This window comes from Crocodylus siamensis, chromosome 1 (genome assembly GCF_052110815.1).
Source record: "Crocodylus siamensis isolate JL-2025a chromosome 1, ASM5211081v1, whole genome shotgun sequence".
Classification (NCBI taxonomy): Eukaryota; Metazoa; Chordata; order Crocodylia; family Crocodylidae; genus Crocodylus; species Crocodylus siamensis.
Window position 1 is genome coordinate 424,322,845 of NC_143395.1, and position 206,859 is coordinate 424,529,703.

The window sequence follows — 206,859 nt, forward strand, 5'->3', positions numbered from 1 at the left end:
AATGAGCCCGGGGCTTGCCAGCCGGCCCCCGCTGCCTTGATGAGGCCTTTCTCTCTGCATCCTCTGGCACCTCGGCTGGGTTTCAGAAAGGAAGCAATTAGCACAGGGAAAGCAAGCTGCCCAGCGATTACATTTCATCTGTTTTCTTTTAAATGAAGGAGGGAGGGATGGGTGGGGGAAAAACCCAGCCACCCTCCTTTCCATCTGGCAGCAGGGCTGGAGGTTGTCGTGAACAGCCGGATGTGTCCTGGACCCTGTACTGCAAGGGGGATGTGGATTCAGAGGAAGTGGGTGGCATCCATGGATGAGCTGCAAGGGGTGCAATGAATTGTATTTGGTCTAATAAAAGATCAGATTTGCTTGTCTGCCCGTGTCCTTAGATCAACACGGCTACAGCCAACACCCCCGAATCAATGGATGAATGTGCTCATGGCTAATACTCGCAGGCTCCGTGCTCCAAATGTCTCCACTACCCTCAGCCTCAGTTTCCCCCTCTGTGAGAAACAACCCTGAACCCTTACATCAGCTGGTGACAGGCAGCCATGTCTGGGGAGGAGCACGGCGGGTGCTGAACAGAGCATCATAAGGTTTGCAAACGGGTAAGTTCAAGCTGGGCTCTTCCAGTCATGACCAAGCTCGTCCCTTCTCTGTGCCCTTCTCCGTCCTTTGTAGGCTATTATCACTTGAAGTATGACCCTGGCCTGCTCCTGTGATCTGAATGTTGACGGGCTCCGGGGAAGCTTTCAGTGCGTTGCTGGCTAGTAAAATAGGCTGCAAATCACACCCTGTTTGCAACCCTTGTGCACTGCTGCGCTCTGCCGTGCGCCTCCCCAGATGTGGCTGCCTTTCACTGGCCGATGCAAGGATTCACTGTCATTTTTGACAGAGAGGGAAACTGAGGCCACAGGCAGCAGAGAAATTTGCTGGAGAGAGCACAAGAGCCAGCATGGAGCCCGTGAATATTTCCCGGGAGCGCATTCATCCCTCGATTCAGAGGTGTTGGTTGTAGCCGTGTAGGACGGCCCCAGCCAAGCCGGAGCTAATGAAGCCGCTTCGCATCCAGGCCAGATTAAGGGTGATGTGAAAGGGCAGTTCTGGATTCATTAGCCAGGCTGCGATGTGGAGATCAGCCCCAGCCGTGTCGCCGTGCGCGGGCGGTGTTATCTCCTCGATCCATCACCGAGAGACATCTCCGCTGGCTGGTTTCCTCTAGCCCATTATTCATCTCCTCTCCGCCGCGCCCACGTCTGCCTGGGAGCAGGAGGAGACACCGCCGTGGACCTGGGCAGGGAGGGACGTGTCGACAAGGGGTGTCCTCGGGCTGGGTGGAGGACAGAGGGCACAGCGCAGCCCTCGCTCACATGGGCATCAGGGGGAAGGACGGACAATCTCAGGGAGCGATGCCTGGATCGTGTAGTCCTGCAAACAGGGAGGAATGTGTGTGGGAGCCCATTCCCCCATCTCTCTGAGCCCTTTGCTACCTCCTTGAGGTAGGAGGGCAGTACTGTTATGTCCACTGAGGACAAAAGTGGCTAAGAGACTTGACCAAGGATGTGTGGGGAGTCAGTGGCAGAGCTGCAAATGGAGTCCAGTGCTCCCACAGCCCGATGGTTGTGTCCTCAGCATGGGGCCATGCGCCAACAGCTTCTTGGCCACTGTGCTAGGTGTAAACAGCTGTCTGGGGCACGAGGAAGAGGAGACCTGGATGCTTTTGGAAGACAAGGGAGTTTGAGCTGAGCTTGGGCAGAGGGAGCCTCCTTGGCTTGTGGTTGGGAAGGAGTCATCCCTCAAGGAACTGGGGTCTTTTCCTGCAAGCACAGGGCAGGGTCATCCACTGCTCCCAGGAGGGGGCATCTGGCGGCCCACGTTTCCCCGTTGCCGGGACGAGCTGCTACCTTCCAGCTCAGCGGGCTTTCCCCCCGGTTGCCTCCTCTGCCTTTGGCGTGCAGAGCTCACAGCAGGGCAGCCAGGGCAATGCAGGCTGCTGGTACTCGCGGGGAGACACCAGAAGGATCAGACACATGGGCCTGACCTTCCCTTCTTCCTTCACCCCAGCTCGCTGCATGGTCAAAGGTCTGGCCCACGGCTTGGAGCAGGAATCAAAGAGGGATGCAAACGTCCCCCCCCCCCCCCGGGCCCATTTTTAAACACGGATACCATTTCCAAGAGAAAAGCAAAGCGGTTTCATTTGGAAATCATCCAGGCAAAATATTCCAATGGCTGCATCAATGTTCCCCCTTTCTTCTCCTTTTCCAAATTCAGCCAAATTTGCAAATATTTTCAATCCCCCCCCCCGCAAAAAAAGTGGAATTTGGGAGGAATCTCCTGCTCCTCAAAAACATTTTATCTGGCTTTGGCAGTGGTGTGCATCTCTGTGTGCTGCAATGGGTGCTTCGTGATCACGGGATGTCCATCTCCAAGGTGGGGAGCCTATCCCTTGTTGAGAAATGGGATGTTCCCCGAAAAGCAGCTACCTGAGCACCTGCCGAGAAGGAGCTGGCTTGGAAAAGCTGTCGCAGTTGGAGGAGGGTACGAGCTTTGCAACAGTTAATGCACTGGAGACATCCAGCAGCTTCTCTGAGCCAGATCATTCACCGTGGCGGACTTTGCTCTGCCAACTAGTGCTAAGATGCTGGAATAAGCCCTGGGCATGTTTGGGAGTCTCTGACCTTTGATCGCATGCTGGTCCTGCCGTGAGTCAAAGCTGGTGACTGTTCCTGAGGGAGGATTTCCCATGGGCATGTGAGACTAATTTGTGCTGTCTTGGCAGGGTAGAAGCACTATGATGGCCAGGCGTAGACATATCTCTGCCGCAGAAGGAGCCTTTTGTGCTTCTCGAGTTATACCAGCTCCCCTGCGTGATGCCAGATCTGCTGGCGCTTCCAGGCTAGAAGAGCTGAGTTGAGACTTAAGGCTTGTGATACTGGACCAAAGGCTGCCGTCTCTCTTAATTAGGAGGCTGTTTAATGAGCGGAGGCTTCCTGGACTCAGCAGGGGTGTATCACTCGGAGAGGCGCAATGGGGACCAAACGGGGCCAAAACACTTCAGTGTGGGGGTGTGGATTGAGCAGGTGTGCTGGGTGCCAGCAGTTCAAGGAAGTTTTGGGGTAGATAGGAAGAAGAAGGGAAAACGATGCCAGTGTGACTGGCAAAAGCCACCAGGTCATCAGCCTTGGAGAGGGCGTTCCCTGGGGCATGCAAGTGGGCCCAATCCCTGCTTAGAGGAGCAGGAGCCAGGGCACATCTCATCCAGAGATGCTGCCAGGACCGTAGCTTGGCTGCTCTGGACCACACTTGGAAACAGATGCAATGCAGCCCCCCACCCCGAGTGGTATGCGGTGTGTGCCATTTATGCAGGGCGGGGAAAGGTCTTCCTGGGGGTTGCTCCAAGATGCTTCACCACCCTCCTCATGAGAAAGTTCTTCCTAATCTCCAGCCTCAACTTGCCTTGCTGTAACTTGAGCCCATTGCTACTTCTGCCATCTGCTCCCGCCGAGACGAGTCCAGCTCCATCCCCTCTGCAACCCCGCTGCAGGGACTTGGAGCCCCCCTCCCACTTTCCTTCCACTGCCTCTCTGCTCTGATCTGATAGGAAAGAAGTCTTTTCTGGGTGCATCTACACATTTATTAATGTGTTTTTGCTAATGCATGTTAAATTGAGCACCTCTAATGTAAGGTACTAGCTAAATGTGCATTAAGCTGCCCTACTGCTCAATAGCGAAAGTGCCCGCTTTTTTAGTTATGCTTAATGTGCAGAAGCCAAATTTTACTGCGCATTAGCCTATTAGCGCAGTTTTTGCCACGATGCTCTAATGCACAATAAAATAGGCTACAGCACATTAATGTGCATGTGTAAATGCAGCCCCAGAGATCCTGCTTCACTGCCTCATAGTGCAGAGGCACTGTCCACCCTTTGCCTCACTTGACCCCCCACCTGCTGGCATCACTGAGACCAGTGTGGTGTCTGGACTGAGCTCCCGGCCTCCTTACACTAGCAGCACACTCGCTAGCAGCCTCCCCTGAGCTACACAGCTTTTAAAGCTGAGTCTTGCCAGCAGCCAAGAGCAAGACCCAGCTCCCTGCCACGCTCTGAGCCACGGCCCGGCATGGCCTACATCCTGCCCAGTCATTAAGCAGTCATTTTCTTGTCTCCTGGCCAGCACCATACCTGACCCCATCGAGCGTGCCCCATGCACTCTTCTCCAGTGTGGCAGGAGGAAAGCCAGCTCCTCAAAGGGCAATGGCACTGAGCATTCGCAGGTAATTATGAAGCTAATAGCAGGGCATAGGCAGCCAGGCCCCTTCAGGCACTTGGTATTTATTCATCCATCCATCCATTATGCATTTATGAGGGGATCCAAATGGCGAGCTGGGCTCCCTGGGGAGGGCTGTGCCCAGGTTTAAGTGCCTCTTCTCTGACCGGCACTGATTGCATTGGAGGAGAAACATAAGCTGCCCTGGCTTTTCGCATCCCTTATCGCTGCACGGCAGCCGACAGCGCTCTCTACAGCCGCCGCTTTGAAAGCAGCTGCCCCATAAGATGCACTCAGGGCAGTTTTGGAGATGAGCCCCAGCACAGCTGTGATGGGTGTGAGGAGCACCTTCAGCTTGAGGACAGGGTGCCGAAGAGGGGCCGGGATAACAGCCTGCAAATACGTGAAGGGCTGCCGGCAAGAAGAGGGGAGACCCTTTTCTTTCTTGCTGCGGAAAGGAGGATGCGGAGCAACGGTTGACGTTGCAGCCGTTTAGGTTGGATCCCAGGAAACTCGTCTGCGTTTCAGAGCAGGGAGGCGGTGGGAGAGATGCGGGGACTCGCTGGAGGTGCCAAGGAGAAACTGTGTCCTTTTGCTCAGACAAGGGGTTTGTCTGGGCTGGTTTGCAGGGGTTGGGCTAGATGGGACCTCTGCGGCTCCCCCCAGCCCAACCTGAGGCAGCATGGAGAGGGGGACCCCTCTTCTTGCCTTCCTCACTGGGGAGCAGGGGGCAACAAGGGAGGTTACCCTCTCTCGTCCGTGCAGTGCTGTGCAGGCTCAGGGTCCCATCGCTGGGGAGGGAAGTCCCTTCATGGAGGCCACTGTCCCATGGGGGAGAGTGGCCGCCCGGGTCACAAAGCAGAAGTTGGAGCCGGCTCCCAGCCCCAAGTGCTAAGTCCAGCACTTCACACCCCCCGCCCAACCCCACAGGCTCTGACTTCCCTCCATACCTTCCTGTGGTACTGGGCACGGTCTCAGCCCCCAGTGCCAGCCTGTGCCCCACCGTCCCCCCTGCCCAGGGGTGAGAGCACTGCCCTGAGCAGGGGGAGATGCAGGTTCAAATCCTGCCTCCAGCTGCAGGAGCACCCCCATCTCCCCCTGCGCAGGTGAGCATCCTAACCCTAACCCTTGGCTCTGAGATGGGGGCTCAGCCCCACCTGCTGCACCCGCTCCATCCCCTGTGACAGGCCCGGAGCATGACTCTGCAGGCTAGTGGTTAGAGCCGTCACTTGGTGTCTAGTCCGCAGCACATGGCACCTTCAAGGAGGTGTCGTTAGCTAGCGGCCCCCTGCACACCCCGGACGGAAGAAGCTGGGCAGGAGCCGGCAGTGCGCCCGCGGTGCCAGGAAGGCGACCGGCATCCGGGGCTGCATCGGGAGGAGCGCTGCCGGCAGATCGAGGCAGTGATTCTTCCTCTCTATTTTGCACTGATGAGGCCACATCTGGAGTCCTGCGTCCAGCTGTGGGCCCCCACTGCAGAAGGGATGTGGACACATTGGAGAGAGTCCAGCGGAGGGCAATGGAAATGGCTGGGGGCTGGGGGACAGGACTGGTGGGGAGAGGCTGAGGGAGCTGGGCTGCTTTAGTCTGCAGAAGAGAAGACCGAGGGGGATTGAACAGCAGCTGTCACCTCCCTGCAGGGGGGCTGCAAAGAGGGTAGAGCTGGGCTGGTCTCGGTGGGGGCAGAGGACAGGGCAAGGAGCAATGGGCTCAAGCTGCAGCAAGGGAAGCTGAGGTTGGATATTAGGAAAAACTTTCTCACGAGGAGGGCGGTGAAGCACTGGACCGGGCTCCCCAGGGAGGTGGGGGACTCTCCATCCTTGGAGGTTTTGAAGCCCCGGGTAGACAAAGCCCTGGCTGGGATGATGTAGCTGGGGCTGGTCCCGCTTGGAGCAGGGGTTGGACTCAGTGTGACCTCCTGAGCTCCCTGCCACCCTCCTTGTCTTGGGCCGTATGACCTGTGCGGCAGGCCGAGGCCGCTGGCAGCCGGCGCGCCCTCTGCAACCCTGGCCAGAGCCATGTTTCCCGGTGTGCTCCCGGGGGGAGGTGGCAGGGGCAGGGGAGCTGTTATTCATTAGCTCTTGGCGGGCCAGCATTCCTCAAACAGGTTCTGCCGCCCGGCCAGGCCAGTCCCGGTCCTGCCCCCGCCCTCCTCGGCCCCAGAGCCCCCAGCCGGCTCCAGGCGCCCCCGCAGCACCCTGCACCCGGGGCGCAGGAAGGAGCCCCCCTTGCTGCAGAGACCCGCTCCTAAGGGAAGCGGCAGGATGGTAAGGAAACGCCGACCCTTGGCGCACCGGGGCCCAGGAGCGGAGGCAGGGCCCTGGCTCGGGTGGGCGATGCAGGCCGGCACCCTCGCTCGGAGCACGGGGCGGATGGCTTTTGCTTTATCTTTCTTTTTATCTTCTTTCCTTTCCTATTTTTAGATTTATTTTTGTATTCATTTTTATTTTTTCCTTTCCTTTCCTCTCTTTTCTTTTCTTTTTACTTATATTTTATATTTTTATTTTTCCTTTTTATTTCATTTGATTTTTGCAGCAATACCATGGTTTCATGAAAAAATGTCCTTTTTCCCACCAAAAAATTACATTTTGAATTGACAAAAGGAAAATGGAGGCAAAAATGAAAACCTTGTTGCTTTGTAATAGCAAATGATTCATTTTGGTGCTTTCTTTTGGGACCTTGGGGGATTATGGTTTAAAAATTCAGCAGTGCTCCCCCTCCAAATCTTGATTGCCTTCTGTGTTTTTTGGCTTCTCTTCTTCTTAATGTATTGTTGATGGATGGTATAGCTGGGGGAATTGGTGATGGGTGGTATGGGGATATTGCTGGTGGTGTAGCTGGGGGTATTGGTGATGGGGTGGTGTAGGTGGGGTATTGGCGATGGGTGGTGTAGCTGGGGGTATTGCTGGTGGTGTAGGCTGGGGGTATTGGTGATGGGTGGTATGGGGGTATTGCTGGTGGTGTAGCTGGGGGTATTGGCGATGGGTGGTGTAGCTGGGGGTATTGGTGATGGGTGGTGTAGCTGGGGGTATTGGTGATGGTGTAGCTGGGGGTATTGGCGATGGGTGGTGTAGCTGGGGGTATTGCTGGTGGTGTAGCTGGGGGTGGTGATGGGTGGTGTAGCTGGGGGTATTGCTGGTGGTGTAGCTGGGGGTATTGGTGATGGGTGGTGTAGCTGGGGGTATTGGTGATGGGTGGTGTAGCTGGGGGTATTGGTGATGGGGTGGTGTAGCTGGGAGTATTGCAGATGGGTGGTGTAGCTGGGGGTATTGGTGATGGGTGGTGTAGCTGGGGGTATTGGTGATGGGGTGGTGTAGCTGGGGGTATTGGCGATGGGTGGTGTAGCTGGGGGTATTGCTGGTGGTGTAGGCTGGGGGTATTGGTGATGGGTGGTATGGGGGTATTGCTGGTGGTGTAGCTGGGAGTATTGCAGATGGGTGGTGTAGTGGAGATATTGCTGATGGGCTGGACCAGAGGACCCCTTGAGAGGTTCCTGCTGGCCCCATGATCCTAGAATTTATGCCTTTAGGGAATTTTAACTAAAAAGTGGATTTTTTTTGCTTTACAAACTTTCCCCCCATTTTCCCACCAGGGCTCTCTCAGAGACTGGCTGGACAAGGTGGTAAGGTTGGGCGGCTGTGAGGGGCCAAGAAATATGCATGAAGCCAGAGGGGTTATTTTTTCGTGATCTCGTGTTGGTGGAAGGTGGAGGTTTTCCCCCAAAAACAGTGCTGGGGAGAGGTGGAAAGCAGGAAGCGTCTGTGCTCAGAGCAGGGAGCGGCGGTGACGCCCATACACACACTGCCCTCCCCTCACCTTGCAGAGAGCCCCAGGGGAAGTGCCCTTTTACACAGCAAGTGCTTGAAATAGTTTTTTGATTGCAATGGCCTGTGAATTGCAAAGACAGCCATCAAGCCACCGGATGCATAGCAGAGGGGCCTGGTGGGTGCAGAGACCGGCAGGAGTAGGAGCTGCCAGCCTGGGGATAGATGGCCCTTGCCTCACATCAGCCCAGACGCTGCCAGCACAGATGGAGCGGGGAGGGGGCAGCAGAGACAGAAGAGGGCAGTGGGGGGTGTTAGGGGTCTGGTGCAGTCCCCTGAGAGCTATCTAGATGTGCCTGTTGGTGGGGGGCTGCAGGGGGGTGTCTGCAGAGGCTCTTCATTGAATGCATGCCCATGTTGCAGCCCCCCGGGCAGCAAACTCCTGTGGCTGGTGCTGCCTCTGCACCAAAGGCCCCAGTTGCTGCTGCCCCGAAGGAAACAGGCTCCCAAGTCCCCAAGGCTGGAAGAGTGGAGGCAGCAGCCTTGTGCAGCGGGCAGAGCCTGGGGCTGGGAGACCAGGAGAAGGGGTTGTGCCCCTCTCCTGTGTGCCACCGTAGCGCTGAGAGAGAGCGCCCACCCCTACGAACTGAAGCTTTGAAGCAGGCATAAGGCGGCAGGGCCTCAGGCATGGGGGTTTCTCAGGGTGGTGGGTCATATGGGGGCTGGCCGCAGGGACAAATCTGGCCTGTAGAAGCAAATTCAGTCCGCCCTTTGAATGCCCTGTGATGGCAGGGTCCAGGCTGATGAGGAGCTGGGGGGACAGGGTCACAGCTGGTTATATTTTATCCTGCCTCTTTGCCAAGGGGTGTTTCCTGGAGGCAGTTACTGCACCACTGGGATCATCCCTCGGGCTGGCATTGAAGTCTCCAAGTGGCCAGGACTTGGAGGCAGGAGGCAACAAAGGGGATGGGCTGCAGGTGGAGAGCGGCGTGCATCCCCGTGCCCGGGGGGCTGAGGGGTCAGAGAGCTGTGCCAGAGCCCCAGGGAGTCACGGCATTATTGCAGCCCATTGTGGGGGAGAGTTATTATCTTGCAAAGACACAGGAGGCAGGTTCACGGCCACCCATGGGAGGTTTGCTGCCTTATCAGGGTGCATCTTGCTGGAAGAGATGTGGTGGAGACCAAAGAGATCCTGCTCCTCCACTGACCTGCAGAGGCTGGCCACCTGTGTGCCACCCCGGCACCCCCTGCCCTGCAGTCGATCTTTTGAAGTCAATCATTTATTATAGCAATGCCCAAACAGTCACAGCCCAGGTCAACCTGACCCCATCTCCTGTCCTGCCTCGGTAGCAGCACCCCTTAGAAGGCACCGCCAACCGCCCCAAACCATGCCCCGATCCCCGGTAGGGAGAGGTGGGCCCATCCTGATCTAGGAGGCTTGACTTCCTTCCCACAGCGCTTGCTATCATGATACGTCGGGCCATGCTTACTGCCCCCATGGGCATCCCGTCCTTTGGGGGCTGATTTCTCGGTTCCAGTGGCTTCCCGTAGCGGCAAGCTCCATGGTTTCACCACGTGTTACCCGGACAAGGGTTTCCTTTAATCCACTCCAGCTCCATTTTTTTAATTCATCTCAGGTTCACGGCCATGGAGGCGTCCAGTTCCAGAACTGGGCCAAGACCTACGGCTGCTCCCCGGAGCTGTATTTCCAGCCGACGTCGGTGGAGGAAATCAAGGAGGTAAGAGGGGAGCGGAAATACGGCCGAACTCAGCTCAGCGCTCAGGAGGAAGCGGATGGTGGGAAGTTTGGGGCATGAGCGTTTTTGTCAAAACACGGGCCTGGAAGGCCCTTTTTGGGTCATCGTTGCCAGCCTCTTGCCACCCCCGGCCATCCCGTCAAATACCCCCCTTCACAAATGAAAGCTATCTAGCATGGCAGGGGCCCTAGTGAAACGGGTATACCTGAATCATGTTAGCCCATTGGACTACGGGTTCTAGTAGGCTCTTTGGCTTGATGGTCTTCGCCCCGCTTGCACTAGTTTTCAGCTTTTTAAGGAAGGGTCCTGGGTTCAAGTCTCCCTGCAGACTCGTTTAGACAGACCCTCCGCCCGCCCCCGGGGCCTGTCCTGCCTTTGCCAAGGGAACGGCGCTCATGGCCACATGGTGCTGTTGCAGATTTTGGAGCTGGCCCGGCAGCGGAACAAGCGGGTGAAGGTGGTGGGAGGTGGACACTCGCCCTCTGACATCGCGTGCACGGACGGCTTCATGATCCAAATGGGGAAGATGAACAAGATCCTCAAGGTGGGTGCTGGCAGTGTGGGCTACACTACTGAAATATGGGCGGACAGGCCTGGTGGCCGGAGAGCAGGGGCAAGCCCTGGGCTGCAGCTGGGGGTCAGGGCACCAGACCCAGAGCAAGTCTATTGTATGTCCTGGGTGTGTCTACATGTGCATTTAAGTGTGTGTAAATTTAGTGCGCATTAGCTTAATGCACATTAAGTAGGTTTAGGCAGGCGTCTACAGGTGCAGGTGTTAAAGCACATTAGTGCTGTGTGTAGACTTGGGAATAATTTAGTCCCAAGTCAGTCCACACACAGTGTTAATGTGTTTTAATGCGTCTACATGTGCGTTAATGCGCTTTAACTATTCGCGCCTAAATTTGATGCCTCAATTTGCAGGTATCAAATTTAAGTGTGAATAGCCTAAATTCTCCATTTTTAATGTGCATTAAGGGCATGCACGTGTAGCTGCGCACCCTTAATGTGTGGTAACATAGGCTAATGCACGTTAAAGCATCATGTGTAGATGCGCCTCCTGTTGCCAACTGCTCTCCATGGATTAGGGCGCATGTGGGAAGGGCCAGCATGCGGCACTCCCCAGCTGGCCAGCCATGCAGGTTGGGCTGCCCTTTACAGCTCCTGATGGCAAGGTCTCTCCTGAGGGGTTCCTGTCAATCCCGATCAATCCTAATTGCCATAGTAATGCCAGCAATTACATGGTGGGTATAATGAGTTGGGGGAGAGTGGAAAAAAGACACTGAAGGGCTTCTCTCTTCTCAAGACATTTGACATTTCCAGAGTCAGCCAACATTGTACCTGGGGGAATGACTGGGGATCGGTGAGAGTTGCCTCAGTTTCCCCCAGTTTTAGTACTGTCATTTTAAATGAAAGACGTCTTGGCCAGTTCTGCAAAACAGCACTACAGCTTTCTGGGGTTTGCAGATGTGCACAATGCATAAAACACACACGCAAGAATTGCTGAGGGCAGGTATTACATATCCAAGCCCCTCCAACAAATCAAGCCCTGCCCACTCGAGGTGCCCCCTCAAAGCAGATTGTCCTCATTTTCCCTCCTCTTTTTCATAAAATCACTGAAAATGAGGGTTGAAGGGCCCTCGGGGTCACGTCCAGTCCAACCCCCTGCTCCAGGCAGGACCAGCCCCAACCACATCATCCCAGCCAGGGCTTTGCTAACTCAGGAGGGAGGTGCTCGGCATCTCATCATAACCCAGCTCGCTCAGCGCACCCGGCTGGTTTGGCCTGCGTGTTCCCTGTCCATGTGGCTCCCGGGGGCCGGGTTCTCCATGTCCACCTCACCCATGTCCAGCAGCAAGTGGGCTTCTCTCTGGGGCTGTGCACACCGGCCCGTCAGCTGATCCCAGTTGGATCTCTTGCAGGTGGATAAGGAGAAGAAGCAGGTGACGGTGGAGGCAGGGATCCTCCTCTCTGATCTGAACGTCGAGCTGACCAAGTATGGCCTGGCCCTGGCCAAGTAAGTGAACCTTGCATGTGCTGGTATGCTAAAACGGTTTCGATCCTGTGACTCATCCATGAGCCCCAGCTGTAGTGAGGGGCAGCTGTCCGAAAACGTCCTCCGGTCACGGCCCTCTGCCCGTGGAGCTGGTGTAGCAGTAAAGCGCAGAGTCCCCCATCAGATTATCCTGTGTAACTTCACAAACTGTATTTTCTTGTATACAACGGACGCCGGAATACAACACACTTGGTTTCTGAAAAGTAGAAAAAAAGATATTTCCTTGTAGTAAGTAACCGACTTCTTGGGACTATCGGCGACTCCGGATGTGAGTGCAGCCTGTATAGGCTCGTTAAGTGGGTTATTGAGCACTGATGTATGTTGGTGACGGTTCCTGAGAGGCAAGGGTGCCCAGGAAATAAAGACCTGTGCAAAGTTTATAGACTGTTGAGCTAAGCAATACCCCTGAACCTGCTACAGTCCTTCCTGCTCTGCGCCGTGCCCCAGGTCAGGGGTTTCTTTATCAGGAGGATGGCTAGAGAAACTCCCCATTCACAGGTCTGAATCGCATAGGGAAAAGCTTGCTGACCGCTGTTTCCTCAACCGGGCCACAGCAGGGTAAGGTTGAAAGGCTAGAAGCTGCAGCCAGGCAAACTGAGGCTGGAAGGAAGACCTTTGGTGTTTAAGGGAGGCGCAGTAGGCATCAAATTGACATATACCTGGGCACGATCGAGTCTGAACCAGCACTTCGTAGAGCAGACTGCATGGTAAGCCAGTTAGTCCACCTTGGACACAGTGGGGCTGGGCTTAGTGTTTGGAAAAAATACTGGATGGAAAACATACTTAGCTGTAGAAAGTTATACGTGTGCTCATAATTAAGTGGGCTATAAAACAGCTTGTTTCAAAAGACTGCATTTAACATTTCAGCTATTAAAAAAAATTATTTTTGTCTTGTTAGCATGGGAAAGTTGTAAGCAGGATATGTTTTGGGAAAAGCTTTTATTTTAATAATGTGAGACCCAGGGTCTGGGTTAGATATGGAGCATATTGGTCTGGTTCCGAGTGCGAGGCGGTGCAGGGCGCCAGGTGAGGTGGTCGTAGTGGCCCCTGCTAGCCCCTGTGCTTTACACCACCCCTGCTTGTTGAAAGGCTTTGAGGGAGACCCCCTCTTTGAGGAGAGGTCTGTAGACGTCCCGGGGAAGCCGAGGAAAAGCCTTTCTCGGGCGCTGCTTCGCTTTCACTCACCGATGCTAGAGGAGAAAGTTAATTACGGGGGAACTGAATGAGATTGATTTCCTGGTCGATGCGAGGTGATGCTGAGCTAATTAAGGGTCCCCCGGGGATCGCCGTGGACACGCTGGCCGGGACTCGGATAAGCTGTCAAAATTGCGTGCCTCAGCTCTGCCGCCATCATAGATAACTGCCAAAATTAACGAGTCATTTTGCATGTGTTAGACCGCACATTCAGGGCCAGTGGCGAGGGGCGTAACTTTGGACCCGGCTGCATTTCCCAGGCAGTCTGAACTCATGGGGTTTGGAAGAGCACCGTTTGCCTAATGTTCGTGGCTAATTGTTTGCCCTGATGGAGGGAGCGGCGTCCCTGGGTGCAGTTGGGGTCCCAGGATACAAGGCACAGGTGGTTCTCACCTGGGATCCTGTGTGGTCCTTTCAAGGGTGGCACAAGGTGGCACGCGGTGTAAGAGGCCCAAGCAGCCCTCGGGGATCTGCGGTCGGGTGATTTCTTCTCTTTCCAGAGGAATTAGACACGGCGACTGTGCGCTGCTACTATTTGAAGACTGTTATCAAATCTCCCCTTGGTTGTCTCTCCTCCAGAATCCCGGTTCTTGAAGACTTTCCTCATAAATCATCTCATGACATCTCATTTCATAATCTGAGAAGGGAGATGAGTGCAGGGGAACGGTGAAACAGGACATTTAATCCTGACAAGGGGAAATATTAATTGAATCCTAGAGACGATGGGCTGGCAGGGAGCTGCAGAGGTCACGTCTAGTCTTGAGGCAGGATCAGCCCGGACAAACCCAGTGCCCCATGTCTAAACATAGTGACATAGTCTGTCCCGTCACCGCACCAGGTTTCACATCCGAACCGGCCACAGGGAAAGCAGGGGGACCGCGGCGCCCAACGTCTCGCTGCTCCAAAGGTTGCTAATATACACGCACATTAAATGCTGTCATGTGGCTGGGGCTGGTCCTGCTTGGAGCAGGGGTTGGACTAGATGTGACCCCCTGAGCTCCCTCCAACCCTCATTTTCTATGAGTCTATGAAATACCCCAGCTCTGGATTTCTATTTGAAGTCTCTAGGTTAAGCTTGGGAACCATATTTATAAATACAACAGCGCTGTGGCGTCCTGCGGCACCCTTGAAAGGATCTAAAAGCACCTCGAGATGCCGTGGCACCCTGCTGAGAATCAGCACCGCGACGGATGACCGTCCTCTTTGGGCAGCAAAGGGCCCCGTGGGCAATGCCCCTCCTCTGCTGCAGGCCCCGGGGCGCAGGCTGCAGTCCCCAGCAAGACGGGGGGCAAGATCCTGATGGAGGGTCTCTGCCTAACGTGAGTCCTGTTGCAAGCCAGACCCCAGGCCTCTGCTGCCTTGAAAGCCAGCTGCAAAAGCTTCCCTTGCGTGCACATTTCCACTGCCTCGTAGTGCAAAATGCCGGGAGCCATTCGGGGTCACAGGGCAGGTCCTCTCAGACCTAGCCAGCAAATCCTCACAGCTCTCAGCAATGACGCTGATTTGATTCCCAAGCGAGCAGCTGTACCAAGGGGCTTGGCACCGAGCTCCCGGGGAAGGGCAGTGTCTGAGTGGGTTTCCCCTGAGCTGCAGGCGGAGCGGGCACGGTCCCTGCCCAAGGTGACGGCACAACAACCTGTATTTATCTCCAGCTGAACGACTCTGGACCAGGCCCCGGACAGGGGGTAATCGGCCAGCAAAGCCGGCTGGCTCGCTCCGTGTGTGGGGCCAGGGGTTGGGTTTATCTGGCCAGGTCTAGGGTTGTCCTTCAGGAAGAACCAGCTCCATGTAGCTCCAGGGTTGGTTTGCAATTGCTTTTCAGCTGCTGGAACAATGGAGAAGTAACCAGGACTTGGGTCTTCCCCTCAGGGCATGGGTTTGTGACGGTCATTGCAGGGCCAGAGCTGGTGGAAAGAGAAGGCTGGGCCAAAAGGGGAAGGGGTCAGGAGGACAGGGCAGTAACCAGCTGGAGCAGGGGGTTGGACCCGATGATCTACCAGGTCCCTTCCGACTCTAGAAATGTATGACATCTATGTGAAGGGGTGAGATAAGGCAGGCCCTGTCCTGCCTAGGCTCACTTTGCACTCCTCCTCCAATGTCTAGTGTATATTCCTCCTTTACATCACCTCTGGATTTGGCCCAGAGCCGCAGGAGCAAAGCAGAGAGCAACAGCATCGCTTTTGGTTTTCTGCGTCTCTGAGCGTGAATGCACCGCACCGGGCTGGGACTCAGCACCCCTGGGGTCTTTTGGTGCGGGAGCAAGTCACCCTGTTGCCCCCTGCCTCAGTTTCCCCATCTGCAGGAAGGGGTGCTAGGAGGAGTGCATGCTCATAAGTCATGCTTATCAGGCCCGATCAGGCTTACAGGGATCCAAGATCCCCAGGGACTCGGGCAGCGGTGCCAGCCCTGTTGTCAGAGAGGTGGGTGAATGAGCTGGCACTCTGCTCTTGGACACCCGCACCCAGGTTTTAACGCCAGTCCCAGGCTGAAGCTTCCCCTTTTAATCTAATGTAAGAAATCTTCACCCCCAAGCCACCAGCAGAAATCTCTGCGTGGAAGAGAAACAGGCCTGGAGGGGTGGGGGCTGGAAGGGGCTGCGAGCCGGGAAGCGTGGACATCAGAGCTGTGGGGGGGGCAGGGGGCCAGAGGTTTCAGGTCAGGGTTTGGGGGGGCCCGAGGAGACTTGGTTGGAGGTCCAGGTGCTGGGATGTGTTATCTATCACTGCGGCCACTCTCTGTGCAGCCCAGCTTTCCAAGACCACCCTGCGGAGGAAGTCCACCTTACCGGGGTCCTGAGTGATGCTCTTCCTCCCCAACCAGGAGGCTGCAGGGGCAGGGTCATGCGTTTATCCCTGGCATGCTACTTCCCGCATTCAAAACCCCCTGCAGTCTCATGTTTCCCCATTTCTAATCTGGATTTTTTTTCTTTAAGCCTCGCTCGGAGGTGCTGGCTGCAGCCCAGGCTAGGGACAGGAGCAGGCTGTGCCAATGCTCCTGCTGGCACCAACCCTGCAGAGGTCTTGCCTCTGCGCTCAGGGTCAAATTGATGCTGCATTGGGGTCAGGAAGGGATTTCTCCCCTGGTCAGATTTGTGCCTAGTGAGGGGTTTTGCCTTCCTGTGTAGCAGGGGCACGGTTTCTACTCGGGATCTCTTGGGCATGTATTGACAACAGTTTATAGAAGCAATATACTGGCTGACATGGTTTCCCCTGTTTGACCTGTGGCAGGCTCAGGTGTGGTGCTGTGCCAGAACTGGTGGTAGTTTTACTGAGAGTTAATCGATGATGGATTTGTCTGGGCTGGTTTGGCCGGGGCTGATCCTGGCTCATCCCGACCCGGGACCGGTAGCCTTGCAGACATCTGTTCTGGGGGCCATATTAATGGGAATCCCAGCCTGCAGCTCCCTCTCACCATGTCTCCTTGTGCCCCGCAGCCTAGGAGCTGTCTCCGAAGTGGCGGCCGCCGGGGTGATCGGCACCGGGACGCACAACACAGGCATCAAACATGGGATCCTGCCTACCCAGGTGAGACGCAGCCACGGCCAGGCCGCAGCAGCATGGGCTGCCTGTGCAGGCTTTGCCCAGTCTGCTTCAAGCGAGGCTCAATGCAAAGCTCCCCCCTCGCCCTGAATGCTCTGGGCACTTTGCAGGGCTAGCTTCTCCACCGCCCTGCAAAAAGGAGAGCTTGCAAGCTAGCTAGAGCAGGGCAGCAAGCCATGGCCTGTGGGTCAGCTCTGGGCTGCAACGAGGTTGGACCCAACTTGCAAGGGTCCAGCCATCCCAGAGCAGCTCAAGGGATCGGTGGCAGGCAGCTGTACTGCATTGCCTGCCCCTTTGGCAGCTCTGATGTTCTCTCCTGCCTGTGCTAACCCTTGCTCTGCCCTTGCTTCTGCAGCTGGCAACGAGCTGCAAAGATAAGCATCAGGGTTTGGGGCTCTGGGGACAGAGACTTGCAGCTCATAGGGTCAAAAGCTCCACTTTGCAGCAGCAAAAGGCCTCTGACCCCTAAGCAAGGGGAATACAACGCTCCAGCTCTTTGCTGCAGCTTCTGTTGCAACAGGCGCTGCTTCTCCGGGCTGGAGAACGGCACAGCGGCTGGGGGCTTGTCCCTTCTCGTGCAACCCCACTGCAAAAGACCAGGGTGTGATGTGCCTGGAGAGGAGCGGTCAGGGCTACCGGGCTCTGAATTCACAGCAAGGCTGATTTCCCCCGACATTGTCCGGAGGCGCGCGTGCCCCATGCTGGGAGGATGAGACCCCCGGGATCACAGAAGCAGGTGCTCCTGGGACTGGAAGCTGCAGCCCCTCCCCAGGCCTGCACATGCTTCCTATGGCTGAGCAGATGGACATTTAGCCCTTCCTCTCTTGACATGGGAGTCTGTCCTCGGGGGAGAGAGGAACCACTGAGAGAGATGGGATGGTGATGTTATCTGGGATCTACAGGGGGGGTAGAGACAGGCCTGAGCAGGTTAAGTGATGTGCTCTGGTCCTCAAAGAGCATCCGTGGCAGAGGCAGGGGTGACTCCTCGTCTTCGGCACTATGTTCTGCATTCGGACCTTTCCAAAAGGCTGCGTCTGTGGTTAGCATCTTTCCTCTCTTGCCCAGCATCTCTTGAGCTAATAGCCCATCTAGTCTGAAGAGGATTCTGCCCTTTACGGACTGCTCCTTGGCCCCGTGTGACAGCAAGCACTTCTCGGACCCCCGCTTTGGGGCTCTGAGAACCAGCTGACACCCACATCCCTGGCCTCTCGCTGCGGACTCGGGGCTTTCTCCTGACCTCAGGGGCTGCCTGAGACCGCCAGGCTGGCCGCAGAAGCTGCTGCCTTCCCACGCAGCCTGGCGAGACCTGTCTTGGGCAATGCATCTCCCAGCACGCCTCTCCCTCCCCTCTGGCTGAAATGAGCCGAGATGATTCGACCCATTAAATGTGCGAGGCACCTCATCAGCCTTCCCGTCTCCTCGGGGCCCCAAGGCACGGAGAAATGCGTCCATCTCACCGGGCCGCGCAGCCTAGCAGGGCTCAGCTGCCGCCGGGGGCTGGCCTCCGCTGAAAAGGGATTGAGTGTAAGCAGCCATCTGCTATTAGCTGGGTAACGAAGTCCGGAGCCCACTTATTCATTTCCAGCCAGGTACCAGCTGCAGGGATGAATGGAGTCTGGAAGCTCGGAAGTGGTTTCTTTGTCTCTGCTGCATGGTTTATCCATCTCCCCGTCGCCCCCGCTCCAGGCTGAGAGCACCTCGGGTCTCTAGGGAGTCACCGGTGGTGTCAGGATGGACTCCATCGATGTCGTTGTCTGACTTGATGAGGGGTTAGGTGTTACAGGTCACATCCGTTTGGATAGTCTGTCTGGAGACTGTCTGTGATGTGGCCCTAGTGACCCGCCTGCTACAAGAGAGAGACCGCAGGTCTTAGTGGCAAAGAGTGCGGCCGGGTTTATGGGCCACTAACACTTGTGGCCAGCTGGTCCCTGGCTCTAGCTCGGTCATGTGCAGGTCTGAACATAACCCCTGAGCCTGGCTCGAAGCATCAGTCGCCCCAGCCGCTTTGTGCACGCCGGTCAAACGACTCGATGTACGTAGCAGATGCATCCTAGTTCTCACTCATCACTAACACCTCTTTAGGTGTCTCAGGCTCAGACCCATCACCATACTTAGGGGCTGGAAGGAATTTCCCCCCCGTCAGATTGGAACAGATTGGAGGGGGGGGGGGTTTGCCTTCCTCTGTAGTGGGGATACAGCCGCTGCCTGGGGTCTCTTGGGCATATATTAGCAACCTTGGATAGAAGCAGGACGTTAGCTGCTGCAGTTCCCCGGCTTTCCCCGTGGCAGGGTTGGGCGCATGCCTGGTGCTGTCAGGGGTGACTGTCGTGTTGCTCAGAGGCTGGGCAATGGTTTGTCTGGCCTGGTGTGGACAGGGCTGACGCTGCCTCAGGCAGGGCTTGGGCTCGATGTGACCCCTGGAGCTCCCTGCCAGCCCCGCATCTCTAGGATTTCATGTCTCTGGTGTATCAGCCACATCCTGCTTCTCACCAGTTAATGTGACCAGATAAGGACATCTCTTTGCCAGGTCACTCAATTTCTTGCGATGGGACTCTGTTGCCATGTCTTCGTGTGCTCACTTAATGTGCATTAGCCTGATTTAAGGCACATTTAGGGCATGCATCTACACATGTGCACTGTTAATGACCCTTAAAAATGGAGATTTAAGGCTCTCTGAGCCTAAATTTGATATCTGCATAAAGCAGGTATTAAATTTATGTGCGAATAGCTAAATCGCATTAGCGAACATGTAGACACATTACTGTGCATGAACCTGGTATGTGTCCATTGACTTGGGACTAACATTAGTCCCCAGTCCGTCCGTATGTTGCACAAGGGGCCGTTCGAGCTCCTGGAGGCTAAGTTCCACTTTGGTCCCCAGAAGTGAGTCGCACCACAAGCCACAGAGACAAAGCCAGTCAAGAAGGCCAATCGTACCCTATCATGCATCCACAGATGCATCTCGAGCAGGTCCAGGGAGGTGATCCTCCCCCTCTATGCGGCACTGGTCAGGCCGCAGCTGGAGTACTGCGTCCAGTTCTGGGCGCCACACTTCAAGAGGGACGTGGACAATATGGAAAGAGTTCAGAGGAGGGCCACTCGTATGATCAAGGGTCAGCAGGGCAGGCCTTATGAGGATAGGCTACGGGACCTGAACCTGTTTAGCCTCCACAAGAGAAGGCTAAGGGGGGACCTTGTGGCCTGCTACAAACTGGTCAGGGGGGATCAGCAGGTATTGGGGGAGTCCCTGTTCCCCCGTGCGCTGCCAGGAGTGACCAGGAATAACGGTCACAAACTGGCGGAGGGTAAGTTTAGATTAGATATTAGGAGGCGCTACTTCACAGTCAGGGTGGCTAGGGCCTGGAACCAGCTTCCAGGGGAAGTGGTGCAGGCTCCTAGCCTGGGGATTTTTAAAAGGAAGTTAGATGAGCACCTTGCCGGGGTCATCTGACCCCGGTGCTCTTTCCTGCTAAGGCAGGGGGTCGGACTAGATGATCTACCTAGGTCCCTTCCGACTCTAGCTACTATGAAACTATGAAACTATGAAAGCCTTTATTGCTTGCAAGCAGGTCGGCCTGGAGTCACGAGACTCAGATCAAAGCCGACCCCGAGTGCCTATTCTCCATTGCTTATATACTCGATTACAAGGTATTGGAAAATTCCCATTAGCACAATCGCATTTCAAACTAGCACAGTTGCGAAGCTAAGGACTTTCCAACTGCAAGTCCGCGGTTTGCATGTTTGCACAACAGAGTGGGAAACAAGCTGCATGTAGATGCTTCCTGAGTTCTCGTAAAAGCAAACGGTTTTCAGCCCCCCCGCTTTTCCCACACGTACACCTGCGTTAATGTGCACTAGTGCATGCACATGTAGACATGAACCTAAATCACCTTAATGTGCAATAAGCTAATGCGCATTAAGTTTAGGCACTCATAAAAGCACTTGTAGACACGCCCTCTTCTGATCTCCTTAATTTACCCTCTGTCTGTTGGTCTTGGAGGCACCTCTCAAGCTAACGAGCTACTTTCCCAGCACTTCTGTGCATGCCATATAGAAATGCCTCATTTCGTATTCATCGGAGCCTGCTTTGGTTCAGGCCACTAGCAGGGCCTCTGTGATTTGTTTATGCCCTGAGCTGTGGTTGTATTAATTTATACTCTAGCAAAATCTACAGGTGCAGCTTAGGGAATGGATGTGTCCTGCATGGCCACAGACAGACCCTGGGAAGCTCTCAGGCGCGGGAGCTCCTGGATGGATTAACACATGGTGTCGCCAAGCACCATGGTGACCGGTCCATGGTCTTGAATTGCTGTACTACACTACCTTGGCTGTCTTCTAATCTTTTCTACATGCTGGGTGTGTCTACACATTCATTAATGCACTTCTCATTAAGTTTATACTCGCATAACGAAGTACTAAATCAATGTGCAGTAACTGGTACTTCTGTGCAGCAGCACCGGTGCATAGGTTTTTACAGACGCTAACTGCTCAGTAGCCTAATACTGCTGTGCAGTAGCATATTAGCATGGGTTTTGCCCCGCATGCTACTACGCAGTGTTATTAGGCTACTGCACAGTTAGCGTCCCATGTAAATGCACCCACTGCTCCCAGGAAACAAGACATTTAGGGTATGGACACATGACAAGATGACTTCAAGGGGAAGCCAAGCAAGTTCCTCCAAACCATATACCAGTGTATTGGGATAGTGTTCGTCAGGCAATGTGACCAAAAGCAGCTACATCCAGCAGAGGATACACAGACATGCTTCCTACAGGGTGCTGGGGTCTCAGGTCTCTCTCAATCCATCCGCATGGTTGAGGCAAGTTCCAGACTTCCACCCCTATGCCTTGTTGTGGAAGAGTTTTATATAGTTCAGACTCAAATTTCTGTATTCCCATCCATTTCTCTGGGATAACGATCTCTTGGCCAATGGAGCAGGGAAACTGAGCCATGACCTGTGACCATCGTTCTTTCCTGGGGTCGCCTTAATAGCACAGCGTGTGAGCCCTGGCCTGTGCATGTCAGCTCCCTTGAGACTGTCCCTCACTAGCCACCTTCTCTCATGCTAAGGGTTGTGATTTAGACTGAACTGCTTCTGGAAGAGGAGGAAGTAGTGATGTACCCAGCACAGCAAAAAGAGGTGAAGGGTATTCAGGACCCCCCGACCTGCTAGTCCCAAGGAGCTTCTGAGCTAGGGCAAGAGAGAGCAGGACAGGAGCTGGCAGATGGGGCAGCACAGGGAAGGAGGAGCTGAGCACCGTGGCCTGGAGCCTAAGTGCATCGGCTGCCTGGCCATGGCTAAGCCTTCTTGGAAGCACGGTGGATCCATGCGTTGGGTTGCATTATCCACCTTGCCTGGCTCTGTTGGCCCTTCTTCCCTGGGGTGCACTTGGCCGTGACTCTGTGCCGTCTTCCCCTCCGGCAGGTGGTGGCGCTGACCCTGCTGACGGCGGCGGGGGAGATCCTGGAGTGCTCCGAGGGCTCCCACGCGGACATCTTCCAAGCGGCCCGGGTGCACCTCGGCTGCTTGGGCGTCGTGCTTACCATCACCTTCCAGTGCGTGCCGGAGTTTTACCTGCAGGAGACCACCTTCCCCTCCACCCTCAAGGAGGTACCTTTGGGTTGGGACTGGGGGAAAAGCAGGGGTGGTTCTTTCTAGCTGCCTCGGAGGGCATTGGAGCGAAGCTCCTGGTTGCACACAATGCCCTAGGCCAGGGATGTCCAGTGGGCTGCATATAGGGCACACGGGATTATCTTGTGGTCCCTGGGCTCCTGCCTAGCCACCACATGGCTCTAGCTGGACTACCAACCGGCGGCTCCAGGTCCTACCTCCCTCCGGCTTTCACTGCCTGCTGCAAGGCGTAGTACAGCACAACCCGCCTGAGATGCAGGTCCAGATGCACAGTGTAGCAGGTGGGGGCTCTTGCATGGTGCAGTGGGGGGCTGTCCACAAGGGCAGAGGCCCAGGTGTTAACACATTTCGCCAAGGCCGAGTACAAGGGGAGAATGACGTCCCGGGATTTGCTCGACAAGCATCTACGGATGCACGCCAGCATTTTGGTCGCTTTACTAGCCGCAGCATCGCATTGCAGGCTCATGTTCATCTTGTGGTCAATGATGACCCCCAAGTCTCTTTCTTCTGTAGGTCTGCCCAAGGGCAGAAGAGGGAGGGAGGAGTCAGCTCTGAGCCCCTGAAAGACCAGGAGGCCATTGGTGTCATTGGGTCATCATCCCAGTGCGATGGGGCAAGGTGCACACAGGGAGGGAGTGTCAGGCCAGAGGGAAGGGAGATGTTCCCCTGAGGCTCTGAATTCATTCAAGCAAGCCCAGAAAAGGATGCCCACATCCCCATGTTTGCACGGCTTCAGTCCCAGCTTCCAGGCACCTCCTGGCCCCAAGAAAGCACGTGGTTTTGCTCATGCCAGGCTGGAGCCTACACAAGTGAGTAGGAGCTTGGTCGGAGAGGTGGCTCGGGCTCTTTGTTGGCCCAGAAGAGGCCCTGAGTCCCAGCCCCGCTGTGGCATAGCGTCCCTATTCCTTGAGGTTCAGGTTGGGGGCATCCTGCATCTGCCCTGCTGCCTGCGTTGCCGACAGCAGCAAGCTCAAGTGTGAGCCCTGCTGTTGCAAGGGTACGCGCAGCTCATTAGCTGTGCTGTGTCTGTAACGAGCATCAGGGATGGCTTGTAGTGACGCGTGCGACCCGCTCACCATTGCGTGCTGTCACCAGGCTGCTGCAGTGGAGACAGCGGAGCGCCCCAGCCCCCATCTGACCTCATGCAAATTGCCAGATCTGAGCTTCTCTCTAATCTGCTTCTAAAAACTTCCAGAGATGAAAACACAGAATTGTAGAAAATTCAGGGTGGAAGGGACCTCAGGAGGTCACATCTAGTCCATCCCCCTGCTCCAAGCTGGACCAGCCCCAACTGCATCACCCAGCCAGGGCTTTGTCTTCCCGGGGCTTCAAAACTTTCAAGGACGGAGACCCCACAATCACTCTGGGGAGCCTGGCCCACTCCTTCACCACCCTCCTAATGAGAAAATCTTCTTTTCTAGACTCAGTAACCCTGGTTCTTCCAAGCTTTCCTTGCACATCCTGTTTCCTAGACCTCTCCTTTGTCTTGTTTCTCTGTTGGGCTTTTTGCCGTTGGTCCGCAGCTTTCTGGACCCAGAGGCAGCTGGGGAGTCTTAAAGACCTCCAGTGACTCACCTCATCCAAAGTCATTGTGGTTGCCCCAAAAGCTAATTACCCACGCTGCTAAAAAACAGGTCCGCCTTATTCTAGCCTGCAGTGGAATGAATTATGTCTGCTTTCCATTTGTCCCCGACCCCATCCTGTGACTTCAGCCTGGTGGTAATCCCAGCCCCAGCCAAATGGGCCCAGTTTGAATTCTAGCTCGACTTCCATGCCTCTGGCCCGGGCACCTGGGTTCATCCATCGCACCGGCAAGAGCAAGAGGAGGACGAGATGGCAACGATGAGGGACGGAGGGGGAGGAAGCCCTTCAAAACAGAGCCAGTTCAGGACTGGGAATTTGCCAGGAACTGCCATTACTCCTAGCCCTGTCCCTGGCTCTCCCATCAGCCAGCCAAGCGTGCTAATGATGCACATCGGAAAAGATTGTCTTCCTGGTGCTTTCATTTTTCTTCCTGAGAAAATGAGAGCAAGGCTGGATGCAGAGAGGGGGAAGGAGCCTTCCCAGTGTCTGATCACTCCCAGGGGGTGAGAGCTGCATGGCCACCAGTTATTCAGTGAGTGCACTTGTAGGTGGAGGAAAGCTTCTCCTGCTTGCCATGTGGCTCCTAGCGTCACAGTATCTCCATCTTGCCTCATCCGTGGACTCTCAGACGGGGCTACAGCATTGCAGGACAGATCCCATAGGTCACAGCAGACCAGAAGCTCAATATTGTGCTAAAAATGCCCTCTTGTTGGTTCAGCTCTGGGAGAGGCTGATTCCTGGGAGCCTGAGGGTGGTTACACACTTGTCTGGGCTGAGTCGGACAGGGCTGGTCCTGCCTTGCGCAGAGGGCTGGGCTGCATGCAACGACCCGACTTCCTCTTACCCCTTGCTGTGAGGTAGGGAAGATGCAGCAGGTACTTGGACCTCATTAAAGCTTTGTAACCCAAGCAGGTCTGCTTAGTAGGCGCCTGGGTGTTTGCCCTTCGTTAAAACTTGCCTATTCAGAGCAACAGCAGATGCAGTTAATTGAGACATTCACCCCATGTCCGAACTGTGCAATGTGGCTGCAGCAGGGGCTTGCTGGCCTGGTCTAAGCGTGCGTACGTGGGGATCTGTGTGGGTTAGACTTTACGTACAAAGTGTCTCACCCACTTAGGCTGCAAGGAGGTCAGTAGCTCTCAGACAAGGGGTGTTTTGTGCCTCTGGATGAATCAGTGCCATGAAGAATCGGATGCTGCTCTCAACAGTGAATGGGTTCGTGGTATCATCTCACCCTGTCACATGGACAGGAACTAGGGCTGAATTAAGGGGATTTAGCAGATCCTCCTCCAAACCAGTTTTTCTTGAAGGCAGCTTCTCCGACCCATCTGCTGTGGTCTGGATTGTCCAGAGGACTTTTGCATCGAGAGCAGGGAGCTGTATGAGGATGGAGGCTGGATCTCATCTACCAAGGAGTGTGCCAAAGAGAGAGGGACCCCTCCTGAGAGGGGGCTGAGAGCAACCTGGTGTCTAATAAGAATCATTCTTCTATCATGAATATGGAGCAGAAGAATTGGAGGCAGTTTCATGGGCTTGGGAAATCTTTAGGCAAATGAGGTACTGTCTAGTCATCTTGCATGCTAACGCAGCTCATTTGCACAGAAGCTCCCTATGCCTGAGCTTTCCACCCCCGCAGACGAGGCAAGGCCCTGCGCAAAGCAGGACGGCGTGTTGCAGCCAGTTTTCACTCCAGCCCCCGTGCACCGATGTCTCAAGTCCCAGCAATCATCTTTACACGATAATGCTTTAACATGCGCGGTCTCTCGCTTCCAAGGGACGTGTCATAACCCACTTGCGGCTCCTCCTCCGGTTACTTAAACTCTTTCAAATATTAAGTGCGTTATCCTCAAAGCCTCCCCCCACCCCAGAGTTGGACAGAGCAAGGGATGTGTATAACGAGGCTGAGTCCTGTCTGTGCTCATGCCCCCCAGTGTCGACTGTGCTGTCATGGTGCAGCGGGGATGGGAACAGCTGTGCAGGGCAGATGTGCTCTTAGCATCCAGCCTGCTGCTATGTGCACACCATTCCTTGCTTCGATCTCAGGCTTTCTTTGTGTATGGCGTCAGATCCACGCTCATTAGCTGTCTGGTTGGGCACGGCTCTCCGTGCCCCCGGCCACTTGGCGAGGACACGAACGGCTGCTAACGAGGATCCTCCTGGGGGGTTTCTTCCTTCCATTCAGACGGACTCCACTCCTGGGAGTCAAACGAGATGCGCCATTCACAGTGACGTGCTCTTGGCATAGACTGTGTCCTGGCCGCACTCCTCCTTGGGCTGCAGGTCAGGTGTTGCTCCCTCTCTTCATTTATTGCCACTTCTTGCTTTTATCAGTTAGGAAAATAGAGGCCAGGAGCAAGTCAACGCTATTCCCAGCTTCAGGTAGCCAGTGGTAGATCTGGAGCCCAGTGAAGCTGATTGGAGCTGGGCTGGTCTCAGTGGGGGCAGATGAGGAACGAGGAGCAATGGGCTCAAGTTGCAGCAAGGGAAGTTGAGGTTGGGTATTAGGAAAAGTTTTCTAACTAGGAGGGTAGTAAAGCGCTGGAGCAGGCTATCCAGAGAGGTTGTGGACGCTCCATCCTTGGGGGTTTTGGAGACCTGGATAGACAAGCTGAGGCTGGGATGATGTAGTTGGGGCTGGTCCTGCTTTGAGCAGGGGGGTTGATTAGATGTGACCTCCTGCGGTCCCTTCAACCCTCATTTTCTATGGTTCCCAGCTGCCCATTCATTTTCAACCTGCTCCTTCAGCCATAAGCAACCTGACATCTCTTCCAGCGAGCAGTGTTCATATTACCCATCCAGTTGATTCATCTCACCAGAGTCTCACAGGTCAAAAATATAATCCTGGCTAATTGCACAGAAGTCCTTATTAAGTCAAGTTCATGAAAATGAAAATGAAAAAAAAAAGAAAGATCATCCCGGCCAAAGGGAATGGCTCGTTGCTGGAGTGATCTGGTTTCTGCAGCAATTAAAGCTCCTGGAATTTTTGATTGAATAATTTAGTCCTCATGAATCACGCAAATCTCCCCTGTTTCCTTCACCACCACCAAAAACATGGGCAGAAAGGTTATATTTTACAATCTTGTGAGAGGCTTGCTCTGAAAACAGTCCCAATGTGCTTTATTAGAGTAGTCATACATAAAAACAGAAGTACTGCCCTGTGCTGCATCAGACCACAGGTCCGTCTTGCCCAGTCTCTTGTATCACGCAGCGGCAGAGAGCAGAAGCCAGAAGAGAGTGAACTGGGTCTGAGCGGGGGTTTTCCCTATTTTTCTCTCGCTTGCAGCCTTTAAGGTCCAGGAAAGTCTGATGCAGAGGCTGTGGCCCTCACTGCCCTGCTGAATAGTGACTTATGCCCCTTTCCTCCCAGCATGTGTCCAACCCAGTGCTAATCTGGCTGAACTCTCGGCTCCCACCGCATCTGGTGGTAACAAGCCCCACGCCTTTATGCCACGCTGGATGGAGAAGAGCTTCCTGGTGTTTGTTTTAAATTTACTACCTACTCATTTCATTTTGTGACCCCTCGTTCTTGTGATGTAAAAGATGCTGGGTGCATCTACACATTCATTAATGTTCTGTAGTTATGGCGCATTAAGTTTAGTGCTTGGTTATCCAAGTGCTAATTCAATGCGCAGTAACTTGTGCTACTGTGCAATAGTGCCGGTGCACAGTTTTTTAGTGACACTTACTATGCAATAACCTAATAACACTGCACAGTAATGTATTGGCATGGGTTTTGCCTGGCACACTACTGCTCAGTGTTAGTAGTCTACTGCACAGTAAGTGTTTCGTGTAGACATGCCCAGTAAATAGTAAATCCCTGTTGACTTTCTCTTCACCATTTAGTAAACCCTTCTCATATCCCCCCTCAAGCAGCTCTTTTTTCAACTGACCAGGCCTGGCCTCTTTAGTCTGTCCGTACATGGGCGCCCCTCCATGCCACACATGATCCTTGGCAGGCATTTGCCTGTCTCACCGGACAATAGATTTGCACCAAATGAGGGATTAGCTGACTGATCCGCTGCAGATGTGGTTGTAGAGGCCAATTTGGGAGTGACAGTCCTCCTCAGTGCTTCTCACACACAGAGGTCATCCCTAACAGTCCTGGGCGAGGTTTCTCCTTGCCTTTGCGTGTTGGGCTCTCCTTGTCTCGAAAACCTTCATTTCGCATTTCACAGACTGTTCCCAAGGGCAGTCTCCTCCCAGTCATTCGGCTCATTGCTCGTTGCGTTCATCTCTCTCTTGCAAACATTGCAGTGGAGATGCAGCGTGCCTGCGCGGCCTTGTTTCTGTGACGAGTTCTCCAGACAAGGGATCCTTCAGTGTGTGTATATATACATGTATATATATGTGTGTGTGTGTGTATATGTATGTATATATACATGTATATATTTGTGTGTGTGTGTATCTATATATATATCTCCATCGCCCATTCTCCACATATGACCAAGCCATGAAAGTCGATGTGGACTAAGAGGAGAGCGGATGCTTGGACTATCGGTACCCCCCAACACCTCAGCGTAGGTGACTTTGTCCTGCCAAGAAAGTCCTAGGAAGGGATTAGGCAACATGCCTGTTTACAGTGCCACTGAAAATGCGGCCGCCCCGGGGTAGAAGGCCGTACCACGTGGTGCAGCAGGAGTGAAGCAGAAGGGTGCAATTAATGGCAGGATCAGCATAACCCATGCCAGGAGAGAGTGCATCCTTCACCCCTTTTGCTGCTGGTAAGAGGGTAAAAGCTTTCTACTGCTGCCAGCTACTGGAAGTGCTCCTCAAGCTCTAACACAGGATCTTGTGTTTGGTGCTTCAGGCTCTAAGTTTGTCCCCTTCTGTTGGCTGAGTATGAGCTAGCCCTGCCCATGTTTTATACCCACTGGATTGCAGCACAGGCTTTTTATCACCGCTTTGCTCTCCGACCTAGGCCGGCAGTGTTGCCTAGTGGAGATGCAGCGTATGGAAGCAGGCTTGGTCGTACCACCTCCCTGTGGGCCCTGCTGCGTCTAGCTGTGGGTCTGACCCAACTGCACCCCACATTTCTATTCTAGCAGTGTTTTGCCGTGCCATCCCAGGCTTCCTGTTGGTTGAAACCAGCCAAGCTGACAAGGAGCTGCTACATAGCCTCTGCCCCCCCAAAAGCCCATCCATCAGGCCTTCCTGGCTGGTAATGTTACCTGATGTGCTTCTTCATTGGGGTCACACTCAGAGAGGACCCAAAGGCTCACATGGTCCTGATGAAGCCCTGCCAGCTCTCCCCTACATCCACCACGGCATCACAGGGGGTGCCAAGCAGCAGGGGCATTGGCACAGCCCCATCCCCAGCCTGGCTGCAGCCAGCACCCCTGGGGGAGGCTTAGAAACCCCCTGCCCCATGGAGTAGAAAGGAGGGGAGGGGGCAACCTCCTTGGATGCTTATCCTGCTGGGGTGATCTGCCCCCAGCTGACTTCCTGCCCCTGGGGCGGGGGGCTGGACCTGATGATCTTGCGAGGTCCCTTCCAGCCCTGATGTCTATGAACCCAGCAAAGCCCAGAAGCCGGGGAAATCCCCATAGCAGAGCACAGGCATCGCTGCACCTATATCACCCCCAATCAGTGTCTGTCCCCCCTCTCCTCGGCACCTCCTTTCACGGAGAGTCCCCCCTTCCCCATTCCACTTCCTCCCTGCTGTGAGGGTGAAGAAGTTTTTCTGGATTTCCAATCAAAAACCTACTTTGCGGCAGCTTCAAGCCCTTGGTCTGCATCCTGCTCTCTGCAGCAAGAGAGAAAAGGGGTTTCCCTCTTCTCTATGGCAGCCCTTCAGGTATTGGCAGGCTGTTATCATGGCCCCACGTAAGAGCCTTTTCCACCATCCGAACGTGCCCAGCTCCTCACAGGACTTGCTTTCCAAGCCCTTTATTGTTCTTGCTGCCTGCCTCTGGACCCCTCTCTACACCCCATCCCAGCGCCTTCACCATCCCGCGGTACAGATGCCATCGCGGATCCAATGCAGTTCATTACTGCCTCAGTTTCCCTGTCTGAAATGGGGCTGAGACAGTCCCAGGCTCTGCAGGCTGCTGGGAAATGTGGAACAGTGCAGATCTGGGACAGGACAGCCCTTTATCCATATTCATCCCCTTATCAGCTGGCAGTTGCCTTTGACCTGATCCTTTCGGATTTTGTGCTGGCTGATTCCCCAAGGTGGAAGAAGATAATAGCAGGACTGGAGAGCGGGTGCTTTAACTTTTGAAACTGAGTTATTCGAGACTGCATGCATAGTGCATGTCTGGAAAGGAGGGAGGGGTCCTGGTCCTTTAAAGCCTGCCTCGCGCTGCTCTCTGGCCTGGGGTTTCTCTTCCGATCTTCCAGTATAACCGTGGGCTGACGCTTCCTTTCTCTTGGCCGGCAGGTCCATCGCAGCTCCATTGCACTGATCAAGCCAGCAGCTCCTATGCGAAGGGGGCTGGGTAGCGAGGCAGGCATCTTCCATGGGCTCTCGAGGATAAAGCCTGGAGCCAGCAGTGCAGCAGGAGGCAAAGCTACCTGAGCAAAGTCCTTCTGCATTCAGTCGTGCTTGGGACCTCTGCCTCTAAGTAACCCCTTATGGTCTGACTTCAGGCCCTGGCGTGGCACTTGCAAAGCTGAGCAGCCTCTGGTCTCATTGCTGCAGGGCTGGAAGACCGGGGTGGTGTGGCTGCATTGTGGTGGAGGGTCTTGCTTCTGCCTCAGAGGCTGGGAAATGCTGCTGTGCTTCCCTGCAGATGTTGTCTTTCAAGCAGGGCTGGAAGCCAAGGTCCTGGGCCCTTGTCATGTGGATCTCTCTGCTCTGAAGAGTTTGGCCGCCAAGGGTTTTTGGTTTGAGGGAGTTGTTGCAGGGGGGTAAGGTAAAGGTAGATAATCAGGACAGGAGCTGGGCTGGTGCCCTATAGGACCCTGTGAGTTGTTTCCCATGTCAGAGTGGCCAAATCTGATGCAGAACCAGGCTGCAGATCCTGGCCCGTGTCCATCCCTCCCATGCTGACTCTCCTCCAGGCTCAGTAACCCTTTGCAGGTCTCAGGCCCCGCTGTCTCGGCCTGAAGACCCCTGGACAAGCCATAGCAAAGGGAGCATAAAGTGTTAATAATTTTGGCCCCGATCCTGGCCTCTTGTCAGTGGCTCTAATGGCTCGTTGTGACAGTGGCTCTAATAGCTCTTAGTTGTAGCTGGTCCTGCTTGGAGCAAGGGGTTGAACTAGATGTGACCTCCTGCCACCCTCACTGTCTATGATCCCGTGCGTCTCTCTGGTTTATTACCTTTCTATCCTGGAGTCGTCCTCTTTTCAAAAGATTGCTGAAGGGATGGCCGGGCCGACTGATCGCCATGGGAGGGGAGAGCTCAGCCAATATGGGGAGAGCCAGGGACTGGGTAGCATGCGATGGGCCGGGTGGAGGTCAGAGTCCTTGGTTTGGGTGTTGACGTGGTGCCAGGAGAGACGGGACGGGCTGCGGAGGGGGGCAGGCCAGGGAGCGGCTCTCTTGGGCCAGGGGCTGAGTTCATCTTGGAGGGGAGGGGGATGTTATAACAAGACCTGCCCCATCCTGGCCTCAACCTCCCAGCTCCAAGCTCCTGCTCGAACAGAGGCACGTGGGGTAGGGATGGGGGTGCATGTGATGCAACTGGGTGCAACTTTTAGAAGTCTATTTATCTCCACCCCAAGCATCTTCCCAACCAGGCATGCCCCTTGCTCTGTCCCCAGGGAGGGGTGCTGAGCTCCTGGATAAAACACAGGTCCTTTGAGTGGTTTCCACTGGGCTGAAATCTCTGGGGAACGCACTGCCTCTGCAAGGGCGGGCATCTGCGTGATACTTCTCCCCTGCCCCGGCGTGAAGGGCACAGCTGTCCGGGCGAGTGGGGCTGCTGGATGCATTAGTATTGGCCTGGGATGGTTTTGAAAGGTGATGCCTTGGAGACCTGGGGATTTGATTTCTGGCGCGTTGTCTGGCCCCTCAGACAGCTCCCTTCACTGCGCAGATCCAGCTGCCGCCCCCAGGCACAGGGGGTCTCGGCCCCAGGCTGGGAGGAGGGTAAGGCAGATGGGGCCGGTGCTTGGCACGTCTGCTAGGAAGGGCTGACTTTGGGGATGGCCCAGGCCTGAGATTCACAGGTTCTGGGTTCGAGCTCTGCCAAACCTTCTTAAGTGACTTCGACCTTGGCTTCCCGTCAGCCCAGGAAGGGTGACCGGTCTGTCTCCCCGTGGAGGGGGCGGGGGTCTGCAAGCAGCTGCCCCAGCAGATCCCATCAGTGCTGGTTTCCTTCCTCCCCTCACCCAGGTCCTGGACAACCTCGACAGCCACCTGCAGCGCTCCGAGTACTTCCGCTTCCTCTGGTTTCCGCACAGCGAGAACGTCAGCGTCATCTACCAGGATCACACCAGCAAGGTGCAGCCTCCTGCCACGACCCCCTGGCCCATCCCCAGTCTGGCTGTGCCGGTGATCCCATCAGTGGCACTGATGGGCTGGGCCCCGTTTTGGGAGTGGGGATCGGGAGCTGGGCCCACGTGCATCAGAGCAGCTGGTTGATCCCCTCGCACATCTGCCCTGTCCTTGCAGTCTCCCTCCTCCATGGGCAGCTGGTTCTGGGACTACGCCATCGGCTACTACTTGCTGGAGTTCCTGCTCTGGGTCAGGTAGGGCCTGATTCGGGGGCTGGCGCTGTGTTGGGGGGAGAAAGGGGGTGGGTTCGTGCACCAGGCCTGAGGCTCCTAGGTGGTATTTCCCATGGGTAGTTTTCTATCCCTACAAGATACCATATTTTCGTGAATGGAACATGCACTGTCCCCCCCCGCCCCACAAAAATCAGCTGCTGGAAATGGAAGTGCTTATTATAACTGAGGAAATAAGGTAACAGCAGTTTCAGCTGCTTAGCTACCGGGGAAATGGGAAGTAAGGTGGCTCTGCTGCCCACCGGGCTGCCTAGCTGCCGTCTGTGGACACGGTCTCTTCCCCTCCCACCTCACCCCACAGAGGCTCTCAAGGAAACAGCCTTTTTCTCCCCTCTGAGCGTGTTGTATACAAGAAAATACGGTAAATCCAGGGCTATGGCAGCAGCCAATTAGCTGGTTCCTCTTCGTGATGGGCGCTGTGATTGGGAAGGGGGAGGAGCTTGGCTTGGGTTAGATGCCACCTGGGTTCTTTTCCAGCTCTGCTACTGACTCACGCCATCTCCTTGGGCGAGTCCATGCATGGCTGTGTGCCTCAGTTTCCCCATTCCTGCAAGGTACCAGTCTCAGGCACTGGATGCAGAGAACAAAACAGGAAGGGTCCTGTTTATACAGGCCCCTGTACAAATCTCTGGTGAGGCCGGACCTCGAACATTGTGCCCGGTTCTGGTCCCCACGCCTCAGAAAGGAAGAAAGGCGTGGAGAAGGGCAGCAAGGATGACAGGGGACGTGGAGGTGTTTCCCTGACAGGCGAGACTCAAGAGGCCAGGCCTGGTCAGGTTAGAAAAGAGACGCTTGAGGGGGACAGGAGCGGGGCTTACAGAAGTCTGAATGGTGAAGAGAAAGTCAGTAGGGGTTGTTTGCTGACTGTCTCTCCCGCGCAAGGACAGGGGGTCACGGCATGAAACCAGCACGGCATCAGTTTACACCCGCGGCAGGGAGGGGATTCTGGGGGAAGGCCCAAGGCATGTCTGCATGTTCAATTAATGACCTCTAGGTAATGTGCATTAAATCTAGTCCCTCCATTGTGATGCACTAGAGAAATGAACATTAGCCTGTTTTCATGTGCATTTGCTAAAGAGCACAGGTTTTTGTGACACTTTGATGCACGTGCAAGTACGCTAATGCGCATTAAAGCGCACCTGTAGACGTGCCCAAGAAGGATCTCATGTGTGCATACGAGAGAGAGAGATGGCGGGGAGGGGTTGTTGCTCGGTGTTTAGCTCTTGAGGGGTTGCATCCTTCTAGGCAATGGCTTAGCCGTCCCAGTTCCTTGCTGCTGAGGTGGAAAATCTGTCCCTAAAACATGCCCCAGTCCCGAAACAGTCTGCAGCCCGGTCCTGGGGCACCTCTGATTTGGCACGGGACTGTGCTGCCCTCCAGTGTCCAGAGAGCTGAGGGGCCAGCGCTTGTCCGTCTGTCAGGGCACCTGGGTGGGATTTTTAGTCCGACAGACGCCGACTGTGCTGAATTCAAACTTGCGGTAGGAGCATCCTTGCTTAGCTGAGACGCGGGGCAGTCCCCATCCCGGCATCCCGCAGCAGCGGTGCATCGGCAGCGCTCACCGCTCTGCTGTCGCCTCCGGCGGGCTGTCAGCTGGGGTGGGGGCTTCTGGTTGTGCAGCTGGACAGGGAGGGCTCGCAGTGGTGATCTGGGGGATCCCTCCAGTTGATTGTGGGGATCCCGGGTCCCTGGATTCCCAGGCAGTGCCTCAGAGGGGACTTTCCTGGCTTACGATCCTACTATCCAGTACCCAGTGGCCAGGACGCAGGCATGGGCGGATCTTGGTTTATGAAAAGGGGGCACATTGTCACATATAGCACGGTGCATATTTTTCTCCTGCTAAAAAGAAACTAGAAGATTTATTAATATGCTAACAGGCGAGAACTATATCGTTTAGTTTAAGCTGAAGCCAAAACAAATGTAGCTTTGTGAAAATGGTCACTAATTTTTTAGATCATATATGAAGTTAAAAAAAACCACACAACAAACTAGGTGAAAAATAGTCAAAATAGGCAAAAGAGAGTGTATCATTATAGTTGAATGTACATCTCTTATTCGGATTCATAAAACAGCCGCCTTGAGCATCTGGACAGTGGCGGTTACAAAGGAGAGCGGTGGGTAACCCCTGTGAAGTGGAGGGAGAGTAACAGGGATCAGGGAGATGACAACGAGCCATGAAGTCAATCGATCCAGTTAGCACTGCCTCAAGAGAAGTCCCCCGCGCCTCACAGGAGCTCGGTGTGAACGTCTGGGTGGAGGAGGAACCAAAGGACAGCCCGTCTGCACCACTGGACCCCCTGGATCCACCCCTGCACACACATTTGGGGCCTGCTATCCTGACCTGCCGCTCTCCTACCTAATGGAGGACACAGGCAAATGATGGCTGAGCCCAGTGTCATCCCCGTTGGTGTCGCACTCCAGTGTAAGCTACCCTGGGATCACACGTGGGCAGACGTGTAGCTAGCCCAAGATACATCTCTGTGCCACGGCTCCAGGCAGCTGCGGGCAGGTGCCATCCTGCTTGCCTTTAGCAAGTGGCTGCCTTGGGCTAGGCATGGACAGACAGCAGCAGAACTGGTGTGACTGGGGCCAGTTACTTCGGGGTCAGCCCTTCCTCTTCCCATGCCCCAAGGCTGCTGGAAGGCAGCGTGGGTGGAGCGGCTCGTATCCCACCCCATGCACGGCAGCTGCAGTTCGCTGCAAAATGGGCCCGTGCCGGCTGCTCTGACCCCGGTCTCCTCCCCGCAGCACGTTCCTGCCCTTCCTGGTGCCCTGGATCAACCGCGGCTTCTTCTGGCTCCTCTTCACCAGCAAGGGGGAGAAGGTTGACCTCAGCTACAAGGTCTTCAACTACGAGTGCCGCTTCAAGCAGCACGTCCAGGACTGGGCCATCCCCATGTGAGACGCTCGGGACGGGAGCCTGGGTCCACGTGTCTGTGACTCCCACTCTGCAAGGGTTTGCTGGGAGGGGTGGAGGTTGTATAGGTCCAGGTGTCTCCCCCGCTCCCCGTCACATCTAGGCCGGACCCAGGCTCCACAGAGCAGTGCCAGGGCGGGACACATGCTCCAAAAACCTCCACTGCTCCAAAACTGGGGGGAGCTGGCTGGGTGCCCAGCTCCGTACAGTCAACAACCCCATTCCCAAAAGGGCCAGGCCAGGAACTGCGGGCCCGGCGATCTGGCAGGGAGAGATTCAGCAGGACACGGGGGTCTGTGAGCACTCGGCAGCCTCCTATTATATCGGCCTTGCCACATCGTCCAGGCAGCGGGAGCCAGAGCCGGGCAGGACTGCCGGTCTCGCGACTGCCCCAGCCTCTTGCCAACAGTGACGTCCACCTGGGAGCACGAACCCCCCAGTAGACGCAGACTTGCAGGCATTGCCTCCTGTTTGCGGCACCTCTGTCCTTGACACTGCTCTCGTTATACTCCTGTAGCAATTAGCGTACATCCCACGCGCCCCTCTCACCCTCCAGCTTCCCAGCTCAGACTCGCTGCCTGCTCCCTGTTGAGAGGGGCAGCTTTGGGGAGCAGGAGCCACTTCACGGAGGGCCTTCGCCTTGCAATAAGCATCCTAGGAGCAGGGGAAATCTCTCCCGAGCAATGCACGGGAGAGATGTCCGGGGGTTGCCCTCACTGCCGCTGTGTGCCTCACCTGCCTTTGTGGGGTGGGGGGTGTCTGCTTCCCGGGCAGTGAGAAGACGAAGGATGCCCTCCTGGAGCTGAAGGCCGCGCTGGAGAGCAGCCCCAAGGTGGTGGCTCACTACCCCGTGGAGGTGCGCTTCGCCCAGGCAGACAGCATCCTGCTCAGCCCCTGCTTCCAGCGCGACAGCTGCTACATGAACATCATCATGTACAGGTGGGATCCGGCGGGCGGAGGCGTGGGTCGGGGGTGCAGCGTGCAGCACTCCCCAGGCACAGGCCCGACATTCAGAGAGGTGCTGGGAGCTGCTGCAGTGCCGTTTCCTTCCTAATCGGTGATCTCCGGAGAGGAACAGGGAGGGCCAGCTCCAGGTGACTGTGTGCTGTGCCTCAGTTTCCCTACCTATAACATGGGGTGACAGTGTGGGGGTATCAGGTCTGTATCTTGTTCCCGCTTGGCTTCTCTTAGGGGCCCTGGGTGTCTGCACCGAGTGCCGCAGGCTCAGGGGCTGGTGAACAGGGTTCCTAAGTGACATGGTGAGGCCAGACTTCCTTGCATGCAATGCACACCTTTCCCCCCAAAATCAGCTCTCCCCTCAAACTGGAGTGCATCTATTAAGCAGGGAAGGTGATTTTCTGCCTGGGGTTGGAAACGCCTTGTTCCTCGGTACAACAGCTCTGGATTACTCTTCAGGCAGCTGAGGGAGTCACTCGAGGTAATGTCTCATTGTTCTTCACTCCGCCGGTGTTAACAGTTGTCTCTCCTTTTTAACGGTCTTCATGTTCCACTAATCAAGCTGCCCTTTCTTAGGGCGATTTTGGCTGCCTGCTAGCTTATTTCACAGCCTCTTTAGCCCCTTAGCTCTTTTCAAAGCTACAGCTCCACCCATGGAGACCATTCAATTTTAGTTGTGCAAGAAAGGGAGGGTGAGTGAGTGAAACGATTTACTATCTCTCATCATACAAGAACGAGGGGTTATAAAATGAAACTAAGCCGCAGTCCATTTAAAGCTAACGCCAGGAAGCTCTTTTCCATCCAGCGTGTCGGTCAAATGTGGGGGCTTGTTGCCACCAGATGCGGTGGAAGTGGCGAATTCAGCCAGATTGAGTCGTGATTGAGCATGGGAGCGAGGGGCACGGCCTTCGCATCCGGCCTTCCTGGACCTTCATGCTGGAGGCTGCAAGTAAGAGAGGAACAGTGTCAAAACCCCTGGTCAGACCCATGTCAGTCTCCCTCTCAGCATCTGCTCCCTGCTGCTACGTACCATGGGAGACTGGGCGAGAGGGACGTGTGGTCCCAGGCAGTACAGGGCAGTTCTTATGTTCTTATGTTTTTATGAGTGAGCTGTAGATTAGGCTCTGTACCTTCCCCGCTTAACAGATGCACTCCAATTTAAGGGGAGGGTTGATTTTGGGGGGAAAGGTGTGCATTGCATGCAAGAAAGTAGGGCATCACCCTGTTCTCTGAAGTCATAACTCTGGGGAAATCTTTTTATCTTTATTCTGCTCCTCAAAAACAAGTTGTATATTATATTTGGGGCGTGTTGTATGCAAGTAAATATGGTAATGTGCTGATATCGCCCTGCCTCCAGGCCCTACGGGAAGGACGTACCCCGGCTGGACTACTGGCTGGCCTACGAGGGCATCATGAAGAAGTTCGGAGGGAGGCCACACTGGGCCAAGGTACCACTACAGACAGGCCTGCAGCTCAGGGTGGGGAGGGGGCAGATCCTGCCAGCCAGTTGGCCCCACTCTGTGTGCGCCAGCCCCCGGCAATGGAGCAGCGCCAGCGTGGGCTGGAGGCAGTGTGGACACCTCTGACTGCAGAGCCGGTGGTGTCTGTCAGGGCGAGGGAGGTGGTGGGACCAGCGTGGGTATGTTGCTCCCAGGCCTTCCCCAGTTCCCCAGCTGGGATCCCAATGCCTAGCTTCCTTCCCCAGCAGTAGCGAGGACCATGCCCTGGGCGGGAGGAGCAGGGCTGAAGTGGGGCTGGGCAGGTAGGATGATCAGCAAGATCAAAGCAGGGCCATCTGCAACTAGATCATCCCAGCTAAGGCTTTGGTTAGCCGGGTCTTCAAAACCTCCAAGGCTGGAGATGCCACCACCTCTGTGGTAGGCTGATCAGCAGCATACCTGCAGGAAGGTGAAGAGCTTGTGGAGTTCAAGGGAAGATCTTTAATAGGACTACGGTGGGAAGTGGGGGAGATGTTCCTAGGAGCCAAAGGGAGATGGGACAAAAGCTGGCATGGCTGAGCTGTGAGCCACATCTCACAAGGCCCAGTGGTACCCTAAAGCCTGGGACATATGGACTGCAGTGGGGTCCGGTGCCTATTTCTTGTTCCCCCTAACTGTGAGCCTCGCAGACCTTCTCTGGCCTGAGTCCAGGGAAGAGCTGTCCCTGGACACTGCTGACCCAGGCTGTGTGAGGCCAGCTTGCCCCTTCCAAGGGGTGAGGACTCTGTATCACCCGGGGCTATAAAGCTTCATATAGCAGTATAACCCACGGAGGGCAGACACTTAAATCATGCCGAGGGCCCTGGGCATTTGTCAAATGTCCGTGATTATGACCCCTCCCCAAAGATTGAGCAGGGATAGCTTGGTCTCAGTCTCCTTAAGACTTGTCCCCATGTTCAGAGCGGGCCGCTGTGCAGCTGCTCACCCCTCGTTAAGCCTGGTTGCCTTGGCACTCAGGGGGCACTGCCTGCAATACCAGACTTGAGCTGGACCGGACTTAGTCTGCTTCCAGGCTGGGAATAACGCAGGGTGGACAGGCTGGGTCATTATAGAGCATCTTGATGTGCTTGTGATCTGGAAAATGGCCAGCGAGGTGAAGGTGCATGTGTAAACACACACGTGCATGTCTCAGCTTTGCTGTCGCAGCAGCTCCAAATGGGCTGGCGAGTGGTGAGCAGCAGACGGGGTTTTCTCTTGCAGGCTCATGCCTGCACCCGGAAGGACTTTGAGAAGATATATCCCGGCTTCCCGAAGTTCTGCTCCATCCGGGAGAAGCTGGATCCTACAGGGATGTTCCTGAACACGTACCTGGAGAAGGTGCTCTACTGAGGGTGGACAGGGAAGGATGGATGGTCCCCTGTGCTCCATTCCTGGGGGCAGGGGCACTGCTCCTGGTACAGCTCCCTTCTACTCCCAGATCCCTTGGAACTGAACCAAATCCTTATCCAAGAGCACTGCTCCCCTGGGGTGGTCCAGCTTTGACCTGGGGTAGGAGGAGTGCATCCAGCATCTGTTCAGGGGCTTAGATTAGATGACCCTTCGAGTTCCTGCCAGCCTTAGGGCTCTACGATCCTATATGTCTCTTGGCTAAGTTGCTCTTGAGTCTCTGTCTCCTTTGTGTCTTGTACAGCTCCAAGCACTCATACCTCAATAAAAAATCCTGACTGAGTACCGTATTTCTCACGTGCAACACACCCCAGAATAAGATATGCACCTTGCTTTTAAAAGGGAGAATGAAGAGCTCTTTCCTTGTAATAAGTTACGGGGTAGCGGCAGCAAGGGTGCTGAGCCAGCTCCGTGGAGATCACTGCAGACTTTACTTTCAGTTTTGTCTGAAAATGCTCTTACTGTATTCCCCATATAATGCACCCTCCGGCTTCCAGCAGCTGTTTTGGGGGAGGGGGAGATGCATGTTGTAAGCAGGAAAAGACAGAAGAAACTGTCCCGTTGTGCTGTCGGCTTGTGTGTTCATTCAGGGGGACTTCGGGTGAGGCAGGGCTACAAAATGGTTAGAGACTTAGAGAGCTACCCAGTTTTGTGGATGCTGGGCAGGGTGTGGAGAACCTGCAAGGGTTGGATTTGTTTTAGCGGGCACAGACCTCTAAAGGCCACGGACTCCAGCATCACCAGCAGACAGCTGGAGATGGAGGAAAGGTGAGGGTGATAAAGTCTGTGCCGTAGGCAAAGGTAGCGACCAAAAAAAATGACATTGCCTGGTTAAAGAGCTGCAGAACTACCCCGGAGGGACGCTGAATCCAGAACAGGATCTTTCACCACCTGCAGAACAGAACCCCGGTAGCAAATAGGCTGCTTCACCCAGCTCGTTGCAAGCAGCTGCAATTAAGCTGCCAGTGAAGAGCAAACCTTGGCCCCCGGCTGTTTCCATGCTCTGTGTGTGTGTGGGGGTGTGTGCGCGCATGTGTACGTGTGCGTGTGGACAAAGCATAGGGCTTGGCAGCTCCATAGCCATCATCTCACAGCGCAAGGCCCTGGCCAGGCAGCTCCTTCCATGGGGCAACCATGGCACCGACATGGTACCTGGTCCCCAAGATGCTGCGAGTGTTGAGGGGCCTGCTGTGTAGAGGTCCTAACCCTAAGGACCAGCAGGAAGCAGAGGATGTCGTCCACCCTCTGTATGGTGCCACTTCTTGCCCATCCTGGCAAGGCAGCACTGCCTCGGACCCCCACTGCGTGCAGAGAAGGTCAGCCAGCTCCTGGCCACCTGCCTGTGGACCAGGCCACAGGGACCTTTCCAGTCCACACTCCTTCGGCAGCAGAGACTGGCTGGGATGGAGGCACAGGCTTGTGTCCCTGCTTAGCGCTGCTGGAGAGCTAGTGTACTGAGCCCTAGAAACTGGCACAGGAAGCCGGCAGGAGAATTCCCAATTTTATACTGGGGATGAAGGCCACAAGCCAAGGGGTATGGAGAGATAAGTACAAATAGATCAACAACATTAAGGTACATACACTGAATGGCTAAATAGCAGATAAGCAATAACACTCTGGTATCTTCACTCAAAGAAGATGGTACCCTCCCATGCCTCTGGAGAGCCCCAAACCAGCCACCAGTCCCAGGAGCGCACAACCGCTGTTCGCACGTCCAAGATGTGCTGCTACAGTGTCTGTGTTGTGCTGCAGCTTCCCCTGCTTCAGCTGCTGCTCCCGGCTCGTTCACTATTTCCTAGTTCCTCCTTCTCTTTCTCTTAGCTCCCAGGGTCTCTGGGAGCTGTAGTTTTTATACAGTTTGCAGTTTTTACAGTACAGTTCAGTTAGCAGAGCAGCTCCTCCTGCTGTCACACACTTATATTACAATTAGCTTACACAATACATTACACCAGAAGTGTGTCTAGAGGCCCTGCACATGATGACCTCCTGGGTCAGTTTGGCCTGACTTCCTCCTGCTGGTCTTCCACCTGTCGTCGTCATGCCCTCCTGCTCCAGATCTGATGCATGTGGCATCGTGGCACAGCCCCCTCTCCATCCTCATCCACATCCAGGCTGCCAAGTGGAAGAAGCCATACCACATGGACACGGTGTGCAGGGTCCAGCCTGCCATGAAAATCCTGCTCACTTTCCTGGGGCTGCCCTATAAGGTGCCAGCAGGTGCCTGAGACTCTCTCGTGTCCAGACACGGCAGCCACAGCCTCTCCCACCATCACTGCAACCAGCACAGCAGCGCGCTCCACCCCGTGTCACTGCCGATGCTGAGCCTTCCCGCGCCGGACGGAGAGCTGGCGCTGGATCTGGATCTCAGTGCCCTGGTGAGGGAAGTCCTGGGGAAGGAGGGGGAATCAGTCGAGTTTGTGCTCGACACCCCTCAGGTTTTTTCCTTTCAAGCCACGAGGTCTTTCCCAGAAGGCACTTCAGGAGGTGCCTCTGTGCAGGTGAAGGCAAGCGGCTCAGCTGAGTCCGCTCTTCCTCTTGCTGCGCCTCTGACTGCTGGAGAGGGGGAGTTCAGCAGCATCCACAGGTGCACCCGCAGGCCAGAGGGAAGGGCCTAGTACTAGCATGGTCTGGGATCATTAGGAGCTGGCAGATGTTCCCGCGTTTGCTATCTGCGGGCACTGCCGAGCCAAAATCAGCCGGGGCAAGGGAACAAAGTGCACGACCACCTGGGGGATGCTGAATCATCTCTGCAGGTACCACCCTTTTGCCACAGGAATGGCCCCCGCTCGCTCCACAGCCACCCTGCAACATGGGGGGCAAAAGGGACCAGTTGCAAATGCGAGCAAGGTCACCCAGACCATTGGGGAGATGCTTGCGCTGGATGGCCAGCCCTTCACCTTCATTGAGCAGCCAGGGCTCCGGCGGCTGCTGGCACTGCTGGCTCCATCCTACCAGGTGCCCACATGCATCACCTTCAGCAGGACGGTGGTGCCCCCCCGCCCCCTTTACAAAGCATGCAGGGAGCACTCGAGGGAGGAGCTGCGCAAGGCAGGTCCGCAGGTGACCGTACACTTCAGCTCGGACATCTGGAGCAGCCGGGGTGGAGATCGTGCGTGCCTCTCCCTCACAGGGCACTGGTGTGGCCAGCCGGGCCATCGGTGGGCTCTCCGTCACGCCAAGGTGATGGATGAGTCCCACACAGCAGCAGAGATAAGGGGGGCCGTGAGCCGCACGGTGCGGGGGGCCTGGGCGTTGGGCAGGCTGAGCTCACCCGCGGCTTCATGGCCACCGACAATGGGGCCAATACAGTCAAGGCAGTCCGTGGTGCCACATTGCTGGTATTCGCTGGGTGGCACACAGTTTACACCTGATTGTGGGCGACGCCTTGGAGGGGGACAGGGCTGCCGGTGATGGCGCCAGCAACATCAGCAGGCTCGTTTCCAGATGCAGGAAGGTGACGGGCTACTTCCACCGGAGCATCAAGGGGGGCAAGATGCGGCGGGACAAACAAGCAGGGATAAATGTCCTGCAGCGCAGAATCACCCAGGACGTGGAGGCTCGGTGGGACGCCACATACCTGATGCTCGAGAGGCCGGTGGAGCAACAGAAGGCCGTCCATGAGCTGGCCTTGTTGGGGAGATTGGGATCAGCGGCCACCTGACCACAGCTGAGTGGGGTGCCATCTCCCAGATCTTGCTGGTCCTCGAGCCCTTCCTCGAGGCCACGGAGACCCTCCGTGCTGCTGATGCCTTCCTCAGCCAGGTGGTGCCCATAGCGAAGGGGCTCCACAGCGAAATGGAGAGCTTCCCGGGGGCCGATGTTCCTGGCTGGGGCAGGCCACGGTCACCAGATGTGCAGGCACTGGTGAGGCGACTGAAGGAGGCCTTTGGAAAAGGCTCGAACCCTTGAGGTCCAACACAGTGCATGTGCTGGCCGCCGTCTGTGACCCAAGATGAAGGGCACCATACGCAGCAGCGAGACACCGAGCCACTGGAGGGAGGTGCTGATGCAGAAAGTGATGGAGGCGGAGTGGGACAGGGGGATCCCTGCCTGCACCCAGCCCCCCAGCCCCGAGCCAGTCTTCCCCTCCGCCACAGGTGCTGCTAATATGGGCTAAGGCCCTGGCAAACATGTGGGGGGGCAGACCCGCCAGACCCCAGGATCAGGCAGAAAGCCCTCACACCGCGGTGTCTGCCTGTCTTGCCGAGCCGGTGGAGCCCCTGGGCTGCGACCCCTCAGCCTACTGGGCAACCCGCAGCCCGATGTGGCTGGATCTGGCCACAGTTGCCCGGGAATACCTGTCCTGTCCACCGACCAGCGTGCCAAGCGAGAGGGTGCTCAGCATGGCTGCGGGTGTTGTGACGCCCACCGCACCCGCTTGGGTCCTGGTTTGGTGTTCCTCACGGTGAGCCTCCCGCTGCTGGGGTCCCCACGCGCCAGGTGCAGACGGAGCAAATGAAGTAACCTAAGGAAAGCCACTTTGTGTCCAAATAGTCTTCTAATCTCTCCCAACTAGACAGTCGGTTTGGTTCGGTGAAAGAGAGCACCAAAACCTTGCTTCTGTCAGGTAGGGCATTTGCCAAGCAAGTAGGATACCTTGATTTTAGCATCATCTAGAGGAGGTTTGAACTTAAGAGTTCCCATTTCCTAGCAAAAATGTACTAGCCACTAGACCATGGGCTAGGAAGGAGCAAAGACATCCTCCACCTCTCCTTTTGAACCTTGCCCACAGGCCAGCCCAGCCTTGGGCTCATGTACACACCATGATTTTTGCCCTTTTCTGTGCTGCAACTCCATGTCTGTTTGCACAAGTGGAATTTCCCAAAGCTTTAAGTCTTTCTTGTTGTGAATTCATCTAAAACTCCTTGGACACAGTTTAGTTTTGCTCGCCAGGAATTAAAGCATCACACCCATTGATTCATTGCATGCACACACAAAGGCACTCAAAGATGATCCACAGATGCATCTCGAGCAGGTCCAGGGAGGTGATCCTCCCCCTCCATGCAGCACTGGTCAGGCCGCAGCTGGAGTACTGCGTCCAGTTCTGGGTGTCGCACTTCAGGAGGGATGTCGACAGCATGGAGAGGGGTCCAGAGGAGGCCACTCGCATGGTCAGGGGACAGCAGGGCAGGCCCTATGAGGAGAGGCGACGGGACCTGAACCGTGTTCAGCCTCCACAAGAGAAGGCCTGAGGGGGATCTAGTGGCCTGTTACAAACTAGTCGGGGGGATCAGCAGGCACTGGGGGAGTCCCTGTTCCCCCGAGCACTGCCAGGAATAACGGTCACAAGCTGGCAGAGGGTAGGTTTAAGGTTAGATATCAGGAGGTGCTACTTCACAGTCAGGGCGGCTAGGGTGTGGAACCAACTTCCAAGAGAAGTGGTGCAGGCTCCTACCCTGGGGGTCTTTAAGAGGAGGCTGGATGAACACCTTGTCTGCCATGGCTGGGGGGTTGAACTAGATGATCTGCTCAGGTCCCTCCTGACCCTAGAAACTATGTGTAATGAGCCTCATTGTCCACCAAATGGTACTGCAACTTTTTTGTAGTTCACCCCTTCAAATGCTTTTGCTTTTGAATTGCTTCCACTTTTTTTTCTTGTGCGGCTTTTTCTTTTCTTTTTTTTTTCTTGTTTGCCAGCTCCCTGCTTCCACAGCTGTGTGTCAGGGCATGGGCATGTGGTGGGTAGTGGGGCCTGGGCCATGGGGGCAGTGCTGGACCATCCCACTTAATTCGTTTGAAAACCTAGTGTGTGTAAACACAGATGTGACTATGGGCGACTGGTGCCACCTGAGCTGGGGGGGGGGGCACATGCCCCTCCCAGTGGCCAGTCAGTGACTGGGAAGGGAGAAGTCCCCCATGGCCCATCTTGCTGACCGAGGGAGGGGGAGGGTCCCTTTAATCATGCTGACCAGGAAGGCAGCAGCACTTTACCTGGTGCCGCCACTTCCCAGCCAGCGCTGGCATTCCTGCCTGGCCCCCCTGCCTGCTGCCTGTCAGGAGTTGTACCAGCACACTCAGGGGGTGCACTCCTATGCACTCCCTATACGTTGCCACTGGATGTGACACTCCAAAATAAATAAGTTTAAATTTTATAAACCTATTTAATTTAATGAGGATTAAAACCCATGTTCTGTACAAGCACCCCTGAGCCAGAAAAAGCATGTACTGAATCCCACAATGCTGGAAACTGACACAGGAAGCCAAAAGGAGAATTCCCAATTTTATACAGAAAACATTGAGGGTAAGGGTCACAAGCCAAGGGGTAGGCAGAAATAAACAAAATGCAAACATGAACATTAAAGTACATACACGTAACAGCTACATAACAGATAACAAGCAATAACATTGTGGTATCTTCACTCCAAGAACCTGGTACTCTCCCAAACCAGAGGTGCCCCATACCAGCCTCTGCCTCCAGTCCTGAGAGCGCTCAACTGCTGTTCGCACATCCAAGTTCTGCGGCAACAATTCAATAGTCATGACTTCTTTCCTCTTCTGGAGTCTACAGCCGTGCTATCCTCTGCCACCATGTTCTGCTGCAGCTTCATGCTGAAGGCCCCAAATGGGAACTGAAAACGACTGAACAAGGAGATAGGGACTAGAAAGAGGAGAGGCTGTAGAACAGCTTCTTCCATTGTCACAGATTTGTATTACAATTAATTTACACAATACATTACAAGAGCAAGCCAGAGAAAGTGAAATGGGCACTGCTCTAGAAGGAAGGTTGGGCCTGAGTTCAGGGCCATATACCCAATGGTGCTTTCATATTTAATAGTCTTGGGATAAAAAGGACAGACTGTAGTAACATAGCTTAGGAGAAGGAGCAGGGCTAGGGTCAGAATGCAGGGATGAAAAGGCGACAGATGTGACAAGGCAGAGAACAGAGACAAGGAAAAGCATCTGGCAAACATCAGAGATTGGACAGGGAGACCAAGGAGGAAGACAGGGAAAAGGAGGCCGTTGGGATAGAGAAATTGACTGCAGAGAGGGGAAGGAGATGGAGGCTGAAGTAGAAAGGCATGGAGGCCCCAAATGGGAACTGAAAATGACTGAACAAGGAGATAGGGACTAGAAAGAGGAGAGGCTGTAGAACAACTCCATGCCTAGGTCATTTCCTCCCCCACAACACACACACTTCTCCTCACTCAGCCTGGCCTATCGGGGGAGAAGCAATGTAAGAAAGAAAGCCTGACAAAGATATAGTCACACATCTACTCATGCAGTAATGAACTTCAGTTAATGCGCATTAAATTTAGCACCTCCAGGCATGTATACATGTGATGGAGCTCTGCTCTGACACATGCTAATTACCACGCATTGCAGCAGACGTGATTAATCAGGTCTGCTGGAGTGTGCTAATTTGTGCATGCCAGCAGCCTCCGCATCACGTGTATTCAGCATCACAGAGTTTCAAAATGGCAGCGGGGGTACTTTAACTAAAGCTTGTTTAACGAGTTTTAGTTAAAGCGCCCGCACCACCATTTTGAAGCATGGGATGCTGAATACACATGACACTGTGGGCACTCTTGTAACACACTGTAATAGAAGGCCAATACCTCCTTGGAGGTTTTTAAGAGGAGGTTGGACAAGCAACTGGCTGGGGTCATCTGACCCCAGCACTTTCCTGCCCAGGGCAGGGGGTCAGACTCGATGATCTAATAGATCCCTTCCAACCCTAAAATCTATTAAATCTATGAGAAGGGATGCTCACCTGAGGTGTCCCATGGTGAGCCAAGACCAGGCTGAGCCTGGGAAATTTTGTTGCCCCACTGAAGACACCAGAACAAGGGGACTGGAGCAATTCTACCTTCAGGCCATGGAAACAGGGTCCCCCTCAGAGCCCCTGAATTTGGCATCCAGGACTGGCGGCTGCCAGGGGCTGATGCAGAAGGCTGACGACTGGGGACATTTGGGGGAACTGAGGCAGAGACAAACTACAGTGAGGGGACTGCAGTGGTCTTGCTAGGGACCAGAGCAGTGAGTGAGGGAAGCAAGCTGAGCCGGAGACGAGCCCTGGCTCTGATTAAAGGGGAAGCCCTCTCCTCTTGTGGGGGACCCTCATGTTGGGGGGCTGGGGGAGTGAGCAACCAGGGCAGTAGACCCACCAGCTCTGTCTGAGGGGCAGAAAGGGGTGTTGTGGGGAAAAGGTTGCTTATGCATTACAGGAGACCTAGCATGGGCACCAGCCATCACCAGGAGTAGAGCCCGGGGCCGTTGGTGGAGCTCTCATCGCACCCACACCTGAACTAAGGTGACCTCAAGTCCATGATAGTCAACCGGAAGACTGTAATTTGGGTGTCTACATCAGACCTACCGGGGGTGTGGTGATCACCTACCTACACGTGTATATATTTGTTACCAAGTTATATATATGTATTTATAAGAATTGAGTTCATTAGTATTATTCCATAATTGAGTTATGAATTAAACCTTAGAATAGATAGCAACGTATGTGTACAAATATAAATATATGTAAATATCGGAATATAAATTTATATCTATAGCTATATATAGTACTTAAGAAATATTGTAAATCGTTACCTAGTCTGTCAGAGTGCAGGTACAGGAGGTATCCCCGTACTGGGATCCTGAGGTTCCTCGTTAGCCCAAAAGCACCAAAAGGACGGGCCTAGCTGATGCCTCAGGGTAGCACAAATTGCCACTGGCAGTGGTTAGCACCCTGCAGTGAGGTGTTACATTTTTAATTAGAGTGGCTCTCAGAGTTGCTCTAATTAAAGCTCCCACGCTGCACCCTGGAGCACTTGTACAGATGTCCTCCATTGTGTAGTACTAGGGGAAAAAGTGCATTCGCCTGACTTAATGCGTACTAACTAAAGCCAACATTTTAAAATGACAGTTCATAAGTATGAGCCTATTTAATGAGCATTAAAGCATAGATTTCATAGATTTCATAGACATCAGAGCTGGAAGGGACCTCGGGAGATCACCGAGTCCAGCCCCCTGCCCAAAGGGCAGGAAGTCAGCTGGGGTCATAGGATCCCAGCAAAATAAGCATCCAATTTACTCTTGAAGGTGTTCAATGTAGGCGCTTGAACCACCTCCGCTGGCAGACTGCTCCAGACCTTGGGGGCTCGGACAGGAAAGAAATTCTTCCTTACGTCCAGCCTGAAACGGTCTTGCAGGAGTTTGTGACCGTTCAACCTCGTCATCCCTTGGGGCGCTCTGGTGAACAGACGTTCCCCCAGATCCTGGTGGTCAGCCCTGATAAACTTATAGGTGGCCATCAGATCACCCCTGAGCCTGCGCTTTTCCAGGCTAAAGAGTCCCATGGCTCTCAGCCTGTCATCGTAAGATCTGTTTTCCTGACCTCTGATCATGCGCGTGGCTCTCCTCTGGACTCTCTCAAGCTTCTCCACATCCTTTTTGAATTGTGGAGCCCAAAACTGGACGCAGGACTCCAGCTGCGGCCTCACCAAGGCCGAGTACAAGGGGAGAATGACGTCCTGGGATTTGCTCGAGAAGCATCTATGGATGCACGCCAGCATTTTGGTCGCTTTACTAGCCGCAGCATCGCATTGGAGGCTCATGTTCATCTTGTGGTCAATGATGACCCCCAAGTCTCTTTCTTCTGTAGTGCTAACCAACGTAGCACTGCCGAGCCTATAAGGGTGCTGCAGGTTTTTCCTCCCAAGGTGGAGAACCTTGCATTTTTCAGTGTTAAACACCACGAGGTTCTCGTCTGCCCATTTGCTGAGCTTGTCCAGGTCAGCCTGGATCACCCGCCTATCTTCTGGCGTGGATGCTTTGCCCCAAAGTTTGGTGTCATCGGCGAACTTGGCCAGTCCACTCCTGACTCCAATGTCCACATCGTTAATGAAGGTGTTGAACAGGATGGGTCCCAGGACAGAGCCTTGAGGGACCCCACTGGTCACAGGGCACCATGATGAGTGACTGCCATCAATCACAACCCTCTGGGTCTGACCACGGAGCCAGTTTCCCAGCCAGCGGATCGTGGTGGAGCCAAGGCCACAACTGGCCAGTTTGGCCAAGAGGTGATCATGGGATACCAGATCAAAAGCTTTCTTGAAGTCAAGATATATGACATCAATCTCTTCTCCCTCGTCCAGGTGATAGGTCACCTGGTCATAGAAGGAAATGAGATTGGTCAAACAAGACCTACCCGCAACAAACCCGTGCTGGCTGTCCCTTAGGATGTTAGCCTGGGCCAGTCCCTCAAGGATGGTCTCCTTAATAAACTTTTCTAGGATCTTCCCCAGGATAGAAGTCAGGCTAATGGGCCTGTAGTTAGCCGGATCCACTCTCCTCCCTTTCTTGAAGATGGGCACCACATTGGCCTTCTTCCAGTCTTCGGGCACTACACCAGAGCGCCAGGAGTTTTCAAAGACCCGTGCCAGGGGCTGGGCTATGACGCTCGCCAGCTCCTTGAGTACCCTGGGGTGCAGATTGTCAGGGCCAGCTGACTTGAAGGTATCCAGCTTCTCAAGGTGTTCCTTCACGAGGTCAGCATTGATGGAGGGTAGGGGATCCCCCTCACCCATGGGACTGATGAAAGCCTGATACAAAGTACCTATTTAATAGGTTGGCATCACGTAAAAAAAGTGCTTTTTACTTAATGTGCATTAAAACAGGCTAATACTTATTAAAGTGCATGTGTAGATGTGCCCTTGGTGTCTAGCCTCTGCTTCCAGAGCTATTTCTTCCTTTTCTCTAAGTATAATCTCTTGGAAAATGAATACACAGCTCTGGAAGCAGGGATCACGTCTCAGGATCCCTCCCTCCTCATTCGATGGTGTTGTTCAGGCCTGGCCTCCCCACAAGAAGGGTCCAGAGGTGGGCAATGAAGATGGTCAAGGACTTGGAAGGCAAGTCATATGAGGAGAGGCTGAAAGAGCTGGGCATGTTCAGCTTGTGGGAAAGGCGCTTAGGAGGGAACACGATAGCAGTCTGAGAACACCTGAAGAAGAAGGAAAGCGCCTGCTGTCTTGCAGAGAGGAGCATGCGGACCAATGGCTTGATGTTGCAGCAAAGTATGGCTTGGACATCCAGAAAATCTTCTGCACTGGCAGAGCAGGGAGGCAGTGGGAGAGATGGCAAGGAAGTGGGGGGGACTCTGCATCACTGGGGTGTCAAGGAGAGGGTGGGCCAACACTGGTCGAGGATGGGCTGTGCAATAGTATGGGGATTCTCCAGGCTGCTGGTTCATGCACGGGGGTGGGAGGGAATTCATGCCTTGCACCACCAAGGTTTTGGCTGCAGCCCAGGCTGGGGATGGGGGATGCGGTGGGGACTGGGCCGTGCCAAAGGTCTTGCTGGGACCAATCCTGCAGGGTTCTGGCTAGAGGGTCTTGCCCTTCCACTCAGTCAGACCGACTGCCATATTTAGGGTCAGGAAGGAATTATGCCCTCATGGTCAGACTGGCACAGACTGGGGGGCTGGGTTTTGTCTTCCTCTGTACTAAGGGATGTGGCCCGTTACCTGGGGGCTCTTGAGCATACACTAACAACCTTTTACAGAAGCAAGATGTTGGCAGCCACGGTCCCCCTGCTTTCCCTGGGGCGGGGTAGGGGTGATGCCTGGTGCTGTGTCGGGCAGGGCGGTATCATTTTGCTAAGAGGTTGGACACTGGGCTGGTTTGCACAGGGCTGATCCTGCCTTGGGCAGGGGTTGGGCCAGGTGTGACCTCTGCAGCTCTCTAGCCCCACTTCTCCAGGAGTCTGTGAGCCTCGAGCTGGGCCCTGAGCTGGGGACACAGGGCCCCAGTGGGGTGGCCCTATTACTGATGCATGGTGCTGGTATCAGCCTGATGGTCAGTCCATACTGAGCATAGAAACCCCCCCCCCCCCTCCTCCTGACCCCCCACCTGCAGGGCCAGAAAACCACCTACCTGGCCAGTGCCCCAGGTGCAGGAGGTGCTTTGAAGGGCTACAGGCCACCAGGTAACAGGATACGGCCCCAAATCCCTCTGAGGCTGCTAGGGTCAAATGTGACCATCCGCTGTCTGGCAAGGGGGCTGATTTCCACAGCACGTGGGCAGGACCGGCACCGACAGGGCCAGGTGTCCACAGCTCAAAGCCCGTAGCCTCACGGGCACTAATTGTCCTCATTAGCAGGCTTAGCAGTGAGGGCAGGGGCCCCCAGGGCAGGGCTCTGGGGTAGCTGCTTATGCCTTAGCTGCAACATGGGGCTGGCAATGATATTTGGCCCTGGGACCTGAGTCTGCACTCCCCTACCTCTGCCAGGTGCCGTAGCAGCCTTTCTGCTCCATGGTGCATGCAGGGCAGGGCGCTGCTTGCAACAGCTTTGCTCCTGGGGCTGCCAGGCTCCAGGCCAGGGAAGGGACATGGAGGGCCTGGGAAGCCAGAAGTCTCCCGGGTGTCCCCGGTGCCAGGCTCCCTGCTCAGTGAGATGGGTGCCCATGACTGGACCAGTGGCTCCAACGGGCTCGGCTCCCAGCCCCAGGGCAGGACGTCTGGGAGCCCAAGCGGAGTCGGGGCACTGGGGGCTGCCCACTGTGGCTCTGCCAGGCTGGGAGTCGGACAGCCCCAGGACGGGCTGTCTGGGAGGGCCCGTGGTCTGAGGCTGCCCAGAGCCTGCTCCACGATCGCTGCTTGAGGCCATCGTCCTTCAGGGAGTCACTGCTGCAACCGTCTCTGCACAACCAAGCGTGTCACTCGAGGGGGCTGTGGCTCTCATCCAGGATCCTGGGACTTGGAGAAGCTGCTGGTCTCTGGAGGATTTCCCACCTTTCGCTTTGGTCCCACTCCAAACCCAAGCCGTAGACCAAGCCACCGCGCCGCTGTGTGTGCTGGGAGTCCTGCCTTGCCCATTGCAGCCCGAGTTCGGGTGAGGGGTGGGCTGAGATACCCACCCGTGTGCAGGACAGGGAACGCACCCAGAGGCACGCTGCCTCGGGGCTACGGGGCTCGCTGCCCAGCGGCTGCACGGGCTGGGACGGCGCAGGAGACACGGGCTCGTCTTGCACCGGCAGGACGTCACCCCGTGGGAAGAGCTCCGTGGAGGAGCCATTCACACCAGGGCACAGCAGCCCCCAGCACAGTCCTGCTAGGACAACCAGCATCAGCAGCTCACAGGGCAGCGGTGCAAGTGATCTCCAGCAGACCCTCCCTCATGCTCTGTGCCCGGGCGGACCCTTGGCATCGATGCTGCCCCCCGCCCGGCTCTGTTGGGGCACCCCTCACCCCTGCACCCAGCTTCTCTGCCCCCAGACCAGCCCAACCTCTGCACGCCACGACAGCAACGTGCCCTGTGGCTGGTTTTTATTACACAACGGTCGTTTGCTGGTTGATCCATACAGCAGAGTCCAAAAATCACGTATTAACAGTGCAGAGAACACCCCCCGCCCACCCGCACCCCACAATCACAGCCAGATGGGGGTCACGAGAGACCTGGCGTGACCCCTGGAGAGTGCAGGGCCGGCGCGTAGCCCCGCGGGAAGGAAATGCAAACCACATGCACTCAGAGTGGAGGGCACGGGATGGGGCAGGCGCTTCCCCCTGCCGCCCTCCCATGCTGGGAGAATGGGCCCCGGGGGGCTCCATGCCAGGCAGCGCCTCCTGGCACCACGGGCTCCCCCATGCTCCTGGCCTGGCCCTTGCGACTCCTTCCAAAAGCCCTTTGGTCATTACTTGCATGGCCTCGTGGGTTCCTGGCTGGGCAGAGGTCCGTTCCTGCAGCTGGCTGGGGCCACGGGGGGCTGCGGACTGACCTCCTTGGCTGGAGAGGCCCAGACCCAGAGAAGCAGCCCCCCACAGAGTGGCCGAGCTGCAGCCAGTCACCCAGGTCCGAGCCACTGCCAACCCAGGCACCATTGCAGGTCTGCCCGTGTTTCCAGCCGAGGTACACCCGTATCTGCTGCCAGCGGCTCCCCGAGGCTGGCACCATGTCTGCTGCCTGTGAGCCCCCTAACACACGGGGATGTGCTACCCGTGGTCACACCCACGGGCAGCCACTGCCACAGCAAGGCCCAGGCTCATCCCCCTGGAGGGAGCGGACACTTCTGTCCTGCCATAGCTGGATGCCTTGACCAGTTTGTTCCCACGTCTCACCTCCCCTTGTGCCAGCCTGGGGTCATTCCAGATGGTGGGGGACAGGGTGGGCACTGGGTGGCAGGGAGGGACTTCTTTAGCTGCAAACCCATCGACGCTGCGGAGGAGGTAGGTGTGGAGAGCCCGTGCACCCAGGCCAGGGAGGGATCCTCTCTCTGTCTCTTTGCCCATCACCGTGGCATCGAGGGGCTGCTCCACTGAGTGGCAGAAACTTTCTAAAGGATCCTTGCCATTCCCCCAGCATGGGAGAGCAGCTGGATGCTGGGAACTGGGCAGGGAGGGTGGGCTGGGGGCTGCCTAGGAGGGTTTCTTTAAGTGACAGTTACAACGGCAACATCATACAAGCAAACTAGAAGAAGGGCCCCAGCCGAAGGAGCGAGCCGTGCCCCTGGATCGGAGGGCAGAGGGGCGGCGCTGGGCTGGCAGCAGGGGGTGGACCCGTGCCCGCCCGGAGAGCAGGGGGAGGAGACAGCAAGGCGAGAGCAAACCCCAGGCGTGCTCATGGGTGAGGAGCTAGCGCTGGCAGCTCTGGGGGCTCAAGGAAAAGCTCTGGCCAAATGCAATCCTGCTACGCTGCCCGTGGCGCTGGGATGAGAGCCCGGGGCCTGGCTCCAGGAGGGCCTTTGCCCCCCTCTCTCTATCTCAGAGACGGGGTCATCCTTCCAGCGATTCCAGCGGCTCCTTCGATTTGAATGTCTGGGGTGTATCACAGGGCTCTTGGTCAGGAGGGAGTCTCATGCCAGGGCGTATGGGCCCCGTACGTACCAAACACAAAACAACACACAGAGCCAGTGTCCGATCCTTGCTGCCAGGCTGACAATCCGGGCACCCACTGCTGGAGAGAAAGCTGCTGGGCTCCCATCCTGGCGGAGGCACTACACAGACTCGGTGCCCGGAAGGTCGCCTCCGCTGACCCAAGGGAAGACGAAGCTTAGGAGGTCCATTTCGGCACCCACCCCCCTCCCTCCCTCCCACCTCCCCTGTCCCCACCCCTTTTCCTCCATCCTTGGAAAACAAATACACAACAGAAGAAATGCAAACCAGGAGAAGCAGCGGCAGCAGCGGGACACAGGATGGTCCCACGGCCCAGTCCCTGGCGACCTCATGCCCCCAGAAGCTTCTTGACCATGTAGCCAGGCATGCTGTAAAGGAAGAGTCCCACCATGATGATGAGCAGCAGAGCCAGCACAATCTTGATGATAAGCCACTTGTAGCGGGTGCAGATGAGGTACTTGATGGACTTGAGCGGGTTGAGGAACCAGATGAAGGAGGTGTCGGGGCGGCTGTCCGGAGGCAGTGGCAGCAGGGAGGGATGTGTTGGGGGGAAGACAAACAAAGCCAAGGTAAGTGGTGTTAGGACGGAGTCACACATCAACTTAACACATATTAAAGGCAGGTAGAACTCAAGCAGACGTATGTTCAAGTAGTTTAGCCTGTGTTAGGTGCCCTCCTAGGGTGAAGTTACATGTTACACTTAAATCACACTCAGGGCACTCAAAACACGAGCATCCACACATTGACACTCATTAGCTTGTGCTAATGAGCATTTGAAAGTGATGCCACTTAAGGTGAGGGCTAACTCTGGGCTGTGCTACCCAGCTCGTGTTAGGATAACCTCACTCTGCTCCATGGAGATAAAACAAGCAATTTACAGTCTTCCAGCATCCCACGATGCAATGCTCCTCTCCAGAGCAGGGACAGAGCCCAGGTGTCCTGGCTTCTAGCCATGTCCTTGCTTGCCAGTCCTCTAGTAGCAGGTCAGGGCGGTACAGGCAAGAAATGGTATTAACCCTTCAAGTGTGACTGCTCCCAGCACTACCTAACTTTAACACGGCTCCACACTGCGCAGGGGTAGCACGGGCTGAGGGCGACATGCAACATCACCCTATAGCACTGAAAAGTTGTTCCCTTTCAGGTGAGGGTTATCTCCTTATAGATTCATAGATTCATAGATGCTAGGGTCGGAAGGGACCTCAACAGATCATCGAGTCCGACCCCCTGCATAAGCAGGAAAGAGTGCTGGGCCTACATTTCCCCAGCCAGATACACATCCAACCTTCTCTTGAATACCCCCAGGGTAGGGGAGAGCACCACCTCCCTTGGGAGCCCGTTCCAGACCTTGGCCACTCGAACTGTGAAGAAGTTCCTCCTAATATCCAATCTAAATCTGCTCTCTTCTAGCTTGTGGCCATTATTTCTTGTAACCCCCGGGGGGGCCTTGGTGAATAAATACTCACCAATTCCCTTCTGCGCCCCCCCTGATGAACTTATAGGCAGCCACCAGGTCGCCTCTCAACCTTCTCTTGCGGAGGCTGAAAAGGTCCAGTTTCTCTAGTCTCTCCCCGTAGGGCTTGGCCTGCAGGCCCTTAACCATACGAGTGGCCCTTCTCTGGACCCTCTCCAGGTTATCCGCATCCTTCGTGAAGTGCGGCGCCCAGAATTGCACGCAGTACTCCAGCTGCGGTCTGACCAGCGCCCGATAGAGGGGAAGTATCACCTCCTCGGACCTATTTGTCATGTATCTGCTGATGCACGATAAAGTGCCATTGGCTTTTCTGATGGTTTCGTCACACTGCCGACTTATGTTCATCTTGGAGTCCACTAGGACTCCAAGATCCCTTTCCACTTCCGTGCCACCCAGCAGGTCATTTCCTAGGCTGTAGGTGTGCTGGACATTTTTCCTCCCTAGATGCAGCACTTTGCATTTCTCCTTGTTGAACTGCATTCTGTTGTTTTCTGCCCACTTGTCTAACCTGTCCAGGTCTGCTTGCAGCTGCTCCCTGCCCTCCGGCGTGTCCACTTCGCCCCATAGCTTAGTGTCATCTGCAAACTTGGACAGAGTACATTTCACCCCCTCGTCCAAGTCGCTGATGAAGACATTAAAGCGTATCGGTCCAAGGACCGAGCCCTGCGGGACCCCACTGCCCACACTCTTCCAGGTCGAAACCGACCCATCCACCACGACTCTCTGGGTGCGACCCTCCAGCCAATTCTCCACCCACCGGACTGTGCAGTCATCCAAGTCACAGCCCCTTAACTTGTTCACCAGTATGGGGTGGGATACCGTGTCAAAGGCCTTCCTGAAGTCCAAGTATACGACATCCACCTCTCCTCCTTAACCTGTACTAACTTCAGTAGGTCACCACATCCCAATGATTTGCAGCTGCTGCAAGTGAATGCATAATAATGCCACTGGGAGGAGCAGCAGCAGCAGCAATGGCTGAAAAATGCCTTGCTGATTAGCATTAACATCCTCAGCCCACCTGTGACCCCCCAACAGGGACGACATTCTCTCCCAAGGCACTTCAGTCTCATCCAGCTAACCAGGACCCACGTCCTCCTGCACTGTACAGGGCAGGGCCATGACCTACTCTATTGCTCTCATTTCCCCATTCCTTCTCCTTTGCTCTGAGGCTCGGTGGCTTTACACAGACCCAGCATGTCTGAGCCAAGCTGCCCACCCCTCTTTTGCCCAGAGGCTCCCCAACCCCTTCCACCTCCTAGCTGGCCACAGCTCTTCCTGGCATGTGCTGGCTCTGGCCTCCTTGAACACCCGTGCTCCCTATCACCCCCCAGAGAATGAACTTCATGCTTTGGTGCCCACAGGCAAAGGGACCTCAAGACCCCAACTTGAAGCCCTGGGTCTTGACCCAACCCATCCAGGACCACAGCTGCGACCCATGTGTGTCAGCACCAAGTCCAGGAGAAAGAAGAGGAGGAGGCAGAAGTACCACGAGTGAAAGGAGAGGTGCCCTCAGGCCCCAAGAATCTTCTTGACCAGGTAGCCCGGCATGGAGTAGAAGAAGAGGCCAACCATCAGGAGCAGCAGAGCAAGGAGGAGGATTTTGAGGAGGAGCCAGCGGTACGTGTGCCAGAGGAAGTAGCGGATGGACTTGAGGGGGTTCAGGAACCAGATGAAGCTGGTGTCCGGCCGGCTGAGGACAGGAGAGCAGAGCGGCCAGAGGGAGGGAGAGGAAGGCAGACAGAGAGAGAGAGAGAGAGAAAGGGGGACGAAGGAATGATAGACAAGACAGAGACCTTTCAATGGAAGCAAATCCCAGGGCTACCCCCACCAAAGACCCAACCTCAATGCCCTCCATCCTCCTACCCAGACTTCACCCCTGGCATGCAGCCCGCACCCCCACCAGAGCCTCAGCTTCCCTTCCCTTAGCCCTCGCCCCATGGCACTCACTTGGGCTTCTCCAGTGGGTCGGGCTCATTGCGTGCCAGCCCCGCGGGGGATTTCTCTGCCTCCTCAGCTGTCAGCAGGTGCAGCTCAGCCTCCACCTTCCCCTGCAGGGAGCACAGAGGCGGGGATGAGATCTTGCCACCCCAGGTTGAGAGCTCTAAGGGAGCAATGGGCAGGGGAGCCCTGGTCCAGATCCTGCGGGAGCCCTCAGCACAGGGCCTCAGCGGTGCTGGGTTCCCCATATATGCTGTGCCCTTCAGTGCATCTAATCAGCTCCCCACATGCTCCCAGTATCCTCACCACCAGGAAATGGGCCAATGGGCTGGAGCAGAGGGGGGTCTGAGGTCTCCTGGGATTCCCTGATCGTCTCCACATGGCTCCATGGGGACCAGCAGCCTCTGAAGCAGGGTGGTGCAGTGGCACCAGGGGAACAGGAGGGCCCCCGGGTGAGGGAACCACTCATTCTGGAGCAGGAGTTAGGCTTCCAGTGTGAGACACATGGGCTTCTGCCATGTTGCCCTATTGCAGCCCTGGGCTCCTGCCCCTGGTGGTGCTGATGCCCCTCACTCCCAACCTGCATCCCCATTGCTGCCCCATCCCTGGGCTCTTTACATGCCCTTCCCCAGGGGTCATGGGCAGAGGCAGATCTAGGATTTTGAAAAGGGGGGTGCAGATATTGATGTGAATCAACACATATTTTTCTCCAGTTAAAGAGAAATTAGAAGTGTCACTAATCTGTTCAGTGCCTAGTACTATAGTATTTGGATTAAGACCAAAAACCAATATAACTTTATTAGAGGGTCACTAATTTGCAGCCAGATTATATATTAACTGAAAAAACACAACAAATTAGGCAAAAAATAATCAAAAGCTCTTTTGTCGTTATTCCTGTAGTTGTTATAATGAAATGTACATCTCTCATTCAGATCTGGAAAACAAAATTTAGCCTCTTTGAAAGCCTTGACAGTGCCTTCACTGTCAGTCATCGCTATGCCTGAGTTAACATGACTACACTTTACTTATAATGTGTAATTAACTGGCAAATCACACAATAAAGGTTAAGGTTTTTAGCTAAAGCCAGAAACAACCTGCAGGGCTGTGAAGCAGGTAAGAGTTATTACCAGGCATGGCTGACAGACAGCAGCACTGCAGAAGAAAGGGTAGCTTGATCAGCGGAAGATCAAGACTATTAAGTGGGAGAAATGGACATTAATATCTATGGAATGAAAAGAGATTAGCAGGAATCAGGGAGACAACAATAAACCAGGAAGTCATGTGACTCTGAATAGAAATGTTGTTCCCTCTAACGGGAAGTTGGTTTTAAACTTTGGCTGGAGCAGGAGTGAAAGGGGGTGGAGCTGCACCCCTGCCAGTGGGCATGGCCCAGCTTCCACAGTCAACCAGCTCCCCACACTGCGAGGTCCTCACCGTGACCTCCATCTCATCATCCTCGTTCCGGGCTATGAATGGCCACCAGCCCTTTACCCGCTTCTGCTTGAAGATGGAGAACATGGGCAGGTCAGTCTCTGTTACCATCTCCAGGGTACACTGCTTGGCCGTCTTGGCACCTCGTGGGAACCGGTTGAGGTCCAGCTCGATGGCGCCTGGTGAGGAAGGAGGTGGTGACTCCTGGCCCCTGCACCAGTGATGCCCAGGCAGGCACTGCACAGCTGGTGCTGGGGTGGGGCAGCACTCTAGCTGTGTGGTACGATCCTGTCCGGCACCTTGCACCTTCCCCAGCACCTTCCCATCCCTTGCTCTGCCGCTTATTCTGCATTCATAGATCATCATCTTCTCTGGCGCCCTCTTGTTCCCCTCTTCCTACCTTTGGGCCCCTCTTCTCCTCTGGTTTTGGGTCAGGGTTGACTGTGTCATCTTAGTTTTGCTAAGAGGTTACACAGTGGATTTGTCTAGGATGGTTTGGACAGGGATAATCCTGCCTCAGGCAGGGAGTTGGACTAGATGTGACCTCTGGATCTCCCCACTTCTCTCTGAGTCTATAAACCCTGCTACTCATTACATATAATACACAATTTCCTGGCAAATTACATAATAAATTTAGACGGGCCATACATGCCAAGTAAGACTAGCCTGAAGTGTCAACTCATTATCACACAATTAACTGGTGAGTCGCACAATAAATTTAGACTGGCCGCATGTGCAGAGTAATTGTCACACCATGAAAATGGCTGTCCAGCTACAAAGTCACTGCTTGAACATATGTAGCAGCTTGACCACTGGTTTCTATCCGGCTTTCATTTGAACATGCAACAGGGTACTAAGACTAGGACTTGCCCCAGCCTTATTTCAAGACCCATCCCGCTCCCTCCAGTCTCATGTCCCTGGTGACAACAGCTCGGAGCAGACCCCCAGAGTATGGTGGCACCAACTCCCCCCACCAAACTTTCTGTGAGGCACCCGAACCCAAGCCCAGGCTGGGCCAGCCCCGCATCCCGCACGCACCAAGGAAGTCATCAGCGGAGAAGTGGTCGGCATCCCAGACCTGCAGGGTGAGGCGTGCAGGGATCTTGTACTCAGTCTCATCCCAGGAGAACATGGACTCCTTCTTGGAGATGACAATCTTTTCCTCAGCCATCAGGTAGTCGAAGGGGAAGATGTAGCGCCAGTTGAAGTTGCCCTCACCCGTCAGTGAGTGGTAGTGGACGTCTGTGTCCTGCTTGTCTTCCTGCTGGCCTTTCAGCCACCTGGAGGGACCACAGAGAAGGAGCCCATTACTGGGAGCAAAGGGAGTTACATGGACACAGGTAGGAGACCACAAAACGAGGCAACAGTAAAAAGCCAGACTTCTTGGTGTTCATCCTGTTCCCCACACCAGGACTGTGGCCTTCAAACCACATCACCTCCTTCAAGCCTGAGTGTGGCTGTGTCCCCTGCCAGAGAGCTCCCAAGCCCGTGGCCAGTTCCCCAAGCCGACGTACCCTCGCACAAAGATGTCACTGGATTTCTCCCCAGTGAAATAATCATCGTCTTCCAGGACAACCTCGTCCGTGTTCCACACGATGACTCTCAGCTCGTATCTGGCAGGGAGGAAGGGAGACGCGGAGGTGAGGGAAGGCTCAGGGCAGAGAGAGGGAAGGAAACAGGGAGGCAGATTCTGCAGCAGTTACACACGGTGACTGCTACGGAGCAATCTGCCCCAGAGTTTGTCCCGTGGGAAGAAGTGGACACACGATGGCTCTTGCGCATAGAGGGAGTCCAGAGGTGGGCAACAAAGATGATCACGGGCTTGGAAAGCAAGTCCAACAAGGAGATGCTGAAGGAGCTGGGCACACTCAGCCTGCAGAAAGGTGCTTAAGAGGGGACAGGACAGCAGTCTGCAAATACCTGATGGGCTGCCATAAAAAAAGAGGGAAAGCACCTTTTCTGTCTCGCTGCAGAGAGGAGAAGGTAGACCAATGGCTGAAAGCTAAAGCAAAGTCAGTTTAGATTAAATATATGGAAAAACCGCTCTACTGTTAGAGCAGGGAGGCAGTGGAATGGATGCTTAAGGAAGGGGTGGACTCTCCATCGCGGGAGGTGTTCGGGGAGAGGTTGCGCAGCCACTGCCAGGGATGATCTGGGTGTAGCGATGCTTGTGCTCCACTGTGGGGATTTCCAAGGCTTCTGGGCTGTTTGCCCCTTCTCTCCTTTTCTGCTACAAGTGTCAGGGTATTATTAAGTCTTCCCAGAGGCAACTGGGCTGTGCCAATGCTCCTGCTGGGACCAAAGCCAGAGGGTCCTGGCTAGAGGGTCTTGCTCCTCTGCTTGGGGTCAGACCAATGGCGCATTTGGGGTCAGGAGGTAATTTTACCCCATGGTCAGACTGGTAGGGACTGGGGGGGGTGCTGCCTTCCTCAGTAGCTGGGGCACGGCCTCTGTCTGGGACCTCTGGAGCATGTATTGACTATTTTTTACAGAAGCAGGACGTTGGCAGCTGTGGTCCCTCTGCTTTCCCTGTGGCAGGTTTGGGTGTTAGGTCCGTGTTGTGTCAGGCTTGACGGTAGTCTAGATTGTGGTTTGTCTGGGCTGGTTTGGACAGGACTGACCCTGCCTGAGGCAGGGGGTTGGACCAGATGTGAGCTCTGGAGATCCCTTCCAGTCCTATTTCTCTATGACTATGAGCACGACCATGACCATGACCACCACCACCATCTGCACTGGGTGACCTTGCCACTCAATACACAGCGTGCTGATAGCTCAAATGGATACCTAGACGATACTGGGTAGGGAAGAGTGGCCATGTGAAAGGTACCCCAGGGTAAAGTTACTACACCCTGGCTCCTGGGATACTGCCGAGTGGGGTTTCCATGCTGCCCTCCTCGTTGCACCCCAGACGATCCCAGCTTATCGTTCTCTGGATGCAGTTCCTGAGGCTTCAGCACTGACAACACCTCAGCAACACCCGGCACAAGGACGGCAGTGATCACACCAGGTCACAGATACAACGAGCCTGCCAGGCCACCATTCATGCCGGGCACTTACAGGTAGGATGTACCTGCTGCAGGTACGTCACTAAGGGCAGAGGAGAGGAGGGGAGGCCAGCCCCTGCCCTGGGGCTCGTGATAGAGCTGAGCACAAATGGGACGACTTGCTAGGAGCCCAACTGAGCTCTCTGGGGCAGAGGCAGGATGGGGGGGGGAGTGGGTGCAGCCCACAACGAGGCTATCCCTTGCAGAGTGTGACCGACGGGCTCTTACTTCTTTGGCTTCCTGGGCGAGATGTCGACGGCCGTGCCTGGCGCCGGCATGTCCATCGGGAACATGTCCACCCACATCTCCAGCCGGCCCTGCAATGGCAGCAAGGCCTGGTCAGCTCGCTCCCTCCACCAGGCTCCCTGCCCAGTACTCCCAGCAGACACTTCCTTGGATCCCACTCCTGACACCAAATGAAACAGCTTCATGGAGCTTGGACCAGGGGATGGGGCCTTGGCTCCACCCCACCCCCCAGGGGCAAAGAGCATCTTCCACCCATGGAGTAGCTAAGGGGAAACAGGGGATGGGGAGGATGAGAAGGGGCCCTGGAGGTGTGTGGACATGGAGCAGGGGGCAAATGGAAGGGGATTAGGAGCTAGAAGCACGTGTGCATGGGGCACAGCCCAGTGAATGGGAGCCCAGAGCTGCAAGCGTGGGAGGGGGGAGCATCACCTGCTCGATGCCAGGCTTGTCGGGGTTGAGCAGTGGCCGTGTCTCCACGTGCTCGGGCACCAAGCGGCAGCCCACGCGCGGGATGTCCTCCCAGTGGTGCAGGACCATCAGCCCCAGGTGCTCATCCGTCTTCTTCTTCTGGCCTGCAGGGGCAGAGCGGAGGGGGTGGGTTGGCAGGGACGCAAGCCCCACGGGGGCTTTTGCCCCAGGCTCCTGGCAGAGGGACATAGAGATGCAGCGAGTGCCATCTCCGCACCCCATTGGGCTCTGCAGTCTCCCAGCTCTGAGGGGTGGAAAACCCCTTTCCTCTCCAGCCTTCTCACACCCACGTGGCCCCAAGCCTGGACCCAGCGCCGCTGTAATCCAAGAGGTCTGGGGCATGGCAGGGAGCCAGGGAGCCGTGGTGGGGCGTGGGGCCGTGCACCCTGCCCTGCCTTACTTTGCCACCCATCACTCACCATTTTCATCCTCGATCTCGGTGGGGCCAGTGAAGACGCGGTTGGCCACCTTCACCCGTCCGCCGGGCCCGAAGTGGGGCCCATCCACCTTGCCCTCCTTGCACAGCTTGGACAGGATCTGCGTGGGCTTCATGGGGTCCCGCCAGATGTTGTAGCCATGGCTGCAAGCAAAGGGCAGGGGTCAGCTGGCGGCAGTCCAGCCCTACAGCTCCCCACAGTGACCCCTTCCCCATTCCCCCCAGGGTGGGCTGCCAGCACAGGGCCAGGCATCGTTCCCGGGGGGCGGGGGGTCCATACATGGCATAGGTCTGGGAGATGCCGCAGGTGGCCCGGTGCTTGCTGTAGTAGCGGTTCTCCAGGTCAATCTTGGTCTCCCCGATAAGGTCGTCGGTGCCCACCAGGTCCCAGTCGTACACTGCCACTGTCAGCATGGACTCCATGGGGAAGGTGGCCTCGATGTCGAATGACCTGGGCACAGGGGCAAGCGGAGGTCAGCCCGGGCTCTGGCCCATGGTCCCTGATGGGTGGCAGTGCCAGGGTGGGCTCCAGACACCAGACCGGTCAGGCTGCTGGCTGCCTTATTGCCACGGCCACGGAGCATCCTGTGGCCGGCACAGGCGGGGTGATGCTCTCTGACGTGCCCGCAGCATCTTGGCGGGCTCTGCTTTGATCCACCCAGGTGTGCTCCAGATGGGCCCGGGGTGGAGCAGCTAACGGGGAGCCCTGGGCGGGTCCCAGGTCCCCCCAGGGAGCAGTTGCTGTCATCCAGGTCTGGCGCACCCAAGGCAGCCCTGCTCCCTCCCAGTGCCCTGCTGCCCCAAAACAGAGAACACAGCCCTCCTCATGACAAGGTTGAGAGGGACCCCCAAGCCCTCGAGCAAAAATCACAGCTTCAAACCCGGACCCCAGGGACAGGGAGCAAGCCCTGAGACACCAGGAGTGCCCCCCATCGGCGATGGGCTCTCCATCCCCAGAGGTGTCAAGGAGGGTGGGGACAGACACCAGTGGGGGGTGATCTAGGTGCAGCGATGCCTCTGCTCTGGGGATCTGGGCTCCACTGGTTGCCCCCTCCCCTTTCTTCTTTTTGAAGCCTTCCTCCCAGGCGCTGGGTGCTGCAGCCCAGGCTGAGGAAGAGGACGGGGCTGTGCCAGTGCTCCTGCTGGGACCTGGAGGCTCCTGGAGAGGGTCTTGCCCCTCTGCTCAGGGTCAGACCGACCATTGCATTTGGGGTCGAGAAGGAATTTCCCTCCCCCGGTCAGACTGGTACAGACTGGGGGGGGTTGCCTTCCTTTGTAGTGGGGGCACAGCCCCTGCTCGGGATCTCTTGAGTGTATATAGAAGCCAACCCACTCCTTTCTGTAGGACGGGAAGGGACCTCTTGACTCACGAAGCCCCGAATTGATAGGCAACCATTTATCCAAAAAGTCCCAACCATGCAACAAAACTGTTTCCAAACAGTAAAAGCAGCAGAAAGCCCAGAGCCGTGGGGCTGGCAGAGGTCACATCTAGTCCAGCCCTGCCTGAAGCAGGACCAGACCCCTGTCCAAACCAGCCTGGTTTCTAACCCACTGCCCAGCCTCTTTGTAGGACTGCTGTCGAACCTGACACAGGACATCACACCTGAACCTGCCACAGGGCAAGTGGGGGAACAACAGCAGCCAAGCTCCTGCGTCTATAAAAGGTTGTTAATACATGCAAGAGATCCCAGGCAAAGTTGTGCCCCTACTATAGAGGAAGGCACCCTCCAACCCAGCCTGTACCAGTCTGACCATGGGGGGATATTCCTTCCTGACCCCAAATACAGCATCGGTCTGACCCTGAGCACGGGGGCAAGAGCCTCTAGCCAGGACCCTCTGGATTTGGTCCCAGCAGGAGCACTGGCTCATCCCAGTCCCCATCCCCAGCCTGGGCTTCAGCCAACACCCAGTGCATTGGAGGGAGGATTAAAAACACCTGGAAGGGCATGTCATGTGATATGCCTCTGCTTTCCAGCAGCAGGTAATGGGGGCCAGCCGCTGGAGCACCTTACTTTCCAAAGATGGGGTTGAGCTGCTTGGAGATGTAGTTCTCCTTGTCCTTGATGTCTGACTTGCCCAGCTTGATGGCAATGTAGGGGTCAGCTTTCCCGTTGATGTCAGCAGGGTGCAGGTCTGTAGCCTGCAAGGGAGATAGGAGACCCCCACACGTCCCTTCAGTTTTCCCTGCGCATCCTGGGGCTGAGCCCATGCAGAGGGGGCATGGCAGCACGTGCTTGCCAGGCAGCCAGGAGCTCCACGAGGAGCTCAGAGAGCAATGGCGATGACAGATCAAGGTAAAAGCAGGGAGCTTGCCCCTTCCAAAGGCTACAGCACAGGTCTTGGTATCGTATGGAGACCCAGCCCTGCTCCACCCCCCCGGGCAGAAGGGGGGACCAGGGCAGAAAGGAAGACCTGCCCTGAGAAGCAGCGCTTGAGATTGCACAAGTATTGCGTGCATGTACATGCATGCAGGCGTGTGCATGCAGGTGTGTGGGGGGCAACCCCCCAGGGCTGCCTGAGCTCACTTCTCCCAGGACAGAGCCTCCAAGACAAGGGAGGCAGGGACCAGGCAGGAGCTGCCCCAGAAAGAGCAGACCACTCTCTCCACCAGTGCAATTCCTTGCATTTCAGGAGACGACAGCAAAGCCATGGGGAACTATCCAGCCTCCCCTCCAGAGTCGGGGTGCACGAGATGAACCCCATCTCCCCCTGTGCCCTGGATGAGCTAGGAAGGGGGGCACATCTTCTGCTGGAGACTTGGAGCTCCCCAGCCAGACCCCAGGCCCTCTGCTGCTCCCAGCCTACTCTCCCCTGCTCAGGGCTTCCCGCGTCAGCAGCTGGGGCTGGGCAGGGCGCTGCTCTGTGCTGTGGGTAACTTTCACGCAAAACTATTTTTCACTGGAAAATGCCAATTTCACCTGAATTTGAAAGTTTTGTGGGAATGGGCCAGTTCCAGGGCAAGAAGCTGGGGTATTCTGGTCATCTTCTCCAGACTGACTGTGCAGCTGGCGGGGATGAGACAAGCTTTCAGGCACCGAGCGTCCTTCCTTGGTGCCCGGATGCCTGTCTCGCAGCTTTCCTAAGTACACCAAAGCCCCTGGCTTCTTCCAGATATCCTGAACCAGCACAGATGCAACAACTCTCCAAGTTCACCCCAGTTTCAGTGAATGCTGTGGTTGGGAAAGAGCCCCCTGCTCCAGGTAGGGAAGGACTGGTTAACACCGCCAGCTCCTTGGGGACCCCAGAAGAGACTGAGGCTCAGGACACTCCCCTGAGGAACAGGAGGACCAGCTTCAAATCTGCCTCTGCTTGGGGACTCTAGACCCCAGGCTTCCCCTCTTCCCAAGTGAGTGCCCTGGAGATATGGAAGGGAGGTCGTCTCTGCTCTTGGATCTGCTCCACTTTGCACAAATGATTAGACATATGTGAGGCTGGAGGGGATCGCTCTGTAGCTCAGCAATGAAACTTCAACCATATGGCGTTTTTCCGGCCGTACACACGACCCCTTGGAAGCCCGTGGCCAGCCCCAGGACATCCGTAGCTGAGAGCACTTCTCCTTATGGCTTATGTATCACCACCCTGCTCCCATCCTCCGTGGCTGGGGAACAGGGAGAAAGGTGCAAAGACCAAGCTGCCCGTTGCATCGCGCTCACCCGTATGACGTACACACGGACCAGCACGTTGATGGGGTCGTTGCTGGGGATGCCCTGGAACATGCCGAAGTTGGGGTCGTAGCCTGCCTCCTTGGTGATGTCGTCCGGGAGCGGCACTTTGTAGACGCACATGGAGCCCTGGGGTCAGGAAGACATCCCCGTGAGACACGTGAGGTCTGGGGGCGGGGGCGGGGGGCATCCTGATCTCCACAGTCCCAGGGGAGAACCCAGAGCAAGTCCAGCCCTGCGTTCCCAGCTCTGCCTCGAGTACCCAGGAGGATCCAGGGGGGCTCACTGGTGTACTTCCACCCCCTTTGATTCCTGCTGCACCCCAACCAACTGCCTGGCAGCGACAGCAGCATTTCTAGTCAGGCAGCAGCGAGGGCATCCCTGGCCTTCATGTCTCCTTATCATCTCCCTAATTCCTGCTAAACTCTTCATTCCATGGGTGTTAGCACCCCTCTCTCCTTTTAACGGTCTTGACGCTCCACCAATCAAGCTAACCTTTCTTCCACCATTCTGCTGCCTGTCGGCTGCTCCTGGTCACAAACCTCCTATTTCACAGGTTGCTTTTTGCTCATTTCAGTGACGTCCTATTTGTTTTCTCCTTCATCTTGAATGGACTAATACAGCTCCAGCCCCCCCTAACGTATTAGTAAAGCTTCTAGTTTCTTTTTAGCTGGGGTAAAATGGGTGTTGTTTTAGATGGGATGATGCACTTCACCATCTGCAGCCTTTTTTCAAAATTTTGGATCTGCCCATGCTCGAGGATTGCAACTTCAAGCAGTTCAGAGGACAGCATCAAAAGGGCATCCATGGTTTTGCAAGGACTCTGAAGACTGGTTTCCAGGGGTGAAGGGGAGTGAAGCAGCAAGGTGTTTAAAACAGCTGGTAAGCAAGCCCGACACCTTGGTTTCTAACTATGACAGGTTTTGAAGCTTCAGAGCTTTCCAGGTGTCCTTTGGGAGGGACAGACCACTGGGGCCACTACACAGCAAGCTGCTTTCTATGTCCCTGTACTGTCAGCGGCAGTAGAGACACATGGGGTGATGGGCAGCTTGCATCTGCTAGAAGCTTACTGCAATAATTGGGAGCATCACAGTGGGATGTGACCAGCCAGGATCCAGTATTGGCATTACACCCTATTGGAAAGGCTGACCGTGCTACACCTTCATTGCTGGAGAGAGCTTCAGACAAGAAAAACCTCTGATGAGATCAACAGGGTTGTGGTTCAGAGGGCACGGACACACTGCACTTGGCCCTCTGTAGCGGGAGAAGTGTGACATGGGCACACTGGCAGAAGTCACTCTACTCCGGCATGAAGCCAGGAGTAAGTTATGCTGGTTTTTGGGGTCATGAATCCACAGACCTACTCAAGCTTCACTGCAGGACACCTTCACCCCAGGGCAGCCAAATACTTGGAACAGCACCTGCCAAGGGCAGCTACCCCAGGGGAGGTGGTCGTCTGTCCATGCTGGACCCCAGTGTAACTCACTTTGGGTCCTCAGTGTGTCCCTGTCTTGAGTGAGGCTTGTTCCACAGAAAGAGGAGGTACAGGAGTAGCCCATAAACTGGGAAATTTGCTGGCAGGAATAGATCAGATGCTTCCTTAGGTGGCATATAGCCCCTGTAGGGACTGTTGGCATTTCAGGTCTTAAAGGGAGATGAGTGCTTGAGCACTGCAGCTGTGACTGACCCCCGAGGCAGGCAGAGGAGGCAGTGGTTCTTCCCCGCCCTTTGGGGCAGCCCTGGTTGTCCGGCCCTTGGAGGTCTCCCACCCACACACAGATCTAACCAGAACTGATTCCCATTGCGTCTGGGCCCTCTCCCTGCCTGGCTCCCCTCCACCTGCCTTGACACTGGGGCCCAGTAGCCAGGTCCCCCTTTGCCCTCCGGGCCCACCGGACACACCTTGAACCTCCCCACAATGCGCTCGTCGTCTGCTGTGTTGTCGTCATCATCCCCGATCTTGCCCCGGAAGAGGTTGAACGTGTGCAGCCAGTCCTCAAAGTTGTCGAACTCGGCTTCCAGCTCTTTGTTGAATATCTGGAGGGGCAGAGCATGGCAGGTGGAGTAAGGGATCCCAAAGCATTCAAGAGTGGCTTGGGTCCCCCTCTTATTGATGGGAGCCTGGGTGCTAAAGGATCCCAAGTGGGAAGGTGCCTTCCCGAGCCTTGAGTCTTTATGATCGTGGGCACCTATCGCACATCATCTCTCCCATCTGCCAAGCCAGCTGCTCGTACCCCAGTGTGGAGGTTGATTCAGAGCCTCCCTGCTCTGAGAGCTAGAAACCTGCTCCTCGTGTCCATCCTCCATTGAGTCCTGGCCAGTTTATGCTGCTTATTCTCATCTCCACACTCCCCCATCCCAACAAGCTCCCTCCCAGGCATTTAACCCCTTACAGAGCCATCTTGCCCCCTCTCTTCACTTCTCATTTGGAAGTCCCCAGCCCAGAGCAAACTCAGTGAGCAAATTCACCCCCCATAGGAATGGGACAGCCAGACACCAGCTTCAGATCTCCCTGATGCCTTCCCCAGGGATGCCTCCAGCCCAGTGTTAATGCAGTCCCTGTCCCTTCACTTGGACCTCTGCAGCTCTCTTGCATTCGCTGGATGCAGAAGTGAGAAACTTACCAGAAACTGAACTAGGAATTTAGTTGAACGTGCTCTAGTCGTGAATCAAAAGGCTACCAAGCCGTTTCTGCTTGCTCAGAGTTATTCTTTTGCTACTTCTCTGACTCGTACCCCTCCCCATGCCTACCCTCTGTACCATAAAGCTTGCCATTATAGCCAGCCTTGTACATGCTTGGGAGGGACTGGGCAGTCTGTCTTGCTCCCTTTGCTTCGCTGACTAAGGAAGGCTACTTTCTATGCTTCAGGCTATAAGAAGCACCCAGATATATTCTTCTGGGGTTAAGCAACCCCTGGGTCTACAGGATTCTTGTATCCCGGGAAGTACAGGGCCCAAAGACTTGAGTCCGGGTGGTGGCAGCAGTACCCCAGGTTTGTGCGTGTTATCCAGGAAGGGGGTTGGCAGTAAGTAAGCACCCCTGGGGAGGCATCCAAAGCTTGGTTTTCAGCCGGGTGCAGTGAGGCAGGTGGCTCAGTGCAAGAGCGCCCCCCACTGGCTCACCACACCTTCCAGCTGTGGGTGCCTTTAGCGCCTCTTTACCCAGGGAGCAATAAATTCCCGCAGGGCCCAAAGAATCATAGCAGGATGTGATGGTGATCACAAACCCCCCTTCCAACCCTCTCCCCAGTTTCAAGGATAAGGTGCCATCTGCTCACCTTCATCTCATCAATTTTCTGCTTGTTCTTCTTCTCGGGGACCTCAGGCAGCTGCTGCTGCTGCTGTTGTTGCTGCTGCTTCTTCTTCTTGTCCTCCTTAGGCGCCTTGACCTTCTCCTTGGTCTTGGCCTGGCCCTTGGAGCCTTTCATAGGAGAGTCATCGAGTTTGATTTCTGAAGCCGAGGGGACAGGTGGGAGATGGGAGTAGGGAGGGGGGAAGGATGGACACAGGACACTCAGCCACGGTGTGCATGAAAGCTGGCAGCCAACGCCTACTGTTACAGCCAGGGATTTCCCTCCTTCTCTCAGCAGTCGCCTCATGGGGGAATGTAGCATCTTATTTGCTGCTAGATCCATGTTTCAAAGACCATTTGGGTGTCTCATGGAGATCCAGCATCTCCTTTCATATTAGGGCCAATAAGGCTTCACCCCTGCATCTCCTGAGCTGAGAACTGGGTCAGTGAGAAGCAATTGCCTTAGCCAAAAGGAAGTTATTCACACCTCCCTGCCATTTGTCTACCCTGGAAACTCTCCATCTCCAGTGCTCAAGTGGCCCTGAGGCACAGGGAACCCTGAGCTGAGCAGGGGTGAATCCAGGATCTGCAGGATGAAAGCACAGCCCTTTGCAAAATAAGCTATCAGAGGTGGGTGCAGTAGTAGGCTGTTACCCTGCCTGCCAAGGATGCAGCAGAGAGGGACCCGGCACTCTGTGCCAATGGAGTAAAGACTGCATGGCTAGTAAGGGAGCTTGGGGTAACGTTTCCCAGGTGCTGGGACCATCCTACTGTTCCCCATTTCAATGCCATTGCCCATCCTCTCCCCTTGGTCTCTCTCTCCTGCCAATTCCTGTGGCCTCTTTGCCATGCAGATAAGAACAGAGAGAGGATGACAGACAAAGGCATGGATGCAAAGGTGTGGAGGAGAGAAGACAGAGGACAAACATGCTCAAGCAGTACTCACAGGCAACTGGCAAAGAGTGAGATGAGAGACGACACATGCAACAAGCCACCAGTACCACGTACAGATGCTGCGATGGGGAAGAGGGGACCAAGAACTGGGAGTGGCCAGAGCAAGCCCAGGCCCAGCCCCTGGTGCTCTGCCAGGAGCAACCTGGGACTGCAATCAGGCTCCATATCACATGCAGCTTCCAGTACCCAGCATGCATGAGCAGACCCATTGCCAGGGCATCAAGCTTCCTCCTGGGAGGCTGTTAGAGGCCAAAGGACACCAGGGAACAGAGACTCTGGATCTCACTAGAGGCTAGTACCTTAATGGCTGCAGTTCAGGGAAGCTGCACCCAAGCTGAGAGCTTGGTGCCAATGGGTGAAAGGCGATGGGTTGCCCACATGGAAATGGAAGCCCTGTGCCCAGAGAGGAGGGAGAACAAGGGCAGCAGTAAAGCCCGTGCCAGCATCCTTCCAGGTGAAGAGGGGATCTGAGCTGCCATGGAGCATATACTTCTTCACCCATGCCACCGTCCTAACCCAGCCTGTGCTGGCAGGGGGAAGGGGAGAGCTGAGCTGAGCTGCCATGGACCACAGGAGCCAACTCCTTGCTGAGCCTGCTAGGAAGCTGGCTGGGGCCCTGACTCATGTGAGCAGAGATACTGATCTCATGAGAGCTGGGAGAAACCCTGGAATAAAACTGCCTAGACACCCAGAAGGTTTACCTGTCCTCAGGACTGTGACCAGGAAAGTCAACCCCATGACTCAGTGGCAAAAGCCACCCACCCCACTGGCACCAGTCATAGTTTCACAGTTTCATAGTTTCTAGGGTCGGAAGGGACCTGAGTAGATCATCTAGTCCAACCCCCTGCCATGGCAGGAAAGAGGACTGGGGTCAAACGACCCCAGCAAGGTGTACATCTAACCTCCTCTTGAAAACCCCCAGGGTAGGAGCCTGCACCACTTCTCTTGGAAGGTGGTTCCAGACCCTAGCCGCCCTGACCGTGAAGTCGCGCCTCCTGATATCAAGCCTAAGTGAAGTAGTGCCTCCTGATATCAAGTCCCTCCCCTTTGCCAGCATGTAGCATGGCAGGACCCCAGCGTGTCTCCTCTGGCATCTCTTGTTGCTCAGTATGAACTACTCCCTCCATCCACACATCTCTTAGGGGACATTTAAAGCCAGCACGCTCACAGCAGTAAATAGCACAGACAACAGGTGGAGGAAATGAAGACCAAAACACAGAGATCCTAGTCACACTGAAGCTCCCACCCTGGCCAGGCTTCACCGTGCTGGACCCAGGAGCACTCAGCTCCCCTGGTGACCCAGATCAAGCCAGCTGCTTCTTCCAGACACTGGGTAGAAGCAGGGAGGGGAGGGCTGGGCTGCAGCTGTGCTGTAGCTAATATACTGCGGTGCTAATATAAGCACAAGGTTTGGGGTCAAGGATCCAGGGCTTGGCTAGATTTCCTGAAAACCCACATCCTTTATCTGTACCAGTATTTCCACTGGTGACAGTGAGACAAGCTCAACTGGCCACAGAGGGGCTCAAATTAAGACCCCCCGATAAGTAAGGCAGTCTGGGAGGTACCCTGGGTTATAGAAGGGCACAGGGACACCTCCCAGCAGCCAAGCGGGGGAGATCCTTGCTTTATGTCAGGAACTGAGTCCTCCCCCACATTGGCAATGCACTGGCAGGGTTCCTAGAGGCAGAGACATCATCCATGGTGCAGGGCGAAGGGGCTAGCCACAGGGACCCACCTGTGCCCTGGACCCACAAGGCTTCAGAGGAACAAGCCACCCAGCCTTGGAGACAGATGTCCTGGGAGCAGGGAAGGGAGAGGCCTAGGAGGCCTTCCTGGAATTGGGCTGGAAAAGGGTCATTGCTAAAGAGACCTCCCCCCTTGTACAGAGGCTGGGGCCCTGGGTGGTTTGGTGAGCCAAGCTTCAGGACCGCCAAGGGACACAGAGAATATGCCAGGTCCCTAAGACCTCTCAGAAAGTCAGTAACACATGTTGGCCTCTGCTCACTAGGCTGCACTGCCTACCTGCCAGCCCACACCTCAGCCAGGCAGGGTGGATCCTGCCAAAGGACAAGCACTGGGATTAGGGGGCAACTGAAGCTAGCAATGCAACACATCATCACATCCAAAGGCAGGTTGGGATTCCCCAGGCTGGGCTGGACACACAGCCTGTTCACACCAGTGGCATCTTCATCTGTTTGCACCTGATCTGGAGCATGCAGGGCGTATGCACACATACTAAACTGACTTCAAATAAGGCGACTAAACTAAGTTGATTTAACTAAGTCAACTTAAAATAAGGTGGCTTAACTAAATTGACTTAACTAAGGTGATTGAAGTTAAGCCACATCGGCGCGTACACACTTATGGCTTCTTAACGTAGTGGCAGCCATCTAGTGAGCTACATTGATTTAACTAATGTGACTCAAGATATACACCTTGGAGACGTATTATCTTATGCCACATTTAAATTGACTCTGCTCCACATGTGTGTATACGCTCTAGCAAGTAAGTTGACTTAAAAAAGTTAAGCCGGATTAACTGTTAGAAATTTAGTATGTGTGTACACACCCACAGATGACTAGTTATCACGGGATAATGGCCAGAAGCACATAATAGTGTGCCCTAAGTCACTACCCTGGGTTATGTACAGACACACACCCAGGCATTTGCACTGCTATTTTTCTGAGTGTCGCTTCTCACTGGATTCTAGCAGGCGACACCCCTGCATGGTTGCATATCGTGCACCCGGTCTTGCCTTTGCAAATGGTGTAAAGGGGGATTACACTGCTGCAAACATTACGTGTGTCCAGGCCTACTGAAATGCATGGGTAGATCCTAAATTGCAGCTGGGAAGTGGAGGGAAAAGCATGTGGCCAGCAGCAGGCCAGAAGCCCTGGCTTTGGGTTGAACCAAGTGCATGATGAGAGTGATCCTGCTTCTCAGATTTACCCTCTGCTATGTCCATTTCTTCCTTCTCCTCGGCCTCTGCTGCGGCTGCCTCCTGCTGCCGAAGTTGCTGGGAAGAGACGAAAGGGCTGGTAAGTTGGGTTGGTGCGGTGAGGCCCAGACCCTAGGTTTCCTACTGAACAGAAATGCAGCCCAGCCTGTGATGGCTTACAGGAGTCTGCCTGTGCAAGACGGCCGCGGATCCCAGTGACCGTGCAGACATCACGTCGGGGGACCAGGAGGATGTGAATGCACTAAAATGGGTGCACTGGAAATTAGGCCTCGCTGGGAGGTTGGGATGTGTCTCCCATCATCCCCACTGGGGTCCATAATCTGACCCCACCGCCAGCAGAATGGCTGCACCGACAGGGCTGAATTCTCCCATCACTCCCCCTGATTTCCTGGGACCCCAGCATCCCCCCGGTACCGCTGGGGTCTCCCACATGCCTACCCTCCACCTGATATGATGAGCCAGAGCGAGAGACCCACCTCTCAGCTTGGACTGAGTCCTGAACAGCAACCGGCGTGCATGACCCAGCCTCCCTCCATCTACCTGCACCTTATTTCCTTCTCCTTTCTCAACACTGCCTTCAATTTAAAGCTAAGTCCACCAAGACTGACTCTTTACCAGCCCTGCAATAAGCCTGCGAATTGGGAAAGCAGCTAAAAGCAATGTCTTAAGAAGCCCAGTGCCAGGACAGGCTTGCTGTGTCTCGGAGAGGTTCATCTGCCCGTTTGTCCAGCAGCAACGCAGCCAGGGAGACCACATTAGATCCAGAAGCTACTTCTCTTACTCTGCTCCATTTTTTTTTGGCCTTTTATATTGGTTGTATTTTGCTTTCAGAGAAGCAGACTCTAACAGGAAAAGACTGTTATTAGGTCCTTTTTAGTCTTCGATAGCAAAAAGGACCATCACTGAAAGGGATTGGACACATTTTTGGAGGAAAGGGGCATCGGTCACTATTAAGCACAGAAGTGCGAGGCACAACCTCTGCATCAGACCTGCCTGAACCGTCAATGCTGGAGGCTGCAAGGGAGAGAGGAAAAGGGGGAAAAGCCTGCTCAGACCCTGTTCGCTCTCCCCTCCAGCTCTTTGCTGCCGTATGACACAGGAGACTGGGCAAGATGGATCTAGGGTCTGACCCAGGACATGGCACGCATGGCTTATGACCACACTGGGCCTTTCACCACCACCTACCTGGGAAGGGTTTCTTATAGCCACCCCCAGATGTGACTCCCCTGGGATTTTGAAGCCAACTCCCAGAGGTTTCATGGAATAAAACCAGCCTGGTGAAACCTTTCATAATTGTGGGCAGTCAGGACCTGCTTTACGCCTCATGAGGCAAAGCATCCACCATAAACCCCTCATGCCGGCAGGGAAAGGGGGCACTGGGTAAGCTGTGTGCCAGCGGGAGAGAGAGCAAAGGAAGTTGGATGCCACCTCTGCAACAGTTAGTTCCCTGCTAATAGCCAGTAGCTAAGAGCAGCCTCACGGCTGCTGTAACTTGTGCTCTGTCTGCCTTTCTGGTAGCTGTGGAGGCTCAATCTGTTGGGATATTTGCTGGGAAAGGAGAGTCCTTAAGATCCCTGTGTGGACTGGGGGGTGACAGTGGGCAAGAAGCTGACTATGAGCCAGCAGCGTGCCCTTGCTGCCAAGAAGGCGACCGGCATCCTGGGCTGCACTGGGAGGAGCGGTGCCAGCACGTGGAGGCGTGTGATTCTTCCCTCTATTCAGCCCTGATGAGACCACATCTGGAGTGCTGCATCCAGGTGTGAGCCCCCCACTGCAGAAAGGATGTGGACACATAGGAGAAGGCAAGGAAAATGGTTGTGGGGCTGGGGGACAGGACTGGTGAGGAGAGGCTGAGGGAACTGGGCTGATTTAGTCTGCAGAAGAGAAGACGGGGGGTGGGGGGATTTGATAGCAACCTTCACTTCCCTGCAGGGGGGCCGCAAAAAGGATGGAGCTGGGCTGGTCTCAGTGGGGACAGATGACAGGATAAGGAGCAATGGGCTCACGTTGCAGCAAGCTGAGTCGAGGTTGGATACTAGGAAAAACTTTCTCACGCGGAGGGTGGTGAAGCACTGGACCAGGCTTCCCAGGGAGGTGGTGGACTCTCCATCCTCGGAGGTTTTGAAGACCAGCTAGACAAAGCCTTGGCTGGGATGATGTAGCTGGGGCTGGTCCTGCTTTGAGCAGGGGGTTGGACTAGATGTGACCTCCTGAGGCCACTTCCAAACCAAATTTTCAGTGACCACACTGGGAGAACAGGCTCAGTGTCATATGCCCAACTCCAACGCTTCTGGAGGAATCATTATAGAGAAGCAGGACTGGATGAGACCTGTGTGGGAAGGTTGGAGGTGTTTCTTACCCCCACAGCAGGATGCTCCAGGCATGGTGTCACGGAGGGGCAGATTCATGGGACAATCCCGTAGTTCTGCATCATACCAGCGATGCAAGCTACAGCACCGTGGTGCCAAGCTCCCGGAGCATAGCAGTGAATCTGCCCCTTGAACGCTAGACTTAGGGGTCCCCTGTAGCGTGGCCTCTGCCCCTGCCCATCCCCAGCGCTGCCCCTACCTCCTTCATGGTCTCGATGGAAGCGAAGTACTTGGACCACCAGTCCAACATGCTCTCATCGGGCTCCTCTTCCTCCATCTCCTCCGCTCCACCTTTCTTCTTCTTCTTCTTCTTCTCCTTCTCATCTTCAGGCTGCAGGAGCAGGATGGGGAAAGGGAAAGAGAAAGAGATGGGATCAAGGTGAAGGAGCCTTTCAGTCCAGGTCACTCAGATACAGGGACGAGGCAGTGTGGAAGTCCCTGGGAGTTGTCTGTGCTATGAGAGACCTTCCTTTAAGGATGGGGAAACAAAGTGACATGCTCAAGGCCACATAGAGAGTCAGTAGCAGACCCAGCAGCAGCAACTGGGTCTCCTGAGTTTCCTGGCCTGGCACATCCTCACCGGAGCCTCCTGCCACCCACTGCCCCAGTCTACGGATGGAAATGGAGCTGGTGGGGTTTCCCCAAGGTGGGGGGCAGCTTGACAGGAACAGCCCCTTTAGGGGTACCCATAATGGGAACAGCTTAGCTCAGGGGTCTCGGTGCCAGCTACCAACATGATCCAACTTCCAGCAGGGCTCAGCATAGCAGGGTCTGATCCCAGTGTCTGGGAAGATGCCCTGGGCTTCCATGGGCCATGGGTTATGCTCATGCCCCCGGTATCCCTGACCACCCCTCCAGCACCCCCAGACAGATCAGCAGCCAGGGAAGCAAAGCAGCCATGAATCTATCAGACCCGGGGCAGAGGGAGGAGGGCAAATCGGGGCCCAGGCATCACTTACCACGTCCACCTTGACCACCGCGTCTGAGTTCTGCCGCATGCAGAGAGGGGACAGGGAAGGAGACAGCCATGTTACATATGCACAGGCAGCAGCCCCACACCCTGCACACTCGCACATGAACCCACAGAGAGCACGGGAGATGCAAACACCCTCACAAAGGCAATGGATGCAGGGCCCCACATCAGCTCCACATGCAGGGAGGTCAAGAGAGGAAGGCAGGCCGAGAGGCCTGCTACTGGGACATGCTTCTTGGCCTGGTGGCATGGGACATGTCCTGGGGCCGGCTGGGAAGGAGATGGACTGGGATCCAGAGAACTGGAAGATGTCCGCAAATGTGTGCTGGTTGGGGTGGCTCAGCCCCAGATGCCCAGGCCAGGGGCTTGTGCACATGTGTGCATGTGTGCAAGGGCCCTGCAGCCACACTGGGGCTCTGTGTGATTTCTACACTCAGGTCCAGAAATCCCATGCACGTGTGCAGTAGGACCCTGGCTCGGTATGGGTGTTCATGCACTGTGTGTGTGTGAGAATGCAAGTGTGCATGTGTGTCCACATACATGTGTGTGGGCACATGTATGTGTGTGGTGTGTGTGTGTGTAGGTGTGCACACATATGCATGTGCATCTGCTCGTATGTGTGCACGTGTGCACCCTATGTCCACCTGTACACTAGGAGCCTGCCACACACACGCACAGCCGCGTGCTAGGGGTCACATGCATACACAGGAGCTTGCGCGTGCACCCATCTCTGCCCCTCTGGAGGGGCTGCGACGGGAATCCCCAGCTGCTATCCCGCGGCTGCGCTCACACGCTGCTTCGCAGGGGACTCGGACGCAGGGTGCGGGGGGAGGAGGTGCCAACCGCACGTTGCATAACAGCCTGGCACTTCAGGGACCCCAAGCTGAGCTTGGGGCCGTGCCCCTGCCGGGTTGCGTGCGGGGAGCTGCTCAGACTCATCAGGCATGTGCTGGCCTTTGTTTTCTATTCTGCTGTGGTCCAAGCCAACTTGATATCTCTGCTCCCCGGATATCTCTTCTCTGGCCAGGCCAGATCTGCGCTGATCCCTGCAGCTTCCCCCCACTTTGGCCCTTTCACCCCAGGCGCTGGATGCATTGCACACGCCGTGAGACAGGCAGGCTGGCAGCTCCCTCGAGAGGCAAGAGGTTCCTGGGATACTCACGGCCTCCAGCTTCACCATGGTCTCCATCTTCTTGATGGGAACTTCTGGCTCCATGTTGACGACGATCTCGCCTGCGGGGTGAGAGTAGGGGCCTCCATTTGACAGGGCCATGTAGAGGTTGAGCAGCTTGGCTGGACAGAGAGAGAGAGAGACAGGGAAAGAGAGAGAGAAGAGAGTGTAGACACGAGACTGAGATCAGGAGACGAATGCAGCACGGACGGGGACGAGAGAGGACAACGGAGGGGGGAATGAGAGTCATGCAGGAAGAGAGCCCTGCCCCGGCAGGGAGAGTAGAGGGGATGGGAAAGTCCAGCTCAGCTGAAGCACCTTTGTGGGGAAAGGACCCACGTTCATGGAGAAATGTCTGGAGTGGGAAGGGCCTGATCCTGCTTGGTGGTACTAGGTGCTGCATGGCCATCATGAACATGAGGGCTGAAGGGACCTCGAGAGGTTACATCTAGTCCAACCCCTGCTCCAAGCGGGACCAGCCCCAACCGCATCATCCCAGCCAAGGTTTTGTCTACCCAGGGCTTCAACATCTCCAAGGATGGAGAGTGCACCACCTCTCTGGGGAGCCTGGTCCAGCATTTCACCACCCTCCGCGTGAGAAAGGTTTTCCTAATTTCTAACCTCGATGTCCCTTGCTGCAGCTTGAGCCCATTGCTCCTTGTCCTGCCATCTGCCCCCACTGAGAACAGTCCATCTCCGTCCTCTTTGCGCCCCCCGGCAGGGAGGTGGAGGCTGCTATTCAATCCCCCTCGGTCTTCTCTTCTGCACACTCAATCAGCCCATTTCCTCAGCCTCTCCTCACCAGTCCCGTCCCCCAGCCCCACAACCATTTTCATTGCCCTCCGCTGGACTCTCTCCAGTGTGTCCACATCCTGTCTGTCGTGGGGGCCACAGCTGGACACAGGACTCCAGATGTGGTCCCCTCAGTGCAGAACAGAGGGAAGGATCACTGCCCTCGATCTGCTGGCACCGCTCCTCCCAACGCAGCCCCGGATGCCGGTAGCCTTCTTGGCACCACGGGCACACTGCCGGCTCCTGCCCAGCTTCTTGTCCCCTGTCCCCCCAGGTCCTTTTCTGCAGAGCTGCTGCCCAGCCCGTCCCCCCCAGCCTGCACCGGTGCAGGGGACTGTTCCCTCCGACGTGCAGGACTTTGCACTTGTCCTTGTTGACCCTCATAGGATTTCTTTTGAGGTTCAATCCTCCAATTTGTCTAGGTCACCCTAAATCCTAGCCCGACCCTCTGGCCTATTTCCTGCTCCCCCCAGCTTGGTGTCATCCACAGACTTGCTAAGGGTGCATCCACCCCATCTCCCAGGCCAGCTCTGGAAAAGGATGCCCACACTGACGTGAGACATGCAGCCCGCTCGTACCTGCCCCCTGCCCACCCACTCCTAGGAACAGGGCAGTGCAGAGAGGGGCTAAGCCTGGGCCTGGCTAGGGTCTGGGGGGGCTCATGCTCAGGGCCTCTCAACAGCCCCTTGTTGCCTTATTCCCTGGATGGATGTGGATGGGAGTGAGGGGGCAGGATCTGCTTCCTAGCAGCGCTGCAGGGAGGTGGCATAGACTGCTAGGGAGCAGATCCTGCCCCTCACTCCTATTCCCATCCATCCAGGGAATAAGGCAACAAGGGGCTGAGCAGAGATGCCCAGCACAGGCACCACGGGGACAGAGGCCCCATCCCCAGCACTGATGCCTCGGCCCTGGGGGAGGAGTTTGGTCTCTGTGGGCTGGGGCGTCCTTGGCCCCTGCACCCAGGCTCAGCCGGGGACGGAGCGGTTGTGCACTGAGGCTCTAGCTGGGATCCCTCTGTTCACGAACTGAGCCGAGATGGCATCTCTCACCCGACAGACCGTAACCCCCGGCTCCTTGCAAAGTGCCCCCACAAGCCACAGAGCATGCACGGGACAGGACGTCCCGCAGAAAACCCACATGCATGGGTCACGGCCCCGCCTAGGCCTGGCAGCAATGAAGGGGACCCCAATACCCCCATCCTCTCCCCTTGGGAGCCTGCATGGCTATGCCTGAGATGGAGCCTGGCAGGGCCTCACATCTCCGGTAGGTCCTGGGCCACCGCTCGCCCCGACAGCCTAGAGTCCTGCTGACCCCCTGCCCTGACCACTGGCTGACACTGCCTTGGCAGCCGACCCTGGCGCTGGGTCTCACATGGGCTTGGGGAGACGCTTTCACGCACAGGAAATGCCACTTCCTCTCTCTCTCCCCCCAAGAGCCCCACACTCATCCGACTCGCTCCCTCCAGCCGGCCTGGAGCCTGCCGCAGCCCGGGCCGGGTACCTGCGGTGCTCCACTGCTGGGCTTTCTTGTCCGGGGGCCGGTAGATGAACTTGCGCAGGGAGCTGACGGCGTGCGAGCCCACGAGGGTGTAGCGCCCGAAGGCCCGGCAGTCCACCACCCGGATGTTCAGGGGCGGGTGCAGCAGCTCATTCTCCGGGAGGTCCTGGAGAGGAGGGAAAACGCCGTGAACAGCTGGATCTGGGGTCACCTGCCGGGGTGAAGCCGGGCCTGGGGTCGGGGGAGGATTTCCTGGCTCTGGCCGCATCAGCAGGGACCATCGTGGATTATTTGCCTTCCTCTTGCATGGGATATAGCCCATTCTCTGGGACCACTGGAGCTCCCTGCCTAGGCTCTGGGGGTGCCCTCACCTCCTCTACCCTTGTAGGATGCATCACGGTGCATGCAACCAGATGTCCTAGCGGACCCTTCTGCTCCATCACCTAGGCTGCTGATTTGGGGGCCGGTAGTCCTGAAGGCCCAGACTGACCTTTCCCCCTCCAGCAGAGCAGGGCACATTTGATGGAGGGAAGGAGCTAGCAGAGGCAGTGCAACCCTAGGAGAAATGCTGGAGCCCTTGGGATGGGGTGGGGGCTGCGTGCTGGGAAGCACAGAGCTCCCCCATCCTATGCGAATGCAGCGGGGCTTCGGAGGGGCGCTGCCCACATGGCATGGGGTCCTCAAATCAAAATGCCAACAGAGCCTGAGTAGCAGGAGAGCAATGCTTCAGACCCCGGGAGTCCCCCAGGCGCTCTAGCCCTGCACCGGCCTTTGCAGATGCATCACTGATGAAGAGCCTATTCATGGTCCGCCTCGGACGAGCAAGAAGGAGGGCTGTGCCCATCACAGTGACCTCCCGGGTGGGAGCAGACAGGACCCACCACTTCGAACCACTTGACCAAGGTGCTGAAGTTGGGGTTCTTCTTGTAGTTCTGGATCAGGGAGGACTGGACGCCCCTGCCGGCGCACTCAATGTCCACGCGAGGCCGGTCGACCTGCGCCAGGTTCACGCGCTTCAGGTCCCGCAGCCCCCAGAAGAGGATCTGGGCAGGAGGAGACAAGAGCATAATGTAAGAGCTGCCCTGAATGGGGCCAGATGCTTCTCTGGTTCTTCCATCTCCTTTTGGAGGAGCGGGGATCCGAGGTGGGCGCAGGGTTCGAGGTGTGGACGCACTGTGGATTTATCAAGGGGCCTCATAAAACTTTTTGTTCTGTTCCCGATTGCCTTCTCAATAACCCCAAACATTTTGTTTGCGTTTTTGATGGGGGGTTAGTGTTGGGAGAGTCGGGCAGACGGTGCAGAGCTGCCGGGAGCTTCAGCTCTGCCGATGCGAGCCTCAGGCTCTGAGGGCATCGATGCGCAATGCTGGCTTGGCGCAGGGTGCAGGGCTCTGAGCGGCTGCAGCCTTTGGCCTGTTGTTAACTGCACCAAGTTCAGTCCAGTGAAAGCAAAGGGGGGAAATGCTGGCTGGAGCTGACCCCGGACCAGAGAGGAGCTGAGTGAACTCCTCCCCCTGCACCCCAAAAGTGATGAGCTGCAATGCCCGGATCCTTCCCCCCCTCACAGCTCAGCGCATCAGTCCTGACCTGCATCTCCAGGGAAGAGAGGCCAGTCCTTCTCCAGCCTGGCTCCTCCACCCCGCAAAGCAGATGCATTATCTCAGCATCTCAGGCAATGCTGCCAGCTATGCTGCATGGCAGGGCAGCCGAATGGCGATGGGATGAGCCGTGCAGAAGCTGCAGCTTGCAAAAGTCCGACCCACCGAAGGCTATTACCTCCACTCTGTATTTGCTCAGCACAGGCCGGATCCCCATGGGCACAGGCAGGATGGGGCCCCGGTCCATGTCTGTGGGACCGTCGATGGGGGGCAAGTCCGACTTGCCCCCGGCGCCAATCTGGAAGGAACACAAGGCTGGTTAGACCCCCTGCAGCCAGTTTCTCCCCAGGCTACACGTGTCCATGTCCACGCATCTGCTTATCACGAGGCATCGCGGATGTGGCTGGTACAGCTGGAAGAGATGGTTTCAGAGGATGATCCAGTCTGCAACCCCCGCCCGCCCAGGACACTTTCCCCGGGTCATTCAGGCCTCGCCTCTCAGCTGCAAGGCTGTATAATGGGCTGGTGCCACCTCCGATGGTAGTTGCTGTGCACAGCCCAAGAGCCAGGCTATTTGCCAGAGGAGCATGGCTGCCTGGGATAGCAGGGACGCAGACTCCAGCCCCTGGACAACTCTCAGGGAGGAAGGTGCTTGAAAAACACCAGGCTGAGCTGGATTAAAATAAGAGATGAGAAGCCACGACCCTACCAAAGGGGTCACCTGGACATCAGGGCCCCCACCCAAAAGGGCATCTCAGTGCCTGGCCCCAGGGGCTGCAATGCCCCTTCTTCTGCCATGCCAAACAGCCCTGTCTGTTTTCTCCAGGATGTTGCCTGCCCCCGGGCGATGCCCGGCAGAAGGGGCTGGCAGACTGCATCCAGACCCACGGGGAGAGCTAGGGAGGGGGTTATAGTTTGCAATGCCCTGCAAAGGTGGCCTCAAGGGGCTGGGGGGCTCGCCGTGTGGGCAGGTCCAGGGCATCGTGGTGAGGGGTCTCAGAGCAGAGAGGCCATGGGAGAGATGCCAGGGAAGAAGGGGGCTCTCCAGCACTGGACGTGGTCAAGGAGAGGGGGGACAGATGCTACAGGTGGGGGACCTAGGGGGAGTGATGTCTGTGCTCTGCTATGAGGATATCCCCCCGTGCTGTGACTGCAACCCAAATGCAGCCTAGATGGACGTCCCCGGGCTGCGTCGGGGCTCAGATGTTACCTGGAGCAGCTCGAAGGCGGCCAGCAGGTCGCCGGCGGTGGAGTTGCCCCGGTAGATCTGGTAGTACTCCAGCTGGGGCGGGAAGCGCGGCCCGCTGTAGTCCTCATCTGACATCTTCACCACCGGCTTGGCAAAGGTGCGGCCCATGAAATCTGCCTTCCCCTGGCACCACAGAGACAGGAAGCATGGGCTTTTTTCCCTTGGCACGCGCGGCCCCCCCCAGGCATGGTGGGAGGATGGGAGCTGGCATAGCTGGGGGCCGTTAGTTGGGATTAAGGGGTTTTATGGGCATGAGGTGTCCAGCACGGGGTGCAGACGAGGTGCTGCTGCGGTGAGGGGTTTGCACCCCTTTTCCAGCTACGCCTGATAACAGTGAGACCAAAGTGTTGTAGCTTCGGAGCAAAAGCCCCACGTATCCGGGCCTGGGGTGCTAAACCAAGCAGACGCAGACAGCTGCAAAGCCCCGGCAGTCGTTACACGTCAGCCTGAATTGCAACCCCAAGGACTGGATGCTTTGGCCCTGGCTGAGGAAACGGGAATCCCACAAAAACAGCAGCTGGCAGCTAAGCATGGCGAGAGGGAGAAGCAGGCGGGCTGCACTGATACGAGCACGCTGCAGGGGAAGGAAGGGGTGAAACGGGAAGGCCAGGGTGGTCCCAGCGGGTGTCGGAGCCCCTGGAGGGATGGACGGATCCACTGACTGACCCTCTCGCCAGGTCTTCCAGCAGATGCTGTGACGCCCCACCACTTACTGCAAATCTGTGGATGACGGACAGCAGAGCTGCCCCCCGGCTCACATCCCAGACCCCTCCAGCCCCGGGTCCCGTCTCTCCCCTGGCACAGAGCGGATGCAGAGGGGAAGAGCGTCTCTGCAAGGCTGATCCACCCCCCGCTCCTCTGCCCCTGCAGCGCCCAGCACTCAGAGGCTGGGGAGGTTCGGGTGGGGGTGCAGCCCTAATGATCATATGTAATATCCCCCGGTGGATCCATTCTGCAGGAGGAAAGTGCTGGGTCCCCTCTGCAAACTGGTTATGGTCCCTGCCTCCCCACATCCTGCCGCACGGAGCCACACAAGAATCACAGACAATGAGGGCTGAAGGGAGCTCAGATCTTGTCCAACCCCCTGCTCCAAGCAGGACCAGCCCCAGCTACATCATCCCAGCCGCGGCTTTGCCTAGCCATGTTTTCAACACCTCCAGGGATGGAGACTGCACCACCGCTCTGGGAAGCCTGTTCCAGTGCGCCACCACCCTCCTACTTAGAAAGCTTTTCCTAATATCCAACCTCAACTTCCCTTGCTGCAACTTGAGCCCATTGCTCCTTGTCCTGTTGCCTGCCCCCACTGAGAACAGTCATAGATTTCATAGATTTCATAGACATCAGGGCTGAAAGGGACCTCGGGAGATCATCGAGTCCAGCCCCCTGCCCAAAGGGCAGGAAGTCAGCTGGGGTCATAGGATCCCAGCAAGATAAGCATCCAAATGTGTCTTGAAGGCATTCAAAGTGGGTGCTTGAGCCGCCTCCGGCAGCAGTCTGTTCCAAACCTTGGGTGCTTGGACAGTAAAGAAGTTCTTCCTTATGTCCAGCCTGAACCGGTCATGGTGGAGTTTGTCACTCTCCGATCTCATCATCCCTTAGGGCGCTGTGGTGAACAAACGTTCCCCCAGATCCTGGTGGTCACCCCTGATAAACTTATAGGTGGCCATCAGATCACCCCTGAGCCTGCGCTTTTCCAGACTGAAGAGTCCCATGACTCTCAGCCTCTGATTATAAGGTCTCTTTTCCTGACCTCTGATCATGCGCATGGCTCTCCACTGGACTCTCTCAAGCTTCTCCACATCCTTTTTGAATTGCGGAGCCCAAAACTGGACGCAGGACTCCAGTCCAGCTCCACCCTCTTTGCAGCCCCCCTGCAGGGAGGTGAAGGCTGCTGTTCAATCCCCCTCGGTCTTCTCTTCTCTTTGTGCAATGCAGACTGGCCTTGGGATGGTTTTAAACTTTCCCCCCAAGCCACTTCCTTGCGTGTCCCCTCACTCAAGTGCCATGAGTGATGGTAAGAAATAAAAACCCATTGCTTTGCTGCTTGGAGCTAGCATTTAATAAACAAATCCTGCTTTCTAACAGAGGCCTAAGTTCACTTGGTTCCTTGAACGCTCTCTCCCCACAGCTGCCCAGTCTTTTGGGGGGCAGAGGAGGGGAATAGCTTAGAAACCTGGTCCCTGCTCTCAGGGATCTAGGAGCTCACTCGTACTCATGTAAACAGGAACATGCCACACATGTGCAGTTAAAAGCATATAGCCAGCACCACCACACCTCCTTCTTCCTTTGCTTAAGCAGGACATGCATTACACAGGACACATGTGGAGTCCTGTGTCCAGCTATGGGCCCCTGCAACAGAAAGGATGTGGATACACTAGACAGAGTCCAGTGGAGGGCAATGGAAATTGTTCGGGAGCTGGGACACACGACTGGCGAGGAGAGGCTGAGGGAGCTGGGCTGATTTAGTCTGCAGAAGAGAAGACCGAGGGGGACTGAATAGCAGCCGTCACCTCCCTGCAGGGGGGCTGCAAAGAGGAGGGAGCTGGGCTGGTCTCAGTGGGGGCAGATGATGAACAAGGAGCAATGGGCTCAAGCTGCAGCAAGGGAAGTTGAGGTTCGATATTAGAAAAAACATTGTCATGAACAGCACAGCGCTGGACCAGCTCCCCAGGGAGGTGGTGGAGTCTCCATCCTTGGAGGTGTTGAAGACAAAGCCCTGGCTGGGATGATGTAGTTGAGGCTGGCTCTGCTTTGAGCCTCCTGAGGTCCCTGCAACCCTCACTTTCTATGCTTTTATGGGTCTGTGTTTCTATAACCCAGAAGCCTGGCACTTGTCCATGGATGGGGACAGCCCCACCCTCAATGCCTGACTTCCCAGCCGGCCCAGGCGTGGCCTTACCACTGTGTCCTGGTCGTAGATCTCAATGACGATGATGGGGGGATCGTCCCGCATCTCATGGACTTCTCCAAACAGCTCCACGTTGTCGAAGACCAGCAGCTGGTCCCAAGTGGGGCACAGGGTCTCATTCAGTACCTGGGAGCAAGGGGACATGGAAGAACATCTCAGCAGAGGTGACCCCAGGAGACAACAGCCACAGTCCCTCCAGGCTGCTGGTCCCACCACCCATCCAGCACCAAGACATTTGCAATGCAAGGGCAATGCTTTAGCAGTGCAGCGAGGAGTGCAGATGGTGTCACCGGGTAGGCGGCTTGGGAATGGTGTCCTTAAGGCTTTGCAGGAGGCTGTGCCTTCATTTGCAAAGGCTGATAGGAGCATGTTTGGAAGGGCAATGGAAAAGTGAAGTCCAGTGAATGGTATCGGGGGGAGTCTGTTGCTCCTGGAGCAACCCAGGCTCTGACACTGATTCTCTGTGACCTTGGGCATGTTGCTTTCTCAGCACAAGCTACCCTCTGATGAATGGTGGGGAATTACCCCACGGGCAAGGTCCAGCTGTTGGTTTATAACCCCCAGTGTGGTCCGAACCCCGCAGGTCCCGAGCCCCATGGCTTGAGCGGAAGGAGCCCCGCCGCTCGCTGGCAGCACAAGGAGGTTGCTACCTCCTCGGGGGTTTGGGGGATGCAGGAAATGCTTTTACCTCTGTGCACTGGCTCTGGGTGATGAAGAAGACCCGGGCAAAGGGGTCTGAGAGCCCGCTGCTGTCTGCGGCGAACAGGCTCCTGGCCTGGTACATGTGGACACGGAGCTGGAAGACTTGTTTCTCTGCGAGGGAGGAAGGTGGTGGTGAGACTGGGGCCTGAGGGCGAAACCCAGGCACTGAGCTCAGATCAGGAGGGGAAGGGGGCGTGCACGGTACCGGCCCAGCCCCGGGTGCACAGACCCCACGGGATGGAGAGCACTCGCTGGGATGCGGCCGTGCCTTGGCACCGAGGAGGAACGTGGCCTCGCAGAGCCAGCCGTGGCCTGTATTCACCCTGGAGGGAAGGGCCGGGGCTGGGGGCGCTTACTTGTGTAGAGGAGGCTGATGGGGGGGAAGGATGGGATGCCTTGGCCTTTGACAGTCTTCTTCTCCTCGAAGCCGCAAGGCAGGCCACTGAGGAAGTCCTTGCGCTGCTTGTTGAGGCCCAGCCACAGGTAGATGTCCATCTTGGCTTGCACCGTCCAGCCGGCCGGCCCAAAGCCCCTCTTGCCGGGCAGCTGAGAGCAGGGAGCAAAGGGGGTGACACAGGGAAGCCATGTCCCCACCCCCAGCCCCCCACCTCCTGCTGCTTCAGATTGGGACCGTCTGTCCTTCCAGGCAAGTCCCCCTCACCTACCATCCCGGGCTGGACTGCTGGTCCATATGGCCTGGTAGAGGGCCACCTGCATTGCAGACCAGACCACAGGTCCATGCAGCCTGGTGGAGGACTTCCGGCTAGTCCTGACCAGACTACCGGTCCACATAGCCTGGTAGCAGACCTCCTGCTATTGCAGAGCAGACTGGTCCACAAACCTGGTAGAGGACCTCCTGCTATTACAGACTGCCGGTCCATACAGCCTGGTAGCAGACCTCCTGCTATTGCAGACCAGACCACAGGTCCATAGGGCCGGGCAGAGGACTTCCTACTATTACAGACTGCCGGTCCATACAGCTTGGTAGAGGACCTCCTTCTATTACAGAGCAGACCACCGGTCCATACGGTCTGGTAGAGGACTTCCTACTATTACCAACCAGACCACCAGTCCATATAACCTAGAATAGGACCTCCGGCTGCTCCAGACCAGACCAGGCCGCCGGTCCATACAGCCTGGTACCCAGCACTGGTCAGTAGCTTATGCCTGCCTCCCCTGCCCCTACCCCGCTGGCCCCTGCCTCCCTGTCCTCGTTCTCGTCTCCACCCCATCCCTCCGGCAGGCGGAGGAGAGAGGCAGCCAGGCACCTTCAGGAAGACGGTCTTGACTTTGGCGCAGTCCTTCCCGGTCTCCTCATCCACGATGGAGTAGAGGATGTCCTTGGAGGTGACGCGGGCATAGGCGATGCGCTTGTTGTTGCTCATCATCCAGATGAAGATGTCGGGGATACTGTGCTGAGGCTGTGAACACAGCGGGCCTGGTCACCGCCCCGGGGGAGAGCAAGACACCCGCGTGCAAGGCCTGTGCGCTGGGCTCGGGGGTCTGGGGCGCTGGCACAGCCGGGAACGGGAGAAGGGGCCACGGGCGTGAGCTTGGCTGCTGCCTCCAGGCTGTAGAGAGGGTTTCGAACCTCCCGTTGTGGAGGGTTAGCAGATTACCCGGATGCACACCGCGGACACGCCGACGGCAAAGCCTGGCCCTGCCCCTCCAACGCCCTTGGCACTGGTTCCCACTGCAAACAGGTCTGGAAGCGTCCACACGTTTCCTTGGCCCACGAGCTCCACCTGCCAGAAGCCTCATGGGAGATGTTGTTCAGGCATCTCCTGACCTCACTCTCCTCTATGGACTGGGCTCCTGGCTGGACTACATCTCCCATGATGCACCACAGCCACACCAAGGCATTCGCTGCATCATGGGACATGTAGTCCCGCACTGGAGCCTGGCCCAGAGAGAACACGGGGCTCCAAAAACGGACGCTCCCGGGGGCCCTGGGAAGCTGAAATGCCCCCATTCCTGTTGCCCCGACCCAAAGCATTTCAGGATCCGGAAAACGGTTGGCAAATAGGCAGACAAGGCACTTTGGGCAGACGTGATATCTTTTATTAGACCAACTAAATCACTGGAAAACTTGCTCTTTGCAAGTATTTGGGCACAGGCTTGCAAAGAACAATTTTTGCAGTGATTCACTCGGTCTAATAAAAGATACCACATCTCCTCAAAGACGCTTGCCTGCCTGTGTCCTTAGGGCAGCCGGGCTACAACCAGCAGCCCTCGGCAGATAGCACTTTCCCCGTGACACAGGTGGATCCTGCAGACCTGGGCTTTGCTACCGGGAACTTCAGACCCATTGTGGGAGACGGGGCTGTTGAGGCCCAGCGGGCGGGTCGAGTGCGGCCCGGCCAGGCACGGTCGAGGCAGGGAGACAGAGTCTGAGCCCAGCGGCTTGCAAAGAGCACGTGCTCCAGTCCAGCTGGCCGTGCAGGAAGTTTATGCGTTCACCGGTGGGGCAGGGAGGTGGTGGGAGAGACGCCGGGGAAGGGCGACTCTGCATCCATGGGGGTGTCAAGGAGAGGGGGGCAGACACCGGTGGGGATGGTCTAGGTGCAGCGATGCCTGTGCTCTCCTATGGGGATCCCCCCGGCTTCTGGGCTTTGCTGCTTGCCCCCTCCCCACATTTCTGCTATGTGCGTCGGGGGGTTTAAGCCTCCCGCAGAGGTGCCGGCTGCAGCACAGGCTGGGAATGGGGACTGTGCCAATGCTCCTGCTGGCTCCAGCCCTGGAGGGTCCCGGCTAGGGGGTCTTGCCCCTGCGCTCAGGCTCGGACCAGTGCCAGAGTTAGGGTCAGGGAAGGATTTTTTTTACTGATACAGACTAGGGGGGCTTCACCTTCCCCTGTGCTAGGGGCAATAGCCCCTTCCTGGCACCTCTTGGCCAGATATTATCCGTCTTGGCAGCAGCAGGACGTTGGCAGCTGTGGCCCCCCTTGCCTCCCCTGCGGCAGGGTCGGGTGGGATGTCTTGTGGCTGTGCAACAGGTTAGGTTAGACAAGGATTTGTCTGGGCTGGTTTGGACAGAGCTGATCCTGCCTCAGGCAGGGGTTTCATAGGTTGTAAGGACGGGAGGGACCTTGGAAGATCATCGCATCCAGCACCGTGCACCGGGCAGGAAAGATAACTGGGGTTACGTGACCCCCACAAGGTGACCGTCCAGTCTCCTCTCAATGATTTCCAGGGTAGGCAATTGCACCGCTGAAGGGCTGGACTAGATGTGACGTCTGGATGTCCCTTCCAGCCCCACTGCTTTAGGATTTCAGTGCTATTTATGATTATGGGTTTGTCTGGGCTCGTGTGGACACGGCCGATCCTGCTCAGGCAGGGGTTGCACTCGACGGGACTCTTTCCGGCTCTTCGGGTTTGGCTTCTCTAGGATTCTGTGCATTCAATCCAAATTTCGTCCACCACCTCCCCACCGTGCTTGGGTCTTTTGCTGAGCTCCAGCCATTCACCCACCTCCCACCCTCCACTGGGCTGGGAGCAGTCACCCACCCCGTGTCTTCCCTAAAATTGTCCCGTTAGGGGCCTGTGGTGCAGAATGACCCTCTGCCGCTGGTCCACAGGAAGCGATGCGCGGACCTACTACTGCACGTACCGGGCGGTACGGGTCCTGGATCCAGTCCTAGCTGGTGGGTTTCCTATGCACGCTGCTGCCCATCCGTTCAAATCAACCAGCACAGGCAGTCAAAGCACCCTGGCACTATGGGACCACATGGGCCCTTCGGGAAGGAGGATCTACCCCAGAATCGGGGGGTCACGGAAGAGCTCTGACCCCCATGGGCTATGGAAGATGAGGGATGCCTCCAAGACCCAACCGATGGCCAAGGGGGTCTCTCCCAGCGCACATCAACCGACCGGCCGGCACGGACGGGCGACCCGCGCTCACCTCGTCGGCCAGGAAGCGCAGTTTCTGCAGGAAGTTCTGCACCAGCTTCAGCTTGTCCTTCATGGTGTTCTTCTTCACCTGGGACCTCAGCGTCTTGGCTTGCTGGCCCATGTTCTCCTAGGGTGGCAACAGAGCCCAGGCCCAAGGGCGGCGTGTGAAAGAGAGCAGGGAGGAAGGAAAATCACGGGGCAGGTCTGCACGGGTCGCGTGGGGGAAGGACGGCGCCTCGGTGCCCCTGCTTGCACCAAGGGGAGGAGGGTGCCGACTCGGCGTGCGGGGAGGGGAGGGGGTATGCATCCAACGGGGTCAAATGCAACCGGGGGCTCGGCAGCAACAGCCCCCGCAACCCTCCTGGCACCGTGGCAGCCGATGCGCTCACCAGCTCCCTCATGCAGGACTTGAGGCGCTCGCGGTCCAGCCGGGTGCGGGAGGAGTGGTTCTCGTCCTTGTTGGCGAGGGTCACGAAGCGGCTGGGGAGAGGCATGGGGGGGCGGTGTCAGTCCCCCGGGGGCTCCGGGGAGAGGGGCAGCAGCATCGGGGGGAGGTGTGCGGTACCCAGGCCTGGCTCTGGGTGTGGCATGGACCAGCCCTGCCTGCCCATCACCCCCTGCTGAAGGGTGGGCACGGGTCTCCTGCTGGGTGAGGCTGGGCCCTCTCTAGCCCCCCAGCCCTGCTTTGCAATTCGCCCAGCATGCACCAGGCCTGGAGAGGCAGCTACCCCACGCCCAGGCTTGGAAGGCTCCCAGGGCTGGGGTCTGGGACGCCTCTCGCACGCATCTCTCTGCCTGTACACACTCACAAGCAGCCGCTGCTCAGCTCCTCCAGGACCCCCCGGAGCCGGCGCTCGGGGTGCGGCTTCTCCGTCTTGATCATCTCGTGCACGTCGTTGAGCCCCTCTTCCTGGAGGGGAGCGGGGAGGGCCGGCACATCACGGGGGGAAGCTGGGGGCCCAGCTCCCCGGTCCTCCACGAGGCAGGGCAGCCCAGCCAAGCATCCCTCCTGGCTTCCCACACGCCTCTGCCTTGCATGCAATCATCCAGCTTGAGGCCATCGAGACCTCGCTCTGGGGCTAGTCGCCGTGGGGCTGGGCTCCCCAGATTATCAGCCCAGTCTATGTGGAGAGCTAATACTTTGCAAGAGCCCTGAAGCAGGGCTTCTCTGGGGATGCTGCTGGTTGCTTCCCACCCCTCGTCCCCGCCTCATGCAATGGGTCGCGGACCCCCGGACGGGTCAGACACAGTCTCCAGCTCTCTGAGCTCCAAGGGGGTCTGGGATTTGGGCGATGGCCTGCACAGGGCTTCGGGTGGGGGCTGCTCCTGGAGGTCTGGGCGCCCAGCTGGGTGGGATCCCGAAACGGCATCAGCCATGTGAGGAGCAGGAGACCTGAGCGTGCCCCCCCACCCCCCATTGCTCGTCTCCCAGCGGGGGCGGCACTGACCAGCTTGTCGGCAATCTTGTCCATGATGTTGGAGTTGTACAGCCTGCGCCGCTGGTCCTGCCACCAGCTCTTGATGTAGATGCAGGGCTTCTTGTCGAAGTAAGGCAAGTGGAAGTAGTTCCTGCAGTGCAGGGACAGGGGGAAGGGCACACGGGCGTGAGCAGGATTTGGGAAGGGAGTAGAGAGGGCGCTGGGCTGGGACGGCTGGCCAGGCGCACAAGGCTTTGCCTGGGATGCGGGAGGGAGGCGGCACACGAGGGGGGGAGCTGGAGCTCGCGGACAGACTCCATCAGTGCCAGTGGACCAGGCAGGGGGGGGGCGCACGGCTCCGCACCCGTGAGAGGATGGGAGCAGGCACGTCACAGGATCATAGAGTCACAGACAAGGAGGGTTGAAGGGACCTCAGGAGGCACGGCTAGTCCAGCCCCTGCTCCCAGCCCCTACATCATCCCGGCCAAGGCTTTGTCTACCGGGGCTTCAAAATTTCCAAGGATGGAGACTGCACCACCTCCCTGGGGAGCCTGTCCTGGTGCTTCACCACCCTCCTCGTGAGAACGTTTTTCCTAATATCCAGCCTCAACTTCCCTGGCTGCAGCCTGAGCCCATTGCTCCTGGTCCTGTCACCTGCCCCCACTGAGACCAGCCCAGCTCCATCCTCTCTGCAGCCCCCCTGCAGGGAGCTGAAGGCTGCTCTCAAATCCCCCCGTCTCCTCTCCTGCAGACTGAATCAGCCCAGTTCCCTGAGCCTCTCCTCGCCAGTCCTGTCCCTGACTATTTTCACTGCCCTTCACTAGACTCTGTCCAATGTGTCCACATCTTTTCTGTAGCGGGGGGCCCACAGCTGGACACAGGACCCCAGATGTGGCCTCCCCAGTGCAGAACAGAGGGGAGGATCACGGGAACCCGGTGGGGGGGCAGGAGCTCTCTGGGATGTGGGAGTCCCGGACCCTGTCACTGTATCTGAACTGCAACGGGCAAAAAGGGGTGGTCGCGCCCCCCTGGTGCAAGGCTAAATTTCACCTCAACACCTAGGAGAGGGCTTTTATGGCCTGTCTGCAATCAGGAAAATGAATCTGGATTAGCTTTGAATGTGCATTAGTGCAACTGCTTTATACCCTTGTGCAGACGCTGTGAGGCGCAGCCCGCTCTGCTTATTAGTGGCTTGAAGCTGCAACTTCACCGGCTTGATGTGGCAGCCGGGCAGGTTCAAGCTGGAGCTCAGGAAACACGTCTGCACTAGAGCAGGGAGGCGGTGGGAGAGATGCTGGGGAAGGGGGGCTGCATGGCTGGAGAGGGGGGACAGACACCGGTGGGGATGATCTAGGTGCAGCAATGCCTGTGCTCTGCTATGGGGATCTCCTGGCTGCTGGGCTTTGGTGGTCGCTGCACGGGGCTGGAGTGAATCCCTTTCCCCTCCTGTGTCAGGGGGCTTTCCACCTCCCCCAGAGGCCCAGGCTGGGGATGGGGACCAGGCCGTGCCAATGCTCCTGCTAGGACTCAACCCCGCAGGGTCCTGGCTGGAGGGTCGTGCCCCTCTGCTCAGGGTCAGACCGATGCTGCATTTGGGGTCAGGAAGGGATGTTCCCCCATGGTCAGATTGGTGCAGGATGTGGGGAGCGGGTTGCCTTCCTCTGTAGCAGGGGCACGGCCTGTGCCTGGGATCTCTCAAGGGTATATTCGTCCCCTTTGCTGCTCCAGGACGTTGGTGCTGCGGTCCCCCTGCCTTCCTGCGGCAGGGTCGGGTGCGGTGCCGGCGCTGTGTCGGGGTGACCGTGGTTTTGCAAAGAGGTTGGACACTGGATGGGTCCGGGCTGGTTTGCACAGGGCTGGTCCTGCCTCAGGCCGGGCTTGGACTCGCTGTGACCTCTGCAGCTCCCCTCCAGCCCCAGCTCCATCCTCTTTCAACCCCACCTTCAGGTGCTTGAAGGCTGCTATTAAATCCCCCCTCCATCTTCTGGCAGTGGGAATCTCTGATTTGAACAGGTGCTCGAGGCCCTGAAGGGACAGCAACGCGCCTCCCGTTGCAACACGCCGTCATCTCAGCCGTGAGACTCAGCTGCACGCCGTGGGGCACGGGGCGAGGACCTGCCCGTCTCTCCTGTTGACCGCTTTTTTGCAGGGGGTTCAAGTAAAATGGACACGTTTCTGGACAGTTTGTTTGGCTCCACGGGCCCCTTCTGCCTGAAGGCCCCTGGAGAAGAGCAGACTTTTCTCTAATGAGTCCCAAGAGGGGGGTCACAAGCCAGGTGTAAGGCACCCACTGTAAACCCCCTAGGGGGAAACCTTTTCAGCAGGGTGCCATGAATAAAGTCCTGCACCCTTCTCCAGTCCCACTCCAATCCCCTTCCCCTGCCTGCTCTCTTGGTCCCTGCCCCGTGCTCCCTGCCCGATCTGCTGCTCTGCTTTCTTCTCCCTGCTCCGCTCTGATCCGTGCCCCATGCAGAGGCTACCGGTGCCACTTGTTGCACACATGCTGTGGGTTGGCCATGCACAGCACATGTTGTGCGTTGGATTATGATGATACACGGGGCGTGGGAGAGACCCGACGGCTTGGCCGCCTGACAGGGTGGGAGGGAGAGCCTTCGGAGCCAGAGAGATCTGGTCCATGAGATCCCCTCCCAGATCATGCTGGAGGCATCCAGCAATGCTGCCTCCCACTTGCCTGTCAGTGATCAGGGGCTTCAAGGGTGGGGTGGAGGAGACAGAGACCAGCTCCCCGTCCTCGTCGGCCTCGTCATCACTCAGGCTCTGGAGCAGCTCAGACTCCTCCTCGTCCCCGTCTTCCTTCCTCCTCCGCGGGCTGGGCCTGCCGGTACCGTCAATCTGGTTCCCGTAGTTACCTGGAGAAAGGTGCAATGGGGTGAAGCTGTTGTCCTAATGCCCACGCTCTGTGCAGCGCTTGCTTGGGGCTCCTCAACTGGCACCCAAATCAAGGGATTTTCCCTCCAGGGGCCCTTCGCAACAGAGAGCCTTGACTTTCTAGAATATGGCCGATGGATGATATGTAAGGTCACTGTAGCATCCGAGACTCCTCCTTGGGCCTGCTTCTGGGCCACCCTCCCCTGGGTCTCGACCAAGGAGTGATGGGACGCAGGGCCTCCACGGCTAAGAGGATGAGATGCCACAGCTTGAGCTAAGCAACTGAGAGCCTGATCCTTTTCTACCTATTAGGCACCTAAATCATAGTACAAGAGAAACATGAGGGTTGAAGGGACCTCAGGAGGACACATCTAGTGCAACCCCTGCTCCGAGCAGGACCAGTCCCAACTACATCATCCCAGCCAGGGCTTTGTCTACCTGGGGCCTCAAAACCCCCCAAGATGGACAGTGCACCCCCTCTCTGGGGAGCCTGTTCCAGTGCTTCATCATCCTCCTCATGAGAAAGTTTTTCCTAATATCCAACCTTAACTTCCCTTGCTGCAGCTTGAGCCCATTGCTCCTTGTCCTGTCATCTGCCCCCACTGAGACCAGCCCAGCTCTGTCCTCTTTGCAGCCCCCCTGCAGGGAGGTGACGGCTGCTATTCAATCCCCCTCGGTCTCCTCTTCTCCAGACTAAATCAGCCCAGGTCCCTCAGCCTCTCCTCACCAGTCCTGTCCTCCACCCCATAACCATTTTCTTTGCCCTCCACTGGACTCTCTCCAATGTGTCCACATCCTGTCTGTAGCGGGGAGGCCCACAACTGGATGCAGGACTCCAGCCGCTAACACTAGGCGTGTCTACATATGTATTTAAGTGTGCCTAGATTTAATGCACATTAGCTTAATGTGCATTAAGCAGGGTTAGGCAAGTGTCTACACGTGCAGGCGTTAAGGTGCATTAATGCTGTATGTTGGACTAACTTTAGTTCCAATTCACTGCACTTAATGTGCTTTAATGCATCTACATGTGCATTAATGTGCCTTAACTATTTGTGCCTAAATTTGATACGTGTATTTGCAGGTATCAAATTTAGGTGCGATTAGCCTAAATTCATCATTTTTAATGCACATGAAGGGTGCACATGTGTAGAAGTGTGTCTTTAATGCACATTAAATTAGGCTAATGTGCATTAACACATCGCATGCTGACGTGCCTACTATGCTCACTGCCTGGTGGTCCTATTCTTCATTGTGCTGCTAAAGTGAGACCAGCACCTTACACAGCTTTATAGGGTTGGCATGGACAGAGGCCCAGTGAACTCATTGTGTGATCAGGAGCTCCACTGGCCTTTATTGCTGTATCTGTGCTGGGGGCTTCATTAGGAAGCCTGCTATTCCATCACTCACAAACGAAACGAAACAAAACAAAAAATAGTAGACCAACCTATGGTGACCTCAAAGTTGATGGGCTTGTCCCCAATCTTCCTATCGATCATGGATGCTTCCAGAAAGGCTCCAAAGAGGAAGAACTCCTCCATTTTCCCAGTGCAATTCTGCAGGAGGAAACCAGGGCATTAGCACAGCGGCCTGAGATCAGTTTATCTGGTTTATAAATTATCACGTTCCTCCAGCTAGGACTGGTGGAATGCCTTTGAATTGGCAATGTGTGTTGGTGCCCAGGTAGGCTCTGTTTGGATCCCATCACATTGGTTTTCTAAGGGGCTCAGTGCAAGGGAAAGATACCAATGGTATGGACCTGCATACTGAAGGCTAATGTCCCACACAAGGCCATTAAATTAATCTGAATTAATTTTTAAAGCCAACAAATTCAACCCCTGTAGGGAGATTTTCCTTGGGAATGTAGGCGGCCTTAATTCAGTTTAGCTTCATTTCCTGGGGAAGGGAATTAAGTGACATCGACTGAAGGTCATTTTCACTCTGAATGATGGTGTTCACGCAGGGGTTTCATCCGGTTCAGCTAACTCACTTCAAAAATTCACCTTGTTAACTTTCCTGAATGCGCCCAGCCTGGAATGGCTGCTTGTCCACAGAACAAGAAGCAACACACCATGGCTAATGTGCCTTAAACTTTGTCTGCAGAGATGTAGCTCTAGGTCTGTCTACATGATGGAGCCTCTGACTCTACAGCGCTGTCAGCAGATGTGCAATACTCACGTCTGCGACTGGTGTGGCCTGCTCCACTTGCACCTCGGTGGAGCTGTTGATCTCAGGGTTGCTCGTGTCCAGGATCTCGATGGCCAGGCTGATAAGCAGCCGGGCGCGGAAGGAGACGCCCTCTCCCAGCCCTTCATTCAGGTCCTGATGCTCATCCATCAGCGTGTAGTTGCGGGTGGAGCCGTACATGTTCACCCAGGCTGGGCCAAAGGTGGGCAGGAAGCCTGGGCCATGAGCAAAGAGACAGCCCACGTGATGAACAAGGCAAGGGATGTTTGCATGTCAGCACGAGCAGGGATAGGGTCTTGCTTGAACAGCGGGTAGGACACATAGGCTCTTGGATATGGTCACTCAGCTCCCAACCCAGAGTCAGCCCAGGTTTTAGATTATACCCCTGGGTCCTGCTTTCCTTCGGTGGACTCACCACTAGGCATGGCTGCCTATGACCCAGTCTATTACAGACCCCACTGGAGATGCTCTGAAGGGCCCAGTTTTTGGAAGGGGGTTTGCTCAGCACTTTCTGGGATGAATTCAGGCCCCCAGGACTGGTCAGCATGGTCGAGGTGGCCAGGCCTATAGGGCTGCCTACTGCAGAGAATGACTTCCCCGTGAAGAAGGTGGAATTACATCCCCCAACCTTTCCCTCATTATCACCTTTGTCCCCCTCATTGGAGATCTTCCGCAGGTCAATGAAATGTGTCCCAATGGCCACGTCGTTGACCTTGTCTGAGTCCCGGATCTGGATCTTGATCCTCTTGCACAGTGGGGGGAACATCTCCGTGAAGACAATCTGCTCATTCCACAGGGGCTCGTAGCTGCTCTTCTGCACCGACGTCTTCCCCTGCTCAGTGGGAGGAAGAAGGAGACCGAGGGACCCAAAGTGAATGAGGCACCCGGCTCCCATCACTCCTGGCTCCCTCCCTTGCTAGGGACCAATGGCACTTGCAATGGCTTGGGGACTCTCCCTTCCCAGCAGATACAATGGGACCTCCAGGCTATTGCAAAGCACTTGGAAGCATTCACACAGCCTAGGCAGGCGAATGTGACATATGACACAGGGTGGGCCACTATTTGAACCTTCACCCCTGAAAACCCCCAAGCAGCCCTGACATTGTAGCTCCCATCTGTGGGATCCCATGAGCCATGACCAGCTACCTCCCACCCCCACAATTCTGTGACCAACTGACTTACCCGTTGCCCTGCAAAGAGCACTTGGACATAGGGATCCACCAGGTCCTTGTTCTCCCCGATGAGAGCCTTCTTCACATTGGCCATGATGCTGGTGTTCATACGCGGGAGCCCCTCTGCCCGGTAGATCTTGATGTAGAAGCGAGCCCACTGTCTCTCTGGGGGGACGCCATCAGGGAGGAGCAGGTTCCTGCAATGTGGACATAGACATCCTGGGCTGAAGTCACTGGGGCTCAAGAGGATGGGATGGGTAGCCACTAGATGGCTGAGAAATAGCCTTGAAGGTGGAGACTTCAAAGGGGGTGAAGCATTGAAGAAGGGTGTAAAGAGATGATCCTACCTAGGGCCACACACTTGGCTGGCCTCATCCCTACCTCCCAGCCCACCTTCCCCATTGCAGAAGGAAGCCAACCATTTCCTGGGGGTGGATATTCTTGCTTCTCTGGATTCAGAGGTCATCCATGTTGGAGAGCATGTGACAAAGAGCTTGGATCATCTGGATAGAGATGCAAGGAGAGGAGCAGTCCAAATGGCCTCCTCTCTGCTGGCCTCCACCCTGAGATCAGCTCAGGACCAATGCACTTTAACCAGACAACAGTGGGAACTTCATTGCAGTGCTCTGCTGGGAGATGGGATAACTTGCTTGGTACCACCTAGGACAGAGACACATGTCACTGGATCCAAAGTCCCTGGCTCCAGGTGGTCTCGTGAGTCATACCAATGCATCTGCAATGAGTTGAAACAGGTACAGATAAGTCCTCAGACAGTTTGTTCTGGATAGTCTGTGATGTCCCTTCTAGCCTGATGGGACCAGTGTAACCAGGCAAAGGGCCCTGATTAAAGCCCATGGGATCCAATGGGTGGAGGACTCAGTTTTAAACCATGTGGACCTTTCTCTCTGGTGCTTTGCATGGATACCAAGAAGGTAGGCTCTACAATAACATCTCCAGAGGCTGAGCGACCTCTCTACTCATAGGATCATAAGAAAATAGGGACTGGATGGGAACTCACAAGGTCTCCTAGACCAGCCTCTTGCTCCAGGCAGTATCATCCCTAAGTAAACCATCCAGCCAAGTGTCTGTCCAAACTTCTCTTGGAAACTTCCAAGGATGGAGATGCCACCGCTTCTCCGTTCCCAACCACCCTCAGAGTCGGAAAGTCCCTCCTCATCTCCAACCTCAATCTCCCCTGCTACATCTTGAGGCCATTGCTCCTTCTCCTGTCCCATCTTCATGAGAAAAGCCGATCTTCATCCTCTCTGTAATCATCCTTCATCCCCAGTCCCAGCAGACAGAAGAAGTGGCAACCATGGAGGATCAGTCTGCTGGGCTAATTCTGGCATTAACTTCCTACCAAAGCAACTGGTCTAGTAGATGCTCAGCCAGTGGACCAAGGTCTTGTTTGCACTGCAAGGCTGTGGCTGCCACAGCCGTGCCAACAGAGCTGTGTTGGCAAAGCCCTTATGGAGACGTGATTATGGCAACAGAAGGGTTTCATCTGCCAACTATACCCCTCCCAGGATAAATGAGTCTCCATGGGTGGGAGCCATCTTCCTATTGGCATCGTAGTGTCTGAAAAGAGAGTCCTACTGGTACAGCTATATTGGCTTGGGGGTGTGATCTTTTCTTACCCCCTCTCTGGGCTTCCTGCTGCAATACTGGACTACATTAGTAGGAGCGTTGCCAGCAGATGGAGGGCAGTAATTCTTCCCCTCTATTCAGCACCGGAGAGGCCACATCTGGAGTCCTGTGTCCAGCTGTGGGCCCTCCCCTACAGAAAGGATGTGGACACGTTGGAGAGAGTCCAGCGGAGGGCAATGAACATGGCTGTGAGCTGGGGGACAGGACTGGTGAGGGGAGGCTGAGGGACTGGGCTGATTTAGTCTGGAGAAGAGAAGACTGAGGGACAGGTTTGATAGCAGCCTTCAACTAAATAAAGGGGCGGGGGTTGAAAGAGGATGGAGCTGGACTCAGTGGGGGCAGATGACAGGACAAGGAGCAATGGGCTCAAGCTGCAGCAAGGGAAGTTGAGGTTGGATATTAGGAAAAACTTTCTCATGGGGAGGGTAATAAAAGACTGCAACAGGCTCCTCAGAGAAGTTGTGGACTCTCCATCCTGGAGGTTTTGAAGACCCGGGTAGACAAAGCGTTGGCTGGGATGATGTAGTTAGGGTTGGTTCTGCTTGGAGTAGGGGGTTGGTATAGATGTGATCTCCTGAGGTCCCTCCAACCCTCGTTTTCTATGATTTTACATATTAAGGAAAGGCAAGAGGTGCAAGAGGTTCAAGATATGTAAGAGGCGACGGTACATTGGAGTCATTTCTTATACACAAGCATGAATCAAGCCTTCAGGGATCTGTGGTTTGGGCAGGAAAAGACAGACGCTGCAGAAGTGCTAATGCTGGGAACATGCAAGGTGCTGGGCCTCAGACACATTAACCCAGAAGGAGATGTGGTAACAAACAGCAAGACGTTTGGTGCATCAACCACTTGGCTCCAATCTGTCTAGAAAAACCAACTGAGCTTGGACTAAGGGTAACCCAAGAAAGTAGGAAGAGGTTCAGCTGCTGCGGGAGGAACAAGACAGGCGCGGAGGTTCGGGGCTAGATTTCGTCGGTGTCTGGAAGGCAGAAGACAAGGATGTCATGAGAAACGTAAGAGGCTCTTTGCTAGCTGGTCTAGCAGCACAGCACTGCGGGATTTGGAAGTATTTTGATCAAATGCTTGTGACCTCATAAGCTCACTCATTAATAACTGCAGTGACGATGCCATCTACAAGGCACTTGGTCATGGCTACGGCATTTCAGAAGGCTCGTTGCACGTCACTGTCTGACTGCTCCTGGGCTTGGGATTGAACCAATTAATTGCAGCTGAATCCCTGACGTGGCCAATCAAATCCCTGCCCCACACTGACACAGCAGTGCCTGCCACACTGCATGGCATCGGCATGCCTGCGGCCTGGGCTTCATTTCATAGTTCCATAGTTTCGTAGCTGCTAGGGTTGGAAGGGACCTGAGCAGATCGTCAAGTCCGACCCCCTGCCATTTCACCAGGAAGATATGGGAAGGGTGAAGGATGTGAGCAGCGGCTGGAGGTGACTGTATCAACATCAGGCCAACCCGGCTTCCTTCCCCCCGTGCACGCACAGTGCCCATGGGAAAGCGGGAGGACCCTGGAGAAACCAGCCGGGCAGATTCTCACCCCTCGATATCGTCCTCGTCGGTCTCGTTGGCTTTGTGTGGCGTCTTGATGGTGTCCCCTTTCCCCACCACTGCGATGTCGCACTTCAGGTAGCCTTTCAGCCCAGCCGTGAGGTCCTCGGGGTCGGACAGGATGGCCCATTTGTGGTAGAACTGGTGCTCTGAAAGTCAGGTGGGAAGCAAAGCCAGGCTCCTTACGGCACTCCAGGGGCACAGGCATGGCAAGGATTCAAGAGCTGTCTACCCTGGATTTTACTTCGTGGTCAGAGTGGACACATGACGTTTTCCCATGACAACTGCCCTGGCGGCAGGAGAGCTGCTCTGCACTGAAGGTGTGACTACCGCAGGACACAACCATCATATATACTCAATTCTAAGATGACCCCCCGTTTATCGTGGGAGGAGGGAGCCCCAGTCTTAGATTTGAGTACAAGTGTGGAAGGGAGCAGGCAGCAGCTGGGGCTCAACCTGGATTTCCAGCTGCTACCTGGCCCTTACCTTTGCCACCACCTCTGCATCCTACCATCTCCCCCTTTCAGCCTCTTCCCCCCTCCCAAGCAGCCTCTGCTTCTCCATCTGCCCCTTTCTCTGCCCCCCTCCCCTTTCTCCATGCTGAGCAGGCTCCATCCACACTGCAGCCTGGGGCACTGGGCATGGCCCCAGCTGGGCCCTATAGCAAGGCGGCTACGTGGGGCTGAGCCGGGGCTGTGCTCAGTGCCCCAGGCTAAAACAGGGTCAGAGCCTGCTGCAACAGAGCAAGGGGAAGGGCGGCAAGGAAGCAGGGAGCAGAGAGCTGGAAGCAGTGGCTGGGAGGAGAGGGGAGGAGGGTGCGGAGAAGGGGAGGCTGGGGGGTGGGAAGGCACAGGAGGGGGAGCAGAGACAGATGGGGAAGGTGGGTGCTGAGGCGACAAGGGAGACCAGGCAAGGGGCAGAGGTGGCAGGGGGTCAGGCATGAGCAGATGGCAAGCTGCTTGACCCCCCCACCCTGCCACTGCCTGCTCCCATACAGCAATGTGGGGGGGATGAATTAAAGATGACCCTCCAATAATTAGATTCTGTACATGGAAAATTGTAACACATTTATAGATTTTGCATAGAAAATCATAGAAAATGAGGGCTGAAGGGAGCTCAGGGGGTCACAACTGCCTGCTCAGAGCAGGACCAGCCCCAACTCTATCATCCCAGCCAAGGTTTTGTCTACCCGGGGCTTCAACACCTCCAAGGATGGAGAGTCCCCCTCCTCCCTGGCAGTGTTCCCTCTAAGGAGCAGCAGTCTGTGAGCGTGTGCCTCGGTCCAGCGTGGGACACTTACCAAAGGGGGCTGAGGGCTGGGGGCTGGAGGCTGGAGCTGGAGGCCAGGGGCTGAAGCCAGGGGCCGGTGGCTGGTGGCTGGAGGCTGTGGCTGGGGGCCAGAGGCCAGGGGCTGGGGCCAGGGACCAGTGGCTGGGAGCCGGAGCCAGGCGCAGGGTCTGCTGGCTCCAGGGAAGTGCTCTGCTCCCCCGCATCAGGGCCAGGGAGTGGAGCACTTCCCTGGAGCTGGCAGAGCCTGCACCAGCCCCAGCATCCATCCCTGCCTTGCCTCACCTCGGAGAGGAGCCGCTGCCTGCCCCAGGGAGGCTCCGCCGGCTCCGGGACACTGCGGGACAAGCCCCCGGAGGCCATGCCGGGGAGCAGAGCGGTGTCCTGGAGCCGGGGCAGGCAGCAGCTCCTCCCGAGGTGAGGCAAGGCAGGGATGGAGGCTGGTGCACGGGGCTGGAGTGGGCTCCGCGGGCTCCGGGGAAGTGCTCCACTGCCTGGCCCTGATGCGGGGGAGCAGAGCACTTCCCAGAAGCTGGCAGAGGCCGCGCCAGGCTCCAGCTCCAGCCTTTCTTGGTGCACGGCTTTGAAAAGGCTGTGCACAGCCACACTTTTAGTTGTGCACGACTGCGCATGCGTGCACCTTAGAGGGAACTTTGCTTTCTAGGTACCCCAATCCAGGGCTTCAGCACCCTCCTGGTGAGAAAGTTTTTCCTAATATCCAACCTCAACTTCCCTTACTGCAGCTTGAGCCCATTGCTCCTTGTCCTGTCATCTGCCCCCACTGAGACCAGCCCAGCTCCATCCTCTTTGCAGCCCCCCTGCAGGGAGGTGACGGCTGCTATTCAATCCCCCTCGGTCTTCTCTTCTGCAGACTCAATCAGCCCATTTCCCTCTGCCTCTCCTCACCAGTCCTGTCCCCCAGCCCCCAGCCATTTTCGTTGCCCTCCGCTAGACCCTCTCCAATGTGTCCACATCCTGTCTGTACTGGGGGGCCCACAGCTGGACACAGGACATATTTAAAATGTAATTACCTGGGGGTCATCTTAAATTCAAGTTCGTCTTAGATTCAGGTAAATATGGTAAGTAGTGCAGCAGATGCGTGAGGAATACCCCGGGTTAACTTACACCAGTACATAGCTACTCCTTTCATTCTCAGAGGTAACTCTGCCTGGATTGCAGGAGTACGACCCTGTCATGCATCCACGCCACGTGTACCACAGGATAGATCAGTTTACCCTGTAGCAAGCAGGTGGTTTGTCTTCACTCTCCACCCTTCCTGGCTTATAAGCCACAGAAATAGTCAGTGGGAGCTAAAGACCTCCAAGACCCACACCTCTAGGGGAACGGCACCATAGCCGACAGAGGCAAACCGTGCCAGCACCTAAGCCCAGAACTCCCCAGCCCACCAGCAACCTACCAGGCTGTGTGTAAACCATCCCCACGTCCATTTTGAAGGAGCCCACCAAGGTCCCGCTGCGCAGGAGGTTCTTAGAGTGGATCACCTTGAAACCAAAAGAAGCAGGAGACAATCAGCATGTTCAGTGAAATGGAGAATAGCTGATGGAACAGGTCTGGTAGGTCATGCATGAGATGAGTTTGTGGGGTCTCAAGTCTTTGTGGGGCATGTCTCCAAACCATGCAACACGGCGTGTTTGACAGTCTCTGCCGAGGACTGGAATGGTACAGGACGCTGTAGCTCAGCCCTTGGGGTCCCATAGCAAAGCTGGGCTGGGGCATGGAGGGCACATCTACACGTAACACGTTAATGTGCATTAGCCTAAATTGATGTGCATTAAGGGCATATGCCTACACGTGTGTGCCTTTAATGCACATTAAAAATGGTGAATTTAGGCTATTAGTGCCTACATTTGATACCTGCAAATGCAAGTATCAAATTTAGGTGCGAACATTTAAAGCACATTAATGCACGTGTAGCCACATTAAAGCGCATTAACACTGCATGTGTGGACTGACTTGGGACTAACTTTAATCCACACATGCTTCAGGGCTATGGATGGTCATCTGCAGGGGTCAGGAAGGATTCCACCCTCCCCGCAAATGTTGGCCAGGTATGGTGGCATTTTTTGTGCTTGTTCTGCCTTAGGTTTTTTGCTTCTCTCAGAGATTGGCCAGATCTGGTGATGGAAAGGTTGGGGGAAGCAGACTTCTGCAGTCATGGAGTGAGTCCATTTTAGATGCTTGGCTCATATGTCTTGCTTATAAGCTCTGGGGCAAAATGACGGGCTTGGAAGGAATTCACCTCCGGGTCAGACCAGACTGACTTTGACTTGGGGGTGGGGGTGGGGCTTCTTTTGCACTGTGGTATGTGGCCACTTGCTAGGATCACCAGTCTTGCCTCTTCAGTTCCCTGCCAGGGGAGAAGTCAGGGGTACCTGGGTCTTCTGTGTGCCTCAAAGCAGGAAACCCAAGTCAGCAGGCTCAGCGCTGGGGCATGTGGGGGAAGTCCATGGCTTAGATGGTGCAAATGGAGTCTGGGGGCCTTACACTCCAGGAAAGGAGTGGATGGAGGAAAAGAGGCTGGGAGAAGGGCGGTGAGATGGGAGCTGCTTTGGCTCTAGGTTGGAGTGAGGCTTGCCGAGGTGCAGCCAGGCCTGCACCAATGGAGGGCATCGGCAGAGCCAAGGGTGTGGGAGAAGTTGGTTTGGGCAGGTCAAGGGTGCATTGGCAGAATTGGGGCAGAAAGGAGACACTCCAGGTCAGGACTGCAGCACATGGGCACAGCTCCTGGCCCAAGTAGCCCCCATGGCCCCTTCCCAGGCACTGACTCCCCCGGCAGGTGGAACAACCTCTTCCCCATAGCACCCAGCGGGGATGACCAAGGGATCACACACACACTTACCGACAACTTGATGATCTTATCAAACATGACGTCCGGGGGCACATGGAAATCAAAGACGAAGTACTGGCAAAGGAAAAGGAGAGGTAAATGCAGGAGGCAAAATGCCAGCACCTTTCAGACAGATGCGGGGGGGTCCAAACCCTGATAACAAGCAGCAGCCACAGGGACCTGGCTCCAGGGGATGTCACCATGAGGATGGCACAGGCCCTTGGCAGAGGGGCCTTAGAAATGTAAAATGCTGGTGGTTGATGGCACCAAAAGGCCAATCTATCTAATCTGAAGTCTGGGGAAGGGGAGCAGGGCTTCTCAGTCTGGGCAGCAATGGAGCAAACATATTCCTCCCCATTTGCAAAAAGCTTCTCCTGTCTTCCTGCTGCTTGTCTCTTCTTCTGAGCCGTACGGGTTTGAGAAGCCGGGAAGGAACATAATGCCCAAATCAGACCAACTAAAGAAATGACTATGCTGTGCCTGGCTTCTTCGGATCAGAGCTGAGGAACTAGGCTGTACATTTGAAAGCTGGTCTAGCTTTATCCCACCTATGGAGTTGGTCCATGACAAGATGCCACTTTAAAAATCCTTGCCTCTCTAGACCATCACAGTTAAAAAAACCTCACTTTTACATGACCACAACTAAAGATAGACAGGCAGGCTCAGAACCAGACCCATACCCGCTACGGGGCAGCTGGGGTCTGGTTGGGAGCTCCATGCTGTGTATCCTTCTCATGCCAGGGTGAGGGCTTGGTATGAGACTCCAGGTCACGCCTTGCCCTGTGCATGGAGAAAGACGACAGCCAGAGGCATTTTTGTCAGTCCTCACACACGCAGAAGAGCCAGTATCCTCCTGGAACAGGGGCAAGTTCTACCTCATGGGCTGCCCCATGCAGCTGGTCCAGCCAGGCATCGGAGGCAAGGTGCGTGGGGGATTTCACCTCAACTCCCTGAAATACACTCGCCACGGCTGGCAAAGGGCTCGTGCTCAGTCAAGTGTCCTCACTCAATCTAGTCTCTTGGAAGGATCCTGGAAAAGGCTTATCTTGACGAAGGCTGAGAGAGTCCTGCACACCACCTGAGGAAGGGTCAGCTCACCTCGTTGTAGTAGGGGCAGTTAGTGGACTCCTTCATGGAGGTGTACTTCTTCTCATCTCCCACCTCCACGCACACTACAGGGTCCATGTTCAGCCCCACTAGCTGCCGTGCCTCAATGACTGTGATGCTCACCTGTGGGAAGAAAAGGCATAGGCCTCCCTGGTCAGACCTGGTTTGACCCTCACACCTTCATCTGGCTTCCTTTGCTGAGGCACATCCAATGCTGAAGTGACCCCCACAGGAGAGCCACAGAAAACCCCTCCCACCCTACTGCTAATGGGCCAAAGCCCTGACCTAAGGTACATGTATATGTGCATGTGCATGTGTAGTGGAAGGTGGGGATGAAAACACTAGAAACTCCCACTTCATTCAGCCTCTGGTGCATCCCTCCATGTCTCACCCAGAACCGTGACTGCAAAGTTAAACCAGCTTAACTAACCCGGGGTAACTTTGCATACACATGCTCTCCACTGTGGTGGGCCAGTAGGGGGCACTCCTGAGCTGAGCTTCCTGTCTCACTGCACCCGGCCAAAAACCAAGCTCCAAGTGCCTCCTCTGGGATGCCTCACATCTGGCTACCCTGCTTCCTGGAGCACACCCGCAAGCCTGGGTTATCGCTGCCACCACCCAGACTCAGGTCCTGTCTGGGCCCTGTGCCCGCCAGGATACACAGCACACCTTGGGATCCTGGAGTGCTTCTATAGGCCTGAAGTGCTCACCTGCAGCTTCCTGTGCAGGGGGAAAGTAAAACACCAAGCCCACCTTAGCAGGTCCCTTCCCTCTTAAGCACCCACAGCGAGGCGTGCTAAAACAGATTTATTGAACCAAGAGGGCTGGAGGTGGGGGGTGGGAAGGAACACCAACAGCAAATCTAGGTGGCTTGTCAGCCTTTTGAAACGCAACTAGAGTACATTAAACTGAGCTTCCAGTTAGGTTCCTGGTAAGTTACTCACTTCCGCATCCTGCGTATGAGAGAGAGCGGCAGAGGCCCACGCTTCTGTGTGTGTGTTTTAAAAATGTCCGACCCTCTTTTCTTAGAAAATTTGAAATTTGAAAAACAATTTGAAAAACATCACAGTTACCTACTGGAGTAACATGGGCTTAAGCCTAGTCCCCATGTTGTGTGGTCACGTACGCAGCAACCTGGTTGCCAAGGCAACCAGGTTGACAGACATGTGAAAAGACAAAGAAAGAAAAAAGCAAAAAAAAAAAGCAAAAGAGGAGGCTGGGAATGGAGTTGTTTCACGTGTGTGTGTGTGTGTGTATTGGAAGGTGTGGGTGAAAACACTGGAACCCCCCAACTTCATTCAGCCTATGTTGTGTCCCCCCATGTCCCACCCAGAACCGCAGCTGCAGAGTTAAACCAGCTTCTCTAACCAGGGGTAACTTTGCATACACATGGTTCCCACCCACCTCCGGCTGGCCTGCTTCGGTCCTGGCCTATGCCTTCAGGTGTTAACAGTGTCGTTTTTGGCTGCTGTGCTCGTAAAGTGTTATTAGTGTTGAAGTCTCAGGACCCGTGGCAAAGGTTGCAGCCAGGAGACCCCACTACTAATCTTGTCTTAAAGAACGACCGTAGGCTTGGGTTGGTGGCAAAGATTTGGCCGGGTGTATTGTCTACAAGCACAGTGCTAGCCGGTTTTGACCTAACTAGGACATCACACCAGGAGTTAAGGCATTTGTACCTGTGACAAGGTAACTGGCACAATACCACAGAGGCTCCTTTAGGCCACTACAAAGTTCCCCAGATTTCCAATTCTCGTCATCTGCCCCCACTGAGACCAGCCCAGCTCCGTCCTCTTTGCAGCCCCCCGGCAGGGAGGTGGAGGCTGCTGTTCAGTCCCCCTCGGTCTTCTCTTCTCTTCTCCAGACTCAATCAGCCCATTTCCCTCAGCCTGTCCTCACCAGTCCTGTCCCCCAGCCCTCAGACCATTTTAGTTGCCCTTCGCTGGACTGTCTCCAATTTGTCTACAAATTCCCTAGTCCCTTCAGGCACATCTCATGTGTTTTCTTGGCAGCTGGCTGGCTGTGTTCATGCCCATTCCTCCATTGCTCCAGCTCAGGTGAGGAAAGGTGTTTGGAGGTTCTGCTTAGCCAACGTGCGATTTGGTTGGAAACATAAAGAAGGTGTCCTCAGGATGTTCATCTTGCCCCTTCCCTCTGACCTCCAGGTCATTCCCACCCCCTGGGTCTGGGGCCAGGGGAGACAGGAAAAAGGGGAAGAGCAGCATGACTCACTTGGTAATCCATTGGCCGGCCAGCACTTGGCTCCATCTTGATGTCAGGCTTTGACCTTTGCAGTGGGAGAGAGGGGGAAAGAAAAGAAGCTAGTCATCGTATGAAAATACAGAGATGAGCTGCTGCAAGTGTGCTGACTTAGTTGCGATGCCATAGTTTCTAGCATACAAGACACTTACCTTTCACCCCCACAATAAGCCCCCACCTCAGAACTGGGGTGGGTGTTTTAAGCAAGGAAGCTAATTTTCTGCCCAGGATGGAAGCACCCTGTGTTGAATCCTGCTTCACAATGCAGCAGCTGTGGCATTACTACTGAAGCAACTGAGGGAGTTAATTGATTTAATGTCTCATTGTTCTTCACTCATGTGTTAACAATCAGCTCTCCTTTTTTAATCCTTGCAGTGTTCCACTAATCAAGTTAACTTTTCTTAGGGCAATTTTGCTGTCTGCTAGCTGCTCCTGGTCTCTCTCCTCCAATGGCACAGCCCTGAAGACTCTTTAGGTCTTTCCAGAATCCTTGAGGCTACCAGGAAGACTAGGCTTCAGCAGCAGCTAGGGTTTCAGCTTTAGTTAAGCAGCAAAGGCAGGGTGAGCGAGCTGAAGATTGGGCTCCAATTGTCCTGTATATAGCCATAATGCTGGAAAATGTTTTTTTCCCCTACATTCTGACTTTCAAAAACAAGATAAATGTCCCATCAGCTAAATCTCCCTCACCTTTTGTTTGAAACATTAGTGGTAACAGCGGTGACTGATGCCAGAGAGATGGTGTCTGGGTCCAGGCCTCCTCCAAGCCGCATGGCTTTCCGGTCCAGGTCTTCTGTCTCCAGGACGGCTGGTTCATCTGTTGGGTGGACACAGGCTGAACAAGGGCCTTAATTTTTCTTACGTATCTAGTGGTTGAGCAGTGACTGGCAGTGATGAGAAAGCCAGCTGGTAACTCCTACCGAGCCCACCCCATAACTTAAAGACAGTGGTCAGTGGGGCCAAGGAAAGGCAGTGGTTTTGATACAACTAAGGAATTTTTCAGTGAAAATAAAGAGCAATTAAAAAGAAAGAACCACTCCCCAAACAAGCAAGAGACCAAAAAATGAACACGGGACCTGGGGCATTTGACGTAGAGTGGTAGGAGCTGTAACAGCAACCAGGGTAATAGTGAAGGACCCCACCTCTCAGGCTATAGGGTACAGAGCTGGGAAGTCTTCAATTCAATCCCAGGGCAGTGAGATCCCAGGGCGGTGCAGTCGCCATCCCTGGAGGCTCCCAGCAGAGACTGGGCAGCATCTGTCTGGGCTGGCGTAGGCATAGCACAGGCTGCGTCTGGGCAGGCTCTGGGCATTGCTTACCTTGGAGGTGAGATATAAGGATTTATAGACCGGGAGTGCTCAACCTAATGAGCTTGAGTGCTCATTAGGGGCAGGTCATGTCAGACCAACCTGATTGCCTCTTATGATCAGGTCACTAAGGCAACGGATGCAGGTGTCGCCGTGGACGTAGTCTTTCTGGACTCCAGCAAGGCTTTTGACACCCTCTCCCACCCCCATCCTCATTAAAAAACTAGGTGACTGTGGCACTGATGCCTCCACAGTCAGATGGATTGCAGATTGGCTGAAGGGTCGCACTCACAGGGTGGTGGTGGACGGGTCATATTCGACCTGGGGGGAAGTGGGCAGCGGGGTCCCCCAGGGCTCGGTCCTTGGGCCCGCACTGTTCAATCTCTTTATCAGTGATTTGGACGACGGGGTGAAAAGCAACCTGTTTAAATTCGCTGATGATACCAAAATCTGGGGTGAGGTGAGCACGCTAGTAGGGAGGGAAAGACTGCAGCAAGACCTGGATAGGTTACAGGGGTGGGCTGACATAAACAGGATGCGTTTCAATACTGGCAAGCGCAGGGTGCTGCACGTGCGCAGTAGAAACCAGCAGCACACTTATAGACTGGGAAACTCCCTTCTTGAGAGCACGGAGGCAGAAAGGGATCGTGGGGTCATTATTGACTCCAAGATGAACATGGGCCGACAATGCGAGGTCACGGTTGGCAGGGCTAACCGCACCTTGTCGTGCATCCACAGGTGCGTCTCAAGTAGAGCCAGGGAGGTGATCCTCCCCCCCAGTGCGACGCTGGTCAGGCTGCAGCTGGAGTACTGCATCCAGTTCTGGGTGTCCCACTGCAGGAGGGACGTGGACAGCATGGAGAGGGTCCAGAGGAGGCCATCCGCATGATCGGGGACAGCAGGGCAGGCCCTACGGGGAGAGGCAACGGGACCTGAACCTGTTCAGCCTTCACAAGAGAAGGCTGAGGGGGGACCTGGTGACTGTCTATAAACTCACTAGGGGGGACCAGAAGGGTTTGGGGGAGACACTGTTTCCCCTCGCGCCCCCCTGGCATGGCAAGGAACAACGGACACAAATTATTAGAGAGTAGATTTAGATGAGACATCCGCAAGAACGGCTTCACGGTCAGGGCGGCTAGGAGCTGGAACCAACTCCCAAGGGAAGTGGTGCTGGCTCCTACCCTGGAGGGCTTTAAGAAGAGGCCTGATGCCTACCTGGCTGGGGTCATTTGAGTCCAGCCTTTTTCTCCCGCCCAGGCGGGGGGTCGGACTCGAAGATCTACAAGGCCCCCCCGACCCGACGTCTGTGATTCTGTGACCTCCAGCTCCAACCCATGAGACCACATCCTCAAGCCCCTGGGTTGAAGGTTTGGTGGGGGGGAGCGGCAGCTGTGTTTTTACAGCTCCCTTCCTGCCATATTTATGACTACCGCTGTTACAGACCCTAATACGATCCCATTTAACATAAAGAGCAACACGGGCTGACCGGACCATGGATGTGTCCCGTAAAAAGCAAGATGAGATCGCAAACCAGATGCACAGTTCATCTGTTTTGCTGGAGAAGGGTGGGGGACCCCAGATTTATCTAAAATCAGGAGCTCTGACTTGGGGGAATATCTCACGCATAGGTACGCCTGTGCAGTCACTTGCTGACAGTAAGCTACTCCAAGAGAGCGAAGCTTGCCCGGTGGTTTTTTGGTCCTTTAGGAGGTTTTGTTCAGCAACTGCTGAAAACCCAGGTGCTGAACCCCAGAGGATACCCCAAAGTCGTCACGCCAGCTGCATACCGCGTTGCGTGCATGTGCCATGGCCGGGCTTGCTAAAACTCAACCAGCCGCGCCCAGCCCACCTGGGATTCTCCACGCTATGGCAGGGTGGGGGGCACGGGACGTACCTTGCTTCCGGTGATCCTCTTTTGGTGGGCGCATCTTGCCCAGTTTCATCGCCGAAAATACTCCTTTCCCGGATCTGCAGTGGGGGAGAAGGGAGAGCTCGCTGCGTGCGCTGTGGTGAGGTCTGGGCCTTTCTGGACAACGCAGCGCTGTAGGAACAGCCCAGATCCCAAAAAGCAGCAACTCCTTGAGCTCAGTGATCATTAGGGTAGCGTGGCTAGGACACGCCACAGCGCAAGAGGGAGTGTAGTGGCCAAAAGCACATCCATCCACCTTTGCCAGAGGCCCATTGAGAGCTGGGCCAACCAGCCTGAGGTTGGGAGGGATGTACTCCAGGAAGGGAAGCCATCACAAGGCTTCAACATCACTTCAGCCATGTTATCAAGGCTAAACAATAGCTATTGAGGTGGCCCTTAAGTTGTGTCTGACCTCTGGGCCGGCCTCTGCCATGGGAGCCAAATCATCCTGAATAAATTTGAGCTGTCAAACTTGACCTGCCACGCGCCAGTGTCCAAGAGTGTAAAATGGTCTTGCTCCACCGACTTCAACAGCCAAGGTCCATAGGACTACAGGAAAATGTATAGCAATACAGGACCTGACTCCTGAAATCAAAAGTCCCTTGGTTGCTTTTGATCGGACATACACACACCACAATGTCATTTCCTTGTTCTCTGGTGGGATGAAGGTATCTTCCGAGGTCTGGCAGAAAAAGCCTCATTTCTGAATTCCACATTCACCTGCCACTAGCATTCATTTAAATTGGCTGACATTTCTGACAGCAAAAAACATTTGCGAGGACACTCGCTCTGATTTATAATGGCCTTCACATTCTGGGCGACTTTCACATGTCATTTAACAACACAGCAGAGAGACAAGCCAAAGCCAGCCGCCAAGTGGATCTGAAACGCAGCCAGCTGGAATTTGAGATATTTTTGGTAAGTGATATTCCTAGAAAACACATTGTGCTACGTGAGCCATTGTAGTAATAACCTTAGACTTAAAACAATTTTATACCAGCGCAGAATCCGGTCCCAGTTGGAGCAAATAATAATACGCTGGTTGGATATAACAGGAGCTTAACATGCCGACTTCTAGGCTGAACAGAAACTGGAGAAATGGGTTCATATAACACATTCATAAACTAGAGTTATTTAATATATTGACACAGCTTTGAGTCCTCAAACTGGATCCATGTCATATGCTGGCAGAGGCAATACACAGGGTTCACTGAACGATTGAACAAGTGATTCCCAGCATTTTCTTCACTCTTTCTTTGAGCTGTGCTCTGTTATATCGAGAAGTATGTGAAAAATGGTTGGCAAATGTTTGGAGGGTCATAAAGTCTAGTGACAAAAAGATGACTGAACCTGGGAAATTTAGTACATTGTGGGTGTGCCTACACGTGTATTTATGCATGTCTAAACTTAATGCACCTTTGCTTAAGGTGCATTAAGGCAATTTAGGTATGTGTCTACATGTGGCGTGCTAATGCGCCTTAAGGTGCATTATATTTTAGGCGTGAATAGCTAAGTCGCATTAGCCCATGCAGATGCACTAATGCGCATTAATGCAGTGTGTATCCACTGACACACACCACAGTAATGCACATTAGTGTGTCTACACGTGCACTAATGCGTTTTAACTGATCACACCTCAAGTTGATACTTGCTTTATGCTGGTATCAAATTTAGGCTCACAGTCTTAAATTGCCATTTCAAAGGTACATTAAGGGTGCACACGTGTAGTTGAGCACCTTTTGCGTGCCTTAAATTGGGCTAATGAGCATTAAATACGCATGTGTAGACATGGCCTGTTAGTTGACCATGAGACAATGGGTCATCTCCTGAGATGCCCTGTAGCACCACAGTGCACCCCACAAGATCTGGCAACACCAGCACCGGAAGCAGCAGCCTGTGCAGGATATCGAGAGCAAACGATATAGAAAGGTTGGACTGGAGACCCAACGACGAACTTCAAAGGGTGAGTCCACTCAAAACCTAACCTAGAATGAGGGCTATTTGATATTTTGCTATCTTCCAATGATGGAAGGGCAGAAACAAAACCACGTGACACCTATAGCCAATCCCAGGCTGCTCATGAAGAGCCAACAATTGAAGCCATCATCTGAGAGTTGACAAACCATGGTCAATCCAATGGCTGAAATGGGCAGAGCTGGCTGGGAAATGCCCGAGCATTGGTTTTTCTGTTGAGAAATGGCGCTGAGTCAAAGCTCAAACTTTTCCGAAGGGCGTATGGATTTCTGGATGAAGGGAAGGAGCCTCAGATGCAGGGAAAATGGGGAAAGGTCTTGGTTTCATTCCCCACAGAATATAACTCAGTGCTGAGATTTTACCATTTTGCTTCCCAACACAGGGCTGGTTTCACTACATGGTTAGTCAGAGGCTCCCACGTCACATATCTATACTTTTGCATCGGGATTAGAAGTCAAGGGAGTCACTGGGGAGGGGGTTATTCACCTTGGGGGAGCACAATGTGCACAAACCACTTTGCTTCTGTAGGGCACCTACCTTACCCGGGTCTTCGGGCAAGAAGGTTTTAAAGCCAGGAGCCTGTTCCTCCATGCTATAACTCAACAAGGACTAATGCACCTCCAGGCATTCAGGGAAAGAGGAGAATTGAAAAGCAACTGGTCACTGATATCCATGTCTTACTAGGTAAGATCCCTGGTTATTCAGCTTTCAAGCAGTGGCGTGGGTCCCTCCAGCCCAGGCTGACAGTGGCGTGGGCAGGACTCTCATTTCTCTGCCAGATGCTATTGCAACTTTACTTTCTCTGCGGATGTAAAGTTTCCCTCCACACCCTCCAAAAGCCAGGGCTGGTCTATGAGAGCAGCTTGCAGGCAGCAGATAAGCTCCCAATGAAAAGCCACCCAAGCTTGGCTATTAATTATTAAGGTTCATTTTAATCTGTGAACAAAAGCAAAAGGCAGATTGCAGGTGTATGAGGGCATGGCAGCTGCAGAGAGAAGACGACAAGGCTCATATTTAAGGGGGTGAATAAAGGGCTAGGGGTCAGCAGCACTGCTGGGAGCAATAGCTCTCATTCAGCCCTGCACTTAAATGTGGGGCTTATCCAGAGGGTTAAGCCCAGGCTTAGAGATAAGGCTGGATCCTAATAGGGCTGGATTTAAGACCAGGCTCTGGTACGTATTGCCTGGGGCACTTTGCTACTTCAGGACCTGCCTGCAAGGGCCAACGGATGAGCAGCCCCAGGCATGGGCTAGCATTTTCACTGCTAGATGCCTGCAATAGTAAGCACTTGGCTTCAGAAAGCTTCTTTGACCCATCTTTGATCAAGTTAGTCTATAAGGTGCGAGATGGGCCCCACGCCTTATGCGTCCCCAGTCCCGGCGTAGGGTGGGCAGGAAGGGAAGAACCGCGGCCGAGCTCTGAGCCAGCCCCGACAAGACTCCCTTGTTCCCCAGCTTCACCCCCAGCCCCAAATCGGCAACCTCCTGTTTTTCCCCGCTCCCTTTGCTTCAGGGAGAGTGAGGAACTGGGGGAGGAAAGCACCAGCCCCAGGGACAGAGAAGGGGATAAGAGAGTCCACGCCAGTATCGCCATTTCTGCCCATCAAGGGGAACGGAAAACAAGAGGGGATCGGGAAAATAGCCAGGGCAGATCCACACGCTCATCCCCACGGCAGCTGGGGAAAGAAGGGGAGGGCTTGCATGGAGCAGACCCCTGCCCTCAGCCCCTACTTCCCTCCGTCCCCCACCTGTTGCCCTTTCAGATCCAGGGAAGTTTGCAAATAGCAGACACCCCCTTGTCTCGCCCCCACCCCATTTCCATACCCGGCTGAGATCTACCTTCACCAGCTGCCAGTCCCGAGTCCAGCTTTCCCCTGCAAGGGATCAGCTCGCGCGCCAGATGGGCTCCTGGCCGCCGGCGCATGCGACGGGGGGTCTAGCTGCGCCGCACAGCTGCCATCCCAGCGGGGCCAAACCAACGCCTTGCCCTGCGCCGAGCGTGCACGGGGGTCGACGAAGGGCGGGCGACGCGGGGGTCCCAGCCGAGTCTCTGCTCCCATCCGCCTCCGACGCTTCGCGGCGTGGCGCAAAGATGCAGGCCGCTGCCCCGCTCCCCCCTTGGCCCCCCACCACCAAAGCCAAAAGAGAGAGGGGAGCCGAATGGAGCGGGCTGGGCAGCGCCGACGGGAGCTGGCGGAGGCTGAGAGCTGATACCGTCCCCGTATGAATATTGGATGAGGGCCTGAAAACCTGACACGCCGCCACGCGGGCTGCGATCCTGCCAGGCGGCCCTGGAGGACCGGCCCCCGCCCGCTCGCCCACCCGCCTGGCTGCCACGCGCAAGGGACCCGGGCCTGGCGTGGATGGGAAGGGGGCACTTGGAGCCAGGCCAGGGCACCCCCGACACCAGTGCAGCCCCCGGTCCGCCCTTTACCACCCCACGTGCTGCTAGCGCCCGTGACACGTGTAGCACGGCCGCTCTCGGGTCCTGCGGCCCTCCCGGGGTGGAAACCCAGCTTCGGGTTTGAGGTCAGCCCAGCCCGAAGGATGAGCCCCACGCCGGGAGAGGCGGCTGCCTCACAGCCAGCTTCGAGCTCAGACTGGTTGCGGCTGCTCGTGAACTATGCAGGGCGATTCGGATGTTTTCATTGCCACTTCGGTTGGTGGGGGGGGGGAGTGTGTCCATCATCTTCCCGTTTCCAAAGCCTTAGAGGGACCTGGTGTGAGCTGAAAACCAGTTCCCTCCTTCTCATCACCCCCTTGGAGCAAAGCGGACCTAAACCCTGTCTGCCCCCCGCCCGCCGTGCAAACTGCAGACTGGAAGAGGGAGGGGTATTGAGTGTAGAAAAAACAAGGTGGGGGGGTTGATGGCAGCCTTCAGACACCTGGAGAGCAGCTACCGAGGGGATGGAGGTGGGCTTGTCTCAGTGGATGAGGAGCAATAGCCTCAAGCTGCGCCAGGGGAAACTGAGGCTGGAGATAAGGAGCTTTCTGGCTCCGAGGGTGACCGGGCCGTGCCCAGAGAAGAACAGCCCTGGAAGTTTTCGAGAGCAGGTTGGTCCCTTTTTGGGTGGGTTGGTTTAGGATGATAGGGAAGTCAGGTTGGAAGGGACCTCTTGAGGCCATCTAGCAATAGGATCAACCCTGATTAAACCCGCAATGCCCTTGGATCGGGGCGACGGCCCCTGGGAGGACGCTCCCAGCTCAGACCCCCTTCCTCTGCCCTGCCAGTCGCCCTCTGGGACCCCGCTGCTTCGCCTGCTTCGGGCTGCACACGAGGGTCGCCGCTGGCACCGAGACCCCAGTACGTGGCTTTCGGTTCCTCTGCAGCGGGGCCCCGGGCTGGGGATGCTGATGAAAAGACAGAAACCCCACTCCTCCAAGGAAGAGACAGAGAGAGAGGGGGAGCAAACCAAGGCCACCTACTTGTGATCGCCTTTCATCTTGTCTTTGCCTTTGCTGCAGCCGCGGAGCAGAAGGGAAGCAGAACAAAGGGGATGGGGTTTAGATGGCGTTCTCCACCGAAATGCACCCACACAGCCTGTCCCCCCCGCACCCCAAAACCCCTCTGACTCCGGAACGATGCATGCAAAACCTGACCCCATCCCCAGCTGCTGCAGTGCAGAGGTCCCTGGGGTCCTTCCGCACCCGGTGTGGCTTTTCACCTCCCAGCACATGGGAGAAGCGCGGGTAACAACCTGCGAGGAGCTCAGGCATTGCCAATGCTCTGCTCACATGGAGCCCCCACCACCCCCTCCATTCCTCCCCCGTCTTTCCTTCCTCCCCGGGGCTTTTTCACCCCTTTCCTCTCATCCTACCTCCTCTCAGCACCTCCTGCTTGCCCCTGTTGCCTAGAAGAGGCTGGAGCACGTCCTCAGACCCTCCCAAGGACATGCTCTGACCCGCGCTAGCCTGATTTCATTTCCTGGCCCTCAGCTCCCCGCCTGGCTCAGAGCAACAGGTGGGCAGGAGGCTGAAGGAAGCAACCCCCAAGTTAATCACAGGTTGCTGCTCAGCTCCCAGCAGCTGGAAGGGGAGCTGCTGGCAAGGACATCCGGGGGTTGTAAAAAGACCGTGCCAAACACCTAGCGTCGAATTTGGGTCTGCCTGCAAAGCATGCGGAAGAGGAGGGTTTGAGGCTACAAGTGGCCCAAATCTACTGTCTCACATTGCTACGGACCCTTGGGAGTCGCTCTGCCCCATGCAAAACCCTATGGGCTACCCACACCCTTTGCACCAGACCTAGCGGCAGGGTCCGGTCCGCACTCCAGCTCCTCCCAGCAAGAACCACTTTGGCCCAGAGCTGCCTGGGTGAATTCATTTCCCCCACTTCTGCTGGCAGGAGCCAGCTGCAAATAACTGCGGCGTGAAAGACGAGGGCACCTCTGGGTGCTCTCTTTGATGGGATCTACTGTAGTAGAGCTAGACAAGCTTCTGGATGCAAGACACTCCTGACAGGTCACTGAATAACGAAAAGGACTCAAGGAGAAATGTCTTGTATTCAAAAGCTTGCCTGACACATCATATAAGAACTACCATGCATTAGGACAGGCCCTGAGTCTGCCTTGCCCACTCTCCTGTGTCGCACAGGTAGTGGCCTCCTTCTCTAAGGGAGGTTTATAGTGTTTTCCTTGTGGGCATTAGCCCAGGGTCCTTAAGCAACAAATAGGCCCGTGTTGCACAGCGGCAGAGAGCGGAGGCTGGAGGGGAGAGTGAACGGGGTCTGACCAAGGTTTCCCCCCCGGTTCCTCTCTCCCTTGCAGCCTCCAGTATTGAAGGTCCAGCCAAGTCTGATGCAGAGGCCGTGCCCCTCGCTCCTGCTCGACAGTGACCGATGCCCCTTTCCCCCAAGCCTGTGTCCAGTCTCTGTTTGAATCTAGATAAACTCTCAGCTCCCACCGCACCGGTGGCCACAAGCCCCCACTTTAATGCCACGCTGGGTAGCAAAGAACTGCCTGGTGTTAGATTTAAACTGACGACCTGCTCGTTTCATGTTGTGCCCCCTCGCTCTTGCATGATGAGACAGTCAGTAATAAATCCCTATTGGCTTTCTCTTTGCCACTGTTTTGTTAACCCTTCTTATGCCCCGTTCAGGTATCTCTCTTCTAAACCAACCCTGTCTGGCCTCTGCAGTCTCTTCTCATATAAGTGCCGCCCACCCCCATTGCCACTCAGCATCCTTGTTGCCCTTCTCTGCTTCTTCGATCTCCTTTTGGAGGTGCAGGGACTAGAACTGGGTACACAGTGGTAGAGAGTGGCACTGTGGCTGTATCTACACAAGACACTTTACTGCACAGTAGACTGATCTACTGCACAGTAAAGTGTCACCATCTACACATGCAGGCTCTTATTGCGCAGTAAATTAGTCTACCTCATCGTAAATGTAGTACCTGCAAATAGCTCACATTGTGATATGCACACTGCACGTGCAGGTAGCAAATTTACTGCACAGTAAAGCCAAATCGCATTCATTGCACATGTAGACACACCCAATAGAAGACATCACCTTAAGAAATCCTTGCCTCTCATCATTTCTGGATCATCACGGCTACAACTTCACTCTTCCACTACAATAACTACAAAGCTGCCCTCCTCAAAACTCACCGCTGCCATGATGCCTGCAACCAACTCAGCTATGATAGGGCTGCTAGCTCTCACTGACTTTCCAGCCTCAGGATATCTGATGGGTATTTTTTTTTCTCATAAAGCCCCAGATCCTGGAGTCATGGGGTAATGTGAGGATCTTAATTTGCATTTAAAAAACTAAGTGGTCACTGAGATGTATACAGTGTCAAACGCTATTGGCCCCTGTTGCACTGCTGGGGACTTACTGAACATAATGAATAAGCCCACGTTGAAAAAGCATTCTCTTATCTGCCTGCCACATTGGGATCGCTCCACCTCCTTCCCAGAATCCTTTGCAGCAGCTGCTGGGGTGAAGGGCCTACACTGGGGGATCAGAGGGGTCAACTTCCAGCCTTGCGCTGCCCCTGCAGCAGGGAGTCCATGGAGAGGGCATTGCAACAGGGTCACCATAGGGGCTGTTCCTCCCAAAAGAAATTGCTCTCTTCTTTCCTCCTTTCCCTAGTTCACAGTATTGCTGACTTGATGCCCAGCTCCACCACTCTGGTCCCTGCAGCTCCCTTCCTCCCAGGCCACCCCCTCCACCAAAATGCAACTTCAAATGACCAACACTTGCTTCCAGGGCCCTTGAAGGACAGGCAATGGGGTGGGTTCACCTTTGGCATCCATGGAAAGGCTCCTGCTTCCCCCACCACACAGGGAACTGGACCCTGAACACTTCTGTCCCAGCCAAAAAACACCCCCAAAGGCTACAGGGCCCCCTCTAAAGACTAGAGGCATCCCTCCATGGCCATGGGCAAGGCTGTAGACCAGGCTCTTGTGATGCAAAAAAGCCTTGAAACAGAAAGTAGCTTGCTCTGAATCCGAAATCAAAGTTGCATCCAACCCAAAACATTTGTCTCTAATAGATTTGCTTCTTCCCCCCCGGCAGTGCTACCCTCTGTGTGTACATATATCTATACATGTACGGGATGTACAGTACATGTACTGGCCAGCAGAGAAGTGGATACAATAAACAGCAGAGAAAAAGAGAAATGGAAGCTAACATATATCCGTACTTGACCCAAGGGTGGGTACGGGGGGATGAGGGGGGCCGGGACCTATACATATATGTACGTAGATATACACCCATGCTACATGGTGTGTGTCTCCATGTGGCAAATGGCTTTAACTCCCTGAGGGTTGAATGTTCAGAGATTTTCTGGGGGTTTAGAGGGGGGATTTGATAGCAGCCGTCACCTCCCTGCAGGGGGGCTGCAAAGAGGAGGGAGCTGGGCTGGTCTCAGTGGGGGCAGATGACAGGACAAGGAGCAATGGGCTCCAGCTGCAGCAAGGGAAGCTGAGGTTGGGTATTAGTAAAAAACTCTCCCACTAGGAAAGTAGTAAAACACTGGAACAGGGTCCCCAGAGAGGTGGTGGACTCTCCATCCTTGGAAGCTTTAAAGACCTGGGTAGACAAAGCCTTGGCTGGGACGATGTAGCTGGGGGTGGTCCTGCTTTGAGCAGGGGGTTGGACTAGATGTGACCTCCTGAGGTCCCTTGCAAGCCTAGTTTTCTATGATTGTATGATCTAAAGTTTGAAGGCTGGTGACAACTAGTATTGGAGAGTGGGGCAGGGGTGGGGCCTCCTTCACTAGACAGAGACCGTATCTGCGTGGCCAGTGACACCTCCCATGTGCTGCATCCTGTCACCCCGACACCATGATGGGGTATGGAGCATAAGCCGCTGATACAGGGGACCAGATCCAGCAGATCCAGTGCCCAGAGGCTTACATCAGTGCCTGAACCCCCTGCATGCATGTGATATCTCGGCTAGGGCACAGCCTTCCTTTCAAGGCTTCTCTGGCCTTCCAACCTGCTCCTCAAGGCACTGGGAAACATGAGAGGTCCCTGGACTTTGTGCAACAGCCATGATCCGGGTCAGCTACAGAGGTGATGCTCTTGGCTGCGCTCACCCCTAGATACTTCCTCCCCACAGGGATGCACTGATTCTGCATCTAGGTCTGCTACGGCCATGACCAAGGGGGTTATGGGGTGGGCTTCCTCTGTGGTTTGGGGCAAAGCCTAACCCATGGGCCAATAGGGTTAATTGGTTTGGGAAAGGTCTGGCTTCCCATCCACCCACTGGCTTCCTCCAGGGCCCTGCCCTCATCAGGGAGGACAAAGGCCATCAGAAAGATGATGCAGAGAGATCAGGGGTCATTCCCCCGAAAACTGAAGGTGGAAAGTCAGCACGGGCGGGGAAGCCATGACGGCCGTCGGGGTACCTGAATGGTAACATGCGGTGCCTTTTCTCTTTCCCTTTAGCCTTAGCTCTGAAAGCACAGAGAGCGACAGGTCAGCTGCCATCCGCTCAGCTGCAATGACAAAGACCCCAACGTCCCCACGACACGCCCGCCACCAGCAACACAGGACCAAACTGCACTGCAACTGTACACACTTGCCCATGGGCAGGGCACTGGCACCAGGGGGGGAGGAAAGGAGAAGGCAAGAGCAGCACCCAGAAATGGGGGCATGGGGGTGAAATGGAGACAGACTGGGATGGATGGATGCATGGATGGGTGGATAGGTGGGTGGACAGACAGACTATATCAGCTGCAGTTACATGCATGCCTGGAGGACTGGGCCAGCTGATGAGGATAACTGGCTGGGCCAAAGGAAGTTAAAAGCTCCCAGAGAGGGGCTGGGAGGACTAAGAGAGAGAGAGAGGGCTGTGTGGCTGGCTGCAGCACTGAGCCAGGGACTCTCCCAGGGTCTGGGAAAAGACAACAAGGTTTGCTTTGATATTTTATTAAGTTGTACTGAGTGCTCGAGGATTTGACTGTTTATATTGCAAAGCCAGAGGCTGCCGCAGTGAGCCAGGGAGCTCATTCTAGGGACAGAGGGGAAAGCCGGCGATGCTGAGAAAGCCAGAGCTGTCCTCCCATGATCTGGGAAAAGACCCTAGGCTGTGAATGAACCTTTTGGTTGGCAATGCCACTGCTGTTGGCTGACCGCTTGTTTATAGTCTGTCCTGTGGGGCACGTTTGCCCAGGAAAATAATGACTGTGAAAATAAAGACAGCTACACAAACAGGGGGGATGTGAGGATGAGGGGAGGAAGGGAGAGATAAAGAGACAGATATATGGATCAATGGATAGATAGTAAGTGCATGTGAGCACATCTGGATGGATGGATGGATGGATGAACAGGCAGGCAGATAGAGGGGATGTGTGAGGACAGATGTAGGGAGGGAGAGATAAAGAGAAAGACAGACATATGGCTAGATGGACAGAGAGAAGATGCGTGTGAGAATAAGATAGATAGATAGATAGATAGATAGATAGATGGTGTGTATGAGAATGGATGGGGGTGGCTAGACAGAGAAAGGGCAGGTGTGGAGAGAAAAAGAAAAGCCCCAGATCCACTGGGCATGGGAAGGGAGGGGAGGAGAGGGGAGGGGAGGGGAGGGAGTGGGAGGAAGGGGGAGGAGCATACGTAGAAAGAAGCCCCACCCCCCACTGAAAAACCCAGGTCGGGACACACACCCCTTTCGCTTTGCACCAATGCCAAACCCCTTTGCTGTTACAAAGCCACTCCGTGCCACGCCCCAAGTCAGGGCCAACATGTCACACGCATGCACATGCCTGGGCCTTGCCCATGCCAGAGGAGCGTCGTGCCCCATACCTGGGGTCCTCATTGTCATCACTGTTCAGGAGAAACACCGGGGAGACCATGAGCACCAGGGGAACAGCAAATCCACCCCATCCCATCCCATCCTATCTCATGTGTCCGTGGGGCCCACGGAGGGCTGGGAAAGGGGCTGCATGGATCCACAGGGAATGGCTCTGCATGTAGGGCTAGCCAACGGACCCTGAAGCTACCCTCAGGACTGAGGCATCGCCCAGGACACCTGGCAGCTGGACCCCTTTGCTAGGATGGCTGCCGGGGGGTCTCCGCCAAGCTCACTGCAACCCTCCAGCCCCCCACAACACAGCCAGGAGCTACAGCACCGGACCACACATGAGACCCCATGCTGTCCATGAAACCGTCAGCGTGAAGGGGCTGCATATGTCTGGGACACAGGTGCTGGTGCCCCCGAGCTCAGATGCATGGACCTGCGAGGACAAGAAGCCACCGGCAGCCCCACCAGTGCAGCCCCAATGCGTTAGGAAGGGCTCCATGTAAGTGTGTGTGTGCGGGTTAGGCATTTGCATGAGCTAAGCATGTAAGTGTGCAAGGGCTAAGCATGTATATGGGTTGTGTGCGTGCATGGGCTAAGCATTCATGGGCTAACTATATCAATAAGTGCATGTGTGACCTAAGCATGTTAGTGTGCACATGGGCTAAGCATGTGTTGGGACTAAGTGTGTGCATGGGGGAAGCGCATGCATGGGCTGAGTATGCGTGCACTAAGCATGCAAGCATACACATGGGCTAAGTGTGTGTGTGGCCTAAGTGAGTAAGCATGTGCATGAGCTAGGCACATGCATGGTTTCAGTATATAAGTATGTGCATGGGCTAAGCGTGTGCTGGACTTACTGCCCAACAGCCTCCATCCCTAGAGCAGGTGGGGTAGGGGCTGGGCAAAGCTGGGTGCCTCCCACCCTGTCCCACCAACACAACTCAAGAGACTCCCATATCTCACGCCCCTTCTGCCCCTGGGGCCAGGCCTGGGATTGCCGACAGTGGGGCTGGGGCAACTCAACACGGTACAGACACACGCGGGCACCGGACTCAGTGCAGCAGCAGAAACTTCCCTCCCGAGCCAGGTTTTCATCAGATGAAGACCTGAGTGCGCTTCTCCCCAGACATCACGTGAGGCCACCCGATCCAGGGAGCAATGGCACTGGCATGGATGAGAGGGGAGAGGCTCAAGAGAAAACCCTTCTGCAAAGCCACGCACAACTCCCGCCCCAGCCACGGGCGCTTGGTACCTTGCTACCGACTTGTATCCGTCATTGAGCTTAGTCCTGAGTTCAGACATTTTGCTGAGCGAGTGGCAGCGAGAGAGAGAGAGAGAGACACACAGCGTCAGGTGGTGACCGGCCACCCAGCCGCAGCACGGGCAAGGTTATCCCCAAACAGACCCCGGGGCTTGCGCCGGAGGGAGCTGGGAGACACCAGACCCTCTCGCACGCCAACCTGCAGTCCTGCGATATCGCTTGCAGGCATATTACCAAGCTCCCTAAAGAGCCAGGCCCAGTGTGGCTTCATGGTCCACACCGCAGACAAAGCTGGGGTGCGAGCTGTGTAGAAGCCACGTATTTGTCAACCACGTGAGCTTGCCTTCGTTCATAAATGCCTCCAGCGGGAGACAGGCTCCCGGGTCGCATTTTCACACCGTGCTCATGAACCTGGCCTGAAAGCGGGCTGGAGGGGCCGGTGGACTTGCCACGGGCCTGCACGGCTCCTGGGCTCGGGTCGGCAAGGGGTCTCTGGGCTGCAGGACCGCCCTTGGCGCCTCCAGACGGGCCCTGCGACCTGGGTCCTGCGTCGACCCAAGTGACTTGTGAGTTCAGGAGGGATTGGGCAAGTAGCATCAGCCCAAAAAGAAGTGGGCAAAAAAAGGCAGAAGCCAATTTTTGTTTTGTTGTGAAATCCTTACTTTCAAACCTAAGATTCAATTGAAGTTTCTAAAGGGTAAAAAAAAAAAAAAAAAGACTTACAAAACTAAATGTAAAGGCCTAAAAATGAAACAACTATTTGTTGTTTTCGTTTCTTTTTTTTTTGTTATGGGGATAAAATCCCCCCAAATCTTTCATTATGGGGAAAAACCCCCTCAAAGCTTTCATTTTTGGGGATAAAATCCCTACAAATCTTTCATCGTGGAGATAACCTCCCCAAATCATTCATCATAGGGATAAACACCCCCACATCTTTAATTATGGGGAAAACCTCCCAAAACCTTTCATTTGGGGGATAAAATCCCTAAAAATCTTTCATTGTGGGGTTAACCCCCCCAAATTTTTCATCATGGAGATAACCACCCCAAAATCTTTAATTATGGGGATAACACCCCACAATCATCCATTTTGGGGATAAAATCCCCCAAAATCATTCATTCGGGGGATAAAATCCTGCACAATTTTTCATTATGGGGATAATCCCCCCCCCAAATTTGGGGATAAAACCCCACAAAAATCTTTCATTATAGGGATAACCCTACCCCCCAATCTTTCATTTGGGGGATAAAAACTCACAACATTTTTCATTATGGGGATAAAACCCCCCAAAATCTTGCATTTGTGGGATAAAACCACATGATACTATGGCTGAACTGAAAAACAGAAAAAAATCTTTGGGTTGTCCCCAAGTGAAAGTTGTTGAGGGATTTTATCCCCGCAATTCAGAGATTCATGAATGAATCCATGAAGCTATACAGGGGTGTAGGTTGCAGCCCTGACTCATAGATTCTATGAATCTATGAACTGGGGGGATAAAATCCCTCAACGACTTTTATTTGGGGGCAACGCAGAGATGTTTTGACCTGTTTTTCAGTTCAGCCACCGGATCCCCACAAAATATCACAGTGTGGCTTGCAGGACATCCGCTTTTTACCGCATGCACAGAGGGCACCCTGCTCCCAACTGGTTGCTACCTGGCTTTTTGGTCTAATGGCCCCGATGCCCAGATGGAAACAGAGTCTAGATGGCTGCAAAGTAACAGACTGTCACCCCCAGCTGTGTCCAGACTCAGTAAACTGACTCCCCCTTGGAAAATGCAGAATTGCACCATCCTCCTCTTGCAAAGAGCTCAGGGCAGGGTGGTTTTGACATTGTTTTAAGTCTCTGGGTTGTGCACCTCACCGTGCTGACGTGGCATGGCACCCTGGAAAGGATGGCAGGGCACCCCCAGGTGCGATGACCAGCTGCTTTGTGAGCACAGACCTGGGGCTCAAAGCAGATGCTCCCCTTTGGTGCCTGTGGTTGTGTTGCAAAATCAAGTCCTGGGTATCCTTGCTCTCACACAAGCCCCTCTACACTGTATGCATGAAAACAGGGCTCTGCTAACCAGGGATTAGTATTTCCAGGGGTGCATCGACACATCCACATCTGCAGAGGACTCGTTAGCCCCTGAAGGAGCCTGCCGCTATTACTCAGAGTCCGATTGCTACCAGCACCCCCTCTCCCCCGTGTGCATTGGCATAATGCATTCAGACTCCAATCCTTGGCTTTAGCCCCAGCTCTGAAGCCAATGACCCAGGGAGATAATTACTGGCGGAAGGAGCACATAGACCAGCCGGGTCCATCTGGGCCGTGCAAAAGAAAAGGAAGCATCAATAATTCACAGTGCCCAGATTGGGTTCGGCTATAGAGCTCCATCCTGGCCATGCATTTTTAATGGCAAGCAGCTATCGGGTGACACGTGCTAGGATCTGGTTTAATTCCACCCTGCCACGGGGCTGCAGCCCTCGCATCCAGGGGCAGGCTCAAGGAAAGAGGCCGCGAGTGTGTTTTGGCATCAGAGGAGCTTGGTGGTTCATCCTCTCCCTGGCATTTACCCCGTGTTCCCGTCATCTTCACCGTCTTCTCCGAGGCTGGGGCATTGGGAGAGACAGGGAGAAAAACGCAGTGAGAAGGCAGAGGGGGCAATGAACATGCCATGCATATTCGTGAGCATGCACACCCCTGGGATCTGCCAGCTGTTGCCCACAGCTGGCCCAGCTGCAGTGTGGAAGGGCATCTTGGGTAAAACGGGGGCCTGCCTGCAACCTTCCCTCCCACCCAGGTGTCAGGTTGACCCTAGGGCAGGAACTTGCTCCCACGAAGCCCCACTAAGTGATGATGCCCATCTCGATACCCCGTTCACCTTCCAGTCACCCTCCAGTGTTCGGCACCACCCCGCAAGCTTGGCACCCAAGGATGCTACTGGGGGTTGTCCACTGAGCACTTCCCCACTGCAAACCCTCACCGCACAAAATTGCAAGGGTCGGGCACTGCTTGAAGACTCAGGAGACCTCGGGTCTATTCCCATGCTCTGCTACTGCGCTACCAGGTGTCCTTGGGCACATCCTTTCACCGCCCCATGCCTCAGTTTGTCCATCTGGCGACCCAGCCCTCTGCTGCAAAATGCTTGGCATTGTGCTGATGAAAAAAAAGGCTGGGTAAGAGCTGGTGGCTTTTCCCATGAGCACGTCTGAAACTCAGGCTTCAGACACCACCCGCGGTGGGCTTGGAAAATGTCCTGCTTTCTCCGTACAAAAACATACACGTGTTTTCTTCCAAAGGGCTTTTCAGTTGGAAATGTTCTTTAGTTATTTATTTTAATCCTTAAGGCTTGGATTGGAAATGTTTGTTTCACAATGCTTTTTTTTAACTGAAAAACATGGAAAATTGTTCATTTTCTGGCAATGCAAACGCTGTCCTGTTTGGTTTCTTTCCAGCAGGCCCAGATCAGCCACCCTATAGCACCAGGCATGAAAGCTTTGCAGCAAGTGCCTGAAACACCTCCCAATAACTTACACCATCCAGGGGAAAGGGCTACGGCAAACCTTCAGGCACCACAACCTGGTCCCGGCAGCGTGGAGACGATGCCTGCCACGCGTGCTCCTCTGCCTCGTGCCATGACACCCCGCAACCCACGGACGTGAGGTCAAACCTGCAGCCCCGTCCTGGCTTTTCCTTTGCTTTCAAACCCTGGCCCCTTCCTCCAATGCATGTTTTGCTCTGGGTCTTTCCAGAGGAGCCTTGATACCTAGCAGCGCTGGCTGGGAGCTGCCGCTCATCAATCCCCCACGGCCCACGCTGCAAACACTGGTTTTGCACGAGCTTGTTGGTACTGCCGCCAGCTCTGAAGCCACATCAGCCAGGGAAGAGCAGCTCTATTTATAGGTTTAATTTCCGCTGTTTGGCACTGAGGGGATAGAAAACCCACTGATTCTGGCAACAGCTTTCCTAATGAGGTAAACCACTCTTTAATGAGGTGCGCAGCTGTCTCCAGGTGCTCACTCAGTGCCTTGGACTTCAGGACAAGTCCTGCCAGCAATGATATGGGAGAGGAAGAGGCTTGGAGAGGTTAGAAATACAGGCAGGGAAAACAGGGGGGTCAATCCAGGGTGCCTGAGATGACCCCACCAGCCTCGTCAGGAGGAAGCCAAGGGAGGGGGTGAGGGCAGCGCTCAGCTCTGGGGTGTGTGCGTGACCTGGTCACAAGAAGAGATGAAACCCCCTCAGCCCCAAGACCCCTACGATCAACCCTAGACAGGTCTGATCCTATCTGGAGCAGGGTGGTGGACTGGTTACTTCCCCTTTGATCCAAAGATGCCTAGATTTGGGCTTTTACTGGGGTCCGACCGGGAAGGCGCAGGTGCTAGCTTGCCCCAGCTCCCACCCTGCCCACCCCAGACTCACCATGAGGATGGGGTGGTTTGTTTCAGGCCGGCTCCCAAGGGACTTAGGCACGCGATAGTGTCAGACTCTCGCTGTCTCTCGTGCCTCAGTTTCCCACCGTGGAGCCACGGGAAATGTGGGGGCTGGAGGTCCCTGTGGCAGCTGGGGCAGGGGGAGCCCCTCTGGGAGGACCGGGTGCAATAGCAAAACACGCTCCGTCACGCTGCATGCCACACGCCTGAATAGGGAGCCTTTCTCCTGGCTGATTTGCAGGAGAAATCTGCCCGCCCCAGATTACCTGAGTTTTCCTGGCAGCAGTATCTGGGCCCAGAGCTTCCTCCGGGCGCTGGGGGACAAGTCACACCACTGCAAACACCACGGCAAGGCTTCACACTCAGCGCACGCAGGGCTGGACCTGCTCCCCCCGCTCCCCCATGGCCCGGGCCATGCTGCCACGGGCCAGCCCCTTTGGGACCGGACACACCACACGCAGCCCGGCGCCCGGACGGCCCGTCTACCTCGCGTTGAGAGAGCCCTGGCTGAGGGTGTCCGCCTCGCCCAGGAGTTCGTCCTCGCTGTGATAATACATCTCGTCCTCCTCCTCCTCCCTGAGGGCAGCGACAGGGCCGCGTCACCCCTTTGCGTTCTCCCCCAGGCCTGCTCGAACGCCTCGCAGCAAGGCAGCCGCCGGGGCCCAGGGATTTCCCCCCCATCCTATCGCAGCAGGCTGCAAAGGGGTGTTTGCACCCTCCTCAGGGGTGCCGGCTGCAGCCCAGGCTGGGGACGGTGACCAGGCTGTGCCAGTGCTCCCGCCGGGACTCCAACCCAGGCTAGTCCTTCTGCTCGGGGCCATGCCAATCATCACATTTGGGATTAAGGAGGGATTTCCTCCTCTGCTCAGACTCGTGCAGACTTGGTGGGGGGGGGGGGTTGCTTTCCCCTGTAGCAGGGGCCACGGCCTCTGCCTGGGCTCTCTCGTGCATCTGTTCACAACCTTTGCAGCAGCTAGATGTCGGCAGCCACAGTCCCCTGCTTTCCTTGGGGTGTGTGATGCCTGGGGCTGTGTCAGAGCTGATGGTAGTTTTGCTAAGAGTTTATAGATGATGGGTTTGTCTGGGCTGATTTGCACAGGGCTGATCCTGCCTCAGGCAGGGGTTGGACGAGATGGGAGCCCTGCAGCTCCCTGCCAGCCCCGCTTCTGTAGGACTGTCTGCTTCCAAGAGCAAGGGCAGGGGACCCAGATGTGGACCGATGGCAGAACCAGAGCACCCAACACCACTAAATCATTCTGGGTTTGGAGCAATTTCCCAAAAGCAGTCGCTAGAGGGCCCAGTAAGCACAACACATGAGGACAAATGATCACAGCTGACTGGTTCCTGCAGGGCCAGAAGTCGCAGGGCTATCGATGCTGCAGGAGATTAAACATCTTCATCCTATTTCTGGTTAGCGTACAGGGCCCTTTTCACTCGCCACTGAAATGCAGCCACTTCTGGGCCCGAGCAGGGCAGCTGTTCACTGCAATGCTGGGGACCAAGCTCGAGTGGGGTCACGGAGACACAGCATTCAACTTCAAGCTTAAATTTGCTCAGGACCTTGGGAATAATAACCCGTATTTCTTCAGGGAAACCCCTGAGAGAGCCCCCACTACAGACAGCCCAGCTCCATCCTCTTTGCTGTGGAGAAATCCCCCTCTCTCTGCCTCCCACTTGGGACAGGCCAGGTGACCCCTGTATTTCCTGGATTTCTTCATGATCCTGACTCCAGATGTGGCCTCCCCAGTGTCAAATGGAGGGGAAGAATCACTTCCCTTGATCTGCGGGAAACACCCCTACAACGCAGCCCCGGATGCCGGTCGCCTTCCTGGCACCAAGGGCGCACTGCCGGCTCCTATCCAGCTTCTTGTCCCCTGTCCCCCCCAGGTCCTTTTCTGCAGAGCTGCTGCCCAGCCCGTCCCCCCCAGCCTGCACCGGTGCAGGGGATCACTCCCTCCTACGTGCAGGACTTTGCACTTGTCCTTGTTGAACCTCAGGAGATTTCTTCTGGTGCCGATTTCTTTCTAATATTTAACATGAGATTTCTTTCTACTATCTAACCTCAACTTCCCTAGCTGCAGCTTGAGCCCATTGCTCCTTGTCCTGTCATCTGCCCCTGCTGAGACCAGCCCAGCTCCATCCTCTTTGCAACCACCTTTCAGGTAGCTGAATGCTGCTGTTACACACATTGACTACAGGCATCATCTTCCATCCCTAACTGGCTTTCCATGCCACTGAAATGCAGCCAGCTCCAGTGCAGAGCCAAAGGGCAAACACCAACAAAGACCCAATGCTGTGGAGGAAAGGGAATTTTGATCTTGAGCAAACATACCTTTGCTTATAAAAAGTGCCCTTGTATTTTTTAAGTCTCCATGGCACAGATAGGAGTCTCATTTATAAGGCCTCTTCTGCACAGCTGATTCCTTGTAAATGATATCTTGATCCTGCCAGAGTTTAAATTGGCTTCTGAAGGGAGCTCAGCACATAAATCCAAAAGCCAGGCTGCTAAAGCACTAGCTGTAGTTACCCAATGTGTAGGCATGGCAAACAACCATGCAATCTCCCTTTTAAATCTATTAGCATCTTCCCTGCACACTAAAGTCACAGCACATTGAGCTGGGAAGCTGATCTATGGTTTCAATTAAGCTGGAAATCCACAGTCTACAGCCCAATTTGCACAGTAATTTAGCCACTCGCCTGAACGTGAGGAGTCTCGAGGAATCTCATCCTTCAGCTGTGAGCTGCTGAGATGGGGAGACTATTTTTTTTTTGTGGTGGGCGTGAAATGCAGAGGATTTAGATGCCTGGAGGAAAAGTCTTATTGCCAGAGCATGTGCCGCGGGAAGGAGCATGCAAAGCAGATGGGATATGCCAGATTGGCTTCCTCCCATCAGCCCAGCAAACTGCAGAGATTTGAAATGCCTTTGCACATGACTTGGTTTTGACACTATAAGCCAGGTTGGCTCTGTGCTGCAGAGGAAGCCTATTGCCCGTCTCGTCTGGGCAAGAGCTGCGGATGGCGAGAGGCAGCCCTGGGTAACACCCCTGCGTCTATCGCACAGCTCTGAATCTCCAGGCTCGTCGCAGCTCCTCTCAGGAAACTTTGATGAGCTGTATGGGGTGGGAAAGCCTTCCCCGCTCGAGTGCATATATCAGGCCCTGCACCCTCCCACCACGGTGAGTGAGGCACGATCCGGATGGTGACTGTGGAGTCACTCTGGATTGCAGCCAGTGGAAATGAGAACACATCTGGTTCGGAGCAGCTGGGACTAAGACAAAAGACGCTCCTGGTGAGGGGGCCTTGCTCTTCCACCCAGGATCCAAATCCGGGGTCGGGAAATTCCCCGTTGCTGCTACCAGTGCCCGTGTCTCCCTCCTGCCGGAGCCCCGGGACGTTCTGCATTTCTCAGCGGAGCTGCCGCTCCCTCCCCAGACATGGCAGCATGTCAGTGGCACGGTGACCCATTGGTTACCCACCTCCATGACACTATGTGGCTCTTCAGGATGCAAGATGCTCTACAGAAATGCAGAATAGTATCCATCCCACCCCAAAAAAGAGGCCTGATCAACAGCCAGTGCGTATTCCCTCCCTCCGAGCTGCCTTATCAGCCTGTCAGCAAACCACCGCAGCACAAAATGCCCGGGTCCAGGAAGCTGGGTGACGGGTCTGTAGGACATCTCCAGCCACTGCCGCGGTGGGGTCTGCCTCTCCCAGTTCACTCCATACCTGTTCTCAAGGCAGGATAACAGCCTACTCTCCTGCTCGCTGCTGAATGACTGCTTTGCACGATACTTGCTGCATATCCACCAACTAGACACAGACTGGCATTGCGGTTCTCACCTTGAAACCCAAGCGGCGGGCATTATAAATATATTGTGGACCTCTGGGTCTCCTCGGGCCTATGCATACCACCCCCAATCCACAGCTGCCGGCCCGTGCTGCGTGAGAGCAGCTCATGACGCTGCATTTCCCTTTTCCATCTAATACTGCAGTTTTTGCTGCTTGATTTGCAAACTGCAATTAGCCCCTCACCTTCCTCTCTTGCTCTCCAGGGCATGGGTATGCACAGAGTTTGCAATGGTAGCAGATGGGACAATATATGCAATGGAGTCTCGGCAGAGCCCAGCTTTGGAAAGCGAGGCACGCTGCGGGTGAGACGGTAAGAAGGGCACCGGGGCACGTTACCTCCGGAAGCTTCTCTCCGCCGACTGCATGTGGGGCTTGCTGGGGGGCCCCGAGGTGCCGTGCCGGTGGCCGGAGATCAGGCTGTCGGTCTCCAGGGCGTATCTGCCCTCGCTCTCCGAGCGGCTGTGCGGGCTCTCCAGGAACTCCCCGTCGCTCCACGTGCCCACCGTGCCGTCCATGGCCTGGTATCGGATCTCTATGGAGATGCTGGTCTGAAAGACAAGCCAAAAACACACGTGGGACCCACGAGGATGGGCCGGGAGGTTCATTCAGGACTGCAGGGAGCAGTCGTGCCCTGCAACATGGGTCCATATACCCCCCTCCCATTACCCCAGCACTGAGCCCCTTGGTTTGGCATGGCTACTTGTGGCCTCCGGTCGTTCTGCATCACACATATAGACACCACAAGCTGGCAGAGGGGAGGTTTAGGCTAGACATCAGGAGGCGCGACTTCACGGTCAGGGCGGCTAGGGCCTGGGACCAGCTCCCAAGACAAGTGGTGCAGGCTCCTACCCTGGGGGTCTTTAAGAGGAGGCTGGATGAACACCTTGCTGGGGTCGTTTGACCCCAGTCCTCTTTCCTGCCATGGCGGGGGGTCGGACTAGATGATCTGCTCAGGTCACTTCCGACCCTAGAAACTATGAAACTATGACCCAACCCAACCCTTTCCCATGGGTAGTATGTCCCACGGGGCAGTCAACATCCTGATTAAAAAATGTGTGTGTGTGTGTGTGTGTGTGTGTGTGTGTGTGTGTGTGTGATGTCCTTGGAATGGCTCTGCCTTTAGACCCAGCGCGTGGTTATTTTGTTCCTGCCGCTGTCCTCTAGATGGGTAAATGTGATATATTTTATTAGACCAACTAAATAACAATAAATGATATTACATTTACCCAAAAAACCTTATCTATGTCCTTAGACCAACACAGCTACAGCCGACACCCCCAGTATATTCATACCCAGCACTCCCTTGCTTTGGAAGTACCTGAACTTCATAACCAAGTTGCTCACATTTCTTTCTTCACCAGCCAACTACACAGAGCTGTGGAAACCTTACGTTCTTATATCTCTCTCTGTAAGATATTCTCTCTCTCTCATGTTCATGGCTGGGGGGGTTTTGCACCTTCCATTTTCAACCTTCATTTCGAAGTCTTTGCACCAGAGCTAGCTGTGATATTAGTATCAGACTGGAGAACGGTGCGTGCAGAGGTGAAATCCCCACCCTTTCCCTAGCCATTACTCCCCCACGTATAGATTCAAGGCTGGTATTGGGCCCTGTTGTCACTGCAGCAGGATTTCTCCTTGAGCTACAACATGTCTTTTAAAGAGGTAGCCAGTCTCGATTTTAAGGACAAGTCAAGCCACAGGGTATCTACCCAGATGCAAAGACACATCATGGATGCACCTACGCATGTGCATTAGCCTATTTTGATGTGCACTAAAGTGTCAAAAAAGGGTGCTTTTGCTAATGCGCATTAAATTAAACGAATGCACCTTTTCTAGCACCTCACAATGGAGGTACTACATTTAATGCGCATTACCAAAAGCTCGTTAATGAACATGTAGACGCACCCACAGAAAGTGCCTTTGATCTCCTGGTTCTCAGAACATTTGACAGATGTTAAAATAGCCCCCAGCTAGAAACCACCAAAGCTGCCCTGCCCAAAAAGAGATTTTTTAGAACAAGAAATCTATTTTTTTCCACTTTCTAACTGGAACTTAGGATCATAGGATGATGGGAAAGTCAGGCTGGAAGAGACCTCACAAGGTCATCTAGTCCAGCCCCTTGCTCAAGGCAGGGTTATTCTCAATTAAGCCAGCTGAGTGTCTGTCTAACCTGCTCTTGAAAACTTCCAAGGATGGAGATGCCACAGCTCCTCTAGCTGCCCGGTCCCATGCCCACCCACCCCAGAGTCAGCAAGTCCCTTCTCCTCTCCAATCTCAATCTCCCCTGCTACAACTTGAGGCCCTTGATCCTAGTCCTGTCCCCTGCACCCTCTCTATCTATCACTGTCCTTCAGGGATTTGCAAAAACTGTGATCAAATCCCCCTCAATCTTCCCAGTTATTCCACTCCAAATGCAGGACTTTGCACTTGTCCTTGTTGATTGACTATGCACCACGTCTCCAGTCTGTGCAAGTCGTTCTGGATCCTAGCCCCGCTCTCCGGAGTATCTGCACCTCCATCCAACTGGGTGTCATCCATGGAAAATATCCGCTGATGACCAATTTGTGAGGATTTTGGCTGAAAAGCCAAGAACTCAAAAAAATGGGTAAAAAATATTACAAAACTTTCTCTTTCTTTCTCTAATATTTCTCTGAGGAGTATAATGTCCAGGCAAGGCGTACCTGTACCCCAAGAAGACTGGGAAACACCTTAAAGTTATATAAGACTTTTGGTTTTTGGCTGATCAAGAAGAAGGTTACGTCATGGCTCAATCAGTCTATATACAAAGCTGGATGAAATCGTTGGATTCACCAAAAAAAAGAGGCAGATGTGGGTGAATGAAAACCTTCCATGAACGGGTTTTGAATTCACCAGATTGGAAGAAAAAAACGAGAAAACACTTGAAAAAAGTCAAAACGGCTTGATTCTGTTGTAAGGCACCTTTTTATCTTGAAGTTTACTTACATTGAAATGTCATGACTTATATTACCAAAAAAAAAAAAAGATTTCTGAAATGAAAATGAAACGTTTCGAATGTTATTTTGGGTCAAAAGAAAAGTTACATTCGACCTGAAATGAATTCCATCCTTGTCCCCGCTTTGAGATTTACCCGGTGAACCAAGAAATCATTTGCCTGCCTGGTGCCGTTAATTGGCACCTTGTTGCAGAAGAGAAATTTGATAAAGGCAGACCTGTCACAGGAACTAGCAGAAGCCCAGCAAATTCAGCAAGAGAGGGCAGGATTTTTTAGCAGTGAAGTTAATTAAGTAGCAGATCCAGGCATCAAGGGACATGACAGATTCTCCTTCACTGGAAATCTTTAAATTAAGCTGGGTTATATATATTTTTTTTTTACTAGAAGAGATGCTGTGTTTCAAACAAGCATGAATTCCTGGCACCTGTTTACATAGGCGGTCACAGGGGATGGTTGTTACAGTTCCTTCTGGATTTATAATCTGAAAAGCTATTCAGCTCCTCAGCAAGGCAAGTCACTGAGATTGTTAGAGCCGGCCAAAACATGCCAATTATATTTTGCAAGACAATTTTAATTAGAAAAGAATCCCATATTGTTTTTGAATGCAAACCCCCACGCCCAAAAAAACCCCTAAACTAAAGCTTGAATAATTTCAGTTTGAAAAATCTGCTTCTTGTAAAAGACAAAGAATGGCTTTCAGGAAAATGCCACAGGGTTTTGTAGGGATTGTCTTTGGTTTGCAAAAAAAAATTTTTTTTTCCATTTTTTGCAAACTCAGACACACTCAGTGCTTTGGTGGGTTTGCTTGGGTTGCTTTTCCAATGCAAAGCTGGGAACTGGTGACCGTCAAAAACATTCTGTGCTGGCCAAAATAATTTTTAAAAAATAACGTTGCCTGCCTCAAATCCTAGAGCAGGGGAGCTGGACAGGCGCTCCAGAGGTCACGTCTAGTCCAGACACTATCCGAGGCAGGCTCAGCCCTGTCCAAACCAGCCCAGACACACCCCTAATCACAGAAATCATAGAAATCATTGAAATCCTAGAGCAGTGGGGCTGGAAGGGAGCTCCAGAGGTCACATCTAGTCCCATACCTGCCTGAGGGGTTGGACTAGATGTGACCTCTGGAGCTCCCTTCCAGCCCCACTGCTCTAGGATTTCAATGATTTCTATGATTTCTGTGATTATTGAGACATCAGCCCTGTCCAAACTGTGGTATACACATCCATTGCCTAACCTGCTTTAAAAAAACTATACACTGTGCAAGTGTATAGTGACCTGAGTGACTATTCTCAGTCTGCTGACCGGTAAACTGAGGCAAAAGGTGATGAGGTGAGTTGCTCAAGGTCGCACAGTGAGTCGGTGGCAGAGCCAGTGGCTGCCGTTTTGCTCCCACGGCCGATACCCTGCGCCCTGGACTTGGGCCTGGCCTGCGCTGCAGGGATACATTCACTCGACCCGTGAAGCAAGAGGAGCGGGCAAGAAGGGATTACGTGCCCAGTCCTCCAGACAGGGCTGTGCTCCGCTGGCTCCAGTCGCGTCTTTGCTGACATTTACCTCCTGTGAAAAGCCCGGGCTTTTTTCCTCTCCCTTTTCTGAACCGCTCTGCCTGCTTGCTAAACCCTGGCCTCCAGCGGGCTCCCATGCCTGGGGCTGCAGCTGAGAAGCGGAGGGGCTGGGAGACAGCTCCGGGGGCTGGTTTGTCTTTTCTGGCTTTTGAGGTTGCCATGGATACTGCATGGGAACAGGGGAGTCTACAACCCTGCCCCCCCCCACACACACATACACACACACTAATAATTGGGAGCCCAGGTGAAACTGGGGTGACCTTGGAGAGAAGAGGGTGTCTCCATCCTGCAAACACACCCTGCAAGGACACTAAGTGTTCCCACCACCTGTACTCGAAACCCCAGGATACGTGTGAGCAGGCATGTGTGTGCGTGTCTCCGTGCACACCCGCTCACCATCACACCCACACACATATACACCCACAGAGCGTACGTGACTCCTACAACCCAGGGAGTTAAATAAGTAGGGGAGATGTGGGAGTTTAAAAGTCTCTCACCCTTTATGCCCGCCCCATCTTTATCCCACACCGACACTGGTATACAAAGCAGAGGATTAAAATGGGGCTTTCCATGTAATTGCAAAGATCTGATGAATCAACCCCCAGGCTGGGAAATGCAGTGATTTATATGGCCCCATTTTACAGAGCAGGTCGCTGAGGCACAGAGTAGGGTCATGTGGCAAACTGACGACTCTGTCCTGGTTCCCAAGGTGGCAGAGACTTCTCTAGGCAGAGATTCAGAGCTTCTTCATGCAGAAGGGAGGCTTTGATCAGTTAGTTCGTCCTCTGGTATACTGTGCCCCTGGGATTCAGACTGTTACCCCTGCACTGGGTAAACCTTCCAGGCAGGCCCCCCACTTGCATCCGAAGGCATGAGGCCCAGGACATTGGTTTAATTGTAAATCATTGTTATAAACACCACTATAAACTCTTATTTCCCATTGGGATTTGCCGGGTTTTACCTTCCAGCCACCGGCTCTTGTGGGGCAGCTCTGCCATGCATTAAAAAGCCCTTTGGTACCTGAAAAAAATCTTCCTGCGAAGGTTCATGTGTGTTTTCATCCCTCCTCCTTGGGGTCCGAGGGAGGCTAGGCACCGAGAGCACTTGTACACATGACGAAATTGCCCTTTTTTCTGGTTTAACGGCGGCACACATTACATGTATGGGTTTTTTTTTTTAATGCTATTCTGCTCCACCCTGCTCAAGTCCCTGAGAAACTGCTTTCAATAGCTGGAGTAAAACCTGGCCCTAGACCAGTTTGCTGGGTGCCCATGTTGGTCTCACCAGAGGATAAATTCCCCTAAGCCCTGGTCATCATGTTGGCTATTAGCTTCCTGCTAAGCACAGCAAACAGCTTCTTTTTTTGTGGTTTTGAGGAACACCATGCACCTGAGGGAGTTACTATAGATATCAAAATGTCAAGCTGCGGGTAAGGAGCTCAGCCATCAAAGCCGGCCGTGTAGCCTTGGAAACAGCGGCCGCATGAGTCTGAGAAGTGTACGCTGGCATACAGAGCTAGCTGAGGCTGGTGCGAAGCCCCAAGGGGCTTTCCCTTGGCATCAGCTGGTGGTGGGGCCATCTGCTAAAAGCACCCGTGGCGGAAAACAGCGGGAGGTCCGGTCGCTGCCGCTGGCCAGCAGAGATGGCTGCACCATTGGGACGGAGTAGACTTCTTTGCACTTCCTTATTCCCCGCACCCTGGTCTCGGTGTTGGCCGTGTCAAGACAAACAGTGTCCGACTTCCTGCCCCTGGGGCAAGGGGCTGGACTTGATGATCTTCCGAGGTCTTTCCTGCCCTAAGGTCTATGAAATCTATGAAGATGCTCCCCTCCAGCCCCATTGCTCTAGGAGTCTACGATCTGAAAGTGCCACAGCAATGGGCACGAGGTCTGTCCACACTGCAGGGTGTGATTATGCACATGAAGACTTAGCTCTGGTAGCCTGAAGCTCCCTAGCTCATGTCACCATCCAGATGGGGCAGCACCACGGGCTCCAAAATGCACCCAAGAAGCTGGGTAGAGACCTACGTTTCATAGATTTCATGGACATTTGGGCTGGAAGGGACCTCGCAAGATCATCGAGTCCAGCCCCCCACCCCAGGGGCAGGAAGTCAGCCGGGGTCATAGGAGCCCAGCAAGATAAGCATCCAAATGCCTTTTGAAACAGTTCAGAGTAGATGCTTGCACCACCTCGGGGCGGGGGGAGTCTGTTCCAGGCCTCGGACACTTGGACTGTAAAGAAATGTTTCCTTATGTTCGGTCTGAATCGACCTTCCTGGTGTTTGCGGCTGTTGGACCTTGTCATCCCCTGGGGTGCCGTGATGAGCAACTGCTCTCCCAGATCCTGATGCACCCCACGACGTACTTATAGGCTGCCACCAAGTCCCCCCTGAGCCTTCTCTTCCCCAGACTGAAGAGTCCCATGTCCCTCAGCCTCTTCTTGTAAGGTTTGCTCTTTTGGCCTTTGATCAAGTGGGTGGCTCTCCTTTGGACTCTCCTGGGCTTATCCACATCTCTCCTGAACTGGGGGGCCCAAAACTGGACACAGTACTCCAGCTGTGGCCTCACCAAGGCCAAGTAACGAGAGAGGATGAGCTCCCTGGTTTTGCTTGAGACGCATTGGTAGATGCACGCCAGAGCTTGGTTTGCTTTGCCGGCCACAGCATCGCATTGGGAGCTCATGTTCATCTTGTGGTCAGTTAAGACCCCCAAGCATCTTTTGGTCGTAGTGCTAGAGAGCCTATAAGTACAATGCTGGTTGCTTTTCCCAAGGTGAAGCGCCTCGCCTATTCTACTTTAAATGCTATCAGGTTTTGCGCCCATCAACTAGTACTCACTGGGTCCAGCCCCGGAGCCAGTTCCCCAGCCACAGGACTGTGAGAGGGTCGCGGCCGCAGCTCCCCAACTTAACCATGAGGACATCATGGGAGACCAAGTCAAAGGCTTTCTTGAAATCCAAATATGTGACATCAACCTTGTCTCCCTCATCCAGGCAGTGCGTCACCTGGTCACAGAAGGAGATGAGGTTGGCTGGACAATGATGTCCGCCAGCTCCTTGAACAGCACCTGCAGGCATATGGGTGTTGAGCCCTTGAAGATCAGCATCGATTATGGGCCCATCTCCCACTCCTTGGAAGTTTTGCATCCTATCTGACGGCATGACCCCCTTGGGTGGGTGGAAAAGTGATGCAAAGTAATCGTTTAGGAGACTGGCCTTTTCTTGGGCACCAGACATCAGCTGCCCCATCTGGCCTTGCAGGGGGCCAACGTTGCCTTTGTTCTTTTTCCAACTTCCCGCATATCCGAAGAAGGACTTTTTGGTGTCCTTGATCCTGGTGGCTAGTCCAAGCTCAGTTTCTGCCTTGGCTTTTCTGAACCTCTTTCTACAGGTGCGGGCAAGTGCTGAGTAGTCCTCCTTGGTGATGATTCCCATTTTCCATGTGGCGTAGGCTTCGCTTTTAAGTTTTACGAGGTCCATGAGTTCCCTATTGAGCCAAGGGGGCTTTCCTGCCCGCTGACTGCATTTCACGCAGGATGGGTTGGACTTCCCTTGAGGATTGAGTTATTTAGGATCAACCATTCCTCGTGCACTCCCCCACCCCAGGGGCCAGGGTCGATTAGTGCCTGACTGATCAGTCTCCTGAGCTTGTGAAAGTCTGCCTTCCCAAAGTTGAGGACTTCTGTTTTATTGCGGGATTTGCCCACCCTGCGTTGAATAGAGAAGGTGATCATCTCATGGTCGCCGCCACCAAGCCTCCCCTCGCTCGCCACGTCACCCTTTGGCCAGAGCCAGACCCAGCCGTCGGCCCGCAGACCTCTTGCACGAGGTCGAGGTCATTGCCGTGGGTGAGAAAGCCACTCGACCGGTCAGATTTGGCCAGAGGATGTCGGGGAAGTTGAAGACCCCCATGGCAGTCATGACAATCAGGTGTCCAAAAGAAGAATCGCCCGCCTCGATTACTCGGACACATTTGCTGGTGGCCCTCCATCCTCACATGCTGAGGCCGGCAGCTCATCCGGCTCTGCGGATGTGAGGGACTCGAGACGGCTGTGCAGCGCCGGGGTGGGGGGTCACCCTGGTGCAGCCCCTCCCCGGGCCAGAGACTACCTTCGTCCAGGCAACCCCTGGCTGGACTTCACGGTGGCCCTTTATTTCCACTGTGGCATCGTCTGCCATCGGGTGGAGCGCCTGGAAGTAGGTGTCCGGCTCCGTAGTTTCATAGTGTCCAGGGTCGGAAGGGACCTGAGCAGATCATTGAGTCCGACCCCCAGCTCTGCGCCCCCCCGCACTGTTGCCCGGCGGTCCCTAACCTGGCCCACCTGGGCAGTCAGCCCATGCTGCTGTGTCTACACTGGCAGCCAGACCCGAGAAAACCACTTTCAACCTAGCTCAGCGACATCCGCGCACACCGCAGTCCCAGTACGGGCATCCCCTGTGTCCCCAGGGCCTCGGAGGGACTCCCTGAGCGCTCAGCAAAAGTATTAACACAGGGGAAATGAGTGTCACAGTTGCTGAGGGCAGACACACTTATATACGCCCACCCCAGTCCCACCGGTACAGGGCGAGGACAGCACCCTCTGTATCCCTCCCCGGCAGAGGCTGCCAGAGGGATGCGCCGCTTACCCGAATAGCAGAGTTGTTGTCGTCTATTAACGTGTCCGTCACCTCCAGCTGCCCTTCCTCCACCACCTTCTGCAGGACCATCCGGAAAGTGCCAATGAGTCTGGGGAGAGAGTCGGAGAGGACATGAGCGGTAGGGAACCCGCCCCAGGCAGAGAGACCGCCACCTTCCCCGCTGCCCCCGGAGCCCTTCTTTGCAATAGGTTTGGTTTCCCTCTGCACCCATTTGCCTACAGCAAGTCACAAGCTGCCTGAGCAGTAAAGAGCCCGCTATGCCCCCGCCCTGCAAGCGGCGTCCAGACCCCTCCGAAACGACCCCAGCAGAGGCAGCGGCAGCTGGCATCCAGCCCCACTGGTAGTCCAGTGGGCTACCAGATGTTGCCAGGGGTTAGGTGGGACATGGCCTGACCCACACTGCGACCCCTGCCCCTCGCCCCATGCCCCCCCATCCCTGCCTTCTGCTACTGGCCCTGAGACTGCAACCCGGGAGGAGTCCCTGACACATGGGTCTGATCCCAAGATGAGTTGGACACCCCCGCTCTCGTCACTGCCCCTTCACACACTCGCCCTCCAAAACGGTGAATCTCAGCCTTTTTCGACTCAAGGGCCCCCTCATCAGGCTCAGCGAACCTCCTCTGCAGCAAATGCCGGCTCTGAGCTTAACTGCAGAAAAAACATCCTGGAGCCATTCCTCTGTTGCGATGAACTCAGCCAGCCCCCAGCAGAGCAGGAGGGTTTGGCCACCGCCATTTCCAATTGGGAATCTCTGGGCAGGGGTTTCAGGGATATAGGTTGTAGCCATGTTGGTCTACAAAGCAGAGGCGGACAAAACTTTTGGAGTAGAGGCAATGTTTTTTTTTATCAGACCAACTAAATAGTAGCAAAAATAAGTTTTTTCTTTGCAAGCTTTCAGGCCCAACCCTGATGAAGGGTGTTTGGGCCCAAAAGCTTGCAAAGAAATAATTTTTTTGGCTACTATTTAGTTGGTCTAATTAAAGATATCGCCTCTATCTATCCCAAAAGTTTTGTCTGCCTGGGTAGGCATTTGCACACCTGGCAGTAACCAATACTGTCGGGCACATTTGGAAGGAACTTGCGGCATCCTGGGTGAAAATCACTGCTCTAAAGCAACCGCTTCTGCCACTGTCAGAGATGGGGATACAGGAAACATAGACCATATGGCACAGCGCAGCACTGCTTAGGCTCTCGTGGGTGATAAGAGACAAGTTTTTGGGCCCAAAACACCCTTCCTCTGGTCAGGCCATGAGCCTCAGCACAGAGGTCCTCAGTCTCTCAGTAGGAGTCACGTGATAAGAACCAAACCAGATTCAAGATGGAGCACAGCCCGTTCACACAGGGGATACATGCTGCAGGTGCCTGGGACAGCAGAGGACCAGCCCTGATGACCCAAAACTCATAGAAACCCTGGAGCCGCGGGGCTGGGAGGGAGCCGCAGAGGTCACATGTAGTCCAACCCCTGCCTGAGGCAGGGTCAGCCCTGTGCAAACCAGCCTGGACGATTAACTCTACATCAGGTGACCGTCAGCCCTGACACACACATATAAACCATCATCTAGACTCTACTGAAACTATAGACACCCCTGGCGCAACACCAGACATCTCTCCCAAACCTGTCCCAGGGCAGCCAACGTCCTGCTGCTGCAAAGGGGGTTAATATATGCTCCAGAGATCCCATCCCAAGGCTGTGCAGAAAAAGGCAACCCCCTCTTCCCCTGCCACCCACCCAGTCCATACCAGTATGACCAAAGGAGGGAAAAATCCTTCCTGACCTCAAATGCAGCATCAGTCAGATGCTAAGCAGAGGGGCACGACCCTGCAGGGTTGAGTCCCAGTAGGAGCATTGGCACAGCCCCGTCCCCAACCCAATGCTGAGGAAGGCTTTAAAAAACCCCGACCCCCGTCAGGGTCCTGCACTCCCATCCCACCCTGAGGCCAAGCATCTCTGTGCGGGGCTGGGCATACTGCATTATCCGGAGGTAAAACACACATGTTCATCCAAGTGTGTGTCACAGCCGCGCCGAGCCTCGGCAGAGCCCCGACACCCTCCTACAGCAAAGTCATGTCTGCTGCTCCCAAAATTTCAGCGCATTTCCTTTTGCTGCACCTTAGGCTGCCTAGTTGCACTGAGTCACTCCTTAAACACCTCGTCGCTCGCAGCCCGGCACAAAGCACGTGCTGGGACTGTCTGCTTCCATTGCAGCTGTCCTTGACGTACGGTTTTGATAAGAGCCTCCCGCAAGCCCGAGCTACAGATAACCCCGCCAATATCTGGACGGCGCGGCAGAAATAATTCTGCAGCCCTCGGCTAGCGGAGGCCAGGGACGGCCAATTAAATCCTGTTCCTTGGGCCGCTGGGCACTGCTGGGTAGGGATCTATCGCACCAGTGTTTCAAAGAGGAAAGATAGCCAGTTTTTGGCTGCAAGCAGCCCTGCACATTCAATCCGAGGGACTTTCCTAGACCCTGTTGCTATCACAGCAGAGCCCCTGACAATCTTACAACACCTCCAGGGGCTACAGCAGTGCTATTGACCCCATTGCACTGATGGGAAACTGAGGCCCATTGTTCACCCCAGGTGCTGGAGGCAAAGCGGGGCGTGGAAAGCAGACCAGCCTGGCCACCTGTCCTCCTGGTTACACACCCAGCCCTGCCCCGCAAAGGGATGCTGTTTTTGCAACAACTCAGCTCACCCATCTCTTGCCTCTCTGTGGCATCGCAGCCAGGCATGTGGGTCCCTCTGCAAGTCAATAGTGACACCCCCCTGGGTCTCCGTGTTGTACGAGCATCCCCAGAAGGGTGGCACATGGCTACATGTTTGGGGGACAGGTGATAATCCCTCTGAAGCCGTGGCTGGGATGATGTAGCTGGGGCTGGTCCTGCTTGGAGCAGGGGGTTGGACTAGGTGTGACCCCCTGAGGTCCCTTCCCACCTGAATTTTCACCCGTTGGCTATGTCCACCTCCTTCTCTCATAGGCCTTGCACCATATGAACACGGAGCCCAGTGTCCAGCTGGCTTGTCTCCGTCTAGGATGCCATGTCACCCATGCAATATGAATGCTTCCCTTTGTCCAGCTCATTTTGCTGCATTCGCGATGAATAATGCAGCACCAGTGACGACGGAGATGGGGATCATCTTTCCAGCAGGCTGTTTATCGTGAAAAAGATGCTGGCGGGCAAGATACTTGCATCACTGTAACAGGGGCTTCAGGCTGGAGGAGGCTTTCTCCATATAATGCTTTTTTTTAAGGAATTGTTAAATCCTGTCTTGAAGTCAGGGATCCTGGGGGGGCGGTTAATTATTCCCTGCACAGGGCAGGGTTTTTAATTATTCCCATAGCAAAGAGAGGCCCACTCTTGTAGGTTGAGCTCTTAATGCTCAGTTTGTTATTGCAGCGTGGCTTCCTGGCCATGCTTTGTTTTGTAGGCTGGACAGACTTGGTTATGGGAAGCTGTTCCAGATTTGTGTTGCCATTTTAGTCATAGACTATCGCATATGATGCGTATTATGTTGCATATGATGCCATTACAGTCCAGGCATAAAACCCAGAGACATTTGCCTCAGAAAATTGCAAAGACTCATGGAGACTCCATTAGGTCTGATTTGATCTATAAAGCAACCTCCCTCCCGCCCCATCTTGCACTTGCACGTGTCTCCTTTAAACCCTTTTCTGACCAAAACCCTTTAAAATTAGTGTTCTGGGAATGTCCTGATCACCTCTCCTTTAATATCAGGGTCCTAGAAATGTTCAGCAGCTTGAGCCCATGCTTTCTATTGATGCTTTCTTAGCAAGAGATGCCCAAAGAGACCTCCAGGACAGGAGCTTTGGGTGACCTTGGAGCCAGGCATTGCTTGGAAGGCCGGGCTCTATGTTTTTGCTGGTGCAAACAAGGCAGCACTTGGCTTAGGTGTTTGACTGCAGTCACACGAGCAGCACACCTGAAACCCACTACTATAAGTGTTAAGAGTGGAAACCTAAATGATAACCTCTGAGGCCATCCTAATTAAACCACTGTTAAGTCTTTGTCATAAATTCATCTGAGGAAAAAGTCTTCACAATCCACCCCTTTCATTAGCACAGATCCAATCAGGTTGTGGATAGATGCATGTCATTAATGACTGCACATCTATGATTGCAAACCTGGGGAAGTGGACCTGAGCTGTTGGAAGCAGGGAGCAAGGGTCTGGCCTATACTCATCTTCCTGGACATGAATATGTCTTTGCATTTCCTTTGCTTGGTCTTAATGCTAGTCACATCACATTTAGCTGGTGAGTTTGAACCAGGGGTGGGGAAGCAGGGGCAAGTCTCTGTGTGGATGCTCCTGCTTCAGTCTCCATGTGGCTCTGTCGTTAGGTGGCTGAGAACAGGCTTGAGCGTAAGCCCAGTTCAAGCGCTCTTATACAACAAGAGCAGAGTCCCCGGGGGGGTTTGCACTGCTTCAACTGGATTTAACCAAAACTGCTGCCTTTCCTCTTGTAGACAAGGCTTGAGGCACTAGGATAGTTCAAGAAAAAACAGCCTGTCTCCGGGCACCTGATTCTGGACCCCTACCTACACCCATCAGGGAGCTGGAGATGTCAATGCCTGGTGAGCCCAGCCCAGCACTTCTCCACCCAAACCCGCTTGGCCTTTCCTGCTGCCAGGCACCGGTGCCTGTGGCTAGAGGCAGGCACAGTGTTTCAGGCTTTGCAGGTTGACATTCTCCGAGTTGAGGCTTTGCATTAGCAAGAACCTATCAGGGAGGCAGCTGTTCAGTTCAAGCATCATGGGCACATCTACACATGCATTTAAGCATACCTAAATTTAATGTGCATTAGTGTAATGCACATTAAGTAAGTTAGGCAGGCGTCTACACATGCAGGCATTAACACACATTAACTAAAGTTAGTCCCAAGTCAGTCCGCACACACACAGCATTAATGTGCTTTAATGCATTTGGTTTTCACCTAAATTGGATACCTGCATTTAGGTGCAACTAGCCTAAATTCACCATTTTTAATACACATTAAGGGCATGCATGGGTAGACATGCACCCTTAATGCACATTAACTTAGCTTAATGTGCCTTAAAGCGTCACATGTAGACACGCCCAGGATGTAGAGCCAGGCCCTCTCTCCCAGCACACCTACTGGTGCCAGCCACCCCAGGCGGTGTCAGCAGCGGCTGGGCATGGAGCAGAAGTCATCGATCTAAATGAACAACCTCATCGCCATACACCTCCACAGGACTTCACAGCGACTTCACACTGCACCTCTCTCTGTGACCGAACTCACATCCTTCTAGCCTGGAGCACAGGTGTCTACCAGTTGAGCTAATAGAGAATCCCCAATTGCTGTTAGCAGTATAGGGCCTAGGTCATACAATTAAATCATTCCTAGTCCATCCAGGGTGAATACACCCATGTTGTGCCTGAGTGTTACAAGAAGGCAGCACCTGTCATTGGCAGCTCAAGGCTGCAACAAGCCTCACCACACTCCTGAGAGTCATACTGAGCCCATTTCACAGACAGGGAAACCAAGGCACGGAGCAGGGCTATACATCATGTCTAGAGAGATCGCGACAAAGCTGGGAGGGGAAGCCAGGAGCCCCAGTACCTGCTTCCCTCATGAGAGGTACTCTATGCCACCCTTATGCCACAGAGCAAGGCTGTGAAAACAGGAGGGCAGGCTAACAGCAGGCAGAAATTTACCCCTCTCTGCTCTCTGTCACCTCAAATGCAGCAAATCAAACCTCCTGGGAAGACCTCTGCCTGCCTCACACCCTCCCCTCTCCCCTGAAAAGCATCCTCAGGCTGCATCTTTCACTTAATAAGGACACTTCGCTGTTTCGTATCACCCCCCGGCCACGTTCTGCAGCTCAGCTCATCCTTCAAGCCCACGAGGACAGCAGCTGCTGGAGAAGTCCTGCAGCAAATTAGACCCAAGGGTGCTGTGTTGGAGAAGATCCCATAGCGCAGGACACCGCAGGCCCACCCCTTTGCAGCGGGCAAGCCGTGCTGATTCCCGGGCACCCTGCCCGAGTGCCCCACAGAGAGATGGAAAGCCCCAGAAATTAGCTATGTGCAAACCTCAACCATGCGAGGGAGGAGCTGGTGCACCACTGCTCAGCTCACCTGGCACACAGAGGAGGCCAGGTCTGGGCTGTGGGTGTAGACCAAAGATAGGAAGTCTTTTTTTTCCTAACAGGATCAGCCCTGTGCAAATCATCCCAGACCAACACAGTGTCCGACCTCTGAGCTACGCAACACAGTGAGCCACGACACGGCACCAGGCATCACACCTGCCCCTGCCCCAGGGCAAGCATGGCACCAATGTCCTGCTGCTGCAAAGGGATTAACACACACGCAAAGAGATCCCAGGCACAGTTTGTGCCCCTGCTACAGAGGAAGGCAACCCCCCCTAGTTTGTACCAATGTAATCGGGGGGAAAACCCCTTCCTGACCTCAGTGCAGCATCGGTCTGACCCTACGCGCAGGGACAAAACCAGGACCCTGCAGGGTTGAGCCCAGCACGGGCACTGGCACAGTCCAGTCCGCATCAGCCCGGGCTGCAGAAGCACCCAGCGCCTCTGGGGGAGGCTTAAAAGCCCCCTGGCACATGGAGGAGAAATAGGGGAGGAGGACAACCAGCAATGCCCAAAAGCACATTAGGCTTCTTCCAGCATTTGCTGGCATAAAGCTGCAGGCGGAAGACAGCCAGGGCAAGCTCCGCTTTACCCCGTACCCTAAAGGTTAAAAGCAACAACACCTCCATGCACCGGTCAGTTCAGGCCAATGGGGCTGGAGGGACAGAAATGCCCTTCAAGCCCTTCTCACAGCACAAGGAAAGAAATACCTGAGACGGCACTTTCCTGACCAGCTTGGCTCAGAGCTAATCGTGTCCCAGGTGCTCCTGGCCCCATCCTGCATCTTTCAAATACCCGCAGAGCAGGCAGTCCTGCCCTCCATGCAAGCCGGATGCATTTCATTCCTCCGCTGCCTCCTCCCAGAGACCCCAACCCCACCTCAGCGTGTCTGCTGCTCCCTTCCTACCCCTCCGGGGCCATTACAGACCTAAAGCCCAGGCCATAAGCATGTGAATTATTGACTGAGCAATGCATCAGTGCCTGGCAGTGAGCGATGCATCAGTGCCTGGCTGTAGACCAGCCCTCCGCTCCCCTCCCCACCTCCTCAACCTGTTTCTCTTGCCAAGGGGGACGAAGCCAAGAAGGGGATGAAATATTCAGCAGGCGCTTACACAATACTCCACTTCCAAGGGCTTCGTAACACATTGAGGCCAGGCCTGCTCCCAGCCAACTCTGCCGACAGAGGAGAGGCTCTTTCTGGGTCACCTGCAATCTCACGGGGCTGCAGGCGCAGCTCACGTTTCCAGCACATGCCTGCCGCCTGCCTCCTCCTGGCTTCAGAAGCAGCCTCAGTCAGCAGCCCCCTGATATTACCTTGCTGGGGGGGTGGGCAAGGACAAAACCTGGAGGCTTGTGCTCCTCCAGGCTGGGATTTTAGCTTCCCCTCTGCTCCTGACTCACCGTGCAGCCCTGAGGGCACTACTGCCGCTCGTCACCCCCTGTCACGCTTCTCTCCCGCACACCCTTGTGCCTCCACTCCTCCCAGGCTGCATCCAAACAGGGCTCCCCTGTTTCAGCTCATGAGCTGTGGAGCAAAAAAGCACACCCGTGTACCATGCCCTTGCAGCAAAAGGCTGTCAATTTGCACGTCAAGGCAGGGACTAGCCACGAAAGGACAGCGCATCACTGTACTGCATTAGCTTGAGCAGAGTCTTCCCAGCAATAGATGCTGAAGGCCTTTGCTCTCTTCCTCTCCTGGAAGCCCAGATCTTGCCAGGTGGAAGCATGGTACAAGAACCGTGGAGCCCTCCCAAGATGCTAGATTTGCACCCTGGATGGCCTGTAGCCAGGGAGAAGCCCCCCTACCCCATAAGGTCCAATGACCTATTGCAATACATAAAGCGCCGCTCACCCACCCAACCCTTGCTGCTGCTGCTGCCGCCTTAAACATTCAGTACAAGGTGGGTTAAAAGTCCCAAATTTAAGTCCGAAAAGAGGGGCCGATGAGGGTGGAGGCTGGACGCTTCATCCTGTCTCCAAGGGAAGATCGTATAGGCACCCTTCAAATGACAGACTGAACCGGCGAGAAGGTCCACACAGGGGTCCTCAACCACAGCAGGTTCACCTCGGGATCAGATCCATACCCAGGAAACCCCGTTTTCCATCTCTGCCTCTGAGACAACTTAAGTCTCTGTTCCCAGCAGATCTGAACTCAAGCCCTGTCCCATGGCAGCTAAGAACCCCCCAGATTTAGTCCTGAACCCCAGTTGCAACCCACTGCAACTCAGCCAGATACTGCAAAGTGCTGGTCTGCCCCCAACAAGCTCCTGGCTCCTATGAGCATCCCCCTTGAGGGCCCAGACAGCCCCTCTGTCCTACAACGGGTGCTTGGAAGTGGATCTGAAGCCTAGCAAAGTCTTCCTCTAAGGGTATCTGGGCTTGTGGTCAGTGGGGGAGAGCCGGGATCTTACAACCGTGATGGATGGCTGGGCAGTAACCACAAGCATTGCTCACCTTGTCTCCTGGAGAATGAGAAAACTCTCGAATGCAACGGAGTACCTGTAACAAGTCCCTGACAACATTTCCTGCAACAGTTTTTTATCTCCCACAGGTAGGGAGAGACAGCAGCCTTTGTGCCTTACATTTTGCTGGGAACACGCACTGTATTCCAGGCATTTAAAATAATAATAATAGCAACAGCAAAAATGAGGAAGATGATAATAATAGTAATAGTAAGCATTTGCAAATGCATCATCCATTTTCAGAGCCGGGAGGATGTAAGGGAGCAGTTACTGAGTAAATAGCTTGGTAAGTATTAATTAAGAGAGCTCGGATGGCAACTTATCCAGGTACGCTAATTAGAGGTCCAAATTAGCCCTTCCTTCTAATTTAGGCTCCAGAAAAAGAAGTGATTAGAGGTCAGGAGGAATTATAGAGGACATGGGAGAGCTCTGCAGGATGAGATGCTGCATTTAGCCTGCAGAAGAGAAGACTGGGAGGGAGGCGGGGTGGGGATTTGACAGCAGCCGTCACCTCCCCGCCAGGGGCTGCAAAGAGGACGGAGCTGGGCTGGCCTCAGTGGGGGCAGACGATGAACAAGGAGCATCCCAAGGTAGCCATCCGCTAAAGGCAAAAAGGGTCTTACCTGTTCCCACCACCCATTGGGATGTCATAGCCACCACTGGGGGGTGTTACCTTGGGCTGGCTGCACATCTGTCTGTCCCTATCCACCTGCACTTTACATGGGTGTAGAAATGTAACATGGGAAGGTGGTGGACCGACGAGGTGCCCTGTGCCCCATGCTGCCCGAACTCAGTAACACCCAAACTCAGCTTCTAGCAGGACTTCCTCCCCCTCCACGCCTCCTTCTCCTTAGGGGAATGATGTCTCCTCTTCCAACCAGGTTGTCCCCTTCCCTCTCCCTTCTAGCATCAGGCTGGGCTGGGCTGCCACAACCACAGAGAGCTGGGAGCTTGCAGATGACACCTGGAGGACAACAAGCCAAGTGCCCTCTCTCAGCAAAAGAAGGAGGTTTAGCAATAAGGAAACAACTAATTGGTACCCACGCCACAGACCAGGGGCATGGAGAGCTGTGCAGTGGCAAGTGATTGGTTTGCTTATGCAATCATTAGCGCCTGATGGATTTCTCTTGTTATAACTATGGTATAAACTAGTCTATCAGGGGTATAGTCCTGTTGGTCTAAGGACATGGGCAGGCAAGTTTCTTTGGGTAAATCCATTATCTTTTATTAGACCAACTCAAATAGTTGGAAAAATTCTTCTTTGCAAGCTTTCGGGTACAAATACCCTTGGTTAGCTTGAGGAAGCATCTGACACTTCCTCAGCCTGATGAAAGGTGTTTGTACCCAAAAGCTTGCAAAGAAGAATTTTTCCAACTATTTGGGTTGGTCTAATACAAGATATTGAAGATTTTTTTTCCAGCTAGTTTAGCTGATCTAATAAAAGCTTGCAAGGAAAGCTTGCAAAGTCTAAAGAAACCTTGCAAGGAGAGCTTGCGAAGTCTGAAGAAAGCTTGCAAGGATAGCTTGTGAAGTCTGAAGAAAGCTTGCATAGTAAGGTTGCAACGTCTAAAGGAAGCTTGCATAGCAAGCTTGCAAAGAAGAATTTTTCCAACTATTGCAGTTATTGTCTCACACGTCCAACACACAAACCCTGCATGTTTCCCCTCTTCCAGCCGGTCAGAGAAGCCAACCAGCCATGATTAATGGCTCTCTAATGATACCCACTCTGCCATGTCTTTAAGAGTCATACACACGCAGCAAATCAGGGATGAAGCCAAAGCACGGGTGTCCGAGGCTCAGACCACCCAGCCACCCACAACACAAGGGACCTCAGGTGTCAATGAGTCTGGGGCCCTGCACGGATACAGGAGTCTCTGTTAAACTATCCCGGACAGAGGCCTGTCCAGCCCCCAACCTCAGCTGGAAAACTTCCTGCGAGGAAAGCCCGGGGCAGCTCATCCCACTCTCCTGCTGCTCTTGCAGACAGGACATTTCTCCCAAGACCCTGACCTACAACTTCAAACTGGGTGTAAACTGGAGACCCGAGACACAGCTGACTATACAAACGTGATGCTGATCACCCTGACTTCTGGTCTGATGCGGAGGCCGTGCCCCTCGCTCCCTGCTCAGTAGTGACCTCCAAGCACGTGTCCGGTCCCTCGGTGGATCTGGCCAAACCCTCAGCTTCCCCCAAATCTCATGGCAACGAACCCTACACTTTAATGACACGGCGGGTGGAAAAAAGCTGCCTGGTGTTTGTTTTAAACCTACAACTACTAGTTTAATTTCCTGATGCAGACTAGTCGATCAGAGTGGCCTTCAACCTTCTGGCCCTGTGGCCCGGATGAGTGGCTCAGGGCTGGTCCAGAGATGTCATAGACATTAGGGGCTGGAAGGGTTGGGTCCTACATGCATGGATTTGGCCTAGCGCATTGGGTCCCCCATCATCCCGACCCCACACCCCCGATCTAGCATGCGTGGCCACTCGATCCAGCCCACCATGCTGCCGCAGGTCTGGAAACCTAGCAGCAGGGGAGCAGCGATCAATGTTGCCACTGCTGCCCCCCACCGCATTTTGGGGGTCCACCGGATGACGCAGCTCCACGGGGCTTGAACGAACACCCCTGGTCTATCACCGTCCTCTCTATAATCGCCCTTCAGGTATTTTCAGACTGGTATCAAATCCCTGCTTAGCCTCAGACTAACAACCCTGATGCTTGCAGCCTTTCCTCATACAACATGTTTCCTAGATAGACCTCTAATCTTTTCTATTGCACTCCTCAATCTGTGTATCTCTTTTTTGAAGGGTGGGGGCCAAAACTGGACACAGGCGAGGCCTTCCCAGTGCTGAAAACGCTGGAAGAATCACTGCCCTTGATTTGCAAGTGATATTCCTGTTAATGCAACCCAGGAGGCTGCTGGCGCTTTTTCTTCCCCTTCTTTTTTTTTGCAGCAAGAGCACGCTCTTGGCTCATATTCAGCTCCTGGTCCACCATAACCCCCAAGTCCTTCTCTGCAGGGCTGCAGCTCAGCTGGTCACCCCCCCAGCCTGTATCTGTGCATGCAATTATTCTGTCTTAAGTGCAGGACTTGGCACTTGTCCTTACTAAATTGCACTTGGTCATTTGCAGATCATTTATCCGGTCTACCAAGATCATGCTGGCTCCTAGTCCTACCCTCCAAAGCATCTGCGGCTCCACCCAACTGGAAGGCAGCTGCATATTTCAAAGTGTGCGCTCAATCCCATCCTCCAAATCCTGAATGGAGATGTTGACCGATGCCAGACCCAGGCCAGGCCCCTGGGGAACTCACTCGGTACCTCCTCCCCGTTACAGACACCAAGCCACTGATGTCCACTTGTTGAGCACAGTGACACAGCCAGTTGTGTAGCCACTTTACAGTACTTTGTGCAGACCATATTTCTTTAGCTTGCTCGTGAGACCATCTTGGAAGACGCTGCCAAAAGCCTTGCTAAAGTCTAGGTACATCACATCTGCTCTTCCCCCCTCCACAGAGCCCGTCACCTTGTCCCAGAAGGAAATTAAGTTGGTCAAGCATGGCCTGCTCTTGACAAATCCATGCTGGCTGTTCCTGATCCCCCTGGTCTCCACCTTAGAAACAGATGCCTTGATTACACGCTCTTTCTGGGTCTGGAGGCTGTAATTCCCCAGATCCTCTTTCTTCCCTTTCTTAAAAATGGGCGCTACATTTTCCCTTGCCCGTGCATCCAGGACCTCACCCGACCTCCACGAGTTCTCAAAGATAAAAGCCAATTACCTCAGCCAGTTCCTTGAGGACTCGAAGATGACTCTTGTGTGGCCCTGCTGACTTGAAAACAGCCAGCTTCTCTAAGTAATCTCCACCCTGCTCTTCCCCTACTCTGGGCACGTTATCTCCTCCCCTGTCCTTGCTGCCAACTGCAGCCGTCATCTGATAGCTGACCTTATTTGTGAAGACTGATGTGAAAATGCATTAAGTCTTCAGCCGTCTCTGATTAAATCGCTTCCATGTTCAGTAAAAGACTTGCACTTTCCTCGGTCTCCCTATTTCTGACACCCTTGCAGAAACCCTTTTATGTCTCTTGCCAGCAGCATCTCGACTCGTGCCTTGGCCTTTCTTGACTTCCACTTTCACACGCCCATGAGCTACTCTTATCCTCTTTGCCAACAGCATGGCCCAGTTTCCACCTTCTGCAGGAAGCCTTTTTGGGTTTCAACTCACTGGGCAAGTCTATATGTGCTTTTACAAGCACCTCAGCTTAACGCGCATTCGCCTAATGCACATTAAGGCTATTTAGGCGTGCATCTACACGCTCTAAGGTGCATCAACACAGTGTGCAGACCAACTTGGGACTAAAGTTAGTCCTGAGTCAGTCAACATACATAGCGTTAATGCGCCTTAGCACATCTACACGTGCATTAAGGTGCTTTATTTATTCAGGCATAAATTTGATAGCTGCTTTTTGATAGCCAAAAAGAGCTGTATTTAAGGCACATTAACGGTGCGCATGTATAGACATGCACCCTTAAAGCACTTTAAATCGGGCTGAAGCACTTTAAATTGGCACGTGTAGCCGTGCCCATTGAGGAGCGCACCGGTCTCCTGCTGCACTTCCTCTCCTTCTTCACATCAGGATAACCTGCTCTTGTGCCCTTAATGCGACCTCCTTAAAGTGCAGCCAGCTCTCCTCAGATGTGCCTCCCAAGGGATCCTGTCCTACGTTTCTCAAAGTCTGCCCTTCTGAAGTCCAGAGCCCTTATTTTGCTGCTTTCTTTCCTCCTTTCCCTTAGGATTTGGCCCCTATCATTGATCTAGTTGGGGCTGGTCCTGCTTTGAGCAGGGGGTTGGACAAGATGTGACCTCCTGAGGTCCCTTCAACCCCTCATTTTCTATGATTTCAAGGTCATTGTCACCCAAGTAACCCTCCACCATCACATCCTCAACCAATTCTTCCCTGTTCGTGAGCAGCAAGACAAGAAGAGCTTCCTCCCACCCTCCTGGTTGGCTTCTCCACTGCCTGTAGCACCAAGTTATCCCCAACACGCTCCGAAGACACAATCACAAGTGTTAGAAACTTTTTTTTCCCTCTTAATATCCAGTGGGGTTCTCCATCCTAAGATCCCAGAAGCTGGTGCTATAAGAAAAACGTCATCCCCTGCAAGGGGGCGATTTTGCTCAATTAGAATGAACGAGGAAAAAGTTGGGTATTTTTAAAAATATTTTTCAGTGCAGCCAAACTCTACAAGGTGGGGAAGGAGGAGGGGGCAAGAAGCATCCTACCTAGGTGGAAAGAAAGGTGATGTTCCCATGAAAACAATGGGTTGCAAATCCAGCCAAACTCTGTCAACGGGAACCTGGGCAGTGCCCATGTTAAAGCTGGCCTGGAAATATTAAGTTGCCATGTGTTTCGGTGGTCTTGCATCTTTCTCTCTGGACAAACGGAAATGCCATTTTCTTTTTTACTTCATTTTTCCTTAAGAAGCAGCAAAACAGGCAAGGAGCATCAGATCAGGCCTCCTCTGGGTCTGTGGGGGCTTGGTTGTATCCCATGTATTCTCCAAATTTGAATCCATCTTTGCTCCCAAATGCTCGCATAAGAACTGCCAAGTGCTGAGTCAAACCATAGGTCCATCTTGCCCAGCATCCTGCATCCCCCAGCAGCAAAAAACAGGCTGAAAGGGAAAGGGAGCAGGGTCCGAGCAGGGTTTCCCCGTCCCTGTCTCCCTCGTGGCCTCCAGCACTGCAAGTCCAGGCAGGTCTGAGGCAGAAGCCGTGCTCTTCCCTCCCATGCCCAAAGCTAATTTAGCAATGCAGTGAAACGATGCTTTTCAAAGTACCACCGCCAACCACTGGGCTCTTTAAATCAGACTAAACTGTCCCTCTCCACCACCCTCCCCTCTCCACCTCTTGGCTGTCCATGCCTTGCCCCTCGTCCGCCGAGTCTTCAAGCTGGGCCAGGCCGTGGATGGCCGCAGCATCACCGAATGGAGCATACGCTTTTTCTTCCCAACTGCCTCCACACACCACAAAGAAAGCAGAGAGCAGGCGCCAGCACGTGCTTCTCTGCCTCTGCCTTCCCCATCTAAACATCAGATTAACCGCCTGCGTCCAACACGGAGACCTGAAGTCATCCGAGACATCTCCTCCTTTCTCCTTGCTCACTTCCAGCCGGCCCGTCGCGAGCAGAGATACCCCCTGAACGGGCTCGCTCCCCTGTGTACGGGTCTCTGCAGCGTCCCACGGTTCCTGTTGCATCGGTTCAATTAGCCTTAATTTCTAGACGCCCACACCACTCAGTGCCTCGCAGGCATGTACTGCTGCGCCAGGCGGTTACATGTCAACCGTGACTCGCCCAACAAAAAATCACGGGAAAAGGCTGCGAGTGAGGAACGGTTTGGAAACAGGCCTGGACGCAGAGCCGCGGACAGAGCTGATCTGCTGCTTCACTGCTTCAGGGCAAACACCTGAAACCTGGCTGTCCCAAAGAAGAAAAATCAATAGGCTACATTTTTCTATTTCCTAGGTGAGACAAAAGCAGGGGGGAAAAATGTTTCAAGCAGAATTAAATATTTAGCCTCATTTTCGGGGGTGGGGAGGCAGTAAAAACCTTTTCAATTAAATTTGGGGGCCATTTGCAAAATAGCAAATCCTGTTTCACAATGAAAAGGTGAATTTTTTTGTGCAGAAAGTGCTAAAAAGAAACCTTTTGATTTTTCATTTTACTACTGCTGCTGCTACTATCATTATTATTACCATTATTATTCAAATGAAATATCAAAATGATTCTTTCTGTATCATTGCATATAATAATAATAATGCATATAATAATTATTATTATATATCCAATAGTAATTATCAATAATAAGTATAAATACAATACTTTTATAATTAATAATACCAATACATATTTTCATTATTGTTACCATTAGTATTCAAATGAAATATCTAAATTTTCTTTTTGCATTATTGCATATTATTATTGTTGTAGCTGTAGTTGTTCCCCCTGATAAAACCATCTGTCAAATCGGATCTGCAACCCAGAAAACATATGTGGGGGAAATAAACTCCTCCCTGAGATAAACATGCCCTGCTCTACCAGTCACTGGATAACAGTGTCTCCGTACCCTGGTGACAGGCCAGCTATGCAAGCGATGCCTTACCCAGAAAACCAGTTAGGTCCATGTATGGATGGGGTGAGGGCTGAAACCAGTGCCCCCCGGCTGGATGTGGAAGCGGCAGATGGAGGAAGCCTGCGAGGAGTTTGTCTGGAAGCCCTGGCAGAGTGGTTAGGGAATCTCCATCAGACAAAGCCCTGGCTGGGATGATGGAGTTGGGGCTGGTCCTGCTTGGAGCAGGGGTTGGACTAGATGTGACCCCCTGAGCTCCCTCCAACCCTCATTCCATGAAGAAGTTGGTCAAACAGTATTCAGACCCCACGTGGACACTCTTAATCAAGATTAAAGTGAGCATAGTGCAAGGTAACTCCCTTCCCAAGCTAGCAGCCTTGGAAGTACATGAGATCAAGGTAGGGCCATTTGAATTTTAACTAAGAGTGTTAACACAAGGGTTTAACTTATCCATTGTAAATGCACAATGCTAGTTCATTCAGATTCACTTCCCTGAGTGTCCCCCTACAAATAATCTATACTCTTCACTCCCTTTCGTCCAACAAAAAAATAACCAGGATTATTTTTCCCTGTTAACTGAGAACATCTTAGTGCCCACCCATTGCAAAGGCCTGAGCCAATGTTATCAACAATTATTTGTCCTGAGATGGTCCTGGCTTTGAAGACCTAGACATAGGGAGAAAGATAAGAGGTGTCTACAGCCAGCCAGAGCAGCTGCAAGACGACGATGACCTGGAGACTGGGCTTTCCCCTCAGACTGCAGGGTGACTGGCATGACTGGGCGTGTCTACAAGCGCACATTTACTGCTCAGTAATGGAAATTATTCCTCCGTACGGGCGCACATCTACACGTGCATGCCCATACTGCGCGGTCAATATGGCTAATTATGCCGACTTGGGTATAAATTTGATACCTGAATGATGCAGGTATCAAATTTATGCTCAGTTAGTTACTGCACAGTAACGCACATGTAGGCGCCTTATTGCACAGTAACTAACTTTAAGTCATCGCAAATGCTTGTGTAGACACAACCTGGATGTACCTATTATACCCGCATACTCCTATGATGGTAGGAGCAAGCTGAATTGCTGTAATTTTAATCCCAATTTACAGCCATTTAGCTCCCTTACATTGGTATAGGACTGGGGAGAAGTTATAAGTGATACGCGGTCCTGAGAGACAAGTCCTCCTCCCCTTTCAAAGCCCAGTTGGTGGCTGTGGCTATGTACAGAAGTTTGGTTTCTCCAGGGAGAGTCCCTGCTCTCCCAGGAGGCACTGTGAGTGTACAGACATTCATGTTTTATCCCAGAGTAAAAGTAGCCAATTGGGGAGAATAACAACTTGGAAACAACACAAGTAAAGTGGCTTCTGGGGGAATATCTCTCCAGAGACTGAATGTCTGGACAGGCAGCACGTCTGTCCACAGCCCTGCGTATCTGCCTTGGATGGTATCACTCATGTACGTGCTGCACTGATACCTCTGGGGAGCCAGACAGTAATCCTATATTGCTGGCTCTACAGGGAAATGCTGCCCCTCCTTGCCCCGGGAGTCTCCCATGTTACGTGGTAGCTGAGAGACTCCTTGGTATTAATAACTGACCTTTCACACTGCTAGGAAACCTTAAATAAAGGGGATGCTGTACACAGGGGCACATCTACACGTGTGCATTTACTGCGCAGTAATTGAAATTAGTGCACAGGATGGGCTCACGTCTATGCATGCCCACCCATACTGCATAGTAAATATGGCAACTTGTGCTGAATTAAGTGTAAATTTGATACCTGCTTCATGTAGGTATCAGATTTACACCCAATTAGTTACTGAGCAATAACGTACATGTAGACGCCTTACTGAGCAGTAATGGTGTGTGTGTAGACTGACTTTAGTCCCACATCAGACCACACACAGCATTAATATGCTTTCATGTCTGCATGTGTGGATGCAGGACTTTTCCTGTTTACTGTGTAGTAACTTACTGCACGGTAAATTTAAGCCAGTGTATATGCATGTGTAGACACACCCAAGAAGGAGGAGTCAGGAATGAGATGCAGCCCCAGACATGACATCCAGACTACCCTCAGCATTGGCTGCCACAACCAGAGCTTCCTGTCATCCCGCCCCACCCCACCCCAGCTTGTAGGGACCTCCCAAGGCTCTAGGATTGCAATGATTTCTATAATTTCTGTAATTATGGATTTGTCTGGGCTGGTTTGGACAGACAGGGCTGAGCCTGCCTCAGGCAGGGGTTGGACTAGATGGGACCTATGGAGGTCCCTTCCAGCCCCACTTCTCTATGATCTCTATGATTTCTGTGCCATCCCCACCACTTACCCATCATCTCACAGACTCACAAGCTGCCAAGGGTAGCTGTTGGGAGGGCATTCCCTTGCTGCAAAGCAGAGCTGCCCACGGAGAAGACAAAATCCCATTCACTAATAAAAAAAAGGGGGTGTCACCCCGCTCAGAGCAAGGGTTTCGGCATTTTGGGAAGGCAGAGGAGGGCTGTCCCACTGCAAGGACAACTGTGGCTAGACCGTTTGGCATGGAAGAGGAGAGTACCCAACCGACAAGACTGCTGCGGGGCACCGCGCCGCCGTAACAGACTAAATCTGGAGCAAGAAGAGGGAGGCCACTCTCCCTGGGGCAGGAGCCAGGTCTGCTGACAGCGATGTGGTGCATAAAGTAACTTAAGCCAAAGGCCTTTTAAAGCCTGGCACAAAGCAGAGCCCACTTGTGCCAAGGGGCTGCCCATGCAGGATAGCCACAGTTTCCCATCTCCTGTGGTTCACCGGCTAGCAGGAAACCAAAGGAGAGATCTCTGCAAAGCTGAGAAGTAATGCCGTTATCCCCACGGCCCAAGAGACCCAGCACGAGACGATACATTAACCATACTAGGATGGCTCGTAGTCCATCCTGGCTGTAGAGACAGGGAGAAGATTCTCTCCAGGTGACCTGTCTGCCCTGAATTAGGGTTTTAAATCTTTTTTTTCCCCCTTCGCTCTCGGTGTCTGAGCCAAATACAACGGAACCGAATTACAAGACAAAGGCATGGGATTGAGATGCGGCAAGACCTCATCTGCTACGCCACCCAGAGCTGTGGAGTATAGCTAAAGCACTACAAAAAATGCTTTTGGGTTGACCAGAAGCTAACATTTATCAGCTTTCTTTGTAAAATTAAAAAACAAAAAACAAAAAAACCCAACTTTCCTTTAGACAACAGAAATGCTGAAATGGGGTCCAATTTCATTAGAGGGGAGATGACCATTTTTTTTCAATATTTTCAATTTTCTAACCAAAAACATGGCTTCAAAACAAGTGCATGGAAATGTAGAGGTTATTTGGGGGTAGGGCTAGGATTCAGAGTGACCTCGACACATTGTAGCATTAGACCAAAAGAAATGTCCGGAGGTTCAACAAGGACAAGTGCAAAGTCCTGCGCGCAGGAAGGAGCAGTCCCCTGCACTGGTGCACTGGTGCAGGCTGGGGGGGACAGGCTGGGCAGCAGCTCTGCAGAAAGGACCTGGGGGGCAGGGGGACAATGACCTGGACAGGAGCCACCAGTGTGCCTTCGGTGCCAAGAAGGGTAATGGCATCCGGGGCTGCATTGGGAGAAGCATTGCCAGCAGATCGAGGTACGTGATTCTTCTCCATTTGTCACTGATGAGGCCACCAGTCCTGTGTCCAGCTGTGGCCCCCACAACAGAAAGGATGTGGACACATTGGAGAGAGCCCAGTGGAGGGCAGTGAAAATAGTTGTGGGGCTGGGGGACAGGACTGGCGAGGAGAGGCTGGGGGAACTGGGCTGATTGAGTCTGGAGAAGAGGAGACCGAGGGGGATTGAATAGCCGCTGTCACCTCCCTGCAGGGGGGCTGCAACGAGGATGGAGCCGGGCTGGTCTCAGTGGGGGCAGGTGACAGGACAAGGAGCAATGGGCTCAAGTTGCAGCAAGGGAAGTTGAGGTTGGAGATTAGGAAGAAGTTTCTCACTAGGAGGGCAGTAAAGTGCTGGACCAGGCTCCCCAGAGAGGTGGTGCACTCGCCATCCTTGACGGTTTTGAAGCCCCGGGTAGACAAAGCCTTGGCTGGGATGATGTAGTTGGGGCTGGTCCCGCTTGGAGCAGGGGTTGGACGAGATGTGACCCCCTGAGCTCCCTTCCAGCCCTCCTTGTCTATGAATCTATGCTATGCTGTGTATTATACATCTGGAAGCAGCAAATCAAAACTCACAGGCCAACAGAGCTTTGTTCGACTCTACCATCCTCCATAACACCTTAAGACCTCTAACGAGCAGGGGCTACATGCATTTTCCACAGTTCTTCATTAGACCCCACTTGAAACAAACCCTCCCTTGTGTTCACACCATCCAGACACGCTTACGCTGCACTGAACATGCAGAAGGTCTCGTGCACCGTAAGATCCAAATCGCTCCTGTAGTTAAAAAGCTGCTCCCTGTGAGGCCCAAAATGGAAGAAAAAAATATCTGCCTTAGAGCAAAGCCACTAACACGCTCTGAAAAACTGCTCTGAATACAGGTGAATGTGGGCCAGGATTTCCCCAGGCTGGATTTGAGCAAGAATAAACATGATGCTCATTTACGGCTATACCTGTTGTCAGTGGAGGCTGACAGTGATGGATCCCTGCACCTCGTTTATGGAGCCCGAAGCGGAGGAGATCATTAATATCACCAGCCGGAGCATGTCACTGATTTTTCCTGGCATCTTTCTCCAGCTGCCTCTGAGTGCCAACGCTTCATTCATTGCTGGCTTTTAATGTTCTCCAGGTACAAAGTGAGGGATAGATAGGAAACTGAACCAGGGCATCCCTGACTCCACTCACCACGAAAAAAGACCCTGTCCTCCTCTTCCTCAGCCCCCTTGGTTTTGTAGAGCTGCAAATGCAAAACCTGACTTGGGCAATAAATATACCCAGTGCAAAACCAGAATAAAATCACCCAGAATCCCCTGCTCTGCATATTTCCACCATAGCATGACAGTATTGCTCTGCAGCTTGGCAGCTGCACAGGCCCCAAAGCCAAGAGGGGCATGGATAACCCACCTGGAGGAAGACGAATGCAAAGGGCTCTGCAGAGCCAAATTACCGAGCATCTCTTGGGTGATTCAGACTGCACAAAGGGGCCTGAAGGGACATGTGACATGGGTGATCAGAATCATGCCGCAGTGTCCTAACATAGCTAAACCGTATGCAACGGAGCTGCAGTCAGCAGCCCCAGCCCGACACCGGAGCAAGGAAAGGGCACGAGACCAGAAAGCAGGTCCTTCCCTGCCCCTGCAGACCCCGCTGCTTGCTCACGGCTGTCCAAATACAGCACAAACCAGGGCTGATTCTACCCTGGGTTTACTCTGCAGTAAGGAGCAGGCACACAGCCGCTCTCCCAAGGCCGCGGCTTGCAGAGGGCCCCAGTACAGCACCTGGCCGGGAGGCGGCAGTGGAGCCGTTCTGCACGAGCCGTGGCAGGCTGGACTGGGGGGCAGACACGTGGCAGTACACATGTACCCCCCAGGCATCTCACCTTCCACGGGGTAACTGTACCCGCGACTCAGACCAGCGCTAGGCTGAGCATCATGTGTCTGCAATTCGCTGTGTAGGAAATGGAGAATGACCCTCCGCCCCGCTGAGACGACTTGATCTCCTAGGAATCAGCTTTTCTTCTGCTTGCCGTTTGCCTGCTGCTCCTGGGAGTTATTCTCCTCCTTCTTCCAACCATTTTTCACTTTGCTGGGCTGGCTTTCAGCTCTGCTCTGATGAAGAAAGCCTTGCATCCGAAAGCTTGCCTAACTTTATCTATGCGGTGGGTCCAATAAAAGAGATCGCCCTAAAAAATCCTGGCCTCCGCGGTATCAGAGAATAATACAGAAGTGAGGCTGGAAGGGAGCTGCAGAGGTCACGTCTAGTCAGCCCTGTGCAAACCATCCCAGACAAATCCATAATCATAAAAATCACTGAAATCCTAAAGAAGTGGGGCTGGAAGGGACATCCATAGGTCACATCTAGTCCAACCCCTGCCTGAGGCAGGCTCAGCCCTGTGCAAACCATCCTTACCCTAATCCTTACCCTATACTCTTCATAAAACTACCGGCAACCCTGATGCAGCACAAGGCATAATGGTAAACTCATCCTATGCCCACGGCCTCTGCTGATATCTTCCCAGCGGCAAAAGAAAAATTTAGGTTTAAGCCGATGGGGGAGAAGGATCCAGCAGGGCCAGGGCAGATTCAGAAATGTTATTACTGGCATGAACACAGTTGTGGCAGGCTCGATAATATTAATATTATATGGCACATAAGAGCATCTGCAGAGCCAGCTGGGTGAGAGCAATGGGCCGTGTTGCTCAGTGGCCTGTCTCCAACAGTGGATGCTTTAGACCCCTCATTTCCAGACTTTTTTAAACTAGAGCCCCCACCTTGGAAAAAGCCAAATAGAGGTTTTCAGTGGTTTTTGTACTACAGAAAAGTCTTCTGTCGCAAAGAGCTCAGACAGCTCACGATGGGTCGCAATGTTTTTATTGCTATTTTGGGAGGGTTTATCTTGTGAATCGTGTTTGGACACCTAACAGGACTAACATGGTGTGGCGTCCCATAGCACCCTCGGCAGGATCCCTGTCACCCAGCTGAGAATCGCGGCTTTAGAGGGAGGGCATACGAACAGGACCTAAGAGATACCATGCCCCAGGGTCATCAGGTCTCAAAGTGTATCCCAAAAGAGGGCAATATCATTGTCCCCATTTTAAAGATGGGGAAACTGAGTCAACAAGAAATCAAGTCACCCAGCAGGCCGGCAGCAAAGCCAGGGATAGGACCAAGTCTTTGAGAAGCAATGCTTCTCAGTGTGAAAATGCAGCCAGCTCTGGGGGTGGAACACGGTGGCCAGTTTTACCAGGGTGAGATGAAAGGGGAGAACAGCCGTGGAGAGGGTCAGGGAAGTGAAATGCAACAGGAAAAGCTAGAATTGCACCAAGGGACAAGAGAACAGACTCCTCACCCTGCAGACATGCTGGGGGATCTTTAATGATGAAATGCCAGAGCCTCTGGTCTAGGGAAGCATTGCCAGCAGCAACACAACCCCTGAGCCCAGGTCCAGGACATGGGGGGAACCTACCAGCATCTTAGAATAGTAGAAATCAGAGAATCACAGAAAATGAGGGCTGGAAGGGAGCTCAGGAGGTCACATCGAGTCCAACCCCCTGCTCCAAGCAGGACCAGCCCCAGCTACAGCATCCCAGCCAAAATGTGGCCTTGCTGGGTCTTCAAAACCTCCAAGGATGGAGACTGCACCACCTCCCTGTTCCAGTGCTTCGCCACCCTCCTCGGGAGGAAGCGGGGGTCAGGGGGAAGGTGTGAGACAAAGGCCCTGAATATTGCAGAGATCTTCATAGCCGAGGATGTCGGGGCACAAAGGAGGAAACAAAGCCTCTGCACGGATGCTGGAAAATGCAGCACGGTTACAAGCCGCTCTTGGAATGAGTCTTTTTGTCGCACCCGGTAATGAGATCTGGGCGCTGCGCCGCGGTATCGGTTGCAGGTAGGTGGATGTTACACATCCTCCCCCCGCCGCCTCCGGACACGTACACACAGCGGCGCGTGGGCTCGTCGGGGGGTCGGATGGCAGCCTGCTGACATGCTAAAGAGAGGAGCCAGGGCGGGGGTGTCACGCACGACCGTGGGACTCAGCTCTTCCACGGCCTGGCCTTGCCCGACGCCTCGAGGCACACTGCAATGTGGCTGAGTCTCCCTGTCATTGTATAGATGGGAAAACTGAGGCATGGAGACACACCCGGCAGGCCAGAGGTGAGAGAAGATCCCATGACTCCTAAGCAGGTGCTTGTATGTGTTGGACCACGTTGCCCTCTCTGACCCGGGGTGAAGAGAGGCCATGTGGACTCCAGGTCTGGATTTGGCCACCTTCCTTAGGGCTGATCTGCATGTCCCCTGCCCAGAAAGCACCCAGGACCCTCTCCACGCACCTACCCCCAGCCCCAGCTAGCGTCTCTCATGGCACCCATCTCCTGCAAGAGGACCCTAGGCTCTGGTACCTCTTGGAGCCATTCCCACCCAGGCATCTGCCCTGCTGACTGCTCCCTGGCACTGTGTCTCACCCCCCTGCCTGAATCTTCCCTTGGCTCTTAGCTGGGGCTGCACAGAAACAAAGTGACTTGACCAAGGAGACGCAGGGAGTCAGTGTCGGAGGCCAGGGGTATGGCACGAGGCTGAGAGCTCTGAAACAATCCACCTCCAAGCCCAAGTTTAACCCTTTCTGTGAGTCCTCCCAGAATCCTCTGGGGTCACTCAGGAAGACAGGTTAGGGTGCGTCCTCCCCATTTTGACTTTCCTCTTTTAAATGAGACTCCTGTCCATCCCCAACAGCAAGCAGCTACGAAGCCCCCTCCTCGGCGTCTCCATCCAGTCTGGCCTACTGCCCCCATGTGCTCAGGTCCCTGAAATGGCCTGCATTGCACCCCAAAATGCCTGCACTGCACCCCCTCAGGCAATGCGAAACGTCTGCGTTGCATCAGAGGCAGGAGGAAAGTGCCAGGCCCCCAGGCATCTGGCCTGCCGGGCACAGCCTAGCTCACAGAGCAGGGCTTCAACTCCTTCTGGATCCAGAGCAATGATCCTCCTGTACGTCGAATGGGCCAGTTTCAGCAGGACGTGCTCTCAGCCCTGCTCAACCCACGCTGGGTGGGGAGGACGATTGCCGGGCTGTGAGAGCTGGGCCCACCAGCCCTCTGAGTCTCCTGTTCCCCTAACCTCAGGGTGACTCGACTAAAAGCTAGGAGACCCGGTTCTCCTCGGAGATCTTATTCAGCTCAGCTATGGCAGTGGCTTCCCATGCCAGACGGCTTGGCTGGGTGCTGGCCTCTGCCACTGACTCCCCCGACTCCCTGCTTGGACTTGGTCCCATCACCTGTCCTTGGCCTCAGTGGCTCCATCTGCAAAATGGGAGTGACAGCTGAATGGGCAGGGGGTGGGCTCCCTAAATTCATCATAGAGGCCATGCACAGAGCAGGGATCTGGCTGAACAGGGTTGCGATGTGGGAGATCCCTTCCGGGCCCAGTCAGGACAGGGCGAACGGTGCAGGTCGGAGCCAAGGGCACTATCCCCCCTGCCCTTCAATGCCTACAGGAGGGATTGGGATAGGGCATGGCATTGTGGTGCCTGAGCCCAGCCATCGGCTCCCTGAGAGAGACAGGCCGGCTGCGGCTGGCACCGTGCCCGCCCCGCTGACACGGCTCAGGGAAATGATCCTTTTGCAAGCTAATTAGCTGCACAGCGACTGCTCCCCTGGGAGGGAACCCAAGCCCCTTAACGAGCCAGGCAACATTGTCCGAGCCGCGGAGCTCTCAATAATTCACGGTGAGCACGGCTCAGATGTCGGGCTTTTATCTGGGGCTCGGCTCTGTCTCCTTTTCCCCAGCCCGCTGCATTATTCACAGGAGAACACCGATCCCCAGCTGCAGCTCCCCACCCCCGCACAACTTAACCCTTCCCTGTCCCTTGAAGAGTGGTTACGGCACTGCCTTCCTGCTCCAGATGCCCGGATAGGCACTGGCCTCTGCCACTGACTACCCGCTTTGCCTTGGTCACATCGCTTCACCTCTGCTAGGCTTCAGTGGCCTCCCACTTGCAAAATGGGAGTGACAGCCGAATGGGCAGGAGGATGTGGGGCCAGAATCCCTTGCTCACTGGGCTCCCTGCATTCAGCACAGAGGTCTTGCACAGGGCAGGGATCTCTGCTCTCACATAGCAAGTACTAAACTCATCCTGTTTGCGCCTAACTTCCCCGATGGTATTTCCTCGGGACCAGGCTTCACTCACCAGCCTGAGTCCCATACTCAGACACTAGATCTGCTGGCTACCTCCAACAAGGGCAGGCAATTATTTCAGACAGAGGGCCACTTACCAAGTTTGGGCAAGCTGTCGAGGGCTGCATGTCCCTCTCTGGCGCAGGGAAGCAAAAATAGTCCCACAGTCCCAGGCCAGAAGCCCCTGCCTAGCAGGGGGCAGGGTTGGGTGGACCTTGCTGCTGGGTCCCACTGCTGGCTTCCCCTGGGTCCTGCTGCCCGTGTCCCCTGTCATCTTGGACAGGCAGCCAGGAGCAAATACGGTCTCCCGGGCCATATTTTGCTCACCCCTGACCTACAATGTGAAGGATGCAGAAGGGGCCATGACACATCAGCGCTGGTGTTTTGTGAGCGCCTAAATCAGAGAGCAACAAGATCTGTGCTGGGTGTGAGACTGGCATGCCTGGGCCCAGCAAAGCCACCCCAGAAATGACAAGCAAGCTCCAAGGTTCAGATGTTTCTATCATAGATGCACCAAGAAGCTGGCAGGAAGCTGCAGAGGTCACGTCTAGTCCAACCCCTGCCTGGAGCAGGATCAGCCCTGTGCAAACCAGCCTGGACACATCCACTGTCCAACCTCTGAGCACAATAACACCATCAGCCTTGACACAGCACCAGGCATCACACCTGAACCTGCCGTGGGGAAAGCAGGGGGACCGCAGCAGCCAACGTCCTGCTGCTACAAAGGTTAATATACACTCGAGAGACCCCAGGCAGATGCCGTGCCTCCATGACAGAGGAAGGCAAAACCCCCCAGTCCATACCAATCTCACCAGGGGGATAATATTCCTTCCTCACCCCCAGTGCAGCCTCAGTCTGACCCTGAGCGCAGGGGCAAGACCCCCCAGCCAGGCCCCTGCGGGGTTGGTGCTAGCAGGAGCATTGGCACAGCCCAGGCTGCAGCACCAAGCACCGCTGGGGGAGGCTTAGAGAAAAAACAACCCTTACACATGGGGGGGGGGTAAAATTCCCTCCCAGCCCCATGCAGCATCCAGCAAAGCGTCAATCCATTGTGTCACCGCAGTGCAGGGTGCGGAGGGGGGTCCTTTGGTCAGGACACTGCCTGCTCACAGTGAGCTTTTAGAGATGGGGGGCTGATTTTTGGCAGAATATGGGTTGGGAGCTGAGCAACTTCCCATAGCCTTAGCTCTCTGCCATGATAGATTTACTGCAGCCGTGTCTCTATATTCCTAATTGCCTCCAAAGAGCAGACCCCATCTTCCCCAATCAAGACATCACCCAATCACGCTCCCCTACACAACGTCCTAGCTTGCCAGAGCGTGCTCCCCTATCAGGGAACAACCAGGCAGCAGAACGGAGCTACGCCGCTGGGGAGTGTATGGACCACGGGCGGTTTTACAGCTTTTCCGTGGGTTTGGGCAATGCATCCCTCGTGCTCACGCAGCCCTACAGTAACCGGCTCCAGTCGCGGGTGTCTCTAAGCAGCGCATGGGCTCTCTGGTTCCAGATCTAATCGCAGAATCACAGACCACGAGGGTTGAAGGGACCTCGGGAGGACATTTCGAGTCTGTTCAACACCTTCATCAGTGATTTGGACAAGGGGGTAAAAAGCACCTGTTCAAATTTGCTGATGACACTAAGATGTGGGGGGACGTGGGGACGCTGGAAGGATGCAACAGGCTACAATCAGACCTAGACAGGTTACAAGGGCGGGCGGATGAGAACAGGATGGGATTCAACACCGACAAGTGCAAGGTGATGCACCTCGGGAGGAACAACCGGCACCATACCTACAGGCTGGGGAACTCCCCTCTTGTCAGCACGGAGGCAAAAACGGATCTTGAGGTCATCATTGACTCCAAGATGAACATGGGCCGGCAGTGTGGGGCCGCGGTCAGGAAGGCCAACCGCGCCTTGTCCTGCATCCACAGATGCATCTCGAGCAGGGCCAGGGAGGTGATCCTCCCCCTCTGTGCGGCACTGGTCAGGCTGCAGCTGGAGTACTGCATCCAGCTCTGGGCGCCGCACTTCAGGAGGGATGTGGACAACATGGAGAGGGGCCAGAGGAGGCCACTCACATGGTCAGGGGGCAGCAGGGCAGGCCCTACAGGGAGAGGCGACGGGACCTGAACCTGTTCAGCCTCCACAAGAGAAGGCTGAGGGGGATCTCGTGGCCTGTTATAAACTAGTCAGGGGGACCAGCGGGCATTGGGGAGTCCCTGTTCCCCCGAGCACCGCCAGGAGACCAGGAATAACGGTCACAAGCTGGCAGAGGGTAGGTTTAGGCTAGATACCAGGAGGCGCGACTTCACGGTCAGGGCGGCTAGGGTCTGGGACCAGCTCCCAAGAGAAGTGGTGCAGGCTCCTACCCTGGGGGGGTTTAAGAGGAGGTTAGATGTACACCCTGCTGGGGTCGTTTGACCCCAGTACTCTTTCCTGCCATGGCGGGGGGTCGGATTAGATGATCTGCTCAGGTCCCTTCCGACCCTAGAAACTATGAAACTATGAGTCCAACCCCCTGCTCCAAGCAGGACCAGCCCCAACTACATCATCCCAGCCAAGGCTTTGTCTACCCGGGTCTTCAACACCTCCAAGGATGGAGATGCCACCACCTCTCTGGGTAACCTCGTCCAGTACTTCACCACCCTCCTACCAAGAAAGTTTTTCCTAATCTCCAACCTCAACTTCCCTTGCTGCAACCTGAGCCCATTGCTTCTTGTCCTGCCACCTGCCCCCACCGAGACCAGCCCAGCTCCATCCTCTTTGCAGCCCCCCTGCAGGGAGGTGGAGGCGGCTATTCAATCCCCCTCGGTCTTCTCTTCTGCAGACTAAATCAGCCCCATTCTCTCAGCTTCTTCTCACCAGTCCTGTCCCCCAGCTGCAGTGCACAACCATTTTCATTGCCCTCCCCTGGACTCTTTCCAATGTGTCCACATCCTGTCTGTCGTGGGTGCCCCAAAACTGGACACAGGACTCCAGATGTGGCCTCCCCAGTGCTGAATAGAGGGGAAGGATCGCTGCCCTCGGTCTGCTGGCACCGCTCCTCCCAACGCAGCCCCGGATGCCAGTCACCTTCCTGGCACCAAGGGCACACTGCCAGCTCCTGTTCAGTTTCTTGTCCCCTGTCACCCCCAGGTCCTTTCTGCAGAGCTGCTGCCCAGCCCATCCCCCAGCCCGCACCAGGCAGGGGACGGCTCCCTCCTATGTGCAGGACTTTGCACTTGTCCTTGTTGGACATTTCTCCTGCTCCAATCCTCCAATTTGTTGAGGTCACTCTGAACCCTAACCCGACCCTCCAGCGCATCTGTTACTCCCCCAGCCTGGTGTCATCTGCAGACTTGCTGAGGGTGCACCTCATACTATCTTCCAGGATCTGGATGAAGACTTTGAACAAAACCAGCCCCAGGACTGACCCCGGGGGTGCTCCACGTGATACTGGCTGCCAACTAGACATCAAGCCTTTGATTACTACTCTTTGAGTCTGACAATCCAGCCTGTTTTCGGTCCACCTCACGGTCCATTCATCCAGCCCGTAACTCCTCAGCTGGCTTGCAAAAGAGACAGCACCTCTTTCCACCCCGCTCCCTTGGCAGTACACACAGGTCCTTCCAGGCTTCTCCTTTGAGAGTCACTTTGTATTTAATCCCCAGTTTCAGGGGAACACACTGATGTCTTTGCAGTGAGGGGAAACCCCAGGAAATAACCAACCCAGCAGCTCAAGGGCTGGGAGAAAGGAGTTTTTTCTCAAGCACATGCCGAATGAATGAGCTAAATAACACGCTAAAGGAAAAAATCTGTGAAAACATGTATCACCTAGCACACAGTACTGAAACCTAAATGCCCAGGGAAATAAAACCCAGAGAGGCAGGAAGAGAAATAAACCAGAAAGTCATCTGTGGCAGGGCTGCCAGATGTGCCAGGTGTCTCATCCCGCACTCCCAAATGCGTGGTGCACCAGCCAAAAGCCTCGGCAAGACCCTGTGAAAAGCAGGCAGCTTATTCAGGGGCTGAAAGAGAGAATTTCAGGCTACCGAGTCTGCAAATTTTAGCTCCGGTTTGCAGGGCAGGGAATCCCTCTGGCAACCCTAGAAGGGGCCGTTCGCTTCTCGGTCCAGCCTCGAAGCAGCTTGTGGGGGGCTGCCCTGGGCGCGGGGAGTGGGGAGGCGATGGGCTGGCTCACCTGTTGGAGAAGACCTTGCTGTAGTTGAAGACCTGGATCTCCAGCATCTCGTTGCCATCGATGTTGCTGGCAATGGGCCACCGGAAGGTCTGGGGAGGACAGAAGGAGCAACGGGTTAGGGCACTTCTGGGGGCTGCTGCAGGCCAGGCGCTGGGTTGCGGGGGCCGTACGTGCCCGGGGATCAGCCGGTGCTGCCTGCGGCAAGGCAGTGCCACAAAGAGCCCCGGGGAAGGGGAGCAAAGGGACCTGCCTGAGGCCACGCGGCGAGCGAGAAGCAGAGCCAGGAACTGACGGCAGGGCTCCGGGCAAAGGAGATTTCCTGGCGTAGGATATTTAAAAGACATCCCGGGCGTCCGCTGGCTTTCCCCAACGCGAAGAATCAGCCTGGTGGGATAGCTCACACCACAAGGCTCACAACTGTGTCACACTTTTATCCTCCAGGAGCGGAGGAAACCCTGTTCCCTGATGCCTAGCTGAACAGCGGCAGGCACGAGGGCATCTTCCCCGCCCGCCGAAATATTGCTGGGTTGATGGCGGGATGGACTGATGGGGTGCAGGGGTGGGACAGGAAGACTTTTATCAGGACAGGGGTATCTTCCCTGCCCTGCCAAAGCAGATGGGGGCTCTTTCCCCTGCACAGGCATTGCCTTAAGGGGGTGAATGAGCCCTGTCCTCAGAGCAGTTTCTTCTCAGCCTTGAATTCACAGCCAAACCGACCCCCTGTCCTGACCAGCCCTGAGAAGGGCAATTAGCTCTGGCTTGTCCCCAGCACAGACCCCTGCTCTCTCTCCCCCCAGCCTTCCTTTTCACCCCATCTGTAGCTCCATCCTCCTTAGCTGGTCACCACTATTACCCACCGGCCGCTGAGGGGGCAAGCCCCGTGGAGCAGCCCCCCGGGATCCTGGTGCGGTGCAAGGCAGGGAACATGCTGGGACAAGGTTTTGGAAAGGACCCGGTGCAGGGACAGGGGAGGGGGGTCTACAGCATCCCTCTCTCCTGTCACTGGGGGATGCAGCCCGGCAGGGAAGGGCTTTGCTGGGTTTTGAAATCATGCTTATGTGTCCTTGGATGTCTTATAGGTGCACCAAGGGGAGGCAGCAAAGTAGATTCAGATTGAAAACTTTGCTGCCAGAGGCAGTGGGGGAGATGCCAGGGAAGGGGGGCACTCTCCATCCCTGGAGGTGCCACGGAGAGGGTGGGCAGACACTGGTGGGGGATGATCTAGGTGCAGCGATGTCCACGCTTTGCTATGGGGATTTTCCCGGCTTTACTGGTGGCTACATGGGGCTAAGAGGGAATTTTCCCTCCTCTCCCCTTTGCTGCAACACGTCAGGGTTTTTTTAAGTCTCCCCCAGAGGCGCCGGGTGCTGCCTGCAGCCCGGGATGGGGATGGGGATGGGGCTGTGCCAATGCTCCTGCTGGGACCAACCCCGCAGGGTCCTAGCTGGAGGGTCTTGCCCCTGCGCTCAGGCTCAGACTGATGCTGCATTTGGGATCAGGAAGGAATTTCCCCCCCTTTGGTCAGATTGGTACAGGATGGGGGGGCAGGGGTCGCCTTCCTCTATAGCAGGCTCGTAGCATCTACATGGGATCTCTTAATGCATATTAATCCCTTTGCAGCAGCAGGACATCGGTGCCGTGAGGCCCCTGCTTTCCCTGGGGCAGGGTGGGGTGTGATGTCTGGTGCTGTATCGAGGCTGGCGGTGTTGTGTTGCTCAGAGGTTGGTCTGGGCTGGTTTGCACAGGGCTGATCCTGCCTTAGGCAGGGCTTGGATCAAATGGGACCTCTGGAGATCCCTTCCAGCCCCACGGCTCTGGGATTTCTGATTCTTTGCAGCAGAGGATCACTCACATCTTCAACCGTGGCCAGCTCCGCTCTGCTGAGAGTTTCCCTAGCATCAGGGGATGGGGCATGGAGCTGCTGCAGCAGGTGTAAATGCAGAGGGCAACACCTTGTCAAAAGGAGCTTGGTCACCAGGGGCAGAGGGAGCGGCGTTTTAACACTTTAAAATGTTTTCATTAAATCAACATTAAAAAGGCAGTTTCCTCCCAAAGGTGTTGGCAGAAAATAGCACAAGTCCCTGCCTCTCTGCAAAGCATCTAAAATAACAGGGCGCACTTAAAAACCGGCAGGACACTGGCATATGCACTATCACCGTAGCATCCTGATCTGGACAAGGAGGAATGGACTGATGGAGCCTGGAGGGTTTTGTTCAGTTCGGGTGTCTGCAAACCAACACGGATCAGCTGAGGAGGGCTTTGGAAAGCACATTGCACTGAGCCTGTTTTAACGCTCTATTTTAAACTGAACCTGCAAAATCAGTTGAAAAAGTCTCATCAGGGCCAAGTGGCAGAGACACAACCAACTATCGCGTTCTGCTGATCTCGTCCAGAATTGATCCTTGAAACACCAGAGAAAAAGGAGGCAGAAAAGCCATGGGCCAACCCACCCATCCAGACTCCTCACTAAGATCCTGTTAGAGGTCCAGTCTCCAACCCCACATTGGCTTCAAGATGGTTTGGGACCCCATGAGGCCCAGGTTGAGTGTTTCTGCCCAGCTTGAAGCAAAGGGGATGAAAGGGTTGAGATGCAGAGCTCTCTCCCCCGGCAGCATGGATTTCACTGTCCCTTCCTGCCTGCCAACCATTCACGTGGAGACCCCCCTAAACTGCCTGAGTCCTGGAAGGGTGAACGGGCCGTATAATATAATGTAATATAATATAATATAATGTAATATAATATAATATAGATAGCTTTGGGGTGGGCTGCACAGTGAGATGGGAAGCTGGTGTGGCTGGTGGAGGTGACCCTAAAAGTTGACCCTAGATACATATGTAGGCAAACCCTGTGTCTTGTCCATCAGAGTATCTCCTGCAATGAGACTGAACTTATGCCATCCTGATGCCTATCTTGTTGATCCAATGCCCCTGACTCCTCCTGACAAAATTAGACTCACCTCCCTCACGGCCTCTTCCCTGGAAATGATAGGAAATAGTGGGTGGCTAGGGACAAGCTACAGCAAAGGACTACAAAGAGTAGAAATCATTCCCCAGGATAGATCATAAAAGCCTGCAGGGCCTTTAGGAAACAGCACGTTCAAGCTCCCTGTTATCTGTGCAACCTGGTCTTAAAAACTTCACCGACAGCCCCCTCACACAGCTGCCGGGAACAGCACCCAAACCATCAAACACCCCCTGACTTGCCCCAGATAAAGCAGGGGGACAGGGGCACCGTGAATATCTGGGCCCTGGACGGTCAGGAAGAAGTTTCTTAGAAGATGTTTAAGGGATGCAAGGAAGGAGACCATGCTCCCAGCTACAGAGAAAGGTGTCAGTCCTCAGTGGATCACTTGAGGATCCAGTATTCAGAGCAGTGATTCTCAGCCAGGGGGTCATGAGATCTTTTTAAGGGTGCTGTAGGGTGCAAGGAGGTAAGCCCTGCAGTCAATTAAAATCATATAATCATAGAAAATGAGGGGTTGAAGTGACCTCAGGAGGGCACGTCTAGTCCAACCCCCTGCTCAATGCAGGACCAGCCCCAGCTACATCATCCCAGCCAAGGCTTGGTCTACCCAGGGTTTCAAAACCTCCAGGGATGGAGACTGCACCACCTCTCTGGGTACTCCATTCCAGGGCTTCAGCACCCTCCTAGTGGTAAAATTTTTCCTAATATCCAGCCTCAACTTCCCTTGCTGCAGCTTGAGCCCATTGCTCCTTGTCCTGCCGTCTGCCCCCACTGAGACCAACCCAGCTCCATCCTCTTTGCAGCCCCCCGGCAGGGGGTGACGGCTGCTATTCAATCCCCCTCGGTCTTCCCTTCTGCAGACTAAAGCAACCCATTTCCCTCAGCCTCTCCTCACCAGTCCTGTCCCCCAGCCCCACAGCTGTTTTCATTGCCCTCCACTGGACATTCTCCAGTGTGTCCACATCCTTTCTGTAGTGGGGGGCCTAAAACTGGACACAGGACTCCAGATGTGGCCTCCCCAGTGCCAAAGAGAGGGGAAGAATCACGTCCCTCCTCCCGATGCAGCCCCGGATGCCGGTCACCTTCTTGGCACCAAGGGCACACTGCCGGCTCCTGTCCAGCTTCCTGTCCACTGTCACCCCCAGGTCCTTTCTGCAGAGCTGCTGCCCATCCCATCCCCCCCGCCTTGGTGCATGGGATTTTGTAGTGCAGGGCCCAAAACTGGACTGAAAATGAATTTCTTAAATAGGGTGCCTGCTACTCAGTGCACAAGAGTTAAGAAGGAGACCTGGGGTCTGCAAAGGCTGAGAACTGCTGCCCTCAAGTCCCTTCACCTGGGTCTTCAAGTCCTGAACCCCAGCAGGACTGAACCACAGCACTGAGTGTTGTTGGCGGGGAGCAGTCATTAAGAGCTGTCCCTCGTTTGGCCCACAGTCCCTCTGTTTCCAGTGTGCTGTTTCATGCTCCGGGACGGGCTGTGCTTTAACCTCGCTTCACAGCGGCTCTACAGCCTTTTCACTCCTTGCTTTCCAGACAGCCGTGTTTAATTAGCCGGAACCGAACCGATCAATACGCTCGGCAGGGGATGCGGCTGCCAATTCCTAGAGCTATTATCCTGCTTTCGTGCTATTCGGCCCTGCAAAGCTGCCGTATCTCAGCAGCCTGCACCAGGCCGCGACTGCAGAGACGTGCCCCTGGCAAGGCAAACCACGCCGTGGAAAAGGGGGTAGGTGGTTGAGGAGCAGGGCTTTTCCATCCAGGCCACCTTGAAACCAGCTCCCTACGCCGGTCCTGGAGAGCACGGAGCTGCCGTCATTCAGAGGAGAGGCACGTTGCAGCCATCCGGGCCTTGTGGTTGTTAATGATCCCCAAAAGAAGAGCCCAGAGCTAACTTCCAGCTGGATGACCGTCCTTTCTACCACCTGGATACAAAACGTGCTGTCCTGTGCCAAGGGGCAGTGCAACGCTGCAGTACATGGTGCCATGTTCCTCCCCAGAGGTGGCTGCAATTTATAGGTGGGTTCCCTGCATAGGCTGTCTTAGCTTCTCCCCATGAAAGGCTCTGTGCACATGCAAGATTGCAGGATTTGGGGTCAGGTCGGGATTCCCCGCCCCGCTTAGATTGGTACAGACTGGGGGGATTTTGCCTTCCTCCGCAGCAGGAGCACGGCCTCTACCTGGGGTCTCTGGACTATATATGAACCCCCTTTTACAGCAGCAGGACGCTGGCTGCTCTGTTCCCCCTGCTCTCCCTGGGGCAGGGTCATGTGCGGTGCCTGGTGCTGTGTCGGGGTGACCGTAGTTTTGCCCAGAGGCTGGGCAATGGGTTTGTCTGGGCTGCTCCTGCCTCAAGCAGGGTTTGGACTAGATGGGACGTCTGCAGCTCCCCTCCAGCCCCGCGGCCCTGTGACCTCTATGATTTTCCTGCTCCCCCAACTGCCGGCTGTGTCTCCCAGCTCATCGGCTCCCAGGACTTGTCATCACTGAGCCAGAGCTTCCCCGTCCAGGACCGGCAGGCATCCCGCAGAGAAGGCAGCAGTACCCCGACTGCCTCTCCTCGGCATGTCCTGCTGCTTCAGCCCCCCAGCCCCACAACCGTTTTCGTCGCCCTCCGCTGGACTCTCTCCAATGTGTGCACATCCCTTCTGCAGTGGGGGGGCTCTGAAAGGGCTCAGAAAGCTGCAAGCACAAGCTGACCAGGGTATCCGGAACAAGCAGGGCCCCAATCCCTGGCTTCTAGTCACAGAAGTAATTAATGGGGGGTAGTGAGTGGCAGGGGGGAAGAAATGCAACCAAGGAGCTGGCTTAGGAAGGAGAATGGCCTCAAAGCCTTCCCAGACCGGGTCCAGTGCAGGGAAGGGCCGGGGGGTGGTGGGAGCAATGATGACCCCTCTCATCTCAGCAAAATGAAGGCCAAGGGGGGACACAACTGGGCTCCCTGCACAATCTGGGGGCAGGCCAAGCATAGCATGGAATAAATTTTGGCCGGGAAGCAGAAGGAAGCGAATGCTTTGGGCAGGCAGGGGTTGAGCCCGGGCCACAGCGAGGAGCAGGGAGGGTTTCCAGCTGGACTCGCACACGGTGGAAGCAGAGCTCTGCCTCTGGGGACCCGGACGGTCCCTTCCAGCTCTGTGTCCCCTGCAATAGGTGAGCACGAGGCCGCAGGGCCACTGAAAGGAGAGAAAGCCCAATGGTGCCCAGCGGGACTGGGAAAAGACCCCCTAAAAGGCCCGCATAGCTGCATGTGACAACATTGCATGCAGAAACCGCGGTTTGATGAGCAAAGTCTCTGCAAAGCCCTGCTAGGAACGAGCCGTGGGCTGTCTATGTAAGACCACCAGAGCCCCCGGCTCCCCGCGTTGCATCGAAGTGCAAGCAGGCACCGGGCATCTGATGATACCGCGGCCCCGCCGGAGCTGATGGAGATAGGGCTGACAGGGCGAATCAGCCCCAAATAACCAGGTCTCCATATGAAAAGCAAGGGACCCCTGAATGCAACATGAAGGGCTTCACCCCGCAGCCTGTGGGAGCACAGTTTTACTTGTGCCCAGCAAACCAAAAACATTTAGATCGAGCATACAGAGTCTTTCACCCTCTTTCCTGCTGAGAGGGTCAATTCGTTAATGCTTCGGAGGTGCTCGAGGGATGAGGAACAGGGGGAATCCGTGCAAGAGCCCAGATCGAAGAAGCACGATCAAAGCAAACCATTCACGAACACAGGCTAAAATGTATTCCTCCCAGATCTTTAATGAATGCTTTCAAACCGTGAACACGCTCCTGCTGACAGGGCAGATCATGAAAGCAGTCCAATGAGACAAAAATGAGCTGTGCTTTTTGGATGCAGCCTATATGTTCTGGCCAGTGCCAGGTATGCGCCATGATATAGATGCCAGGGCATCCTTAAGGGGGTCGTTTTGTTAAGCCAATGAGAAGGCAACCAGGTAAATGTTCATCTTTATAAATTGCCCTATAAATAAAAGCTTGGTGAGCACTTGGGAGGGATGGGGAGGAGCGGGGTGGAGGGCAGCTGATGTCTCTTGGAAAACCCGACTGCCGTCTCCAGTCCCGTACTGCAGAGGCAGTGGCTGGGAGATCCTCGGGGGACTGGAGGAGCCGAGGAAACAGCAGCAGAAAATGAGAAAAGTCACCAGTTAAAAGTCAATCTAATCTGCATTCTCATTTAGTCTCTCTTTGGTCTATTTAAAAAAGAAAATGCATTTAGACTCACTCTCCCTTAAGGCAGAGACAATCTTTGAATTCCTCCATCCCATCTGGAAGATGGCACAGCGCGCACCCTCACGATTTTACAGATGACACCAGGCTGGGAGGACTAGTAGATGTGGTGGAGGGTCGAGCTAGGATTCAGAAAGACCCTGACACGCTGGAGGATTGCACCAAAAGAAATCCCATGAGGTTCAACAAGGACAAATACAGAGTCCTGGAGGGAGCAATCGCATGCACCAGTGCAGGCTGGGGGTGAGGGGCTGGGCAGCAGCTCTGCACAAAAGGACCTGGGGGACAGGGGACAAGCAGCTGAATGTGAGCCACCAGTGTGTCCTCGGTGCCAGGAAGGCGCCCGGCATCCTCCTGGGCTGCGGTGCGAGGAGCGGTGCCAGCAGATCGAGGGCAGCGATTCTTCCCCTCTATTCAGCCCTGGGGAGGCCACATCTGGAGTCCTGTGTCCAGCTGTGGGCCCCCGCTACAGAAAGGATGGTGGACACGTTGGAGAGAGTCCAGCGGAGGGCAATGAAAATGGTTGTGGGGCTGGGGGACAGGACTGGCGAGGAGAGGCTGAGGGACCTGGGCTGACTGAGTCTGGAGAAGAGGAGACCGAGGGGGGTTGAACAGCAGCCGTCACCTCCCTGCAGGGGAGCTGCAAAGAGGATGGAGCTGGGCTGGTCTCAGTGGGGCAGACGGCAGGACAAGGAGCAATGGGCTCCAGCTGCAGCAAGGGAAGTCGAGGTTGGAGATAAGGAAAAACTTTCTCCTGAGGAGGGTGGTGAAGCACTGGGACAGGCTCCCCAGGGTGGTGGTGGAGTCTCCATCCTTGGAGGTGTTGAAGACCCGGGTAGACAAAGCCTTGGCTGGGATGATGTAGTTGGGCTGGTCCTGCTTGGAGCAGGGGGCTGGACTAGACGTGACCTCCTGAGGTCCTTTCCACCCTCCTTGTCTATGAGACTCTCTCTTTCTTGGCACAGATGCCCTGCAGGACAGCGGGGATGCTTTCCTGTCCCAGGCAGTGGTTTTCCCTTGCAGTGCTGCCCCTTTGGGAAACTCGTCCCTTCTCCACGACTCCCGCGGGGGCCTGGATCTCCCTGGTCACTCTAATATCACAAGCGTCTCGCAGTCCTTTAGCATTTCGATTCCCTGTGCGATCCTCTATGTTGGTGTTATTCCCACGGTGTGGAGGGGGAAACTGAGGCACTGAACTGCCAAGTCATTTCCTCAAGCTAATAGCAGAGCAGGGAACTGGACCCAGGTCTCCCAAGCCCCGGACCACTGGGCCATCCTGCCCTAATCCCAGCACCTGCACTCAGCGACGCAGCGCCCGTCACCTGCCCATTCCCCACCGACTCCTTCACGCTTGCACCTTGGCAGTCTCCCTAGCAGGGCAGGTTTTAGGAAGAGCATCCTAGCTCTGCGGGTGGCTCAGCACTGGAACAGACCTGGGGGTATCTCCGTCACTGGAAGTTTTCAAGAGCAGGCTGGAAAACCACTGGGCCTGACTGGTTCAGATGGGGGTGGACGAGGTGGACTCGTGAGCATCCTCCCGGCCTTCTTTCCCGTTGGTTCTGCTCTGTCCATACTTGTTGCAATAAAAAAATGCCCTGCTTTCCAGCTGCCTGCGCCAAAACCTGCCGACCCGAAGGGAGCTCCCTGCTTTGTCCCCTGCCCTTGCATACGGCTGATTATTACGTGTCTGTCTGGGGAGCGGGGCAGAAAATTCCCTAACTTGAGTATCTAGCATGGGATCCATGGCACTAAAGGGGTGAAAATCACTCTACAGCCACAGAAAGGAGAGATGCAGACATCCTAGGGATGTTGGGTCTCATCTCTCTCATCCGGGCAGCAACAGCCGGGAGAAAACCTTTCCGAGAAGCGCTGGTTTTAATTGTTACGGGTGTGCTATTCTGGTGGGGTCTGAAAGCACCATCATAATAACCTCATTAATCTCTTCTGTCATCCAGGTGCCAGGGGTATCCCCAGTAGCTCCTGCATGTGGTTGAAGTGCTGTGTATCTTTTAGAAGTGCTAGGGAGGTGATCCATCACCTCCCACGGTAATTGCTTCAATGAGTCCTTATTACCTGGTTGTTAAATTCATTGTGCCTTATTCCTAGCTTTAATTCACTAGCACTTGATCTTATTCTGCCTTGGTCTGCCAGACTAAAGAGTCCTCTACAGTCGGCTAGGTAGCCAGACTTGGATAGCATCCATGTTAGGCTGAAGTCAGGCAGAAGGCAGGGAACCTTAGAGACTAACTGGTTTAAAGAGGCACAAGCAAGGGTGGCACCTTAGAGACTAACTTGTTTAAAGAGGCACAAGCTTTTGTAGGTGATAGCCTACCTCCCCAGATGCTAAGTGGGCTGTCGCCTATGGAAGGTGATGCCACTTTCAGCATCTAAGGAGACAGGTGGACGGACCTCTCCTACATCACGAACCTGCAGCCCGGCAAGGAGATCCTCCCGAACAGGGCAGACGCGTTTCCTTGGTGCAAGCCTTTGCAAGAAGGCAACTAGGGCTCATGCTGGAACCTGCACGTGGCTATTCGGCGTCCCCAAAGGAAGCGTCTGCAGCCGTTCTCCGCAGGCAAGAGTGAAACCCATGAGGCTGTTGCTAAACGGGTATTGCATGGGATTATTCCCGGTGCATGTGTTGCGTTGGGGTTGGAGTCCTGGTGAGCCACATGCTGCAGGCACTTGAAGGAAAGTGCAGGCCCCTGGGTGAAGGCCCTTACTAGCTATTAGCAAAAAGCTGCCACAAGTGAGTGTAACAAGCACTGAGGAGGAGGAAGGGGGCAGGCGAGAACGAGCCTGGGTACGCTGCATGGAGCCAGGCTGCCTTGCCCTGCCCATGCAGCTCACAACGTGCTAAAAGCACCAGGCCTGGGCTGTGAAATGCACTGCGCCATCACATTGCAAATACAGTTTCTGCTCCTTCTGGTGAAGCTAACTGTGGGTCACCGGGGAACTGAGACAGCATTTGTGCAACCTCTTCCCTTCCTTGCCACGCCGGCTGTATCTGCAGGACGCTGCACGTCAAGTCATTGACAGCAGCCCTTCGCAGTCGAGGATGCTTGTCTTCCGTGACTGTCATTTCAGGGGGTCCAAAGATGCTTAACGAGGCCGATCCGGGATAGACGGACCCTGTTGCAATTAGGGCACGTGTTTCCACCTGCTGGATTCTTGATTTAATTCATGACTCGCTGCTTCTGCAGCTCCTGCTTTTCCAGCTCCGACCATCACGTGGGGTTTCAAAAGTACTGAGCTCCCTGCAGCCGACTCTCCCTCCATTCGGGGCGGTCCTGGACGGTCGTCTCCCACGAGTTGATGCCGATGTTGCACCTTTTCAAGCTGGCCTTGAGGCCATCCTTGAAGGGCTTTCTCTGCCCGACTCTTCGGCACGCACCTTGGCTGAGCTGGGAGAATATAACTTGCTTTGGGAGTTTGGCGCTGGACACGGCTCATGATGTTCCTGGGCTGGTCCTGCCTCAGGCAGGGGTTGGACTAGATGTGACCGCTGCGGCTCCCTCCCAGCCCCCCCAGCGCTAGGATGCTATGAGACAAGTAGAAATGGACATTTCAATAGACAGACAGACGAAGCTGGCGTGAGATTGGGGTATTTTTGGTACCGATACAGGGGCTGCAAGATTTGCTGCTCCTAGCAGCCTCTGGGACGTGCTGCATCACTGCCTGTCACGGGTCAGATCCACTCAGTTGGGCTGACGGTCAATCAGGCCGGCTGGTGTGCTGTCCGACTGACACCGCACCAACCAAACACGGATTCGAGCTGTATTTCCGCTGTGCCTCTAGAAGCCGGAAGACGGCTCGCTAGCATTGCACCGATCCCAGCAGCCCGCCCATCAAAAGCCACAGCAGCAAGAGGCCACCTGAGAAAACGCTCCCGCGCCACCGAGCGATGCGGCCAGGCCCCAGGACTGACCCTGCCAGAACGAGCTGTCCTGTGCTACTTGCTCCAAAAACCAGCCCTGGGCTCCTGAGCTCCCAAAAGAGGCCCATAACCCGGGGGATGTGAACTATTTCTAAACACCTGCAGACATCCCTGAGCCATTGGCGCGGGGAGCTCACAACACATTTGCTCTGCCACCAGCTGTCTGCAGGCCAAGACAAGGTCATTGTCAGGAGGTCGAAGCAGGACCAGCCCCAGCTACATCATGCCAGCCAAGGATGGAGATCTCACAACCTCTCTGGGTGACCTGCTCCAGGGCTTTACTACCCCTCTTATGAGAAATCATTGCCTTAGGAGCATCCCTCGGCCGGGCCTTCCCCGAGAGAGACTGGATGGTGCTATGGATCGTGGGAAGAGCAACTGGGAAAGCAAACTGCTCAGAGACTCAACCATATGCAGCAGAGTTGGCGTCCAGCTGTCGCTGCTGGGCAGATGGCGGGGGGGTGTAAGTGTGTGTGTGCAATCCCACGTCTATTGCCTGCAGGGCTCTTGCCTCTCCAGAGCATCTTGGCTGTCTCTGTCTGGCAGCTCCTACTTTCTTACGTGACTACCTTGCTCTCTTTTTCTCTCCCCTGTTGCCTTCTCTCTCCCCATTGGGAGCAGAGTGCTGAGCTCCTGCCCGCACCATCCCCATAACAAACGAGGTGGGATAACCGAGTGAAATCTCATCCACGACCCGGTTGCACCCTCCTAGGAGCTCATAGGAGGTTGCTATTGCTCTTTCAATGCAGAGGATTCTCAACAAAGGCGATACCCCTGCTCGGGAGAGAAAAGTCCTACTAACATGGATTAATAATGCATCCCCTTTGCCAGCTTCGGCATCACAGTCCGGGTATTTTAAGGCCAGGGGTCATGCAGACTGCGTTGCTCAGCAGTACAAGGTAGATGCAAAAGAAAAAAGTTCTTTCTTTGCTGAGTAGCTGCTGGCAATTGCTTCCCCAAGGCTTTGCAGAGGGGAGAGGGGAAGGGGCTGGCTGGGTTACATGGTTTGGAGAAAGCCTTTCGCTGGGAGGAGCAGATGGCCAAAACAAGCCACTCAAGGCAGTTCTTACACTGCGTGCAGGACCTCCACCTAACCCGGGGGTGTCCCATCCCACCGGGGTAGCGCCCTGCTAGACCTGGTCTAAGCAACTGGGGACGATCTCGGGGGGGACCTGCGAGTGCACAGTGACCGGGGAGATGGCGACCATCATTTGGTCGAATTTACAATCCAGTGACGAGTGGGAAAAGTATCCAGCAAGTGCTGGATAGTCAGCCGGCCTGGACGACCTCCATCCACGGGTGCCGAAGGACTTGGCCAGTGTCGTTGCTGAGCCACTGGCACGGCTGTTTGAGCCCTCATGGTGCTCCAGACAGGTCCCCGAGGACTGGAAAAGGGCCGACGTGGTGCCCGTTTTTAAGAAGGGGAGAAGGGAGGAGCCGGGTAACTTTAGGCCAGTCTGTCTTACCTCGATCCCTGGGAAAATACTAGAAAAAATCATCAAAGAGCACATTTGTGTAAGCCCAGCAGGGGAAATGATGCCGAAAGGAAACCAGCCCGGGTTCGTCGCAGGTAGATCCTGCCTGACAAACCTTATAGCCTTTTACGACCAGGTCACACGCTGCCGTGACAGGAGCGGAGGCCGATGTCATCTACCTGGATTTTCGGAAGCCTTTCGGCACAGTGTCGCATCCTATTCCCACGGGGAGGCTAACGGGCTGTGGAGTGGATGCCTGCATGGTCAGGGGGTGGGGACTGGCTCAGGGACCGCACCAGAGAGCGGTGGTGGACGGGTCGGTCTCGGCCTGGAAGGGGGTGGGCAGTGGGGCCCCGCAGGGGTCGGTCCTTGGACCGGTGTTGTTTAATATCTTCATCAGCGATCTGGACGAGGGTGTGGGGAGCACCCTCTCCAAGTTCACAGATGACACCAAATTATGGGGCAAAGTGAATACACCAGAGGGCAGGGAGTGGATACAGGCCAACTTGGACAGGTTGGATCAATGAGTGAAACGAAATAGGATGCAATTCAGCAAAGATAAATGCAAGGTGCTCCACCTAGGAAGGAGGAATCCCCAGCAGACCTCCAGGTTGGGGGCTGGATGTCCTCCTCAGCAGCTCAGAGGCTGAGAGAGATCGTGGAGTCATAGCTGGCTCCAAGATGAACATGAGCCGCAGCGCAGCGAGGCCATCAATGAAGCCAACCGCACCTTGTCGTGCATTAGCAGGTGCATGACCAACAGGTCGAGGGAGGTGATGCTCCCTCTCCACGCGGCGCTGGTCAGGCTGCAGTTGGAGCGCTGTGTCCAGCTTTGGACGCTGCACGTCAAGAGGGACACGGAGGATCTGGAGAGGGTCCGAAGGAGGGACGCTCTCGTGGTTAGTGGTCTCTGTGAAAGACCCTATGAGGGGAGGTTGAGGGATCTGGACCTCTTCAGCCTTCACAAGAGACGACCGAGGGGTGACCTTGTGGCCACCTATAAGTCTATCAGGGGAGGGCAGCAGGGAATTGGGGATGCGCTGTTTACCAGAGCGCCCCAGGGAGTAGCTAGGAATAATGGGTGCAAACTAGTGGAGAGTAGATTTAGGTTAGACATTGGGAAGACTTTTTTTACAGTAAGGGTGACGAGTCTGGAGCGGGCTGCAAGAGGGGTGGTGCCGTCACCTAACTCGGAGGTCTCCAAGGGGAGGCTTGACAGTCACCTGGCTGGGGTTGTCTGACCTCGGTCTTCTTTCCTGCCTGGGACAGGGGGTCAGACACGATGATCCGTTGGGTCCCTTCTGACTCCATAATCTATGAAGCTATGGGCAAGGTCAAGTGGTGCTGACTTGATTTGCCTCACAGCGATGTCTGGCCTTAGGCAGATGTCGCTGGAAGATCTCCAGGAGAAACAGCCTGAACCCCATTTTCGAGCTGGGAAATGAAGGCTTCTATCACACATCCAAATGAAAGCTGGATAGAAACCAGCTACAAAGCTGTTACACATTTTCAAGCGCTAACTTTGCAGCTGGGCGGCCATATTTATGGCAAGATAATTGCTTTGCCAGTCTACATCGATTGCAAATTAATTGCATGGTGTATGTAACGCGGCAGGGGCTCAAGACACAGAGCAGGGAACAGAGCCCAGGTGTCCTGCCCCTGCCTTGGTGCCCTCTACCTACCGGGCCACATTGCACCTAAAGGAGCATGCCCACATTTAAGGGGTGATCGCTAGCTGACTTGGTGTGAGGCTGGGGTCTCAGGCCAGCTCCCAGGGAGTTCACACCTGTTTGCAGGGGCTGGTATTCACATTGCTCTGGGCACTCAACCACAGCAATGCTGGCAGCTCCAGCAGGGAGGTTAAGACCTGAGCAGACCCCTGGGGTTCAAGCTGAGATAGAGAAGGTGTGTTCATGACCATCCATGTGCAGCAACCCCCTTGAATGACTGGCCGAGCAAGAAATAACAGCTCACTATTGCTACCCGCACCAGCACTCAGAGGGTGCATCTACACATGCATTTACTGCACAGTTTTTAGGCCGGCGTCTACACATGCAGTCATTACAGTGCAGTATCGCTGTGTGTGGACAGTCAACACAGACAGCACTACTGCACAGCAAGGCGTCTACACATGCCTTACTGCACAATAACTAATCGGGCATAAATTTGCTATGTGCGTGATGCAGGAAGCAAATTTACGCCCACATTGGTATACTTCACCACAGTTAGTGCACAGCACGGGCATGCACGTGTAACCACGTGCCCGTACTGTGCTGTAATTTTTGGTTACTGTGCAGTAGATGCACCCAGATTGAACACCTTCGCTTTGAGGCTGTGGCAGGGCAGACTGCATCACGGGGTGCTGCTGGGTGTGTAAAGGGCTGGCTGGAGAAGCCAGTGCCATAGCAGTTCCTATTGCAGCCGATGAGAAACCAGGCTCGGAGAGGGGATGCGGCTTGTTCCAAGGGCAAACGGACACCCCGGGCAGTCAGCACATGGCCTGCATGCAACCGCAGGCCCTCTCATCCTGGTCCACTCCCCTGGGACCACCAGTAATAGGCCTAGGGGGAATTTCACCCACAGGAGACCAATGGTCTGTTATCCAGCTCTGCCTCCCCATCCTATGCTTAGATGCTTGACCGGCCCTACTGTCCTCCTTGCAAGCTGCCCTGCCCTCCAAGCCAGCTCCACTCACAACCTTCATTGCAAAGGAGCTGAGATGCCTGGCCTGTCTTTCATCTGAGAGGTGACCGGCAGCTTATAACCAAGGTGGCTGGGCCCAGGGACCTCCACGGCCCACCCAGACCTCAGCTCACATCCCCCAAACCATCCTAGGACCGAGTGTGCTGTCACGCATCCCTTTGCGCCGTGCGGCGCGACCGGGGGGCAATGCCGATGTGCCCAGCAGGTACGGCATTGCTGACCCTCAGAGAAACCTCTGGGAGTTGCAAACTTTGGTCTGCAGTGAGCCGCGTCTCGCTGCAGACCGTGGCACCGGTCTAGAAGCTGCGATCGGCACACCTGGTTCGGGGGTGACGCCTGGGGCTATGGCGAAGAGTTAAGATTATGGACTGGCACAGGACGGCGCGCTAACGACTTCACAGAACATTTGCCAGGCTTAGATTTTAATTTCCCACCAGCAGAAAGGCAGATTCAGCATTGCACCAGGTCAGCTCTCAATGTGCCTTTCCCTGCACTGCGCAGCGTTTTTGCATCAGAAGAACCTGGAGTATGAAGACAATTTCCTAGAGCTCCAGCCCTGGAAACAGTTTCTTTAATCGCTTTCCCCACGACCCGCGGAGGTTTTCATCTCGGCACCAGCGGGCGGTAAGCAGGAGGCAGCTCGCAGGTATAATGGGCTGTTTTCTTCAGCAGCCCGCCCCGAGCAGGCACACAGCTCTCTCCTTGGGAGCTGCAGGTGAGCGCGGGTGCGGGGCGGGGGTGATGGGGAGTGGAAAGCGCCGGCTGGTGATCAGAGGCGGGTGGGAATAGCTCTTGCTCTGTCGTTTCACTTCTCCTCGGCGCTTGCTGCTGGGAAGATGGTTACAAGGCAGGGAAACCTCTGTCACGCTTTGGAGGCTGGCTCGGGCTCTGGCATCCCTCAGGTGCAGGGAGTATACCGTGTGGCCAGGCTTGTTCTTGAGACCCCTCAAAAGCATTACCACGCTTAGCCAGTCCCAAGGCCCATCTAGGCCAGTAGCTTGACTGTTGAATCATCGAAATCCTGGAGAAATCAGGGCTGGTAGGGAGCTCTGGGAGTCACGTCTAGTCCAACCCCTGCTCGAGTCAGGATCAGCCCTATGTAAAGTGTCCCATACAAATCCAGTGTCTGACTTCTAAGTAAAACTAACCATACAATCATAAAAAAATGAGGGTTGGAGGGAGCTCAGCAGGTCACATCTAGTCCAGCCCCCTGCTCCAAGCAGGACCAGCCCCAGCCCCAGCTACACCATCCCAGACAAGGCTTTGTCTTAAAAACCTCCAAGGATGGCGAGTGCACCACCTCTCTGGGCAACCCGCTCCAGTGCTTCACTACCCTCCTCATAAGAAAGTTTTTCCTAATCTCCAACCTCAGCTTCCCTTGCTGCAGCTTCCCTTGCTTCAGGACTTCCCTTGCTGCAACCTGAGCCCGTTGCTCCTTGTCCTGCCAACAAATAGAAGTTGCTTTACAGGAAGAGAACAGGCAGAAGGACACATGTCGAGTGCCCTGTGCCCTGCCAGGCCCTGCTTGTCACCAGCCATCCTGGACCTCCTGATACACTCCATTTCTGTGCACAGCCCGTCACTGGTGTACCAGGCCTGGGCACGGCGCACAGACAGGCACACATACCAGGCGTGCCCACATGCAAGTAACCTCACAGCACCAAACTGAAGTGTCTTCACCGTGGGGCTCAGTCCTGCAATTACCCAACATGCCCAAGTTGCAGCAAGGGAAGCTGAGGTTGGAGATTAGGAAAAACTTTCTCCCTAGGAAGGTAGTAAAACACTGGAACGAGTTATGTTGAGAGATGCTGGAGTCTCCATCCTTGGGGGGTTTAAGGCCCTGGCTGGGATGATGCAGTTGGGGCTGGTCCTGCTTGGAGCAGGGGGTGGGACTCGATGTGACCTCCTGAGGCCACTTCCAGCCCTCGTTGTCTATGCCAGTGCTTCTCACTCACATTACCTGGCCCATCAGGGCCATGTGGGTATGGGGGTGGGCATGGGGGCATAGGGCCAGTCTCTTTACCTGCTGCCTGCGTGCTCACTTGCTGCCTGGAGTTTGTCCCCTGAGCCAGGCTGGCTCCAGGCAGACCCCGATGGGCTCCACTGAGGTGGATCAGGAGGAGGCTCGTTAGCGCCCGGACCAGCGAAGCGTGCAGGAGAGCGAGCCCTGTGCTGCAGTCGGTGCAGCGCGGCCGTACCCCGAGCTGTACGCCCCTGCCCCATGGCGTAAGCTAGCACCGCAACCCGCTCCATCCTGCTGCCCCGGGTCGGCAGGGAAGAGGCCCCTGGAAAGCTCCCCAACCCAACCGCGAAACCCACCCCAGCTGCTCCCAGCAAGCTGCTGTAAAATAAGGTTGGGGTTGCCTGGCAACCACAAGGATGCCTGATCCGGAGAGGATGCACGGGCAGCACTGGTCCGTCCAGACCTGCCCCCGTCTCGGCCAGCATCACAGCCAGCGCGGGGGTGGGGCTGCCGGCACCCTGGGGAGGCAGGCCGGCTCCTCGCACACCCAGGCAGGGCCGTGCCCCATACAAAATGCGGCAGCGACGGGAGCGTGCCAGTCCCACCGAAACCCAGCAGGGCTTCGGTTCCTGGACGTCCTTCACAATGAGGCTTTTGCCAAAGGTGCTTCGACCCCTTGAAGAACAGATTTGGGTGGGGGTGGGTGCTTCCTGGCTTTCAAGAAGAGCTTAAATGAGCCCCCTGCCTGGGACAGAGCTCCCCAGCCTGAGAGCTCGAGAGAAACCTGCGCTCAGAGAGCACAAAACCCCGGGCGCTTCATGGCATGAGCCAGCCTAGCAAAATGGGCATCCTGGAAGAACTTGCCCCAAGGGCAAAGTTATCCCCCCAGCTGGTGTGCCTTCCTCACAAGCAGCTGATGCTGGACCCCAGGCATGGTGCTGCAAGGCTGGATGGGGCTCTGCTCCCTTCTGCTCACCCTGCACTTGCACTTTAGCACACATTAGCCTATTTTACTGTGCATTAAAGCACTGCTGGGGAAAAAAAGTGCTATTTAGTCAATATATGGCTTCACCTGGGATGTCCTGCGCATGCGTTAAGAAGCGGGACGTTGGCCCCTGCTTTACCTATGGCAGGTTCAGGTGCGATGCCTTGTGTTGGATGGTAGTTTTGTGAAGAGTTTAGAGGTCCGCTCCAGCCCAACTTCTCTAAGCTAAGCGGAGGGGAGGTCAAACTGCCCAGCTTGGGAGAGAAAAAACAGCACGGAGACCCCGCTGTGCTCCACGCTGAATCTCACACTGCTTCACCGATGCTGCCGCTAAAGGAGACCTGGCAGCAGTGCAGATCCCAGCAGGGGCTGGCGCTCCTCCGAGAGGCCAGGCCAGGCCAGTGCGGTGACCCAGACGTGGGAAGCGTGGTCGGGTGACCTCCGTCCATCCTCACCCCTCGCAATTTGCCCTGGAGTTTCACTGCAGCCGGGGGCTCCCCTCAGCCCACGCATGCACGGCTGACCACAGGCCACCAAAGCCTGCCACGGGCCTGCACCAAGCTGGGCTGGGCTGGGCATCCTCCTTAGGCTCAGTGTGTCTGCTCTCCAAGTTCAACCCAAGGCAGTGTGGGGAGAGCAAACCCTACGGAGCAATCCCCGTGCACCAGGACGGGCTGGGCAGCAGCTCGGCAGGAAAGGCCCTGGGGGTGACAGGGCAAGAAGCTGGGCAGGAGCCGGCAGTGCGCCCGTGGTGCCAGGAAGGGTAACGGCATCCGGGGCTGCGTTGGGAGGAGCGGTGCCAGCAGATGGAGGGATGTGATTCTTCCCTCTGTTCAGCACTGGGGAGGCCACATCTGGAGTCCTGTGTCCAGCTGTGGCCCCCACTGCAGAAAGGATGTGGACAAGTTGGGGAGAGTCCAGTGGGGGGCAACGAAAATGGCTGTGGGGCTGGGGGGCAGGACTGGCGAGGAGAGGCTGAGGGAACTGGGCTGACTGAGTCTGGAGAAGAGGAGACCGAGGGGGGTTGAATAGCAGCCGTCACCTCCCTGCCGGGGGCTGCAAAGAGCATGGAGCTGGGCTGGTCTCGGTGGGGGATGACAGGACAAGAAGCAATGGGCTCCAGCTGCAGCAAGGGAAGTCGAGGTTGGATATTAGGAAAAAACTTTCTCACGAGGAGGGTGGTGAGGCCCTGGGACAGGTCCCCAGGGAGGTGGGGGACTCTTCATCCTCCATCCGGGGGTTTTGAAGACTTGGCTAGACCAAGCCTTGCCTGGGATGATGTAGTTGGGGCTGGTCCTGCCTGGAGCAGGGGTTGGACTAGATGTGACCCCCTGAGCTCCCTTCAACCCTCATTTTTTATTGTTTTCTGAATCTATATCCAGACCATGAGGTGGGGGTGGGGGTGGGAGCTCCTACTCAGCCCGGGAACACTTAGTGCATCAGGGCTGTGACCGGACCCCACGGCCGGAAGAGCTGTCTCCAGTCCAGCCCAAACAGGGGCTTTCACTGCTTGACCCCCCCGTGCCAACAGCGGGGGAGGATGGAAACCTGAGCTCGCCCTGCACTTTGCAGGACCCCCCTGCGGGTACCAGCTGCACTGGTTTATCCCACCCTGCACTGGACCACGACTCAGTTTCCTCAGGAGCTGGGGCAGGCCCCGCGAGCGATTGCGGGTCTCTCCTCGTTCGCTGGCTGATCTGAACAGCACAGACAAGGAGCCACGGCCTCTGCTGCCTCCTCTGAGCAGGGTCCCGGGAGCCGGCATTGCAAGAATTGCCCTCGGTGGGACTGCAGGTGCTCGGGCACCGGCGGCAGGGGATCGCACCCTTGCTTCTCTGCCCCTGGAGCGTGCCCACATCCGGGTCCGGCTGCGCGCGGCGCTGCGTACGTGAGCAGCGGGATGAGACACAAAGAGTTGCCGGGAACGTGAGTGGCGTGGAGGAAGGCTTGCTCCCGCCCTGTTTCCAGCATTGAAGCACCAGGATGGAGTCAGGGGCTGGACCCAGGCCCTTCAGCATCTCCGTGCAATGCCTCACCCAGGCCACCCTGCCTCTCTGGTGCCGACGGCCTAGGGTCATAAAACCGAGCCCCGTGAAGCGCAACCCCTCGGCCTGGAGACCCCGCGCGACTGAATTCCCACCCTCGCATTCAATCCCACATCGCCATCGTCTTCAGGACGCAGCCAAGGAGCCTGCTTGCTGCACAGGAACAGCCAGGGGCTTGTCTTCCTGCAGCTCTGGCTTTGCACCGTTTGTTAAGTGATGAATAATCATCATTAAAAAAAAAAATGCAAACTTCTTCGGGGCACCATAAGTGCGGGCCGGGGGCGGCTGGCTTCTTATTAGCGAGGAGCCGAATGCGCCGCTGTCCCAGGCTCCGAGCCTCCTCTCACCGCCCCCGTGTCCCACCCCGCCGCACGGTGCTGTGCACAAGAGGCGGGGGAGGCCCGCCGAGGCCTCCCTGCAGGGAAGAGCGCCGGCGTCGCGGTGCGGCGACAAAGCCGGGGGCCTGGCAGCTGGCAGCCGCCTTCCCGCGCTCCTTCTTCCCGGGGCCGTGCTGTTTCGGCTCTGTCGGGGGAGGCATTCCCCCGGTTCTTGAATTATGAATGCTGCCCTGATGCCAGATGCTGGTTTGAAAGCAGTCCCCGCGAGGCTGAAAGGAGAGGCTGGCCTTTCCTCGCCCGACGGGATGGGGCATTAAAAGGAGCCCGGGAGGGAAGGGCGCAGCAAGGGTCTCTGCCAGCGCAAGCAGCGCTCATCCCACTGGGGTAAAAGCCCAAGCAAAGGGTTTCCACCGCAGATTTCCCCACTCAGGGATGGCCTTTTTGGTTCAGCGCAGTGGTGGCCAATGCCCCCTGCTCTCCTAACTTTCCCCTTGCCTTTGCCCTACCCACGTCCCTAAGGCTTGACCCCGCCACCCCCTTCTGACCCCGTCTTTCTCTTTCTAGGTACCATATCCAAACAGGACGTTGGTGCCCATGATCTTCCGCAGATCTCCTCTCTTCAAAACGTCTGTCATTGCGAGTGTTGAAACATTATCCGTTTAGATAGACTCCCCGCCTTCACCCCGCAGAAGCGGGACTGCCGTGCACGGGCATGGTGGGGGGGACAAGCAGGGGTGGAAGGCACGGGTCCCAGCTGAAGACATCGGCAGAGACGCACGTGGGCAGCTCCGGCGCGCGCGGCCTGCCGGGGAGGGGCTCTCGTGGGTTGTAGACGTGTCAGATAAACCGCAGGCAGCCCTGGTTCGTCCCTGCTGCCTGCGGTTTCCTTTGCATCCAGGATTCATTGCCGTGCCGTGCAAATGGTCCCCCTCCGCTCTCCTCGCCCCTCTCATTGCATCGTGACGGAGAAGCGTGAAGACCCGGCGGACAGACCCGTCACCCCGCCCGTTCCTGCTGCCACTGCACACGAAACCCAGCCATTACGGCGGCTGAAACGCACAGCCAGGCGCGATGCCGCCGGCCCGCACACAGCCCGCCGAAGGACCGGCATCTCTGCGCCGGCTGGCAGGGCTGTTTAGTAACTCACGGCTGGATTTAAATAAAAAAGCTGCTCCCAGCCCGGAGGCCTGCAGCCCTGGAGGCTCGTATGGTTCAGTGTGGTCCAGTAAAAGGGATCACCCTAAAAAAGCCTTGCCGGGAGGCATGTCACTTATTACAGCAATGCAATGAGTAACACGCGATGCTTTAAAAAGTCCAGGTACGCTCTCGTCGTCTGCTCGGCGCGTGACAGGAGTCCTACAGCTCCGGCGTGGCCAGAGATGTCCGAGAAAATTACCAAGAGGGAGCAAGCTGAGTTTGTACAGAGGTGCAAGTGCCACCAGCGGTCCTAGACCACAGGACAAGGGAAGTTGAGGTTGAATATTAGGAAAAAAATTGCCACTAGGAGGGTGGTGATGCGCCCCGGAGAGGCTCCCTGGAGAGGTGGTGGGATCTCCATCCTTGAAGGATTTTAAGACCTGGGTAGACAAAGCCCTGGCTGGGATGATGCAGTTGAGGCTGGCCCTGCTTGGAGCAGGGGGTTGGACTAGGTGTGAGCTCCTGAGGTCCCTGCAACCCGCATTTTCTAGGCTCACGTGATTTCAGGGACTTGAGCAGGGTGGAACAAGATTGCACTTAGATGCCCGCGTCCATCTTAAGACGCCTAAAGCGTGGGGTCAGATCCAGGGCTGGATTAACGCAGAGGCCACCTAGGCACATGCCTAGGGCCCTAAGTGAAGAAGAGGCACAGTTGTGCTTATTGTACATGTTATCATTATTGAGTGAGGAAAAGGAATATAAATATACAGTTTTAAGTAGTGGCTCACTAAAGGATTCGTCCAGCCTTGGTAAGATCTGACCCAGAGCCGGGATTAAAACTATAGAAATCCCATCCTGGGCTAAACCCTCGACACCGCAGCCCCAGGATCCCTCTCGTAGCTGGAAGGATCCTCTAAATATTCAGAGCTGCTTTCACCCGCGGCCCAGGGCTGCTGGTGATGGAGGGGTGAGCCTGAGGAGGCCAAAAGAGTTCGAAGATGCATCTCCCCACGCCGCTCTCTTCCCTGCCGGTTCCTCGTGCCCCAGCCCACGCGGAGGGGTTATCTCCTGTGCGCGACGCGAAGCAAAGGGAAGACCTGCTCTCTCGTGAACACACATTTCCAGTGTGACGCCCCCGTTCCCTGCCTGTGTGTGGACGCATTGGCTCGCACTCAGAAACATCCCAGTTACAACAGCTTAAGGAGCAAAGGGCCTTACACACCCACCGCCTCCTTGAAACGCAATCGCTCGGCAGCATCCTTTCCGAGCCCCGGAGGGGAGAGTTGAAGGTCAGTCGTTCTCTCCGCTCGCCTCCCAACGCATTTATGTTCACGCCGGCGATGGCAGCGAGACGGGAAGTATCGGGAGCGGGCTGGACACTGGGGAATTTGCTCCGAGAAACTTTAATTGCAGACAGAAAAGCAGCTCCCGAGCTAACGGTCTGAGGGAGGAACCCAGCGGGGCCGGAGGAGATTGCAAAAATCCGGTATCGATGGAAACATCCCTCCTGACATCTCAGCGCAAGAAAATAAATATCTGGCTGCTACCATGAAGCATTCCCCGAATACCCCAGCATCGACCCGGCCAGACACCGAGAGCCCAGATGTGGATCCTTGCTGAAGACTTGAAGCCGAACCAGAGCTGCCTGGTTTCATATTGGGATGCCAAGTGAGCAGAGGAGGAGAAAATAAAGTAGCCCCAAGCAGCGAGAAGTGGATATAGAAACCCTGTTGTGATTCCTTTCACTTGTCCCCGTGAACCCGCTGGATAACCTGTGGAACTCACCGCCCCGAGACACCACCAGGGCTGCCTTCTCCACCAGATGGGACGTTTCCATGGGGAGGGAGAATATACGCCATCCCTAAAGGGTTTTGTGGGGAACCTCTCTCTTGAGGCTGTCGGCGGCAGGGCCCCAAGCAAGGCAATTAATAGGGTTGATCCTACTTTGCAATCCCATGTGCACGGCCCCAGGGGCAGCGGGAAGGAGATGTGCCCATAAAGGCAATCCCAGAGTCTACTTGCTCAAACCCTGACGGTCTCACCCACCTGCTTCTTGTCCCCTCTCTTTATTCTCCTTCCTCTGCAGCACTAAAACCCCTGGGACCTTGCACCCCTTGCTCGTGATGGCAAGCAGAGTCCAGATGAGCCCCTCGGGGGGACGTGGAGCTGTGCTCGTGTGTTAGTGCAGCGCCTGGTGCCTTTAGGGCACCGATCACATCTTAATGAGATACGCAGATGCTAATTTGAAGGCCTCAGGCTCCCATGTCTGTTGGCAATGCATGGGTAAATCTAAGCCAGAACCAGGAGTCAGCAGATTATAGCATGGCCACTATCCTGAAATCCAAACTCGGGGTCATGTTAAGCACAGGGATAGTTGGCCACCACCAAATAAATCAACCCTGGTTTAAATTCTTCATTTACAGCTTTTTTTCTCTGTCTCTTTGCTGTACCTTTCTGTCCCCAGCACTGATTATCCCCCCAGCAAAACCCACTTACACTCCTGGGATGAAGCTAACAGATCCCATGTGATCGGACCTCACTGGGGACCAGCAAGAATAGCTCTGCCTCTCTGCGTAGGTGTAACTAAATATCCTGGCTACAGCTACAGAGATTAACACCTTTTTTTTTGTATGTTGGAAGTAGACAAAAATATAGTTAAGTAACAAAGGGAAGGATTTAAAAGCAAACCACTCTCACCTCGTCAAACTTGGCTTCATCCTCGCAGTTCTCGATCACGCGGGTGTAGAAGGAGACGCCTGGGCAAAGCAAAGAGGAGAGGAAAAGAGCCGTGTTATTTCCACGCAAGGAAGGCGATGCAAGCAGGGTGGGGAGGATGGCAGGAGCTGTCCTGAACCCCAAAGCACCGTTGCAGGAGACCGGGGTTGGATGCAAACAGTTACGAGCCGACATCGGTGCTCTGACCATGGAGGGGCTGTGCAGGCATGTGTGGATATGGTGTATGAGCGAGTGTGCAGTGGGTGTGCATGCATGCGGGTGTGTTCCCAGCAAGGGCCAGGCGTGGGTGAGTGCCAGCCATGAGCGTGCAGCTGTACAGACGGTCTGTCTACACAGGAGCACTCAAGGAAACTAATCTGAATTAATCCAAGGGTGAATTTGCAGGGGATTTATTACACAGCACTCACTCAGCTTTCACGGGACCTCAACGGCACCGGTGAAGGCTGCTGATTCTGGCCTGAAAGGATTGAGCACCCAGGGGCCAGGATGGGCAAGGGATTCACACGTACAGATTACAAGCCCTAAAAGTGCAAGGTGGTCACATCGAGTCCAACAGGACCAGCCCCAACCACGTCATCCCAGCCAGAGCCATGACGATGCCATGACATGACCCATGACAATGCCCTGCAGGGCATCTGGAAGGTCACACAAAAACATGGGAGGAGAAACATGGTGCAAGAACAAAATATCTCGGCCATTCAGTCTCCGTCTCCCCTTGACCCCTGAACCGTCCCCTCCCAGCTCCTTGGGGAAGGGCTCCATCGATCCATGTCCCCCAAAATCGAGCCGCCTGCTGAACTGCACATCCCCGTGGAGGTGCTGCCTTAGTTTCGGGGCAGCAATAATAAACTCCCACGTCTGAACAAGCGAACGCCCACGACCGCTCGGCTCTGAACCCCTACGCTGCTCTGCCGGACGGGGGTGGCGGGAGCTGGGAAGGAGAGAGCTCCAGTTGCCAGTATGATTAATTAGAGAAAACAGCCCACCTCGTCAGCCCCCAGCAGGCTGTAATAGCGACAGGCAAGTCATAATAAACACAGGGGGTAGTAGAGCAGGGTGGCTCTTTTTCCCCCCATGCAAAACGCAAAGCCCTCTGCAGCACCACAAGCTATTTGAGGACTGGCACCAACAAAATGCAGCCACCTCTGGGGTGGAAACCAGCCCAAAATGCAGCCACCTCTGGGGGTGGCTCAAAGCAAGCCTTCACCATGCAGAGATCATCAGAGCCCAGAGAGATGACAGGGGGGCATCTGAGCTCCTAAAGTGGAATTGCCAAGGCATGCTATGATGCCAGAGAAAGCAGGCTGGGTCCCCTGCTCCTCTCAAATCTTGCAATCCATGGGGTTTAGCGTAGCTAAAGCAGGCTAGGATTAAGTCTTCCAGCTGTGCATGGCTTCCCAGACCACGCGACTAGATGCCTAGCAGGCACCGACCTCTCACATCAGTGCAGGGCAGGGTGTGACATCCATGCCCCGGGGAAATGCCTCCCCCACTCTGCCACCACACCTGCAGCCCCGGCTAGGAGCAACGCTGCGACCGTCTGGAGGTGCCCTATCCCACCTCAGGCACAAGGCACTGAACAAAGCCTGCTTGAATGGTTGCAAAAGAGGAATAAGAGAGGCAAGGTTGATGCAGACAGAGGGAAAGAAGCAATGAGATGGTGCATGACAAAACTGGCTGCACAGAACGGCATCCTTTCCGCGGGGCTGAGATATCAGGAGAAGACGCCTCTGCTTTAGCCAGCAGGCCAAGGTCCCGTGCCCCCAGGGCTTTACTGGGAAGGCAAATCTTCTGCAGAGCCCCGGGGTACTCCTGGTACCGCATTTGGGTGCAAAAAGCAGTGCAAAAGCAGTGCTAACTTCCTGAGGGCTGCAGACCTCCGGCGGGGAAGGGGACCAGGGCTGGGCTCAGGAGGGGATCATGCGCGTGCCATGCCTGAGCGAGCCCACAACACGCTAACACTGAATCGTGGCTGCGTGTACAAACCAGGCACCCCTCCGGAGACACAGCACTCACCTACACACGTTGCACACCCAAGGGCCGGAGATTCAGGCCTCCCTCCAAAAGCATTGCCCTGGGCAGGTTTTTCCCTCCTTGGCAAACACAAGCCTCATTTCTCATGTGAGTGTGCCGGCTTCCCCTTCCAGCGGTAAAAGCACAGCGCCGGACAGGAGGAGACAGGGACAGACAGAGACGGATAAGCCCAAGGGGCCAGAGAGACCTGCTTCCGAGGAGGACAGTGCCCCGCGCTTCAGAGAAACCCTCCCCCAGTAATCAAAGCTGGACCAGCTCTGGATCTGCATATACCAGATTTTTATACAACAGATGAGCTAAACACAAACAAAATGGAAGAAAAAGTGATTTTTCCCCCTCCTAACTGAACCCAACAGCTCATTAGTTTTTGTCCGTCTAAAAAGAGTCATTTGGCTGACCTACAAAGCTGTCTCCCAAAGCAGAATCAGAGCGCCGAGCTCTGAACAGGCTGAAATGTCACTTTTTTGATTCTTGGGAAGAAAAGGAAAGCTCTGTTTAGGGGCAAAAGCATTCAGCAGATTCAGCCCACATTGAGAAGCAGAGAAATAACCATCTCATCCTAAGAGCAGCCTGAAAAGTCCCCTCCTACCCCCACCTAGGCCAGAGATATCCCAAAAATCAAATCCGAGAGATGGTGGGCTGGCAGGGAGCTGCAAGGGTCATGTCCAGCGCAACCCCTGCTTGAAGCAGGATCAGCCCTGTGCGAACCAGCCCAGACAACCTGCATCTAATAAACGCTACGTCCGACGACTCTCAGCCCTGACACACACACTTCACACCCGAACCTGCCGCAGGGCTGCCAATGTCCAGACAAAACGTGTCCCCCCCCCGAGGACAGGGTCCTTTGCTTCCTTGAGACCGTAACACCCTGCAGAGATGCCCCTCCCCATAAAAATACCCCCGTTGAACTCTTGCCCTGCTCTTTTCTGCAACTATATCTTGTGGCCGTGATTTCCCTGGGGTAGTTGCACCCTGCGGACTTGAAGCCTGGGTCTTCGTACCCTCCCAAGGGTATTTACCCAAGAGCCGAGGGGGTAGCGAGGCTGCCGCTGCCTCGTGCAGAGACGCGCGTGGAGCTGAAGCAATAATCTGCTATGAACATGGATCTCCGAGCACTTTCTCTCTCTCTGAGTCGAGCTGTCGCTCGGCATTTCCAAACATGCCATTATCTGGCTGCAGTTTACCCAAGCAGAAGGCAGCCCCTGATCAGCCAGGAGGCAAAATCAGGCATTACTTATACCGGTGACGATGACAGCCAGGAAGGATATTATATATATATGTGTGTGTGTGTGTGTGCGCGCGTGCGTGTGTGTCTATATGTTTGTGTGTGTATATATATATGTGTGTGTGTGTGTATATATGTATGTATATATGTGTATATATATGTGTGTATGCGTATATATGTATATATATATGCATATGTATATATGTGTGTGTGTGTGTGTGTGTGTATACATATACACATATATATATACATATATATACACATCTCTGTGCAGTTACTGCTGGCCAGGTTCCCCCAACATCCTGCAGCTTGGATTGCTGTGGGTCTACAGACACGCGTTACCGCGAGTCCCCGGGGCGAGAAGCGAAGGAAGGGAGCAGTGAGCCCGGAGAGCACTGGAGGACATGGAGAAAGGACCGTCCTTTGCAAAACGTCTCAGAGGAGCCGAGCAGTCAGGCCCGCAGCGCCCTTCCAGCAACGATCTGCTCGTTTATCGGTGGGAGATGCTGCAGAGGGCTTGTACGTCTCTTTTCTGCTCCAGACTAAGTCACTTCCGTGCATCTGGGCCGCGGATGTGCCTTATATTGGGATCCACAACGGACAGGTCGGCAGCTCTTCTCCGGGAGCTATGAGCTGCCATCCAAGCCTCACAATAGTAAAGGAGAGGACAGGAGCCTGACACCCCAACTACGTCATGACATCCCACAGTCCTCAAATGCTGCATGGTCACGTCACCCCGATGGACCAACGTGGGCGTGAGGCTGCACCTGGTGGAGGGTCCCCTTTACTGCAACAGAGAGGGGCTTTGACCCAGGTTTCTGCCTACAGCAACAGGCGTTCAGAGGCTCTGAGGTGTCACCACAGTGAGGGGTCTCTGGAGGACTGGGTGCACTCACAAAAACCCTCTGACCAGGAGGCCACTCGTGTAGCACGTAAGCACCTGCATCTGTGCACAGGTAGCCACAGGACGGAGATCAGAGGAGCACGCCACGTTCCCGAAGGTTACCAAGGGCTACCAGTAACTCCCACGGGCGCTCGGGTACCAAGAGGACGAGTGAAGTGTAGTTGCCTAGACAGGCCCGAAGACACATGACTTCAACCAGCCCCACAGAGTGCGTCTACATGCGCACTTTGATGTGCATTACCCTATCTTAATGCACATTAAAGTGTCACAAAAACCCATGGGTGCATCTACACGTGCATTAATGCACTTTAGTTAATGAGCATTAAATCTACTGCTTCCATTGTGAGGTACTAGGAAAATGTGCATTAGCCTATATTAATGCACTCCTTTACTCCCCACTGCTCTGGTCCCGGGATAAAATCCCCCTGAGGTGCAGGCGTTTCACTGGGCTAGTCAGGCAGCGCAGGTGATGTATATTTGGACAGCAAATCCCTTTCCCCATAGGAGCATTGTGCTGCTAAAAGCCCATTTTTTAATTGCATCTGCCCTGGTAAGAGGAGGTCACACCACTCCAGTGATGCTGCCCGGGTCTCAGCGGGTCCAGTTGTGTGTGGACAGAGCCAGGCAGGGTCCCAGGTCTCCTGCGGATGTGTTGTCCCAAGCAACTTGGTCCAGGACACGCGTGTCCTGTCTACACACCGCTGGGAGAGGACAGAAAGGGGTCCTAGTGATCCCGATTCCTGACTCCCAGGCCTGTGAGCCAACCGCTGGGACACTTCTGTATGCAACCCCACCTGGTATTTGTACTGGTACCAGCTAGAGAACCGGCTGTTGTGACGCAGGATTACAACTTTACCGCAGCAATTCTAGCGCTCCGGGGTGCCCGGAGCCTAATGAAGCTGAAAGCTCCTAATTCATGTCCTGCCGGGGCTGACTCAACCCTGGCTTTCCCCGCCGTGTGGGGGTCCCGTCATTTAGGTTTGCGTCGTGAAGATCCCACAGGGGTGGGCTTGATTGTCCCCAGATAAAATTTCCCCCAGCCCAGAGGAGGCTGCAGGTCGCCCATCGCAGCGGGTAGAAGCAGTCTCTCATTTCTTGGGCCAAACACCTGGCGCCTCCGAGCAACTGGCAGGAGTTAGGGAGGGGAGAGCCCCTGACGTGACAGCGCCCGGCGCCGGGGGGCGGCTCAAGCCATTTGGCCGTAGGTAAGAGGCATGGGAGAAGGGGTGGTGCTGGGGGGCAAGGGTCTACCCCTGGGGCACATGCGAGCAGTCAAGTGGGTCCCAAGCCGCCTGCTGACACAGGCCCAGGCTCTCTAGCCTACGCCAGAGGTGGGGCAGACCCCACAGAGCCGCAGCACACAGGACTACAGGGGTCCCAGGCCATCCAGCCCCGCCCCTACCCCAGTGCTGACCCCCTTTGCTCTGCCCCAAAGCCAGGTGCCCCTTGCCCTGAGACCCTTTGCCCCTGGCTGCACCCATCTCACCGGCGGGGAAAACCCGAGGCAGCCCCTGAAGCCCACAAGCCCATTGCCCCTCCCTGCCTCCATTTCACAGGTGGGGAAAACTGAGATGCCCCGTGCCCCTTCCTGCACCCCTTTCACAGGGGGGGAAATCAAGGCACTCCAGGAAGCCCTAAAACCCATTGCCCCTGCCTGCACCCCTTTCACAGGTGGGGAAACCGAGGTGCTCCCTGAAGCCCTAAAACCCACTGCCCCTGCCTGCACCCCTTTCACAGGTGGGGAAACCGAGGTGCTCCCTGAAGCCCTAAAACCCACTGCCCCTGCCTGCACCCCTTTCACGGGTGGGGAAAACCGAGATGCCCTGTGCCCCTTCCTCCACCCCTTTCACAGGTGGGGAAATCAAGGCACTCCAGGAAGCGCTAAAACCCATTGCCCTTGCCTGCACCCCTTTCACAGGTGGGGAAACCGAGGTGCTCCCCAAAGCCCTAAAACCCATTGCCCCTGCCTGCACCCCTTTCACAGGTGGGGAAACCGAGGTGCTCCCCGAAGCCCTAAAACCCACTGCCCCTGCCTGCACCCCTTTCACAGGTGGGGAAACCGAGGTGCTCCCCGAAGCCCTAAAACCCATTGCCCCTGCCTGCACCCCTTTCACGGGTGGGGAAACCGAGGTGCTCCCCGAAGCCCTAAAACCCACTGCCCCTGCCTGCACCCCTTTCACGGGTGGGGAAACCGAGGTGCTCCCCGAAGCCCTAAAACCCACTGCCCCTGCCTGCACCCCTTTCACGGGTGGGGAAAACCGAGATGCCTCGTGCCCCTTCCTCCACCCCTTTCACAGGTGGGGAAATCAAGGCACTCCAGGAAGCGCTAAAACCCACTGCCCCTGCCTGCACCCCTTTCACGGGTGGGGAAACCGAGGTGCTCCCCGAAGCCCTAAAACCCACTGCCCCTGCCTGCACCCCTTTCACGGGTGGGGAAACCGAGGTGCTCCCCGAAGCCCTAAAACCCACTGCCCCTGCCTGCACCCCTTTCACGGGTGGGGAAACCGAGGTGCTCCCCGAAGCCCTAAAACCCACTGCCCCTGCCTGCACCCCTTTCACGGGTGGGGAAAACCGAGATGCCTCGTGCCCCTTCCTCCACCCCTTTCACAGGTGGGGAAATCAAGGCACTCCAGGAAGCGCTAAAACCCACTGCCCCTGCCTGCACCCCTTTCACGGGTGGGGAAACCGAGGTGCTCCCCGAAGCCCTAAAACCCACTGCCCCTGCCTGCACCCCTTTCACGGGTGGGGAAAACCGAGATGCCTCGTGCCCCTTCCTCCACCCCTTTCACAGGTGGGGAAATCAAGGCACTCCAGGAAGCGCTAAAACCCACTGCCCCTGCCTGCACCCCTTTCACAGGTGGGGAAACCGAGGTGCTCCCCGAAGCCCTAAAACCCATTGCCCTTGCCTGCACCCCTTTCACGGGTGGGGAAACCGAGGTGCTCCCCGAAGCCCTAAAACCCACTGCCCCTGCCTGCACCCCTTTCACAGGCGGGGAAACCGAGGTGCTCCCCGAAGCCCTAAAACCCACTGCCCCTGCCTGCACCCCTTTCACGGGTGGGGAAACCGAGGTGCTCCCCGAAGCCCTAAAACCCACTGCCCCTGCCTCCACCCCTTTCACAGGTGGGGAAACCGAGGTGCTCCCCAAAGCCCTAAAACCCATTGCCCCTGCCTGCACCCCTTTCACAGGTGGGGAAACCGAGGTGCTCCCCGAAGCCCTAAAACCCATTGCCCTTGCCTGCACCCCTTTCACGGGTGGGGAAACCGAGGTGCTCATCGAAGCCCTAAAACCCACTGCCCCTGCCTGCACCCCTTTCACGGGTGGGGAAACCGAGGTGCTCCCCGAAGCCCTAAAACCCATTGCCCTTGCCTGCACCCCTTTCACGGGTGGGGAAACCGAGGTGCTCCCCGAAGCCCTAAAACCCACTGCCCCTGCCTGCACCCCTTTCACAGGCGGGGAAACCGAGGTGCCCCCGAAGCCCATGCAACCTTTGCCCCTGCCCGCACCCCTCGGCCCCACAAGGCCCCCCGACCCGTTCCCCTGCCGCCCCCGCTCCCCGGCCGGGCAGCCCCGGAGCGCCCGCCCGCACCCGGGCGGCGAGCGGCGGCCGCTGCGCCCATTTCGCGGGCGCGGCAAGCCGAGGCGCGCCCGCCCTACCTCGGAAGGCGGCTCTGGCGATGCGGTCGGCGCGGCCGCGCAGCTCGGCGGCGGCCCGCAGGTGCAGCAGCAGCGCCATGGCCGGGGCGGCTGCCGCCGCTCGCCGCCGCAGTCCCCTCCCTCCCGCGCCCTGCATTATTCAGCAGCTCCGCTCCGCAGCTCCCGCCGGGGGCGGCCGCCGCGGGCCCGGGTGCGGGGGGCGCTCGCAGGGGGCGCCTCCCGGGCCCAGACCCCTGCCCCGCGACGGGCGGCGAGCGGGCCGCCGCCCCCGGGCGAGGGGCAAGCCGCGGGGCAGGGAGGGGGGCTGAACCTGGCAGCCAGGCGCCTGGCGTGGGGTTCAGGCCCCGGGGCCGCCACCTCTCGTACCCCTGGAGGAAACCTATCCACCTCGGGGCCAGAGCGGCGTTTTGCTCCCGCTCCTCAGCCGCAGGTTCTGCGCAACCCCTCTCCCCCAGGCTCGCTTGGCCTGAAGTTTTAGTGTCCGGCTACAAGGTGATCCCCCCTCCTGGCACAGGACTGCAGCCCCGCGTCCCTACCACATCAGCCGTGTGAGCTGGGATAGCCGTGGGTTGCGTTTCCCAGAGACAAGTTCCCCAAGCCCACGCACGCTTCTTTAATAGCTCATCCGTGCCTTGCCCCGAGCGGAGCCATTGCCCCGCCGTCTGCCCCCATGCAACAGTGCCACAGGGGGAGGCCTCCTGCACCTGCCCCTGCAGCACCGCTGTGTCCTAGCCGTGCTAGCACAGAGATCCTGCAGAAGCGGGGCTGCCCGGGACCTCCAGAGATGCTCCAGTCCAGGCCCCCACCTGCCGTAACAGCTCGGCTGGGCCAAACCGCGTTCTTAGCCCAGCGAAGGACCTTGCAGGAGTGTTTGGATTACACCACTGCAGTGCTGCCAGATCCTGCCCTTCCTGCAGGCCAGCCTTGCCTGATGTGGAGGATGCGTCCTTCTGCCCAATGGCTCCGTGCAAGGACGCGTGGAGGAAGAGAGAGCAGAGCCTAGAGCGATCCAGGTACGAGAGCATAGGACATTTGGGTGGGAAGGGGCCTCAGGAGGTCCCATCTAGTCCAAGCCCCCACTCCAAGCAGGACCAGCCCCAGCTGCATCATCCCAGCCAAGGCTTTGCCTACCCGGGGCTTCAACACCTCCAACCTCCTTCTACCCACCATCTCTCTGGCTAACCCATTCCAGTGTGCCACTACCCTAAATATCCAACCTCAGCTTCCCTGGCTGCAGCTTGCGCCCATTGCCCCTTGTCCTGTCGCCTGCCCCCACTGAGACCAGCCCAGCTCCGTCCTCTTTGCAGCCCCCCGGCAGGGAGGTGACGGCTGCTGTTCAATCCCCCCAGTAAAGGAGATTTAGCATCTTTATTCCTCCTGGCCTTCTGGAAAAGCAGCAGCTTTGCTGGGGAAGCACCTTCGCTCCTGCTGCCTGGTGCATTTTAGCTCGGGGACTGCTGCGTACGGGGTGTGGTGCCCCGCCGCAGCCAGGCTCAGTGAGGTGGGCACTGCCTCGGCAGCGAGGGACCTGCTCCGTGCTGCTGATGCAGGGAAGCCAGGCCTCTGCTGCCAGCCCCTGACTCTGAAATGCAGCCAGGGGAGTGGAGGCAAAGCCCACGAGCCCCTCCTGCCCGGGGCAGAGCTCACGCCGCTAAGATGCGCTCCCTCGAGTTTTCTCGCTCTCTCCTGGCCCTGCAAGTCTTTGCTGCTCCCAGCTGCCCAGCGAGTTGTCTTCAAGAGGGAGCCTGGAGGAAGGTGGGCCTGCGCCTGGCCATCTAGGATCTACGTGAGACAGGCTGGCATTGCAGTCTACTCCTCCATGGCATTTATTGGGGTTGCAATTGGCATTGGGTATCTAAATGCCTGGCACAAGTTGGGCCTCCATTTTGGGTAGACTCACACACCACGCTCTCTCCCGGGGACTTTTGTTTTCCCCGCTTTGCTTTCTCGCCAGTAAGCCACCCTGGATGTGAGTTATGCCTGGGAAAATACAACAGGTGTCTATAGGCAAGGGCTCTTTCCTGGCCTGTCTGCTGCTGTCTGGGATCATAAATTCCCCTTGCTTTCTCTTTGGACATTTCCAAGAAATGTGAACTGTGAAGGCAATGCCTGAGAGCCTTTGCATCCCCAGGCGGAGGTAAAACCCTCATCAATATATAATCAAACACAGGAAACAAGGCTCCAGCTTCATGGCTACATCTAGTCCTA

General features: G+C 55.1%; 2 protein-coding genes across 2 annotated transcripts; one reads left to right on the forward strand and one right to left on the reverse strand.

Annotated features, from left to right (window-relative positions):
* Nucleotides 1-6,159: 6,159 nt before the first annotated feature.
* LOC149875721 (L-gulonolactone oxidase-like) lies at nucleotides 6,160-39,490 on the forward strand. The gene is made up of 12 exons (XM_090031116.1): nucleotides 6,160-6,520; nucleotides 9,655-9,756; nucleotides 10,193-10,318; nucleotides 11,694-11,788; nucleotides 16,455-16,545; nucleotides 21,986-22,171; nucleotides 32,057-32,164; nucleotides 32,336-32,412; nucleotides 35,197-35,346; nucleotides 36,140-36,304; nucleotides 37,680-37,770; nucleotides 39,022-39,490. Exons 1-12 carry the CDS (start codon nucleotides 6,518-6,520, stop codon nucleotides 39,148-39,150), a joined length of 1,323 nt encoding a protein of 440 aa, XP_089887242.1. The 5' UTR covers nucleotides 6,160-6,517; the 3' UTR covers nucleotides 39,151-39,490.
* Nucleotides 39,491-54,252: 14,762 nt separating this feature from the next.
* On the reverse strand, nucleotides 54,253-204,744 carry OTOF (otoferlin). The gene is made up of 46 exons (XM_090031117.1): nucleotides 204,652-204,744; nucleotides 196,794-196,852; nucleotides 172,316-172,404; nucleotides 142,584-142,683; nucleotides 133,758-133,969; nucleotides 112,658-112,731; nucleotides 110,147-110,273; nucleotides 109,433-109,487; nucleotides 107,195-107,326; nucleotides 106,109-106,171; nucleotides 104,666-104,750; nucleotides 101,951-102,110; nucleotides 98,754-98,940; nucleotides 98,217-98,403; nucleotides 97,563-97,786; nucleotides 96,832-96,940; nucleotides 95,191-95,368; nucleotides 92,529-92,649; nucleotides 91,890-91,990; nucleotides 91,470-91,560; nucleotides 91,091-91,207; nucleotides 88,459-88,611; nucleotides 87,547-87,736; nucleotides 87,177-87,301; nucleotides 86,480-86,614; nucleotides 83,542-83,703; nucleotides 82,510-82,629; nucleotides 81,615-81,776; nucleotides 80,737-80,899; nucleotides 78,436-78,566; nucleotides 77,260-77,289; nucleotides 76,500-76,631; nucleotides 73,922-73,988; nucleotides 70,005-70,177; nucleotides 68,629-68,763; nucleotides 66,718-66,855; nucleotides 65,077-65,204; nucleotides 63,345-63,515; nucleotides 63,048-63,208; nucleotides 62,590-62,732; nucleotides 62,143-62,231; nucleotides 60,385-60,483; nucleotides 59,909-60,150; nucleotides 58,874-59,049; nucleotides 57,449-57,549; nucleotides 54,253-54,539 (listed from the first exon to the last, which is right to left on the reverse strand). The coding sequence occupies exons 1-46, from the start codon at nucleotides 204,728-204,730 to the stop codon at nucleotides 54,359-54,361; spliced, it is 6,057 nt and encodes a 2,018-aa protein (XP_089887243.1). The 5' UTR covers nucleotides 204,731-204,744; the 3' UTR covers nucleotides 54,253-54,358.
* Between the last annotated feature and the right edge of the window lie 2,115 nt (nucleotides 204,745-206,859).

Excerpts from the sequence above, each read along its gene's own strand:
- LOC149875721 (XM_090031116.1), top strand. Across the intron at positions 9,757-10,192 it reads CGGTGGAGGAAATCAAGGAG|ATTTTGGAGCTGGCCCGGCA; the intron begins GTAAGAGGGGAG and ends GTGCTGTTGCAG. Across the intron at positions 32,413-35,196 it reads GAGTTCCTGCTCTGGGTCAG|CACGTTCCTGCCCTTCCTGG; the intron begins GTAGGGCCTGAT and ends TCCTCCCCGCAG.
- OTOF (XM_090031117.1), bottom strand. The coding sequence starts at position 204,730 with ATGGCGCTGCTGCTGCACCTGCGGGCCGCCGCCGAGCTGCGCGGCCGC. Across the intron at positions 133,970-142,583 it reads ACAACAACTCTGCTATTCGG|ACCAGCATCTCCATAGAGAT; the intron begins GTAAGCGGCGCA and ends CTTGTCTTTCAG. Across the intron at positions 73,989-76,499 it reads CCATCGAGACCATGAAGGAG|CAACTTCGGCAGCAGGAGGC; the intron begins GTAGGGGCAGCG and ends GTCTCTTCCCAG.